The sequence below is a fragment of the Bufo gargarizans genome, chromosome 2, assembly GCF_014858855.1.
Source record: "Bufo gargarizans isolate SCDJY-AF-19 chromosome 2, ASM1485885v1, whole genome shotgun sequence".
NCBI classification, from domain to species: domain Eukaryota; kingdom Metazoa; phylum Chordata; class Amphibia; order Anura; family Bufonidae; genus Bufo; species Bufo gargarizans.
In genome coordinates this window covers 682,991,298-683,262,874 of record NC_058081.1, presented here as the reverse complement: position 1 = coordinate 683,262,874, position 271,577 = coordinate 682,991,298, and the positions used below count along the sequence as shown (strand labels likewise).

Here is a 271,577-nt window from a genome sequence, read left to right as displayed (position 1 = left end):
CCTCCCAGTGTTTTCCTTGGGCCTCATTATCCAGCGGAGCGGCGATGTGCTGAACTGTGAGGCTGCAGTCAGGGATTGTTCGCGTCACCGTTACGGATTCCGTCGTCGTAACAGAATCCATAAGACGGAAGTCTAAATGGAAGCCTTTAAGAGGTATTCCGTTTTGCTATCCATCATAATAGAAGTCTATGGGAATCATAACGGATCCGTCTGGTTCCCGTTATGCACGACAGGACTTTTTTTTTCTCGTTCTGCATAAGGGGAACCAGTCGGATCCGTTATGATTCCCATAGACTTCTATTATGATGGATACCTCTTAAAGGCTTCCATTTTGACTTCCGTCTTATGGATTCTGTTATTTTCCGTTATAACAGAAAACGACGACGGAATCCGTAACGGTGATGCGAACTCGCCCTAATAACCAGAGCTACCTGTGGGGGGGGGCAGTGTCATCAGCGTTAGACCTTTGGCTGTGGTTATGTATTGATGGTTTCCAGTACTTTTATGTTGGTGGCCTGTGCTCAGAGTGATTTGCGGGGGTCCCACATCCCACCCTCAGCTCGTCTTCAGTAGTTCCAGCACCAGAACTACACAACGGATGGAGCATTGGAGCCGCGTAGTTCAGGTGCAGGATTCTAGAACTACGTCAGGGGTGGGGGACTCTGGGGGTGCGGGGTGTTGGACCCACCAGTATCATGAGGATAGCCCATTAATATACAAATCCTGGAATTACCCTTTAACTGCTGCTTTATATTTGATCGATGAATATTACATGTATCAGTGCGAAATAAAAGAATTATATTATGTGTTATATCAAATAAATGAGCGATTACATTTAAAAATTGTCCCAAAATGTCTTATTATTATTATCACTATTAGTTACTATTCAGGCTACTATCACACTAGCGATCCGGCAGGGTCCAGCAAAAACGCTTCCGTTACTGATAATACAACCGCATGCATCCGTTATGAACAGATCCGGTTGTATTATCTTTAACATAGCCAAAACGGATCCGCCATGAACGCCATTGAAAGTCAACGGAGGACAGATCTGTTTTCTATTGTGGCAGATTGTGCCAGAGAAAACGGATCCGTCCCCATTGACCTGCATTGGGGGTCATGCCGGATCTGTCTTGCTCCGCATCCCAGGACGGAAAGCAAAATACAGCATGTTGCGGTTTTCTCTCCGGTCTGGGAACGCAACTAAGGCTACATTCACACTCACGTTTGGTACGGATCCATCATGGATCTGCACAGACGGATCCGTTCAGATAATACAACCGCATGCATCCGTTCAGAATGGATCGGTTTGTATTATCTGTAACATAACACGGATCCGTCTTGAACACCATTGAAAGTCAATAAAGGGCGGATCAGTTTTCTATCTTGACAGATTGTGTCAGAGAAAACGGATCCGTCCCCATTGACTTACATTGTGTGTCAGAACGGCCTCCGCATCGTCAGGCGGACACCAAAACGCTGCAGGCAGGCTCCAGAGCGGAATAGAGACGGATCGGAGGCAAACTGATGCATTCTGAGCGGATCCTTATACATTCAGAATGCATTAGGGCAAAACTGATCCGTTTTCGACCGCTTGTGAGAGCCCTGAACGGATCTCACAGACAGAAACCAAAACGCCAGTGTGAAAGTAGCCTGAACGGAACAGAATGCATTTTGGAGCTGTCCGTTCCGTTCAGTTTTGTCCCCACTGACGATGAATGGGGAAAAAACTGAAGCGTTTTTTTCCGGTATTGAGCCCCTATGACGGATCTCAATACCGGAAAACTTTAACGCTAGTGTGAAAGTAGCCTTACATTACTTATTCCTATTTTTTATATTAATATTTATATTTATTATGTGTTAATAGTTTTTTTATTATTATTATATTTAATATTATAATTTTACTATTATTATTACTATTATAATTTATATTATTATTTATAATATACTTAAAGAGGACCCGTCCCCTCTCCTGACATGTCTGATGTAGCAACTACTTGCATTCCCCATGTAATAACAGCTCTGGAGCGTTGATTCCTACGTAGGACTCTGTTACTTCTACTAGCAGTTATGAATTGCCAGCAGCTTGCAGTAAAGGTACAGACGGGTGTTACCTGTTGGGGGGGTGTCCCTGCACAGTCGGACACCAGCATTAATGATTGCACAGAGTCAGACACACCCACTACTGGTAACATCCAGCAGCACCTTTACGCTGGGTTCAGACCTGAGCGCTCTGTATGCGCGATTGTACGGGCGTTTGCAATCGCGCATACAGAGACAAGCGAACGCCCATTGTCGCGCGTTCCCGCTGAAGTCTATGTACGGGAACGCGCGACAAGACGCCCCAAAGAAGCTCCTGTACTTCTTGGGGCGTCGGGCGTTTTACAGCGCGATCGTACGCGCTGTAAAACGCTCAGGTGAGAACCATTCCCATAGGGAATCATTGGTTCTTGCCTGTTGAGCGTTTTACAGCGCGCGGGAATGCGCTGTAAAACGCTCAGGTCTGAACCCAGCCTTACTGCAGACTGCTGGCAAGTTATTTGTAAACTTCTAGGAGGAATAATACAGGAATAGCACAAGATAGAGTCATAAGGATAGACGCTCCAGAAGTGTTATTACGTGGGGGATGCAAGACATGTCAGGAGAGGAAACAGGGACTCTTTTATATTATTATTATATTATTATTTATTTATTTATACTTATTAATGTTTTTTTATTGTTATATTTTCTCATACGGTAATTTTTATTATTATTACTATTGTTATATATTTATGTCTTGCACACACTGAAGCGCCATCGCTCTTATGCTGCCACTTTATATCACAGACTTCCATTGTATATCCGCCATAGAGCTGCTATAGATTCAATGCGAGTATCAGACTTGCAGGCTCTGGAAATCTCAAAAAATATTTTGTTACTTACTGGTTTGGCAGGAATTTCGAACCATTATCCGGGGTGGGATTTGAACCTGGCGTCTGAACAGGAGGAGCTGAACAGATTGATGTCATTTTATAAGAAAAAATTAAGTACAACTTGTAATTTCAAAATCACTGGTACCTAACAGTGGCGTGCCCAGGGTGTTTGGCACCCGGGGGGGTCCTTTCTCTGGCACCCCCTTCCCCCCCAATACTTGACCACATACCTCTTACATCCAGTGACATCTCCTGTCATGTAGTCCTTCTCTTTCCTCTTCTCCTCCATTTGACCCAGACCGCCATGACAAATTATTTCAGCCGCATCTCGTCTCTACAGAGTTTGTGACACAGACATGTTAGATTTCTCAGTTTTTCCATCAACCCCCCCATCCTGGTGTCCCCACCGTGTCATCCTGCTGCCACCCCCAATACTGTGCCCGTTGTGCCCCTCAATGCCCCAGGTACTATACTGCTGAAAAAATAGTGACCCCAGTAGACATAATTGGGGTCATTTATCAAACTGGTGTAACGTAGAACTGGATTTCCAAAGGAGTTGTCTAAAATGGTGGAATCTGATTGGTTGCTATGGCAACTAACCCAGTTCTACTTTACACCAGTTTGATAAATGACCCCAAATGTCCCTATAGTGTCCACAGCAGTCATAATGTCCCCTAAAGTGCCCCCAGTAATAATACCACCCTATATTGTGCTCCAGGTAATAATCCCTGTATAGTGTCCCCAGTAATAATAGAATTGTTCCTACAGTGCCTCCCCAATAACGCCCCCGCGCTGTCCCCATATAGTCATTTCCTCCACACTGCCCCCATATAGTAATTTGCACCCACACAGTAATTTCCCCCACACTGCCCCCATATAGTAATTTGCACCCACACAGTAATTTCCCCCATACAGTAATTTCCCCCACACTGCCCCATATAGTAATTTGCCCCCCACATAGTAATCCCTCCCATAGTAATTTGCCCACACACAGTATCCAACCATAATATTTTCCCCCACATGTCCTTCTGTGTCCCCCAAAGTTGGCACATAAAATAAAAAATAAAATAAAAGCTAAATACTCACCTATGTCCAGGCTTGCTCGCAAAGGAAGGCGCGCACACTTCACTGTGCTGCTGCGTCCCGGTACAGGTGCGCGCGATGACGTCATCACGCACACCTGCACCTGGATTTCACTACACACAGACCTCAGGCCTACTAGGCCTGAAACCTATAGCAGTGATTGGCGGCGGGGCCGGGAACTATGCGCTCCCATGCCCCACTGCAGTATGTGGGTGTCAGCGCTCCAGCAATGAGCGCTTCCATCTGTATTGATGGAATCGCTCATTGCTTCTGGCACCCCCTGGAGGGCCGGCAAATCTCCACCTAAATCTGCAATAAAATTTATTTTTGTGAATTTTGATGAAGATTACCAGTGGATCCTCAACAAAATAGACAACTGCAGATTTCAAAACCATTCAAGTCCCATCAATTTGCATTGCTGCATTGACAGGGTTGCTATGCCCACCAGGCAAGCCCTGGCTGCTGGTCTTCACTACTGGTCTGCTGGTCTTCACTACTGGTCTGCTGGTCTTCACTACTGGTCTGCTGGTCTTCACTACTGGTCTGCTGGTCTTCACTACTGGTCTGATGGTCTTCACTACTGTTATCAACCCTGGCTTGTTCTGGATTTAAACGTTTGTGTGCTGCCTTAGGCTACATGCACACGACATTGAAAAATGTAACGGTCGTCACACGGCAATTTTTAGCACCAGTGAAAGTCTGTGGGGCTATTCACATGGCCGTTCCTTTAACGAACAGTGAATAGCGTCCGTCCCAAAATAGGACATGTCCTATTTTTGGACGTTTTCACGGCCAGTCGGATCCCATGCACCCGTCTAACGGCTGTTAAAAACGGGTACACAGGCCATTTAGGGGTTAAAAATAAATCACCTCATCCACTTGCTCGCAGTGCGGCATTCTCTTCTCTCTTCATTGAGCAAGACCTGCTGAAGGACCTGCGATCTGCATGCTGACGTGATGTCATCGCGCACCTTTGGCAGGTCCCGTTCTGTGAAGAGAGAAGAGACTGCTGCAGCGCGAGCAGGTGGATAACGTGAGGGTTTGTTATTGTTTTTTGGGGGGGATGCGGGACACTATGGGGGCATTATATAAACCATGGGGGACATTATAAAGCTAGGGGCCCTAAAAAAAAAAAAATAAACACACTATGGAGGACATTATTTAAGATGGGGCCCTACATTGGGGCATTATTAAAGCTAGGGGCGGTTAAAAAAAATATATACAGTCGTGGCCAAAAGTTTTGAGAATTACATAAATATTGGAAATTGGAAAAGTTGCTGCTTAAGTTTTTATAATAGCAATTTGCATATACTCCAGAATGTTATGAAGAGTGATCAGATGAATTGCATAGTCCTTCTTTGCCATGAAAATTAACTTAATCCCCCAAAACCTTTCCACTGCATTTCATTGCTGTCATTAAAGGACCTGCTGAGATCATTTCAGTAATCGTCTTGTTAACTCAGGTGAGAATGTTGACGAGCACAAGGCTGGAGATCATTATGTCAGGCTGATTGGGTTAAAATGGCAGACTTGACCTGTTAAAAGGAGGGTGATGCTTGAAATCATTGTTCTTCTATTGTTAACCATGGTGACCTGCAAAGAAACGCATGCAGCCATCATTGCGTTACATAAAAATGGCTTCACAGGCAAGGATATTGTGGCTACTAAGATTGCACCTCAATCAACAATTTATAGGATCATCGAGAACTTCAAGGAAAGAGGTTCAATTCTTGTTAAGAAGGCTTCAGAGCATCCAAGAAAGTCCAGCAAGCGCCAGGATCGTCTCCTAAAGAGGATTCGGCTGCGGGATCGGAGTGCCACCTGTGCAGAGCTTGCTCAGGAATGGCAGCAGGCAGCTGTGAGCGCATCTGCTCGCACAGGGAGGCCAAGACTTTTGGAAGATGGCCTGGTGTCAAGAAGGGCAGCAAAGAAGCCACTTCTCTCCAAAAAAAACATCAGGGACAGATTGATCTTCTGCAGAAAATATGGTGAATGGACTGCTGAGGACTGGGGCAAAGTCATATTCTCAGATGAAGCCTCTTTCCGATTGTTTGGGGCATCAGGAAAAAGGCTTGTCCGGAGAAGAAAAGGTGAGCGCTACCATCAGTCCTGTGTCATGCCAACAGTAAAGCATCCTGAGACCATTCATGTGTGGGGTTGCTTCTCATCCAAGGAAGTGGGCTCACTCACAAATTTGCCCAAAAACACAGCCATGAATAAAGAATGGTACCAAAACACCCTCCAACAGCAACTTCTTCCAACAATCCAACAACAGTTTGGTGAAGAACAATGCATTTTCCAGCACGATGGAGCACCGTGCCATAAGGCAAAAGTGATAACTAAGTGGCTCGGGGACCAAAACGTTGACATTTTGGGTCCATGGCCTGGAAACTCCCCAGATCTTAATCCCATTGAGAACTTGTGGTCAATCCTCAAGAGGCGGGTGGACAAACAAAAACCCACTAATTCTGACAAACTCCAAGAAGTGATTATGAAAGAATGGGTTGCTATCAGTCAGGAATTGGCCCAGAAGTTGATTGAGAGCATGCCCAGTCGAATTGCAGAGGTCCTGAAAAAGAAGGGCCAACACTGCAAATACTGACTCTTTGCATAAATGTCATGTAATTGTCGATAAAAGCCTTTGAAACGTATGAAGTGCGAGTAATTATATTTCACTACATCACAGAAACAACTGAAACAAAGATCTAAAAGCAGTTTAGCAGCAAACTTTGTGAAAACTAATATTTGTGTAATTCTCAAAACTTTTAGCCACGACTGTACACTGTAGGGAACATTTATTTAGCTGGGGGCCTACATGGGGGCATTATAAAAGCTGGGGGCAGCAAAAAAAAAAAAAATTCCTACAGTATGGGGTACATTATTTTAGCTGGGGGCCTACCGTCCTGTGGGTATTCTCAGAAGGGTGGGTCAAATTCATAAATTTTTCATGTCCATTTTTAACAGACATGAAAAACTCATGAAAAACGGACATTAAAAACGGACACACCGTCAGAAAATTGATGCAAAATGGCCCCGAAAAACTGACAGTGTGTCCGTTTTCAACGGACGTTTTTTTTTTTTTTCACTGTCGTGTGCATGAGTACCCCAGACCTGGGGCTATCTGCAATTTTATTATGTACCGTTAAGTTATTCTTGTATTCTGCTGTATACTCCAGCAGTTGAAGTATGGTTGCTAATTGTTGGAAGGAATAGGGCTAACCACCCTGTTCCTCCCCTCTTGGTAGGAGTGGGCTGGTCCTACTTCCTGCCAGGAGGGAGGAGTTTCCGAGTAGAGAGTATGGAGGAAGGAAGCATATGCTTGAGCTTCTACTCCAAGTCAGCAGAGTGACTAGCAAGATTCAGCTTAACAGACCCTGCTGCTGATGAGGGAAAACAGGTGAGACACCCATCACCTACAATAACCACGTGGCCAGACAAACATCAAGCCTGTATCACACAGTGGACACCTATATCCACAAGTGCCTGCTAGTGCCATTTAATTGCTGCACAACTAACCAGTTATATTTTTACTAAGTAAAGTAAGACTATTATACAGTTAATTCTGGCCTGATTCTTCATATCACCATTCCAATGCCCAGGGAGTACCACATGACACAACACCTCAACAGGATCACTACCACTCCCATTCACTTCATCAGCTCCTAAGGGGCTTGTTGCACATGTTTTCTCACTCTAGGTTTTTACCCTGCTTGCTGACTCCTTTTTTGTCCTCCCTGGTCATTCTGGAAGGTTTGCTACTTGTATGTCAGCACCAACAATCTATCAGATCTGCAGACATGTCCTAGGTTCCGAGCAGCCAAGTCCATCGTGTCTTGCAGCAGGTCCTGGTGAAGAAGCAATGGGTAGCCTTAGTCTCATACTAAGTAAGTTTGAAGGCTGGTAGTATTTTTAGAGTACACTGGCTATGGTCCATATGGTGGCTTTTGTATGTCCTAACACATTTCTTTTTTTTGCATAACTTGTAGCAGTAAATCCACATAATTAGCCATGTTCTTGTAAGTTTATTTACAGTATAGTATAGCTGGAACATGTATTGCCCTGAGTTCATTTTTCAGGCCTAGACCCAGGAAAGGCAACACCGATAGCATAGTTTGCCATTTTGATGAAAATGTGTGGGCCCATCTACCAATGACAATGGCATAGGTTTACTTTGTCATTGGTAGATGGGCCCACACATTTTCTTAAAAATTTGCACAAATAGCCTCAAATGAAAAGTGCAGTAAGTATAGCAGTAATGCAAAAAAAATATATAATAATAATCCATGGTTTCAATGTTTGTATATGTCAAATAAGAAAAATGCCAGCTCATCGACTTTTTGCAGGCATGACATTGGCATCCTATGGTGCACGGTTCCTGCTAGACTTGGAGCAGACACATCATAGGCCACAGCTTGCTGCTTATGCTTTTTGAACACAAACATCTTTCTTAGTCATAGTAACTGATAGCTGTGACTGCTTCCTATTTAAAACACAACCATTTGTTCTCCATTTAATGTTTGTAACTTTGCATATGCAGTGTTTGTTTGCCTTTACGTGTCAGCAATGGCAGCATGCCCCTGTACATACATTTCATGTCAATTGGAGGTACTGGTCTAACATTGTTATTTTTCCTTTGGTGTGATTTAATCTTACAGACTTCCCTGCAGATCGTTGGCAGACTGTGTGCACTTACCCTTCTTCTAACATTGGACCGGATTTACTAATGTGTCTGTGCCTAATAAATGTCTAAAAAGGGGCACAAACTGCATAAACCATGTTTTCTACACTTTTTTCCAACTTGTTCGAAAAGCGTGGGGCTAATTGAAAGGGGCAGGGCTTTTCGGGAAAGTGGCATTTTGTGCCAAAATTGGGCCAAAATTGTGAAACAAAGTAAGCCAACAATAGTTGGTATAGAATCAGAGAAAAGTGTCTATGCCTGCACCACACGAGTATGTAATGGAAATTGAGGCACACAGATTGCTAGGTTTTGCGTTTCAAAAGAACATATTGACTCACACAGTGGTTTCATGATCCAGTTGACCAATATTTTAAATCAAAAGGAAATAACGTAAATCCTTGACCGTACATTTCGGTCTGAATAGACCTTCTTCAGCGGTCACATATTATCTGTAGCACATGTGCGGCGGGTGGCTGGGCGCTGGATGTCTCCCCACCACACGAGTGGTCTGATAGACACTGGGTCTTGCTGCAAGAAGGCGTAAAATTGATTACCCCACTTCCCTATAAATAGCCTCTCAGAGGTTACTTTTGGGTAGTGTTACTCTTGGTGAGAGTTTGTTGACTACTAGACATGCCTCTATGACACACCTAAAGACATTTTGCTCAGTTCACAGACTTTGAGAGAGGGCCTATCACTGGGCTGAGAGAAGCAGGATTTTTATTTTGACGGATTGACCTAGCTGTTTTGGGAGCAGTGGTTACATGAGGGTACCCAAGCACAGTGAACAGGCTCTGGTTGGCTTAGACAGACCACCAGTAAAGAGGATTGTTTGATTTGCCGACAAGCAAGAGCAACTCCCACAGTTTTGTTGTTCACCATCCAGACACTGGTAGCATTTTAATTACACTTCTCTGTTTCTGCCTGGACCATTTCCAGGCGCTTAGCAGAAGGAAATTTGGTATTATTGCACCCAATATGTGCCCTGCCGTTGACAGTCAGCCATCATAGTCTTTGTTTGCAGTGGTGTTGTGAACAAGAAACCTGGACTGCCACAGACTGGAGCTGTTTTGTCTTTAGCATTGAATTTAGGTTCTGTTTAAGATCCCAAAAATCTGAATCTGATTATGGAGGTCTTAAGGTGAGCCCTTTGCTGTGGAGCAACACCCTGCTCAACTGCTGGTGTGATGATCTGGGGCGCCATGTAATACGACAGTCGGCCACCCCTAGTAGTGATACGAGGGACACTAACAGCCCAGTGATATGAGCAGGACATCCTGTGGCCACATATATTGCCTCTGAACACTTTCTTGGCCTGCCTGGTTGCCAAATTTATTCCCAATTGAACATTCATGGAAGCCAGCTTCAGTGTGCAGGATCTACAGGATCAGCTGGCAAATCTGTGGGCAAATGTGTTGCAGGATACCAAATAGAGCCTGAATGCCTCCAAGCCCAACTGTATCCAAGCTAGAGGTGACCCGACAGGTATTAGAAGCTCCTTTCAATTGTACAGTTTTCCCCAACATATCCATCTTCTCATATATCATCATTACATTCACACAGTGGCGTGCCTAGGGTGTTTGTGCAATATAGTAATTGACCCCCACATAGTAATCCCTCCCATAATAATTTGCCCCCACACAGTATCCCACCATAATAGTTTTCCCCCACATGTCCTCCCGTGTGCCCCCCCCCCCCCCGTGTACCCCAAAGTTGGCACATAAAATTAAAAAAATAAAAGCTAAATGCTCACCTATGTCCAGGCGCTTGCTCGCAGAGGAAGGCGCACACACTTCACTGTTCTGCTGTGTCCCGACACAGGCGCCCGCGATGACGTCATCACTCACGCCTGCGCCAGGATTTCACTACCGCATAGCCTCAGGCCTACTAGGCCTGAAGCCTATGGTGGTGATCGGCGGCGGTGCAGGGAACTATGCGCAGTATGTGGGCATCAGCGCTCCAGCAATGAGCGCTTCCATCTGTATTGATGGAAGCTCTCATTGCTTTTGGCACCCCCCGAAGGGCCGGCACCCGGGGCGGATCGCACCCTCCGCCCCTTCCCAGGCACGCCACTGGTACCCAATACTCAAAAGTAAAAAATGTATGAATACTTGAGTCTCCCACCAAACAATATCTCAATACCTCTAGAAGACTTTGACTTAATTATTAAAACGTAACTTTCACTTGTTATCAAAAGATAAAACAAAATTATCAAAACGTGCTCAAATAATGTGAGAAAAGAAATATATATATATACAACATACATAGAGTATGTTGTATATTTTATATATATATTTCTTTTCTCACCACATTATTAGTAATGAGAGGCATAGACAATATTCATTTTCGCAATATTTCAAAAATTTTCGCATAATATTCACAATAAACTTTCAAATTTCAAATTCGCGATCTCGTCATTATTTTCGTGATTGCGCATATCGGCACTAATGATGCGCATATTTTGGTGCAATACGCATGCAATGCAACTACACATTTTATCAGGTCTGAGTAGATATTACTGATTGGTGCGCAAGTATTGTTGTGACATCACAGCACTATGTCTGTAGCATGTACGTATGGAGAGCAGAGAAACAGTAATCCCTATCACACTACCTAACACCCTGCACTGGAACCATCAGCTCCACTGTATCACTATCTAACCTACACTGACTATCTGTATTATATATATATGAGCTAACTAACTATCTAATGTAATTGGATAAGGATACAGATGACTCGGCAAAGCACAGAGCACAGCAATGTCACTGCTCTCTCTATCAGAACTGCAGAAAATGGCTGCTGGGGCGGTTCTTATATAGTAAGGGGGAGACAACTTTCCTATTGGTTGCTAGGGATGTTGCTAAGCTCTGACAAATATATTGCAGCTTCTCATTGGCCCACAAGCAAGAAGGGCGGTTACTGATGAAAAAAAAATCTAGAATATTCGCGATTACGATTATATAGCACTATATTCTACATCTTCGCAAATTCTTGAAGTGCATACACAATAGATGGTCAACCGGTCCTGTCAAAGTTATCAGGTTTGGCCAACATACATCTAATGTGTATGACCAGCTGGGAGCAGGCACTGTGCAAGAGGAGATACTGGGCCACATTTACTAAGGGACTTGGTCACTTTTAGATGCAAAAAGTGTCTCAAGTCCCCTTTTCTGTCCGGCATGCAACAATATTTTGTCGCACGTCCGTTTTTTGCACCTTATACACCAGTTGGGCATGATAGGGGCGTGTCAGACGCCATGGCAGGGCTGGGACTGCAGCCTCGGCAAATTTACTTATATTTGTGCCCGGAAACAGGTGCAACTATTAGCTAAAAACTCTGCCAGCCAGGGGCTGATGTCGTTTTGGCTCGAGGCGCACGGAATGCCACTGTTGCGCCTAATTTATGGTGAAGCACCGCAGAGGGGAAAACTAAGACCAGCGTAAAAAGTCGCTCTTAGTAAATGTTCCCCATTCAGTGCAGAAGCCGTCATCACTGGAACCTTCTGCTGGGATGTGGAAAGAAGACTTCAGGTCATAGAAGGTAATGTTATCCAAACAGGGGACGTGGAGGCAGCTGCCAGACAGTAATGTCATTTTCAACTGCTTAGATCCTGCAGATCATCTCTGCTAATTAACCCCTTACAAGCAGCTTACTCTCTCCTCTAGCAGGGATGCATAAGATTCCCTAGGCCCCCATTAACCCAACAGAAGCCAAAAGATAGTCCTTTTGGTCCCAGCCTGGCCGGTGTTATATAGGACAGTAAAGCAGACTACATCTTCCTATACAGAGGCACACCACAAAATAACATATAAGCACCACCAATGAGGCCAGGTGAGGCGATCGCCTCAGGCAGCACCAGGTAGGGCCAAGAGGGGGGCAGCCGAAGGGCCATGGGCTGAAGGGAACGGGTTAGGTTAAGAAATTTGCATTGGGAAGGTGGGGGGGCTCCGTTTTAGTTTTCGCCTCAGGCAGCAGAAAGGCTCGGTGCACCCCTGCGTCTGACATCTGTCAAAGCCTCCATAGTAGAGTTGAGCGAACACCTGGATGTTCGGGTTCGAGAAGTTCGGCCGAACATCCCGGAAATGTTCGGGTTCGGGATCCGAACCCGATCCGAACTTCGTCCCGAACCCGAACCCCATTGAAGTCAATGGGGACCCGAACTTTTCGGCACTAAAACGGCTGTAAAACAGCCCAGGAAAGGGCTAGAGGGCTGCAAAAGGCAGCAACATGTAGGTAAATCCCCTGCAAACAAATGTGGATAGGGAAATTAATTAAAATAAAAATTAAATAAATAAAAATTAACCAAAATCAATTGGAGAGAGGTTCCATAGCAGAGAATCTGGCTTCCCGTCACCCACCACTGGAACAGTCCATTCTCAGATATTTAGGCCCCGGCACCCAGGCAGAGGAGAGAGGTCCCGTAACAGAGAATCTGTCTTCATGTCAGCAGAGAATTAGTCTGCATGTCATAGCAGAGAATGAGGCTTCACGTCAGCCACCACTGCAACAGTCCATTGGCATATATTTAGGCCTAGCACACAGGCAGAGGAGAGAGGTCCCGTAACAGAGAATCTGGCTTCATGTCAGCAGAGAATCAGTCTGCATGTCATAGCAGAGAATGAGGCTTCACGTCAGCCACCACTGCAACAGTCCATTGGCATATATTTAGGCCCAGCACACACACAGGCAGAGGAGAGAGGTCCCGTAACAGAGAATCTGTCTTCATGTCAGCAGAGAATTAGTCTGCATGTCATAGCAGAGAATGAGGCTTCACGTCACCCACCACTGCAACAGTCCATTGGCATATATTTAGGCCTAGCACACAGGCAGAGCAGAGAGGTCCCGTAACAGACAATCTGGCTTCATGACAGCAGAGAATCAGTCTGCATGTCATAGCAGAGAATGAGGCTTCACGTCACCCACCACTGCAACAGTCCATTGGCATATATTTAGGCCTAGCACACAGGCAGAGGAGAGAGGTCCCGTAACAGAGAATCTGTCTTCATGTCAGCAGAGAATCAGTCTGCATGTCATAGCAGAGAATGAGGCTTCACGTCAGCCACCACTGCAACAGTCCATTGGCATATATTTAGGCCCAGCACCCAGGCAGAGGAGGGAGGTCCCGTAACAGAGAATCTGTCTTCATGTCAGCAGAGAATTAGTCTGCATGTCATAGCAGAGAATGAGGCTTCACGTCAGCCACCACTGCAACAGTCCATTGGCATATATTTAGGCCCAGCACACACACAGGCAGAGGAGAGAGGTCCCGTAACAGAGAATCTGGCTTCATGTCAGCAGAGAATCAGTCTGCATGTCATAGCAGAGAATGAGGCTTCACGTCAGCCACCACTGCAACAGTCCATTGGCATATATTTAGGCCCAGCACACACACAGGCAGAGGAGAGAGGTCCCGTAACAGAGAATCTGGCTTCATGTCAGCAGAGAATCAGTCTGCATGTCATAGCAGAGAATGAGGCTTCACGTCAGCCACCACTGCAACAGTCCATTGGCATATATTTAGGCCCAGCACCCAGGCAGAGGAGGGAGGTCCCGTAACAGAGAATCTGTCTTCATGTCAGCAGAGAATTAGTCTGCATGTCATAGCAGAGAATGAGGCTTCACGTCAGCCACCACTGCAACAGTCCATTGGCATATATTTAGGCCCAGCACACACACAGGCAGAGGAGAGAGGTCCCGTAACAGAGAATCTGGCTTCATGTCAGCAGAGAATCAGTCTGCATGTCATAGCAGAGAATGAGGCTTCACGTCAGCCACCACTGCAACAGTCCATTGGCATATATTTAGGCCCAGCACACACACAGGCAGAGGAGAGAGGTCCCGTAACAGAGAATCTGGCTTCATGTCAGCAGAGAATCAGTCTGCATGTCATAGCAGAGAATGAGGCTTCACGTCAGCCACCACTGCAACAGTCCATTGGCATATATTTAGGCCCAGCACACACACAGGCAGAGGAGAGAGGTCCCGTAACAGAGAATCTGGCTTCATGTCAGCAGAGAATCAGTCTGCATGTCATAGCAGAGAATGAGGCTTCACGTCAGCCACCACTGCAACAGTCCATTGGCATATATTTAGGCCCAGCACACACACAGGCAGAGGAGAGAGGTCCCGTAACAGAGAATCTGTCTTCATGTCAGCAGAGAATTAGTCTGCATGTCATAGCAGAGAATGAGGCTTCACGTCACCCACCACTGCAACAGTCCATTGGCATATATTTAGGCCTAGCACACAGGCAGAGCAGAGAGGTCCCGTAACAGACAATCTGGCTTCATGACAGCAGAGAATCAGTCTGCATGTCATAGCAGAGAATGAGGCTTCACGTCACCCACCACTGCAACAGTCCATTGGCATATATTTAGGCCTAGCACACAGGCAGAGCAGAGAGGTCCCGTAACAGACAATCTGGCTTCATGTCAGCAGAGAATCAGTCTGCATGTCATAGCAGAGAATGAGGCTTCACGTCACCCACCACTGCAACAGTCCATTGGCATATATTTAGGCCTAGCACACAGGCAGAGCAGAGAGGTCCCGTAACAGACGATCTGGCTTCATGTCAGCAGAGAATCAGTCTGCATGTCATAGCAGAGAATGAGGCTTCACGTCAGCCACCACTGCAACAGTCCATTGTCATAAATTTAGGCCCAGCACCCAGGCAGAGGAGAGAGGTCCCGTAACAGACAATCTGGCTTCATGTCAGCAGAGAATTAGTCTGCATGTCATAGCAGAGAATCAGGCTTCATGTCAGCCACCACTGCAACAGTCCATTGGCATATATTTAGGCCTAGCACACAGGCAGAGGAGAGGTTCATTCAACTTTGGGTAGCATCGCAATATAATGGTAAAATGAAAATAAAAATAGGATTGAATGAGGAAGTGCCCTGGAGTCCAATAATATATGGTTATGGGGAGGTAGTTAATGTCTAATCTGGACAAGGGACGGACAGGTCCTGTGGGATCCATGCCTGGTTCATTTTTATGAACGTCAGCTTGTCCACATTGGCTGTAGACAGGCGGCTGCGTTTGTCTGTAATGACGCCCCCTGCCGTGCTGAATACACGTTCAGACAAAACGCTGGCTGCCGGGCAGGCCAGCACCTCCAAGGCATAAAAGGCTAGCTCTGGCCACGTGGACAATTTAGAGACCCAGAAGTTGAATGGGGCCGAACCATCAGTCAGTACGTGGAGGGGTGTGCACACGTACTGTTCCACCATGTTAGTGAAATGTTGCCTCCTGCTAACACGTTGCGTATCAGGTGGTGGTGCAGTTAGCTGTGGCGTGTTGACAAAAGTTTTCCACATCTCTGCCATGCTAACCCTGCCCTCAGAGGAGCTGGCCGTGACACAGCTGCCTTGGCGACCTCTTGCTCCTCCTCTGCCTTGGCCTTGGGCTTCCACTTGTTCCCCTGTGACATTTGGGAATGCTCTCAGTAGCGCGTCTACCAACGTGCGCTTGTACTCGCGCATCTTCCTATCACGCTCCAGTGCAGGAAGTAAGGTGGGCACATTGTCTTTGTAGCGTGGATCCAGCAGGGTGGCAACCCAGTAGTCCGCACAGGTTAAAATGTGGGCAACTCTGCTGTCGTTGCGCAGGCACTGCAGCATGTAGTCGCTCATGTGTGCCAGGCTGCCCAGGGGTAAGGACAAGCTGTCCTCTGTGGGAGGCGTATCGTCATCGTCCTGCCTTTCCCCCCAGCCACGCACCAGTGATGGACCCGAGCTGCGTTGGGTGCCACCCCGCTGTGACCATGCTTCATCCTCATCCTCCTCCACCTCCTCCTCATCCTCGTCCTCCTCGTCCTCCAGTAGTGGGCCCTGGCTGGCCACATTTGTACCTGGCCTCTGCTGTTGCAAAAAACCTCCCTCTGAGTCACTTCGAAGAGACTGGCCTGAAAGTGCTAAAAATGACCCCTCTTCCTCATCCTCCTCCTCCTCCTCCTGGGCCACCTCCTGTTCCATCATCGCCCTAAGTGTTTTCTCAAGGAGACATAGAAGTGGTATTGTAACGCTGATAACGGTGTCATCGCCACTGGCCATGTTGGTGGAGTACTCGAAACAGCGCAACAGGGCACACAGGTCTCGCATGGAGGCCCAGTCATTGGTGGTGAAGTGGTGCTGTTCTGTAGTGCGACTGACCCGTGCGTGCTGCAGCTGAAACTCCACTATGGCCTGCTGCTGCTCGCACAGTCTGTCCAGCATGTGCAAGGTGGAGTTCCACCTGGTGGGCACGTCGCATATGAGGCGGTGAGCGGGAAGGCCGAAGTTACGCTGTAGCGCAGACAGGCGAGCAGCGGCAGGATGTGAACGCCGGAAGCGCGAACAGACGGCCCGCACTTTATGCAGCAGCTCTGACATGTCGGGGTAGTTGTGAATGAACTTCTGCACCACCAAATTCAGCACATGCGCCAAGCAAGGGATGTGCGTCAAATTGGCTAGTCCCAGAGCTGCAACGAGATTTCGCCCATTATCACACACCACCAGGCCGGGCTTGAGGCTCACCGGCAGCAACCACTCGTTGGTCTGTTGTTCAATACCCCGCCACAACTCCTGTGCGGTGTGGGGCCTGTCCCCCAAACATATGAGTTTCAGAATGGCCTGCTGACGTTTACCCCGGGCTGTGCTGAAGTTGGTGGTGAAGGTGTGTGGCTGACTGGATGAGCAGGTGGAAGAAGAGGAGGAGGAAGCCGAGAAGGAGGAGGTGGCAACAGGAGGCAAAGAATGTTGCCCTGCGATCCTTGGCGGCGGAAGGACGTGCGCCAAACAGCTCTCCGCCTGTGGCCCAGCTGCCACTACATTTAACCAGTGTGCAGTTAGGGAGATATAGCGTCCCTGGCCTTGTTTACTGGTCCACGTATCTGTGGTTAGGTGGACCTTGCCACAGATGGCGTTGCGCAGTGCACACTTGATTTTATCGGATACTTGGTTGTGCAGGGAAGGCACGGCTCTCTTGGAGAAGTAGTGCCGGCTGGGAACAACATACTGTGGGACAGCAAGCGACATGAGCTGTTTGAAGCTGTCTGTGTCCACCAGCCTAAATGACAGCATTTCATAGGCCAGTAGTTTAGAAATGCTGGCATTCAGGGCCAGGGATCGAGGGTGGCTAGGTGGGAATTTACGCTTTCTATCAAATGTTTGTGAGATGGAGAGCTGAACGCTGGCGTGTGACATGGTTGAGACGCTTGGTGACGGAGGTGGTGGTGGTGGTGTTGGTGGTACATCCCCTGTTTGCTGGGCGGCAGGTGCCAACGTTCCTCCAGAGGCGGAGGAAGAGGCCGAGGCGGCAGCAGCAGAATAGGCCGAGGCGGCAGCAGCAGAAGAGGTAGCAGGGGGAGCCTGAGTGACTTCCTTGGTTTTAAGGTGTTTACTCCACTGCAGTTCATGCTTTGCATGCAGGTGCCTGGTCATGCAGGTTGTGCTCAGGTTCAGAACGTTAATGCCTCGCTTCAGGCTCTGATGGCACAGCGTGCAAACCACTCGGGTCTTGTCGTCAGCACATTGTTTGAAGAAGTGCCATGCCAGGGAACTCCTTGAAGCTGCCTTTGGGGTGCTCGGTCCCAGATGGCGGCGGTCAGTAGCAGGCGGAGTCTCTTGGCGGCGGGTGTTCTGCTTTTGCCCACTGCTCCCTCTTTTGCTACGCTGTTGGCTCGGTCTCACCACTGCCTCTTCCTCCGAACTGTGAAAGTCAGTGGCACGACCTTCATTCCATGTGGGGTCTAGGACCTCATCGTCCCCTGCATCGTCTTCCACCCAGTCTTGATCCCTGACCTCCTGTTCAGTCTGCACACTGCAGAAAGACGCAGCAGTTGGCACCTGTGTTTCGTCATCATCAGAGACATGCTGAGGTGGTATTCCCATGTCCTCATCATCAGGAAACATAAGTGGTTGTGCGTCAGTGCATTCTATGTCTTTCACCGCTGGGGAAGGGCTAGGTGGATGCCCTTGGGAAACCCTGCCAGCGGAGTCTTCAAACAGCATAAGAGACTGCTGCATAACTTGAGGCTGAGACAGTTTCCCTGGTATGCATGGGGGTGATGTGACAGACTGATGGGGTTGGTTTTCAGGCGCCATCTGTGCGCTTTCTGCAGAAGACTGGGTGGGAGATAATGTGAACGTGCTGGATCCACTGTCGGCCACCCAATTAAATAATGCCTGTACCTGCTCAGGCCTTACCATCCTTAGAACGGCATTGGGCCCCACCATATATCGCTGTAAATTCTGGCGGCTACTGGGACCTGAGGTAGTTGGTACACTAGGACGTGTGGATGTGGCAGAACGGCCACGTCCTCTCCCAGCACCAGAGGGTCCACTAACACCACCACGACCATGTCCACGTCCGCGTCCCTTACTAGATGTTTTTCTCATTGTTATGGTTCACCACAACAACAAATATATTATTTGGCCCAATGTATTGTATTCAAATTCAGCGGGATATAAATTTGAGGCCTAGTATTTAGGCGCTGGGTGACCGGTATGGATTTAGTGACAGAATTAGACTTGGAAATGCACAGAAGCGTGTGTGTGAAGTTATTCTGAATGACCCAATGTGCACCTTGAATATTATATACCCTTTTTGGGATAGATTTCAAATAGCTCTGATATAGCAGGAACCACTAAATTATGAAATTGCTAAATTGGGAATTGTACTTCAACCCAGAACAAAAAATGTGCTTTGACGGGCACTAAATAACTTTCCCAGCTACAACAGTACAGCGGTAACGAGAGATTTAGAGGGATTTAAATTTGAGGCCTAGTATTTAGGCGCTGGGTGACAGGTATGGGTTTAGTGACAGAATTAGACTTGGAAATACACAGTAGCGGGTGTGTGTGAAGTTATTCTGAATGACCCAATGTGCACCTTCAATATTATATACCCTTTTTGGGATAGATTTCAAATAGCTCTGATATAGCAGGAACCACTAAATTATGAAATTGCTAAATTGGGAATTGTACTTCAACCCAGAACAAAAAATGTGCTTTGACGGACACTAAATATCTTGCCCAGCAACAACAGTACAGCGGTGGGTAACGAGAGATTTAGAGGGATTTAAATTTGAGGCCTAGTATTTAGGCGCTGGGTCACCGGTATGGATTTAGTGACAGAATTAGACTTGGAAATGCACAGAAGCGTGTGTGTGAAGTTATTCTGAATGACCCTATGTGCACCTTCAATATTATATACCCTTTTAGGGATAGATTTCAAATAGCTCTGATATAGCAGAAACCACTAAATTATGAAATTGCTAAATTGGGAATTGTACTTCAACCCAGAACAAAAAATGTGCTTTGACGGACACTAAATATCTTGCCCAGCAACAACAGTACAGCGGTGGGTAACGAGAGATTTAGAGGGATTTAAATTTGAGGCCTAGTATTTAGGCGCTGGGTCACCGGTATGGATTTAGTGACAGAATTAGACTTGGAAATGCACAGAAGCGTGTGTGTGAAGTTATTCTGAATGACCCTATGTGCACCTTCAATATTATATACCCTTTTAGGGATAGATTTCAAATAGCTCTGATATAGCAGAAACCACTAAATTATGAAATTGCTAAATTGGGAATTGTACTTCAACCCAGAACAAAAAATGTGCTTTGACGGACACTAAATATCTTGCCCAGCAACAACAGTACAGTGGTGGGTAACGAGAGATTTAGAGGGATTTAAATTTGAGGCCTAGTATTTAGGCGCTGGGTCACCGGTATGGATTTAGTGACAGAATTAGACTTGGAAATACACAGTAGCGGGTGTGTGTGAAGTTATTCTGAATGACCCAATGTGCACCTTCAATATTATATACCCTTTTTGGGATAGATTTCAAATAGCTCTGATATAGCAGGAACCACTAAATTATGAAATTGCTAAATTGGGAATTGTATTTCAACCCAGAACAAGAAATGTGCTTGAACGGACACTAAATAACTCGCCCAGCTACAGCACTAGGGACAGATTTAGCTGGATATAAATTTGAGGCCTAGTATTTAGGCGCTGGGTGACCGGTATGGATTTAGTGACAGAATTAGACTGGGATATGGCCAAAAAATGAACAGACTATTGCTGGTTAAATGCACTTGGTGTGACAGCTTCACCCTGATGTAGGCTTTAGCCAAAAAACAACCACACCATTGAGGGTTAAATGCACTTGGTGACAGGCGCAGCTTGCCCCTGATTTTGTATATGGCCAAAAAATGAACAGACTATTGCTGGTTAAATGCACTTGGTGTGACAGCTTCACCCTGATGTAGGCTTTAGCCAAAAAACAACCACACCATTGAGGGTTAAATGCACTTGGTCGCAGCTTGTGCTGGCGCACCACAAGACACAAAATGGCCGCCGATCACCCCAGAAAAATGAGACTGACAAACGGTCTGTGCAGCCTAAAAACAGTGAGCAATTGAGGATCAGCAGCTCAATGATCCACAGCTGCAGATCGATCAGTTAATCAAGTCCTTTGGAGGAGTTAATCTGCCTAATCTCGCCCTACTGTCGCAGCCGCAACCTCTCCCTACGCTAATCAGAGCAGAGTGACGGGCGGCGCTATGTGACTCCAGCTTAAATAGAGGCTGGGTCACATGGTGCTCTGGCCAATCACAGCCATGCCAATAGTAGGCATGGCTGTGATGGCCTCTTGGGGCAAGTAGTATGACGCTTGTTGATTGGCTGCTTTGCAGCCTTTCAAAAAGCGCCAAGAAAGCGTCACAAAAGCGCGAAGAAAGCGACGAACACCGAACCCGAACCCGGACTTTTACGAAAATGTCCGGGTTCGGGTCCGTGTCACGGACACCCCAAAATTCGGTACGAACCCGAACTATACAGTTCGAGTTCGCTCATCCCTACTCCATAGACATCCTGAGCACCTGACGGCAGGATCAATCTGTTCATACAGAGTTCTGCTTCCTTTCAGCAGTCTGTGCCCGTGAGATAAATTATCTTGATAATTAAACCTGCTCTATACCCTACTTCCTGCGGATAGGGCAACATGTTCAACATGATGGGGTCTTCATATATATTATAGACAGCAGTGACCTGTAGAGACCCAACCTTGAGAAAGGCTCAATCCTGAGCCAAAATATCACCGGGACACACGTGGTACATAAACCAGGGGGGTTTTCTTAAATACTGAAGTCTGTTGCCTTTACTATTGTACTATTCAGACTGCGATGTGCGATGTGCCGCCCCCCAGGGCCGATCGTGTCCCAGGTCTAAAGGAATGGCGAGTGGTGTGGTGCGTCCCTTAATTAAGTCTCTGTGTGTGTCACAGTGCTCCCACCTGGATACTGTCGCTCCCCAGGGCTTGGCTCCAAAGCAATAAAGGGGATGAGTAATGGTGGAGAATAAGTTGAGTCAACACTCTTATAAAGTTCAAAAGCTTTACTTGTATCTAGACAATATTCAGGCTCCGTTGGTTCCAGCAGGTTTTGGCATAAACTGGCAGGCAAACCTGAGTACTCTGCTTTATCTCTCTGCTGTGCTATCACACACCGCCTCTGGCTCCTAAAGCCAGCATGAGCACCCTAACCTTCACCAGCCAATAGCTGACAACTCTGGGTACTTTAGGCACCTTGCCTTGCGGTAGAGTGCCTAAGCAATAGGTTTTGTCTCCCTGTATATGGACTTCTGCCCGTTTACTGGATTCTGATCCTCAACTGCCTGGCATCACCTGTGCCTGACCTCCGTATTGACCCACCCTGACCTCGGACCATTTACTGTATTGCACGTACTGTGCCTGCCCTGGCCTCTGCCTGTCCCTGACTACGATTTTGCTCTGCTTTCAATCACAAAGAGACTACTCCGGGAGGTAGCAGCCTGGTTATTCCCCTGCCCTGCAGCAAAGTCATTATCCCTTTAAAAGTGTTAAAGGGTGAATACCAGGATGAAGTCCTTAGGACACAATAGTTCCACACCCGCTCCCGTAAAATTATGACTGGTACTATATTTGTATCACAGTTAGTACTATTGGCACTATATCTGATACTATGTATGTACTACAGCTGGTAGTATTGGCACTATGACTGATACTATGGGGCACATTTATTAAAACTGGCATTTTAGACACCGGTCTGAATATTAAAGCCCTGCACTGGCGATGGATCCGCCGCAGTTATGAAAAAAGGCCGGCCTCTCTATAACTTCCGCGCATCCACCGCAGGTTCTAAATGTAAGGCAGATTCCGAGCTGTCTTACATTTGGACCGTTTCATACGCCTAAGCCAGGTGTGGAAAATGGTAAATGAGGCGGGCCAGTCTGCCCGGTCCCCTTACCCCCGCACGCCACGCCCACTTTTTTCAACCTGGCGTGAGCCAGAAGAAGTCACAGGTTGCGCCAGAAATACTCCTAATTTAGGCGTATTTCTGTTTAATAAATGACCCCCTATGTGTGTATTAAAGCTGGTACTATTGGTGCAATTTCCTCATAGATTGTAAGCTCTTGTGAGCAAAGCCCTCACTCCGAGTGTTTTAGTTGTTTAATACTGTGTAATTTTGATGTCTTTTGATTTATACATTAATTCTCTGAACTGTCAGACACTGCAGAATATGCTGGCACTATACTGTATAGAGTATTATTATTAAACTATATATATACTACAGCTGGTACTTACTATTAGTACTATGACTGGTGCGATGTTACATACTACAGATGGTAGTATTGGTACTATGACTGATTATATACTACATTCATACTACAGCTGAGACTGTTACCAAATCTGTTTTGTACTTTTAGTAACTAGGAGATTCAGATTCCTTCCAACAAAACGTCCCCTCTCACTGTGTAGATGAAATATTATGTAGCCTAAACCCCGTCGCTTAGTATCGGGGGGGGAGAGGAGAGAAGATATGGCTGCCGCCTGAGAGAAGAATATACTGCTTTTATTTTTCATGGTCAGCAATTATATTATTGGACAAAACAAGAACAAGAAAAATGGGGCAACTCTTGGGGGTTAAATGTGTGCGATAACGCAGATTGCAGACATTAAACCCTTTAGATATTATGGTCAAACGTGATCACCGTATCTAAATGCCCAAAAAACAGAGGCGCATGCTTCCGGGGCCAGATTGGCTCCCCCCTGCAGCAATTGGGAACGCCGTTCTCTAAAGACCCAGCGTATCAGAGCGTATCGTTGCTAAGGAGGTCTGCGGGTGGCAGGGCTCCATAGGATAACAGCAAATGGAGCTGAATGTAATTCTGCTGAACTACAATAAAAGATAGAAGCGATCAGAAGATTGCATATTCTAGGCTCCTGGGAGATGGGGGAAATCGCTAGAAAAAAGTAAAACAAAAAGTTTTAAAAATCAAAAAAATATAACAATTTAAATTACCCCTGTTTCTCCAGAATAAAAATACAAATAAATAAACAATAAAAACATAAAGGACTTCCAGTTCCGGCCCCAGGGATGTAGGAGTGTGGCGCAGGATGCCCCTGGCAATCCAAACCCATCCTCCACTTACCGCATACCTCTCGCCCTGACCTGATTCCGCTACGGATCAAGGCGGTATGGATCGTTTCATAATGAAGAAAGTAGCAAAAAAAAATGCAGGGACCGGCCGCTCTAAATCAGCGAGACTCACCAAGATGGCGCTGCCTTCCCCGATGGCCTCACAGGCCTCAATACTGGAGAACCAAGGGGACTCGGAACTATCAGACCAGGAGGACTCACAGCAGGTACCAGTAGACTATAAGAAATTAGCTGAACTCGTAGCCCGGGGCATTGCCCCGGATTTCTCACTGACCCTGGCCCGCACAGTGGCAAGCACATTGCAGAGCCTGCAGAAAGATGCAGGAACATGGTCAGCGTATAACAGAACTAGAGCGGCGGGTATTAACGGCAGAGACTGATGCAGAATATGAATGTATCAAGGTGCTAGATGCCCAAAAAGAGAATCCGGCATTGTGGTCAAAGGTGGATGACCTAGAAAATAGTTAAGGATCCTGAACATACCGGAATCAGTACCACCATCAGAATTGCGCCATGTGTGTGATACAATGCTGCCTTCATTGCTGGGCCTGGACTATACGTGTCGAGTAGAGCGGGCCCACCGGGTGGGGCCATACTGCCCGTTCTCAGTCCAGATGCAAATGACTCATGTAATGCCAGTCCAGGTTTTGCCAACTTTTGATTCTCTAGCATGCGGACAGTCTCCTGGAACGAGAAGGGGTTGAGATTCCCACAAAAGTGGACCCTGGTTTTGCGACAAAAGAGCACCCTTGGTTTTTGCGACATTTAAAGCGAATAAAGGCGGATATCGCAATTGTAGTAAGCCGGATTGGGATAATGCACTCTGACGCCAATAATATGCAATGGCAGAGTCAGGTGTAGGTGATAGTCTATAGTTTTGTTTGTGACGCCAATTGCAGCGTGCGCAGGGTACAGTCTCAGGGCCCTTTAAGGTGTTGTAACTCACGGTTAGGAATGCCAGAGTGGTGTAATGTCTCTGTGTGTTAATGGCAATAGTGTCAACGGTGTCTCCTACCTGGGTACGGCTGGACTCCTGGATCCTGGCTCACTTGCAAAAAAATGAGTGTGTTGCTAGTAGGAGTAATTGAGGGTTTTGCAGCAATAATTGAGATCCAGACTTGGAATATAGTTCAAACTGGTCTACTTGATGTAGCTTTCATCCAAGTGAGATACAGCATTAGTCTGAAGTCCCAGCAGGTATTGGCAACGTGTGGCAGAAATCTATCTTCTGCTTCTATCATGTGCCTGGAGCTCTCTGCAGGATAAGTCGTCTGCTTGTGGCTCTGTAATGTGGAAGGAATTTATATCTGCTGCGCATATTATCTACTGCTGTATGAGGACTGACTAGCTGAGGAGGAATTTGGCTTCTCCTGGTCTCTGGACGGTACTCACAGTTACAGTGGAGGAAATAATTATTTGACCCCTCACTGATTTTGTAAGTTTGTCCAATGACAAAGAAATGAAAAGTCTCAGAACAGTATCATTTCAATGGTAGGTTTATTGTAACAGTGGCAGATAGCACATCAAAAGGAAAATCGAAAAAATAACTTTAAATAAAAGATAGCAACTGATTTGCATTTCATTGAGTGAAATAAGTATTTGAACCCTCTAACAAAAAAAGACTTAATACTTGGTGGAAAAACCCTTGTTTGCAAGCACAGAGGTCAAACGTTTCTTGTAATTGATGACCAAGTTTGCGCACATTTTAGGAGGAATGTTGGTCCACTCCTCTTTGCAGATCATCTCTAAATCCCTAAGGTTTCGAGGCTGTCTCTGTGCAACTCTGAGCTTGAGCTCCCTCCATAGGTTTTCGATTGGATTAAGGTCCGGAGACTGACTAGGCCACTCCATGACCTTAATGTGCTTCTTCTTGAGCCACTCCTTTGTTGCCTTTGCTGTATGTTTTGGGTCATTGTCGTGCTGGAACACCCATCCACGACCCATTTTCAGTTTCCTGGCAGAGGGAAGGAGGTTGTCGCTCAGGATTTCACGATACATGGCTCCGTCCATTTTCCCGTTTATGCGAATAAGTTGTCCTGTGCCCTTAGCAGAAAAACACCCCCAAAGCAAAATGTTTCCACCCCCATGCTTGACGGTGGGGACGGTGTTTTGGGGGTCATAGGCAGCATTTTTCTTCCTCCAAACACAGCGAGTTGAGTTAATGCCAAAGAGCTCTATTTTGGTCTCATCAGACCACAGCACCTTCTCCCAGTCACTCTCTGAATCATTCAGGTGTTCATTGGCAAACTTCAGACGGGCCTGCACATGTGCCTTCCTGAGCAGGGGGACCTTGCGAGCCCTGCAGGATTTTAATCCATTGCGGTGTAATGTGTTTCCAATGGTTTTCTTGGTGACTGTGGTCCCTGCTAATTTGAGGTCATTAACTAACTCCTCCCGTGTAGTTCTAGGATGCTTTTTCACCTTTCTCAGAACCATTGACACCCCACGAGGTGAGATCTTGCGTGGAGCCCCAGAGCGAGGTCGATTGATGGTCATTTTGTGCTCCTTCCATTTTCGAACAATCGCACCAACAGTTGTCACCTTCTCTCCCAGCTTCTTGCTAATGGTTTTGTAGCCCATTCCAGCCTTGTGCAGGTCTACAATTTTGTCTCTGACATCCTTGGACAGCTCTTTGGTCTTTCCCATGTTGGAGAGTTTGGAGTCTGCTTGATTGATTGATTCTGTGGACAGGTGTCTTTTATACAGGTGACTAGTTAAGCCAGGTGTCCTTAATGAGGGTGACTAATTGAGTAGAAGTGTCTAACCACTCTGTGGGAGCCAGAACTCTTAATGGTTGGTAGGGGTTCAAATACTTATTTCACTCAATGAAATGCAAATCAGTTGCTATCTTTTTTTTAAAGTTATTTTTTCGATTTTCCTTTTGATGTGCTATCTGCCACTGTTACAATAAACCTACCATTGAAATGATACTGTTCTGAGACTTTTCATTTCTTTGTCATTGGACAAACTTACAAAATCAGTGAGGGGTCAAATAATTATTTCCGCCACTGTATGCTCACAGGGAATGGTACTTCCTGGAGTTCTGAAGATGTCTGCTTGCTTTCTACAAGCTGAGGCTGAAGGGCTCAGACTGGGAATGATGATCTTTTGTTTCAGCCGAGACAAGAGACTGGCTTGGATCCCTAGAACTGGGAGCTCCTACCAGCACAGCCTTCCCCTAGCCTGGGTGGCTGGCACACTAACTGAACTTCCTTCCCCACCCATGAGGCAGGACATGGGCCAGCCACTCTGTTCAAAGAGGGGGAGCTAAACTGGAATTAAGTATTCCAGTTCAGAAACACTAAACTGTCTCTAAGTCCCTGCTAACATTGCTGCCACCTGCTGGTGAACATGGAAATTACAGCAAAATATATTTAACAAGGATTCCAATGCACATTTGTGAGAATATTAGATAAAATCACACTAGATGACAGTATAAATACACTTAACAGGTTGTAGCGGGGTAAAAGAGTTTCGTAACATAACTCTGGGATGTTACACAATGCTCCAGGAGACTCATCTAATTGCGGAGGATTTTTTGCGTATGCAAAAGTTGTGGATGGGACAGGTGATGGGATCTCCGGCAAGTCAGGGTAAGGCAGGAGTGCTGATCTTTTTGCACAAACAAGTACAAAATTACAGGTACTAGGGGAGGACCATGATGCGGTGGGCCGTATGGTAAAGGTACTAATCTCTACCCCTATGGGAAATATCAGCCTTTATAACCTGTATGGCCTCAACGGTTCTAACCAATCCTTCTTTTCTATGGTAAAAAAGCTGTTGACGGCAGACCAAGTCCTCCTCAAAGTGGTAGGAGGTGACTTGAAAACGGTACTTCATGCCAGGGAAGATAGGAGAGGAAATCTATGGGTCAATATGGTACCAAGGGCAAGGGACACAGTTTTACCTACCTTCTTGGCCACTAATGATCTGATAGATATTTGGAGGAGGGAGCACCGGGACACTAGAGAATATACTCACTACTCCCATACAGCAAATTCATGGTTGAGGATAGACTATTTGCTTACTAGCTCTCAGCTGGAAAGAAGGGTAGCATCTGCCGCCATAGAGGATCTGGTGATCTCTGATCACGCCCCTGTGAGTATGGATCAGGTTCCCACAGGCGTGGAGTTTATATGGCGATTCCCTGGGTGGCTATATGAAGATGAGGACTTCTGGCAGATCTTACAGGGATGGTGGAAGGAATATGTTTCTGACAATGCAGCCCATGAAGGTCAGGCAGCCTTGTTCTGGGAAACCTCTAAAGTGGTCCTGCGGGGTCGCCTGATATCATATGCAGCGCATAAACGCAGGCTAGAACTTCACTGAGGGAGGCATATACAAGATTCACAAATGACCCTACACCAGCTCACAAAACTTCTGAATAGATCCTAACAGATAAAGAACAGTATAGGGGCTCTATCAGAAACGCTAAATACTTTTGGTTCGGGAACAAGATGGGTAGGCTGATGTCCCGTTTGGCAAAGGGAGCATTAGGCATTAAACCAGTGACCAGCCTGAGTTCATAGGGGGGTCAATGACCTCTAACCCTAAGGAGATTAATCACATTTCTCACTCTTACTTTCAGACCCTCTATTCGGGAGACTCTTTTGACTCACGGAGGGCAACTGGCTTCTTGGACTGTCTCTCCCTTCCGAAACTCTCTACCGAGCAGGAGGCATCCCTGAACAAACCGATCACATTGATGGAGGTACAGGGGGTGATTAAGGCACTACCTGCGGGCAAGGCACCAGAACCAGATGGGTTCTCAGGGGAGTTTTATAAGATCTTGAAGGAACAGATTGCCCCCAGTTTGGTGAATTGGTTTAACGACTTGTTATAGGGCCAGCCACTTTTAGACACGGCTAATCTGGCACATATCCGGCTGTTTCACAAACCAGATAAAGACCTAACGTCCCCAGGGTCCTACCGCCCAATATCTTTAATCAATGTGGACGTAAAGATAGTATCTAAGTTAATGGCAAATCGCCTTGCCCCTATTCTACCCTCTCTAGTGGGATCCCATCAAGTGGGGTTTGTGAAGGGGCGGTCTGCACTAGTCAACATTAGAAAGGTATTGACTGTGTTAGATGAGGTGAGAGTACACCCAGGGTGTTACTCCCAACCATCCCTGCTTACACTGGACGGGGAAAAAGCTTTTGATAACATCTGGTCGGGGTGGTTGGGGGTGGTGCTGGATACCATTAAATTCACAGGCAGCTTTCGTTCATTCGTGAGTGTCCTTTACCACTCTCCTAGGGCTCGAGTCTGCATAGGTAGCACTCTTTCTGACCCCTTCATGCTGAGGAACATGCCAGGGATGCCCTCTTTCGCCACTCTTGTTTAATCTGGCACTAGAACCCCTAGCCCAGTGTCTGCTCCTGGAGGTTGCCATATCGGGCGTAGCAGTGGGGGGGAAAGGTTGTCAGATTGGCGGCTTTTGCCGACAATATCCTCTTGTTTCTGGAGGACCCGATCAGGGATTTGAAACGAATCTTCGGGCATATGGTGGGTTTTAGGGTAAACGCTTCAAAGAGCGAACTTCTTTGTCTGAGGACCAATCTCACGTCAACGGAACTGTCCTAAATTGGACCTTCCGTCTATTTATCAAGGAACCATATCAGATATTTGGAAATATTGTTGGGTAAGACGCCAGAATCCCTTTACCACCTCAATTATCCCCCTTTAATCAGGAAGATAGTGAGGGAACTTAAAGATTGGGATAACTTACCATCATCATTCTTGGGAAGAATCTATTTAGTTAAGATGATATCCTTTACCCGACTACTATATCAGACAATTCCTCTGCTCCGCACGCATAAAGATGTATCCAGCCTACAGAAGGCGTTTTCAGCCTTTATTTGGTGAGGGAAAAGACCTTGAATCTCTATGGCAAAGTTGTCCCTTCCAAAGTCTAAGGGTGGCATTGGCTATTCTCATTGCAGGGGTTACAATCTGGCGTGCCTTATGAGACATGTCTCGAACTGATATGGTCACACCAACACACATTACAGTTATAACCTGGAGAGTAACCTTGCAAGACCATGGGATCTGGCTTCCCTGTTGCACCTTCCTTATTCAGAACTCCCGGGAGACATTAAGCAGTGTAACGAGTGAGGTAGGGGGCGGCACCACTGTCCCGGCTGCATGCACAAGGATCATATGCTCCTGACGGCTGGAGAGGACGGCACACGATCGGTGGTGCTCAGCTGCGCAGGTAAAGTTCAGTATGAGCGTAATCGGAGGTAAATGAAAACAGCAGCACTCACCCGTGTGCTTCAAACAACTTCAGTAGCTTTATTCATTCCAGGATTGACTCAGGCAGGGGGCGGATGTACACAGGCACGCATTGATCAGCGGCGGCCGTTTCGCGCTAACTGCGCTTCTTCTGGCTGTGCGTCAATGCGTGCCTCTTACACCACTCCTTTTAAAAGCCGGCGCAGCCCGTCATCAAAGAGATTGACGAATCAGGCAGCACCTGCATAGACAAAGTGATATAGAAACCGCACATAATAAAAAACAAAGATCCATGCAATAAATTCAAATGAATATGCAAATCAAGCGGCAAATGTTTGTGTAATATTACACTACAAAGCACTACAAGAATGGGCTGAGATCATTTCTATCGTTGAGCCCGAGTTCTCCCAGGGCCTGGGTGCGTATTATCCACCTGGCCTCTCTCTGCAGGAGGAGACGGTGTCTGTCTCCCCCCTGCAGAGGAGTGGACACCATTTCGAGGCCAGAGAATGAGACGCAATCAGTGTCACCATTATGTGCCGTTCTCATGTGCTCAATGAATCTAGGACAACCTTTCCCTGTCTTAACGGAATTGAAATGTTCCCGCACACGTTCAAAAAGGCATCTGATAGTTTTACCAATGTAGAAACGTCCACATGTGCACAATAATAGATATACTAAAAAAGTACTCCGGCAGTTAATAAAGGTATTGACTGTGTGTTTAATGCCAGCAAATTCAATACTCTTTTTCTGAGAATTATTGGTGCACAGTGAACAGTTTCCACATCTATAGTTGCCCTTCGGAAGGCTGCGTTTGAGCCAATTTTTACTACTATCCTTTTGGAGTCTACTCCTGACAAGTTTGTCCTTAATGGTGTGACTCCGTCTAAAGGAAATGAGGGGTCTCTGTCCCGTCAATTCTTTTAGGGTTGCGTCTCTCCTTAAAACATCCCAGTTCTTAAAAATGACTGATCGAATACGGTCAGCCATAGGGCTGTATTTAAAGGAGAACGCAAATCTAGTACCTCCAGTATGGTCACTACCACTATCCAATTTCTGGTTATTTTTGTTTTTACTAAGGAGACTATTCTGTGAGAAATTTCTCTCCACTCTCTCCATGTCCCTGCTAAGCACTTCTTCGGGGTAACCCCTTGTTACTAGGCGCTGTTTTAACTCCTCTGCTTGTCTATGGTACCCACTATCTCTGCTGTTAATGCGTCTTAGTCTAATAAATTGTCCGTATGGTACGGCTTTTTTGACGCTCCGTGGATGGAAGCTGTCGTGGTGGAGCAAGGAGTTGGTCGCCGTGGGTTTACGAAACCCCTCCGTGACCAACTCATCGCCTTCCACCACGACAGCCACGTCCAGAAATTCTAACCTGTTCCCCCCAAAATTAAGGGTGAACGTCATACCCATGTCGTTGTTATTTAGATAGTCAACGAACTCACTGCACTCTTTTTCTGTGCCTTCCCAGACCATGAACACATCATCTACGAAACGTAGGTATGTTTTCATTCTTAAAAGAAAAGGGTTGTTCATAGAGTACATATATCTGTCCTCTAGTCTGGCAAGGTACATATTTGCAAAAGTGCAGGATACGGGGGTCCCCATATGAGTTGGTCACGGAGGGGTTTCGTAAACCCACGGCGACCAACTCCTTGCTCCACCACGACAGCTTCCATCCACGGAGCGTCAAAAAAGCCGTACCATACGGACAATTTATTAGACTAAGACGCATTAACAGCAGAGACAGTGGTTACCATAGACAAGCAGAGGAGTTAAAACAGCGCCTAGTAACAAGGGGTTACCCCGAAGAAGTGCTTAGCAGGGACATGGAGAGAGTGGAGAGAAATTTCTCACAGAATAGTCTCCTTAGTAAAAACAAAAATAACCAGAAATTGGATAGTGGTAGTGACCATACTGGAGGTACTAGATTTGCGTTCTCCTTTAAATACAGCCCTATGGCTGACCGTATTCGATCAGTCATTTTTAAGAACTGGGATGTTTTAAGGAGAGACGCAACCCTAAAAGAATTGACGGGACAGAGACCCCTCATTTCCTTTAGACGGAGTCACACCATTAAGGACAAACTTGTCAGGAGTAGACTCCAAAAGGATAGTAGTAAAAATTGGCTCAAACGCAGCCTTCCGAAGGGCAACTATAGATGTGGAAACTGTTCACTGTGCACCAATAATTCTCAGAAAAAGAGTATTGAATTTGCTGGCATTAAACACACAGTCAATACCTTTATTAACTGCCGGAGTACTTTTTTAGTATATCTATTATTGTGCACATGTGGACGTTTCTACATTGGTAAAACTATCAGATGCCTTTTTGAACGTGTGCGGGAACATTTCAATTCCGTTAAGACAGGGAAAGGTTGTCCTAGATTCATTGAGCACATGAGAACGGCACATAATGGTGACACTGATTGCGTCTCATTCTCTGGCCTCGAAATGGTGTCCACTCCTCTGCAGGGGGGAGACAGACACCGTCTCCTCCTGCAGAGAGAGGCCAGGTGGATAATACGCACCCAGGCCCTGGGAGAACTCGGGCTCAACGATAGAAATGATCTCAGCCCATTCTTGTAGTGCTTTGTAGTGTAATATTACACAAACATTTGCCGCTTGATTTGCATATTCATTTGAATTTATTGCATGGATCTTTGTTTTTTATTATGTGCGGTTTCTATATCACTTTGTCTATGCAGGTGCTGCCTGATTCGTCAATCTCTTTGATGACGGGCTGCGCCGGCTTTTAAAAGGAGTGGTGTAAGAGGCACGCATTGACGCACAGCCAGAAGAAGCGCAGTTAGCGCGAAACGGCCGCCGCTGATCAATGCGTGCCTGTGTACATCCGCCCCCTGCCTGAGTCAATCCTGGAATGAATAAAGCTACTGAAGTTGTTTGAAGCACACGGGTGAGTGCCGCTGTTTTCATTTACCTCCGATTACGCTCAGACATTAAGCAGTGTTTAGTCCTAAAGGACACTATAGCGACATGGAAGAAAGTCTAACGCCGATTTAAAGTGTCATATCAGATCTCTAAGTACTTGTCTTTATGGTGGATCCCAGATACAAATAAAATGTTTGTGAAATGGAGGGAAGGGGGGATAACAATGCTGAAGGATTTAAGGCAGTTGGAGGAGAACCTTTGAATGTCATTGGAAGTTACACAGTCAATTTCAGGTCCCGGTCACTAGCTATTTACTTTATGCGCAGATCAACATGTTTTGTGAGAACTGCATTAGGGACCAGTCTCGGGAGCTGCGGAAGAACGATTTTGATGAGTATATCAAGGTACGACGGTCCATAACCTGGTTATACAGGAGCCTTTTGTCTTGTCTGTTGGAACCTACATCTCTGACAGTCTTTCTATCCTGGAGTAGGATCTTGAAGGATGATGGTTTACCAAAAAAGATTGTGGAAGAGATGGATAGAGTCCGTAAAGCGGTTATCAAATGAACAGTGGAGGGAATCTCTTTTTCGTTTCATACATAGAGCTATATATGCCTTTAATATCCCGCCACATCCAGCGGCCCCACATCGATTGGTAGCATGCCCTAAATGTTCTCTCTCAGCAGCGGACCTATACCATTGCATGTGGCAATGCCCCTCAAACATTTCTTTCTGGACAAACATAATAGCTTATGTCCGAGAAATCTGGGGTGTTGAATTACCATTAGAGCCACAGGCAGGGGGCGTAGCTATATGGGAAGCGGCTGCTTTGGGGCCCAAACTCAGAAGGGGCCCACCCAGGAGGTGGACTAAAAGATTTTAATGTCAAGTCCCCCATAACAGTATTATACAATGACGATATATACAGTGACACCAGGCTCGGACTGGTCCACAGGGGTACAGGAGAATCCCCTGGTGGGCCCCTGAGCAAGGTGGGCCCCTAGTCTCCCACACCTGCACAAGTGGCACATAACACAGTAGACTTACTACACTACATCTATATATTCAATGTATAGCACCTCTACCAGCCTATGTTCATGTAAAAAACTTGTTAAATTATTTATTATATTTTAATGTATCCATACGGTGGGCCCCCAAAATAAATTTTACTGGTGGGCCCTAGGTACTCCAGTCCGACACTAGATGGAGCAGATACTGGGTTTGATCTGAGAGAGTTATCTTGACTAGCCACAAGAGTGGCGGTTTCACAGGAGGAGGTGGTTGCGAATAAGTTTCTTAGGGGATCCCAATCAAACATTTGCTGTGGGGCCCAGTCATTTCTAGTTACGCCACTGGCCCTAGGTCTTGTTGTTTTACGCGGCCCCTGATGCTGGTTCCTTCCCATTGATTGTGGAAGGGGTGCTTCTGGTGCGAAAGTTGCTCCAGTTCTGGTTAAGGCCTGAAGTTCCCACGGTAAATGAGGTAACCAACCAATTGGCCTTATATAGGCATCATGATAGGACATATGCCCTGCAACATAAGGTTACCAAATCAGCCCCTTTATAATAGGTTTATAATAGCGTCTCATGATAGGAAAGCCATTAACCTTATTGTGACACCCTTTAAATATATGGAATGGCACCAAAAGGCTTCTATAGGGGGAAGGTTGAGTGCTTTAAAGGTGTGTTGATTTTCTTGGAGACATATGAATGGTGATCTATTAGAGCAGGCATGCTGTTGCAAAACTACAACTCCCAGCATGCCCGAACAGCCGACAGGTATCAGCCTACAGCAGGGCATTGTGGGAGTTGTAGTTTTATAACAGCTGGAGGGCCGCAGGTTGAGGATGCCTGAGTGTCGGTGGTGCGAGATTATTGGCATCTGGACTGGGGAGAGGGAGTAGGGAGGGGTTTGATGGGGGGAAGGGAATGTTATTTGTCATTCTGTGAATTCTGGTGATATGGACAGCGAAAAGCTAGTCCACAAGTCTATGTTATTGTATCGTATATGGAAAATTCAATAAATAGATTTACAAAAAAAAGCAAAAACATAAAGATCATGGACATCCCCATGTCCTAAAATGCCTAAACCGTTAAAATATAAAAATATTTATCCTATATGGCGAACAGCATAATTTTTCATCACCATTTGTTCATCCCTTTACTTACCCCAATATTTTTAAATAAAATGTGATTTATTTTTTCCCAATTTTAGATTTATTTATTTTTTCCCGCTTCTGACTACATTGTATGCAATATTAAATGGTGCCAGTAGAATGTAAAAATTGCCTCGCAAAAAACAAGCCCTCATGCAGCTATGTGTACAGAAAAAAAAAAGTTATGACTCTGGGAACACAGAGAAGAAAAACTAAAATGCAAAAATGAAAAATCCTCTGGTACTCAAGTGTTTAAACGACCATCAGTCACAGAGTTTACAATATAACAGTGAGTGACGCAGAACCACGTATCACAGACGGCACAAATTTGTGATAAATGATATAAATGTTTGTAATACCATTTTTTACGCATTTTCAGAAATAATGTGCAGTCCACTACCGTATATCAGTGAGTGATACAGAACGAAGATTTTTTTTATTTTTTGACTTATTTATTTTTAAGTCAATCGGACATAATCCAGTGCAACTATGAAGCAGAAAACAATGGCAGCCAGTCCACTATCAGCACCAGGATTAATACTGTAAATGATTTCTGTTTCTGGTCAGTGTTTATGTACATTAGGCTAACAACTGCCTGATACACATTAAGAAAAAGTTGAGTACTGTAGCTTTAAACATTGATGTGCAGTGCAAGCCGAGCCTCCCAGAATGGCTGCAGCCGGTGACACACACTGCACTACTCTACCTGTGCCTGGCCAAAACCTCTCTGTCTATGAATTCAATAAATCTAACTACTATAGCTGATATATATATAACCTAAAACTGGCCCTGCCTGACCCTACACTAGTTGTATCTTTCATTACTCTCTCTCTTTTACTCTGTCTCTCTCTTCTCTCTCTCTACTAGACATCCTTTCATATCTATCTACAAGCTCAGAATACACATGAATTATCTGGTTGGGGTCCTGTATAACAGGGATCAGCAAGATCAGTTGATCAACACAGATGAACTCCCACAGAAGCGAATGGAGCATGCTGGAAGTTGTTGTTTTACAACAGCTGGCGTGCCCAGAGGTTGAAGACCTGTGTTATATAGTGCCTATGACACTTGTTAATATCGCCCCTCCTCATTGGCTCAGGCTGGCTATAAAGCTTTATGGGCAAGTCCACTGAGCAGGGCAATGCCCAGGGTCATGAAATCCTCCCTCTTCTACCTCTCTGCTGTGTTGTCTTCTGATCTTCAAATGTCACGGAAGGTGTTACAGAAAACTAGAAGACACAAATGAAGATCTGACTGACTTGATCCAAAACGAAGGAACCAAAGGGTAAGCCCTGCAACAGCCCTAGCTCTCTCCCTTACTGCTCAGCCTATGCAAAAATCTCAATGGTAGAAAATTGCATACCCTCGTTCCTCAACTGTATGACACCTGAACACCCTATAATAGTGAGGGGACACGACCACCGGCTCCCTACACTTAATACGGAGGGAGTCAGGGTCACCTGGGATCAAGCAAACAGGAAAACACAAATAAATGAACAGACTTATCTGTAGAAGCATCAGTTGTAGCATCCAGCATGCACACACTCCAGGAAGTTGTATAAACCGCAAAGTGATGCAGTATGGGAGGGGATTTAAAGGGATGCAATCAGTGCAACTAGATGACAGCTGAGAGAGGGAAACGAGATGACAAAATGAAAGCAAAACAAAAAAACTCAAGCAGGAGGTTCTGAAGAACGTCTGTCAGAGCTTCTCAGATGTCTGGCGGTGACATCAAAATGGTCGATATTATTCGACTGAATTGAATCACAAAAGTTTTGTATTCGCTGGAATCTCGAAGTTATGTGAAAGTTGAGATGAATTTGATTTGTTTAGAATTTATCTCTAGTTTCTGTCCTTTTGCAGGGAGCCCCTTGGGGGCCACAGCAGAGGATGGGAGTGGTAGTGGCCCTGATGATGATGTGTAATGTTGTACTCCCTCAGGCCTCTCCCAGGGGTCGGTGCAGTTAAGGAAGGTAACCCTATAGTCCCTCGAGTCACTCCCTGTAGTTAGGGCGCCTGCCTGATGGTAGTTTGAGGGTGTGATAATAAATGGAAGTGAAAGGCAGGGCTTGAAATGATGCAATGGCCAGCGGGTGGCTTCGGAGAGTCACTAACCAGGCCAAATTGAACAGCCTCTATTTATTGAATGCAAAGTATAAGTTGTAGAACATCCAGCAGTAGTTTGTACAAAGTGCAATTTCTCTCCCTAGATGATGAAGTATGGTGGAAGACGATGGAACCAGGGGCGTAACTACCATAGTGGCAGACCATGCAACTGCTATGGGGCCCAAGGAAAGAGGGAGCCCAGTTGGGACCATCTCCTCTTCTACTGGGGGTGAAAACTTGGTCAGGACTCTAACCTCTAAAGGAACAACTTTTAGCAAACAAGGCAGCGGAAAAAATGGCCCAAGGGTCATTGAAAGGGGTTTAGGCGGAAACCCTTCTGTCCTATGTGGGGGGCCCTTACTTATCTATGTACGCCACTGGATAGCACTCTTTATTAGCCTCCAAAAGTCTCTCTCTACTAATTCTCTTTCTAACAGCAAGAATTTGGCACTTGTGGCTATAGATGTCCACTTTAGAAATGCAGGCTTGTGAATGTGTCTGCCCTGAACTGTGGTGATGGGTGCCTTAACACATTTCCCCTCACCTGCAGTGGAGTCTGTGTAGCTGTAATGCTGATCAGTCCGCTGTCTGTAAAAACTATAGCTTGCAGATGTCACAGTGTGGTTCAGTGTGACACTACGTTGGCGCATAGGCTGTGCTCTCTTCTGTGGGTGTGTGTGAACTGCTACCTGTGACTTGTATGCTCCCTGTGTTTGGTCATGTAGGGTTACTGTTTCCCTGATCTGTCTTTCTGAACATCAGGTGGTCAGGTGTCCTAATCACTCTGCTATTTAGACCTCTGATCTCTGCCTCCAGGAAAGCTGTGTGCAGGGCATGTGCTATCCGGACCAGAGTGTTTGTGACTCGACCCTGACTAGTGTGTGGTCAGCCTGATTGTTCATCGATGGCTGCAATGTCTGATGGACTAGGTCACTGCACTTAGCTGGCATAGGGACTGTCACCAATTGAGGGCTGTCGTTTAGGACAGACCGTCAAAGCAGGTACGGACAGTTGTCAAGGTAGACTAGCTCTGCCCTGTTCCCTACTTTTATGTCCAGTTTCATTCTCATTATGTTTGTGTCTTGTACCCTATGTTTAACCCCTTCACAACCTCTGCCGTATATATGTACAGTGGAAGTTATTATTTTAAAGATGGAACCCGTTTGTCATTGCTGCCAGATTTTAGCTTTTTCTAACAACCGAATGTCTGCAATCAACCATAAGGCTAATCGTATACATTTCATGCTTCAGACGTCAACTGTGACCACGGCATCTAAGAGTCAAGTGTTCCTGCACCCGTAACAGCCTTCCTCGGCTGAGATCAGGGAAGCTGTAATATGCTGGTGATGGCTCGGAGACTCAGGCAGGCTCCTATACCTATTACTGGTATATTCCAATACAGACCTTCAAAATCAGCCCCAAAAACAGCTTGCATCAAAAAGGGCATAGATGCCCGTGATGAGAACATAGTCCTGCCATTTTACAAATCACTGGTCAGACCACACATGGAGTACGGTGTACAGTTCTGGGCTTCTGTGAACAAGGGAGACATAGCAGAGCTGGAGAGGGTTCAGAGGAGGGCAACTAAAGTAATAACTGGAATGGGTGGACTACAAGACTCAGGAAGATTATGAAAATTAGGGTTATTCAGTTTAGATAAACAACTGAGGGGAGGCAAGAATATAACTACTATAATACTGCCTTCTATGTACAAGAATATAATTACATAATGCTGCCCCCTATATAAGAGAATATACCTACTATAATACTGCCCCCTATGTACAAGAATATAACTACTATAATACTGCTCCAATTTACAAGTATATAACTACTATAATACTGCCTCCTATGTATAAGAATATAACTACTATAATACTGTTCATATGTACAAGAATATAATTACTATAATACTGCCTCCTATGTACAAGAATACAACTACTATAATACTGCTCCTATGTACAAGAATATAACTACTATAATACTGTTCATATGTACAAGAATATAATTACTATAATACTGCCTCCTATGTACAAGAATATAACTACTATAATACTGCTACTATGTACAAGAATATAACTACTATAATACTGCCTCCTATGTACAAGAATATAACTACTATAATACTGCTCCCATGTACAAGAATATAACTACTGGGGCGGAGCCTGACCTTGGAGCTGCATGGTTGCTTGTTCCTGAGCTCCTCTCCCTGGCAGCTATTATAGCCCCTTTTATTAGCTTTTTGCTCAGTGCCAATGGGCAAACCAGGCAAGGACCGTCACCCTGAGACACCAGAGCCGACAGGGGCCCGTTCCAGGCAACCGGAGATGGATAAATTCCTTAAGAAACAGCCCAGGACTCCTGCTGCTGCTGAAGTCTCCAGGAAGGCGCGGCAGCTCTCTGAAGCAGATGAAGGCTCTGAGGCAGGAAGCACTTCTGATGTTTCTGATTGCAGTCCATTGCGAAAGAGCTCCTCACTCTCCAAAGCAGATCTCAGGGACATTCTGGAATCTGCTCTTGCACCTCTTAAAAAGGACTTGGGGGAGATAAAAGGAGACCTGCGACAGATTGGGAATCGTGTGGAGTCCCTGGAGCTAGCACAGGACGCCATCCTGGTGCATGAGGGTAAGACCAGCGCAGCCCTGCAAACCCACAGAGACTTGCTAAACGACGAGCTGATGCGCATAGAGGATCAGGAGAACCGGAGCCGGCGGCGAAATATTCGCATCCGCGGCCTACCCGAAAATATTGCGCTTCATTAAGTCGCATGTGAAATTTTCTCCTCCCTGCTGGGAGCTGAGAGAGCAGCTCCGATTGTGATCGAGCGCATCCACAGGGCCTTAAGGCCCAAGCCAAAACCTGGTGAGCCACCACGGGACATAGTATGCGGCATCCTAAGCTATGTGGACACTGCTGCACTGCTCAAGGCAGGAAGGGAGGCCGACCGCATCATGTACGGTGAGACCCCAGTCCTTTTCTTCCAGGACCTGGCCCCCTCCACCTTAGCCAAGAGGCGCATCGTGAAGCCGCTCCTAGAGGCTCTTAAAGCCACAGCTACGCCATTCCGATGGCTTTATCCCTTCGGTCTGGCCATCTTGAAAAACGGGAGGCAGTATACGGTGCGGACCCCGGGTGACCTGAAAGCTATTTGGGGCCCTCTTGGGATTGAACCCATCACAGTTCCCTCGTGGATGCCGGCTGATCAAGGGGACCCCCTGCCTACCCCTCCGGGTATAGATTCGTGGCAGCAGGTTTCACCTTCCAGAGCTGGGAAACAAGGAAAAGGCCGGTCACAAGCACCTGTTACCTGACTTTGTTCCGGGCAGCGCTGAAGGCACTTTTGTTCCCTCTTCACTGAGTTCAATGTTCTGTGACTTTGCTGGGTCCCAAGACGTAGGAACTCTGTCTGGCTCTGCCTGAGCTGAAGTTTCATCGTTTGTCCATTTGGACTTATTTTAGGTCTTGGCCCACTGCCCCGTTCTCATGGGTTTTGGGCCGGACCCTATGCTTTACTACCTTGCCTGCATGAGACGCAGGTTACGAGCTGTGCATTAGAGCACTGACTGCACTGTTAGTTATGCGGGGGTTATATGTCTGCACTGTTGTCAGTTATGTTACTGATTATGTCCTCTCCCTCACCCCCTTCCTTTCCACCCCCGGTGGCCCCACAGGAGCCCCCCTCTGACAGATCCCGGCTGTTTGCCGCTATGAAAAAGGATCTCCATTGTGTCAGATGCTGGGTGGGGTCACGTGCTCCCTGTCCATGGGGGGACATTCTTTGTTATTTGGGTTGTGTTACTGTCTCATTTGTTCTGTTTATTATTTTTCTTTTGACTTTCCTTGTACCCTCCTTCTCCTTACTCCGTCCGTGGCTTTCCAGACTGGATGTCCTCTTGCTCTGGGCCGACAGGCCTCCTCTGTCTTTACTATGGCCTCTGTTGTAGTTGCCTCACTGAATGCCAAGGGTCTGAACGAGCCATGTAAGCGGTCTCAGGTGCTCTCTTTGTTACTGAAAGATGAGGCCTCTGTTGTATTCCTCCAAGAAACTCATTTTAAATCAGGGAAGATCCCGAAATTGTCCCAAAACGCATTCCCACAATGGTTCCATAGCTCTTTTGCCTCGGCTAGCAGGGGTGTCAGCGTGGCCGTCCACAAGCGCCTACCGTTCAAACACTCCGCTGTCCTTTCGGACACTGATGGTCGCTTCTTATTTGTTAAGGGGCACATCGCTGACGCGCCTGTTACCCTGGCTAATTTATATGCCCCTAATAGGGGTCAGATCCCCTGGCTCGTCCGGACTCTTGAGCAATTACAGGCTTTTACTGAGGGCATGCTTATACTAGGAGGTGACTTTAATGTGACTATGGAGCCAAGCCTTGACTCGTCCTCCCAGAGGTCTGAGTTGTCCCACAAACTTCTGCGACGTCTGAAGACTGCGCTGAAGAAGTTGCGGGTTATTGATGTGTGGCGCACTATGCATCCCTCTGGTAGGGATTATACGTTTTATTCAAATGCTAAAAAATCCTTCCATAGGTTGGACTACTTGTTTTTATCCTCCCCCCATATTTCCCAGGTGGTAGACACGAGGATTGGGAACATTACGCTTTCTGATCACGCCCCAGTATTTCTCCGAGTGTCTATGACAGCTCTTCCTAAACGTGAGAAAATATGGCGTCTTAATGACACATTGATTTCCGACCCTGCCAATGCAGCTAGAATCTCCCGGATTATGTCTGAATTCTTCTCTCTTAATGCAGTAGGCGACCCTCCTCCCTCCCCCTCCATCTTGTGGGAGTCTCATAAGGCGGTGGTTAGAGGAGAATTAATTTCCCTGGGCTCGCATGTTAAAAAGTTGCGCTCCAAGGCTGTAGATGACCTGCTGTCCCGCATAGCGAGTCTTGAACTGACTCATAAGCAAACCCAGGCTCAGGTTGTGGCTGCTGAATTGGCGGAGGCCAGGACGGGACTGAAAAACTTGCTCAACGCCAAATCAGCGAAACTTATATTCCGCTCCAGGTTTAAAGCTTATGCTCATGGGAACAAAGGGAATAAACTGATGTATGCCATGGCTAAGCAACGCCACATGGATTCATTCATTCCTGCTATTCTAGATGCGAAAGGCAATAAGCACAAGTCAACTCACGATATAGCAAAAGTGTTTAGTGCTTTTTATGCGGATCTATATAACCTCCCCACTCCAGACCGTCCTGGTTCAGCCTCTATTGAGCAAGCCACAGATGAGTTCCTGTCCACTCTGAAGCTGCCCTCTGTTAGTCCCCTACAAGCTTCCCAACTAGTCGCCCCTGTATCAAGAGAGGAAATTGGCAAGGTCCTTTCCTCCATTCCATCAGGTAAGAGTCCTGGCCCGGATGGACTCCCTATATCGTATTACAAGACCTTCAAAGACGTTTTGACTCCTCATTTTCAGGCACTCTGTAATTTCCACCTGTCTGGAGGCTCTCTACCCCCCCCAAACATTAGAGGCCCACATAACTATAATCCATAAAGAAAACAAAGACCCCCTCCACTGTGGCAGTTATCGCCCGATTTCACTGCTAAATGCGGATGTCAAGTGGTGGGCCAAGATACTGGCGCAGCGAATACAGCTGATCCTGCCGGATCTTATTGATAGCGAGCAAGTGGGGTTTGTGCGTGGCAGACAGGGCTGTGAAAACACGATACGTTTGCTCCATCTTATGGATTGGGCTAGAAGCTCCTCTACGCCTCTGGCTTTGCTGAGCACGGACACGGAGAAGGCCTTCGACAGGGTCGGTTGGCATTATATGTCACGGGCCCTGTCGAGGTTTGGTTTCCCAGATTCGTTTATATCTGCGATCTTCACTCTGTACTCAGCCCCGTCTGCCAAACTCAAAATAAATGGTACACTCTCTCCCTCCTTTTCCATATCCAATGGGACGAGGCAGGGGTGTCCTCTCCCCATCTTATTCGTCATAGTGATGGAGACTCTGCTGTGTAAGATCCGGCAGGATCCTGCGGTTAGGGGCTTGACCATTGATTCTCGGACCCACTTGACAGCCGCATTTGCAGATGATCTACTTATCATGACCTCCAATCCCGAAACATCCTTCCCTAGGCTTTTGTCTCTTTTTGAGGAGTTTGGCTATGTGTCAAACTTTAAAATTAACTATGGCAAATCAATGGCCCTAAACGTTACTTGTCCAGAATCGGTTAAAGAGGCCCTTCAGAATACTACCCCCTTTCACTGGGCTACAAAAGACATAGTATTTTTGGGTGTGCACGTCCCGGCTCAGGCGAAGGACTTATTTGCTCTGAATTATGCCCCCTTATTGTCCTCAGTTAGGAAGCAGCTGCACTCTATTAAACTGCCGTTTATTTCCTGGTGTGGCAAGAGGAACTACCTCAAGACCTTTATAGCTCCTAAATTTTTGTACCTTCTGCAGGTGTTGCCTATCTGGCTGCCGCACTCATTTTTTGTAGACATCCGCAGAGTTTTCTCCCTCTTTTTGTGGGGAAGTAAACCCTCCAGAATTGCTTATTCGGTGCTGACCAGAGAGAGGAGGTTTGGTGGCTTTGGTTTGCCCGACATACGTTCCTACTATGTGGCCTTTCAACTATTTAGAGGTCTATCCCTCCTCAATAGCACTTATAGTGCTCCATATGTGTGTCTTGAGCGCTCCCTGCTCTCCACTAGAATGAAGCGGATTCTCTGAGGGTTGTCCCCTTGTTCTCCGGGTAGTTCCTCTTTGCCACTCCTATGGAAGGGTATGTTTGTTGAGTGGGCCAAGCGGTTTAAGGATAGAACGCTTGAGTTTCCCATACCGGGTACTCCGCTTTCCTCTTTACAGTTTTATGTCCATCCTGAAGCCGAGAAGCCCTCAGGTATCTGGCCTCTTTTGGCCGAGACCCCTTTAAGTGAGATTAGGTCCCCGGATGGGTCCCTGGATTGGTCCACAATCTTGAATGACCCTAAAGTCAAAAAAGCTTCCTTCCTACAGAGTTTTCCCCTGCAGAAGGAGATTAAGATGATTAAGCTACCACCCCCCACCACCTCTGGAACCCCCTCTTGGCTGTCTAAGAGACTGTCAGATGCCCGTAGGATCCCTAAACCGCTGTCTACCATATATAAGGAGTTACTCTCAGCCTCTCCTCCTGAGCTACATTTCCTTTCTTCATGGGAAAGGGAATTGTCCATCCACCTTACAGACCCGGAAAGGGCTTTTGTCCTTGCACACTCTCACGGCTTTAGCCGCTGTATTAAGGTACAAGAAAACCCGTATAAGCTGCTTACGAGATGGTACAAGTCCCTGGAGTTCTTGCATAGGCTTAATGCAGATTTCCCAAGTGAGTGCTGGAGGTGTAAACAAGACGTAGGCTCTCTGTCACACATTTGGTGGCACTGTGAAAAGATTAGAGCTTTCTGGACCAGTATAGAAGCTCTGATAAATGAGGTGTATGCTAAGCAGGTTAAGCTGGATCCTAAACTGATTCTGCTTTGGTGCCCTAATGACTCGCTGTCCCCCTGTAGATCTGATCTTCCTACTATGCTCATCACGGCGGCGAGACTGCTCATCCCGCTGCTTTGGAAGGATACTGAACCTCCCACTGTTTCGATGTGGAGGGATGAGGTGGATCAGATCTACAGGTTTGAAGAGCTGGCCCACTGGGAATCTTGCACGCGTTCCCGCTTTCTGAAAATCTGGTCATCCTGGAAGACATATAGGAAGTTCCCCTGACGGAGTTGGGGAAAACTCCCCTACCCCCCCCCCCCTTCCTTTCCCTCTCTTTTCCTCTTATTTGTGTTATATTTGATTTTTATTGTCTGTCACATTTGATGTATCATTTTGTACAACATGTGTTGCACTGACATGCATTTGTGGTCACGTCCAGGGCCGATTTGTGACTATGCCTTACCAGTGATGCTACGATGGTTTGTGATCGATTGATATGCCTTACTCTTTGAAAAAAAAAAAATTTGGTTAAGAATATAACTACTATAATACTGCTCCTATGTACAAGAATATAACTACTATAATACTGCTCCTATGTAGAAGAATAGAACTACTATAATACTGCTCCTATGTAGAAGAATATACCTACTATAATACTGCCTCCTATGTAAAAGAATATAACTACTATAATACTGCTCCAATATACAAGTATATAACTACTATAATACTGCCTCCTATGTATAAGAATATAACTACTATAATACTGTTGATATGTACAAGAATATAACTAATATAATACTGCCTCCTATGTACAAGAATATAACTACAATAATACTGCTCCTATGTACAAGAATATAACTACTATAATACTGCTCCTATATACAAGAATATAACTACTATAATACTGATCCTATGTACAAGAATATAACTACTATAATACTGCTCCTATGTACAAGAATATAACTACTATAATACTGCTCCTATATCCACGAGTATAACTACTATAATACTGCTCCTATGTACAAGAATATAACTACTATAATACTGCTCCTATGTAGAATAATAGAACTACTATAATACTGCTCCTATGTAGAAGAATATAACTACTATAATACTGCTCCTATGTAGAAGAATATAACTACTATAATACTGCCTCCTATGTATAAGAATATACCTACTATAATACTGCCTTCTATGTACAAGAATATAACTACTATAATACTGCTCCAATATACAAGTATATAACTACAATAATACTACTCCTATGTATAAGAATATAACTACTATAATACTGTTGATATGTACAAGAATATAACTAATATAATACTGCCTCCTATGTACAAGAATACAACTACTATAATACTGTTCCTATGTACAAGAATATAACTACTATAATACTGCTCCTATGTACAAGAATATAACTACTATAATACTGCTCCTACCGTATGTACAAGAATATAACTACTATAATACTGCTCCTATGTACAAGAATATAACTACTATAATACTGCTCCTATGTATAAGTGGCATGCCCTATTCAGGTTATGTGCGGAGGTCTGCCAGGTTAGCAGCACGTGTGTAGCCTTTTTTTTTTGTTTTGGAGTTGAGCTATATCCGCCTCCCTTCAGGTGCACTGGTTGGGGTCATTGGTATGAGTTTAAATTGCGCCCACTCCCAGTGTCCTGTGCTGGTTATAGCTTCTGTCTTGCTCAGTGGAATGAAGGAAGGATTTGCTGTTCCTGCTCAGTAACAAGATAAGTTGGTTTTGTTTTTCGTGTGGTTTTCTGTCTAGGCTGTTAGAGAGACGCTTGCCCCCTCCAGGTCCTGAGGGAGCAGGCTGCCTCTTTCCCTCCTTTCACCATCTTAGGGATTTTAGGGAATCTTCAGCCTAGGCACGGGCAGGGCCATCTTTAATATTGATTGGACCCTGGGCAAAAATTTACTTGGGCCCCCTGGATCCCGCCTTCCCACACCTTAGCAGGCAATCAAGCCCTCCACCACAACACACACACAAAAAATCCACATATCTGATAGAGTACAGTGAATGACTGTAAATACTTGCAGTTCTGAAGATTCCAGCGGCTCAGGATCAGTGCTCTGGGCAGCTGGGCTCAGGCTGGAAGTGGGCACCACTCTGCAGGAAGGAGACCGGGGCTCGGCTCACGCTGGTGTTACAGTGCACCCCAGCACCCCACAGTATGCAGTATAGCACCCTATAGTATACAGCAACCCACAGTATGCAGTATAGCACCCTATAGTATACAGCACCACACAGTATGCAATATAGCACCCCATACTATACAGTACCCCACAGTATATAGTAGAGCAGTATAGCATCTCACCGTATACAGCACCCCAAACTATACACGATACAGCCCCCCCACACTATACAGCCCCCCACACTATACAGTACAGCAGTATAGCACTTCACAATATACAGCACCCACAGTATACAGCCCCCCACACTATACGGCCCCCCACAGTATACAGTACAGCAGTATAGCACTCCACAATATACAGCACCCACAGTATACAGCCCCCAACACTATACAGTACAGCAGTATAGCACTCCACAATATACAGCACCCACAGTATACAGCCCCCAACACTATACAGTACAGCAGTATAGCACTTCACAATATACAGCACCCACAGTATACAGCCCCACACACTATACAGTACAGAAGTATAGCACTCCACACTATACAGGCCCCCACACTATACAGCTCCCCACTATACAGTAGTTTACAGTATATTAGCATAACAGCACCTGTCACCTTTTTCTGATGTAATCTTCACAAAAAAAGCTCCACAGTTAAGGAAAACTTCTACAGCAACACTCCTGGTAGGACCTTGATGACCTCATAGCCATGTGACCAGTAATATTGCTAGGTTACTGGTCACATGGTGATGATGTCATCTAAGGTCCTAGAGAATCACAGCTCTCACAGTATGCTGCCTGGAGTGCCGGCAGGCATGGCAGCACCCCCTGTGTAGCTGACAGCCTGACACCCGGGGCAGTGGCTAGCAGGGCTCAAGAGGCAGCTGCCTTGGGCCCCCCAAGAGCAACTGGGCCCGGGGCAGCTGCCCCTTTTGCCCCTTGTTAAAGACGGCCCTGGGCACGGGGACACGTTTATTCTCACCTTTAGGGTCTGAACGTGGGCATAGAAGTCTAGGGAGAGCTGGTAGGGATTTGTCAGGAGGTGACCTTTATCCCCAGCTTCTTGCCGAGACACTTGTTTGGTGGTCTTCTGTGTATCTTGTATCCTGTCCAGCGTGACAAGAAGAATATGCCTACTATAATACTACTCCTATGTACAAGAATATATCTACTATAATACTGCTCCAATGTACAAGAATATAACTACTATAATACTGCCTCCTATGTACAAGAATATAACTACTATAATACTGCTCCTATGTACAAAAATATAACTACTATAATACTGCTCCTATGTACAAGAATATAACTACTATAATACTGCTCCTATGTACAAGAATATAACTACTATAATACTGCTCCAATATACAAGAATATAACTACTATAATACTGCCTCCTATGTACAAGAATATAACTACGATAATACTGCCCCCTATGTACAAGAATATAATTATTATTATGAGTTTTTCTTATGTTAAATAAGTGCCACAAATACACCAGTTTCTGAAACTTTTATTTGTTTGCACTAGGGTCACGGACATGAACTCTTGCTTTCATATTATGTACATTTTTATTATATTGTATGAACATCTATATAACAATAATATTTATGTTATGTAGTTTACAGGAATATACATCAAGCAATAGGTTACAGACCCTGTAGGGTGGGGAATGGGACTATGGAACTGATTACTGTGTACAGACACAAGCCGTATATTCCGCATCTGATCTGTATGTTCGATGGTGGCACACAAAAGAGATTATTTGCCAAGGTAGATAGATCATGTCCTATATTCCAGTCACCACCAGAGCTGCATTCAGAATTCAGCTATTAGACACAATGTCATCTCACTGCTGACAACTGCTGGCACATAGTTTGTGTGCAGCATGGCTGAAGAAATTATAGAACTTTAGCTTTGCTATAAGGGGTGTGTTTCTTACACCAAGGGGTTTGGCCATGGACACAAGCAGAATTGTGAATGCAGCTCTGAATGGATTGGACCAAAAAACATGTAATTCGGGATGAGTGCAGCATAGGTAAAAAGTGTTTGCAGTGTTACATTGTAGGCACAATATGAAATCAGAATCCTGTCACATGAAGAATCTACATAACGGAACCTAAAGTGATAAAAATACATCACAGTCATGTCGTCTTTTCATAAAAGCTTGATCCAGTCAGCAGTGGTGGGAATAGTATTGTCTGTGGCCAGCAGAGCCTTAAACTGATTATTTTTTTAAAATCTTTTAATATAATTTTGTGCTTTTTGTGAGATCTTTATAGTGGTCAGGACTTGGTGTTTTCTAATACAGAGGTCGACATCTCCTGCATAGACACAGAACTAAATGATACAATTCTGTCTGCCTGAAGCCACCACTAGAGGGAGCTCAGGAGCTTACTGTATACTGTGTTATTATGGAATTCAATAAATGTAGTAAGTTGCTGAGCTCCCTCTAGTTGTGGCAGCAGGAAGTCATAACAGGTTATTTGGAGCTCTGTATCACATGCTCTCAGCCCTTTATAGACATGCTAAGAAATTACTCAGCAGAAAATATAAGTCTCTGAAGCCACATAATATCAAAACCAAACATTCAGTGAAGATTCTGTTTTAGACAGCATTTACCTTTGGGAAGATGATCTCAAAAATAGTACATTTGCCATACAGAATAACTTTCCAAGTCTCGCATTTCAGGTAAAGTGACGGATCCTTCTGCTATCCCGGCATCCTTTCCGCTTCTGATGTCTCCCGACTCCCTGATTCTCTATTCTGGGTGCAGTATATCAAGGACAGCTCAGGGCCCCGATGTAAAATCTGCAATTCCCCTCCCCAGCTTCCACCTGTTATTTATAATACTTGTGTCTTCTTAAAGGTGTTGTCTATAGAATTAATCACATTCCATAATTTTTTTTAAAAAAGTGATGCTCACCTCATCAGTTCCCTGCCGCTCTAATTCTAATGCTTCCCAAATCTCTACTTCCTGGTTCCTCTCGACACACAGGAAATGATCGCTAAGTTAATCACTGTCTCAGGTGGGTCAACATTGCAGCCAGTTGACTGGTTGGCTGAGATGTCATCATGTGTTAACAGGAACCAGGAAGTAGAGACCTTAGGAGACCCAATGTCAGCACGCATGGGAGAGATCACAGTAAGAGGATGTGAGAGTTGACATGGACTGCAGTAGGGAGAGCAGGAGGATCTGCCAGCTTCTTCACAATGCGGTACACTCAGGACACCATCTGTCCGTATGTTCTTTCAAGGTAATTGGACATTATTGAGGGGTCCTCCTCAGGACCCTGTCTATTAAAGGGGGAGCCACCTGTAGTTGGTTGTGACATGGCATAGATTGTTCTGAAGCAGGCGAGGTGAAGAACACCATAGACCATCCTCCCAAGCAGAGGCCTAGCTAAAGGCTCATGGGCCCTGGTGCAAGAGTTCAGCTTAAGCCCCCCCTCCCTTAAGGGGCAGGGGAGCAGAGAGCCTTCCTGCTGCCTGGTTCAAAAATTGAAAGGCCCCCATGCCAAATTCTTGACCTACCCTCAGGATTCTGGGCCCGGTAGAGACTGCTACCGCTGCACCCCCTATAGCCATGCCCCTGCTCCCAAGATTTAAACTACAGGTGATTGGTATTTCCATACCCAAACTAATCTCCAGGATCTGTGTAATGTCAGAGTGTTTATCAGTAAGAAGTTAAAGGGCAGATAGCAGCAGGATTAATCTTGTTAAACAAGGTATACTACCTGGTAGGGTCGATCCTGCTGATTAAAACAATACCTGTCTTGTGAAAATCGGTTGTGGCATTCCCGAGAAAAAAATACTTTTATTCTCTATCGCAATTAGGGCTACAGTGCACTGAGGGGTGTGGCCAGCGCAGAGGAGTTGAATTTCACTTAGTAGCTAGGCTCCGCCCTTCAGTACACTGAAGCTCTCATTTGTATGAGTAATAAAAGTATTTTTTCTCGGGAACGACACAACCAATTTTTACAAGACAGGTATCATTGTAATCAGCAGGATCAGTCCTGCAGAAAGTACACCTAGTTTAATAGGGTTGATTCTACTGAAAGCAGCTCTTTAAAGAAACAATCCAGAGAAAATTGATAATCAGATTAGGGCTAGAATAAGGGGTCAGTGCATGACACATGGATTTATTTTTTTGCGTGCGTTCCTTAAACCCTTGAGTCAAGCACCGCCCAACCTAGTGTATTGTTTTTTTTTTGTTATTTTAATCTTATTCCTGTAGACCTTATACTTTTATCAGTTATATGGTATACTAGTCATGAGGTATAGCTTGGGTGTCTGCAACACATCTCTCTCTCTCTCTCTCATTGCTGATTGAGATACAGGGTTTTACAATTCTCTTGTACCTCAAAAATCTATGTTTAGCAAGCATTAGATCACAAGGTGGAGTGCCGCTGTTTCATTGATATCTATGGAACACAGCTGCTCCTAGCATAGTGGTAGAAAAGGGTACTGCAGTTTAATTTTAAAAAAAGTGCAGAAGACAAAAAAAAATTACTAAATTTGAAATTGTATTTGCAATAGGAGCTCTAAAATGTTTGACACAGTAACATTTGTATAAATTTGGACCCTTTAATGAAGGCTTATGGACCTTGTGTTACTTATCATGGTCATTTTATGTAAAGAGAAACTTTCAATGTTGATTGGACAAGTAATAAAGATCATTTTGACAAATTCCTGTAGATAATACGGATTTTACAATAATTAGAATTTTTTACTTAACCACTTTAAAGCACAGAAATTATTAGAGTTTTAGTAATTGGAAAATAAAGTTCCTCCTTTGAGCAGGGAATGGTATTTACAGCATTTTACTATTAAATGGGGGTCCAGGGATTGGACATTTCTTGATAAATTAGGAAGCAAAGTTTAATATAAATAGGAGTAGGCAAGAAAACAGCTCTCCCTATACGGTTAGACCGAAACATCGGGACGGGATATGAAAATGTTCTAGATCTAGTAGAAAACTCTGGCATAGATTGCTCGTTACACGCGTAGCGAGTCCGCCTCAACCTTCTGAGCGGACGATTGATGGACTGCGCCACAAATAATAATTTCCAGAGTTTAGGACTCATCAGGTTTATCTGATCCAGCAAGTAAATGCGACATAGACACACGGGAACGCGTCAGCTTTGCTTTCCATGACTAACAGCACAAAGGTTTGTGGGTAGGGCGATGAAACCATAAAACATAAGAAGACAGCTTGATGCTCACCCACTCCTTCTGACACAACTGGCACCATTGCCTGGAGCCGATCCATCTGAGAAGTCTATCCAGCCAAACAATCAACACACATGGGAAGGGGATATGATATTTTCAGAGTTATTGCTACAGTACAGAGTCGCCATCCCTAATTCAGCCCTTACAAAGTGGTGTAGCAATCATATATGAGGAATTCTAACACTAAAAAAACCATTTGGTGTTAGCACCCCTCCTCAAAAAGTGGTGGTTGGTCCAAAGGGTTGGGGCTAAGGTTGCTCCTCTATTCCATATGGAATGGTTTACCTCTCTTTTTCCACCCTCTAGTATTAGCGCATGTGTAGCAGGAGATTTGGGAAAAGAGGAGGAACCATGAAGTGGTCCATGGTTCTCTACCCAAAGGGGACCAGACAACCTGCCTCTTTATAGCAAAAATAATTATAACCATAAATACGCTTTAAATTATACTGCTCCAGGGAAGTTTGGGTTATTATTTTTTTTTTGCGGACTTGGGTTTTTGTAAGATGGTGGCCAGACGGGGACCAGTTGTGTTTGTGCTGTTAGATAAGTGGCCGTCATTTCACCCGGATTTCGGCGTAATCGGTAAGCTCCTCGGGGTTGGTGTAGATGTCCATTGCACTCTTCTTTGTAAAGTCAATATTTGCATATTCAGAGTCCACAGTTGGTGTTTGCTGCCTCTTACTTAACAGGAATCTTTCCGAAAAACTGAGCAATTGGTTCTATGAACAAAAAAACAAAAAAAAGATTTGAGTGGAAATGAAGACGTAGACATAATGGAAAGTAGAGAAAATAGATGGTGGCACAGGCACTGGACCATCAGGAACTTGACACAATGGGGGAGAGTTATTTTTAACTGGGGTATTCCAGTTGTACTATAAATACTCAACAATTGTACTAGAGGATATGGATCAAGGGGCCTCCTATAGTGTCAGACACACACCTTATACATTATCCACATCACCCTATCCACGTGAGGAAGATTATTTTTACAGGACATCAACACAATTTTGATTTAGAGAGAGAAGCTGCTGCCAGTCATTGATAAGTGGAGAATCAATCAGAAGTGGAACTTAAAAAGTTAAAATAATTATAAAACAATGAAATACACCACAAAATATATATGTTTGGTTTTAACTCCCTACTAATCCTTAGGTTTTTGAACTGAAGCCACAGCCAAGAGGATTAATACATAAATGAAGAAAAATGAAATGTAAGTAGTCCAAAATAAGTGTAATAATCAGACAATTAATTTTTTAAGGAGTATTCTGGCCAAAAATATTTATTACCAAAACATTGATCACTAATTCTCGTGGCTATGGAGATCAGATCATCTTAGCATTTAAAACTGAACAGTCCTTCAAAAAACAGAACTACTGCTAAGCATGGTTTGAATGATTGGGTCAAAAGTCCCTGCTCGTCTGCAAGAAATGTCTTGGTGAAGACCACCAATGGTTGGACCATCCTGGATAGATGGTTTGATGGCTTCAACTACCATCAGGAGGTAGGACCCATATCCTCTACATCCCAGTTTGTAAATTCTATTGTCTATTTCCATTTCTGATCATTTCTTCCCTGCACAAAAAGTCTATAGCTCATCGTCGTCAACACCACATAGAACATATAAGGCAAGCCACATACCTTTTGGATCATTTTACCTCCACCGCACAGATCTCTCCTGACTGTTGAAGAAGGTATATTAGTGAATGTTACATGGTGGTTCATGATATTAGTTCATTATATATGGTGGTTCAAGATATTAGTTAATGGTGTAAAACTCCAATAGTACCAGATAGATCCAAGTACCAGATAGATCCAAAAATATTCAACAAGTTGGGATTTAGTCCAACAACTGGTATCTACTAAAGACTCATCGCATTTCTACATGAGTCAACCCATTTGCATCATATATTAGTTTTAAATCAGACTTGGAAAATGTTCATGATTTACACAAATGTTTTTTTTTTTTAAGTTGCAAAAAAGTTTTTAGAACAAAAATGCAAATAAATAGAAAATGGTAACAAAACAGCTCAAGGTCATCAGGTACAAATCAATTTATATGGCTTACCCCCTCCATCAAATTCTGTTTTTCGAATTCAGTCTAGTCTAATCAAAGGGATTGGGTCGGTAATACATTACCTGTTATCAGGTTTTTAAGTTAAACATACTTTTAAGTGATGATGTGATATTTATTTTCACATCCCTTTCTGTATAACAAAATTCCTAAAACACTGATATTTTCACTCTGACAACTGAGCCTCATGATAGGCTGACAACTCCTGTTCTATAAAGATCAATTTACAGCAGTCATCTCATTATCATCACATGCAGATGACATAAATAACCCAGGATCCACCATTCACAATAGATGATGTCACAGCGTATCTACTACCCCTCCCTGCACAATGACCTCTGCAAAAATGAGCATATCCACAATATTCTCCCGTAGATGTCAGTAAGTCGTCTGCAGTCCACAGGTTCTTATGGTCAATATGGCTGCTGTAAAGTATATCTCTGAATATTGTTAACAGCAACTCAGGCAAGATGGTCGCCCCCAAAATCAAGTACAGAATGTAGAATAAAAAAAATCTAGAATTAGAAAGAATTTGATTGAAAAAAAGAATCTGTGTCATTATCTGGTTTTAATCAGTAAAAAACCTGGGGAACATATTCCCTTCAAAGGGGGTCACCTGTTTCCATGCTTTCTGACATGTTCAGATATCATTGGTGAGGACTGAAGAGTTGTCATCGTAACTTATGTTTTCATTCCCTGAATTAAGACACCCCTTCCACTAAGATATCCACATGTCCTGAACATCTATCTTAGTCATTGCTCTATTTAAATAAAAAGGGCACATTAGAACCTATCTATAGATAATCCAGAAGCCACCATTCACAATAGATGCTTTCAAAGCTTATCTACTACCCCTCCCTGCGAAATCACCTCTGCACAAGTCACAGAGCATGCCCACAGCATTCTCCTATAGAAGTAAGTAAGTCATCTCCAGTCCACTGGTTCTTATGGTCAATATAGCTGCCGTAAAGACCCCTGTAGAATTAGTTTTTTAAAAAAAGCCACCAAGATAGCTGTTGGGAAGAAATATGGGAATTCTTGCACCCAAAATGTAAACGTTAATTTAAAAATATATATATATATGTTTTATTTAACAATTTGCATTTTTATTCTTACCCCTGTTTTTCTTAAGTTTTTCTTGGAGGTGTCTCCACTGTATGACGGTGAGGTCTCTGTTTGGATGAAGCTAGAACTTTCTGTTACGTTCTTCCTATGACAGAAATATGGAAAATGAATACATCTTTAGCTGACAATATGCAAATTCAGGGGCAGAGATGTATGAGGTGGAAGGTGCAGTGCAGTGGGCAGAGGGGCGTCAGGGCCCCTTCATTCTAGAGGCCAACGAAGGTCTTGGCTTACTGAACCCCACCAATAAAAATTTTCAACATCCCAAATTTTATAAAAGCAGAAGAAACCTTTAGCATGTCAGTTGTTTTCTAAAAATTCTTGAGTATAAAATGTAAAAGGTCCTTTAAAGAAGAGCTGTCACTGCAATTGCGGACAAGAATAGGCAATTCTATGGGGGTGCCAGCCGGGTGTATTGCGGATCCGCAATACACCACAGACGTGTGAATGGACCCTAAAGAAAACATTCCCCTTTATGATCTTGTTTTAGGTGTACTGTCATCATGGCGATGCCACATGGATTTGATTCATCACTCACATCAATGTTGACACATCCTTCTAGCTGTTAAAGTCCGTTACGGTGTAGATATTGATGTAGATGGTGACAATGGCATAATGTGACACTCATGGGCTCCAATGCCAAATCAATAGCAGGGCCTCCCAACTACCATGGTGTTCATTTTTGTGGCCCTCAGTGACTAGGACCTGGGTCCACGCCTAATAGCTAGGCCCTTGAATAGCGATTTGAATCCACACAACCTGCAGTCATATTGCCAAGTGGAGCTCTATTGCACCACTATGGATGCTACTCCGCAATGACATACTTGCCAACCATTCAGCTGTTACAATCAAGACAAATAGGCCAGGCCCCTAGGAACGCCCCTACCCCGCCTGAGGACACCCACTTATGGGTGGTTTTTTAGTTAGCCACACACATTTTTGGCACAGAATATTGCAAATTTGCTGGGACTGTCTATAAAAATCAGGGACAGTCCCACCAAATTCGGGACAGTTGACAACTACGTGCAATGGTAGCTCAGATTTCTTGTTGTAAGGTTCACTGTCAGATAGTACATTCATCCCACAGGCTTGGATACAACCAGTGCTATATTTTAGGAACATCTGGTTTACAGACAAAAAATATTCCTTACTTTTCTCTGGTTTTAATCATGTAGCCGCCGACCGCTACAAGGATGACAAAAACCACCACAGCTCCAACGGGACCAATCTTGGCCCAGATTAATGTGTCTGCGAAGAAGAGAAAGACATAGATGAGTCATTTACAAAATACTAAAACCAAAACATATATGGCTGCTGTCCTCAACTCTACCCAGATGATCTGACTGGCAATGGGTCACACTTGTGCAGGATAGTCCCAATAAACATATTCATCCATTTCTTAGTCAAAGATCTGTATTTAAGGCTTTCTCAGTTGGGGTCTGTGTAGAGGTGGTCTGGTCTAAGTTTTGAGGTCTGGTCTTTTGTCTTGTTTCTGTATTTAATGAGTATGATCTGGAGTCTGTATAGAGGTAGTCTGGTCTAGGTTATGGGGTCTGATCGGGTGTCTGTATTTGTTAATGACTCTGCTTTGGGGTCTGTATAGAGGTAGTCTGGTCTAGGTTATGGGGTCTGATCGGGTGTCTGTATTTGTTAATGACTCTGCTTTGGGGTCTGTATAGAGGTAGTCTGGTCTAGTTTATGGGGTCTGATCGGGTGTCTGTATTTGTTAATGACTCTGCTTTGGGGTCTGTATAGAGGTAGTCTGGTCTAGGTTATGGGGTCTGATCGGGTGTCTGTATTTGTTAATGACTCTGCTTTGGGGTCTGTATAGAGGTAGTCTGGTCTAGGTTATGGGGTCTGATCGGGTGTCTGTATTTGTTAATGACTCTGCTTTGGGGTCTGTATAGAGGTAGTCTGGTCTAGGTTATGGGGTCTGATCGGGTGTCTGTATTTGTTAATGATTCTGGTCTGGAATTTGTATACAGGTGGTCTTGTGTAGGTTGTGAGGTCTGGTGTCTGTATTTAATGATTATGGTCTGAGGTCTGTATACATGGGGTCTGGTCTGGTGTCTGTATTTGTTAATGAGTCTGGTCTGGGGTCTGTATTTAGAGGGTTTGATCTAGGGTCTGTCTTCATTTTGGGCTTTAATTACACACTTCTATACACTTCTTAAATGTCTTAGATAGTGGATGTGTCCTATATAAATGGGAGCAGTGTAAGACACAACAATTGTACAGTTCGATTCTTTCCATTTTAGAATCTCCCCTTCTCAAAAATTAGCTAAGTTATAATATCAGAGCTGCCAACATTAGAATTTTTTATGTGGACATTTGGGCTTTGACCAAGGTGTGTGATTTATTTGGGGTATGTTTTTTTATAGGGTGATATTTGCCAGAATAGACCTTCTTTTCTGAATGTCCCCTGTGTTTTATCCTAAAGGAATGGTATAGAAGGAAAGGATTGCCAGCTACAGTGATCTCAAACACCATTTGCTGTTAAAGTTACAGATTTTTATAAAAACCTGACCTTAAATTATTCCAGACCCCAGACTAGGTCTCATAATTCACACCACAGAACAAACCCTATAATTGAAAATCCCAGACGTTATTATTCAGATACCAATATGCAGACCCCAGGCAAGGCGCCAGTACTCAAACCTCAGACCATAATTCAGACTAGAGCCCCAAAATAAAGACCACATAATACAGACCACATACTAGACCTTATATTTAGACCCCAGACCAAATAATACAATCCCATTACCAGATGAAATATTCAGGCCTCAAACTTCAGACCCCAGATTTTCATAATCATTCTTTTCTGAAAACCGATTCAGAAGATCTGAGAAATTTTCAAGGTGTACCCACACTTGTTTACCCAAACTATGCCCCGTTTAGCATAGGCACCACCTGGTTCATTCTTGGTACCAATACAGATATATTTCCCTTGCATAAAACAATGCAGGCTAAAATAGGATTAAGGCATATTTGGGATACTCCCCCAGACATCCGCAAAGCTCCTGGAAAAAGACCTCCTCAATTCCCAAAAGAGTTGGCAAATCTCCCAGGCACCAAACCTCCTGAAAAGTAGCACCCAATGTACAATTATTGTGCATAGTGCAGGGATGCTGCATCATGATACTCAGCCCTGGCGGTGCCACAGGGCAAAGGGGTGCGGTCTCTAAAAACATTTTTGGCATTTTTTGCACACTATTGTTTCTCCTAGAGATCCGTTTCTGGAAGTTGGCAAGTTGTTGTCCAGGATTACAAAAGTGCTCTGTTTTTGTGTTTTTCCAGAAACTCCCACTCATATTGCAGTGTCCCACTGGAGAGCAGTGATACACTGCAAAAAAGGGGTTAAAATGTACTAGAATGTGAAGTAAGCATTGTCATGTATTTTGTATCCGCATGGTATTAATAGGGCATAGTATACACCACCAGACACTAGATGGAGCTGTTGTCATCCCACCCCCCCCCCCCCCCCAAAAGGAGGAATTAGTCAGTTTAAACCAGTGAGTCTACTCTGAGACAGCATAGAGAGCAGACACTAAATGTAAAGGTAGAAGCTGACTCTAAAGCCACCCCTGATCAGGTACCAACCAGGGCAAGGCCATAAAAAGAACTTTAAGAGCAAGTGTAGTGCTAAATTCTTTGGAGAATTGCTGCTGTTGTCACAGTGTGGTTCACTGTGACAGTTGTGGCCGAGCAGGCTGGTTGCAGGCTCTCTCACGTACTGGCTGCAGGCTGACTCCTGTGTATGCTCGTTGCTTGGGGCTGCTTGCTAGCTGCCTGTGTTTGTGTCTCCCCACCAAGGATGCACCACTAATGAGGCCAGGTGAGGCGATCGCCTCAGACAGCACCAGGTAGGGGCCAGAGGGGGGTAGCCGAAGGGCTATGGGCTGAACGGAAGGGGTTAGGTTAAGAAATTGGCATGGGGAGGGGTGGCACCATTTCAGTTTTTGCCTCAGGCAGCAGAAAGGCCAGGTGCCCCCCTGCTCTCCACGTCCATAACTCTATGGCTCCTGTCAACGATGCTGTGCAGGCTGGCTGCATGAACTGTGCACTGCCTGTGGCTTTCCCATATATGCTGGTTCTGTGAGGCGTGCTGGCTGCGGCCTTGAGTGTGAACAGGGTCTGAGTATGGCTGCCTATAATCTTGTACTATAATCTTGTACCGGCTACAGTTATCCCGTGTATGCTGGTTGTTGTTTGGGGCGTGCTGGCTGCAGCATTCTCTGAGTGGCGTGAACTGACACTTGTATTGTTTGTTCTTTGGTTGTTGTTACTCCTGGTTCTGGTGGGTTCTAAGGAGGGAGAACATCTAGGCTGTGTGCAGTCCTGAGTTTCCAGTCCTTCTGTCGTTGTCTGTTCCGCTGGTGCTTGCACCAGCGTGGTTCTCTGCAGGTAGCGGCCAGGTGTACCCGGACCATCCCGGAGGTGCAACCAGTGAGCCCTCGGACAAATTCATCCCCACCACCAGAGGCTCTTTGATGAACGGGGCTTGCTGGCTCTCCGCCCTCTGGGTTTGGCCTCCTGCCTTGCCGGTGCATTTGGTTCGGTGGTAGTGCTGCTTGCTGTTCCGGTTACTGTCATGTTTATTTATAACATGTGTAATAAAGTACTCTGTTGGTTTCCTGGTCTGTATTCTGCCTGTGTCCTGTTTACAGGCGTAAGATTCACATCCCACATTGGAAATTGTGGACTTATACCTCTGGAGTACGGCAAACTGTTCAAAAAAGGTGCAGAGCATAGTCTGATGTTTAGGGTCCACCCTGTGGTTGCAGTGCTTAACAGAGATGTCTTGCCCTTCATGCCCATGTCCAAGACAGCTAGAGAAGTGCAGCATAAGGAAGATTGATTTAAAGAAACACTTTGGCCTATCAGCTACCCATGCAGCCATGTCACCTGTAAGAACTGTGGAAAAGTGCATTTGTGTAATATCGCCAGTCTGTTTCATGCTGAGAACTGTAACTGATGTGTTTTAACTTAATACTTCAGTAAAGAACTGTTCTGCTGTTAACCTGGCTTCATTATACTCTGCACAGACATCTAAGGCAGCACCAAGAGACCCTGCCTTGCCCCTCACTGCAACCGACATCAGGCAGAAGAACCCCAAAATCAGAGAGTGCCCCAAAGGGAAGAACAGGTGCACCCTCCCCATCACTGCACAGCCCAGAGGAACAACAGAGCAAGTGAGTACCATGACCACCATTCTTGTTACTATCACTCCTAATCTCTCCCCTGTCCTGGGCTTGCTCCATGGGCTGTGTCTGGTATTGCAGTTTAGCCCCATGCTTTCAATATTTGACTCCCCATTTTTCAGGCATTTTAAGCAACACCCCTGACTAGAGTTGAGCAAACACCTGGATGTTCGGGTTCGAGAAGTTCGGCCGAACTTCCCGGAAATGTTCGGGTTCGGGATCCGAACCCGACCCGAACTTCGTCCCGAACCCGAACCCCATTGAAGTCAATGGGGGCCCGAACTTTTAGGCACTAAAAAGGCTGTAAAACAGCCCAGGAAAGAGCTAGAGGGCTGAAAAAGGCAGCAACATGTAGGTAAATCCCCTGCAAACAAATGTGGATAGGAAACTGAATTAAAATAAAAATAAAATAAATAAAAATTAACCAATATCAATTGGAGAGAGGTCCCATAGCAGAGAATCTGGCTTCACGTCACCCACCACTGTAACAGTCCATTGTCAGATATTTAGGCCCAGGCACCCAGGCAGAGGAGAGAGGTCCCGTAACAGAGAATCTGGCTTCATGTCAGCAGAGAATCAGTCTTCATGTCATAGCAGAGATTCAGGCTTCACGTCACCCACCACTGAAACAGCCCATTGTCATATATTTAGGCCCCGGCACCCAGGCAGAGGAGAGAGGTCCCGTAACAGAGAATCAGTCTTCATATCAGCAGAGAATCAGTCTTCATGTCATAGCAGAGAATCAGGCTTCACGTCACCCACCACTGTAACAGTCCATTGTCAGATATTTAGGCCCCGGCACCCAGGCAGAGGAGAGAGGTCCCATAACAGAGAATCTGGCTTCATGTCAGCAGAGAATCAGTCTGCATGTCATAGCAGAGAATCAGGCTTCACGTCACCCACCACTGTAGCAGTCCATTGTCATATATTTAGGCCCAGGCACCCAGGCAGAGGAGAGAGGTCCCATAACAGAGAATCTGGCTTCATGTCAGCAGAGAATCAGTCTTCATGTCATAGCAGAGAATCAGGCTTCACGTCACCCAAAACTGGAACAGTCCATTGTCAGATATTTAGGCCCAGGCAGAGGAGAGAGGTCCCGTAACAGAGAATCTGGCTTCATGTCAGCAGAGAATCAGTCTGCATGTCATAGCAGAGAATCATGCTTCACATCACCCACCACTGGAACAGTCCATTGTCAGATATTTAGGCCCAGGCACCCAGGCAGAGGAGAGAGGTCCCGTAACAGAGAATCTGGCTTCATGTCAGCAGAGAATCAGTCTTCATGTCATAGCAGAGAATCAGGCTTCACGTCACCCAACACTGGAACAGTCCATTGTCAGATATTTAGGCCCAGGCACCCAGGCAGAGGAGAGAGGTCCCGTAACAGAGAATCTGGCTTCATGTCAGCAGAGAATCAGTCTGCATGTCATAGCAGAGAATCATGCTTCACGTCACCCACCACTGGAACAGTCCATTGTCAGATATTTAGGCCCAGGCAGAGGAGAGAGGTCCCGTAACAGAGAATCTGGCTTCATGTCAGCAGAGAATCAGTCTTCATGTCATAGCAGAGAATCATGCCTCACGTCACCCAACACTGGAACAGTCCATTGTCATATATTTAGGCCCCGGCACCCAGACAGAGGAGAGGTTCATTCAACTTTGGGTTGTCCCGCAATATAATGGTAAAATGAAAATAAAAATAGGATTGAATGAGGAAGTGCCCTGGAGTACAATAATATATGGTTAAGGGGAGGTAGTTAATGTCTAATCTGCACAAGGGATGGACAGGTCCTGTGGGTTCCATGCCTGGTTCATTTTTATGAACGTCAGCTTGTCCACATTGGCTGTAGACAGGCGGCTGCGTTTGTCTGTAATGACGCCCCCTGCCGTGCTGAATACACGTTCAGACAAAACGCTGGCCGCCGGGCAGGCCAGCACCTCCAAGGCATAAAAGGCTAGCTCTGGCCACGTGGACAATTTAGAGACCCAGAAGTTGAATGGGGCCGAACCATCAGTCAGTACGTGGAGGGGTGTGCACACGTACTGTTCCACCATGTTAGTGAAATGTTTCCTCCTGCTAACACGTTGCGTATCAGGTGGTGGTGCAGTTAGCTGTGGCGTGTTGACAAAACTTTTCCACATCTCTGCCATGCTAACCCTGCCCTCAGAGGAGCTGGCCGTGACACAGCTGCCTTGGCGACCTCTTGCTCCTCCTCTGCCTTGGCCTTGGGCTTCCACTTGTTCCCCTGTGACATTTGAGAATGCTCTCAGTAGCGCATCTACCAACGTGCGCTTTTACTCGCGCATCTTCCTATCACGCTCCAATGCAGGAAGTAAGGTGGGCACATTGTCTTTGTACCGTGGATCCAGCAGGGTGGCAACCCAGTAGTCCGTACACGTTAAAATGTGGGCAACTCTGCTGTCGTTGCGCAGGCACTGTAGCATGTAGTCGCTCATGTGTGCCAGGCTGCCCAGAGGTAAGGACAACCAGTCATTGGTGGTGAAGTGGTGCTGTTCCGCAGTGCGACTGACCCGTGCGTGCTGCAGCTGAAACTCCACTATGGCCTGCTGCTGCTCGCACAGTCTGTCCAGCATGTGCAAGGTGGAGTTCCACCTGGTGGGCACGTCGCATATGAGGCGGTGAGCGGGAAGGCCGAAGTTACGCTGTAGCGCAGACAGGCGAACAGCGGCAGGATGTGAACGCCGGAAGCGCGAACAGACGGCCCTCACTTTATGCAGCAGCTCTGACATGTCGGGGTAGTTGTGAATGAACTTCTGCACCACCAAATTCAGCACATGCGCCAAGCAAAGGATGTGCATCAAACCGGCTAGTCCCAGAGCTGCAACGAGATTTCGCCCATTATCGCACACCACCAGGCCGGGCTTGAGGCTCACCGGCAGCAACCACTCGTCGGTCTGTTGTTCTATACCCCGCCACAACCCCTGTGTAGTGTGGGGCCTGTCCCCCAAACATATGAGTTTCAGAATGGCCTGCTGACGTTTACCCCGGGCTGTGCTGAAGTTGGTGGTGAAGGTGTGTGGCTGACTAGATGAGCAGGTGGAAGAAGAGGAGGAGGAAGCCGAGTAGGAGGAGGTGGCAACAGGAGGCAAAGAATGTTGCCCTGCGATCCTTGGCGGCGGAAGGACGTGCGCCAAACAGCTCTCTGCCTGGGGCCCAGCCGCCACTACATTTACCCAGTGTGCAGTTAGGGAGATATAGCGTCCCTGGCCGTGCTTACTGGTCCACGTATCTGTGGTTAGGTGGACCTTGCCACAGATGGCGTTGCGCAGTGCACACTTGATTTTATCGGATACTTGGTTGTGCAGGGAAGGCACGGCTCTCTTGGAGAAGTAGTGGCGGCTGGGAACAACATACTGTGGGACAGCAAGCGACATGAGCTGTTTGAAGCTGTCTGTGTCCACCAGCCTAAATGACAGCATTTCATAGGCCAGTAGTTTAGAAATCCTGGCATTCAGGGCCAGGGATCGAGGGTGGCTAGGTGGGAATTTACGCTTTCTCTCAAATGTTTGTGAGATGGAGAGCTGAACGCTGGCATGTGACATGGTTGAGATGCTTGGTGACGGAGGTGGTGGTGTTGGTGGTACATCCTCTGTTTGCTGGGCGGCAGGTGCCAACGTTCCTCCAGAGGCGGAGGAAGAGGCCGAGGCGGCGGCAGCAGCAGAAGAGGCCGAGGCGGCAGCAGCAGAAGAGGTAGCAGGGGGAGCCTGAGTGACTTCCTTGGTTTTAAGGTGTTTACTCCACTGCAGTTCATGCTTTGCATGCAGGTGCCTGGTCATGCAGGTTGTGCTAAGGTTCAGAACGTTAATGCCTCGCTTCAGGCTCTGATGGCACAGCGTGCAAACCACTCGGGTCTTGTCGTCAGCACATTGTTTGAAGAACTGCCACGCCAGGGAACTCCTTGAAGCTGCCTTTGGGGTGCTCGGTCCCAGATGGCGGTGGCCAGTAGCAGACGGACTCTCTTGGCGGCGGGTGTTCTGCTTTTGCCCACTGCTCCCTCTTTTGCTACGCTGTTGGCTCGGTCTCACCACTGCCTCTTCCTCGGAACTGTGAAAGTCAGTGGCACGACCTTCATTCCATGTGGGGTCTAGGACCTCATCGTCCCCTGCATCGTCTTCCACCCAGTCTTGATCCCTGACCTCCTGTTCAGTCTGCACACTGCAGAAAGACGCAGCAGTTGGCACCTGTGTTTCGTCATCATCAGAGACATGCTGAGGTAGTATTCCCATGTCCTCATCATCAGGAATCATAAGTGGTTGTGCGTCAGTGCATTCTATGTCTTCCACCGCTGGGGAAGGGCTGGGTGGATGCCCTTGGGAAACCCTGCCAGCAGAGTCTTCAAACAGCATAAGAGACTGCTGCATAACTTGAGGCTGAGACAGTTTCCCTGGTATGCATGGGGGTGATGTGACAGACTGATGGGCTTGGTTTTCAGGCGCCATCTGTGCGCTTTCTGCAGAAGACTGGGTGGGAGATAATGTGAACGTGCTGGATCCACTGTCGGCCACCCAATTGACTAATGCCTGTACCTGCTCAGGCCTTACCATCCTTAGAACGGCATTGGGCCCCACCATATATCGCTGTAAATTCTGGCGGCTACTGGGACCTGAGGTAGTTGGTACACTAGGATGTGTGGCTGTGGCAGAACGGCCACGTCCTCTCCCAGCACCAGAGGGTCCACTAACACCACCACGACCATGTCCGCGTCCGCGTCCGTTACTAGATGTTTTCCTCATTGTTACCGTTCACCACAATAAGAAAAATATTATTTGGCCCAATGTATTGAATTCAAATTCAGGCCTTTTTTTACAGACACCTAACACTATCTGGCTATCTATTTAGGTACCGTATTACACTAATACAGCCACAGCAGTAACCACAGATTTAGCTGAATATAAATTTGAGGCCTATTATTTAGGCGCTGGGTGACAGGTATACGTTTACGGACAGAATTAGACTGGGATATGCACAGTAGCGTGTGTGTGAAGTTATTGAGAATGACCCTATCAGCACCTTGAATCTAATATACACTTTTAGAAATAGATTTAAAGTAGACCTGATACAGCAGAAACCACTAATTTCGAGAATTGCAAAATTGGGAATTGTATTTCAACCCAGAACAAAAACTGCGCTTTGACGGACACTAAATAACGTGACCAGCTACAGCAATAACAACAGATTTAGCTGAATATAAATTTGAGGCCTATTATTTAGGCGCTGGGTGACAGGTATACGTTTACAGACAGAATTAGACTTGGAAATGCACAGTAGCGTGTGTGTCAAGTTATTGAGGATGACCCTATCTGCACCTTGAATCTTATATACCCTTTTAATGAATAGATTTAAAGTAGGCCTGATACAGCAGAAACCACTAATTTAGGAAATTGCTAAGTTGGGAATTGTATTTCAACCCTGAACAAAAATATATCCTTTGCCAGACAGCAGACAGTATTACAATTGGCTGGCCACAGCTGAAACACCAGATTTAGGGTACTGCTATTTTGGCAATTGTATTTCACCCCTCAAAAAAATAGCAAGCACAGCCAAGACCCTGATGTAGGATATAGCCAAAAAATAACCACACTATTGATGGTTAAATGCACTTGGTGACAGCTTGACCCTGATGTAGTATATGACCAAAAAACAACCACACTATTGATGGTTAAATGCACTTGGTGTGACAGGTTGACCCTGATGTAGGATATAGCCAAAAAATAACCACACTATTGATGGTTAAATGTACTTGGTGGCAGCTTGTGCTGGCGCACCACAAGACACAAAATGGCCGCCAATCACCCCAGAAAAAAGTGAATGAAAAACGCTCTGGGCAGCCTAAAAACAGTGAGCAATTGAATAGCAGCAGTTCAATAATCCACAGCTGTAGATCGATCACTGAATGAAGTCTTTTGGAGGAGTTAATCACTGCCTAATCTCGCCTTAACGTCGCAGCTGCAACCTCTCCCTACACTGATCAGAGCAGAGTGACGTGCGGCGCTACGTGACTCCAGCTTAAATAGAGGCTGGGTCACATGCTGCACTGGCCAATCACAGCCATGCCAATAGTAGGCATGGCTGTGACGGCCTCTTGGGGCAAGTAGTATGACGCTTGTTGATTGGCTGCTTTGCAGCCTTTCAAAAAGCGCCAAGAAAGCGACGAACACCGAACCCGAACCCGGACTAAAATGTTCGGGTTCGGGTCCGTGTCACGGACACCCCAAAATTCGGTACGAACCCGAACTATACAGTCCCTACCCCTGACCTGTCCAGAAATACCCATAAATTTTTTGAAAAGCTTGCATTTTAAAGCCTTCCCATATAAGGTTTGTTTTCAGGGACAACCCTGAAAAAACTATGATAGCAATTGATTTCAGCTCACTCACCACCTGTGTACCACATGCCCTGAACTCCCGGAATATCTCATAAAAATAAGCCAACTTTCCAGCACTGCCAACTTTAAAATAAATGTGGATTTTAACTGTGGAAAGCAGTGCAGGAAAGTTGCCCCAAAAAACTGTTACAAATATTTTAATGCGTAGAGGAGGGAAATATGGAAGCCCTGCCCAGTTCTGCTACCTTTGCCAGGAACATCCCTTTAAACAAAACCCTAAAACTCATTTTTCAGGCTGATTCATGGGACAGTCCCACAAAAAAACACAATTGTTGTCTTTGTTACTGGTTGTATTGTGGTCCTCTGGTGGAACAGGTGAACATACACTAGACATTTTCTTGTTATCAAGTCTGTGGGGGTGCACATATATGAGCAGAGTTTACCAATACTGGACTGAGACCATTCAGGTCAGTGCTGGGTATAGTCTCTTTTGATACTTTCTGGTGACTGAACCATAAAATAAAATGGTTCCCCCCTCACCGTTTTAACTTTCAATAGATGGATTATATGTGTCCAAAATACTCCCCCTGTAGGCAGATTAGGGTGACACTTGAGGCAAACTTCACACCTCTGTTGAGGATGGTGCACCCCTGGCACAGAGAAGTAATTTAACTTAGCGATGGATGCTTGTGAAGCAGAAAGCACTTGGTTCCACCAACAGCTTCAGGTGGTGGTCCCCTACTAGGTCTTTTCATCAGTGTGGGGCAAAAGGAGAGAACAGCTTTAGCATGGAAACTGCCCCATCACCCAGCTGTACAGACCACCACTAGATTAAAGGAGAACATGACTTACTAGTGTCCTGGAAGAAAAGCTCGTGAACCTTCTTGCCATACAAGTTACTTGCGGAGCACAGTACAACCTCTGGAAGTTTGGTCTCCTTTTGCAGAGTCAGGATGCTGCTCACCATGTAGCCATTCCTCTGAGAGTGTACATACTCTGCATTGAGCTCACTGACCGTGAAGTTCTTCTCTGGGATCTCAAACATAATGTACGGATCTGGATTGGACTTCACCGTGCACATACACTGGACATTGTCTTTGGTCACTTTGCACTTAGATTCAGGTAAAACTAATGGTGAAACTGCAAAGATGGAGAAATATGACAGGAAATTAGAAGAAACAATGGAGACACCAAAGCAAACACAGAGCATCTAATAGTTCACCATGGATAGGTCTACACTAGTGATGTCAAAGTTTCCATATAAATGGACACCTAAAACAAGAAGTTCGGAAAAAATCCAGAATTCTCGTAATTCAAAATTAGAGAAGATAGAATCAGTTGACCTTATGTAACTTGGTTTCCATATTTAGGATGACTTTTAATAAATTAAAAAGAATAATGGAGAAACCAGCTCACCTATTATAATCTATGGGCTGGTAGACAGGGCAGATCAGCGAATCAGGCAGACCAATATAGACAGTTGGTGGGACAAACATCTATCAGACACTTATGGCAGATAGAACTGTTGCCAAGATATCTGCACTTTCGGTAATATGCAAATGGACTTGTTCAAGCACCAAGGTGCAGGCCGGAGCCCTTGGAGCACTGCTTTTGTATCCCTCCTCTGCTCTGGGCTCTTCCCCTTCGATTGACAGAGCTGGATAACCAAGCAAGGGGAGCGGGGACTGCTCAGAGCAGAGGGATGTTACAAGAGCGGTGCTCCAAGAGTTCCAGCCAGCCCCTTGGTGCTCAAGCCAGTTCTTTTGTATATTACTAAAAATGGCAATATCTTGGCAATGATTACAGTCGTACAAAAGTATCGTTTTAATCAGCATGATCAACCCTACCAGGCAGCACGCATGCTTTAATAGGGTTGATCATGCTGACATATGATCTTTGACAATTTATATAGAAAAGTATCATCTGTGTTAACATGTTGCAGAAAATTCCTAATTTTCTTCATGACTTGTGACACTTACATACAACAGTGAGGTTGAAGGAGCTATTGCTGTGTCCATACTGGTTTTCCGCAAAGCACCAGTACTCTCCATCATGTTCATGGGTCACGGATGGTATTTCCAGCACCAGTTCATTCTGAAAGATCACAGAGTTAAGGACTTGCTTGTCTTTCATGATGGTGAGGATGGGATCTGGGTTTCCTTGTGTGTTACACAAAATAGTGACCGTCTCTCCTTCTACCGCCACCAGGGATGCATTCACCGAAGGTTTCCATGGAGGATCTGGAAGATATCAGAAGAGTTTAGCTTTTAAAATATAAGCTGTGAATGGCCAGATAGTGTAAACGTCATCACACCTGGCCTCGTCAATCAGAGTGGAGAGGGGGCGGCAGTTGCAGAGAGAGCTGAGCCTCTAGGTGTAATGGTAACGCCCCCGTTGCTCCTAGAGGCTCATTTGCATATATTAAAATATAAATATATATATAATGTACAGGTCCTTCTCAAAAAATTAGCATATTGTGATAAAGTTCATTATTTTCTGTAATGTACTGATAAACATTAGACTTTCATATATTTTAGATTCATTACACACAACTGAAGTAGTTCAAGCCTTTTATTGTTTTAATATTGATGATTTTGGCATACAGCTCATGAAAACCCAAAATTCCTATCTAAAAAAATTAGCATATTTCATCCGACCAATAAAAGAAAAGTGTTTTTAATACAAAAAAAGTCAACCTTCAAATAATTATGTTCAGTTCTGCACACAATACTTGGTCGGGAATCCTTTTGCAGAAATGACTGCTTCAATGCGGCGTGGCATGGAGGCAATCAGCCTGTGGCACTGCTGAGGTGTTATGGAGGCCCAGGATGCTTCAATGCGGCGTGGCATGGAGGCAATCAGCCTGTGGCACTGCTGAGGGGTTATGGAGGCCCAGGATGCTTCAATGCGGCGTGGCATGGAGGCAATCAGCCTGTGGCACTGCTGAGGTGTTATGGAGGCCCAGGATGCTTCACTGCGGCGTGGCATGGAGGCAATCAGCCTGTGGCACTGCTGAGGTGTTATGGAGGCCCAGGATGCTTCGATAGCGGCCTTAAGCTCATCCAGAGTGTTGGGTCTTGCGTCTCTCAACTTTCTCTTCCCAATATCCCACAGATTCTCTATGGGGTTCAGGTCAGGAGAGTTGGCAGGCCAATTGAGCCCAGTAATACCATGGTCAGTAAACCATTTACCAGTGGTTTTGGCACTGTGAGCAGGTGCCAGGTCGTGCTGAAAAATGAAATCTTCATCTCCATAAAGCTTTTCAGCAGATGGAAGCATGAAGTGCTCCAAAATCTCCTGATAGCTAGCTGCATTGACCCTGCCCTTGATAAAACACAGTGGACCAACACCAGCAGCTGACATGGCACCCCAGACCATCACTGACTGTGGGTACTTGACACTGGATTTCAGGCATTTTGGCATTTCCCTCTCCCCAGTCTTCCTCCAGACTCTGGCACCTTGATTTCCGAATGACATGCAACAGTCCAGTGCTGCTTCTCTGTAGCCCAGGTCAGGCGCTTCTGCCGCTGTTTCTGGGGAATGTGGCACCTGTAGCCCATTTCCTGCACACGCCTGTACACGGTGGCTCTGGATGTTTCTACTCCAGACTCAGTCCACTGCTTCCGCAGGTCCCCCAAGGTCTGGAATCGGTCCTTCTCCACAATCTTCCTCAGGGTCCGGTCACCTCTTCTCGTTGTGCAGCGTTTTCTGCCACACTTTTTCCTTCCCACAGACTTCCCACTGAGGGGCCTTGATACAGCACTCTGGGAACAGCCTATTCCTTCAGACATTTCTTTCTGTGTCTTACCCTCTTGCTTGAGGGTGTCAATGATGGCCTTCTGGAGAGCAGTCAGGTCGGCAGTCTTACCCATGATTGCGGTTTTGAGTAATGAACCAGGCTGGGAGTTTTTAAAAGCCTCAGGAATCTTTTGCAGGTGTTTAGAGTTAATTAGTTGATTCAGATGATTAGGTTAATAGCTCGTTTAAAGAACCTTTTCATGATATGCTAATTTTTTGAGATAGGAATTTTGGGTTTTCATGAGCTGTATGCCAAAATCATCAATATTAAAACAATAAAAGGCTTGAACTACTTCAGTTGGTGTGTAATGAATCTAAAATATATGAAAGTCTAATGTTTATCAGTACATTACAGAAAATTATGAACTTTATCACAATATGCTAATTTTTTGAGAAGGACCTGTATATATATGTGATATCTGTAATTCTACCTGCAATGATAAGTAGATAACTACAGCAAAATGATCTGTATAGACCAAAAATTGGTGCCTATTATTAGGTTTAGTGGCTAATGTGAAAACTGCAGGATTTTTGGAATAAAAAAAAATCACGGAAAATTTTAAAATAACATGACCAAAAATTATTTTAAAATATGCCTAAAATAAAAATGTGATTTAACCAATAGGCCATTTTAAGATTACACATACATTGTGAACTATTTTCCCCAAACGCTCCATAGTCCACTACTGCCACCTAATGGTTATTACAGCAATAGCGCTCCACAGAAGGTACAAGGACAGTCTCATTAAGTAGACGTATGTGCAAATTTGTCCTGTACATTTACTCCAGGTCAACATCTTCAGCTCTTCTATGATATCATATAAAATGTTTTCTGTAATTCTGGTTCTCACCGGTGACCTGATCCTCCTGCACCATGGCGTGGTCATGGATAAACAATGAGGGGGCTGAGGTCCACACTGGAGCGTCGTAGCCCTTCATTCTGCTGTGGGTCAAGTCCTCACAGATCAAAAATGATGGCTTTGTCTATAGAAAGGACATCACATCCCAGAAACCTCTTTAACCTACTTCCCACATTTCCTGCTATTTTACAAGATTGTTCCATGGAACGAGTAACAAAGTGAACAGTGCTTACAAAATGTTTCCAAAGTAGGTGATCAGGGGCAGCGTCCTGTGAATGGGGATGCAAGTTTTGGGTGGCTCTGTTCACACTTGTATCACTTCTTTCCTTAAAGGGAATCTGTCACCAATTTTTTGCCCCTGAGAGAAGCATAAACTGGTGACTGAGACCCTGAAGAAAACACTGGTGCTGGAATTGAGCAGTTAAGTGCACTGAGGGTGGACCCAAGCCAATCTGGGCACCCTTGCTTCTCCTGCTTCCACTGCCAACCCCTCTGCCATGCTAGATAACTATGCAGCAACTGGATCCTGTCAATCAAGGAGAGGGAGGGACTGACAGAGAAAGCAGGAGGACCAAGGGTGCTCAGAGTGGTTTGTACCCTCCAGAATCAACCATGGATCGCTACGTGAAAGGTATCATTACATCCGGTTGAGTTAGCCCTGCAAGGCATTGTGCCTGGTCTATCAGTGACTTTCCTGGCGACAAGTTCCCTTTAGGAAGACGACCGGGTCAATTCTTTTACAATAAGAAATATGTTTTCATTCCTAAAAATAAACTGAATGGAAAACTCACACATGACAGCCAATCCTATGGATGTATTGACGTGGCCATACTCATTCTCCGCTGCACACATGTATATCCCATCATGGTTGTATGTGACATACTCGAGCTCCAGCGTGAGGTTCCCCGTGTAATCTTCTTTTAAAAGCAGATCATCCTTGAACCACATGACACGGGACATGGGGTTACTATCAATCACACACAAAAACACCACCTGGGTGCCCTCCATGGTCTCCGTGGAGGAGTTGATGTCTATAATGCGAGGGGCATCTGCAATACACAAACATGGTCAGCCATTACTTATCTATGCCTAGCAAACCTTATGCAATAAAAATAGCAAACTTAAAAAAAATATACGATTCAAAAATTTGCTAAATGATTTTTACACAGTCTAAACCATGGATGTCAAACTCATGGCCCTCCAGATGTTGCAAAACTACAACTCCCATCATTCCCTGATAGCTGTAGTATGCCCAGGCATGATGGGAGTTGTAGTTTTGCAACAGCTGGAGGGCCACGAGTTTGACATCCCTGGTCTAAACCATCTGGAGCTTCTATCCTTCTACCTAAAGGTAGAAGATTCAAACCAATCAAAATGGCCATGGAAGAAGGCCACTGGGAGCCAGAAATATTGTCAGATCAGTTGCTATCTCCCCTCTACCATTCCTGCTGGACCCTCAGATAAATTGTATTACCCACCAGGGGAAGACAATGAGCTCAGGAGAAGGCTCCTTCCAGCATAAAGAAAACAAACTTTGCTCCATTCAGAACCAAAATGGAAGGACTTAGAGTAAGTATGGAAAGTTTGAGAAAAAGTTGGGTAACTTACATTTTACATCCATTGTGGCAAAACCTTTATACTCCAGTTCCGTGTCTGGAAATGTGACTTTACAGCCCAGCTGTTGGCCATGGTTTTTATAAGATGGTAGAAACTTCAGAGTGGATATTTGCCTCCAAGCACCATTGTTCTCATCAACCCCGACGTACACATTATGATGTTCAAGCCCTTCAATGTCCGTCCAGGTCACAGTAGGCTTCATGTCGGGACAGTTATCATCTACTAAGCAGGTGATCTCTGCTTCGGTGCCGGATACAATTTCTTGGGGTTGAACTACGAAGGGTTCATCTATGACCAAAACAGCATCATATATGTTATCTACGTAATGTATATTTTAGGCATTATCCCAAATCGACACATAATATGGCTCAAAACCCAAATGAGTTAGAATAACGAGCAAGAATAATAAGCCACCCCAGGAACAATTTGTCAATGTATGTTCCACCATTAGCTGCGAGTTCTCAACAGAATCTATACCGTACCAGACCCAAGAAGTCCCAAATGATATATCCCCCAATTAACAATTTGAAGATGCCCAACCACCCCAAAAATAAAAATTACCTAATATATAGAGGTTGGCATGTTCTGAGTAGGTATATTGATTGTAGCCTCCCAAATCGGCCCGGAAGTAGTATTTTCCCTGAAGTTCACTGCTGACTCTGTCAATCTGTATTGAGCAGTTTGATGTCTGAAGGTCTCCAATCAGCTTTATACGACCCATGTACATTTCATGTGCCGAGCTGGTTTTCGAATTCAAGACCACGGGAGGAAAGTTTCTAGGATACGGACTGTTAAAGTACCAGATACCATGTACTGCCGACGGTCTAATCTCTTCGGGATAGCTGAAGCTGCATGGGATGGCCACACATGAGTCCTTGAATGCCGATATGGAGGTGGGCATCCAGGCTGCCCAGTGTCTACTCAGCACACCTTAAATAGAGTCAATCATAGAGAGGACACCATCATATTGAGTGAAATCACCAGGTTTATTTGAGTTTTTTGGATTTTGGACTATTTTCTTGCACTGAAAATCCTTAGGCGTAATCTTAATAAACTACCCAACACCTTCATTGAAGGTCTATACATTTTGTAGGCTTTTTTTACCCCATAAAATGGATTTTAGACCATACATGGTACTTTTTTCTTCATAATGAGTTTGGTTTTTAAGTTGTTTTGTTACATGTATGCTATTTATGTAACAATTTGAAAAGAAATTAATTTGGCCCCTTCTTTAAGAGCGCCTGCCAAAACACCAGGATACAGCCAAGTTGAACCACAGCCATTGTGCTTGTTAATGATCCAGACAGATTCTTCTTGTATGTGTGGGCCTTCATTACCACCTCAATCTGCACTGGGTTTTGCTGTCTTATCAATCATTTACCGCTAAGAAAGTGGACAGGAAAATGAAAAACAATGTTATAGACGAGCGAATCGATTCTACCGATTCAGAATTCGTACCAAACTTCTTGTGATTCGTTTCGGGCGAATCATAACGAGAGAGAGGAAGAGCCACACATCATACCGGAAATGAGACGTTCAAGCCAGTTCTCCTTCTAAAAGGACAAGAATACTGAGTGCCTGGGTTACCCTTCAATGATAGGTGAGCTGCAGTAACCCAGCATGGCCACTACACTTTGAATGGCGCTGTACTTTCTGTTCCATTCACAGTGCTAGTTCTAGAGCCCGGAGGCTGCAGGGAACAGCTGATCGGTGGAGTGTTGGACACTCACCGATCGGATATTAATGCCCGGAAAACCCCTTTAAGACCACAATCTATTTTTATTTTCTGATTGCATTTTCTTTTCTGAACATGATTATTGGGGCAGCCATCTTGCCTAACCTGTTCTTAACTGCATTTAGAGAAATGCTTTACAGCAGCCACATGGACTTCTATGACTGCCATTGACTTTGAGTTTTCTAGGCATGCTCTGTGACCTGTGAAGAGGTCAAGCAGGAGTAGATAAGTTGTGATATCATATTGTGGTTCTTCTGTGTTATCTCTATTTATAGTTTTAATTTGTCATTGTAATCCTGCCTGTGATGATAATGACATGACTGCTTAAAAGTGATCTGTACAGTCTAAGAAGTGGCACTTTTTTTTATTAGGCTAAGGTTTTAGGATTTAAAAAATATATATATTTAGTAGGATTTAAACTACATATATATATATATATATATATATATATACACTGTAGTGTCATGGAAAATTCAAAATAACATCAAACACCCCAAAAATTTGAAAAATGTGCTTAACATAAAACTTGATTTAAACAACAGGCCATTTTCTGATGACACATCCCTTTAATGTTACTAACTTTTTCAGATTTTATTTTAGTTTCACTTGGACTCCTATCAGCCTTATCACTTCTGTAATACACTGCAATACTTCTGCATTGCAGAGGGTTGTGCCTGTCAGTATAAAACTGATAGGTAGCTTTTTAAGACCTGTCTCTGGCTGGGCCCAACAGGTGCACTCAGATGGCAGAGCCAGGGACCATTGTTAGGCCCCTGACTGCCATGACAATGCATCGCCTGTTCCCTAACCACTTAAACTTCATGGATGCTGTTGACTGTGGTATCTAAGGGGTTAAACTGCAGGGATCGGCATTGCATCAGGAGGCAGGCTGTGTAATATTTGATTATAAAAAAGCTAAAGAGGTAAAAAGGAAAGTGCCTCCAATGACTGTCAATAAAGAGTGTAAATAAGCATGAGGTCTTCCTAGAGGCCACAAAGTAAGCTGAGGATAAAAGCCACCTAACTTTTATAACCTAGAATCCCTAAAGGGGTGGTCCAAGAAAAAAATATTCTACAGTTTTCAAACCAGCCCCTGGATTTGATTACTTTTGTAATTGCATGTAATTAAAAATTTAGCATAGCCACTGAGCTATTCAATAAAATATATCTGTATAGCGCCACCTGCTGTTTGTTCTTTTTCTTATTTCTTTGACCTGCTCACTAGGAAGGCCGCACATGCTCAGTTTCATCCTTCAACTTCCTCCTGAGCTGTGATAGGTAGAGCTGAGACACGCCCCCCTGAGCTGTGATAGGGAGAGCTGAGACACACCCCCTAAGCTGCAGCAGGAAAAACACGCCCCCTGAGCTGTCGGCTTGATATATATCTAGCAGAGCAATGAACGGGGAGATCTCTGGATCCATGTGAGGTGCAGGGCTGGTTAAAGGGATACTCCCTTAAAATTTTCTTGAACTTTTAAAGCTGATCAATATTCTTACCTTCCAAAAGTAATAATATTACAGGAAGAGATTTCCACCGCCATTCCATCATCTTCTAAACCAGTAGGTATCTTCTCTGCAAGAAAATAGATTTTATACCATGGAGAATGAGTTGAGCAAGAATCCATACAAGAAATGACATTGCATAATGGAAAACATAGTCGGTGCGTCCTGACAATATGAAACAAATGGGCAGGTGCAGGTCGGCCACGGCTGGGAACCGTAAAACATTATACATGGGTACCGGGGACTCACAACTAGCGTTCACTATAGAGCAGCTTCACTGGAGGCGACCATGATACCATGATTTACTCTACTTGGCCAATAGATGTCAGGTAGGTTCGAAATCATAGTCAGAAGGGATCACTTTCTGCTGCACCACGGGGCTGACTGGTCTGTAATCAGGAGAAAATTAAAGTGGCCCTGGAAAAAAAACTAAAGTGGCCCCATGTTGTAGACAAATGCAAACTGACAGAAGAGAGGGCCAACATAAGTAGGCGGGGACAGAAATACCATATTGCGGCACAAAATACCGCAAAGCAAAGTACCTCCCCAGAAGCTATCCCCCTTTTGTGGCCAGATCCAGGTGCCACGTTTTGCACCCCTCAGTTATCTCAGGATGGCAATACAGCTGAATTCAGGAGTCAGGAGGGCACCTGCAGGCTTTAGGGGGCCCCAAGTGTCCCCTTGGGCATCAGCCTAAGGGTCCATTCCGCAAACGGGTGTGGACCCATTCATTTTCAATGTGTGTTGTCCGCATCCGCACTTCCGTTCCGTGGCCCCGTAAAAAAATAGAACTTGTCCTATTCTTGTCCGCAGCCACGGTCAAGAAAAGGTATTTCTATTATAGTGCCGGCCATGTGCGGACCGCAAAACGCGGAAAGCACATGGCCGATGTCTGTGTTTTTCGAATCAGCAATTTGCGGTCTGCAAAGCAGTTGTGGACATGTGCATGGATTCTAATGGTAAGTTTCCCTGCAGGGTGTGTGGCCAGTCCACCCCTGTCTGTAACATACACAGACACTGCTGCAGCACCTGATTCCTCTCTGCCTTTATTGCACAGGAATGGGCACCGGATCCTTGGTCAAGACAAACAGAGAACAAGAATCACCACAGGAAAGAAGTGTCAGATGAGAGCAAAACTGTTCCTGACTATGCGCATGTGTGCTGTGTGCAGAGATAACGTGTCCAGAGAAGCAGTGTGCAGGAAAGCTGTGTGCAGAGATAACGTGTCCAGAGAAGCAGTGTGCAGAGATAACGTGTCCCGAGAAGCAGTGTGCAGAGAAGCAGTGTGCAGAGATAACGTGTCCCGAGAAGCAGGGTGCAGAGAAGCAGTGTGCAGAGATAACGTGTCCAGAGAAGCAGTGTGCAGAGATAACGTGTCCAGAGAAGCAGTGTGCAGGAAAGCTGTGTGCAGAGATAACGTGTCCAGAGAAGCAGTGTGCAGAGATAACGTGTCCCGAGAAGCAGTGTGCAGAGAAGCTGTGTGCAGAGATAACGTGTCCCGAGAAGCAGTGTGCAGAGATAACGTGTCCAGAGAAGCAGTGTGCAGGAAAGCTGTGTGCAGAGATAACGTGTCCAGAGAAGCAGTGTGCAGAGATAACGTGTCCAGAGAAGCAGTGTGCAGAGATAACGTGTCCCGAGAAGCAGTGTGCAGAGATAACGTGTCCAGAGAAGCAGTGTGCAGGAAAGCTGTGTGCAGAGATAACGTGTCCAGAGAAGCAGTGTGCAGAGATAACGTGTCCAGAGAAGCAGTGTGCAGAGATAACGTGTCCCGAGAAGCAGTGTGCAGAGATAACGTGTCCAGAGAAGCAGTGTGCAGGAAAGCTGTGTGCAGAGATAACGTGTCCAGAGAAGCAGTGTGCAGAGATAACGTGTCCCGAGAAGCAGTGTGCAGAGAAGCAGTGTGCAGAGATAACGTGTCCCGAGAAGCAGGGTGTAGAGAAGCAGTGTGCAGAGATAACGTGTCCAGAGAAGCTGTGTGCAGAGATAACGTGTCCAGAAAAGCAGTGTGCAGAGATAACGTGTCCAGAAAAGCAGTGTGCAGAGATAACGTGTCCAGAGAAGCAGTATGCACAGAAGTATGTAGAGAAGCTTTGGGCAGAGATGCAGTGTGTACAAAAGGAGAGTACAGAGAAGCAGTGTGCAGAGAAGTTTGTGCAGAGAAGCAGTGTGCAGAGAAGCAGTGTACAGAGAAGCCATGTACAGAGAAGCTGTGTGCAGGCAAGCAGTGTGCAGAGATAACGTGTCCAGAGAAGCAGTGTGCACAGAAGGATGTAGAGAAGCTTGGGCAGAGAAGCAGTGTGAAAAGAATCAATGTACAGAGAAGCTATGTGCAGAAAATTAGTGTGCAGAAAAGCTTTGTGCAAAGACGCTGTGTGCAATGAAGCTTTGTACAGAGATGCTGTGTGCAGAGACGCAGTGTGCAGAGAAACTTTGGACAGAGAAGCAGTGTGCAGAGAAGCTTTGGACAAAGAAGCAGTGTGCAGAAAAGCTACATATGTGCAGAGAAGTAGTGTGCTGAGAATCTTTGGACAGAGAAGTAGTGTGCAGAGAAGTAATGTGCTGAGAAGCTTTGGACAGAGAAGCAGTGCGCAGAGAAGCTACATATGTTCAGAGAAGCAGTGTGCAGAGAAGCTACATATGTGCAGAGAAGCTTTGGACAGAGAAGCAGTGTGCAGAGACGCTTTGGGCAGAGATGCAGTGTGTACAAAAGGAGAGTACAGAGAAGCAGTGTACAGAGAAGCTGTGTGCAGATAAGCTATGTGCAGAGAAGCTGTGTGCAGAGAAGTTTGTGCAGAGAAGTTTGTGCAGAGAAGCAGTGTACAGAGAAGCCGTGTACAGAGAAGCAGTGTGCAAACAAGCTATGTGCAGAGAAGCCGTGTACAGAGAAGCCGTGTGCAGACAAGCTATGTGCAGAGAAGCTGTGTGCAGAGAAGTTTGTGCAGAGAAGTTTGTGCAGAGAAGCAGTGTACAGAGAAGCAGTGTGCAAACAAGCTATGTGCAGAGAAGCAGTGTGCAGAGAAGTTTGTGCAGAGAAGCAGTGTGCAGAGAAGCAGTGTGCACAGAAGGATGTAGAGAAGCTTGGGCAGAGAAGCAGTGTGAAAAGAATCAATGTACAGAGAAGCTCTGTGCAGACAAGCTATGTGCAGAAATTTAGTGTGCAGAGAAGTTTGTGCAGAGAAGCTGTGTGCAGAGATGCTGTGTGCAGAGAAGCAGTGTGCAGAAAAGCTTTGTACAGAGATGCTGTGTGCAGAGAAACTTTGGACAGAGAAGCAGTGTGCAGAGAAGCTTTGGACAGAGAAGCAGTGTGCAGAGAAGCTTTGGACAGAGAAGCAGTGTGCAGAAAAGCTACATATGTGCAGAGACGTAGTGTGCTGAGAATCTTTGGACAGAGAAGTAGTGTGCAGAGAAGCAGTGTGCAGAGAAGCTTTGGACAGAGAAGTAGTGTGCAGAGAAGTAATGTGCTGAGAAGCTTTGGACAGAGAAGCAGTCTGCAGAGAAGCTACATATGTGCAGAGAAGCTACATATGTGCAGAGAAGCTACATATGTGCAGAGAAGCTACATATGTGCAGAGAAGCTTTGGACAGAGAAGCAGTGTGCAGAGACGCTTTGGGCAGAGTTGCAGTGTGTACAAAAGGAGAGTACAGAGAAGCAGTGTGCAGAGAATAGTATGCAGACAAGCTATGTGTAGAGAAGCCGTGTACAGAGAAGCTGTGTGCAGACAAGCTATGTGCAGAGAAGCCGTGTGCAGAGAAGCCGTGTGCAGAGAAGTTTGTGCAGAGAAGCAGTGTACAGAGAAGCAGTGTGCAGAGAAGCAGTGTACAGAGAAGCAGTGTACAGAGAAGCAGTGTACAGAGAAGCAGTGTGCAGAGAAGCCGTGTACAGAGAAGCCGTGTGCAGAGAAGCAGTGTGCAGAGAAGCAGTGTGCAGAGAAGCAGTGTGCAGAGAAGCAGTGTGCAGACAAGCTATGTGCAGAGAAGCAGTGTGCAGAGAAGCAGTGTGCAGAGAAGTTTGTGCAGAGAAGCAGTGTGCACAGAAGGATGTAGAGAAGCTTGGGCAGAGAAGCAGTGTGAAAAGAATCAATGTACAGAGAAGCTGTGTGCAGACAAGCTATGTGCAGAAAATTTGTGTGCAGAGAAGTTTGTGCAGAGAAGCAGTGTGCAGAGATGCTGTGTGCAGAGAAGCTATGTGCAGAGATGCTGTGTGCAGAGAAGCAGTGTGCAGGGAAGTAGTGTGCAGAGAAGCAGTGTGCAGGGAAGTAGTGTGCAGAGAAGCTATGTGCAGAGATGCTGTGTGCAGAGAAGCAGTGTGCAGAAAAGCTTTGTGCAGAGACGCTGTGTGCAGAGAAACTGTGTGCAGAGAAGCTTTGGACAGAGAAGCAGTGTGCAGAGAAACTTTGGACAGAGAAGCAGTGTGCAGAGAAGCTTTGGACAGAGAAGCAGTGTGCAGAAAAGCTACATATGTGCAGAGAAATAGTGTGCTGAGAATCTTTGGACAGAGAAGTAGTGTGCAGAGAAGCTTTGGACAGAGAAGTAGTGTGCAGAGAAGTATTGTGCTGAGAAGCTTTGGACAGAGAAGCAGTGTGCAGAGAAGCTTTGGACAGAGAAGTAGTGTGCAGAGAAGTAATGTGCTGAGAAGCTTTGGACAGAGAAGCAGTGTGCAGAGAAGCTACATATGTGCAGAGAAGCTTTGGACAGAGAAGCCGTGTGCAGAGAAGCTGTGTGCAGAGATAACATGCCCAGAGAAGCAGTGTGCACAGAAGTATGTAGAGAAGCTTGGACAGAGAAGCAGTGTGAAAAGAATCAATGTACAGAGAAGCTGTGTGCAGACAAGCTATGTGCAGAGAAGCAGTGTGCAGAGAAGTTTGTGCAGAGAAGCAGTGTACAGAGAAGCCGTGTGCAGAGATAATGTGCCCAGAGAAGCAGTGTGCACAGAAGTATGTAGAGAAGTTTGTGCAGAGAAGCAGTGTGCAGAGAAGCTATGTGCAGAGAATCAGTGTGCAGGGAAGCAGTGTGCAGAGAAGCTATGTGCAGAGAATCAGTGTGCAGGGAAGCAGTGTGCAGGGAAGCAGTGTGCAGAGAATCAGTGTGCAGGGAAGCAGTGTGCAGGGAAGCAGTGTGCAGAGAAGCAGTGTGCAGAGAATCAGTGTGCAGGGAAGCAGTGTGCAGAGAATCAGTGTGCAGGGAAGCAGTGTGCAGGGAAGCAGTGTGCAGAGAAGCTATGTGCAGAGAAGCAGTGTGCAGGGAAGCAGTGTGCAGGGAAGCAGTGTGCAGAGAAGCTATGTGCAGAGAATCAGTGTGCAGGGAAGCAGTGTGCAGGGAAGCAGTGTGCAGAGAAGCTATGTGCAGAGAAGCAGTGTGCAGAGAAGCTTTGGACAGAGAAGCAGTGTGCGGAGAAGCTTTGGACAGAGAAGCAGTGTGCAGAGAAGCTTAGGACAGAGAAGCAGTGTGCGGAGAAGCTTTGGACAGAGAAGCAGTGTGCAGAGAAGTAATGTGCGGAGAAGCTTTGGACAGAGAAGCAGTGTGCAGAAAAGCTACATATGTGCAGAGAAGTAGTGTGCTGAGAATCTTTGGACAGAGAAGTAGTGTGCAGAGAGGCAGTCAGCTACAGGGAACCTCTGATATCAGGGAAGTACATTGCCGCCTGCTCTCCTGCTCCTTACAGGTGATCAGGCTGAATACCACCATGGTGATCACAGGGGCTGAGGACTGTCCACACTGATCCAGAACGCTCTACACCACAGCAATGCAGTAACAGCAGTCACCAATAAGGCATCTAAAATAGAAATGTGTAATGATTGGGGATTACTCATGTGTGATGACATCTCGTGTGATGTGTGTGGGAGGAAAACGAAACGTATCAAATCTGAATTAAGACACATAAACACTCCAATTGTAGTAGACGGCAGGATATTCGTATGAGTAGGAAGACCCGGCATCGCTCTCACACGTCAAGTGATGGGCATGACAGCTTTCTGGCTCACAGGAGCGAATGCACACATTGTGCAGAACAACAAGTGGCAGATTACAAATCTGGACTTTTCCACAACAGATTAAAGGCAGAAGAAGAAGAAGAACGTATTTGCACCGCGCAGTAGATGATCCACAACCAGAATTTTACACTCTGCCATGCTCCAACTCAAGGTCCATCCAGGATAGGGAAGTATTAAAAACTGAGTAAAACAAGGGAAAAAGGGAAATAAAATCTAGATACTTGGGGTACTGGAGCCAATCATCTGCCTAAAAGGTTATTCCCACCAACGACTGGACTTATGGCCACTGAACGAAGTGCTGGTCAAGCATGAGGCCTGCAGCTCCATTCAACATCTATGTTGGAAATAATCGAGCGTTCCTCTGAATGTAGCCGTGTCGTACATGCTCAACTGCTGCTCCAGTCGCAACGGCACCGTTGTGTGCATGAGGCCTAAGGCTCCTTTTAGACGGCGCGATTTCAGCCTGGAACGTGCGCCAATCGACAGTAAAACAAGTCAATCAGCACCATTACACCTGCCAATGTGTACGACTGTTCATCCGCTTACAGTTTGCGTATTGTTGGGGGCCTATCCCCCGTTTATACGACGTGATGCATATGTTTGTCCATTTGTGGGCAGAACGTTGACATGTTCAATGATCGGGAACAAGTTAGATTTGACTCATTGAAAGCTCCTTGAACCAATGATTACTAATGGTGCCCATTGCTGCCATATACAGTGATAGCGTGTTGTACTGGACCTGCATACAGAGGCAGAAGTAAACCTATGTCTGGGTGCCCCCCCCTTGTACCTCTAGTAAGCCTCACCCCCATTGCAACGCTAAGCCCCAGACTCATCTTAGGGGTGCAGCCTCCTGCTTCTGCTCTACAACTTGTAGCCGAACCTGTTGCTCAGGCAGCATGTCCACCCCTCTAGTATTTTTTTTACAGCCTATGCTTGCAGTCAGCAGAGACCCCCTGATCTCTTGCTTGGTTTGTGTGGTGGTAAAAACCACCCCTGTGTATACATTTTAAAATATTGATCCATGGTTATATCACCGGGCAGTCACAATTCAGGTCCCCTATACGTAACCCCATTATTTGGCTGCTTCACCGAATTTTACAAAAATTCTTGATAGTAGATACAGAGCAAAATCTTGCGCTCCCCAATGCAGGATCTTCAATCAAGATGGAGATGGTCAGCTCTTCGAGCACAAACCTATGAGGTAAGCATGATTTTTTCATTTTTTAACCCATTTCAGGGAAAATCGATTTGTTACCACGAAGCATGAGGAGATTTGGCTTCGCGGCTAATCAAATTTTCCATGAAATCAAGATCGAATTCCACTTCGTCAGGTTTGATTCGCTCAACGCTAATTACTATGTTAGATACATATCCAGTACTGTACAGATTCCCAGACACAGCCAGTGTATGGAAACTTATTGCTCAGGCAAGGCTTCACGGGGAAAAAAAAAAAAAAGTATGGAAAAACGGCTATCTGGGGACAGAGTCCTTACTGGTTGGCTGGAGGAGATGCCTTAGATGTAGCTTGAAAGGGTTACTAGTCTCATTGAAGAGACACAGATATTTTTCAGGCAATGCTCCATGGGAGAAAAAATATGCAAATTAGGGCATAGATAAATTAAAGACATCTGAGGACCGAGCAGGATACTGATTGGCTGGAGGAGATTCCTTAAAGGGGTTATCCCATCTTAGACAATGGGGGCATATCACTAGGATATGCCCCCATTGTCTGATAGGTGCGGGTCCCACCTCTGTGACCCGCACCTACAAGGAGAACAGAGTGAAGAAAGTTGAGGAGGGCACACTGCGCATGTGCAACCGCCCTCTATACATTTCTATGGAGCCGCCGAAAATAGCTAAGCTTAGGTTCGGCTATTTCCATCGGTCCCATAGAAATGAATGGGAGCGGTGGCCGGGCATGCGCAGTGTGCTCCCATTCACTTGAATAGGAGAGGTGGGAAGCTGCGCCTGGTGGTGGACGAACCCCGGGAAACCCGGGGTCCTCCAGCCACAAGTCTCCCCGGCTTCGTTCTCCTTGTAGTTGCGGGTCCCGCACCTATCAGACAATGGGGGCACATCCTAGCGATATGCCCCCATTGTCTAAGATGGGATAACCCCTTTAAGGTCCGTTCACATAGCGGGTTTTATGGCAGAAAGTTTGCTGAAAACTCACCAGCACCCGAGTCCTCTCGGCCTCCCATTTATTTCAACGGCGGCATGTCCCTTTTCGGCACGCCCACAGCTGGATAAAGCCGCTTCGCGATCCTCAGCGCTTCCTCCGATTGAGATGTATCAGAGACAGAAAATACGCAGCCACCAGTGGTTCCTTGGAGGAACTTTGGCATGGCCAAGAGGACGGACCCTTAGATGTAACTGAGGGTGGTTACTAGTCTTATTGAAGAGACACAGTGGGTGTATGGAGATTTATTTTTCAGGCAATGCATCATGGGAAAAAATATGCAAATTAGCTCATATCAGCCGAACCAAAGACGCAGCAGGAAGCTGGTTGGGTGGAGGAGTTGCCTGATACGAGCTAATTTTCATACTTTTTCTCCCATGCAGCATGGCTTGAAGACTAATTCTCCGTACACGGCTGGGTCTCCGTAATGAGACCGGTACCCTCCAGAGCTGCAGGTGAGACCTCTCATCCAGCCCCCCAGATGCCCTGCCCCATACAATGAGGGGCAAGAATCCCCCAGCATCTGTCTAGAGCAGGTCACATCTCCCTGTACATTGTGCCACCCTAAGCTGGGAGCTTGTCCCGGCCTTCCACCTCCTGGAGCGGGGCCAGCCTCATCAGCACACAATGCTCTCTGTTGTCTTGCGGGACCACAAGCAGCCATTGATTTCTCAGGGACGGCACAAGAGCTGTTTTGATCGCACAATTTAGCGCAGGGCTGTGGGTCGAGCCAATAATTGACTCACTTCCACATGCAAAGGGATCTGTGTGGGGGTGTGCAAGGCTTGTCATCTGCTCACTGTGGAGGTCTGGGACTTGTTTTCTTACTGGTTAACACTTTCCATGCTGGCGTCAATCATAGCCGGACTAATCTCTAGGACAGGGATGCCCCACCTGCGGCCCTCCAGCTGTTGCAAAACTACAATACCCAGCATGCCTGCACAGCCTACAGCTATAAGAGCATGCTGGGAGTTGTAGTTTTGCAGCAGCTGGAGGGCCGCAGGTTGAGCATGCCTGATCTAGTAGATGCATGGGATGAATGTGCACGCGCTGCTGTGACAGCTACGTACACGTACGCATTAGATTCTGGTGGGACTGGACGACCGTATATTCTGTATGGGGTGTCCCGACTCTTACCTGGTGGCAGATGTTGGGGGAAGGAAGGGTTGGGCATATTGAACTTCAAGGGCCACCAGTAGTTCTCTTTATTGTGAGCACATGCATGCTCGGCTGAGCTGAGCATGATGATCTATGTAAAATGTGTGGTCCACTTAGGGTATGTTTATACACCCAGATTTCGGGACGTGTTCCGCACAAAAACACAGTCAAATCCGCACCCCATCGGTATCAATAGGAATCCATTGTCGTTCATAGGGCCACAGATCTCACCTCTTAATGAGGAATCCAGGGTTGGAGCCGCAGCATCGCAAACTGTACGATTTCATAGAAATCCGATTTTTATGGCTTGGTCATGTGAGCGTGTTCCTAAAGGGGGCATAGTGACAGGCTAAAACTGTGATTCAAAGGGGTTTTCCGACTTCTTATACTGATGATTAAAGATGAGCGAAGTTATCAAAAATTTGATTCGGCTGCTTCGCCAAATTTCACAAAGAAATTCGATTTGTTACATTATTTTGTCACCAATCACATTCCATTGTCTGTAGTGGGCACAATGATGGGGAACGGCGATCACACCTCCCCCATCATTGAACCCCTCCGATGCTGCGTTCATCACTGATCGCGGCATCTGACCGTCACATTGAGTAACTCCCCACATCCATCTTGATTGAAAAAACTGCGCAAAATCTCATGCGCAGTAAAATGATGCCTGACTAGCGCGCTGATGCGCTGTTTCGAAGTCAATTCGTTTCACTTCGATTCGCTCAACACTAAAGATGAGGTCATCGGTATCTGATCGGCGGGGGTCCAGCGCCTGGAGCCCCTGCTGATCAGCACTTTGAGAAGTCAGCTCACCAAGCACAGTGCCGTATATCGTATAGTGGCTACGTTTGGTATCGCAGCCGGTGCTGCGACTAGGCCATGTGACCAATGATCATGGCGTCCCTGGTTCAGGGATAGGCTGCGAGAAGGCCGCGGCGTTCACTGGACTGCTGCAGTCTCCTCCAATAGCTGTTCAGTGGGGGATGCAGGTGTCGGGCCCCCACCGATTAGATACCGCTGGCCTATCCTGAGGATAGGTCGTCAGTATAAAAAATTTGTAAAATCCCTTGAAAATAAAAAAACGGACGCGCCCTCAGCACATGCCGCTGTATCAGCTGCCCACATTAAGAGTGGGGGGAGGGACACATGGTACATCATTGGTTAGAATAACAGATTCATTTGATTGCTCCGCTCGTTAATGAGGGGACGTCACCCTATGGATCGCACAAATGGACACGCTGCAAATGTTGCATGTGCGGATTTCTTATGCCGCTGGGAACGACAGGAGACGTGATTATCGATTTTGTTTTATAATTCCTGCCATTAGAAAAAAAATGCATCCTGGATAACCCCTTTAACCCCTTAGTGACCACCAATACGCAGTCACTAAGGGGTCTTCGGCTGGGCCGTCGCTTTTTTACAGGTCTCCCGCGCAGATGAGAGGCAGCCTCCTGCTCTAACGGCCTAGACCAGCAGAAGCGCCGATCCAGGCCTTTTAACCCCTAAGATCCCGCTGTCAGTAGTCTCCCATTGGCACCCTGTGAATAATATCGCGGGATGCCGTTGTCTGTGCATGGCAGTCTGGAATAGAGGGCCCAGGCCTGTCCGCCGTGTATCCTAGTAGGCGGCACCTCTCTGGCGCAGCCTGCTGGTGACTGTCAGTGTAGCACTGACACTATTACACTCTTATAGTGCATAATCAGCATAAGAGAATTATAGAAGCGATCAAAAGATCGCCTATTATTAGAGATGAACGAATCAAAGTTGACGAAAATGAATTCGATACGAATGTCAGGAAAAATTCGATTCGCACCGAATCTGAATTTCCTCACGCTTCGTGGTAACGAATCGCATTTTTTCCTAAAATGGCTGCTGCACGTGTGAGGACATGGAGAAAGGAACTCTGGAAAGGAGGGATAATGCCATGCATGCAGCCAATCAGCAGCCAGCCAGCCCTGTGATGTCACAGCCCTATAAATAGCGGCAGCCATCTTGGATTCTGCCATTTTCCAGCGTACTTAGTGCAGGGAGAGACGTCTGCAGCTCTAGGGACAGTGGTAGGAAAAACTTCATTGTGCTGAAAAAACGATTTGCAAGTGCAGGGAAATATTATTCAAGGTGTAGGGAAAGGATAGGGAGACATCATTCCACAGCGTTTGTGTAGAACAGGGTTCAGTAGGGGAGGTTACAGCCTGGGTAATAGGAACAATCCTATTACACCTTGCTGCACTGACTGGGGACCCAAATTGCCATTATACAGCTCTGTAATTCCAGCAAACCGTTCTTGTTATTGGGGTGCAAGTGCTGTGTGATAAAGCCATTAACAGGGTTTATTACAGGGTTTATTACAGGGTTTATTACAGCCCTTTTTGGCGTGTATAACCCTGGGTTCACACCTGAGCGTTCTGAAAGGAGCACTCTGTATGCGCGATTGTACCGGCGTTTACAATCGCGCATACAGAGACAAGCGAACGCCCATTGTTGCGCGTTCCCGAATATCTATGTACGGGAACGCGCGACAAAACGCCCCAAAAAAGCTCAAGAACTTGTTTGAGCGTCGTACGCGCTGTAAAACGCCCAGGTGAGAACCATTCCCATAGGGAATCATTGGTTTCTCCTTGTTGTGCGTTTTACAGCGCGTAGGAACGCGCTGTAAAACGCTCAGGCGTGAACTTAGGGTAAGTGTCAAAAGAAAAATCTATTTGCCGTTCAGCGGTGCAGTTATATGTTCTAAAGCCTTCTGTGGTGTGTATTAGTGGAAAAAATAAGGGCCTATTTGCCATTCAGCGGTGCAGTTATATTCTAAAGCCCTTTTTGTCATGTATTAGTGGCAAAATAAAAATATATCTGTCGTTCAGCGGTGCAGTTATATTTTCTAGAGCCCTTTTTGGCATGTATTAGTGGAAAAAGTTAAATATATTTGTCGTTCAGAGGAGCAGTTATATGTTCTAAAGCCTTCTGTGGTGTGTATTAGTGGAAAAAAATAAGGGCCTATTTGCTGTTCAGCGGTGCAGTTATATGTTCTAAAGCCCTTTTGTGGAGTGTATAAGTGGAAAAAGAAAAATATATTTGCCGTTCAGCGGTGCAGTTATATGTTCTAAAGCCCTTTTTGCGTGTATTAGTGGGGGGGGGAAAGGGCTTATTAGCCGTTGTGTCGTGAAGTGAGAAAATTAGACTTGTTTAGGGGGTTTTAATTTCCTATTTCTTTATTTGATCTAACAGTATGTCAGACAAAGAAGTGCCAGGCCCTGGACAGGGGAGGGACAGAGGCCTAAATGTTTCTGGTGCAGGCACAGGTCGCAGCAGAGTAAGGGGGCGTGGCAGCAGGGGTCACTTCGAGAGGCCTGAGCTCCTAGTGTCAGCTAGCGGTCGTGTCTTGACCAGCAACCCAGCGGTTCTTGAATGGTTGACTGGATCTTCGACTTCACTTCGACATCAGACATCGGGTTCACGGAGGCAGCGGCGGTAGCAGTCAGTCAGTGCGTTGTGTTGGGGGTAAAATCACCTGTGGCAGTTTTTTGTTAAGCCGCCGAAGGAGGTGAACATGGCCACATGTAGAATCTGTGGGCAGAAGGTGAAGTGCCCCTCCAGTATCCCAAATGTGCAGGGCACGGCGGCGTCATGCTGTTCTGTACCTCGTTTGCCTGGGCAAACAGAGTCACACAGGGGAGGAACTGCTCCGTGTCCTTCATCAAGAAATAGAATCCTGGCTTTCTCCGCGACAACTCAAAATCAGAAGCATGGTGACCGACAACGGGAAGAACATGGTGTCGGTGCTGCGTCAAGGACGGCTGAGCCATGCGCCCTGCGTAGCACACGTGTTCAATCTGGTTGTCAAGCGGTTCCTGAAGTCTTCCACCCATCTACAAGACATCCTAAAAATGGCCAGGAAACTTTGCATGCACTTCAGCCACTCGTACACCCCCAAACACACCCTCCTTGAGCTACAGCTGCAGAACGGCATCACCCAACATAGGCTGATATGCAACATTTCCACCCGTTGGAATTCCACCCTCCATATGTTGGACCGACTGTATGAACAGAGAAAGGCCATAAACGATTTCTTGATGATCCAAGCGGACAGGAGTACTCCCCTGTGTAACTTCAATGTCAGCCATTGGCAGCTCATGCGTGACACCTGCCGTTTGCTCAGGCTCTTTAAGTAGGCCAAGTTATTTGTCAGTCGCCAGGACTAAGGGATGAACAACGTCATTCCACTGCTTCATGTCCTGGAACAGATGCTGGTAAATCTGTCTGGTCAGGGAACTGGAGACGTGGCGTCTACATCTCACGGCCACATGAGCCCTGTGGGGGCTGAACTGGAGGAGGAGGAGGACATTGGAGCACAAGCAATGTGTAGCGAAATGGGTGGTTTTTCTACACAGGTGACATGAGAGGAGGAGCAGGAGCAGCCGGAGGAGCTACAGGGCGATGAGGAAGACGAGGCAGAGGACCCAGACACACCGTGGCAGTATGCAGTGGAGATGGAGGCAGGGAGTCCCTCCGAGTCACTTGCACAAATGGCCCGATGCATGCTCACTTGCTTGCATAGTGACAGCCGAATTGTCAACATTCGGCAGAGGGATGGCTTCTGGCTCTCCACCTTGTTGGACCTTTGCTACCGGTCTAAAATGGGTGCGTTTTTTTACACCCGCTGAGAGGGAGGACAAACTGAATTACTATAGAGACATCCTATATAGTCAGTTGGCCGCTGCCTATCTGCGCCATCAACCATCCTCTCACAGGTCTGACTGGGGGGGCCCTCTGCGCTCATGTTCCACTGCCGTGGCTGCTGGGGAGGGGTGGTGTGGCAGGAGCAGTAACAGTTCCATCAGCAGCAGCCTGAGTCTAGAGTCACTGATGAGCATCTTTCTTCACCCGCATAGTGAAGAAACTACTCACCAGCAGCAGCATCTAGACCTGGAGCAGGACCTGAACCAGCAAGTGGCGGCATACTTGGACAGCACCCTGCGAACCCATATTGAAGATCCGCTGGACTACTGGGCAGCCAAACTGGATTTGTGGCTGAAACTGGCCGAGTTTGCCCTGGAAAAGCTGTCCTGCCGGACCAGTAGTGTGACATCAGAGCAGGTGTTTAGTGTGGCAGGGACCACAGTTACCCCAAGAAGAATTCGCCTGTCCACCCAAAATGTGCAGAGACTGACCTTTGTCAAGATGAATCAGGCGTGGATCAGCCAGGATTTCCACCCACCAATGCCTGATGCATCAGACTAGATCATCCATGGTGCCACACCAACACTTTGACAAAAGGGACCGGTTTCTTCTGTTTACCTGCCTCAGCTACTATTCTGATGCTGCCACTCGCCTGATGCCACACATCTGATGCCAAATGCTCCTTCTTTCACCCACCATCTTCAGCTGGTACTCGTATTGCCATCCACCTTCCCACTCTGTCACCGGGTCACTTTGTGGTCTCCTGATGCTGCTGCCACCTCCATACTATGTCACCTTGCCACTCTGTGGTCTCCTGATGCTGCTGCCACCTCCATACTATGTCACCTTGCCACTCTGTGGTCTCCTGATGCTGCTGCCACCTCCATACTATGTCACCTTGCCACTCTGTGGTCTCCTGATGCTGCTGCCACCTCCATACTATGTCACCTTGCCAATCTGTGGCTTCCTGATGCTGCTGCCACCTCCACACTATGTCACCTTGCCACTCTGTGGTCTCCTGATGTTGCTGCCACCTCCACACTATGTCACCTTGGCACTCTGTGGTCTTCTGATGCTGCTGTTACCTCTACACTATATCACCTTGCCACTCTGTGGTCTCCCCATGCTGCTTCCCACCCTCCCCACTTTATGACTGGGCCACTATTTTGCCTTTTGGCCTGACTGACAACATCATTTATTTGACCCTTCTTCTGATCTGTCAGAAGGAAGGAAAAATTTGACACACAACGGATCCTGTCTGTGCAGCAGCTGTAAGGCCTGTATGGTCCCATCAGAATTGGCTTACGATTTGGTAGCCAAAAGCAGGAGTGGGTACAAAACACAGAAGACATGAAAATATTCCATTCACGTGTCATCTCTGTTTTGGATCCACTCCTGTTTTTTTTGCATTAGCAATACTGAGGGATTACTGACCAAATGCTGACCGAGTGATGGCGGATGCTCCACAGACAGGATCCGTTTTTTGGGGGTTATTAGTCTGACAGGTCAGAGGAAGGGCAAAATAATCAGTGACGTCAACACAAACTTACTGCTGACACCCTCCCCACTCTGTCGGGGGCTCTACTTGTATAAGCGTTTAATAGAGCAGGGTCTGTAGACATCTATGTGGAATCAGTTGACGATGGTGTAAAAGGAGTGCGCTTCTTCTTTAGGCCTCATGCACAAGACAGTTGTTTTTTGCATCCGCCCAAAAAAACGGATGCAGCATCCGTTTTTTTTTGGAGGATCCTTTTTTTCCACAGATCCCTTGTAATAAATGCCTATCCTTGTCCGCAAATGTGAAAAAAGTAGGACATGCACTATTTTTTTTGCTGAAGGGAAACACGGACAGCGGACGCGGAACACAAATGGATGAACTATCATCATTTTTTTGCTGACCCATTGAAATGAATAGGTCCCCATCCTATCCCCATTTTAAATTTTCGAAGAATTCGCTCATCTCTATCTATTATAGTCCCCTTGTGGGACTGTTAAATGGTAAGAAAAAGAAAAATTAAGAAAAGGAAGGTTTATTAAATAAAAACATTCAAAAGTTTAAAAAAATCACCATTTTTCCACTGACCAAAAACCCTTTCCAAAAGAAAAAAATTGTACAAATAAAATCCCTCTATATATTTGTATTGCAGCATCTGTGCGACCAGCACTACGCAAATATCATGTAAAAAAAAAAAAAACTATGGCAGAATTGCTGCTTTTTGCCTTTTCGCATAAAAAAAATATGGAATAAAAAGCAAGTGTTATATGTGCCCAAAATGATACCAATTAACACTATATGTCATCCCACAAAGATCAAGTGAGGGCTCCGTAGAATGAAAAATTAAAAACTGATAGGTCTAGGGATGTGGCAATGCAAAAACATTTTCTTCTTTTTAAAAAGTTTTTTTATTGTGCAAAAGTAGTAAAAAGTAAAAAAAAAAATCTATATATGTTTGGTATCGCTGTAATTATACCGACCCAGAGGGTAAAGTTATCATGGTATTTATGCCGAAAAAAACTCAGCAACATTATACATTTTTCTGTTTTTTCCCATCTCCCTCCCAGAAAGAGTTAAAGGCCTCTTTCACACGACCGTATCGCTTTTTCAGTGTTTTGCGGTCGGTTTTAAATGGATACGTTGTTCCGTTTTTTGTTTCCGTTGTGTTTCAGTTTCTGTTCCGTTTTTCCGTATGGCATATACAGTATACAGTAATTACATATAAAAAAATTGGGCTGGGTATAACATTTCCAATATATGGTTCTGCAAAAAACGGAACGGATACGGATGCATTTACGCATGTCTTCCGTTTTTTTTTGCGGACCCATTGACTTGAATGGAGCCACGGAACGTGATTTGCGGGCAATAATAGGACATGTTCTATCTTTCAACGGAAAAACAGAAATACGGAAACGAAATGCATACGGAGTACATTCCGTTTTTTTTTGCGGAACCATTGAAATGAATGGTTTCGTATGCGAAAAAACCGGTCCGTACACGTGAAAAAAAATATGGTCATGTGAAAGAGGCCTTAGGGTCTATTCACACATCCGTATGTGTTTTGCGGATCCACAGATCCGTGGATCTGCAAAACACGGACAGCGGCAATTTTGCGGACCGCACATTGCCGGCACTTATAGAATATGCCTATTCTTGTCCGCGATTGCGGACAAGCATAGGACATGTTCTATTTTTTTGGGGAACGGAATTGTGGATCCGGAAGTGCGTTCTGCCCTATAGAAATGAATGGGTCTGCAATTCCGTTCCGCAAAATGTGGAATGGGGCCTTATTCTGGTTGTTTAAAGCTATTCCCTACCCACGGGATAGAGGATTATTACTATTAGATCGGTGGGGTCCTAGGACAGCGCTCGGCTATCTCCGGAATTCCCTTAGAACTGAATGGAGCGGCTGCGTGAATGCCCGACCATTCATTTCAAGGGGGCTGCTGGGGTACGGGGCCCCCATGCTCATGATCGGTGGGGGTCCCAGCGGTAGGACCTCCATCGATCTAATAGCTACCCCCTATCATGTGGGGGAGGAGGGGGAGGAGGGGGAGGAAGGGGAGGAGGGGGCGGCAGCGGCAGCTGCCATTCCTCGCTTTGATTGTCATGCTGTGAGAGGGGAAAGGGAGCAGGAGAAAGAGATATCTGATTGGCTAAGACCCCGCAAAGCAGCTCTGACATCACACCAAGAAGAGCCCCGCCCACCTAATTTTAAAGGGAAGCTGTCATCGGGATTTTGGGTATAGAGCTGAGGACATGGGTTGCTAGATGGCTGCTAGCACATCCGCAATACCCAGTCCCCATAGCTCTGTGTGCTTTTATTGTGTAAAAAAAACGATTTGATACATATGCAAATTAACATAAGAGTCATATCTTACTTGTGTGACCAGAGAAGAGTCATATTTTCAACCTCTGACTCATCTCAGGTTAATTTACATATGTATCAAATCGGTTTTTTTTCTACACAATAAAAGCACACAGAGCTATGGGGACTGGGTATTGCGGATGTGCTAGCGGCCATCTAGCAACCCATGTCCTCAGCTCTATACACAAAATCCCGGTGACGGGTTCCCTTTAAATACCAGGGAACCTCCTGGTCTGAGCTACTCAAAGCTGCACAGATGAAGTCAAGATCCTAAGCGTTGCTGCAGTGAATGCTATTGCAGGACGATAACAACAAAAATGGTAAAATATTAGAAGAAAAATAAAAGAGACCTAAAAACTATGTATAGTAATGAAAAGAATGTAAAAATACAGCTGAAGTCCTCCAGAAACAGCGCCCCGCTTGTCCAAAGGTCAGATTGCTGCTCAGCTCTAGCGGGAGAGGCTGTATAACCCCCCACAGCCTACAGATGGCGCTGCTTCTGGAAGAATGCCAATGCATTTACTCCCCTTGGCACAGATGTCAGAGAACTGCTGCCCCTAGTGGTCACTTTCCTTCCTGTTCCTATTAATACTGCAGAGTGCCATGTCATTATGAACTGTGTCAGATAAACGTCTGTCATCTGCGCCCGCGTGCGGGTCTGGAGATCATTCCTCCGGCGCCGCAGTCTGCGGCTGTTCTATCCTCCTGGATTATGGAGATGAAGTCATCGAGAAGCAAAATAAACAGATGAGAAACAGATGACGAGGACGCCCGCCGCTCCAGGAGCCGCTCCTTCTAACCAGGCGGCCAGGGAGCAGAACTGAAGGACGTGACATCGAGTAAGAGGTCCAAAAATACTCTGTGCTGCTCGGGACCCTGCTCCTTCCACTGTGCACCTCTCAGCCTGTGACCTCCACAAGATCAGCACACTCCTCTCCTGAAATCCTCTGTGCTGCTGGAAGACCCTGTCTCTTCCTTTATGTAACTCTCAGTCTGTAACCTCCACAACATCACCACAATCCTCTCCTGAAATGCTCTGTGCTGCTGGAAGACACTGCTCTTTCCACTATGAAACTCTCAGTCTGTAGCCTCCCACAAGATCAGCACAATCCTTTCCTAAAATACTCTGTGCTGCTGGGGACCCTGCTCCTTCCACTGTGCACCTCTCAGCCTGTGACCTCAACAGGATCAGCACAATCCTCTTCTAAAATCCTCTGTGCTGCTGGAGGATTCTGTCTCTTCCTTTATGTAACTCTCAGTCTGTAACCTCCACAACATCACCACAATCCTCTCCTGAAATGCTCTGTGCTGCTGGAAGACACTGCTTTTTCCACTATGAAACTCTCAGTCTGTAGCCTCCCACAAGATCAGCATAATGCTTTCCTAAAATACTCTGTGCTGCTGGGGACCCTGCTCCTTCCACTGTGCACCTCTCAGTCTGTGACTTCCACAAAATCAGTACAATCCTCTTCTAAAATACTCTGTGCTGCTCGAGGAGCCTTTCTCTTCCTTAAGTAACTCACAGGCCTCTTGCACACGACCGTATGGCTTTTTTAAACTGATCCGTTTTTTTGTTTCAGTAGTGTTTTCGCTTCCGTTCCGTTTCGCTGTTCCATTATCCGTTTGGTTTCTGTTTATAATCTGTTTTTTGCGGATCGGAAACGGAAGCATACAATAATGTTTAAACAGTAAGTACATAAAAAAATTGGGTTGGGCATAACATTTTCAATAGATGGTTCCGCAAAAACGTAACGGATACAAGACTAAGGGATCATTCACATGACCGTATGTATTTTGCGGTCCGCCAAAAATAGATCCGTAAAAAAAAAGGATAACGTCCATGTGAATTCCGTATTTTGCGGAACAGAACAGCTGGCCCTTCATAGAACAGTCCTATCCTTGTCTGTAATGCGGACAATAATAGGACATGTTCTATCTTTTTGCGGAATGGAAATATGGACATACAAAAGCGGAATGCACACAGAGTATTCACACAGAGCATTCCGTTTTTTTTGTGGAACCATTGACTTGAATGGAGCCACGGAACGTGAGTTGCGGGCAATAATAGGACATGTTCTATCTTTGAACGGAAATAAGGAAACGAAAGGCATATGGAGTACCAGTGCGGCCCCCCTCCCTCCCTTTATTGTATTATCATTGGTGGCACAGTGTGCGGACCCCCCGGCCCCCCCTCCCTCCCTCTATTGTATTAGTTTCATTGGTGGCCCATGTGCGGCCTCCCCTCTCCCCCCCCCCCCCCCCCGATCATTGGTGGCAGCGGAGTTCCGATCGGAGTCCCAGTTTAATCGCTGGGGCTCCGATCGGTAACCATAGCAACCAGGAAGCTACTGCAGTCCTGGTTGCCATGGTTACTTAGCAATATTAGAAGCATCATACTTACCTGCTGCGCTGTCTGTGACCGTCCGGGAGCTCCTCCTACTGGTAAGTGACAGATCATTAAGCAATGCACCGCACAGACCTGTCACTTACCAGTAGGAGGAGCTCCCGGCCGGTCACAGACAGCGCAGCAGGTAAGTATAATGCTTCTAATATTGCTAAGTAACCATGGCAACCAGGACTGCAGTAGCGTCCTGGTTGCCATGGTTACCGATCGGAGCTCCAGCGAGTAAACTGGGAATCCGATCAGAACTCTCTGCTGCCACCAATGATCCACCAATGATATTAATACAATAGAGGGAGGGAGGGGGGCCGGGGGGGGCAGAAAACACTGGCCACCAATGATAATACAATAGAGGGAGGGAGGGGGGGGGCCGGGGGGGGCCGCACACTGGCCACCAATGATATTCAAACTGGGGAGGGAGGGGGGTCTGCCCCCTGCTGCCTGGCAGCCCCTGATCTCCTACAGGGGGCTATGATACGCACAATTAACCCCTTCAGGTGCGGCACCTGAGGGGTTAATTGTGCGGATCACAGCCCCCTGTAAGAGATCGGATGCTGCCAGGCAGCAGGGGGCAGTCATGTACACAGTTTGTAGTATATTCTAACTTGAAGCGTCCCCATCACCATGGGAACGCCTCTGTGTTAGAATATACTGTCGGATATGAGTTTTCACGATCTAACTCAAATCCGACGGTATATTCTAACATAGAGGCGTTCCCATGGTGATGGGGACGCTTCAAGTTAAAATATACCATTGGATTGGAGAAAACTCAGATCCGATGGTATAATAGGGACTCCAGACTTTACATTGAAAGTCAATGGGGGACGGATCCGTTTGGCTCCACTTGGCCAGGCGGACACCAAAACGACTTTTTCCTTCATGTCCGTGGATCCTCCAAAAATCAAGGAAGACCCACGGAAGGAAAAACGGACACGGATCACGGACCTACGGAACCCGTTGTGTGCATGAGGCCTCAATCTGTAACCTGTACAAGAACAGCACACTCCTCTCCTGAAATACTCTGTGCTGCTGGAAGACACTGCTCCTTCCACTATGTAACTCTCAGTCTATAGCCTCCCACATGATCGGCACACTCCTCTCCTGAAATACTCTGTGCTGCTGGAAGGCCCTTCTAGTTTTCACAGAGACCTTGCTCTTACTTTGGTCACCAGCAGTTGCTCATGAAGAACATGACCATCGGCATCTCCCCACCATGATATGGCTGATACCAGAGAGCAATAGCAGTCAAGTGTACGGCAGTGAGCATGGGTTTCATGCCCCCAGAATTAAACTGTAATGTTCTCCTGTGCTCCATTCATGGGCGGACTGGGAACTGGGAATTGTGGCCCTAATTTGTAGTGGGGCCCAAACTGACAGAAGGCAGGTTCAATAGAAATAGGCAGGGCCAGCAATACCATGTTGCAGCACATTATACCACCCAGCAGGGCCAAATACCGCAGTGCAGCACAGTATATTGCTCTGTGTAAAATAATATACTTATATTCTTGTACATAGGAGCCAGTATTATAGTAGTTATATTCTTGTACATAGGAGGCAGTATTATAGTAGTTATATTCTTGTACATAGGAGCAGTATTATAGTAGTTATATTCCTGTACATAGGAGGCAGTATTATAGTAGTTATATTCTTGTACATAGGAGGCAGTATTATAGTAGTTATATTCTTGTACATAGGAGGCAGTATTATAGTAGTTATATTCTTGTACATAGGAGCAGTATTATAGTAGTTATATTCCTGTACATAGGAGGCAGTATTATAGTAGTTATATTCTTGTACATAGGAGGCAGTATTATAGTAGTTATATTCTTGTACATAGGAGCAATATTATAGTAGTTATATTCTTGTACATAGGAGCAGTATTATAGTAGTTATATTCTTGTACATAGGAGGCAGTATTATAGTAGTTATATTCTTGTACATAGGAGCAGTATTATAGTAGTTATATTCTTGTACATAGGAGCAGTATTATAGTAGTTATATTCTTGTACATAGGAGGCAGTATTATAGTAGTTATATTCTTGTACATAGGAGCAGTATTATAGTAGTTATATTCTTGTACATAGGGGCAGTATTATAGTAGTTATATTCTTGTACATAGGAGCAGTATTATAGTAGTTATATTCTTGTACATAGGAGCAGTATTATAGTAGTTATATTCTTGTACATAGGCAGTATTATAGTAGTTATATTCTTGTGCATAGGAGCAGTATTATAGTAGTTATATTCTTGTGCATAGGAGCAGTATTATAGTAGTTATATTCTTGTACATAGGAGCAGTATTATAGTAGTTATATTCTTGTACATAGGAGCAGTATTATAGTAGTTATATTCTTGTACATAGGTGTCACGGCTGAGGATGGGGAAAACCTCAGCCGTGCCGATGCCAGATGCTGTTAGGCTGCTCGGCCAGGAAGACAGGATTAGGGAGCAGGTCACCTCCTAACGCGTCCCTAACCTGACCCTAACTCCTAGCTGCATGGGCCGACCTTTAAGGTAGGAGGACCCATGCTCCGGAACCTCGGATCCCTAACTCACCCTCCGTCCGGTCCCTGGACTAGGAGTCAGGGTAAGACGGCCTGTTCCTCCAGGACACGGAGGAACAGGGGTCTCAATGGCCAAGCTGCAGGGAAAAGGGGAACACAAACAGACTTACGGAAATGGCAGGCGAACTAAGTAGTTCCACCAACCTGCCACAGCCTTGCTGATTGGATCCCTGTGCACACAGGAATCCAGAACCATAAGCTGCACAAATAACAAAGGAAGGTCCCAACAGAACATCACGTGGACATCACACACAACATGACATAAACATAATGTGACAATATCTTTATGACCACAGGGGTGGCTCTCACTGGCAGGTAGAAAACACAGGAGGCTGCTCCAGCTAAGCATGGCTGAAGCAACCCTCAGACCTGTGCTAACAGTGAGGCTTTATAGGCCAAGAAGCCACACCCCACAGTCGGACACACCCAGAGACACACACACTGGGAAGGGAGTTAACCCTTCCAGCACCAGGGAAGAGAAAACACAACTTAAAAGGAGAAGTGTCCAAAACACACTGTGGCTGTTGCCGCAGGCAACGACATGGGTGGCACTCATGTCCTGGGAGTCAGCCCGAAGGCCGGGACACTGCCACCACATGTACACACAATGACCAAACGTTGCCACGGGTAGCCACAGTAAGGGGAAGATGTAAGTGCACACCACACATAACACAGAGTGCACACAGACCTACGAAAGTGCATACAAACAACTCCAAGGGAACCGCACACATAACTGTTGTCCGCGGCAACCGCACCTGAGGCAAACAGCATTATGCCTCCAGCTGCGGTTGACACAACAACCCAAAACAGTGGGCAACTGTATGCAGCTCCCAAGGAGTCACGGCCATAAACATGGTCGTGACAATAGGAGGCAATATTATAGTAGTTATATTCTTGTATATAGGAGGCAGTATTATAGTAGTTATATTCTTGTACATAGGAGCAGTATTATAGTAGTTATATTCTTGTACATAGGAGCAGTATTATAGTAGTTATATTCTTGTACATAGGAGGCAGTATTATAGTACTTATATTCTTGTACATAGGAGCAGTATTATAGTAGTTATATTCTTCTACATAGGAGCAGTATTATAGTAGTTATATTCTTGTACATAGGAGGCAGTATTATAGTAGTTATATTCTTGCACATAGGAGCAGTATTATAGTAGTTATATTCTTGTACATAGGAGCAGTATTAAAGCAGTTATATTCCTGTACATAGGAGGCAGTATTATAGTAGTTATATTCTTGTACATTGGAGCAGTATTATAGTAGTTATATTCTTGTACATAGGAGCAGTATTATAGTAGTTATATTCTTGGACATAGGAGCAGTATTATAGTAGTTATATTCTTGTACATAGGAGCAGTATTATAGTAGTTATATTCTTGTACATAGGAGCAGTATTATAGTAGTTATATTCTTGTACATAGGAGCAGTATTATAGTAGTTATATTCTTGTATATAGGGGCAGTATTATAGTAGTTATATTCTTGTACATAGGAGCAGTATTATAGTAGTTATATTCTTGTACATAAGAGCAGTATTACAGTAGTTATATTCTTGTACATTGGAGCAGTATTATAGTAGTTATATTCTTGTACATAGGAGCAGTATTATAGTAGTTATATTCTTGTACATAAGAGCAGTATTACAGTAGTTATATTCTTGTATATAGGAGCAGTATTATAGTAGTTATATTCTTGTACATAGGAGCAGTATTATAGTAGTTATATTCTTGTACATTGGAGCAGTATTATAGTAGTTATATTCTTGTACATAGGAGCAGTATTATAGTAGTTATATTCTTGTACATAGGAGGCAGTATTATAGTAGTTATATTCTTGTACATAGAAGCAGTATTATAGTAGTTATATTCTTGTACATAGGAGCAGTATTATAGTAGTTATATTCTTGTATATAGGGGCAGTATTATAGTAGTTATATTCTTGTACATAGGAGCAGTATTATAGTAGTTATATTCTTGTACATAGGGGGCAGTATTATAGTAGTTATATTATTGTACATAGGAGCAGTATTATAGTAGTTATATTCTTGTACATAGGAGCAGTATTATAGTAGTTATATTCCTGTACATTGGAGCAGTATTATAGTAGTTATATTCTTGTACATAAGAGCAGTATTACAGTAGTTATATTCTTGTACATTGGAGCAGTATTATAGTAGTTATATTCTTGTACATAAGAGCAGTATTACAGTAGTTATATTCTTGTATATAGGAGCAGTATTATAGTAGTTATATTCTTGTACATAGGAGCAGTATTATAGTAGTTATATTCTTGTACATTGGAGCAGTATTATAGTAGTTATATTCTTGTACATAGGAGCAGTATTATAGTAGTTATATTCTTGTATATAGGGGCAGTATTATAGTAGTTATATTCTTGTACATAGGAGCAGTATTATAGTAGTTATATTCTTGTACATAGGGGGCAGTATTATAGTAGTTATATTATTGTACATAGGAGCAGTATTATAGTAGTTATATTCTTGTACATAGGAGCAGTATTATAGTAGTTATATTCCTGTACATAGGAGCAGTATTATAGCAGTTATATTCTTGTACACTGGAAGTTGTATTAAATAAGTTATATTACTGTACAGTAAAATATTAGTGGTATTTTTGTACATAGTGGCAGTATTATTATAGTCATGCTCCTTTTGTCACTTGTATACATTTTTCTAACCATCTAATGAATGATCTTTTCTTTGTCACCTGTCCCTGGAATTACTCTTTTAATTCCCCACCAGGTCATATTTTTTTAGTGCCGGATAGAAGACAATTCTTTGAAGCCTACAGGCTCGGTCACACTGTCTCTAACAATGTATTCGTCCCGTTCCTGAAAGGAAGAGCCGGCTCACACGAGACCATTATAGATGAAGCGCGGTTTTTGATGTGGCTTCTTCCTGAGAACATATTAAAGCTTTCTGCCGGGATATTTTGTGTTCTCTCTAAACTGTCGGATAACAAAAGCTCAACAGGAGCAGCCGGATCACCTAACAATAGAAATGATTATTAGAGTCAATTATCCCTATTCTAAAATAAATCTGCCGGCTTCTGAGCTGTACTTTATTTCTGGAAGGCATAATAAGCATTGTCTGTGTCACCGATCGCATCCATTTTTACACTTAGCTCACCCGCTGAGTCCTCCCTTTATAAATGTCCATGAGACCCGATACCGTCCACGGGGGGATTTATCTGCAAATCTGCATATGTTAATGAGTGGGAGGTGCCATATGGCATCCTCTATTCTTAGAAAGTCAGGGCCGTATGGATTCGTCACAATAATTGTCCTAGCAGCTGTTCTATAGGAGTGGGTGTATGTACAATAGGGGGGCTCATGGGGGGGGCTGATTAATTGGTGGCGGCGTCGAGGCGAGAACCTGTAACACGGGGGCACATTTTTCCTATAGGTTCCTTTGCCTGCTTCCCCAGTTCTCTCCCATTCCTCTGTGTGAACGCACTCAGGCAGGGAAGACAACAGTTACTGTCTTCCCTGCCCGCCGTTTGCTCCTGCCCGTTACTTTCTGGATGAAGACTGCTCCTGGGCGGAATGCATAGAGTACCACATGTGGCAAGGGAAGGCTTAAAGGGGTCATACATGTTCAGGAGCCCCCCCAAACCTGTGGAGGAAAGCATACTTAGGGCGAGTTCACATCTCCGTTTTATCTTCTGTTCATCTGATCCGTCAGAAGAACAGGGGGGAAAAAAACAGGATCCGGTCAAAATAAAAGATCCTGTTGCACATTTGGCATCCGTTTGAGCCATTTCTGTCCGAGATATTTTTTTTAGATGGAAAAAAGTCCTGCATGCAGTATTTTTTTGTTTTCATCTAAAAAAACGGATCTCAAACAGAGGCCAAATGTGCAACAGGATCCGTTTTTTACAGGATACTGTTTTTTTTTCTGTTCTTCTGACGGATCTGAAGAACAGAAAATGAAACAGAGATTCTCACTACTTCTGATAACGAAAGCCCCACAAATCGTACATTTGTCCTGCTCTTTCCAGCCTCTACCTAGTCCTTAAAGGGGTTGTCCATGTCTAGGGGCCTTTGGGACGCCTTTATTCCCCACCCCATCGCCAGACCGCTGGGTTACGGCTTCTTCAGTCCTCCGCTGCCACGGACATGCTCCAGTCTCACGTAGAAACATGCAGTTTGCCGAGCGGGTCACGTGTGCCGCTACAACTAATGACTGACCACAGAGTGACGTGTCCCCTATGTAACACATTACCCATTGATGTGACGCATGGGGGATGCATCACCGCTGCTGCCGGTCATTAGCTGCAGTGGCACACGTGACCACCACCACTCCCTATTAAACTGCATGTTGGCAAGTAGGACTGGAGCACGTCCATGGCAGCGGGGGACCAAAGCAGATAAGTATGCTTCCTTCCACAGGTCCAGCGATAGGGAGGAAGGGGAGCGCAACCAAAGATACTCAAACATGGGCGACCCATTTAAGGGGTTACTTTCAGCAGTTTTGACTATACAAAACTGCTGACAACACTAGATAGAGGCTGCGGAGGGCAGGACAAAACATACGTTTTGTGGAGCTTTTATTATCAGGAGTTGTGAGAATATGAAGTTTTATTCTGCCAGATTCTGCTCCTGCAAGAGCCCAGGGGACCAAGCTTCAATCTCAGCTCTCTCTCTCCATTAAAGGGGTTGTGCAGTGGTTTAATACTGATGTTCTATCCTCAGGAAAGGTCATCAATATCAGTGTCCAACTCCCGATACCCCGGTTTGAAGGGGTCACGCCGCTGCTTGTGCAAGATCTGCATTCTTTTTAATGTTCACCTGCATGTCGTTTCCCTTGTAGTGACAGTGCATCTTTTTCTTCTATTCCCTTGGGTTAGGCCTTGTACAAAGCTACAAGGGAAACAGTAAGCAGGTAGACTTCGAAAAGAACACGGTGACCCCTTCAAACAGCTGAACAGCGGGGTTATCGGGAGTTGGAAACCGATATTGATGACCTATCCTGAGGTTAGGTCATCAGTACTATACCACTGTACAACCCCTTTAAGCTTCTTCATGGCGCCTCCCTTCTGCTCTGATGGACAGCTGTAGCATCCCAAAAAGGAGTCCACTACCGTGGAGGGGAGGAGCTGTGAAACAGGCCAATGCAGAGAGCACTTCACAGTGAAGCTCCGCCTCCTGGACACTTAATGAGCAAAACCTGTTAGAATAAAAGTTCCTATTCACACTACTCCTGATGATGAATGCTCTGCAAAAGGCATGTTTGTCCTGTTCTCCTCAATCTCTGCTTCCCAGTCTACTCTGCTTGTGGTAGGATTATCTGACCCCCATATACTCTGCTGTAAGACAGGGCTGAACATAAACGTGAGGGGGCTTCATGGCATAGATCATGTTGGAGCCCCCATTATGATGCCAGGTTTTACTGCTTAGGACAGAAAGGGTCTTTTACTGACTCTTTGACCAAATCCTCACCGTCTTGTGTGTTAACACCGCAGTTTCCATGGAGAATGAAGTTCTGCAAAGTTTTCTGCCTCTAATAGCAAAGGGAAAGCGACCAACCAAGGCAGGGCCCCTTCTCTCTTAGGGCCCCATAGCAACTGTACGGTTTGCAGCATTTCTTGGACCCATGACAAGAGGGAACCTAGGTTCAACTCAATGAAAAGCTGCTCAGCTTTACCATAATCCTGGATGGCGAATCCCCTTCAGATATCTAGTTACATGTATATCCTATAACTGAGCAAATTTGCCATCAGGATTCTGGAAAAGTCAAGTATGAGTTCTAATAGGATCATGAGAACAAAACAACTGGGCATGCTGAAATCCCACTGGCCGTTCCTCCTCCCCCTGACATACACAGTCCTGCTTATTTAATGTGTATATCAAGGACTTACATTGACTGGAGAGGATTGTCAGTCATCAAAGGCAAATGGCAAAATGAATTCCATTACAGGAAGCATTGTTAACGGAGAGCGAAGGTCCCTTCCCGTGTCATTGTGTCACGCGGCAGGTGACATGTGCTGCTAACGAACGCGGCTCCTCGACCATGGAGAGACATTCAATGACAACAATATGACAATGGAAACCAGAGTAACGTGCACTTACCTGCTCCGTGCAAGTCTCTCCAGATATCCGGCATAAAATTGTGATATGGTCTAATCTAAAAATAAAATGATGCATAAATATCTCAAATAGTAATCCAGGGAAAGCAAGAAAAATGTGAAAAACGCGGCTGCAGATAGCCGAAAAAGACCATGAAAGTGCAAGGTTATTGTGCACTCATCCAGAGTGTGAAAGCCACAAACTCTCACAATTAGGCCTCATGGACACGACCGTTTTTGTGGTCCGCATCCGAGCCGCATGTTTTTGCGGCTCGGGTGCGGACCCATTCACTTCAATGGGGCCGCAAAAGATGCGGACAGCACTCCGTGTGCTATCCGCATTCGTTGCACTGTTCCGTGGCCCCGCAAAAAGTATGAGGCATGTCCTATTCTTGTCTGTTTTGTGGACAAGAATAGGCATTTCTACAATGGGCAACCCGTTCCATAAATTGCGGAAGGCACACGGGCGGATTCAGTTTTTTGCGGATCCACGGTTTGCGAACCGCAAAAAACGTCACGGTCGTGTGCATGTAGCCTTAAAGGGAACACTTGGGGGAAATTTCATTATATTGGGCAGGAAGCACAGGGCCCGGGGTATTTTCACTAATCAGACAGATAGTACATATCAGTGGATGCATCCAGTAGAGCTGTGCTACATGTCACATGGAATAAAATATTCAGGTGGATGACAGAAGTCCGAGACAGAGGGGACCCTGGTACCAATGTCGAAATGAGCCCCATGTGCAGTTCCTTCCACCACCACACACCGTACCTCCGCATTTCGGGGCCACTGCCTATTTGCAAAGGTCACCCCCCTTCATCCTGCCTGTCTGTCTCTCTATTGGCCCCGGGCGCTGTACAGGTTCACCCAAGCCCCTTCCCCTCTCTCCAGCCCCTTCCCCTCTCTCCAGCCCCTTCCCCTCTCTCCAGCCCCTTCCCCTCTCTCCATGCCACAAACCTATTGATACAATACATATAGATATGTAGCAAAGTGCAACCTGACTTTTTCGATGACTTTTGTTGTGTTGTGTCAATTTGAAGTTGCTACATTTGTATCCGTAGTTTATCAGGTTATTACAGCCAGGAGTGAAAATGACATTATCAGGTTATTACAGCCAGGTGGGAGAGTGAAGTTATCAGGTTATTACAGCCAGGTGGAAGAGTGAAGTTATCAGGTTATTACAGCCAGGTGGGAGAGTGAAGTTATCAGGTTATTACAGCCAGGTGGGAGAGTGAAGTTATCAGGTTATTACAGCCAGGTGGGAGAGTGAAGTTATCAGGTTATTACAGCCAGGCGTGAAAATGACATTATCAGGTTATTACAGCCGGGTGGGAGAGTGAAGTCTAATATCTCTACTGAAAATTAATCAACGTCTTATTCCCCCAGAATTAACGACACAGACAAAACTCATAACAAAGTCACACACTACAGCCACAGCAGATCACTCACCTAGGTGATGTCCCCTCAGATGTCCATAACTTGCTGTCCTGGTACAGATTATATAATGCCCCTGAGATGGGTTCTCGAGAATAATGCCACCAAGCTGGGTACACTGCTATCCAGAATAATGGCACTAAACTGGTCACAGTTTTTCCAGAATATTGCCAATGATCTAAGTATTGTCCACTCCAGGCTAATATGAACTGGGCACTGCCTTTCCCGATTATTACCAATGGTTCTTTTCAATATGACACAGTCTTCTCTGGGATGGTGTCTATGAGCTGGGCTCAGTCTTGTCTGGGATGGTGTCTATGAGCTGGGCTCAGTCTTCTCTGGGATGGTGTCTATGAGCTGGGCTCAGTCTTCTCTGGGATGGTGTCTATGAGCTGGGCTCAGTCTTGTCTGGGATGGTGTCTATGATCTGGGCTCAGTCTTCTCTGGGATGGTGTCTACGAGCTGGGCTCAGTCTTCTCTGGGATGGTGTCTATGAGCTGGGCTCAGTCTTCTCTGGGATGGTGTCTATGAGCTGGGCTCAGTTTTCGCTGGCATGGTGTCTATGAGCTGGGCTCAGTCTTCTCTGGGATGGTGTCTATGAGCTGGGCTCAGTCTTCGCTGGGATGGTGTCTGTGAGCTAGGCTCAGTCTTCTCTGGGACGGGTTCTATGAGCTGGGCTCAGTCTTCTCTTGGATGGTGTCTGTGAGCTGGGCTCAGTCTTCGCTGAGATGGTGTCTATGAGCCAAGTAAGGTCTACTTTAGGATGGTATCTATGAACTGGACACTTTCTTCTGAGGGATGGTATCTATGAGCCAGGCAAGGTCTTCTCAGGGTTGGTGTCTATGATTCAGTCACTGTCTTCTGAAGGATGGTGTCTATGAGTTGGGCACAATCTTTTCTAGGCTGGTAGCTAAGCAAGGTCCTCCCTAGGATGGTATCTATGAACTAGACACGGTCTTCTGAGAGATGGTGTATAGGAGCCAGACACTGTCTTCTTTAGGATGGTGTCTATAAGTCGGGCACAATCTTCTCTAGGATGGTATCTATGAACCAGGCACAGTCTTCTCAGGTTTGGTGTCTATGAGCCGGGCACAGTCTTCTCCGGGTTGGTGTATATAAGCCAGACACCTTCTTCTTTAGGATGGTATCTATGAGCTGAATACAGTCTTCTCAGGGTTGGTGTCTATGAGTCGGGCACTCTTCTCTAGGATGGTGTCTATGAGTCGGGCACAGTCTTCTGGTAGGAGTTTTGAAATGCACTTTCTCTACATTCTCATCAAAGCTTGTACCCACACACAAATTCCTGTGATCCGCAGTGTGGACCTCCCTCCTTACGAGCTGGTGAGGAACCAAGTGTATGAAGATGGCACGTTACATGTTACTAAGTGTTCAGCTGGTGTCTGTCTGCCTCTGTGTAGGTGGGAGGACAATCTGTGCATGTCCTGGCAGCCGGGAGATCAGCATCACTCATGTTCTATAGGACGAGCTCAGAGCGATGACCGGATTAATGCGTTATACATTGATACGAGCGGATCCATTGTGACGAGATCCCTCCTGCAGCTCATACACTAATGTCATGTTCTCAGTCCTCGTCTTCTACTTAACCATTTATTTCATGAAAGCTGGAAGACAAGCCTTATGTCTGCTTTCCCATACTCCTGAATGGAAAGCTGGGGGTGTATTACTAGACAATTAGGCATAGTTGTCATTCAGGAGACTGGGAAAGCTGGGTGACAACCCCTGAGAAGGGCAGCCAAGGATGGGTCACCCAGCAGTCCTAGAGGAAGACAATATTGGCTTGCAGTTTCTTCACTGTCAGTCGTTTGCTGCATTAGTACAGCAGAGCTAAGATCAATATCTCCAGCTCTGCTACATTGCCCCCTTACTTACTCCATGCTTTATACTGCAGCTTTGCTTGTGTAAAAGCACCAACTCAACAGTGCATGGAGAATTGATTTCCATTGCACCAAAAGGGGGAGGGACCTTAACAATGGGAGGGGCTAAGAGTTCTGGGGTCCTGTTGTGGAGAGGCGCAGGGTCTCCTTTGTCTCATGGATCTCAACCACTGCCTTGCGCTCCTCACTACTGACATGGCTAATAATGGACACTATGTAAGGAAGAGCGCCATCTACAGGTCACTTTTGGATTATGATAGAGACCTTACAGGGAAAATATATAAAATTGTATTAAAAAATAAATTACTGAAATACTCACTACAGACTGACACTTTCTGCCACTTTTCAGCTTGTGCTGCATACGCTGGGTTCAGGGTCAGCAGTCATGTTATTATCATCATACCTCTGTTATAGAGATGCAGGATTACAATAGATAACGGACACGGTGCAGCGCCTCCTCCCCCTCCCCGCACATGTCACAGAGCATGCCCACAGCATCCCCGCTGCACAGCCGATCCCTGGAATTGCCGTTAGCAGCTCGGACACGATGGCCACCCTGTCACCGCGTACAGAAGAACGGGCTAAGGGTCCATTTACACGTCCGTATGTGTTTTGCGCAAAACACGGACACCGGCAATGTGCATTCTGCATTTTGCGGACCGCACATCGCCGGCACTCTCATAGAAAATGCCTTTTCTTGTCTGCAATTGCGGACAAGAATAGGACATGTTCTATTTTTTTTTTTGCGAAATAGAAGTGCAGATCCGGAAGTGCGGATGCAGACATTCACATTCCAGCCCCATTAAAAATGAATAGGTCCGCACCTGTTCCGCAAAATTGCGAAACGGATGCGGACCCATTTTGCGGACGTGTGAATGGACCCTAAGAGATGTTCAAGCAGGGAAAAAAGAATTGCGGTAGGATCAAGATGGCTCTCTCAGATGAGGCCCGCAGCCTGTCCCGTTCCTACAGTATCTCTCTGTATAATACTGCTGAGGGGCCCCTGACAATAAGACATTTTAGTCCTCCTCCTGGGTGGGCAGCCGCTTTCTCTATAGCTATGCCCCTGGCCAAGGGGACCCATAGGCCCCCACCATCAGCAGTGCACTGACACTGATCAGGCCGGGCGTTGCTCTGCCTGATCATACCTGTGTGGCCCCGTCCTCCCTGTCCCCTCCACCATCACTGCAGGCAGGAGAGGAGAGTGACCCCTGGACCTCTGATATGCCAGTGTTAACCCTCTCACTGCCCACCATCGGGATATTAACATTTTCACTGATCCCACAGGAACATTACCTTCAACCCCTTCACTACCCTAGGCCACCATGCATATTACTGACGTTAACACCTTCACTGCTGTAGACAACTAGTTATACTAAGATTAACGCCATTGCTGCTCTAGACCACCAGACATACCAGTATTAACCCCTTCACTGTCCTATATCAACAAGTAGACTGACATTAACTCCATCACTGCCTGAGACCACCAGTTACACACTTATTAACCCCTTCACTGCCCTAGACCACCATGATTAATAACATTAACGGCTTCACTACCGTAGACCACTACTTATACCAACATTAACACCTTCACTGTCCTAGGCCACCATGGATACTGACATTAACCCCATCGCTGCCCTAGACTGCTAGTTATACTGGCATTAACCTCTTTACTGCCCTAGACCACCATGTATACTAACATTAACCCCTTCTCTGTCCTAGAACAATAGATAGGCTCACATTAACCCCATCCTGGCCCCCAAACACCAGTTAACACAAATATCAATCCCTTCACTGCCCTAGACCACCAGGTATACTGACATTAACACCGTCACTGCCTTAGACCACCATGCACACTGACATAAACCCCTTCACTGCCCTAGACCACCAGATATACTGACATTAACACTGTCACTGCCTTAGACCACAATGCACACTGACATGAAGCCCATCACTGCCCTAGGCCACCGTGACTACTGACAATAACCCCTTGACTGCCCTAGGCCACCATAGATACTGACATTAACCTCATCACTGCCCTACACCACCAGGTATGTAGACATAACTTTTACTGCACTAGAGCTAGAGGCTGTGTAATACGATTTGATAGGACGCTACATGGACTTGTGCATCTGGCCGCTTTATAGCGAATTATAAGAGCGCTATATGTTAATATTTACTTAATGTGTTCCTGTATTACAAAGCGGAAGGAGCTCCCAGCAGCGCAGAGCACTTCAGGAGAGAAATGTACCCATCCCCAGCGGTAGGATTATGCCAGTAACACTGGTAACCACGATGCCCATGTAGCTAGATTAAAGCAGTTGGCACCTTCTGGTATTTGTCGATATACAGTTGGAAGAGCAAGTATGTGAACCCTTTGGAATGAGATGGATTTCTGCACAAATTGGTTATAAAATGTGATCTGATCTGTATCTAAGTCACAACAATAGACAATCACAGTCTGCTTAAACTAATAACACACAAAGAGTTAAATGTTACCATGTTTTTATTGAACACATCATGTAAACATTCACAGTGCAGGTGGAAAAAGTATGTGAACCCCTAGACTAATGACCTCTCCAAGGGCTAATTGGAGTGAGGTGTCAGCCAACTGGAGTCCAATCAATGAGATCAGATTGGAGGTGTTGGTTACAGCTGCCCTGCCCTATAAAACACACACCAGTTCTGGGTTTGCTTTTCACAAGAAGCATTGCCTGATGTGAATGATGCCTCACACAAAAGAGCTCCAAGAAGACCTACAATTAAGAATTGTTGACTTGCATAAAGCTGGAAAGGGTTATAAAAGTATCTCCAAAAGCCTTTCTGTTCATCAGTCCACAGTAAGACAAATTGTCTATAAATGGAGAAAGTTCAGCACTGCTGCTACTCTCCCTAGGAGTGGCCGTCCGGTAAAGATGACTGCAAGAGCACAGCGCAGACTGCTCAGTGAGGTGATGAAGAATCCTAGAGTGTCAGCTAAAGACTTACAAAGTCTCTGGCATATGCTAACATCCCTGTTAGCGAATCTACGATACGTAAAACACTAAACAAGAATGGATTCCATGGAAGGATACCACAGAGGAAGCCACTGCTGTCCAAAAAAAACATTGCTGCACGTTTACAGTTTGCACAAGAGCACCTGGATGTTCCACAGCAGTACTGGCAAAATATTCTGTGGACAGATGAAACCAAAGTTGAGTTGTTTGGAAGAAACACAAAACACTATGTGTGGAGAAAAACTAATATCAAAACCTCATCCCAACTGTGAAGTATGGTGGTGGGGGCATCATGGTTTGGGGCTGCTTTGCTGCGTCCGGGCCTGGACAGATTGCTATTATCGAAGAAAAAATGAATTCCCAAGTTTATCAATACATTTTGCAGGAGAACTTAAGGCCATCTGTCCACCAGCTGAAGCTCAACAGAAGATGGGTGTTGCAACAGGACAACGACCCAAAGCATAGAAGTAAATCAACAGAATGGCTTAAACAGAAGAAAATACGCCTTCTGGAGTGGCCCAGTCAGAGTCCTGACCTCAACCCGATTGAGATTCTGTGGCATGACCTCAAGAAAGCGATTCACACCAGACATCCCAAGAATATTGCTGAACTGAAACAGTTCTGTAAAGAGGAATGGTCAAGAATTACTCCTGACCGTTGTGCACGTCTGATCTGCAACTACAGGAAACGTTTGGTTGAAGTTATTGCTGCCAAAGGAGGTTCAACCAGTTATTAAATCCAAGGGTTCACATACTTTTTCCACCTGCGCTGTGAATGTTTACATGGTGTGTTCAATAAAAACATGGTAACATTTAACTCTTTGTGTGTTATTAGTTAAGCAGACTGTGATTGTCTATTGTTGTGACTTAGATGAAGATCAGATCACATTTTATGACCAATTTGTGCAGAAATGCATAAAATTCCAAAGGGTTCACATACTTTTTCTTGCAACTGTATATGTGGTTACTGCCGTATAAAGTCGGGCGTACGCGGCGCGACCTCGGTCTGACCAAGCGTCTACTATTTGTCATTATTGAGCTGTTTATTTTCTGATGTTACCAGCTAATTATTATTTCCCATTATGTTTTCGGAGCCGCTGGCGTGGACAGGATTCTCCAAAATTGGAAACATGTGGGATGGACAATATGTCGACCTGTTTATCAAGGAAAAAGAGATGATAAATACGGCGAGCGGTCGCCATGGTGATAAGACCGCTCACGGCCAGGTCCACCGAGGTGCTGACAGGCCGCAGTGTGAACAGCTTCCTAATTAGCCAAGATCTTCCAGGAAATCTCGCAGAACCAAGTTTCTGACATGTGTACGCGGTGTACGTGCCCCGTGCCAGGTCTGGCATTAAGGGTGGCATTTAAATGTAGTGGAGCTGGCGGCTCGTGGGTGAGAATGCCTTTAATTAGTTATTTTCTATCCCAAGTGCTTATTTTTCACTCCATTGCATTAAACCAAAGAAAATGAGACAAAAACTGCACAAAAAAACAATGTAGCAAAGTTAAAGTGAGTCTCTTCCTTTAACCCCCTAACCGCCAGGCCTATTGGGGACTTAGTGAAGTGTGTTGTTTTTAGCACTAAAAGTTGTATTTTGAAATGGCAATATTTTGGGGTGAATCCAGTATAATGCATTGAAAAAGTTGTACTTTTTGGGAGGGGAAAAAAATCAGTAATTTAAAAAAATGTTGTGCTTTGCTCTTGGGGTTTTGTTCTTAAAGGCCCCTTCACAGCAATTAATTTTTTTATAATTGAGCTAAAAATATTTATTTTCAATTGGTGTTTATAAAAAATATTTCAGCCATTTTAGGCCCCTTTCACACGGGCGAGTTTTCCACGCGGATGCGATGCGTGAGGTGAACGTATTGCACCTCCTCCACTTGATCGCGCAGCCGGCATCGTCTTCTTTCTTCTTCTTTCAGGACCTGCAAAAGGACCTTTGGTGACGTAATCGCGCTCACCACCTGGTGAGTGTGGTGACGTCAGTGCAGGTCCTGCACATAGAATGATCATCTATCTTCATTCAGCAGGACCTGCACTGACGTCACCACACTCACCAGGTGGTGAGCGCGATTACGTCACCAAAGGTCCTTTTGCAGGTCCTGAAAGAAGAAGAAAGAAGACGATGCCGGCTGCGCAATCAAGTGGAGGAGGTGAGTTCATTTATTTTTATTTTTTAACCCCTCAATTGACATTTTACTAAGCATTCTGTATTAAGAATGCTATCATTTTCCCTTATAACCATGTTATAAGGGAAAATAATACAGTGAATAGACTTTAATGGGGTCCGGGGTTGCTCATCCCTATCATCTCCTAGCAACCTTGCAGATGCTTGCGATTTTCATGCAGCCCCATTCATTTCTATGGGGCCTGCGTTGCGTGAAAAACGCAGAATATAGAACATGCTGCGATTTTCACGCAACGCCTAAGTGATGCGTGAAAATCACCGCTCATGTGCACAGCCCCATTGAAGTGAATGGGTCCAGATTCAGTGCGGGTGCAATGCGTTCACCTCACGCATTGCACCCGCATGGAAAACTCGCCCGTGTGAAAGAGGCCTTAGAGTTAACAAGGGTTAAAAATAGTCTGCTTGCAGAGCATCACTTCTAAGTCTCCTGACCTCATAAACATTCATTTATCAGTTTGATAAGAGTTTAGCTATAATGAGGTCAAGAGATCAGAAATAAGGCTTTACATGAGCCGTCAGCTGACAGGACTCAGAAGTAATACTTTGCAAACAGACTGATTTTTAACCCCTGTTCCTCAAAAACTGATGGAAAGTTTTAATAAAGACCAATTGAAAAATGAAAAAATATTTTTAGCCCAAAATAAGTAAAATGCAATCATTCAATCATACTTTTGCATGATAAAACATTTTTTTAAATATATATTTTTGCAGCCATCACTTTTTTTCATAGTTTTTCATCAACGATCCCGAGTGAGGGCTTGTATTTTGTGGGACAAGCAGACATTTTCATTTGTACCATTTTGGGGTATATACAAGTTTTCATCACTTTTTATTCCATTTTGTGGGTGGCGGGGTAAACAGAAAGATAGCAACTCTGGCACTTTTTTATTTTTTTACACCAATCATCATTCAAATGAAATAACATGATACTAACGCTATGGATCAGATTGTTTCAGACACGATGGTGATGCAGCTTTTTATATTTATTTTTTATTTTTTACGTTTTACTAAACTTTTTTTACATCTTCCTTTCGCTTTTGGTCTCATTAGGCCCACTGATTGTGGAAACAATACACTGCAATGCTTATGTATTGCAGTGTATTAGAAGTGTGAGTTTTTAGGTCAGGGTCACACATCCAGATTCCTGATGTGTCGCAGCCCAACCGTTGGGTTGAATGACCCAAATTCACTTCTTTACAGAGATCTATGTAAAGTCGAGCAGCTGTGTCACAAATCTTTACTATTTTTTGTCTCAGTTTTTTATCTTTTGGCTTAGAATAAATCTGTGGCTACCTAGAAACCATCAGCAAGCAGGTAGTAGTTGATGACAGATCCTATGGCTTTTATACCTTAGTACATCCTGCAGTACAGTGTCTATGACCGCTCCATAAGAGTTTTTTCAGACACGGAGGTGGACAATTTATTATCCTGAAATACGCCTATATTAGGCGTATTTTAGGCGCAGTTTGCGGCGCAGCAGTCAGTTGCTCAACAATCTGCAGCTTCCCCAGGGAAGGGGAGGGGCCGGCAGGCCCGTCTCATTCATCATTTTCTACGCCTGTTTTAAAAAATAAAGGTAAGACAGCAAGGAAAGGCGTCTTACATTTAGGAAAATGGGAAAAATACGGCTGGCACTCACTATGTGGTTCACATCAAACAACTGTTTTATTAATCCTAGTTCACAATGGAACGAAAACAACAATACATGTATTAATATACACACTATAAATTAAAAAACGTTCAAAAAACCCTAAAAATTGTATAAAATATAATAAAACACAGTTAAAATCTATAATAAAAATCAGTAGCTGCTGAGGAAGAGGACTGAAGTCCTCGAAACGCGTTTAGCGTTATATCCCTGAATACTGCAATAGTTGGGACATGAACGACAAAATTTGAATCATCTTTTCAGAAGTGGAGCGCTCCATTCGATATTTTCAAAACAACACCGCTCGTAGGAACATTGAAACATAGTTTCTAACTCCCGCGATACCTCTGAGATAACACGTGACCAACATCAGAGAGCGAGGACGCCGAAAGCGAGCGGTGCAACAAGCGGCCGATTCTGACTGCTGAAGACTCCCTTGAGAAGGGTAAGCGACACTCCTTTATAGGCAAAAACATCATAAGCCACAATATAAGGACTGTTACATTTAATTGTCTAAAAGGCAACAGCACCCTCCTAGCATTTTGATACAAAAAGCTATTGCTGTCTTTGGATTGAGGATTTCAAATGTACAGCGGACATTGAACCGACGCCATAGCGTCCCACATTTAAAGATACAAGCTCCCAAATATAAGAGACTTGGATATTAACTACTATCAAGTAAAAGAGTACTGTGATTCTCATTGTGCAATAGTATTATAGATTTTAACTGTGTTTTATTATATTTTATACAATTTTTAGGGGTTTTTGAACGGTTTTTGAACGTTTTTTAATTTATAGTGTGTATATTAATACATGTATTGTTGTTTTCGTTCCATTGTGAACTAGGATTAATAAAACAGTTGTTTGATGTGAACCACATAGTGAGTGCCAGCCGTATTTTTCCCATTTTACTTTTCACTTTTTAGACTGATTGAGTGAACAGTCTTTCGTCTAGAGCACCCTTACCTGATTGAGGAGGGTGGTGAGCTATCCACAAATTTCTCCGTCTTACATTTAGAACTGGTGCTGGATGGCGCCTCTCCGTAACTTTGGCGGATCCACCGCCAGATATAGGGGTTATTAAGACCGGCATCTAAAACACCGGTCTTAATAAATTTGCCCTAGATTATTTTTTTTTTAAATGACAATGCTTCTTCATGGAAAAATGTACAGAAACCGCGGATGGTGACCAAGCATGGATTATCCCCACTACATGGAGCTAAATTGATGGGCCAACCCCTTTTAAGTCTATGAGAAAATGTATGAAAAAAATGCAATAGATCTAAAAAAAATGAAAAAAATTAAAGTTTCACAGGTTGAAAAAGCTACAAAAAAAACTTTTTTTTTGTGGTGCTTTTAATACTTTTTTTTCTGGCTTTTTTTCCCTACAGAAAGAAATGTCTGAGCAAAATGTCACTGACCCAAAAAATGCATCAAACATGAGCAAAAACACCACAAAAAAGCCTTCTATTAGTCATGTAATATTTCCCTAAAAACTGTTAAGTGCACCAGAAAAAAAGGTCAGATCGGAGGCTGCATTCCAGCACAGGAACAGAATCCCGACATGTCCCGATCCCTCGCATGCTGGACTCCACAGGCAGATCCCAGTCACTGTACCGGGGTCCACTGGATTTCTGGCATGCATATTGCTGGACAAAACGCGGTTGCATGCAGCAGAATTGTCTCCTTTTTCGTTTTTTATATATTGTTTTCAATGGCTAGAATCTACGATAGAGGCTCCAACCGGACTCTAAACTCACGGTCCTTCTACACATGGTGTATACGTGGCAGGTTTTCCACAGGCAGGGAAGATATGTAGCGTCTATAGCAGTAAGGGCTCCTGCACACGGCCTTTGTTTGGCTGTGGCTGTATTGCGGCCCGCAATCAGCAGGTCCGCAATACACGGATGCGGACCCATTCACTTGAATGGTGCCGCAATCCAGGAAATGCGGTGCGGTGCAGAATGGAGGCACGGATCGGAAGTCCACGGAAGCACTACTTTTCTGCAGTGCCGACAGTCGCATGCGGATCGGGGACCCCATTGGTCCGCGATCTTCATGCGGCGGCCCCAGGGTCGGTGCCCGTGCATTGCGGACCACAATTTGCGGTCTGCAGCACGGGCCTGGCAAGCACACGGTCGTGTGCATGAGCCCTAATGTAAACGAGGCTTTAAAAAAAACACACACACGACACAGGAAGTTTCCGCCCCGGGATCTGCACATAACTTGACAAGCGGTAAAGGTTTTAAATCTGCATTTAAGTAAATTTATGCTGCGGATATACTCCACAATGATGAGGGGGAAAAACTGCATAAAAAAGACGTAGTTTTTATTGCATTATTTTTTTTTTTTATTTTTAGCCAAAGCAAGAAGTGGCTCCGGTTCAAAAAACTGCACCCAAAACCGTGTGTGTGATATGGTTTTCACCTATATTACAGCAAACAAAAAAACATTGCAACCAAATACTTGTTGGAAATCCGTATTTTTTTGGAAAACGCAGCAAGCTCTCTATGGAGCCTTTTTTTTCAGGTGTTTTTCAGGTGAATAAAAAAAAAACTGAAAAAATACATGATAAAAATATGAGACCACCAGTAAGGCCTCTTTTCACAGGTCAGTGAGTCGTGGACGTGTGCTGACCGCTCACGCATCCACTGACTTTGCGCCCACTGTGTGTATTATGGTTGCCTCGTGCCCATTGAAGTCCATGGGTTCATGAAAACTCCATACATGATACGGATGTCATCCGTGTTTGTTCCGTGGCTTTCACAGACAGTCTAGCAATGTCCATGGAATATGGATGAAACACGAGGGCAAAAAGTGGACACACGGACAAAACGCGGATCCTTCACGGACATCTTCATGGATGAACCACTGACCATCTTGTCACGTATGTCATCACGGATGTGTGAATAACGCCTTAAACGGCACCTAAGAGCACTCTTTACAAAAAAGCATGAAATTCACTATGTTTTTTGCCAGCCCCAAAAATCGCCACAAAAAGGGGTGTAAAGAAAGGAAGTTGACTTCGGTGGGTTCGGCCGACCGTGTAGGGTTTAGGGGTCTCCTGATCCCCGGGTGGCTGAAGATAAGTCGGTGGTGTCTGGCAGCAGCTTTCTCCGGTTTTCCCATTCACTGCACGCGCGTGCTCGGCCGAGCCAAGTATGCATACACGTGGGAGGCTCCGGAGACCCAGCAGTCAGCAGTAGCCCCAGAGACCACCTCTTTCCAGACACGTGGAACTATGCAGATCGGCAGCACAAACATCTCTCCTGATACTTTGTTACAATGTTTCAGCGCAGTTAAATGGATCAGTCCTGAGTTAAAGGGGTCATCCCCGTGAGTAACGTAAAAAATTGAAAATCAGACGTCATATAGCACATGATAAACTCCTTCTTACAAAGCTAGAGCCGGCCCTGACCTCACATGGACCCAGAGATCTCCCCGGCCATTGCTCTAATTGTTCTGCTAGATTTATTTTAATCTTGCAGCTCAGGGGTGTGTCCTTTCTCAGGAGGGGTGTTCTTTCTCAGGAGGGGTGTGTCCCTTCTCAGGAGGGGTGTTCTTTCTCAGGAGGGGTGTCCTATCTCAGGAGGGGTGTGTCCCTTCTCAGGAGGGGTGTTCTTTCTCAGGAGGGGTGTGTCCCTTCTCAGGAGGGGTGTTCTTTCTCAGGAGGGGTGTCCTATCTCAGGAGGGGTGTGTCCCTTCTCAGGAGGGGTGTGTCCCTTCTCAGGAGGGGTGTCCTTTCTCAGGAGGGGTGCCCTTTCTCAGGAGGGGGGTGTCCCTTCTCAGGAGGGGTGTCATTTCTCATGGGGGGCTGTCCTTTCTCAGGAGGGGTTCCCTTTCTCAGGAGGGGTGTGTCCTTTCTCAGGAGGGATGTGTCCTTTCTCAAGAGGTGTTTCCTTTCTCAGGAGGGGTGTCCTTTCTCAGGAGGTGTGTTCTTTCTCAGGAGGGGTGTGTCCCTCTGTCTCTTACAAAGCTAGAGCCGGCCCTGACCTCACATGGACCCAGAGATCTCCCCGGCCATTGCTCTAATTGTTCTGCTAGATTTATTTTAATCTTGCAGCTCAGGGGTGTGTTCTTTCTCAGGAGGGATGTGTCCTTTCTCAAGAGGTGTTTCCTTTCTCAGGAGGGGTGTCCTTTCTCAGGAGGTGTGTTCTTTCTCAGGAGGGGTGTGTCCCTTCTCAAGGGGGGTGTCCTTTCTCAGGAGGAGTGCCCTTTCTCAGGAGGGGGGTGTCCTTTCTCAGGAGGGGTGTGTCCTTTCTCAAGAGGTTTTTCCTTTCTTAGGAGGGGTGTCCTTTCGCAGGAGGGGTGTGTACTTTCTCAGGAGGGGTGTCCTTTCTCAGAAGGGGTGTGTCCTTTCTCAGGAGGGGTGTGTCCTTTCTCAGAAGAGGTGTTTCCTTTCTCATGGGGGGTGTCCTTTCTCAGGAGGGGTGTCTTTTCTCAGGAGGGGTGTCTTTTCTCAGGAGGGGTGTGTCCTTTCTCAGGAGGGGTGTGTCCTTTCTCAGGAGGGGTGTGTCCTTTCTCAGAAGAGGTGTTTCCTTTCTCAGGAGGGGTGTCCTTTCTCAGGAGGGGTGTTCTTTCTCAGGAGGGGTGTGTCCCTTCTCAGGAGGGGTGTCCTTTCTCAGGAGGACGGCCCTTTCTCAGGAAGTGTGTTCTTTCTCAGGAAGTGTGTTCTTTCTCAGGAGGGGTGTGTCCTTTCTCAGGAAGGGGGTGTCCTTTCTCAAGAGGTGTTTCCTTTCTCAGGAGGGGTGTCCTTTCTCAGGAGGGGTGTCCTTTCTCAGGAGGGGTGTCCTTTCTCAGAAGGGGTGTGTCCTTTCGCAGGAGGGGTGTGTACTTTCTCAGAAAAGGTGTTTCCTTTCTCAGGGGGGTGTCCTTTCTCAGGAGTGGTGTCCTTTCTCAGGAAGGGTGTGTCCTTTCTCAGGAGGGTGTGTCCTTTCTCAGAAAAGGTGTTTTCTTTCTCAGGAGGGGTGTCCTTTCTCAGGAGGGGTGTGTCCTTTCTCAAGAGGTGTTTCCTTTCTCAGGAGGGGTGTGTACTTTCTCAGGAGGGGTGTGTCCTTTCTCAAGAGGTGTATCCTTTCTTATGAGGGGTGTGGCCTTTCTCAGGAGTGGTGTCCTTTCTCAGGAAGGGTGTGTCCTTTCTCAGGAGGGTGTGTCCTTTCTCAGAAGAGGTGTTTCCTTTCTCAGGAGGGGGGTGTCCTTTCTCAGGAGGGGTGTGTCCTTTCTCAGGAGGGGTGTGTCCTTTCTCAGGAGGGGTGTGTCCTTTCTCAGGAGGGGTGTCCTTTCTCAGAAAGGGTGTGTCCTTTCTCAGGAGGGGTGTGTCTTTTTTAAGGAGGGGTGTGTACCTTCTCAGGGGGGGTGTGTCCTTTCTCAAGAGGTGTATCCTTTCTCATGAGGGGTGTGGCCTTTCTCAGGAGGGGGGTGTCCTTTCTCAGGAGCATGGCAAAATGTGGTTAAGAGCATGGCTTTAAATAACATAAAATAGGTAAAAATAAAAAATTATAATCTTGATCTAGGAGGACGCCGTAGATGTGGTGGTGGAGGAGGAGGTAGCCTACACTGCTTTTTGGTTTTTTATTTAATTTAATTTAATTTTTTGGTTAAATTTGGACCATGCTGGTATAACCTGGGCATCTCCTGTATATAATTATATATGTACAGCTGATGTAAGTTATACATCTTCTTGTATATAGTGATATGGACCATGCTGGTATAACCTGGGCATCTCCTGTATATAATTATATATGTACAGCTGGTATAACCTGGGTATCTCCTGTATATAATTATATATGTACAGCTGATGTAAGTTATACATCTTCTTGTATATAGTGATATGGAGCATGCTGGTATAACCTGGGCATCTCCTGTATATAATTATATATGTACAGCTGGTATAAGTTATACATCTTCTGTATATAGTGATATGGAGCATGCTGGTATAACCTGGGTATCTCCTGTATATAATTATATATGTACAGCTGGTATAAGTTATACATCTTCTGTATACAGTGATATGGAGCATGCTGGTATAACCTGGGTATCTCCTGTATATAATTATATATGTACAGCTGGTATAAGTTATACATCTTCTTGTATATAGTGATATGGACCATGCTGGTATAACCTGGGCATCTCCTGTATATAATTATATATGTACAGCTGGTATAAGTTATACATCTCCTTGTATATAGTGATATGGAGCATGCTGGTATAACCTGGGTATCTCCTGTATATAATTATATATGTACAGCTGGTATAAGTTATACATCTTCTTGTATATAGTGATATGGAGCATGCTGATATAACCTGGGTATCCTCTGTATATAATTATATATGTACAGCTGGTATAAGTTATACATCTTCTGTATATAGTGATATGGAGCATGCTGGTATAACCTGGGCATCTCCTGTATATAATTATATATGTACAGCTGGTATAAGTTATACATCTTCCTGTATATAGTGATATGGACCATGCTGGTATAACCTGGGTATCCTCTGTATATAATTATATATGTACAGCTGGTATAAGTTATACATCTTCTGTATATAGTGATATGGAGCATGCTGGTATAACCTGGGCATCTCCTGTATATAATTATATATGTACAGCTGGTATAAGTTATACATCTTCTGTATATAGTGATATGGAGCATGCTGGTATAACCTGGGCATCTCCTGTATATAATTATATATGTACAGCTGGTATAAGTTATACATCTTCTGTATATAGTGATATGGACCGTGCTGGTATAACCTGGGTATCTCCTGTATACAATTATATATGTACAGCTGGTATAAGTTATACAGATTCTGTATATAGTGATATGACCATGCTGGTAAACCTGGGCATCTCCTGTATATAATTATATGGATGTCCATTAACTGGTATACAGTTATAACTTATCTCCTGTATATATTATAATGTACAGCTGGTATAACGGGTATCTCCTGTATATAATTATATATGTACAGCTGTGTATAGTTATACATCTTCTGTATATAGTGATATGGAGCATGCTGGTATAACCTGGGATCTCCTGTATATAATTATATATGTACAGCTGGTATAAGTATACATCTTCTGTATATAGTGATATGGACATGCTGGTATAACCTGGGCATCATCTGTAATATAATTATTATAATGTACAGCTGGTATAATTTTATACATCTTCTTGTTATAGTGATATGGACCATGCGGTATAAACCTGGGCAATCTCCTGTATATAATTATATATGTACAGCTGGTATAAGTTATACATCTTCCTGTATATAGTGATATGGAGCATGCTGGTATAACCTGGGCATCTCCTGTATATAATTATATATGTACAGCTGGTATAACCTGGGCATCTCCTGTATATAATTATATATGTACAGCTGGTATAAGTTATACATCTTCTTGCATACAGTGATATGGACCATGCTGGTATAACCTGGGCATCTCCTGTATATAACTATATATGTACAGCTGGTATAAGTTATACATCTTCTGTATATAGTGATATGGAGCATGCTGGTATAACCTGGGTATCTCCTGTATATAATTATATATGTACAGCTGGTATAAGTTATACATCTTCTTGTATATAGTGATATGGAGCATGCTGGTATAACCTGGGCATCTCCTGTATATAATTATATATGTACAGCTGGTATAAGTTATACATCTTCTTGTATATAGTGATATGGAGCATGCTGGTATAACCTGGGCATCTCCTGTATATAATTATATATGTACAGCTGGTATAAGTTATACATCTTCTTGTATATAGTGATATGGAGCATGCTGGTATAACCTGGGCATCTCCTGTATATAATTATATATGTACAGCTGGTATAAGTTATACATCTTCTTGTATATAGTGATATGGAGCATGCTGGTATAACCTGGGCATCTCCTGTATATAATTATATATGTACAGCTGGTATAGGTTATACATCTTCTTGTATATAGTGGTATGGAGCATGCTGGTATAACCTGGGCATCTCCTGTATATAATTATATATGTACAGCTGGTATAAGTTATACATCTTCTGTATATAGTGATATGGAGCGTGCTGGTATAACCTGGGCATCTAGTATGTAGTATTTAACTATTGTGCGCCACTGTCCCCGGTACGATGTCCTCCTTTTTGGAGCTCTGCAAGTGGCCCCCGCCATTCAGCTGCTCCAGTGAGCGCCGCGCCCTCCCCACCGCTCACCAAGCACCGCGCCATCCATGGTACGGCAGCGCAGCCTCCTTCCCATGAACAGGACTGAGCTTTACCAAGACCACGTGACTGGCTGAGCGCTCACCAGATCGGCAGCTAATCAGCGGACCCCCCCGACCCATCAGTATACAACACTCGGAAAACCCCTTTAATTTTTCTAAAGCAGCTCAGCTTTTCATGCTTCCTGAAGGTCACGTTGCATTAAGGGGCGCTCTGGAACCCAGCTATCGTCTCTACCCTGGACACAGGATAACCTGTAGAATGACGGGGGTCCATCATGAAAGCGGGATCCTTGCGTCCCCTGTCTGACAATCCGCTAATCTCTCAGATCGGGCTCTAGGAAAGCTGGGTGGCGCCCCCTACCACTTGCCGCGGAGTGACGGGCCGGACATGTTACTGACTTTAGGAGGAATCCATGGAAGCGCAGATACAACGGGCGCTTGTGTCAATTTTCCACGGCTTCCAACACACATTCATGTCATTGTGCCCCACAGGTTGGGGGTCATTGACAAAATTCCTCCCCCAGGGGCAAGAGCACAAAGGAAGTGTCCGGGGACAATAGCGGACGAGGCGAAGGGACGGTTCTGTGTGTTTTTATGAAACGGCTCCACATAAGCTGCGCCGTGCCCGCCGCGGCCGCAGAATGGGGGCTTTACACGGGGCGACATTCCCTGCATTCCAGATAAGCATTCCCGCACACGTCACACCTACACACATGGAAAACAAGCGCGACGCGGGCCGGACGCACAAAAGATCAGTGTGCTGCCCGCCGCGATTATTCCGCTTTGTTAGCCGAGCTCCCCAGACCTAAGCAATGAGGACAGTGGGGTCAAATTAAAGCACCTAAAGGGGAACTCCACTGCCACACCTGACTACATCCCCTGAATGAAATGTGGAGAAACTTTGTAAATGCGTCAATTACTTGTCCTGTATTCATTTTGAGTGTGATGTTCTCTGCTCCAGTCGCATCTAAAGCTGCACCCAGAATTCCGCCAGCTTCCCTGTGCCATGGTGGAGCTTTGTGTCCCCTGTTGCTGCTCTGAAGGTTAAGGCCTCTTGCACATGACCGTATGGTTTTGCAATCCGTAAAAAAAGGATCCGCAAAAGGTCGGATGACATCCGTGTGCATTCCGTATTTTGCGGAAAGAAACAGCCGGCCCCTAATAGAACAGTCCTATCCTCGTCCGTAATGCGGACAACAATAGGACATGTTCTGTTTGTTTGTGGAATGGAAATACGGAAACGGAATGCACACGGAGTAACTTCCGTTTTTTTTGCGGACCATTGAAATGAATGGTTCTGTATACGGTCCGCAAAAAAAAAAACTGAACGCACACGGGTCCGCAATACTCGGGGCACCGGCCGTGTGCACCCCACATCACAGATGCGGACCCATTCACTTTAATGGTTCCGTAAAAACCGCAGATTCAGTGCGGATGGTGTTTCTGGCCATGCCTCCGCACCGCAAAAAAGTAGTGTGTGCACTACTTTTTGGCGGTGCGGACCGTCAGATGTGGATCGCTGACCCCATTCAAATGAATAGGTCCGCGGTTCGCATGCGGCTGCCCCACGGAGCCCTTACGTTCGTTGGCATGAGCCGAGCTTCCATGGACCATTAGTAGAATTTTGGAAGCAGCTCTGTATGTGAATATAGAAAATAATTCGAAATCCGTACAAATAAAGTGCAACAAAAAAAGGACAAAAAGAGAAATACTTTTAGGTAAAGTTTTGCTTCCTTCTCCACTCACACTGAAAGCTGCATCTAGCATTTCACTGTCTTTCTGTTACCAGCAGCATTATGGGAACCGTGTGTGTTCCCGTTACAGCTCAGGTTATACATGCCTAATAGTACAACGGAGCCGGACTCATGTCTGTTCCCAATAACCATGTGAAGAATTTTAGAAGCAGCTTTGGATGTGAATAGAGACCAAAAAAAAGAAACAAAATGAAAATAAAACAGTGACACTTTTTTATGCAAAATGTTCATATTTTTTTGTCCTCCATTCACACCGAAAGCTGCATCTATCATTTCTCTGGATTCCTGTTACCAGACAGCAGTGCTTTATGGGAACCACATGTCCCCCTCATTGCAGCCAGGCTGTCAGGTCAGATGTTTGACAGTGGGGTGGAGAGAACTGCCGTCTGTTCCCAATGTCCATGAGAAGTATTTTGGATGCAGCTTTGGATGTGAACAGAGAAAATCCGGTAAAATCATTTACAATTGGCACAAAAACACTAGAACTTAATTTAAAATAATATAACAGTGATGTATTTATTTTTTCACCTAAAGTTTTATTTTCTTCTCCATTCACACTGAAAGCTGCATCCAGAAACCTGTTGTTTTTCCATCAGCAGGGAGCAGCACATTCTGAGAGCTCTGCGGGAGTCTATGGCCTGGTGATGCAGCAGCCGAGCAGCTTCTGCATCTCCCATAGACTTGTATGGGAGACATGAAAGCATCTTTTCCAGCGCCATCACCCTCCATAGACTCCAATGGAGACTGGGCTGAACATGTGCGCCCCCTTATGGACAAGACTAGAACATCCGATGCCCACAAAATTTACACTCCATACAACTGCCTCGTCATAGATATATTGCTAAAATACAGCGCCAGTGTCCGATGGGCGGGGTCCGCAGCGGAGGCTGGAGCTGCACCCACAACACACTGCAACAGCCCCTCTCCTGTCAGTCAGTCCAGATTCATCTTCACTTTGTTTTGTATTTGATGTGTTTTTACACAACTGATTTATCACTTTTATTTCTCTTTTTATTTCCATCACATGAAAAATGTAAATTGTCAATTTTTAGTTGCGCAGGTTTGACCCTTTGCTATGAAACTGGTGAGATTGGGGGCAGAGGAGTTTATACATGCAGAACCTGGGGGGACCTGGTGCTGAAGAGCAGCAAGCATTGTGCAAAACTCCATGTGGAAAACCGGATAAACTGCATTGCCCCAAAGGTTGTATACATGGTGCTTGAGAGGTACCTGGACCCATGACAAGAGTCAGCAAAGCGAGTGCAGCTCTGGAGTATAATACAGGACATAACTCAGGATCAGTACAGGATAAGTAATGTATGTACACAGCGACTGCACCAGCAGAATAGTGAGTGCAGCTCTGGAGTATAATACAGGATGTAACTCAGGATCAGTACAGGATAAGTAATGTAATGTATGTACACAGTGACTGCACCAGCAGAATAGTGAGTGCAGCTCTGGGGTATAATACAGGATGCAACTCAGGATCAGTGCAGGATAAGTAATGTATGTACACAGTGACTCCACCAGCAGAATAGTGAGTGCAGCTCTGGGGTATAATACAGGATGCAACTCAGGATCAGTGCAGGATAAGTAATGTATGTACACAGTGACTGCACCAGCAGAATAGTGAGTGCAGCTCTGGAGTATAATACAGGATGTAACTCAGGAGCAGTACAGGATAAGTAATGTATGTACACAGTGACTGCACCAGCAGAATAGTGAATGCAGCTCTGGAGTATAATACAGGATGTAACTCAGGATCAGTACAGGATAAGTAATGTATGTACACAGTGACTCCACCAGCAGAATAGTGAGTGCAGCTCTGGAGTATAATACAGGATGTAACTCAGGATCAGTACAGGATAAGTAATGTATGTACACAGTGACTGCACCAGCAGAATAGTGAATGCAGCTCTGGAGTATAATACAGGATGTAACTCAGGATCAGTACAGGATAAGTAATGTATGTACACAGTGACTGCACCAGCAGAATAGTGAATGCAGCTCTGAAGTATAATACAGGATGTAACTCAGGATCAGTACAGGATAAGTAATGTGATGTATGTACACAGTGACTGCACCAGCAGAATAGTGAGTGCAGCTCTGGAGTATAATACTATTATGTATAAAATATGGTGATGAGAGGTGGAGATTCCCTGTAAGCATCAGACCGCACACATGTCACCTTCGGACACCAGTGTTGTCAGGCTCCCGTCCCTCGGCCATACCCCAGCACATACTAGTAGCAGCGGGCACATATGACAGGACGCGTCATGTAAACAATGAATGAGCTTCATCCTGCGGCATCACTCGCTGTCCCCGCCATGTGCAGCTGCAGAGATGTTTATTCCACCGGCAAGAAGATTCCTTCCTTTATCTGATCACTTGGAGATAAAGCGTCTTCAGATGGAAATTAGGAAGAAATTGTGAAATTCTAACAAAAATGTAAACTGTCAATTATCAGATATTTACAAGGAAATCACCCTATAACTAGGGAATCTAATTTCTAGCTAATTGATTTGTCTCGTGCGCAAGAATTCTACATCTATTAGGGGCTGCCCCCCCGGTGAAGGGACGCCCGTCTGCCTATTGAATGACAGAGTTGGCAATCTCACTCCTGTGCAGCTGCGTCTGCCACCGAGGCAGCACCTGTGCGTGCACCGCTATACTACCCAATAGCAGCGCATGAACGGTCGCTGCTCCCAAAGCAGAGCTTCTGTTCTTGCGCCGCTATATGGATCAGTGGTGCAGGAGTGAGAGTTTGAAGGCAGGGCAAGATGGTCGGAGAAATTAGTCAAGAGGTACCGTATGTGGGTGCTCCTTCACCAATGGGGACAGCGCCTCACTGGGGAAGAACTCTTCCTCATGACACAAATCAATGCTCATCCCTACCTGTAAGTCAATGATTGGAATTTTTTATGTATTTATTGGCTGTAGTATACTAGCAGCAGGCTCGGACTGGCCCACAGAGGTACAGGGGAAACCCCCGGTGGGCCCCTGAGCAAGGTGGGCCCCTAGTCTCCCACCCCCTGCACAAGTGGCACATAACACAGTAGACTTCCTGCACTACATACATATATTCAGTGTACAGCACCTCCACCAGTCTATGTTCATATAAAAAACTTGTTAAATTATTTATTATATTTGAATGTATCTGTACGGTGGGCCCCCAAAATAAATTTTACTGGTGGGCTCTAGGTACCCCAGTCCGACACTGATAAGCAGTACAATATAGAGAGTGTCTATAACGGTTCCTAATAGGCTCACACTATGACGTCAATCACTGAATATTTTTTGTACTTACACATACTAATGAAAATGCTTAAATCACAGATATTCCAGGAATAATGTCAGTATAGCGCCACCTGCTGCTCCTGTTTAGCTGCATTTCTGTGTCCACGTCATTAAAGGGGTTATTCCACAACTAATGTAAAAAGTGAAAATCAGACATCATATAGTACACAACGACCTCTTTCTAACAAAGCTAGAACCAGCCCTGTACCTTACATGGATCCAGAGATCTCCCCGTTCATTTCTCTGCTAGCTTTATATCAAGCTGACAGCTCAGGGGGCGTGTCTGTTCCGCTGCAGCTCGGGGGGCGTGTCCCTGCTCTCCCTATCACAGCTAAGGGGGCGTGTCCCTGCTCTCTCTATCACAGCTCAGGAGACAGTTGAAGGATGAAACTGAGCATGTGCGGCCATCTCAGTGAGCAGGAAAAAGAAATAAGAAAAAGAACAAACATCAGGTGGCGCTATACAGATAAATTTTATTGAATAACTCAGTGGCTATACAAAATGTTTTATTACATGCAATTACAAAAGTATTCAGATCCAGGGGCTGGTTTGAAAACTGTAGAATATGTTTCGTGGGACAACCCTTTTAAATGTGCTGAGGAGGACACGTGTATCCAGTCTTGCCTCTCTCTCTGGTCTTTCTGTATGTGAAGGGATTCCAGTTGTGCTGAACCAGCTGTTTATGAGGCTGCAGCATCTTCTCTGTTCAATAGACACCACAGGTGGCGCTATTCTAACATTATTCTTGGAATATCTGGGGATTTAACCATAGAACTTCACCTCCAAATCACCTCCAGTATAGTAAGGCCTAGTTCACACATCACGTTGGCAGATGCAGATCTCTCCATTATACCTTATTTCCGTACATACTCCACTCCTGGGCTTACAGTCACTGATAGGCCTATGTAATAGTTATGCTTAGTCCTCCCTGCTGGAGTTGCAGAGACTCAGGAGATCTACAGTTGTGGCAAAAAGTTTTGAGACGGACATGAATTTAGTTTGCTGCTCCAGCGTTTTTGGATATTTTTGTCAGATGTTTTTGGTATACTGAAAGATCATTATAAGAATTTCTTAATTTTTTTTTTTTTCTACTGGCAAATGCATCAAGTTTATGAGAAGACTCAATATTTCCAGCATTGAGTCTTCTTTTTCTTCTGCAGTTCCTCCCGGTATGTTGCATATCAGCTTCTGGGCCAAATCCTGACTGACTGAGACCCATTCTTGCCTAATCAGTGCTTGGAGTTTTTGTTTGTTCAGCTGCTTTTTGAGAACTGAGCACAGGTTCTCAATGGGATTGAGATCAGAGGAGTTTCTTGGCCATGGATGCAAAATTTTAATATATTGTTCACCGGGGTATTTAGTTCTCACTTCTGCCTTGTGTCATAGTCTCCATCAGGCTGGAGAAAGCATTGTCCATCGCCATATTGCTCCTAGATGGTTGGGAAAAGTTGCTCCTGGATAGTTGAGAGACATTGATCTTGGAGGAGGTTTTGATTCTATTCTTTATTCATGGCAGAGTTCTTGGGCAAAAATTGTGAGAGACCCCACTACCTTGGATGAGAAGCGACCACACACATTACACTTTACTGCTGCCATGGCACAGTACTTATGGTAATGCTTCACCTTTTCTTCTCCAGATGTCCCATTCTGAAGGGGCTTCATCAGAGAAAATATCTTTCCCCTAGTCCTATGCAGTCCAATCTCTCTACTTCCTGCAGAACGTCCATCTGTCCTTGAAGTTTTCCTTGGAGAGAAGTGGCTTCTTTGCAGTAATTCTTGACAACTCTAGACAGGTCATCTTCCAAAAGCCTTCGCCTCACTGTGTGCAGATGCCTTTACACCTGCCTGTTGCCATTCTTAAAACAAGCTCTGCACTGGTGGAGACCCGATCCCATAACTGAATCCTCTTTAAAAGACCCTCCTGGAACTTGAATGCCCATTTTGGGAACATGTCATCAACTTTATGCTGACCGTACTGAGAACAGTAAAAAAAAGAGACAGGCGAGTTGATTTCAGTGGTGTGTCACTTATCAGCTAAAAGTAAGTGGTTGCCAAGAACCAGCATCATAATCATTGCAGCTCAGGCCTTGAAAAGAGTCAAATCTACCTGAGAAGAGTCCTGGTTATTCATGAATTCCTGCTCTCCTGCTGATGACTGGCAGTCTAATACCTAGTTTTCTCCCTTTCTCTCTAGGAGAGAACTGCCAATCATCAGCAGATGGGGAGGGTGCAGGAGATGATGAATAACCAGGACTCTTCTCAGGTAGATTTGACTCTTCTTCAGGCCTAGTCTGCCATGATTATGATGCTGGTTCTCGGCAACCACTTACTTTTAGCTGATGTGTGACACACCGCTGAGATCAGCATTTCTGTCACTACTTTATACTGTTCTCAGTACGGTCAGCATAAAGTTGATGACAGGTTCCCTTTAAGCCTTCTTTACAGTAATTGCATCTCTTTCCTTGAAGTTTTTGATGATCCGATAAATGGTTGATTAATGTGCAATCTTACATGCAACAATGTCCTTGTCTGTGGAGCTCTTTTAATGAGAAGCAATGATGAACAGTGATAAATCTCACCATACAGCACTTTGTACTTCCTGTCAAAGAACCATTATAAAACTGTCTGCCTGCAGCCACCACTAGGGGGAGCTCCGTGTATTGGAATGTATACAATTTAAAATTCCTCAGCACTGACCTCCCCCTAATGGCGGCTGCTTAAAAATACAATGTTTTTGTGTCAGGATCAGGAATCAGAATTCAATGCCTCCCTCCCCCTGGGCCGCATAGTAATCGCATAGTATACATTCATGGTAGGTACACCAATTCCCTTCTGGACACCTTCCATTCCAGTGCTGCTGCTCTACTCCTCCTCCGAGAGACTTTGTCTGTGATTGCAGTATACCTGTAAAGGAGAGCTGGCGACGCGTGCTGTCCTTGCAGCGCCACCGACACTCCGTCTGTGTGGAGCGAGGACGCGGCCGGCGTCCTCGTTCCCATGGTGATGGCGGGGCGAGGAGAACCCGGCCGCGCACACGCCTCTTCGGCATGGCCGGCGTTCTCCATCCTCTAGGCAACGAGCAGCAGGGGAGCTCAGCGCTTATAGGAATGAATCGGCGCTCAGCTGCATTGAGGTGCATGATGCGAGTCACGTGACTCATCTGTCGGGGCTATTTAGCAGGCAGCTGACCACAGGTTGCCTGTGATTGGTCTTTCAACCTCACTAGTGTTTGCCTGCATGTGTGACTTTGTGAACTCGACCTCGGCTTGCATTTTATTACCCCTTTGTACTCCGTGACCTCCTGACTCCTGACCTCGGCTTGTATTTGACGTTGATTTTGGTGTTTCTCTTGGTTCTGACCTCGGCGAGTATTGACCTTGATATTGTGTTCTTCCTAAGTGTTCGCTTCTGTGTATTCTGTCCTAGCTTTCTCCACTGTTGTTCCTCCCTGTAAGCCCCCGCACATACTTAAGCTAGGGACCGCCGCCCAGTTGTACACTGTCAGTTAGGACAGACCGTGCAAGTAGGTATGGACAGTGGAGTGGGTGGAGCTTAGGGCTACACTTATCACTACCATTTGTGACAATACCTTACATGACTGGCGCAATCACTTCCCTCAGCGGTCTCTATGCCACATACCGCTGAGGCCAGTCACTGGCTGCAAGGCCACGTGTGCCATATGGGACCTCATTGCTCCAGTGAAAAACACAACCTCATGGCTGCAACTGCTGGGAGGAGGGGAGGAGTGAGGTTTTCTGAAGGGGCGTTATTTTAATACTTTAGTATTAACTTTATTTTTATTTTTTAACTTGGACAACCCCTTTAAATTTGTTGTATTGGAAGCAGGAAAAATGGGCAAGACTAAGGATCTGAGCGACTGTAAAAAGGGCCAAATGGTGAAGAGCAGAAGACCGGGTCAGAGTGTCTCCATAACCGGCGGTCTCGGAAATGGTTAGTGCCTACCAAGAGTGGCCCAAGGAAGGATACGAAGCAACAGGGTCATGGACATCCAAGGTTCATTGATGCACATCCGATCCATGGAGACCGCTCTTTGCTAACACCTTGGTTCCAGGTACCTCAGAGTCCACGTCTCCACAGTCAGATCGTTTTAGTGGCAGCTACATGATATTGGGCAGGTAGATTTAATGTTATGGTAGAAGGGTTTATATTATATATAAATGTTCCTGGAAGTTCTCAGCGCCGCAGATAAGTGATATAAAGTTGAGAAGATGGAGGAAGAATTTCTGTACTTTCGACACCCCTATCGCCAAACCCATATGGCTGATAACAGAGAACAATAGAGCAGATGTAGTCAACTATACAAAGGATGGAGGGGACCTTATGGTCCCTAGTAGGGCTATATGATATTCGCAGGGGCGGATGACTCGTGGGCGGATATTTTGAGGTCATTTTTTATTTTTAGAGGGAATATACTGATGTAATACAATGTGCTGCATAGAACTATATAGCGATATATACAGGATCATACTTTACATTTAAAGCCCCGTTTCATGTAGGAAGCCACTCTCCAAACATACGACGTGGCCAAGAAAAAGCTGTCATCTCCCGGCATTCGATGTGTAACGTGACAGATATTTCCAGATATTTTGCAGCACATGTCACAGGATAATTAATGAGCGTCGCTCTGAGTGCCAGGAAATTCAGCTCCTGCTAATTGCCTGAATAAACATTATTATGTTGCAGTTTGTACCTTGTATCATTGCCGTTAATGACTGTCCACAGGCATAACGAGGGGCCACAGGGTCCCACAGCAAAGTGTGGAATGGGCTCCTGTCTGCTTAGCTATGGGAGGATATACAGTGGCGGGGCGGACCAGCCATTGACCCTACAGGGAAATCTCCCAGTAGGACAATGGCCGGAGGGAGTCCTCCCCACTGCGGCCAGCCAAATGCATAACAAAATCAACTGCATGGCTCTTTCCATAGCGGTGGATTGTCAGGGTGGGCGAAAGATGTCTGGCTCTGTCAATCAAGCAGCGGGGGGTTGGAGGGGTGGCGGCGCGTCTTTCACATGCAGCGAATAATGACGAAAACACATGGAATGTTATGCGGATTCTGAGCCTAATCTTTCATGCTGCATTTAAAATAAATAAAAAATAGTAAAAACTTGAATGACTATTTCATAATGCACGATAGACTTTCCAGTAACGCAAAAAACAACAACACTTTGGCATATAGCAAAAACACCAGAAATATTCTATGGGTCCCTGCACACATTTGGTCTGACGTTTTATCGCCACTCGAAGCTGCTTACGGTTTTTATGGCTTTTTTTTTTTCCAATAAAAACTCCAAAGACATACTGATAGGGACCTCAGATTGTGAGCCCCACTGGGGACAGGTTGATGACAATGTCTGTAAAGCGCTGCGGAATATGTCACCGCTATATAACTGCGTATAATAAATATCATAAATACAAACGTGTGGCTGACATTTTTTCAGGCATTTTTTTCAAAGGAGATGAAAAAATATGTGAAAAAGGGACATTTCTTCAACATGCTGCGTTTATAAAAAAAAAAATTCAATCTAGGCAAAAAGCACTTTTGTGTCCTGCAATTACCCAGGTCCCATAGATTTTCAGCAATGACCCACAATCCATCGGTGCTTATTGATAACTGTGTCTCATCATAATCATCCACCTCGTGAGACACTAATTGCCGTTCCCCACCGCCATCTTCTTCTGACTGTGGATGCTCAAGAGTTTGGGAATCAGGGCACAAGATCTCCTGGCGAGAGTCCCAAATTAAGGAGTAGCGCAGAAAAGAGCACCTCGAAAAATCCGAGTGTGGGATCACTTGTTTGCCAAGACTCTCCATGGTGGGAGGAAGGAGGATCAGGGTGAGGATTCTTTTGACCAGACTCTTGGCTACTGAGACTGGACTTTGTGGAAGACAGGGTGGTGCTTAACTGACGAAGCATTATCTGCTGCAATCCAACCGACCACCTGCTCGCACTGGTCTGACTTCGAGAGGGTTGTCTTCTGCCGCCCTGCAAACTGGGACATGAATCTAGGTATCGTGAATAAGTGTGTTTCTTGTGCTCTGCCAGCAGGCACGGTTTCACCGCACCCCGGGCCACGGCCTCTGCGTGCTTGGCCACTTCCCCATCCATTACTGCTCGCCTTCATCATATTAAATGGTATATATGCTTGCAAGTATGTCTCTCGTACAGTAGTGCAGTTTTTTTAAGTGCATTCGCAAATAAATTGCAGTCAATTTCACAGATATTTGGGATGCGGAAACGTTATACAGGAGAGGTACCACAGGTAATGGCGCTGCTGTCACCAGCGGCTAAGAAAAAATTACAATGTCACAGATATTTGGGATGCGGAAAAGTTATACAGGAGATGTGGTGCAGATAATGTCGCTGTCCGCAGCATCTACGGAAAAAGTACACTGGATGTCACAGATATTTTTAGGCTGAGCACATGTTATGCAGGAGATGTAGCACAGATAGTGTCGCTGTCTGCAGCGGCCAAACAATTGCTCGCAATTTAGCACAGGTTGCGCTAATAATATACACTCACCTAAAGAATTATTAGGAACACCTGTTCTATTTCTCATTATTGCGATTATCTAGTCAACCAATCACATGGCAGTTGCCTTAATGCATGTAGGGTTGTGGTCCTGGTCAAGACAATCTCCTGAACTCCAAACTGAATGTCAGAATGGGAAAGAAAGGTGGGCTACAACAGCAGAAGACCCCACCGGGTACCACTCATCTCCACTACAAATAGGAAAAAGAGGCTACAATTTGCACGAGCTCACCAAAATTGGACTGTTGAAGACTGGAAAAATGTTGCCTGGTCTGATGAGTCTCGATTTCTGTTGAGACATTCAAATGGTAGAGTCCGAATTTGGCGTAAACAGAATGAGAACATGTATCCATCATGCCTTGTTACCACTGTGCAGGCTGGTGGTGGTGGTGTAATGGTGTGGGGGATGTTTTCTGGGCACACTTTAGGCCCCTTACTGCCAATTGGCCATCGTTTAAATGCCACGGGCTACCGGAGCATTGTTTCTGACCATGTCCATCCCTTCATGACCACCATGTACCCATCCTCTGATGGCGACTTCCAGCAGGATAATGCACCATGTCACAAAGCTCGAATCATTTCAAATAGGTTTCTTGAACATGAAAATGAGTTCACTGTACTAAAATGGCCCCACAGTCACCAGATCTCAACCCAATAGAGCATCTTTGAGATGTGGTGGAACGGGAGCTTCGTGCCCTGGATGTGCATCCCACAAATCTCCACCAACTGCAAGATGCTATCCTATCAATATGGGCCAACATTTCTAAAGAATGCTATCAGCACCTTGTTGAATCAATGCCACGTAGAATTAAGGCAGTTCTGAAGGCAAAAGGGGGTCCAACACCGTATTAGTATGGTGTCCCTAATAATTCTTTAGGTGAGTGTATATTGCCGCCAGATACAACAATAGTGCTTAATAGGTCTTTTGGGTCTCTAACACCAACCCTGCCTAACAAAAAAATATAATTTTATTCCCTACACTATCTGTCGCTTCTACAGCACAGCTCTCCCTGACTAAGACTAAGCCGAACCACGTGTCATCGGGTGCTTTGTAGCAACCGATGGCGCGTTCCGGCTAGCCAATCACTGTAATGCCAGTAACCAACATGGCTATGGCATTACAGCGATGGCAGTACTTACCTGCACGTTTATTGGCTGCGTAGCAGCCAACAAACATGCGGGGAGGAGACTCGAGCATCGCACTCGAGCACACGCGGTATTCAGCCGAAACTGGTGTTCGGCTGAGCATGCTCGCTCAACACTAATCAGGACACAAGAGAGATTTGTGTTACTGATATACAGTATTTGGTTTGCATGGGATTGTCAAGACTGGATACAATTGTAACAAATCCACTGATAATATCCACTGATGCTGTATAATAGTTTGGTACTGCTGGGGGTTGTAGTTCTTACCTATAATACTTTCTGCATAAAATGTTAACTTGTGTTCCATAATAACAGCTTGGACGTGCTGGGAGTTGTAGTTCTCTCCTCTTTTACCCCTCTATGTATTGCCCTCTAATTTTCATCAATAAGGCCTGTTTCATACTTCCAGCAGGCTGTTCCGGAAGTAGTTCCACCAGGCTTTTCCTGCAGTAGTTCCAGCAGGCTGTTCCGGCAGTAGTTCCAGCAGGCTGTTCCGGCAGTAGTTCCAGCAGGCTGTTCCGGCAGTAGTTCCAGCAGGCTGTTCCGGCAGTAGTTCCAGCAGGCTGTTCCGGCAGTAGTTCCAGCAGGCTGTTCCGGCAGTAGTTCCAGCAGGCTGTTCCGGCAGTCGTTCCAGCAGGCTGTTCCGGTAGTCGTTCCAGCAGGCTGTTCCGGCAGTAGTTCCAGCAGGCTGTTCCGACATTGGTTCCAGCAGGCGGTTCTGGCAGTAGTTCCAGCAGGCTGTTCTGGCAGTAGTTCCAGCAGGCTGTTCTGGCAGTAGTTCCAGTAGGCTGTTCCGGCAGTAGTTCCAGCAGGCTGTTCTGACATTGGTTCCAGCAGGCGGTTCCGGTAGTAGTTCCAGCAGGCTGTTCTGGCAGGGAACATCCTGCCAAAGCTCTCTGGCTCTGGTATTGCTGGAGGTTAATTGAATGCCCGTCGGCTACATTGTACACAGCGAGCTTCGGCAGGCTGTTCGATGCCATAACAGCCTTTTGGAACTACTGCCGTCAGTGTGAAACAGGCCTAAATTGGTCATGATGGGACTTGTAATTCTCCTATCACTATTATGGTGTTCTGCAGCAGCCAAGCTGTGCATTAGGCTTTGTTCACATCTTCTGTAGTGACATTCGCTGTTATGCTCTGTCACAGGAGCACACCAACGAAAATCACAGTAGTGGCAGATCTGGCGCATCCGGACATGGGGGCCCAATTCATATTCTTGCTATGGGGCCCAGTGATTTTTATGTACACCCCTGGTTACAGCATTACACCTTCACAGCTTCTTGTCTACAGAGGAAGGAGGAGAACAGCCATAGGAGCAGTCGGGGGGGGAGGACTCCTCCGCCGTCAGGACACAGTCACCAATTACTCATTGCCTCTTTAGAAAACCAAGAAAATTACAACTTGGTTGCAAAAAAATATAATTTGCTGAAAAAATAGGTTCTTAGTCCCTGAATCAGCAGTCAGTATAAAGGTTAAAGCCAACGTCATGTACTCACCAGGAAGGAGCAGCCTTGTGTGGGCAGCACTCGCTGATTCAGATTTACTTCAGATAAGTAAGTGCCCAGTCACATCCTTCAAGAAAAATCTTAGGGAAGGTAATGGGACGCCCCAGGGTGGCATTACCACTTCTGCACCCTGCTGCTATCTCCTACGGTTAACCTAATGTCATCTTGCGTATTTATTCCAGGTCCTATATATTGTACATTTCTCTTTCTATGTAACTGTTATGTTCATGTGTAATATGCCTGGTTCACCAGTAGGTGGCAGCATAAACGGCAGAGCTGTATTTAGAGAGAATGGAACCCTTCTTTCCATTCTAACCCTCTCTCTAAGGAAGGGAAGAGACTAGTTAGCTAGAGGGCAGTTCCGTTTACCCCCTTCTAGGGGTTCGGTGTGCAGCAGGTGCACTTCCCTGCTGGACCTGCTTTGTCCAAGCCAGCTAGAGCACCTTTAGCTCTGCTGGATGTGGAGGCCACAGCTTGGTGCCTCTGAAGCCAGGAAATATAGTTCCCTGGACAAACCCTGGAGTCAGACTACAGAGAGAAGTTGCAGCATCCTGCCGACGAAGAGATTCGATTTAATGGATAACTGTCATATTTTTTTTATTTTCTAGTTTATTAGTTTATTAGAGCTAGGCATGTATACCTGAGTCAGTCTGTCAATGACTGTCGAAAGATCTGTAATTGCCTTATAATAACAGCTTTCATTAATGTCTCCCGTCCCTTTCCACTGCTCCCTTAAAAGACCGTTGCTAGGGCTCATCTGTCTCCGGCTAGGAAGACAGAGGGGCGGTCCTTCACACTGCATGCCTGCATTAGGCTTCAGCGTAAGGAGGCGTGTCTCTCAGTAATACAATCTGATTGGCTGGCAGGAAGCTGCTGGCTACAGCAAGTTTGTATGTGACCAGAGGGAATGCAGTTTTGGCCTCAGAGAACTGGCAGAGGAGTCATCTTGAGAAGATCCTCATTATGTAGGATTCAAAACAGCCGTAACTAAGAGGAAAACTCAAGGAAAACAGTGGAAGAAATAAAGATTGCTTTATACATAATGCTGCCGCTGCAGTAACATATGCTAAAATTATATTTTTTATGAAAATATGACCGTAATCCATTAAGCCTGTCAGCACAACAGAGCCAGAGAGCGACAGATGTAGCAGAGAGTTAATGCCAAAGCTTGCTGGGAACCAAGACAAAGCCTGAAACTGTTTGGAGAAACTTTTATGCAGAGTAAGGCCTCATGCACACGACAGTTTTTTTTCACGGTCCGAAAAAACGGGGTCCGTGATCCGTGACCGTTTTTTCGTCCGTGGGTCTTCCTTGATTTTTGGATGATCCACGGACATGAAAAAAAAGTCGTTTTGGCGTCCGCCTGGCCGTGCGGAGCCAAACGGATCCGTCCTGAATTACAATGCAAGTCAATGGGGACGGATCCATTTGAAAATTGAGCCACAGTGTGTCATCTTCAAACGGATCCGTCCCCATTGACTTACATTATAAGTCTGGACGGATCCGCTTGCCTCCGCACGGCCAGGCGGACACCCGAACATAACTTGAAGCGTCCCCATTACCATGGGAACGCCTCTACGTTAGAATATACTGTCGGATATGAGCTACTTCGTGAAACTCATTTCCGACAGTATATTCTAACACAGAGGCGTTCCCATGGTGATGGGGATGCTTCAGGTTAGAATACACTGCAAACTTGGTACAAGACTGCCCCCTGCTGCCTGGCACCACCCGATCTCTTACAGGGGGATATGATAGCACAATTAACCTCTTCAGGTGCGGCACCTAAAGGGGTTAATTGTACTATCATATTCTCCTGTAAGAGATCAGGGCTGCCAGGCAGCAGGGGGCAGACCTCCCCCTCCCCAGTTTGAATATCGTTGGTGGCACAGTGTGCGCCCACCATCGCCCCCCCCTTCCTCCCTCTATAGTTAAAAATCGTTGGTGGCACAGTGTGTGCCCACCATCGCCCCCCCTTCCTCCCTCTATAGTTAAAAATCGTTGGTGGCACAGTGTGCGCCCACCATCGGCCCCCCCTCTCTCTATAGTAGTAACAACCATTGGTGGCAGTGTGCGGCCTCCCATTCCCCCCCCCATCATTGGTGGCAGCGGAGTTCCGATCGGAGTCCCAGTTTAATCGCAGCAGCTTCCTGGTTGCCATGGTTACCGATCGGAGCCCCAGCGATTAAACTGGGACTCCGATCGGAACTCCGCTGCCACCAATGATGGGGGGGGGGGAGATGGAGGGGGGCGATGGTGGGCGCACACTGTGCCACCAACGATTTTTAACTATAGAGGGAGGAAGGGGGGGGGCGATGGGCACACACTGTGCCACCAACGATTTTTAACTATAGAGGGAGGAAGGGGGGGGGCGATGGGCACACACTGTGCCACCAATGATTTTTAACTATAGAGGGAGGAAGGGGGGGGCGATGGGCACACACTGTGCCACCAACGATTTTTAACTATAGAGGGAGGAAGGGGGGGGGCGATGGTGGGCACACACTGTGCCACCAACGATATTCAAACTGGGGAGGGGGGGGGTCTGCCCCCTGCTGCCTGGCAGCCCTGATATCTTACAGGAGAATATGATAGTACAATTAACCCCTTTAGGTGCCGCACCTGAAGAGGTTAATTGTGCTATCATATCCCCCTGTAAGAGATCGGGTGGTGCCAGGCAGCAGGGGGCAGTCTTGTACCAAGTTTGCAGTGTATTCTAACTAGAAGCATCCCCATCACCATGGGAACGCTTCTGTGTTAGAATATACTGTCGGAAATGAGTTTTCACGAAGTGAAAACTTAGATCAGAAAAAGCTTTTATGCAGACGGATCTTCGGATCCATCTGTATGAAAGCAACCTACGGCCACGGATCACGGACACGGATGCCAATCTTGTGTGCATCCGTGTTCTTTCACGGACCCATTGACTTGAATGGTTCCGTGAACCGTTGTCCGTCAAAAAAATAGGACAGGTCATATTTTTTTGACGGACAGGATACACGGATCACGGCCTCGGCTGCAAAACGGTGCATTTTCCGATTTTTCCACGGACCCATTGAAAGTCAATGGGTCCGCGAAAAAAACGGAAAACGGCACAACGGCCACGGATGCACACAACGGTCGTGTGCATGAGGCCTAAAGCTGTTTTCAACCTTATCACAAGGTCTGGAATCAATTTATTCTTCATCCCACCATTCAACTACCCCCTTTTCATTGCTTCGGAGCCAACGCATGGGGTTCCAGCGTATCCAGGTAGGAGCACCGTGACACGTGCACAACATCTTAAGGCTACCCTATACCACTCTGGCATTCTTACACCTGGGTACCATCCACAGTACCACTAAAAAGGGCCCGGTGCCCTCGTTGCTTCACTGCAACTGGTGTCATGAAAACAAGTACTTTTTCCTCTTAAAGGGCCCTGGGGGGAGGAGCCAGCTGCAGTAACTAAGGAACATTTTAATTTATGGATTTATGTGCTTCTACATTTCTTAAGGCAGTGGTCCCCAACAACCGGGTCGCAGCCCAGGACCAGTCCCTGAATGATTTTTTGCTGGGCCGTGGCTACACAGAGGAGGTGAGATGGTGGGCATGCACGGCGCAACACACGCTATGCTTTCATCTGCCGCTGTTCATTCCTTCCCACCGTGATGCCGACCAGCCACTGCCACCAATGAAAAGACTGATGAACCGGTTGTCAGGGAGGGACTGTAAGGATTTCAGCAACTGCCTCATCAATAAAAATAAAGATGAGGGACCAGGGGGGTGTCACGGAGGACAGAAGGAGGAGAAGAACCTGGGAGCTCAGTTTCTCTTCCTTCCACGTGCGCCACGTGGAGAGTGTCACATAGAGTAGTCAGATATCCAGTCCAGCCAGCCAGCAGAGTCCAGCGACCACCAGTCCCTTCCCTACATTACACCAGCTTTCTGCAGCCGATTCAGGTACAGTTACGATGCCGGTCTGTAATAAAGGCGGGCAGACATGAATGTGTAAGGATTGTTTCACAGAGAACAGCCTGCCGGAGCTACAGGGTTCCGTCCGGCACTGCCAGATCCTAGCGGAATGCCCGCCAGCCCCATTGACTATAATGGGGACCAGCGGCGATCCGGCTGCATAGTTAATGAGGCCGGCGGGAAGAAGATCCAGAAATGTTGGATCCAGATAGCTCCAGCAGGCTGTTCTCTGCCAGTATGCCGGTAGTGTGAGACCAGCCTTTACAGGCCATATCAAATGTAATGATTACATAGTGTTATATATTTTAATATGCACTTTGCGTTTTGTTACAGTATGTGCGTGACTCAGTCAGCCACAGGCAGGGGAACACTGAGGGCTTTCTGTCACCACCATTTGCTATTAAACAGGCTGACATTATACATGTGCAAATGTCACCAGAATTTAACTCTATTCTTTTTTTCAGTGAGTAAGCCGGCAGCCGGCAAGCGTCCTTCCCTCCCTGCGCCAGAGGGAGCAGCTATATGTATTCACTTAGAAGCATGGAAAACCTCTATTCTCAATGTAATAAATCTAGAGCCTTTTCGTATGGGTTAAATGAGGGACAAAAAAAATAAATAACTGAAGTCTCCCCTGGGTTTTGAACCTAGGACAGCTATTTGCAAGACAGCTGACCACTTACCTTCAAGCTACAGCATTATATACAGAAGAATGGTTTTCTACACTTAGAAAGCTAATACATGTTGCTTTCTTTATGATCATGGTCTGACTGCACCTACTGCTACCCTATGGAAGCAGCTGCACTAAGCCGCTATTATCTATCCACTTCACGCCCAATACCGGTACCTTATCTGACATCTTTTCTTCAAGGATCCGGTAAGGCTATTTATTTTATCTTATATTTTGTCACTCAGCATTGATTATTAGATACAAGAGGCACATTGTAGTAGTGTCACATTGGGAGACATTCGCCTATATTGGTAGATTTTATTGGTTATATTAAAAGTTACATTTTAGAATTAATATACCCTTTATTGGATGATAATCATGTCTTAAAAAAACTAATATAATTTTTAAAAGTAGGTTTTCTCCCATGAGTGACCACTGCAGCCCTCCAGTAAGGATCATGTATGCAGTTTCTTAAACAAACACCAGGGGGAAGCAGTGGATTCATTTCCTCCTTCTGCTCATAAGGCCTCATGCACACATGTGCCGGCCGAGCCTGCAAATTGTGGTCCGCAATGCACGGGCACCGACCGTAGGGCTGTCTCATGCATCCGACGGTCTGCACCGCAAAAAAGTAGAAAATGCACTACTTTTTTGCGGTGCAGAGGCACTCCGTGGGGTTCCGTGCCTCCATTCTTCACTGACCTTCCGGTTTGGCCATGGCCGGGAAACGGCCGTCTGCATGAGGCCTTAATCACTGCATCAAGAGAGCAAAACAAAAGCACACGAGTTTAATAGAACACACCACGAAAAATATAGGACTAAAATAGTATAGGTTTTATTGGTACCACAAAAGACATGACACAAAGAAATGACTTTAAAAATACGTAAAATACAAGTTCCTTGTATTTTAGTTTTTGTGTCGCACCTTTTGTGGTACCGATACAACCTATACTATTTTTGTGGTGTGCTTTGTTATACACATTTTGCTTTTCGATTAATTTTGCATGTGGCCCGCCACTGACACCCGACACTGACAGCATGACACATTGCGGATCTACACTGCAAGCATAATGTACAGTATGGTTCCCCAAATTGTAGTGCCACAAGTGGGACAGTCCCAGATTTCGGCAACTGTCCCCAAGATGGCTGCTTTATGTCCCAATTCCAGCAATATCTCAGGCCTCAGAATACAATACAATGCTGAAGCAGAGAGCCGGCATCTCCCAGCACCACCATTCACCCCGGGAGCTCCGCCACAAGCAGGCACAATACTGTGACATCATGGCACCTGCTGAGCGGGGTCACAGGCAGCACGACCCGGGGAGGGATGTGCTCCATGTGTCATGGGAACAGGGGGGGGGTGTGTATTACTTTTATAAACTACAGGGGCATCGCTACTGTGTGGGGGAGAATCACAAGGGACATCGTTATTATAAGGGGGCACTAAGGGGCATCACTATTGTGAGGGGGCACTAAGGGGACATCACTATTGTGAGGGGGCACTAAGGGGCATCACTATTGTGAGGGGGCACTAAGGGGCATCACTATTGTGAGGGGGCACTAAGGGGCATCACTATTGTGAGGGGGCACTAAGGGAACATCACTATTGTGAGGGGGCACTAAGGGGCATCACTATTGTGAGGGGGCACTAAGGGGGCATCACTATTGTGAGGGGGCACTAAGGGGGCATCACTATTGTGAGGGGGCACTAAGGGGGCATCACTATTGTGAGGGGGCACTAAGGGGACATCACTATTGTGAGGGGGCACTAAGGGGCATCACTATTGTGAGGGGGCACTAAGGGGAATCACTATTGTGAGGGGGCACTAAGGGGCATCACTATTATGAGGGGGCACTAAGGGGCATCACTATTGTGAGGGGGCACTAAGGGGCATCACTATTGTGAGTAAACACTGAGAGGGCATTACTATTGTGAGGGGGCACTAAGGGGCATCACTATTGTCAGTAGACACTAAGAGGGCATTACTATTGTGAGGGGGCACTAAGGGGCATCACTATTGTCAGTAGACACTAAGAGGGCATTACTATTGTGAGTAGACACTGAGAGAGCATTACTATTGTGAGGGGCCACTAAAGGGGCATCACTATTGTGAAGAGGACACTAAAAGGGCATCACTATTGTGAGGTGACATTAAGGGGCATCACTATTGTGAGGGGACAATAAGGAGGCATCATTATTGTGAAGGGACACCGAGAGGGTATTACTATTGTGAAGGGTGCACTAAAAGGGGAGCGCTATTGTGAGGGGGCACTAAGGGGGCATCACTATTGTAAGGGGGCACTAAAGGGGCATCACTATTGTCAGTAGACACTAAGAGGGCATTACTATTGTGAGGGGGCACTAAGGGGCATCACTATTGTCAGTAGACACTAAGAGGGCATTACTATTGTGAGTAGACACTGAGAGAGCATTACTATTGTGAGGGGCCACTAAAGGGGCATCACTATTGTGAAGAGGACACTAAAAGGGCATCACTATTGTGAGGTGACATTAAGGGGCATCACTATTGTGAGGGGACAATAAGGAGGCATCATTATTGTGAAGGGACACCGAGAGGGTATTACTATTGTGAAGGGTGCACTAAAAGGGGAGCGCTATTGTGAGGGGGCACTAAGGGGGCATCACTATTGTAAGGGGGCACTAAAGGGGCATTATTTAAATAATGGGGCTTTAGTTCTGTTGGGAAAACAAAAAAGGAACATTCTTACTGTATTCGGGGACTAAAGGGACATAACTTCTGAATACTACGGGGCATCTCTACTGTTAAGGGAGCACTAAAAGGGCAATGCTATTGTGAGGGGGCACTAAGAGGGTATCATTATTGTGATGGGCCACAGAGGGGCATTACTATTGTGAGGGGGCAGTAAGGGGGTATTATTTTTGTAAAAGGGGCATCAGTTCTGGAAGGCAAAAACGAACAAAAAGAACATTCTCACTGTGTTTGGGGACTAAAGGGGCATAACTTCTGAATACTACGTGGGGGCACAAAGGAGATTGTGCAAGATCATCGTACGGAGCGAGATCGGACTGGGTTAGAGGCTTACCGTAGCTTAACACAAAAAATTGGCAATTTGTCCTGGAAGTATGGAACACAACGTAATCAGTCGCACAATGCATAAATAATACTGCCAAGCAACTGATACCAGTGTCTGCACTGTCACATGGGCACTTGGTACGTTTTTGAAGGAATTAATGCTATAAATGTTATTTCATTGGCACCGTATTTAGTATATTTTGGCACATGATGGCCCCATTATATTTAGGGTATGACCTTTCCTTTCAAGATGCAGCCTATGTAAAGTGTTATTGCTTCATAATCCCTAAATATCTGCAAGGATCTTGAGGGACGCGACTGCACAGAGCGGTGGGTCTCCCTGAGATGGGCATCCTATACGGGGCTATACAGATATGGGTGCGACCTCCTAGCCTGGACCCCAGGAAGTCCCAAAATATCAGTATGACGTACGGTCCGCGGTTTTGGAGGTCACTACCTTGTCATGATCAAGAAGAAAACTGCATTATTTTGGAATCCAGGGAATATTTTTTGGGCCTGTTATCGCTGGCAGATAAGGTCCACAATTGACCCTCTGCCCATATCGATGCCTTTAAGTAATGTTATGTCCTGTACAAAAGTTTCATTTTTCTCACTCATAAGTTGTGAAAGGGAAAATGTCAGGGCCAATTGTGCCCTTAACGCGCCATCACAATCTTATAACGTCGCCGATTTGTTTCCCGAGCATGTCCCCATACCACTTATTATTGATGCATTATCTAAAAAAAACAGTAAGATGCATCCAAAATACCAGTAAGGAGGTAACGAGGCGGTACTACTGCTTCATGAAGAGTCACGCTGGCCAGGTCCCTAAGCACACCCTTCCTGGCTTGATTGATATCCTAGAGGGTGGGATACATCATTACTAGCCAGCCTTGGTGGTACCTGGCACAATGAAGTGCAATGTACTGGTCTCGGCTTTGTCAGTGCACTGCGCATGCGCTGGATGGCGCTGGCCAGTAATCATTTATCCCAGCCTGTGGGACATCAGTCAGGGCAGGGGGGGTATGCTGAGGGACCGCCCAGCTTGACTCCTCAGGCAGCAGCACCGCCTCCATGAATCCTCACTGGTAATTTGCATACAATATGTGTTTTTGCATGCAAAACGACTTACTTTATAAAACGGAGCAATTAATAACAGATAGAGGGACATGCTAGGAAAACTAATCAATGACAGTGGCGGTGCGCTAAGGGTGCAAATTGCCCTGACAGGTTCCCTTTAAATTAATTATAAGGCGTCATCATCCATTATAATAAAGGATTTTAGTAAAGTTCACTCAGATACCACAAACTGCAGCAGATCTCAGAGCATCGAACTGCGAAAATACATATAATAATAGTAATAATAAATGTGAAATAATGACTAAAATAATATCAGTAGAAAATAATAATAATAATAAGCTAATAATATCAAAAAATAATTATTACATAAAGAGTATAAAAAATACTACAATGTATAATAATAAGTCCTAATCAAAACATGAACATCACATTTTGATATAGAGGTATGGAAATTAACACTGTCCTGTGGACAAACATAATAATAATGACAATAATAATAATAACTGTAATATAATATAATAATTTAATAATAAAATAATAGTGATAATGTATTAATAAAAGAACAAAAATAATATTAATAAATTAAATAATAATAAAAAGTACCAATATAAAATAATAATATAAGAAGAAAAATGTAACATAATATTAATAATATAATAATGGTATGAAATAATTAAAATAATAATAAAAGCAATAATAATAATAATGAATGAAATAATAAAGGTTATAATAATATAATAAAAGATAAAATAACAACATAGTAATATAAAATAACAAATCGTATTAATAATACTATACAATAATAATACAAACAATAATCATAATAAACATAATATAACAAATAATGATTATAGTAGTAATACTACTACTACTACTACTACTACTACTACTACTAATAATAATAATAATAATAATTACAGCTATTATTATAATAATTATTATTATGATTATTATTGTTATTTTGTAGTTTGCTATGCAGTACTCACCCCAGTCAGGAAGGCTTGTCATATCCTCTCCCAGGAAAGATGTGCTGTTGTGTGTGTCCTGCCCGGTTAACACTCCAACAGTACCAAGTGATACCACCCTCTGCACAAAACAAAGGACAAATAACTACAGAGCAGCGAGGATTGTCCCACCGGACCAAGCCTCCAGGCCACGGACAAGCAGAGCATTGTTGAGCTGGCACTTGGTCTCTTAACCCTTGGCCTGTCCAGCAGATGACGGGTTGCATCTTGTATGTGGGGATGGTGGTAAAATGTGTAAAATGCAGATTCAATTCAATTAAAAAAATATAAAACATTAGGGAAAAGTCCACTAGGAGCAGCACGTCCTGCCCGCTCCACGTGAACAGACACAAATGATTTCGGTAAGTGTATCATGGGACAAGCGCAGGGCAAAGGTCATTATTGGGCTCCCTACCCAAACATTGTTCGTTATCCTAAACCTCTAGACAATTAATTAATGATCATGAGGGCAATTCTATTCTACTCTGTTTAGAGGGAACTTTTCATGACACGTTAATGGGAAGATTTGGACTCACGGGTGATGTCACTAGTGTTTACTCATCCTTTTCTTCTCTATCCGGTTCAGCCCTCCATGATGACGTTTTACAGCTAGGACTTCATAGTGCCAAGTAGATGGTGACCTAATCAGTAATAGTAATCGTCCCTACCAACTGTGAAAGAGAGACAACTACTGCGGCAGCCTGCCATGGCTTCCTGTTCCGCCATACTTTTCAACTGCGTTTGTGTCCTGAGGATGTGGATGCAGTTGAAATTGACAGTTGCTGGGACCTTCTCCCTATGGTTACAGAGATACCTTTCACTTAGTGATCTGTTGCTTCATTCTGGAGAAAAAGTACTTTTAGTCATGATGCAAATGAGCAGTTAAGTGCACTGAGGGCGGGCCAAAGTCACTGTGCATCCTGTGCCTCCTGCTTCCTCTGCAAACCTCTTCTTTTTGATTGACGGGAGACGGCAAGATGACCAGATAGGAACCTGATCCTGTCAATCATTATTTCGAGAGAGGGGCTGGTAGAGGAAGTAGGAGGAGCAAAGTGGCACAGAGTGGCTTGACCCACCCTCGTTGCACTTAACTGCTCACTTACAAAAAACTCGGACCCTTCTCCCTTCTCATGATTTACTTAGCAGAGCTCTTCCGTGTGCTGTGTGCTCTCAGCAGCTATTTTCTACCTCCTCTCCCCTCTCGCAGCATGCAGTCTACAGAAACGAAGAAACTGCAGCTGCATATCCCTCCTCCCCCTCCTCTCCATCACATCTGTATTCACTGCTGGTGTTCCCAGCTCCAGACCTTCACACCACATTCTGCCATCAATATAGCAGTGCATATGTCATCTCTTAAAGGCTTATCCCATGAATATAGTAAAAAATTAAAATCATACATCATAAAGTACCTGACAACCTCTTTCTAAGGGTCCATTCACACGTCCGCATGAATGGGTTCAGATTCATTTTCAATGGGGACGGAAAAGATGCAGACAGCACACAGTGTGCGCGGCTCCGGAAAAACAATAGAACATGTCCTGTTCTTGTCCTCATTTCTATTGGGGTGCCGGCCCGGTGTTTTGCGGATCCGCAAAACACTGCGGACGTGTGAATGGACCCTTACAAACCCAGAACCATCCCTGTCCCCATTCATTGCTCTGCTATATTTATATCAAGCTGACAGATCAGGGGGCGTGTCTTTTTTTGCTGCAGCTAAGGGGGCGAGTCTCAGTTCTCCCTATCACAGCTCAGGGGGCGTGTCCCAGCTCTCCCTATCACAGCTCAGGAGACAGTTGAAGGATGAAACAGAGCATGTGCGGCCTTCTCGGTGAGCAGGACAAAGAAGTAAGAAAAAAAACAGCAGGTGGCGCAATACAGATAGATTTTATTGACAAGCTCAGGGCCTATGCTGAACTTTTAATTACATGCAATTAGAAAAGTGTTCAGATCCAGGTGCTGATTTGAAAACTGTAGAATATTTTTCGTAGAACCACCCCTTTAAGTACCATAAAACCCCTCCGATGCCTTTTCTGCACAGGCCCCTCCCCCTTATTGGATCTTCTCTTCCAGCAATTTTCTGCCAATCTCTCTTTTCTCACTAGTTTCTGCCCTTTCAGTAATGGAAATCATTTCTCTCTGCACTGCTTTCTTGCTGAGCTTGTGCTTATACATGGCAGACAATCTGAAGAAGCCGAGCTGCAGTGCAAAGCATGAAGGAGGGAAAGGGCAGCAGCCTGTGCCTCTAATAAGATAGGAGGTAGATTTCAGACTTCCTCAGACAATGCTGCTAACCTATAGTCACTGATCATAGCTGTGTCCTAATTGAGTGGGGCTGAAACATGGAGGGATCATTCCTCCCTTCCGTAAGAATTTCAATGGGTGGGGTGAACAAGCGCTGGACAACCCGATAGTATAAACTTCAGAAGCTCCAGTCATACAACATGAAATCCATTTGGGTCCCAACTGCTGGGTCCCCATAAGTCCTGTGTGCCTCCTCCTGTTAGGCGCTGACAGTTTCCATAGAAATTTATGTAAAGTACTGCACATATGCGGCCCCTTCAAATCCAGTAACCAGGCACTGCTGAGGGTTTGTTACATTTGTATCCAGGCAATCCTCTGTGATATAATCAGTCTGCACTGATACACTGTGAGGGCTCATGCACACGACCGTTGTTGTTTTGCGGTCTGTTTTTCACGGATGCGTTGTTCCGTATCTGAGGTTTTTTTTTCTCTGATTTAAGTCCTCTTCCGTTCCGTTATTCCACAAAACATATCCGTATAGTTTCCGTATGCAATGCGCTTTTTGCGGATCGGAAACAGTAACTTTTTAATCACCAAACACATGAGCAATATGGGCTGGGCGTCGCATTTCTACAGTATGGATCCGCAAAATACGGATGAAATACGGATGACATACAGATGCACTACTTTTTTGCGGAACGGAAATACGGAAACAGAATGCACACGGAGTACCTTCCATTGTTTTTGCAGACCCATTGAAGTGAATCGCATACGGTCTGCAAAAAAAAAAAACGGAAGCGGAAAGAAAATACGTTTGTGTGCCTGAGCCCTAACAAACAAGAAAGGGGCAGGTTGTGATGATGTATATAGCTCTCTGAGGATTGCCTGTTTTGGATATCATTGTAGCAAACTCTCAGCTGTGAGACGTAGAAAGGTCTGACTCTGTACATTTCCTTAAACATAAATGTTCCTATTCACCGACAGCAAGCAGGGATCTTAAAGATGGGGAGGAATTAAAACTCGTTTCTTATGACCCTGTATGCCAGAAAGTGGCCTAAAAAAGTCGCACTACACCGTTTTGCAACTTTTTTGAACGCCCATGAGCCTAAATTTAGGTGCACGCTGCATTTTTACGCTGTGAAATGCTGCTTTTTGATTAATGACCCCCAAAGTGCATTAGAAAGTTGTAGAACTTCTTACATGTTTTACTCATTGTTTGGGTATATCTGTTTCTAGGAAAGCTGGGTGTCCTCCCATAACCGTTGCCACCCAACTTTTCCCGACTCCTGCACATGTTCCTAGTTATGTACTGATACCACTCCCTGATCCTCCGATACGGTATAATTAGGCAGATTTGCCGCTCAGGACTCTAGGAAAGCTGGATGGGGACCCCCGTGGCTTCTTATTTCAGGGTGGAGAGAACAGTTTTGCTTGGAGCCCAGCTGATATAAGTTGCTGTACATACTTGTGAGACTGCGGCAGGTGACGTCGTCCTGGTTGTGTCTGTCACAGCCGGAGCCACAGGGCGTCCATCACCTAAACAAAGGGTGGGATTATGTATCGGGGGCCGCGAGTCACAAACATTACCCATTGTCAGACATCATCAATGGGCTGTACGATGCACACAGCCGGACGCCACAACCACTCATTGTCCAGGAGTGCGCTCGTCTCTGGATGAAACCTGCTGTGAAACCGATGACATCATCAGCCAAGCTGCTGCACCGTACACATCGAATCCTGAGCTGGTGCCAGTATCTGGGAAAGCTGGGTGATAACCAACACGATCCTGAAGTAACCTGTAATGAGCACGAGGCAATCAAGACGTCGGCAAAGGATAAAGGAAGCGTTTTATTGATGTCACGCAGTAGATATGGGACAAGACACCAAGGTGCGGCCATGGCCGTCACCACCGCACGTTCATTCAAAGAATAGGCCAGAGAGCATAATACCAATTAAAAATGAATTAAACATTAACCCCTTCATGTCGTAAACAATTGTGTCACATTAAGACACGGGAAAAGGGATAAGTGCATGATCGGTGGGGGTCCGACCTCTGGGGCCTTCGCCGATCACTAGAATGGGGGCCTATGCTCCCTATTTTATTAGAATGGTAAACGCACGTGCATATCCACCACCATAGCCGAGTACAAGCTCCAGCAGCCCCCATAGCGTGGCCGCTGCTTCACTGGAACGAAGGCGCACAGGGCCCCTGTTCTCGTGATTGGCGGGAGCCCCAGCAGTCGGACAGCCACCAATCAGACACATCCTCAACGTTGTAAAGAGTTGTCTTAATGGGACAAGAGTATGGTGACAGACTCCCTTTAAGGCTTAACGGTTAGGGTGGCCAGATGTCCGGTTTTAGGCCAGACAGTCCAGTTTTTAGACTCCTGGTTCTCCGTCCGGCACAAGGCCAGGACAGACGGCCAGAAGCCCTCCTTTTTTGTGGTTATTGGCGACTCTAGACTCGGCGAGTACGGGGCACTTTAAGGATCACTCACATGATCACTCACGTCACATCACAGCGCAGAGCGCACTGACATCACGTCACACGTCCGGCAGCGCCTGCATCGCGCCAGTCAATTCTGGTTTGTGCAGGCGCGGCCACGCGGGAAGTGGAGGAAACAGACTCTGAGGAGCGCAGCTGCGCTGAGGTACTCTCACTGGTCTGTGCTGTGGGCCGCCGGGGATTGCTGAAAGGGGGGAAGGACAGGAGCTGCTGATTTTAAGGGGTTAATAATAACTACTGTGTGGGTCCTGGGAATAGCTGAAAGGGGTTAATAAATACTGTGAATAGGGGACTGCTGAGGGGTTAATAACTACTGTGAAAGGGGGACACCCCTGGCCCCTCTCCTCCCCCCGTGGGGGACGTGGTTTCGCGGAGGTGAACGTGGTTTATAGGTTTGGGGGCGTGGCTGGTGAGGTCTGGTTTTCTGGGGTGAAGCCAATGGCCACCCTATTTAGTTGTTTCATTATAGACAATTGATATGGGGGCAGTCATGGCTAGACACTGTGGCTCCAGCACCCAAATATCCTGCTTGCCAGAGGTTTGGGGGCCCGACCAGAGAAATTCAGCCAAGGTCATATCTAAAAACTGCGGGGGTAAAGTAATATCACTGCTTGCTCTCTGCTCTGGATCACATCCAGAGCATCGGACCTCCTCTATTATGTCCATATAGAGCATATTATCCATATGGATATCCATACTCCTCGTGGAACAACCCCTATAAGTGTAGGCCTCTACAGGGGATTTGTATGGTTGAATTTTCGTCATTTATGTTGTACCAATAAAAATAATAAACTTGGGCCTCATTTATCACAGGGGCCTAAAAGCAGTGGTGACTTTGTTGCCCATAGCAACCAATCAGAGCACAACTTTCATTTTTGAAACTGCTCAGGTAAAATGAAAGCTATGCTGTGATTGGTTGCCATGGGCAGCAAAAGTAAGGTGCTGTCAGCAACCAACAGATTCCACAGATTCGTTTTCTGCCTGCATTGATTTTTAACCACAAGGCCTAATGAGGGGGATTTATCAAAACTGGTGTAAAGTAGAACTGGCTTAGTTGCTCATAGCAACCAATCAGATTCCACCTTTCATTTTTCAGAGCTACTTTGGAAAATGAAAGGTAGAATCTGATTGGTCGCTATGGGCAACTAAGCCAGTTTACCTTTACACCAGTTTTGATAAATCTCCCTTAATCTGTGCAGTGGGTCAGAGAGGAGCCAGTGGAGGATGGGAGTGGTAGTAGCTCTAGCAATAATAATTAAACACATTGGTCATAGTGGCAATCCTTACACCGATACCTCCTAGAGCCATGCAGTGACTGGAGGGTGCATCCCTTTCTACCCTCAGGGCACACTGTGGTCATGGTGGCTCCTGCCTGGTGGTAGTTGGGGTGCCCTTGGGTTTAAGTGTTGTTTCTGGGTGCAAGACAGGACAGTGGGTGCAATGACAGTCGAATGGTGGAGGAGTCAGTAACCAAGCCAGTAGACATGAATAGGAGTAGTAGTACATCTTACAGTATCAAGGCTCAATTTCAAATAGATTCTTCCCCAATAGCAATGTATGGATAGCAGCAATGAAGGGGGTTGTGGTATTCCTCCTACCTGTCTTCCTAAAGTCCCTCCACACAGCCTTAGGACTGCAATGAGGTTCTCTGTAATTTCCAGACTGAGGGGAACAGAATTAAGATACGTCTGGCCAAACCATCTCAAAGTGTGGAAGTGCAAGCTAGCAATGTTTCCCTCTCACAGCAGCATAGTCTCTTTCACTATACATGTGCACAATACCTGGCTGACTGACTACAGTGCACAGCCTTGCAGATTCTGGATCTTTTCTGGAGCATTTTGGATGAAGGTGCTTTAGCTGTAGATGTCTCAGAGATGACAGTTCTTTGAATTGAGGCCTAGCTCTGAGGAATAAGCACATGTACTGTAGGTCTTCTCTAATCCTTAGCTACACTACACTAACCAGGGAATGGACCCAGGTCCATCTCCTAGCAACCTAAGGGGATAGGTGAAGGTAGATAACCTTTCTTGTCCACACAATGCCATTAGTAACACAAATACAGTAAATCAGAACATTTCAGCTTAACAATATAACATTACCCTTTGCAGTGACCCTTTTCTGGGGTACTAAATATGGCCGCCTTAATGCAGATATAAGTCCATAGAAGTCAATGCAAACTGCACAGGCCCCAATGCTTACTAAGATACGAAACATGAAATAATGACAAACATCAGAATTTCCAGGTTTTATTGATTGTAAACAGGAATATACCCTTTTTTGGACCATCCTAATGAATCCCACGGCCGATGGTTTCCTTGCAGAGCTGGAACACGCCTAAAAATAAAAGGACCAGCAGGAACATTGACAGGCCGAGGACAATGGAATCCAGCACAGAGTAAACTTGGGGTGCTGAGGTGTATTCGATATGAGGGATTATCACATGGAATCGCCCCACCAGCCTATGGTCTATGAAGCACTTGTAGATGCCCTCATCAGATTTATTAAGGATTGGAATAAACAAGGTTCCACCTCCGGTCGCCTGGTCTAGGACATATGACGCGTTCTTCATCATTTGCTGTAAGCGTGTAAAAGATGTGTTTCCATGTGCCCAGGAAACAGGTCTGTAGAGGAAAACATAGAACATTGTAGTCATGTTAGGCAATTTCGTGGAATATGCTTCAAATATTAAATTAGATTAGACATTAATGAGTGCAGGTTGGGGTGCATACATTTCAGTTGTCCATGAGCGATGTGGCCTCTTCCTAGGCCAGTGACGTCATGTTCATTGGTCACATAGTCTAGGTGCAACTGAGTCACATTCATGTGAATGGGGCTGAGCTGCAATACCAAGTACAGCCTCTGACCAATGGACGTTGCTGTGCTTCTTAGGTTCGCCTCTTCAAACAGCTGATCGGCAGAAGTGGGACCGCCACCAATCACATACTTGTGACTTATCCTGAGGATAGGTCACATCAGCATTAAACATTCAGACAAACCCCCTTTTAATGGAAATACCACCTTACTTTATATTGGTGGGAACCCATGAGCTGGAACCTCCATCAGTGCTCAAACCGGGTGATGACATTTGGTAATGTGACCAAAGCCCTTTGACTTTGAGTGGAGATATTGACGTCATGGGAATCACCAACCAGTATCGATGGAGATCATGTACTTCACCAAACGGTGTTGCTGCCAACTCATTGACCACCACCAATGTTATCTTGTCTTCAATGGCTGTTGAACTCTCATTTGGCTGACAGCTATCTCTGCCAACTCCTCCATAGACATACATGCTTAGTTTGCCGAGGAGGTATACTAGACATCACTGGCCAGGGGCAGACTTGAAACTTATGGTGGCCCTGGAAAAAAGTCTAAAAGTGGCCCCATGTTGAAGGCGGGTCCAAATTGACAGAAGGCAGGGCCAACACATGTAGGCAGGGACAAGAGAAGAAGGCGGGGCCAGCAATACTGTAGTATAGAACAAAACACCGCCCCAGCAGAACCAAATACCACAATGCAGCACAAAATACCGCTGCCCACAGTATAAAACCATCATTGTCCTGAGCATGGCAATACAGTTGAATCCAGGAGGGCACCTGTGGCCCCCGGCCAGTTAGTTGCATAAGTGCCTGATGATCCTACATTAATTAATGCTGAGAGCATCAGATCTTTATGTACCTAGCTGGTGACCATGAGGAAAGCTGCCCCTAGGTCACTGGCCCTCCGGGAAATTTTCTTATGAGGTCTATGGCCAGTCCACCCCTGCATCTGGCAGTGGCTTATCCTCTGGAAGAACAAACAGACAACAGTGTAATGTGTATGGGGTAATATTAGGCTATGTTCACACTGATGCCATGTCAAATCCAAATCTGTATCCCATGCATATGATTGCGGTTACCACAACTCTGTTCGCATCTTTGAATTTTTTTGGGATCCTTGGCACTTCAAATATGACATTTGTGGCAAAATGTGCTTCTTGTAAAGTCTGTGTGAACATAGCCTCATGGTAGAATTCCACAGAAAACAGAACATCTTACTTTAACTATCTACCTCTTAGGCTGGCCATACCCATTGCCTGGCCAAAGCTCTAAAATGTATAGGGGCCTCCAGACTCTATCCCAATGGCAGATGATTTGGGGGAGGGAGAAAAGTCAGGCATGCTGGATTTTGAGGATGCCAGATCTTTATGTTCTTAAGGGAGATAAGCTGCAACCAAAGAAGTATAGAAGCGGCCATCTACCTATTAAAAAAACATACACCTTCTTGTTCAAGCCATGCATGCATGTTTTTGGTGGAGGGTAGAGGTCTGAGACATAGCCGTCGCCCAAACAAAGATTTGGCTAAAGCTATCTGAAGTGTATGGCCAACTTTACTTACTTGTAGATTGAAGACATTGGGCACTTAAACAAGGCATCCGCATGTAGATACGTGTGATAGTTGTCCAGCACCATGGTGAGATCCTCTGTAGATGGGATCTCAGTACAATCCACATTACACATCTCAATCCTCAGCTCTGGTGTGTGATTAAATCGAATTGGACTAAAATTTTGTTGCAAAAGTCCACACGGTCGGGGCTTCTCTATAACTGTGGAATTTTGAATAATCTTCACATAGCAAAACCCAACCTTCTTTCTTTCACCCATCCTGCCACACCGATCACAAGGCTGCCAGTCACTCCATACAGTGAACACCTCCGCAGTTCCCATCACGCCAAGGTCTATGGTAGAATTAGGTAGGACTCTGTGGCCCAAACTGGCATGTGAAATGTAAATGTTTTCAGTATCCTGGAAATCAAGTTCGTAATAGGCCAAATGTTTCCCCTCATTCCTACAGGTGTAGACCCCTGTGTCCTGAACCCTTGGGGAGAGGAGTTTGAGGTTTTCAGATAGCATCTCGGACCTTGACCTCAAGTCCAAGACCTTCAAGCGTTCTTGACTGTTGAGATCTTTATCTTGGGTGATTGAACCACTACTTTGTATAAAAGTCACCGGCCGTGCATGGGGCTGGAAGATGTCAAGGTATTGCCAGTACACAGGGGCATTTAAAGACCTGCCTTCACATGTTAGAGTTATGGGATTGCGAGAGGCAAAAGCTGTTGTACAGGGTTGAAGAGCCGGACAGGACAAAGTGTTGGAGTCTTCATGTTTGCCAGATGTATCATGCAGTAAGATGCCAAAAAACAAAGAGAAAGACAACAGATTCATTGATATGCCTGGTAGCTGCTTCCACCATGTGCCCGACTGATTGTCTGCTCTTCTACCAGAGACGACATGGAATGAACGAGGTCATAAGACACCAGGATTCCATCAGAATCCAACTGTTGACTATAGCCTCATTTTAAAGGGAAGATTTTTTAAGGTTTTATAATACAGAATGGCCCACAGCAACCGATTAGAGCTCAGCTTCAATTTTTCAGAGCCCTTTAGGAACAGAAAGCTGAGCTCTGATTGGTTGATAAAATTGGCCTATTGTGTCAGAAAGATGGTGCTCTCCCTGGGAGGCTATGGGAGAAGCAGATCAATTAACAAAACGCAAGAGACCTTTGCCGACAAGTACCCAGGAACAAAACCACCAGCTAAACGTTGGCATCAAACTGTCTTTATTGCAGACATGAAGAAACCGAGGCCTCCATCGATCAGGGCGGCTGAAGTTGTGCATGAAATTAAGCAGTGGATTGCAAGTAGCCCCCAAATATCAACTCGAAGACCGTCTCAGCAAGTTAGTGTATTACGAACGACGTGTCAGCGAGCACTGAAATCTCATAACTGAAACCGCACCGAATAACTGAGAGAGTCCGACAAAGCTAAACCTGTGGACCCATTGCTGAACTTCATGACGGACTAAGCTTGGTTTCGTTTATCGGGTCACGTAAATTCCCAGAATACGAGGTACTGGTCCACTTAAAATCCCCATTTAACTCACGAAACACCACTTCACAACCAGAAAATGGGTGTTTGGTCCTCAATGTCAGGAACACGAATTGTGGGCACAATTTTCTTCAAATAATCTGTTAATATCACAATTTACCTGGACATCTGTGGACAGTTTTACAACCAACACCAGAAATAAAAATGTCCTGCTTTTTCCAACAAGATGGGGCCACATGCCGCACCTCACGGGACTCACTGGACGGCTTCATGAACTGTTTATAGAGGAGCGAACTGTGAGCAAGGGGTAATGTACACCACGTTCCCCAGACTTGTCCACGTGTGATTTTTATCTGTGGGGAAATTTAAAACAAAAGGTGTCCGCTAACAATCCGCTTCCCCTGGATGAAGTCACGGAGAACATCACAAACACCATCCGCAGCATCACAAGCAGTATCAGCCAACAGAATCCGACCTGGATGCGGAGACCTGAACGGGGACCACTTTCTGCATCTTTTCGGACAATCCACTCGCCCGTTCATCTTGTCATACAATCGCTGGAAGCGGGTGACTTTTTCGTGGGCCTCCCTGTATCTTTTTGTATTCTGAGTGTCCTTCCAATCATTCCTCAGGACAGAGCACATAAGTCATGTTCTGAGGAGTTAATGCTGACCTGAAATTGTGAGGGACCAATGTATAGGGAGACATTACCTAGCAACCAGAATAACAGCGGTTGCTAAGCAAAAAATGGTCAAGTTAAATATGACTTCAGCTCTGTGGAGGTTTGATTGCTTGGGCCCCCACCAAGGACTTAAATGGGGGTCCCTGTTCCATACTGACCAAGGCTTGCTATCAGCAAGTGGGACATGGTACGACCTAATACTTCTCACAGCTGAAGGTTTGCTACAGCTGTATCCAGTCTAGATATCCCTCTGTGAACACATCAGCACCAATCTCTCTCCTGTCCTGGTAGTTACAATGTATCAGTTTGGAGTAGAAACTGTATAGCTCACAGGGAATAGGTTAGACTGGATACAGTTGTAGCCATTTTTAACTTATTGATGTAAACAAGAAATGTTCCATTCACTGACAGCAAGCATACAGTATATTTTGATAATGGTTAGGAATTTATAACTGTTAAATGCACCTTATTAGGGGAGGATATTAATTACAATATCTCACCTGTCACATAGTGGAATGGGCCAGCTACCGTATCGACTACTTTCACCTCAGCGTTGTACTGTCCGGTTTTGAGACGCGCAGCACATCGCTCCAGTTTTGTCCCCATTCATTGTCAATGGGGACAAAACTGAACAAGCCAGGATGGAGTGCACCAGAATGCATTCCGTTCCAGTTTGTTGCGTTCCTATGCCGCTGCAATCAGTCTTTTTCTGTCCGCGATGTGGTGCGGAGCAAGACTGATCTGTCATGACTCACAATGTAAGTCAATGTGGACGGATCCGAATAGAAAATGGATCCGTCCCCCATTGACTTTCAATAGAGTTCATGAAGGATCCGTCTTGGCTATTCTAAAGATAATACAACTGGATCCGTTCAGAACGGATGCAGATGGTTGTATTATCGTGACAGAAGCGTTTTTGCTGATCCACGACGGATCCAGCAAATAGGCTGGTGTGAAAGTAGCCTTTTATCCCGGGCCAACAAAAGAATATGGCCTCTTGCACACGACCGTATGGCTTTTTCAGCATTTTGCGGTCTGCAAAAAAACGGATTCGCAAAAAATACAGATGACGTCCATGTGCATTCAGTTTTTTGCCGAATGGAACAGCTGGCCCCTTGCTAGAACAGTCCTATACTTGTCCGTTATGCGGACAATAATAGGACATGTTCTATCTTTGAACGGAATGGAAAAACGGAAATGGAAGGCATACAGAGTTTTTTTTGCTGATCCATTGAAATGAATGGCACCGTATACAGTCCGTATATGGAACGCAAAAAAAGGAACATAAACGTGTGCAAGAGGCCTAATGTGTGTGCCTCCAGTCCTAATAGCCTGCCATACATATTAATTATAGGGAGTCCTGAAGAGAATTCCTAAAGACATTGGCTAGATCAACACTGTAAATGTAAGCGCAGAGTGTGATGGGGTTAAAAAATTTGGGGGTCATTTACAAACAGATATACCCACTTTTTGGTATATATCTGTCGCAGATCGCAGCACTCACGCCAGGTCTGAAAAAGAGGGCGCGGTGTGGGCAAGGAAGGGCGCGTGCCAGCAGGCCCATCTCTTTTATTATTTTCTACACCTGTTTTAGGCTACTTTCACACGTGCATTCGGTGCGGATCCGTCTTGTATTTTCACAGACGGATCCGCACCGATAATGCAAACGCTTGTATCAGTTCAGAACGGATCCATCCTGACTTACATTGAAAGTCAATGGGGGACGGTTCCGTTTTCAATTGCACCATATTGTCAGTGAAAACGGATCAGTCCCGATTGACTTACATTGTAAGTCTAGACAGATCCGTTTAGCTCCGCATCAAAAACGCTGCAAGCAGTGGAATGGAGGCGGAACGGAGCCAAACGGATGCATTCTGAACGGATCCTTATCCATTCAGAATGCATTGGGGCTGAACTGATCCGTTTTGGGCCGCTTGTGAGAGTTCTGAAACGGATCTCACAGGCCGGCCCAGAAAGTAGCCTTAGGAAATGGTCTACATCTACAACGGCTAAGAAGATGGCTTACACTTAGACAGGGGGTGGATACGCCGAAGTTATGTAGAGGCCAACGCCGCTACCTAACATCGCCGTATCCAGGGCCAGCTAAAGAGGTATTAAGAGCGGCGTCTAAAACGTCAGTCTTAGGCCTCATGCACACGACCGTTGTGTGCATCCGTGGCCGTTGTGCCGTTTTTTTTTCACGGACCTATTGACTTTCAATGGGTCCGTGGAAAAATCGCAAAATGCACAGTTTTGCAGCCGCATCCGTGATCCGTGTTTCCTGGGCGTGAAAAAAATAGGACCTGTCCTATTTTTTTCACGGCCAACGGTTCACGGACCCATTCAAGTCAATGGGTCCGTGAAAAATCACGGATGCACGCAAGATTGTCATCCGCGTCCGTGTCCGTGATCCGTGTCCGTTTTTTCCTATCATTTCAATGGCAAACTTGACTTAGATATTTTTTTTCATTTTTCATGTCCATGGATCCTCCAAAAAACAAGGAAGACCCACGGACGAAAAAACGGTCACGGATCACGGACCTACGGACCCCGTTTTTGCGGACCTTAAAAAAAAACGGTGGTGTGCATGAGGCCTTAGGCCTCATGCACACGACAGTGTTTTTTCACTGTCAGTGATTTGGCTTCAGTGGTCCGTGTCTGATTTTGCTTCAGTTGTGTTTCCTTGTGTCTTCCTTTTTTTTTGTCTGACAGGGGGGAAAAAAGGAAGGTTAATGAAAAGTGTAATTTTATTGCACCAAGGTCTTGTAGAAAAAAACGGACACGGACGACATACCAGTTGTGCATCCGTTTTTTTTTACGGACCCATTGACTTAAATGGGTCCGTCCTTCGTTTTCCACTGACAAGAATAGGACAGGTTATATTTTTTGGAAGGACTGGAATCACGGATCATGGACGCGGAGAAAAAACTGAGGGCTATCAGGTTTTTTTCACAGCTCCATAGAAATGAATGGGACCGCCGCTAAACGGACGTGGATGTACACAACGGTCGTGTGCATGAGGCCTTACTAAATGACCCCTTTTGTCTTTAGAACATCCCCCCCCCCATGAATATCCTGCTTCTGCTGAGATGATCTGGATCTGTAACTCTTGTCTCTACTTCCCCGATCAAACTGATAAGACCAGAGTTTAAGGGCAGCAGATCCCGATCAGTGCGGCCGGGGTTACGCGGGGACATGCGGCCATAAGGCTCAGAAACGTTGCAACGTTGAGCAACAATTAGTCCTCATTCACACGTTCGTGTCCATGCTCAAATCCGTAAAAAGGTGGTCAGTGATGCCTCCGTGAACATGCCCGTCAAGGATCTGTGTTTAGTCCGTGTGTCCATTTTTCTTCTGTCTGTGCGTCATCCGGGTTTCACAGACACTGTGCAGCTGAAAAATAATTTTCAAAGCATCTCTTCCTAATGATCCGTGAAACACGGATGAAGCACGGATGGCACCCATAGGCTATAATTAGGGATGAGCGAATCGACTTCGGATGAAACATCCAAAGTCAATTCACATAAAACTTTGTTTCAATACTGTACGGAGCGAGTGAGCGCTCGGTACAGTATTAGAATGTATTGGCTCCGATGAGCCGAAGTTATTGCTCGTGAGACTTCGCGAAGCAATAACTTTGGCTCATTGGAGCCAATACATTCTAATACTATACGAAGCTCCTGCTTCGTACAGTATTAGAACAAAGTTTTATGCGAATCGACTTCAGATGTTTCATCCGAAGTCGATTCGCTCATCCCTAGCTATAATGGGCGTGATGGGTCCGTGAACATGGACTAAATAGAGCATGTTTCCATGCTAAAACCACGGACCCACAGACAGTGCTAAAACACGGATGTGTGAATACACACATTAAAATAAATGGGTACGTGTGCTCTCCGTGGAGAACACATATAGTACATGTACGTGGAACACTGACGTGTGAATGAGACTTTAGGGCTCATACACACAAACATTATTTTCTCCGTTCCTGTTTTTTTGCAGCCCGTATGTGGAACCATTCACTTCAATGGGGCCGCAAAAAACGGAAATGACTCCGTGCGCATTCCACATGGCCGTTCCACAAAAGTATAGAGCATGTCCTATTATTGTCCACATTACGGACAAGGATAGGACTGTTCTATTAGGGGCCGGCCCTTCCCTTTCGGAAAATATGGAATGCATGCGGAGGATATCCGTGTTTTGCGGATCCGCAATGCTTGCATTATGGTCCATGACGGCAAAGTTGTGTGCGACCTCTGATGAACAATCCAAAAGGGCATTTTCAGCCCAAGATAAGCAGAATGTAAGAATAAAAAATGTCCCCAAAAGGAGTCCATAGCCTTCAACTACAACCTATTATAAGGGGGAAACAGCAAGACACAGACACAAAAAGTGGGTGAAAAGTTATAACTAACTAAAAAAAAAGTGCAGAAAAGGACAAGTGATGAATGATGGGACAGTAAAGGTCAGAGACAAGGAAAGTGGTAGAGGACGGAGGAGGAAGGGAGGACAGCAAGACACAATGCAAAGATGTCACTGACAGGTAAAGAACAGCGGTGAGAAGGTCACATACAGACAGTATATGGATCGACACAGATAAAGATAAGACGGGTTATGAGGGGAGCTCTATATGGATCAGGACAGGTGTATGAGGGGAGTTCTATATGGATCAGGACAGGTGTATGAGGGGAGCTCTATATGGATCAGGACAGGTGTATGAGGGCAGTTCTGTATGGGTCAGGACAGGTGTATGAGGGGAGTTCTATATGGATCAGGGCAGATGTATGAGGACAGTACTATATGGATCAGGACAGGTGTATGAGGACAGTTCTATATGGATCAGGACAGGTGTATGAGGACAGTTCTATATGGATCAGGACAGGTGTATGAGGACAGTTCTATATGGATCAGGACAGGTGTATGAGGACAGTACTATATGGATCAGGACAGGTGTATGAGGACAGTTCTATATGGATCAGGACAGGTGTATGAGGACAGTTCTATATGGGTCAGGACAGGTGTATGAGGACAGTTCTATATGGACCAGGACAGGTGTATGAGGACAGTTCTATATGAACCAGGACAGGTGTATGAGGACAGTACTATATGGATCAGGACAGGTGTATGAGGACAGTACTATATGGATCAGGACAGTTGTATGAGGACAGTTCTATATGGATCAGGACAGGTGTATGAGGGGACTTCTATATGGATCAGGACAGGTGTATGAGGACAGTTCTATATGGATCAGGACAGGTGTATGAGGACAGTTCTATATGGACCAGGACAGGTGTATTAGGACAGTTCTATATGGACCAGGACAGGTGTATGAGGACAGTTCTATATGGATCAGGACAGGTGTATGAGGAGATTTCTATATGGATCAAGACAGATGTATGAGGACAGTTCTATATGGACCAGGACAGGTGTATGAGGACAGTAGTATATGGATCAGGACAGGTGTATGAGGGCAGTTCTATATGGATAAGGACAGGTGTATGAGGGCAGTTCTATATGGATCAGGACAGGTGTATGAGGGCAGTTCTATATGGATAAGGACAGGTGTATGAGGGCAGTTCTATATGGATCAGGACAGGTGTATGAGGACAGTTCTATATGGATCAGGACAGGTGTATGAGGACAGTTCTATATGGATCAGGACAGGTGTATGAGGGCAGTTCTATATGGATCAGGACAGGTGTATGAGGGCAGTTCTATATGGATCAGGACAGGTGTATGAGGACAGTTCTATATGGACCAGGACAGGTGTATGAGGACAGTACTATATGGATCAGGACAGGTGTATGAGGGCAGTTCTATATGGATCAGGACAGGTGTATGAGGACAGTTCTATATGGATCAGGACAGGTGTATGAGGACAGTTCAATATGGATCAGCACAGGTGTATGAGGACAGTTCTATATGTATCAGTACAGGTGTATGAGGACAGTTCTTTATGGATCAGGACAGGTGTATGAGGACAGTACTATATGGATCAGGACAGGTGTATGAGGACAGTTCTATATGGATCAGGACAGGTGTATGAGGACAGTATTATATGAATCAGGACAGGTGTATGAGGACAGTTCTATATGGGCCAGGACAGGTGTATGAGGACAGTTCTATATGGACCAGGACAGGTGTATGAGGACAGTTCTATATGAACCAGGACAGGTGTATGAGGACAGTACTATATAGATCAGGACAGGTGTATGAGGACAGTACTATATGGATCAGGACAGTTGTATGAGGACAGTTCTATATGGATCAGGACAGGTGTATGAGGGGACTTCTATATGGATCAGGACAGGTGTATGAGGATAGTTCTATATGGATCAGGACAGGTGTATGAGGACAGTTCTATATGGACCAGGACAGGTGTATTAGGACAGTTCTATATGGACCAGGACAGGTGTATGAGGAGAGTTCTATATGAATCAAGACAGATGTATGAGGACAGTTCTATATGGACCAGGACAGGTGTATGAGGACAGTACTATATGGATCAGGACAGGTGTATGAGGACAGTTCAATATGGATCAGGACAGGTGTATGAGGACAGTTCTATATGGACCAGAACAGGCGTATGAGGACAGTACTCTATGGATCAGGACAGGTGTATAAGGACAGTACTATATGGATCAGGACAGGTGTATGAGGGCAGTTCTATATGGACCAGGACAGGTGTATGAGGGCAATTCTATATGGACCAGGACAGGTGTGTGAGGACAGGTCTATATGGATCAGGACAGGTGTATGAGTACAGTACTATATGGATCAGGACAGGTGTATGAGGGCAGTTCTATATGGATCAGGACAGGTGTATGAGGACAGTTCTATCTGGATCAGGACAGGTGTATGAGGACAGTTCAATATGGATCAGGACAGGTGTATGAGGACAGTTCTATATGGACCAGAACAGGCGTATGAGGACAGTACTCTATGGATCAGGACAGGTGTATAAGGACAGTACTATATGGATCAGGACAGGTGTATGAGGGCAGTTCTATATGGACCAGGACAGGTGTATGAGGGCAATTCTATATGGACCAGGACAGGTGTGTGAGGACAGTTCTATATGGATCAGGACAGGTGTATGAGTACAGTACTATATGGATCAGGACAGGTGTATGAGGGCAGTTCTATATGGATCAGGACAGGTGTATGAGGACAGTACTATATGGATCAGGACAGGTGTATGAGGACAGTACTATATGGATCAGGGCAGATGTATGAGGACAGTACTATATGGATAGGGCAGATGTATGAGGACAGTTCTATATGGATCAGGACAGGTGTATGAGGACAGTTCAATATGGATCAGGACAGGTGTATGACGACAGTTCTATATGGACCAGGACAGGCGTATGAGGACAGTACTATATGGATCAGGACAGGTGTATGAGGACAGTACTATATGGATCAGGACAGGTGTATGAGGGCAGTACTATATGGACAAGGACAGGGGTATGAGGACAGTTCTATATGGATCAGGACAGGTGTATGAGGACAGCTCTATATGGATCAGGACAGGTGTATGAGGGGAGTTCTATATGGAACAGAACAGGTGTATGAGGGCAGTTCTATATGGATCAGGACAGGTGTATGAGGACAGTACTATATGGATCAGGACAGGTGTATGAGGGCAGTTCTATATGGACCAGGACAGGTGTATGAGGACAGTTCTATATGGATCAGGACAGGTGTATGAGGACAGTTCTGTATGGATCAGGACAGGTGTATGAGGGCAGTTCTATATGGATCAGGACAGGTGTATGAGGACAGTTCTATATGGATCAGGACAGGTGTATGAGGACAGTTCTATATGGACCAGGACAGGTGTATGAGGACAGTTCTATATGGATCAGGACAGGTGTATGAGGACAGTTTTATATGGATCAGGACAGGTGTATGAGGACAGTTCTATATGGATCAGGACAGGTGTATGAGGATAGTCTCTATCCTCCCTCCTACAATGTAGGGGGCAGGGTTTTCCCTGGGCTTAACTATTCCTGCTCACTGCTTTTTTTTCTCACTTTTTTTCTGAGCCTGGACAAGTGGTTTTCAAGGCCAGCTCTAAGCCTAGTACTTCTTCCCTGTGACCATCCGGGGTGCCTTCGGGTTCCTAAGTATCGGTACTCCCTCTAAGAGGACAGGTGGTCAGCTCCACTGTACCTGTTGCAGCGGTTGCTTCTCTGAGCAGAGGTTTCGGCAGGAGATGGTGATCATGGTGGCTAGGGGCTTGTGGATTCCTGCACTAGTGTGTCTGTTCACCCTCTCAGGTAAGTGAAGGGGAAGCTTAGTGGGTGAAGGAGGCGCCAGGATAGGGTAACTGGGAGTAAACTGGTGGTGTCCAGTGGGGTAACTGTAGGAGTCGCAGTATTAGTAGCTTCCCACATGCCAAGTTGGTCCACATGTCCCCCTCACCACCATAAGGCCTCATTCACACATCAGTGTTTGGTGAGTGATTTCTATCAGTGATTTTGGGCCAGGTGTGGGTCAGAAAAACTGAACAAATTTCTCCATCTGTGGAGGCTAAACTACTGGTTTGGGCTCACAATTACTGATGGAAATTCACTGACCAAAAACTGACTGTGAATAAGGCCTAAGGCTGGCCATACACAGTCTTTAGATGGGCCCGACACACGTTTGATCAAAAATGTGTGCAAAGAGCTTCCATTTTTTCCATTTATAGTAGGTATAATACCACTTTAATTTAGTATAATCCCTATTTCCCAGTTTTATTGTTTGTATGTAAAATGTTGTGCTGCCATACTTGTTTTTGTTTGCTTCCTGCATGCTAGCTTTATGGATGTGCACTTGTGACTATGAATGTGCTAGTCTATATTTTCTTGTAGTATATATTGAGGGTAGCTGCCTCTTTTAGATTGAGCACTCCCCGCCTATCTGCCCAGGGCTTCTGAGCAGATTATAAATGTAGCTGGTTCCAACACTGCCCCGAACATTGTAGGCTTAGGTCAAGCCCAGGAGAGGCAGTTCTGTTAGTGTTAGGGACCCATCTGCAGAAGCCACCTTGACGCCTGGTAGATGAACCCGACATGCGTTTGATCAAAAATGTGCGCAAAGAGCTTCTATTTTTTTCCATTTAGGCCCCTTGTAGACGAGTGTTCCTCCTGCAGCGAGTCCACATCGCAGCTCCCGGCCTGACCTCCCAGTGCTGTGGGGGGTGGGGGGGGGGGGGTCACATAGCATTATATTAATTTATGATGCTATGTAACCCTTACAGTTCTGGAATGTATTGGCTAACACTGGCAGCATAATGCTATGTGAATCCAGTCAGTGCTGGGAGGTCAGGCCGGGTGCTGCGATGCGGACTCGCAGCGGGAGGAATGCTTGTCTGCAAGGGGCCTTATAGTAGGTGAAATTCCACTTTCATTTAGTATAATCCCTATTTCCCAGTTTTATCGTTTTGCTGCCATACCTGTTTTTGTTTGCTTTCTTCATGCTAGCTTTATGGATGTGCACTTGCGACTATGAATGTGCTAGTCTAAATTTTCTTGTAGTCATACAGTCTGTAGTCAGCCAGCATGGATGATGTCGGGGGAGACAAGGGAAATGTCGAGAAAATTAATATTTTCACCCAAACCTATTGTTCTCCTGGGAGTTAAGACACCACCAGAAGTGTCTGGCAGGGGCTTTCTCCGCTCTCCCAATAGAATACATAGACATGTTAAACCCAATCAAACATGTATGTGTATGGGAAAGTCAAGATGGAGTTGGGAGAGATAGCTCTAGCCAACCGATCAATCAGCCGACAGCTATTGAATGTGTGTGGGCAGCTTAGAGGGTTTATCCAATCCCTATAATGCCCCCACAATGCTCGGGCCCCTCCTCTAGAGCACACTTACCTGCTCTCCGGCACCCACATCCCACCAGATCCCTGCATGGCCACCGGTGCATCTCCTCATCGCGTGGATCAAAACATCCGATGGCGGGGGGAGCAGCTAATAGCAGGTCGCAATGGTAACCAGCCTCCCTAGCATTGTAGGTGACACTAGGGAGACTGGTCACCTTCGCAGCCTGCTATCGGCTGCTCCCCCCATCGCCGGGTAGATGCAGCAGCAGCCATGCAGGGATCCGTAGGGATGCGGGTGCCAGGGAGCAAGTAAGTATGCTCTAGAAGAGGGACCCCCGTATTCTGGGATTGGATAACCCCTTTTAAGGATGATTGAGCTCCTTTTTGATTTCATTTGGCAGTCTGACAGCCTGTGCATGGTAGGGGAGCATTTTTATGATGAACAGAGTACTCGACACCTCCGACTGTTAAGAAAAAAGAGAAACAAAAGATCAGCAGATAGTGAAGGAATGGAGATTGTGGAGAAGAATGCAGTTTGGTGTGACGGAGTGATGGGGTTTGGGCACGGGTCATCTTGCTCAAAGTGTCATCTTATACAAATGTCTAGCAGTTAAACATGGCATTTAGGCAGAGAAGGAGACAGGTATGTAACTCAGAATACCCGTTCACATTTATACCCTTTTGTACAATTATATTCATCGTCTCTAACTTATGTGCTCTTTTCCACCACACTTACTGTCCTGTTACTCCTCCATTTCAATCTCTCCTCATCAGCCTCTCTCTTTCCCTCCCCATGTACAGCTCACATGCTTTATCCACCTTCCTGAATCATCTCACCTGTCATGTCTCAGGGTGCAGCACAATAAGCTCTCTGACAAATCACATAGTCATCTACTCTTTCTTTTCATAATTTTGCTTCTAAATTCAAGGGACATCTCTCCTAACCCCAGCCCACCTTTTTCTATTTTCAACCCCATCTCTCATAGAAACCCTGCCTATCTCATAAACATTTATTGTGCTTCCTATCTTCCCTTTTTCAACTGTACACTCCACAGTTGGTGTGTAACAAACTTCCATACATTCACAACCCCTTTCTTACCAATTCTCTTAACCTGCTGGCCCTCACAGAAAGCTGGATTAAGCTGGATTCAGACACTGCTTCTCCTGTTGTTCTCTCTTGTGGTGGCCTATATTTTTCACATACCCCCAGACCTGATAACAGACATGGTGGTGTAGTAGGTGTACTTCTTTTTTCACAATGCACTTTCCAGGTCATTCTCCCAGTACTATCACTCTCATTCCCATCTTTTGAAGTCCACACCCTCGGACCCTTTCATCCCCTCTCCCTCAGAGTCACAGTGGCTCACCTACACAGTTCTTGGATCACATTGCTGTCTGGCTGCCATACTATGTCCCCAGAACTACCAAATCCCATTCTGGGCGACTTTAACATCCCCATAGCCAGCACTATCTCTCCGTCTGCCTCCAAGCTTCTATCTCTAACCTCCTCTCTTGGACTTTCACAGCTTTTAAACTCTCAGATCCATAAAGACGGTAACACACTTGACTTCATCTTTTTCCAACTCTTCTTTGTTTCCAACTTCGCTAACTATCCTCTCCCACACTCTGACCACAATCTTCTCTCCTTCGCTGTCCCACTCCTACTTATCATACATTCAGAAATCTACATGCCATTGACATTTGGAAACTTACAGACTCTCTACAGTCATCACTGTCCACAATTCTTCCTCTCCTGTCCAGTACTGGCTGCAAAACACTATAATGACACCCACAGAAGCACCCTAGACGAAGTAGCGTTCCCTACACTCAAAGTCTCCAAACAGAGATGACAGCAACCCTAGCTTACACCTCAAACTTGCTTTCTCCAACGATGCACCAGAAGCGCCAAACTCCTATGGAGAATAACCCACATACCTCAAGATTTCTTCCATTACAAATTTATGTTGAGTGTTGACCCCTTACAACTCTGTCCCTCACCTCACAAACTGAACTGTTTCACGACCCTGTTCTCCTCACTATCCAATATTTTTTTAAAAACTATTTGACATATTTCACACCCTCCTCAGTCCAAAAGTGCAGGCGCCTAGTACAGCCCTCTGTGCTGATAATTTAGTCACCTACCTCAAAGAGAAAATTGAAAATATCTGGCAGAAAATTGGTTCCCAGTCCCTAAATGTCTCTAATCCAGGGCTCGACAAATCCCAGGCGCCAGGTCGCCATGGCGACCAGGAATTTTGTCCTGGCGTCTGGGTATTTGCCCCTGCTTGGGCCCAGCACACCAGCAGCCGGGCGCAGCCACTGGAAGGTTAGGAGTAAGTAAAATTTAACTTTTTTTTTTTTTTTTTATCACTTGCGCCCAGGCTCGGACCAGTCAGCTTTCGGCTCCATCGTGGTTTGCCCACTCTCGCTCGCCGTCTATCGGTCACAGCGCGTCATCTCCAGGGCAGTTGAAAATGGCGAAGCCTTTACCAGAGCCCGGCCGGTACTTATGTGATAACTGTCTGGCAGACATCGGAGCCCGTGTCCCGGTGAGAGAGCCTCGGCGGGGGAAGAGGAGTTAGTGCAGGGGAGGCAGATCGGGAGCACAGGTAGCGGCGCTGCACTCGCTGACAAGTGGAAGGAGGACAATCAGCCCATCATTCCTCCTGCTGTATACAGCAGGGGACATGATCGGGCAGCGCAACATCCCGGGGCACCAAGTGCTGCCAGGTCCCTGCACGGCCGGCTCTGTGGCGGTAAATGATGCGCTCTGCACTCATCCGCCAGCAAGAGGCTCAAAGTTTGTAATGTCTGCCCGCTGCTGCTAAGTTGGCCTCGAGCACGGCCATGAACCCAGGGGGGAGCTGCATACCTGCTGCCGTCATTAGGCCGGAGCTCCTGCTAGCCACAACTGGTCGCCATTCCTGCACCGTGCTCCATCCCTGCAGTTACCATTCGGCCATTTCTTAGTTCTGTCCCTTTCTAGGAAAGCTGGGTGACAGCCTGTATACCACACAGAAAGCCGGGTGGCAGCCCCTAGGAGAGCTGTGTGGTATACAGGCTGTCTGTCACCTAGTTTTCCTGGTCTCCTGAAGAGAATATATCTTAGTATAGGAACATTTAGATACATTATCATATGATTTACCCATTCAGGAGTCTTGGAAAGCCGGGTTGCAGCTCCTATAAGAACTAAGACTACTGAATGGCCAAATCATCTGATGACTTCTCTATATGTTCCTGTACTGAGATATATTCTCCTCAGTGACGTCACAGCGCAGGGATTATACATACAGTGACGACACAGCACAGGGATTATACATACAGTGACGACACAGCGCAGGGATTATACATACAGTGACGACACAGCGCAGGGATTATACATACAGTGACGTCACAGCGCAGGGATTATACATACAGTGACGACACAGCGCAGGGATTATACATACAGTGACGTCACAGCGCAGGGATTATACATACAGTGACGTCACAGCGCAGGGATTATACATACAGTGACGTCACAGCGCAGGGATTATACATACAGTGACGACACAGCGCAGGGATTATACATACAGTGACGACACAGCGCAGGGATTATACATACAGTGACGACACAGCGCAGGGATTATACATACAGTGACGACACAGCGCTGGGATTATACATACAGTGACGTCACAGCGCAGGGATTATACATACAGTGACGTCACAGCACAGGGATTATACATACAGTGACGACACAGCGCAGGGATTATACATACAGTGACGACACAGCGCAGGGATTATACATACAGTGACGACACAGCGCAGGGATTATACATACAGTGACGACACAGCGCAGGGATTATACATACAGTGACGTCACAGCGCAGGGATTATACATACAGTGACGACACAGCGCAGGGATTATACATACAGTGACGTCACAGCGCAGGGATTATACATACAATGACGTCACAGCGCAGGGATTATACATACAGTGACGTCACAGCGCAGGGATTATACATACAGTGACGACACAGCGCAGGGATTATACATACAGTGACGTCACAGCGCAGGGATTATACATACAGTGACGACACAGCGCAGGGATTATACATACAGTGACGACACAGCGCAGGGATTATACATACAGTGACGTCACAGCGCAGGGATTATACATACAATGACGTCACAGCGCAGGGATTATACATACAGTGACGACACAGCGCAGGGATTATACATACAGTGACGACACAGCGCAGGGATTATACATACAGTGACGACACAGCGCAGGGATTATACATACAGTGACGTCACAACGCAGGGATTATACATACAGTGACGTCACAGCGCAGGGATTATACATACAGTGACGACACAGCGCAGGGATTATACATACAGTGACGACACAGCGCAGGGATTATACATACAGTGACGTCACAGCGCAGGGATTATACATACAGTGATGTCACAGCGCAGGGATTATACATACAGTGACATCACAGTGTCACGTGTTATTTTTGTAGCTGAAAATAAGGCCTTATAAAGTAAAAAAAAAAAAAAAAAGGGCTCCAAACTTTTTTAGCTGGCTCCAAGGAAATTTGTCAAGCCCTGCTCTAATCCCTTTCCCATCCCCATCTCCTCTGGCTCACTGTCCGCATTAGACCCAGTCACAGAAGAAGAAGTCTCCACGTCCTTCTCTTGCTCTTGTCCTACCACATGCACTACTGACCCTGCTTTCTCACACCTCATCCAGTCTCTCTCTCCAACTCTCACCACTCACCTAACTGAAATCTTCAATATTTCTCTCTTCTGGTATCTTCCCTTCTTCTTTCAAACATTCTGTCATAAACCCATTATTAAAAAAAAACTTCTCTTGACCCATCCAACGTAACTACAGGCCTGTCTGTAATCTCCCCTTCATCTCAAAGCTCGTGGAGCATCTGGTCTACACTCGCCTCATCTCTCCACTAACTCTCTCCTTGATGTATTGCAATCTTGTTTCCGCACCCTACATTCTACATAAACTGTCCTCGCCACAGTGACCAATGACCTCCTGACAGTTAAATGCAATGGTGACTGCTCTTTACTAATTCCCCTCGATCTCTCTGCTACATTTGACTGTAGACCACCATCTCCACCTCACCATGCTCCAATCTATTGGCCTTAAGGACACCATTGTCTCCTGGTTTTCTTCCTATCTCTTTGACCGCTTTTTCAGTGTATCATTCTCTGTCTCTACTTCCCTTCCTCTCCCTCTTGCTGTTGGGGATCCTACGGGTTCAGTCCTAGGTCCTCTTATATTCTCTCGTTACACAGTCATTGTTGGACAGACTATTAGCAGATTCAGTTTCTGTCACGCTCTAGTGTGGGAGTGAAACCCCACACTGAACATAGAAAGGAAATAAGGTCTGAAAACTAGGGAAGGAAGATGGACACCTTCTAGTGAAAACCTAATGAAAGCCCTGACCCCAGAGGTAGGTGAGTTCATATACAGGACGCCTATTGATCCACAAGGTAAACATGTCAAATCAAACCACGTGTTGCCAGTTTCAAAAATGTCCTGCCACTCACTTTGCGGAGACGTCCGTATGTCTCGGGACGTCCGTGACAATACCCCCCTTCTACGAGTGACCTCCGGGCACCCAAGACCAACCTTATCCGGGTGAGACCTGTGAAAAACATTCACCAAACGACTGGAATTCACGTCCTCAGGTCCATAATCCTTCCAGTAAACAAGATACTGAAGACATCTACCGAGAGCTCGAGAGTCATTTATTCTGGAATTCCAAACTATGACAGGAGCGGGTGGCAAGGAAGACGGCTCCAAAGGTTCAACATATCTCTTCAACAAAGATTTATGAAACACATTATGTATTTTCAGAACCCGAGGAAGTTCAAGACGAAAAGCTACAGGATTAATAATGGCCGTGATCTTATATGGACCAATAAATCTTGGACCCAACTTCCAAGAAGATACCTTCAACTTAATGTTTCTTGTCGACAGCCACACCAAATAACCCACTAATAGGTCCGGACCCTTCATACGTTTCCTGTCAGCCACACTTTTATACTTGTTGCCCATATTCATCAAGTTATTTTGAATTTTACCCCATATAGATTATAATGATGACGAAAAACTTTCCTCCTCAGGAATACCAGAGATGTCTGAACCAGAAAAAAGGCCAAACTGCGGGTGAAACCCATATGCCCCAAATGACGGCGACTTACCAGTGGACCCCTGTCTATGATTATTCATGGCAAACTCTGCCAAAGACAAAAACGAGGAACACTCCTTCTGGTTCTCAGAGACAAAACATTTTAAGTAAGTCTTCAGGCTCTGATTAGTGCGCTCCGTCTGTCCGTTTGACTGAGGATGAAAAGCCGAAGAAAAGGACAGTTGTACCACCAGCCGAGTACAGACGCCTTCTAAAATCTGGACACAAACTGAGTCCCACAATCCGAAACCATGTCAGGGGGAATCCCATGAAGTTTCACAATGTTATCAACAAACACTTTTAGCATTAGGTCGGCCAGACAACGCTGAAGGGGGGACTGCTGAAAGGGGTTAATAACTACTTTGAAGGGTCGACTGGCTGGCTCCAGTACACCCCCCGGCCCCTCCAAGACCCCCTTTCCCCTCCACAAGTTCTTCCCTTTCATCCCCCTGTTTTTTTCCCAGCCGGCAATGGGGGCGTGGCTTCACGGAGGTGGGCATGGTTTATTGGTTTGGGGGCATGGCCGGTGAGGTCTAGCTTTCTGGGGTGAAGCCAGTGGCCAACCTACCACCAGGACCAAAAACGAGACGGTCGTGCGGAGATCGGCTACTTCCAAAGACAGCCCTTGCAACTGTCCTGCCAGTGCAGCAATTGGATCCATGGTTGCACTCTAACAAACAATAAAAATGACGGTTTGGCGGTTTATAATGTCACGCTCTATTGTGGGAGGGAAACACCACACCGAACATAGGAGGGAAAGGGAAAAGGAAATAAGGCCTGAAAACTAGGGAAGGAAGATGGACACCTCCTAGTAAATACCCTAATGAAAGCCCAGACTGACTATGAACAGACCCCACAGGTAGGCGAGTTCATACACAGTAATACCTAATGTCCTACCTAACCCTAAAGGACCCTGGTACTAATGACAGGAAGGAGACATCATGTTCCTCCAAAAGGAAGGATGAACGGGAGTCTCCCTACAACAAAGAAATGCAACACACAGAAAAGCCAAAATACAAAGGCAAAGGTAACACTTAACTTCCAAGAAGCTATGGCAGCACCAGGAACTCAGCTGAGATCCAAACACCAGCTATTCACAGGTCCAACTGAAGCTATAAACCGCACAGCAATGTGGGAAAGACAACTATAAATAGGGAAAGTTAAATGACCACAATAGCAACACCTGAAGGTTAAGGGTGTGGACAGTACCAGAAACAGACGCCTATTGATCCACAAGGTAAACATGTCAAATCAAACCACGTGTCTCAAAGATCTCCTGCCCTTCACTGTCATGGGGACGTCCGTATGTCTCGGTACATCCGTGACAGTTTCCAGTACCATCTCTATGCTGATGACACCCAACTGTACACTTCATCCCGTGACATCACCCCTGCACTACTACAGAACACCAGTGACTGTCTGTAGTCTCTAACATCATGTCCTCTCTATCCGAAACTGAATCTTTCAAAAACTGAACTTCTGGTGTTTTCCCCATCTACTAACCTACCTAAACCAGATAACTCCATCTCAGTGTGTGGCACCATCATCACACCTAGGCAGAACGCCTAGGCAGTATGTTATGTTTGACACAGATTTTTCCTTTACCCCCTATATTCAATCTCCTGCCCGTTCATGCCGTCTGCACCACAAAAACATCTCTAGAATTCGCCCCACTAGTTTTCTGTTATGGGGAGGAGGATGATTGTGATCAAGGGGTGAGAGCTTAAATGTGGCAGTTACCGGTGGAAGGTGCCCAGAGCGAAAGTACAATAACAAGTCTACTGGGAGCAGACCTCTGGGAACACCCTCCTCCTCCTGTGGACTCTGCTGCCACCCCCTGGCCAATATCATGTACTGCACACGTGGGAGGTTCTGAGCAGAGTTGCATCCTCAGCATCTTTGTGTTATTTAAAGGGGGGGGTTGCAGTCTTATGTAAATAGATCTGAACGACTGAGGAATGTTATTATGAGAGGAGCGGCCAATGTCAGTAACACATAAGGATATAAATAACGCTGGAGATTTGGAGGGTGATCGCAGGGGGCAGGGAGGTTCTGCTGATTGAAGAACATTACATTTAGCCTCACCCCAGTCTGAAATATCTGATAACAGAGAGTGATAGATTATAATGAACCACAGTCAGACTTAGGGGGCACTTATATGTGACTTTTATGGTCTCATGTTTATTTCACGATGGTCTGAGGCCAGGGCGTCTAGATGATTGACAGGTGTAGGTCACAGTCATACCTGGGTAACTAAAATGCCTCATAAAATTGTGATAAATCTGATCTCGGCAGTGATGTCCTTCACCTAGTACTAGGAAAGCTGGGTAATAAGCCTAATAAATGTTATGTCTTGTGTGCTTGCAGACAGCAGCAGGGGGATGCAGGTGACGGTGAAGAATCCCTTCAATGTGGTCATCTTCTTCCAGCCGGTCATGTTGCAGTGTGACTATGTCACCAGCGCTCCTGTGCCTCCAATCGTCACCTGGAAGTTCAAATCCTTCTGCAGGGATCGAATCGCGGACGCCTTAAACTCTTCGAGCATCAACTCCACCACACGAATGCTGAGGCAGCAGGCCGGCTATAACCCGAATGTGGAGTGTCCGGACAGCACCCAGACTGTGCGCATGGTGGCCACCAAGCAAAGCAACACCGTCACTCTGGGACCATATTATCAGGGGCGGAAAATCACCATAAATAACAGTAGGTAGCGGAGTGTCTCCTGGGGGCCATTATGCCCTCCTAGGTGGGGGGTCAGGTCACTCCTACAGCAATGCATTAGTAACTGTGTATTACGGAGATGATACAGTATGATCATTTGTCCTAACAAAAAGTAGCTCCGCAGTGGTGTAGGCATTACTGCCCGGTACGGCACTGACCACCAGTACACATTTTTTGTCTTTTGGCCCTACGTCTATAAGAGGCATTTTTCAGATGCCCTCAAACCAGAGTTGGTTGATTCAGTAGCAATGGCCTCAAAAGTATCTCATTGCTCTCGGTGTTTAGGTGACAATTACTTTTTTTCTTTGCAGACGGACATCTCATCTTCGATCACGCGGTTTTAGGAGATAGCGGTGTTTACACCTGTGCGGTCTTCTCACCACAGGACCTGTCTGGAAACAATGAGGCTTATGCTGAGCTCTTTGTATTGGGTAAGAGACTCGCCATCATGGCTGCAACTTTCTGCCCTTTATCCTGTAGATTTTTAGTGATGAAAACCAAGGCACAGGAGAGGCAGCAGACTGTGCCCTGTGTAGCAGCATGTCACAGGCAATGTGTAAACCCAGCTCTGTGTAAGGCGAGAGCATACCCTGCTTGTTCAGTGTCTGCACATAGATTACTCTGGTGATATATAATCTGGGAAGTGTCGCCAGCAGTGTACAGGGATATAGATGTAAAAAACTAACAATAGAAATTCTGCTAAACCACTCTACCAATAACAACCAGCAGAATAGCGAGTGCAGCTCTGGAGTATAATACAGGATGTAACTCAGGATTAGTAATGTAATGTTTGTACACATTGACTGAAGCAGCAGAATAGTGAGTGCAGCTCTGGAGTATAATACAGGAATTAACTCAGGATCAGTACAGGATAAGTAATGTAATGTATGTACACAGTGACTGCACCAGCAGAATAGTGAGTGCAGCTCTGGAGTATAATACAGGATGTAACTCAGGATCAGTACAGGATAAGTAATGTAATGTATGTACACAGTGACTGCACCAGCAGAATAGTGAGTGCAGCTCTGGAGTATAATACAGGATGTAACTCAGGGTCAGTACAGGATAAGTAATGTAATGTATGTACACAGTGACTGCCCCAGCAGAATAGTGAGTGCAGCTCTGGAGTATAATACAGGATGTAACTCAGGATCAGTACAGGATAAGTAATGTATGTACACAGCGACTGCACCAGCAGAATAGTGAGTGCAGCTCTGGAGTATAATACAGGATGTAACTCAGGATCAGTACAGGATAAGTAATGTATTTACACAGTGACTGCACCAGCAGAATAGTGAGTGCAGCTCTGGAGTATAATACAGGCTGTAACTCAGGATCAGTGCAGGATAAGTAATGTAATGTATGTACACAGTGACTGCACCAGCAGAATAGTGAGTGCAGCTCTGGAGTATAATACAGGATGTAACTCAGGATCAGTACAGGATAAGTAATGTAATGTATGTACACAGTGACTGCACCAGCAGAATAGTGAGTGCAGCTCTGGAGTATAATACAGGATGTAACTCAGGGTCAGTACAGGATAAGTAATGTAATGTATGTACACAGTGACTGCCCCAGCAGAATAGTGAGTGCAGCTCTGGAGTATAATACAGGATGTAACTCAGGATCAGTACAGGATAAGTAATGTATGTACACAGTGACTGCCCCAGCAGAATAGTGAGTGCAGCTCTGGAGTATAATACAGGATGTAACTCAGGATCAGTACAGGATAAGTAATGTATTTACACAGTGACTGCACCAGCAGAATAGTGAGTGCAGCTCTGGAGTATAATACAGGCTGTAACTCAGGATCAGTGCAGGATAAGTAATGTAATGTATGTACACAGTGACTCCACCAGCAGAATAGCGAGTGCAGCTCTGGAGTATAATACAGGATGTAACTCAGGATCAGTACAGGATAAGTAATGTATGTACACAGTGACTCCATCAGCAGAATAGTGAGTGCAGCTCTGGAGTATAATACAGGATGTAACTCAGGATCAGTGCAGGATAAGTAATGTAATGTATGTACACAGTGACTGCACCAGCAGAATAGTGAGTGCAGCTCTGGAGTATAATACAGGATGTAACTCAGGATCAGTGCAGGATAAGTAATGTATGTACACAGTGACTGCACCAGCAGAATAGTGAGTGCAGCTCTGGAGTATAACACAGGATGTAACTCAGGATCAGTGCAGGATAAGTAATGTAATGTATGTACAGTGACTGCACCAGCAGAATAGTGAGTGCAGCTCTGGAGTATAATACAGGATGTAACTCACGATCAGTGCAGGATAAGTAATGTATGTACACAGTGACTGCACCAGCAGAATAGTGAGTGCAGCTCTGGAGTATAACACAGGATGTAACTCAGGATCAGTGCAGGATAAGTAATGTAATCTATGTACACAGCGACTGCACCAGCAGAATAGTGAGTGCAGCTCTGCAGTATAATGCAGGATGTAACTCAGGATCAGTGCAGGATAAGTAATGTAATCTATGTACACAGCGACTGCACCAGCAGAATAGTGAGTGCAGCTCTGCAGTATAATACAGGATGTAACTCAGGATCAGTACAGGATAAGTAATGTATGTACACAGTGACTGCACCAGTAGAATAGTGAGTGCAGCTCTGCAGTATAATGCAGGATGTAACTCAGGATCAGTGCAGGATAAGTAATGTAATCTATGTACACAGCGACTGCACCAGCAGAATAGTGAGTGCAGCTCTGGAGTATACTACAGGATGTAACTCAGGATCAGTACAAGATAAGTACGGTAATGTTTGTATACATTGACTGAAGCAGCAGAATAGTGAATGCAGCTCTAAAGTATAATGCAATATGTAACTGATGCGATCAGGCCGGGGGAGGGGTGAGAGCCTGACTGTGGCAGCTACTGGTGGAAGGCGCCCAGTGGGAGGGCTGGAATGGGAACAGCAAAAGTACAATAAAAATTGATCTAAGCAGTTATGTACTTGACCTACTACTAGGAAAGCTGGGTAATACGCCTAATAATTGCCACATCTTGTGTGTTTTCAGGCAGCAGCATGGGGATGCAGGTGACGGTGAAGAATCCCTTCAATGTGGTCATCTTATTCCAGCCGGTCACGTTGCAGTGTGACTATGTCACCAGCTCTCTGACGCCTCCTATTGTCATCTGGAAGTTCAAATCCTTCTGTAGGGATCGCATCGCGGACGCCTTTAACCCATCGAGCCTCAACACCACAAACAACCTGATGCAGCAGGCCGGCTATAACCCATATGTGGAGTGTCCGGACAGCACCAGGACCGTGCGCATGGTGGCCAGCAAGCAAAGCAACACCGTAACTCTGGGACCATATTATCAGGGACGAAAAATCACCATAAATAACAGTAGGTAGCGGAGTGTTTCCTGCGGGGTGGGAGGTCAGGAAACTCATACAGCTATTGCGTTAGGAACTGTGTATTATGGAGATGCTATACGAGCATTTGTCCTTACCAAACATTACTGCCTGGAATAACACTAACAATAGGCTGCCTTTATTTTATTTTGGCTGTAAGTCCCTCACTGGCCCCTTGCAGGGCACCATAAGAGACATTTTACAGATGCCCTCGACCCACAGATAATAATAATCTTTATATAGCGCCACCATATTACGCAGCTGTTTACAATTCAGAGGGTTCATGTACAAAACAAAAGACATCACAAAATTACAGTCTTGGGTCAGTGGCACAACGGAGAGTGCGAGTAGGGTGGTAGACGGAAATGGGGGAGGATATGTATGAGCAAAAGGGTTTGCTCCAAGTGATATCCCGAATATGATAAATACATTGGGACAAGAACTCCTCTTAAAAAAAGGGATAAATTCTTACATGTGGTCAATAAAGTGCTGACTAGGTAAAAATTGGGGTGGTGGGTAGACGGATGGGAAAGACACTTTCCCTAGATGACCCTCAAGATCTAGAATCCTGTGCACAGGGATGTCCCCTGATGGTGGAGACACCCTGCCCCCGTACCTAAGTCTCTTTATTGCCCTAAAAAAGCCCTACTAAAGAACCTGGATTGGAAATAAATAAATCCAGGGAAAGCAAAAAACACACATACAGATGGAATTATGTATAAACAATAAGACAATCCCAACGCGTTTCAGCTGCAGGTAGCAGCTCATCAGGAGGTGATGTAAAATCAGTGGACGTAGGGAATAACAAAAAAACAGACAGATAAATTAAATTCAAAATAATACTTAGCTCCTATATATATATATATATATATATATATATATATATAACCTGTTAGGTTCTATTGAAGATGAGAAACAACCTCTGTCAATAGAGAAATTACCTGTGGGTAGAGACAAAATAAAGCAGATATAAGTTGCATGGTAGAGGACAAATAAATATCTCTCACCATGTCAGAAATTCCAAATCCTCATGGATCTAAGTGAGGAGGGGAGTAGGAAACCGGGGGACGGTCCTTTTACTGACCTTCGCCCAATTAGCACTAAACTACCACCCCCCATGAACTCGGAGCATATTGATATTTTCCTGAAAATGGTCAGTACGGACCTAGAACAACTGAACTGTAAACACGCTGGGGGTTTTAATCTGTCCCGATGTGAATCTACCGCCCTTAGGAACCTTGAGACAGACAATAGTGTCGTCATCAAGCCATCTGATAAGGGAGGTAATTTGGTCATTCTAGACCACCCGAATTACCAAAAAATGTGTCTTGATCTACTTAAGGACTCCAAAAGCTACAGGGTACTATCATGCGACCCAAGCTCCATCTTCCAATCACAATTGAAGGTGATTCTCCAGCAGGGCTTAGACCAGGGAGTGATCAGTAAATCTGAACATGCTTTCCTTCTCCCCAAAAACCCACAGTTGGCAACCTTTTACAGTTTACCGAAAATACATAAGGGTGTCAATCCACTCAAAGGACGTCCAATTGTATCAGGTATCGACTCCTTGACCCATCATTGTGGAATATACCTCGATAAAGTCCTGAGAGATTTCGTGTCATGTTTGGCTTCCTTCACGAGGGACACGATGGATTTCTTGAGAAAAATTGAGACCATCTCTGTAGACTCCCACTGTTATCTCGCAAGCATCGATGTCGAGTCCCTATACACATCGATTCCACACGATAAAGGCCTAGCAGCAACAGCCCATTTCTTGAGGTCCAGAGGTGTACAATGTCTAAACCACAACAATTTCATCATGTCCCTCTTGGCGTACACCCTTACACACAATTTCTTTATATATGGCGGGTCCTTCTACCACCAGCTCAGGGGGACTGCTATGGGCAGTCCTTGTGCCCCTACCTATGCAAATCTCTTCCTGGGCTGGTGGGAGGATAAGTTTGTGTTCCCTGACCACGCAATGTGGTGGAACAGTAAGATAATTTTTTGGACCCGCTATATCGACGATATTTTCTTGGTGTGGAGTGACAGTAAAGAAGAATTCGGGAACTTTGTGTCTGCTCTGAATGTAAATGGGCCTAAGGTTTACGAGCGAGATACAATCTAAAAATATCACCTTCCTCGATGTGGAGATCACATCGGTAGCCGGAAACCTTGTGACAAATATGTATCGTAAACCGACGGCCACTAACAACATTTTACATTGGGATAGTCACCATCCTCTGGCCGTTAAGAGAGGCATCCCAAAAGGCCAGTATCTCCGTACACTGCCGAAACTGTTCGGTTAAGGAGAATTTTTATAGTGAGTCAAGGAAACTAAAAAATAGGCTTATACAGAGAGGCTATCCTGTAATCCACTCTAAGGGAAGCATTCAAGACAGCAGAAAATAGTGATAGGGGAGACCTACTGGTACCTAGAAATAGAAAAAAAGGGGACACAAGTGTGATTCGCCTGGTCTCCTACCTACGATGTTGCCAATAGAGAAATCACAGCTATTTAGAAAAATCACTGGCCCATCTTAATGATGGACTGACGATCTGTCTAAAGCCATTTCCCCCTTCCCACAAATAACATATCGCAGGGGCAGGAGTTTGAGAGATAGACTCGTGCATAGCCACTATACCGGCGTCAAGAAGGAGGGCACATGGCTTGACAGACAACCAAAAGGGGTATTTAGATGCGGGACCTGTAAGGCCTGTAAATTCATATGTACCTCTAAAACAATCACTTGCTCGATGACTAATTTTGTCCACACCATCGGTACATTTGCCAACTGCAGAACACGGGGGTTGTGTACATTTGCCAGTGTTCCTGCCCCAAAGATTATATTGGCAAAACCTACAGAGAGCTTAGGCGCAGAGTGTGTGAACATATAAATGATATAGCCAAAAAAAAGGACACCTCTATAGCCAATTATGTCAACGATCAACATGGAGGCGATCCTAGTTCCATCAGGTTCTCTGTACTCGAAGTCGTCCCCTCCCCCCTGACGGGAGGTGACTGGGACCGGAAGATACTCCAAAAGGAGTCCGAGTGGATTTATCGCTTCCGGTCGCAGTCACCGGGAGGTCTAAATGAACGGCTGACATATACATGCTTTATTTGACAATTCTATAGGATATGGCCCGTTCTTCTTTCCTTTGTCTTTGAATTAGTCCCAACCTCCGCCCTTTCAGGTATCTCTAACGATGTCCCTTTTCACCATGCGGGTGCGGGAAGCACCATTACTTCAGTAGTCCCATATATCCCATTCTTATATATTTTTGGATTATGTAGGATGTGGGGTAAATATTATTGCTATTTTAGTTGGCTGACTCCTCCTACCTCTCTTTATGAGGGCCCAATAGATATATACATAATAAATTATAAAACTTTCTGTGGGAGGTCTTTTATCCCAGGGTTACAATAGTGGGGGCCAGGACTGGCTGTCCACTAACTTTCCAACATAATATGTACATCTATAACCTTTGATCTTTGCCCTGACGATCTCCCAGCGTGTCTGGCCGCATTTCCTGGTCCATGCGTTCCAACATGCGGTCCAAATACCGGAAGTGACGTATCGCATCACTGCTATGCGTTCCACCAACCGGAAGTTCACTATTTCGGCGTCCGGAAGTGTCACCACACACCGGCGCTTAAATACCGAATGCTGCCAGACCCACTTGAGCCCTCAGCCTCCTATACCCTGGATGTATCTACTCCAAGGGCCCCCCTCTGATCAGGTGAGTGTTTTCTGACATGGTGAGAGATATTTACCTTGTCCCCACCATGCAACTTATACCTGCTTCATTTTGTCTCTATCCACAGGTAATTTCTCTATTGACAGAGGTTGTTTCTCATCTTCAATAGAACCTAACAGGTTATATATATATATAGGAGCTAAGTATCATTTTGAATTTAATTTATCTGTCTGTTTTTCTGTTATTCCCTACGTCCACTGATTTTACATCACCTCCTGATGAGCTGCTACCTGCAGCTGAAACGCGTTGGGGTTGTCTTATTGTTTATACATAATTCCATCTGTATGTGTGTTTTTTGCTTTCCCTGGATTTATTTATTTCCAATCCAGGTTCTTTAGTAGGGCTTTTTTAGGGCAATAAAGAGACTTAGGTACGGGGGCAGGGTGTCTCCACCAACAGAGGACATCCCTGTGCACAGGATTCTAGATCCTGAGGGTCATCTAGGGAAAGTGTATTTCCCATCCGTCTACCCACCACCCCCAATTTTTACCTAGTCAGCACTTTATTGACCACATGTAAGAATTTATCCCTTTTTTTAAGAGGAGTTCTTAGCCCGAATATGATAAATACATTGGGACATCACTTGGAGCAAACCCTTTTGCTCTATAACCCAGTCGAATAATAAAGGTATCATTTTTAGTTAAGCACGTTAAATTCTATACTCTTTAAAACTAAAACTTGGTACGTGTAGTCTATCTTCAATTGTAACTTTTTCAAGTCTGTTTCTAGGATATGTATGAGGGTGCAGCACTGTGGAGAGCTTTGTGGGTCAGGGTGAGGCGTTTGATCTCACAACAGGAGCGTGCAAGTGATTGAATATGGGAACAAAGGAAAGATCTGAGTCAAACATAACCCCAGGACAGTGGGCATGCTGATTGAAATATCAGGCTTAGGTGGGTTAGTAGTTGGGGGAAAGACAAGAAGTTCAGTTCAGTTCAAAGGGGTTCAATTTCTGAGAGAGAGGACATGATTTAGGTTTGGAGTGATGTCACGGGATGAAGTGTATAGTTGAGTGTCATTAGCATAGAGATGATACTGAAAACCAAATCTGCTGACAGTCTGTCCGATCGGGGTTCTGTAGAGAGAGAAGAGTAGAGGACCTAGGACTGAACCCTGAGGAACCCCAGTATCAAAAGCATGAGGAGAAGAAGTAGAGCCAGTGAATCATACCAAAAAGAAGGGGCCAGTGAGATAGAAATAGAACCAGGAGAGAGCAGTGTCCTTAAGGCCAATTGAGTGGAGCATGGTGAGGAGGAGTTTGTGGTCTACCGTATCAAATGCCGCAGAGAGATCCTGAAGAATTAGTAGAGAATAGTTGTCATTTCTTTTTGCTGTCAGGAGATCGTTAGACACTTCAGTAAGGGCAGTTTTTGTAGAGTGAAGGGGCGAAAGACAGATTGTAAGGGATCAGGAAGAGAGTTTGCAGAAAGGTAACTTATTAAGCGAGAGTAGAAAAGACATTGGGAACTGTGAAATTATTTCCTTCCTGATGTTACCAATCTGATCTCTAAAGTAAGGGGCCACGTCTTTGGTACAGAGGTCAGTGATGGGCACATGCATTTTAGGGCTTAGAAGAGAGTGAGAAGTACAGTATGAAGGAGTCCTTTAGGTGTTTTGAGAGTGAAGAGATGGGAGAGGTGAAATTGTTTTCTTTCACAATGTGGAAGGCAGAGTTGGAGGTTTTAAGCATAATTTTATAATGGAGAAAATCTGCAGGTATTAGTGATTTTCTCCATAAGCATTCTGCACATCAGGTGTGTGCCAGGGTTGACGTGTCGGGGAGTTCGGATTGTAATTGGAGCTGCTTCATCCAAAGTGGTTTTGAGGGTATGGTTGGAATGATTGGCAGCCAGGTTTGGAGAGGATAGGGAAGAGATTAGGGCAAGAGATAACTGTAGGGTGTCAATGAGTTGCTGGGATTTAATGGCATGTAGATTTCTGTGTGTGTGAAAGGTAGAAATGTCATGAGAAGAGAGAGAGATCTTTAAAGTAAAGGAAAGAAGATTATGGTCAAAAAGCGGGAAGAGGTAGTTAATAAAGTCTGAGACTGAGCAGAGGCAGAAGAAGACTAGATCAAGTGTATTGCAGTCTTTGTGACAGAGAGAAAAAGCTGTGAGAGGCCTGATAGGGAAATAGCATAGTCAATATGAATATAAAAATCACCTATAACAAGAGTTGGTAATTTAGATTATAGGAAGTGAGGAAACTAGGCAGCAAAATGATCCACGAACTGGTGGGGGGAACCTGGGGGACGACAGACAACCGCAACTCACAGGGGGAATGGATGGAAGAGTCTGATGGTGTCGACGTCAAAAGAGGGGAATGTGAGAGATGGTACGGGGTAATGACTAGAAATGTGCACTGTGGAGAAAGTATGACTACTCCTCCACCATTCCTGTCATCAGGTCTGTGGGTATGGGGAAAAGTGTAGCCCACCATAGGATAGAGTGGCAGAGTCAGAATGTTTAAGCCAAGTTTCTGTGAGGGTCAGCAAGTTCAGAGATTGGGAGAGGAAGAAGTCATGGATCATGGGGAGTTTGTTACACCCCAAGTGAGTTTTAGAGAGCACAGTTAAAAGAGGCAAAAGAATATGTATAGTGAATATTAATACGATTTCCAGAGTTTCTCTATGTGGCATGTGTTTTTTAATCTGCACCATGGAGTAAGGTGCGTCAGGGCGAAGGACAAAAAGTGTGTGAACTGAAGATGAGAGAGGGAAGGAGGGAGGGGCTTATGTAGATATAAGGAATAAATGGCAGAAATTGTGGATGAATGTGAAGGTAGAGAGCAGCAACAATGAAAAGTGGAGCAGTGAACACAAAAAGATAATACTGCAAAATACCTGAGTTGTGGTAAATGTTCTTTTTGCAGTTCACATAGTATCCCTGTCTCCTGCACTGTCTATCTGCCATGTTTAACTGCCTGACGCTTGTCGAGCGACAACACTTTGCGTACTATGATCGTGCCAACCCACACGAACCTGCCTCCCCTAACCTGTGTCTAGATTTATAGTGCACTGTATGCAGGGATATATGGCTTTTCAAGCTTGTTTAAGCTAATTGAAACAGTTGTTTGATTTAGTGACTTTGGCGCCATTGTATTTCACAGCTCTCGATGTTTAGGTGACGGTAACCTTCCATTTCTCTTTATTTGGCAGATGCAGATCTCACCTTTGAACAAACGTTTTTCGGAGATAGCGGCGTTTACTACTGTACAGTCTTCTCACCACAGGACCTGTCTGGAAACAATGAGGCTTATGCTGAGCTATTGGTATTAGGTAAGAGTGTCGTCATCATGGCTGCATCTGTCTGCCCTTTATCCCGCAGATTTCAGTGATAAAAACCAAGGCACAGGAGAGGCAGCAGACTGTGCCCTGTGTAGCAGCATGTGACAGGGATGTGTAAGGCTACTTTCACACTTGCGGCAGGACGTATCCGACAGGCTGTTCACCATGTCGGATCCGTCCTTCTGCTATTTCGCCATGCCGCCGGACCGCCGCTCCTTCCCCATTGACTATAATGGGGGCGGGGGCGGAGCTCCGGCGCAGCATGACGGTGCACGGGGAAAGCCGTCGGACTAAAAAGTCGGACATGCAGGACTTTTTAGTCCGGCGGCTTTCGCTGTGCACCGTCATACTGCGCCGGAGCTCCACCCCCGTCCCCATTATAGTCAATGGGGACGGAGCTGCGGTCCGGTGGCACGGCGAAATAGCGGAAGGACGGATCCGACAGGGTGAACAGCCTGTCGGATCCGTCCTGCCGCAAGTGTGAAAGTAGCCTAAATCCAGCTTTGTGTAAGAAGGGACCATACCATGCTTGTTTAGTGTTTGCACATAGACTACTTGAGTGACATATATGCTGGGAAGTGTCGCCAACAGTGTACTGGGATATACTGTAGATGCAGAATAAAATATCCCTTGTATGTACACAGCAACCCCACCAGCAGAATAGTGAGTGCAGCTCTGGAGTATAATACAGGATGTAACTCAGGATCAGTGCAGGATAAGTAATGTATGTACACAGTGACTGCACCAGCAGAATAGTGAGTGCAGCTCTGGAGTATAATACAGGATGTAACTCAGGATCAGTACAGGATAAGTAATGTATGTACACAGTGACTCCACCAGCAGAAAAGTAAGTGCAGCTCTGGAGTATAATACAGGATGTAACTCAGGATCAGTACAGGATAAATAATGTATATACACAGTGACTGCACCAGCAGAATAGTGAGTGCAGCTCTGGAGTATAATACAGGATGTAACTCAGAATCAGTACAGGATAAGTAATGTAATGTATGTACACAGTGACTCCACCAGCAGAATAGTGAGTGCAGCTCTGGAGTATAATACAGGATGTAACTCAGGATCAGTACAGGAGAAGTAATGTAATGTATGTACACAGTGACTCCACCAGCAGAATAGTGAGTACAGCTCTGGAGTATAATACAGGATACAACTCAGGGTCAGTACAGGATAAGTAATGTATGTACACAGTGACTGCACCAGCAGAATAGTGAGTGCAGCTCTGGAGTATAATACAGGATGTAACTCAGGATCAGTACAGGATAAGTAATGTAATGTATATACACAGTGACTCCACCAGCAGAATAGTGAGTACAGCTCTGGAGTATAATACAGGATACAACTCAGGGTCAGTACAGGATAAGTAATGTATGTACACAGTGACTGCACCAGCAGAATAGTGAGTGCAGCTCTGGAGTATAATACAGGATGTAACTCAGGATCAGTACAGGATAAGTAATGTAATGTATGTACACAGTGACTCCACCAGCAGAATAGTGAGTACAGCTCTGGAGTATAATACAGGATACAACTCAGGGTCAGTACAGGATAAGTAATGTAATGTATGTACACAGTGACTGCACCAGCAGAATAGTGAGTACAGCTCTGGAGTATAATACAGGATGTAACTCAGGGTCAGTACAGGATAAGTAATGTATGTACACGGTGTATAAAAGGAACAGTTAAAACCTAGTAACTAGGGATGAGTGAATATCAGATTTCATACTTATCCTGTTATGCATTCCGTCATGGTATTGCGTTATGGTTCGTGGTAATGGAATCCATAACGCAATTCAGTAAATGCCACAACAAGAACCGAAAACGAATTTAAAAATATGAAATTCGCTCATCCCTACTGGTAACCATAAGAATTCTACTCCAGTCACAGCCAGAGCAGCATCCCCCCCAAAAAAAAGGCAGCTGCAAAAAAATGTAAATGTAAAGGAGAAATAAACATTTACTTTATTTACTTTTAAAAAATGCCACAGTTTTTCCCCCAAAAAGTCTCATATAAATATGCTCAGTGCTGCTGTGAAACCTGTTTCTTTTCGGCACTATAACTCTGGGACCTCCCACCAAATCAGCACATTTCCCTCCTGAAATAATCTGTACTGTTCTTTCCACTATTTCTCTCTATGCTGGAGGTCCCAGGTTTCCTCTTCCCATTCCATATTTGTCCTGAGTACAGTTCCACTCACTTTAAGAAAAATAGACAATTATGAAAATGTACAAACTGATAATGAATCTTAAAAAAAAAAAAGCCACAAAGTCTGAGTGATCATCAGTTTTTAAGAAGTTACACATTTCATCCTCAATATAAAAGGTCTACACAATGATACAACAAACTCTCTATATCACAGTGTAAAAACATAAAGGGTTATTTATTAAGACCGATGATTTAAATGCTGGTCTTAACCCCTTAAGGACCGGGCCATTTTTCACCTTAAGGACCAGACTGATTTTTGCAAATCTGACCAGTGTCACTTTATGTTGGTGAAAACTTTACTTATCCAGGCCGTTCTAAGAGAGTTTTCTCGTCACATATTGTACTGTTTTTTTTGACACTATGTCCCATTTGAAGCCCCCCTGATGCACCCCTAGAGTAGAAACTCCAAAAAAGTGACCCCATTTTAGAAACTACACCCCTCAAGGTATTCAAAACTGATTTTAAAAACTTTGTTAACCCTTTAGGTGTTCCACAAGAATTCATTGAAAATGGATATGAAATTTCAGAATTTCACTTTTTTGGCAGATTTTCCATTTTAATAATTTTTTTCCCGCTAACAAAGCAAGGATTATTAGCCAAATATGTGGTCGTAAACTGCTGTACGGGCACACGGCAGGAAGCAGAAGGAAAGGAACGCCATATGGTTTTTGGAAGGCAGATTTTGCTGGACTGGTTTTTTGACACCATGTACCTTTGAAGCTCCCTGATGCACCCCTAGAGTAGAAACTCCCAAAAATTGACCCCATTTTAGAAAATACTCAAGGTATTCAAAACTGATTTTACAACCTTGTTAACCCTTTAGGTGTTCCAAAAGAATTAATGGAAATTGGAGATAAAATTTCAGAATTTCACTTTTTGGGCAGATTTTCCATTTGAATAATTTTTTTCTGCTAACAAAGCAAGAATTAACAGCCAAACTAAACTCAATATTTATGGCTCTGATTCTGTAGTTTACAGAAACACCCCATATGTGATCATAAACTGCTGTACGGGCCGACGGCAGAGCGCAGAAGGAAAGGAACGCCATACGGTTTTTGGAAGGCAGATTTTGATGGACTGGTTTTTTTGACGCCATGTCCCATTTGAAGCCCCCCCTGATGCACCCCTAGAGTAGAAACTTCAAAAAAGTTACCCCATTTTGGAAACTACGAGATAAGGTGGCAGTTTTGTTGGTACTATTTTAGGGTACAGATGATTTTTGGTTGCTCTATATCACACTTTTTGTGAGGCCAGGTAACAAAAAATAGCTGTTTTGGCGCTGTTTTTATTTTTTGGTATTTACAACATTCATCTGACAGGTTAGATCATGAGCTATTTTTATAGAGCAGGTTGTTACGGATGCGACGATACCAAATTTGACAACTTTTTTTGTTTGGTTGGTTGTTTCAGTTTTGCATAATAAAGCATTTTAGAAAAAAAAATTCTTTTAGTGTCTCCATATTCTGAAAGCCATATTTTTTTTTATTTTTTTGGGCGACTGTCTTATGTAGGCACTCATATTTTTATGACGGTTTGATTGGTACTATGTTAGGGTGCATATGACTTTTTGATCGCTTTGTATTACACTTTTTGTGATGTAAGGTTACCCAAAAAATTGCTTTTTTACCCCTTTTTTTTTTTTTACGGTGTTTACCTGAGGGGTTAGGTCATGGGATATTTTTATAGAGCAGGTCGTTATGGACGTGGCAATACCTAATATGTATACTTTTTTATTTATTTAAGTTTTACAGAATAATATCTTTTTTGAAAGAAAAATAAATCATATTTTACTGGGGCTAGTCTGAGAGCCATGTTTATTTTTTTTTTGGGCGATTGTCTTAGATAGGGTATTATTTTTGCATAATGAGATGACGGTTTCATTGGTACAAGTTTGGGGTGAAGCTTTTAAAACAGGCATGTCAGGAGAGAGGAGAGGTCCACTTTAATACCCCTGCGCTGGCGGTGGAGGATGCACCTAAGTTATGTAGCGGCCCAGGCCTCTACATAACCTTAGCGCTTTGTTCTGCGGTCCACGCGACATGGTTTAAACTATGCCAGCTCTCTTGACCATTTTCCAGGCCATAACGTAGCATAGAAAATGGTAATTAGATGGACTAGCCGATACATATTTTTCCCTGCCCACACCACGCTCCCTTTTCCCGCCACCTCGGAAAAGTGGTGCGAGTGGGGAAAAGGTGCACATTTTGCTGCAAAACCCCTTTGTGACAAAATGTGCGCCTAAAATACGCCAAAGAGTGGCGTATTTTTCTTCATAAATGACCCCCATAACCCTTTCATATCAAAAAATGTAATTACAAGTTTTTTTGTAAAGAATAAAAAGAAAATACGGTTTAACAATCCCCAACTAACCATCCACATCATATACCTTGGCCTCGGCATCCACAAGGCAGGACCAATCTATGATCAAATTCTGCAATTCATGGGCAAAAAAAAAATATCAAAAACTCCTGACTGAATTTTCACCCTAGAAAGAAAACAGTAAAAAAGAATAAGAAAAATCTAAGCGATCTTCAGTCAGTAGATGATTCGTGGTACACAATGGAGGTCATTTAAGAACATTTTTATGCAATTTTTTTGGAGTGAAAAAAATATATATTTTTCGACTTTTTATATTGTCACACGGGCGGTTTTCTGCTGTTCTTGCGAAGGAGCAGTGCGGGCTAAACTTTTTATCATTTATGCCTGCAAACAGCCATAAAAATAGGAGTAAAAACAACTCCAGTCACACCTCATCATAATTTATGTGCATCCTCCAGCAGTGCAAAGGGGAAACAGAGAAGGAGGCACTAATTTGGGCATTACTCTTACTGGGGGCACTAATGGGGGCTATTACTCTTACTGGGGCTATTAATGGGGGTATTACTCTTACTGGGGCTATTAATGGGGGCATTATTCTTACTGGGGCACTAATGGGGGCATTATTCTTACTGGGAGCATTAATGGGGGCATTATTATTACTGGGGCACTAATGGAGGCACTAATATTATTGGGGGGCACTAATGGGGCATTATTCAAACTGGGGGCACTAATGGAGGTATTATTCTTACTGGGAGGGCACTAATGGAGGCATTATTCTTACTGGGGGGGCACTAATGGAGGCATTATTCTTACTGGGGGCACTAATGGAGGAATTATTTTTACTGGGGACACTAATGGAGGAATTGTTCTTACTGGGGACACTATTGAGGCATTATTCTTACTGGGGACACTAATTGAGGAATTATTCTTACTAGGGGCACTAATTGAGGCATTATTCTTACTGGGGGGGCACAGATGGAGGCATTATTCTTACTGTGGGCACTATTGAGGCATTATTCTTACTGGGGACACTAATTATGGCATTATTCTTATTGGGGGCACTAATGGAGGCATTATTCTTATTGGGGGCACTAATGGAGGCATTATTGTTATTGGGGGCACTAATGGAGGCATTATTCTTACTGGCGGCCACTAATGGAGGCATTATTCTTACTGGGGGGTACAAATGGAGGCATTATTCTTACTGGGGGCACTAATGGAGGCATTATTCTTACTGGGGGCACTAATTTAGGCATTATTCTTATTGGGGGCACTAATGGAGGCATTATTCTTACTGGGGACACTATTGAGGCATTATTCTTACTGGGGGCACTAATGGAGGCATTATTCTTACTGAAGGGCACTAATGGAGGCATTATTCTTACTGGGGGCACTAATGGAGGCATTATTCTTATTGGGGCACTAATGGAGACATTATTCTTACTGGGGGCAATAATGGAGGCAGTATTCTTACTGGGGGCAATAATGGAGGCAGTATTCTTACTGGGGACACTATTGAGGCCTTATTCTTACTGGGGGCACTAATGGAGGCATTATTCTTACTGGGGGCACTAATGGAGGCATTATTCTTACTGGGGACACTATTGAGGCATTATTCTTACTGGGGACACTAATGGAGGCATTATTCTTACTGAAGGGCACTAATAGAGGCATTATTCTTACTGGGGGCACTAATGGAGGCATTATTCTTACTGGGGGTACTAATGGATGCATTATTCTTACTGGGGGCACTAATAGAGGCATTATTCTTATTGGGGACACTAATGGAGACATTATTTTTACTGGGGGCACTAATGGAGGCATCATTCTCACTGGGGGCACTAATGGAGGCAGTATTCTTACTGGGGAGACTATTGAGGCATTATTCTCACTGGGGGCACTAATGGAGGCATTCTTACTGGGGGCACAAATGGAGGCATTATTCTTACTGGGGGCACTATTGAGGCATTATTCTTACTGGGGACACTAATTGAGGCATTATTCTTATTGGGGGCACTAATGGAGGCATTATTCTTACTGGGGGCACTAATAGAGGCATTATTCTTACTGGGGGAACTAATGGAGGCATTATTCTTACTGGGGACACTATTGAGGCATTATTCTTACTGGGGACACTATTTGAAGCATTATTCTTACTGAAGGGCACTAATGGAGACATTATTCTTACCGGGGAGCATTATTCTCACTGGGGGCACTAATGGAGGCAGTACTTTTACTGGGGACACTATTGAGGCATTATTCTTACTGGGGGGCACTACTGGAGGCATTATTCCTACTGGGGGCACTAATGGAGGCATAATTCTTACTGGGGACACTATTGAGGCAATATTCTTACTGGGGGTACTAATGGAGGCATTATTATTAATGGGGGCACTAATGGAGGCATTATTCTTACTGGGGGCCAATCATGGAAGCATTATTCTTACTGGGGGGTACAAATGGAGGCATTATTCTTACTGGGGGGTATAAATGGAGGCATTATTCTTACTGGGGGCACTAATGGAGGCATTATTCTTACTGGGGGCACTAATGGAGGCCTTATTATTACTGGGGGTACAAATGGAGGCATTATTCTTATTGGGGGCACTAATGGAGACATTATTCTTACTGGGGGGCACTAATGGAGACATTATTCTTACTGTGGGGCATTAATGGAGGCATTATTCTCACTGGGGGCACTAATGGAGGCCTTAATTTTACTGGGGGTACAAATGGAGGCATTATTCTTATTGGAGCACTAATGGAGACATTATTCTTACTGGGGGCACTAATGGAGGCATTATTCTCACTGGGGGCACTAATGGAGGCATTAGTCTTACTGGGGGCACAAATGGAGGCATTATTCTTACTGGGGGCACTAATGGAGGCATTATTCTTACTGGGGGCACTAATGGAGGCATTATTCTTACTGGGGCGCACTAATGGAGGCATTATTCTTATTGGGGGCACTAATAAAGCATTATTCTTACTGCGGACACTATTGAGGCATTATTCTTACTGGGAGCACTAATTGAGGCATTGTTCTTACTGAAGGGCACTAATTGAGACATTATTCTTACTGGGGGCACTAATGGAGGCCTTATTACTGGGGGTACAAATGGAGGCATTATTCTTATTGGGGGCACTAATGGAGACATTATTCCTACTGGGGGGCACTAATGGAGGCATTATTCTCACTGGGGGCACTAATGGAGGCATTAGTCTTACTGGGGGCACAAATGGAGGCATTATTCTTACTGGGGGCACTAATGGATGCATTATTCTTACTGGGGCGCACTAATGGAGGCATTATTCTTATTGGGGGCACTAATAGAGCATTATTCTTACTGCGGACACTATTGAGGCATTATTCTTACTGCGGACACTATTGAGGCATTATTCTTACTGGGGGCACTAATTGAGGCATTGTTCTTACTGAAGGGCACTAATGGAGGCCTTATTATTACTGGGGGGTACAAATTGAGGCATTATTCTTATTGGGGGCACTAATAGAGACATTATTCTTACTAGGGGGCACTAATGGAGGCATTATTCTCACTGGGGGCACTAATGGAGGCATTAGTCTTACTGGGGGCACAAATGGAGGCATTATTCTTACTGGGGGCACTAATGGATGCATTATTCTTACTGGGGCGCACTAATGGAGGCATTATTCTTATTGGGGGCACTAATAGAGCATTATTCTTACTGCGGACACTATTGAGGCATTATTCTTACTGCGGACACTATTGAGGCATTATTCTTACTGGGGGCACTAATTGAGGCATTGTTCTTACTGAAGGGCACTAATGGAGGCCTTATTATTACTGGGGGGTACAAATTGAGGCATTATTCTTATTGGGGGCACTAATAGAGACATTATTCTTACTGGGGGGCACTAATGGAGGCATTATTCTCACTGGGGGCACTAATGGAGGCTTTATTCTTACTGGGACACTATTGAGGCATTATTCTTACTGGGGGCACTAATGAAGGCATTATTCTTACTGGGGGGCACTAATGGAGGCATTATTCTTACTGGTGGCACTAATAAAGGCATTATTCTTACTGGGGACACTATTGAGGCATTATTCTTAATGGGGCAGTAATTTAAGCATTTTTCTTTCTGAGGGCACTAATGGAGGCATTTTTTCTTACTGGGGGCACTAATGGAGGCATTATTCTTACTGGGGGGCACTAATGGAGGCATTATTCTTACTGGGGACACTATTGAGGCATTATTCTTACTGGGGGCACTAATGAAGGCATTATTCTTACTGGGGGGCACTAATGGAGGCATTATTCTTACTGGTGGCACTAATAAAGGCATTATTCTTACTGGGGACACTATTGAGGCATTATTCTTAATGGGGCAGTAATTTAAGCATTTTTCTTTCTGAGGGCACTAATGGAGGCATTTTTTCTTACTGGGGGCACTAATGGAGGCATTATTCTTACTGGGGGGCACTAATGGAGGCTTTATTCTTACTGGGGACACTATTGAGGCATTATTCTTACTGGGGGCACTAATGAAGGCATTATTCTTACTGGGGGGCACTAATGGAGGCATTATTCTTACTGGTGGCACTAATAAAGGCATTATTCTTACTGGGGACACTATTGAGGCATTATTCTTAATGGGGCAGTAATTTAAGCATTTTTCTTTCTGAGGGCACTAATGGAGGCATTTTTTCTTACTGGGGGCACTAATGGAGGCATTATTCTTACTGGGGGGCACTAATGGAGGCATTATTCTTACTGGGGACACTATTGAGGCATTATTCTTATTGGGGGCAGTAATTGAGGCATTATTCTTACTGGGGACACTAATGGGGACATTATTCTTATTGGGGGGCACTAATGGGGCATTATTCTTACTGTTGGGCACTAATGGGGGCATTAGTAATTCTGGGGCACACTAATGGGGGCATTATTCATTCTCAGGCGCATTAATGGGGCATTACTATTACTAGGGGCATTAATATTATTGGGGCACTAATGGGGCAATATTAATTCTGGGGGGCAGTAATGGGGGCGTTTTTAATGCTGGGGAACTATTGGGGGCATTAATATTACTGGGGAGCCATTAATGGAGGCATTAATATTATTGGGAGCCACAGTATGACAGCGACTTAACACCCTGTGTTAAGCCACGCCCCCACCCCCTTTGGGGTGTGGCTTAACTTGGCCGGTATTTTTTGTTGGGAAAAGCAGTAACCCTAGCTGTATGTCAGAAGTACAATACCATCTATGGTTACGAACAGGAGTGGTGCTGTATCTGGAAACAGAAGACCTCTTTGTCTAATCTTTTATTTTTATTTTCTTTATTAGGTCACAAAAGTAAAATACAAAAATAAGATACAAGCCATCTACAATCAAGAATCAAGAACAACTCCAATAAATCAAAGATCCCATGTCTGACAGATGTCCAATGTTATATTTCATCTCCCCCACCACATCCGCCGCCAACTGCTCCTTCATAAACTGGTCCGCGATGAAAACGAAGAAACAGATCCGTTCTGGTAGATAATGGTCGTACATCAATATACTTCTCGCAGATTTTGAAGAATTTCTTGCTGCATTTTTCTTTTTCGATGGAAGGTGTTGTTCTCCATTGTAAAAAAACAGAGGTGAAATGGTCACGCGGTCCGTGCTGTGCCCACCTGAGCTGCTTGTCCCACGTCCAATATCCCACCGCCACTGCCATGGGAACCAAAATGGCGGCGGTCAAATGGTTTAATAACGTGACCACTTGCATGGCATCAATATACTATATTTCGTCATCCTTAAAGTGGTTGTCCACCCTCTTTACCCCTTTTCTATTGATGGCCTATCGCCAAGGTAGCTCATCAATATCTGATCAGCGGGGGTCCGACACCGATCAGCAGTTCTCCAGGGTGTAGTAGACGGAGCGTGTAACTGCAGCACCCCTCTCAGTGGAAGCAGAGCTGCAGTAATCAGCTCCATCCATTACCGAAGTCGGCACCCAAGCTAATCTGAAACGCTGGTCCTGGGGGGGGGCACCAGGTGTCAGACCCCCACTGATCAGACATTAATGTCATCAATAGTAAAGGAGTGAACAACCCCTTGAAATATTGGAGCTCCATACATCATGTGGTCAATGTCCCATGATTTGTTAGGGATAGAGATTTCTGCCAGTATATATATATATTCATACACACAGCTTTATGCAGAAGAGATGCATGTATTCCACCACCTAATAGACTTACCTTTCTGCAAAGAATCCCATTCTTCCTTGTGCTGATCAGACTTTGACTGCAGGGCAGTAGGTGATTTACTTTACTTATGGGGGGGGGGGTGTCCTCTGCACACCAGCAGCACTGATTGAATAGTGTCAGACTACGCAGGGGACACACTCTCCAACTGGTAACACCAAGCTGGACCTTTACTGCAGACTGCTATTAATTCATTCTTACACTTCTAGTAGGAATGACAGAGTCATAAGGATAGATGCCATTATCAGGGGAACACAATTAGTTACTAAACCTCCATTCACAAACACTGCCCCTGCACTAAACTCCCGACAGAACAAGTGCAGATGGAAAGTGCAGTGTGTTTGACTGAAGGAGACATCGCACGGAGGGGACAAGACCTCTGCGTGGACGGGGCTAAAGACCTGACAAACAAGGGGGCATATACCTTATGAAATATAGGGAAGAAGGGATGCAAAGGAGCTGTTAACAAGCTCTACCTCTAGGGTACATTCACACGACCGTGTGTAATCCTTTCCGTTTTGCGGTCTGCAAATAACGGAACCGTGTGTCCGCATTTTGCGGACGAATGACTTCCGTTTGTGTTCCGTATGTCTTCTGTTTGTTAGGGTCCGCAAAAAACGGAAGGAAAAAAAAGAGAAAAAAAAAGGATTATTAAGGCCTTCAATAATACGGAAACGGATCCGCAAAAAACTGATGACATACTGAAACCATTCGGTATGTCATCCGCTATTTGCGGATCCATTGACTTGAATGGGGCTGCAAAAAATGCGGAACGGATGCGGATAAAATTGTACGGTCGTGTGAATGTACCCTAATGCCGCCAGATGTAAGGCAGCTATCAATGTTTGACCCTTTCAACAGGCCTTGAGACATGACTCGGATAATAAATAAGCCAGCATCTCATCTGCAGACAGCTGTTTCGGGTGATTGCCCCTCATCAGTGCAGAGCAGAGAGAACTGGGTGAGCGGCCTAAGTCTGGTGGCATTAGTGGCAGAGCTTGCTAAGAGCTCATTTGCATCTCTTTCTTCCCAGAAATCCAGAGAAGCGTGCATGGTCTATAAGTCTCCTCCAGCTGATTAAGGTGATATCCGCAAGGAGAGACAGCACCCGCCAAATTATGAAATATAGAAAATGATGCAGAATTTCAACAAAGACTGTATTATTAAGTGCCATATAGTCATCTTCTTCAACAGTAACCAGAAAGTGGACAACCCCTTTAGGAAGGAGAGATAAGCACCCTTCATTGCTGCGGTCAGCCGATACATCTGAATCCAAGATATGGTTAAATAAATTCAGGAGGTGATAAAGGTCTGATCTGAAAGTTTTTTTAAATTCCCTACAAAAGCCATCAGGCCTCAGAACTTTACTTGGCTATTTATAACTGAATCTGGTACTAAAGTCCTTACTGGGGTTTGGAGAACATAAACTCCTCCACAGGAAAATCTTGTTGATCTTCGTAGAGATGCGCTTAAAAATTAGGCAATGATGTGACCTCCCAAGTTATCGTCCTCATAGGTCTCCCGATGAGTTGCTAAATGTTCCATGAAACCATTGGGGGGATCTGAATGAGCTTCCCTGGAAGGCCCCAGATCTATGTGGAGGACAGCCAGTCATCTGGTCACAGGATGACTCCTTGGATTCTAAAGAGTCTAGTAGACGGAGCTCAAAGGACATTTTGTAAGGAGTATGGGGATGGTGGGATACTTTGGCACTTGGAGAACATGAACCCCTCCACATGAGAATCTGGTTGATCTTCGTAGAGATGCGCTTAAAAATTAGGCAATGATGTGACCTCACAAGTAATTGTCCTCATAGATCTCCCGTTAAGTTGCTCAATGTCACATGAAACCATTGGGGGGGATCTGAATGAGCTTCCCTGAAAGGCCCCAGTTGTATATGCAGGACAGCCAGTCATCTGGTCACATGATGACTCCTTGGATTATAAAGAGTCTAGTAGGTGGGGCTCAAAGGACTCTTCCATTTGGTAAGGAGTATGGGGATGCTGGGATAGTTTGGCACTTTAGGAGATCTGAATATATAATACCTTAAAAGGGACACTCCAGGAAGAACAGTTAGAAGTCACGCTCTGCCCTTTTAGCACTAGAAATAATATTTTTTTCTGGACAATTCTTTTAAAGCGATTCTCAGGTTCATGGATAACATTCACATTAACTGGGGAACAAGCAGAATACTGACCTGGTGCTGCAGATCCGACGATTCCCAGGCTCCTTTTCTGTCATTCAAGATGGCCACACCACTTCTCACACTACCTGGGGCATACTGGGCCTTTGGTAGACCAAGACACTTCCTGTTGTCCAGCCCTGCTTTGGATAGGCCAGCACTTTTCATGTGATCACTGCTGGCCAATCCAAGGGCGTCAGGAAGTGTCTTGGGATACCAAATTCACATTATGCAAAAGGTAGTCTGAGAAGTGGTGCAGCCATCTTGAATTACAGAGGAGGAGCCCAAGAATCGGTGGAAAGAGTAGGGCACCAGGTAGGCTACTTTCACACTAGCGTTTCTCTTTACCGGTATTGAGATCCGGCCGAGGATCTCAATACCGGAGAAAAACGCTTCCGATTTGTCCCCATTCATTGTCAATGGGGCTAAAACGTAACTGAACAGAACTGAATGATCCAAAATGCATTCCGTTCCGTTCTCATACCGGAGAGCAGTATGCTGCGGTTGGCTTTCCGTCCTGGGATGCGGAGCAAGACGGATCCATCATGACCCACAATGCAAGTCAATGGGGACGGATCTGTTTTCTCTGACACAATCTGACACAATAGAAAACGGATCCTACAGTTCCCAAGAAAAAAAGACTTGTATTCTTTATACAAGTGAGAGCTTCAGTGCAACAAGGGGTGGGGCTTAACCACTCTGTGCACCTCAGTTCTTCTGTGATGGGCCCGCCTCTCTGTGCACTGAAGTCCTCATTTGTATAAAGATTTTAGTTTTTTCATTGGAATGCCACAAACGATTTTCACAAGACAGGTATTTTAATCCTCAGGCTCAACCCTTCCAGGAAGCCTGCGTGTTTTAATAGGGTTAATCCTGCTGACATGTGCCTTTTAAGGGAACTCTGATAAAAGATACAAATATATCAGTAAAAGGCTTTTAATAAACCTGCTTAAAGAGGTATTCCGATATATATTTTTTTCTTATTTCATGTGCCCGTTAATAACAACTTTTCCATCGAGAATTATTGTAACCATTAAAAAAATTATGGGCGAGTGCCTGCTGCTTAGCTAACCATTGAAAAAATTACGCGCGAGGGCCTGCTGGTAAGCTGACCCTGTTAAACATTATGGTTGAAGGCCTGCTGGTGAGCTGACCTTCAAAAACATTATATGCAAGGGCCTTCTGGTGAGCTGACCCTCTAAAATATTGTAGGTGAGGGCCTGCAGGTGAGCTGACCCTCTAAAAGAATGTAGGTAAGGGGCCTGCTGGTGAGCTGACCCGCTAAAAGATTATAGGTGAGGGCCTGCTGGTGAGCTAACCTTCTAAAACATAACATGCAAAGGCCTGCAGGTGAGCTGGCCCTCTAAAAGATTGTAGGTGAGGGCCTGCTGGTGAGCTGACCCTGTAAAACATTATGGTTGAGGGCCTGCTGGTGAGCTGACCCTCAAAAACATTATATACGAGGACCTGCTGGTGAGCTGACCCTCTAAAACATTATATGCAAGGGCCTGCAGGTGAGCTGGCCCTCTAAAAGATTGTAGGTCAGGGGCCGGCTGGTGAGCTGACCCTCTACAACATTAGGAGCGAGGGCTGACTAACAAGCATGTTGATATGATGGAAGAGAAGGAGGAGGAGGACAAGAAAAGGAAAATTGAACCATATACCCTTTTTTGTGGTGGAAGGGGTGCATGGGAATACAGTGTATTCAGTACATTATAAAAACACATTTAAAGTGCCTTTATGTTCAGCTGCTTTCCTCTGGTGGAGGAGAGGAGTCAGGGGCAATCCAGGCCATATTTATTTAGCATTTTCAGTTGACAGGCGCATGCGCTTATCAGTTATTATGCCACCAGCAGCACTAAATACCCGCTCTGACAAAACGCTGGCACACAGGGATCACTGAGGATGCTGACACGGTCTGCTACGTACTCCTTCACCATCTTCCAAAAATGTTCTCTCCTTGTGACACTAGGCCACGCATCAGGGTGAGGGTGCTGGCGGGGTGTCATGAAACTGTCCCAGGCTTTGGAGAGTGTTGCCCTGCCTCTGTTGGAACTGCTGTGTGTCTCCCCTCCTCGGTTGCCCAAGAAACTACGTACTCTGCCGCCAACGTTGTCAGCTGGAAATTTTTGAAGCAATTTTTCCACAAGGACCTTCTGGTATTGCACCATTTTGCTCGTCCTCTCCACCACAGGAATGAGAAATGAGATGTTCTCTTTGTAGCAGAGGTCGAGAAGGGTAAACAACCTGTAATCAGTGAATATATGTTAGTGCGATGCACAGGGTGGTTGATATACCAAAAAGGGTGCTCTCAGTTTCGCAGCGTCACCCCACTGCTGTAACCAGTAATAATTTCTAATTGAAAAACCTGAGCACACCTAGGGTATTTGGTAAATAAGTCTTTTATTGCTTAGATCATACTAGTAGTATTAAAACATGGAAGAAATAGTAATAGTAAAACCTTAAAGGGATAATACAGCCACAATAAGTTACAGTATATTATAAAAGTGTTATAAAAGCCTGTAAAAGCCCTATAAAATCATGCAGCCATTATACAGAATAATCAGTCCTAAAAAGATTACAATCGATTGCAGGAGATCGTATTGTAGAGCATTGTATCAAATGTGTAGTGGAGAGTGGTTGGTTTGGACGCTGGGACAGCGCACAATAGAAGCCTCTCAACGCGTACACCTTAGGTCCAATGCATTAGAATTGGTATAAAAACAGTGCGCTTTTGATTTTGCTACTTTGTACTCGCACAGTGTAGACACATTGAATAGTGATGAGAAGCAGAGGACCCGGTTTGTGACTGTAGCAACGTTGAGTTATTGGGATAGATACACTTCCCTGATGTGGATGATTCAGATGGTATAGTGGCTCGATGTATACAAGCAGTATACTACTTAAAACCGGTTATTAAATGATTTCCATAATAGTGGAGCGGATGAGGTAAACTCTGGTGAGTACCTGTTTTGGAGCTGACTTAGCGGCGTCCCGCTTTGGGTCAAGAAACGATCTTGCGTTATCTCACTTTAAAGATATAGGACGCTCTTACCGGTGTCTGCCGTCTTTCGAAGTTTATTCCTGGTGTATTCGTTGCGGTCGTATGGATCCTTTATGGTCGGCCGTGATTAGTCACCTGTTTGCAGTTTAGTTACTGCTTACGACCTCGCCTCTTTCGGATCCCAATAGTGGTTACCAACCTTCCAATGATGATCGGTTCCAGAGTCGTCCTTTAGTGTCCTCAATGTGGTGCACTCACATAAGCTTGGGGGGTCAGACCAGACGCGTTTCGGGGCTAGAGTATCCCCTTCCTCAGTGGTTATCCGACCCCCCCAAGCGACCCTCCTTTTATATTCCACATGAAAAAGTTCTTACAAAGTCCGGACCGGACTTACAACCGGAAGTCCATGAAAAAGCCGTTGTCTGGCCGATAAATGTCATTATCTTTAATTCTTGCATGTCGGTGTTTTTTTATTGTTAGTAAGCACTAGCGATATTCCATATTGTGAATGTGTGATTGCAGTCATGTTTTCGCGATGATTTGTACCACTGTTGCACTATAATAAAAACGCAGGATACAACCATGCGGTATCGATCCGATTTTTTGTATTCCTTGCCACATTTTAATTACAATTTGCAAAGTGGCAAGGTAACAATTTCTGACTTGAGAATATGTATAATTAAGGATATGAATTATATGGCCCAAGCTAGAGTCAAGATAACAGTTGTTGTTTGTACTATAGTTATTAGGTATATTAGTTGTCTCATAGTGCTTGTATCTGAACGGAGAGTGTGATCATCTATATTTTAGTTGTCCATTATTATAGATTTAAAATGAGAGAATTATAACAAGTATATTTATATTAACATACAGAGAATAAAATTTAAGAGGCGTTGAGAGGCTTCTATTGTGCGCTGTCCCAGCGTCCAAACCAACCACTCTCCACTACACATTTGATACAATGCTCTACAATACGATCTCCTGCAATCGATTGTAATGTTTTTAGGACTGATTATTCTGTATTATAGCTGCATGATTTTATAGGGCTTTTACAGGCTTTTATAACACTTTTATAATATACTGTAACTTATTGTGGCTGTATTATCCCTTTAAGGTTTTACTATTATTATTTCTTCCATGTTTTAATACTACTAGTATGATCTAAGCAATAAAACACTTATTTACCAAATACCCTAGGTGTGCTCAGGTTTTTCAATTAGAAATTATAACCAGTAATCAGTGTTGTCCAAAATGCGTAAAAAACACGTGGGTCACGGGATAGGCAGCCTAACATGAAGTCAACCAATAGTCCCAACAGGCAAGACTTTGCTGTCGTCATCAGGAAGATGACTCTCAATCTCCTCATCCTCTTCCTCCTCTTCTGCCCATCCATGCTGAACAGATGGAATTAAACTTCCATGGGAACTACCCTCTGTAGTGGAGGCAACATCTCCTGCTTCTCCTCTTCCTCCTCATCATTATCCAATTTGCGCTGAGAAGACGAACTGAGGGTGGTCTGGCTATCACCCTGTGTAATGTCTTCCCCCATTTCCACCTCTTCCACATGCAAAGCGTCGGCCTTAATTGTGAGCAGCGTTTGAGTAGACACAGCAGTGGGATGGTTACGCTGATAATAGCGGCATCGCCGCTCATCATCTGTGTTGATTCCTCAAAGTTTCTTAAAACCTCACAGAGGTCAGACATCAATGCCCACTCCTCGATTGTGAAGAGTGGAAGCTGACTGGAAAGGCGACGACCATGTTGCAGCTGGTATTCCATTACTGCCCTCTGTTGCTCACAAAGCCTGGCCAACATGTGAAACGTCGAGTTCCACCGTGTGCTCACATGGCACAACAGTCGGAGAGCTGGCAATTGTAAGCGCTGCTGCAGTGTTGACAGATCGACGGAAGCTGTCGTTGACTTGGTGAAATAGCTCCCCCCCCGCTGATTCCACTTTAACTGTTACACTGGCCGGCTAGTAATTCACATAGGGGGGCGGACCCGGCGGAGGCAGAGCCATGTGTGCTGTGCAGGCGCAGGCTGGGAGTGGTCCAGTCTGGGCGGCAGAGTTAACGTCACGCTGCATACCTCGCGCGCCTGCTAGTGAGGTGAGGACGGCAGCGGCGCGGCCTGATAGTGTTGGAAGGGAACTTGGTGCCCAGCTGCTCCGGTCTGGGACCCATAACGCATTATAAAAAAGAAGTATGTACCCTGTCCCACAGTGCTACCCCTCCTTAGTTGTCCCCTGTATAATGTACCTTGATACCCCTCAGTTATATAATATAACTGAGGGGTATTAGGGTAAATTATACAGAGGTAATATAACAGTGGTATCAGGGTACATTATTATACAGGGGTAAGATAACTGAGGAAGGCTGTCAGACATTATACAGGGGTAATATAAATTATATTATCCCTGTGTAATGTACCTTGATACCCCTTAGTTATATCACCCCCTGTATTTTGTCCCCTGATAGCCCTCCTCAGTTATATTACCCCTGTATAAAGTACAGGGGTAATATAACTGTGTGTGTGTGTGTGTATATAAAATATTTATATATATATATATATATATATATATATACATACACACCCGCGTGTGTGTTTGTGCTTTAGGGTGCACACCCTAATGCAATAGGCTGCGCACGCCTATGGAAATAGGCACACGCGGCGCACCTTTACCAGTAGCTCAGGCAAATTGGGGTAGGTTTTGAGAAACTGCTGAACCACTAAGTTTAACACGTGGGCTAGGCGGGGTATGTGTGTGAGCTTGCCAAGCTCCAAAGCCGCCACCAAGTTATGGCCATTATCAGACACAACCATGCCTGGTTGTAGGTTAAAATAATCCCAGCAGACGAACTTGCTCTTCAGAATGTAGTTTATTAAACGGTTCACAGTGTGGGATTATTTCGTATGCATCATATGGGATTGCTCCTTTCCCGTGCAGACATTGAAAAGGTCGTGAGCTGTCTTATTTGGGAACTGTGGTTGTAGGTTGAGTGGCGAGAGCCACAGCTCAGGCTGGTCCCTTATCCCCTGCCACAGCTCTGCGGCGGTGTGCCGTTTGTCACCTAAGCAGATCATCTTAAGCACGGCCTGTTGACGCTTCCCCACAGCAGTGCTACACTGCTTCCAGCTACTGACTGATGGCTGACTCGTGCTGCAAGAGGATAGCTCTGAGGTGGAAGTGAAGGAGGAGGAGGAGAAGTGGGGGTTGGAGCCACTAACGTACGTAACGTTCACCTAGTGTGCCGTCAGGGAAATGTAGTGTCCCTGGCTGAAAGCACTTGTCCATGTGTCAGTGGTTAAGTCGACCTTCCCAGTAACTGCGTTGGTCAGGGCACGTATGATGTTACAGGAGACATGGTGGTGTAAGGCGGGCACTGCACACCGTGAAAAATAGTGGCGGATGGGGACTGTGTAACGTGGGACGGCCACCAACATCGGGCCCAGAAGGCCTGAGTGTCCACAGGCCTAAATGGCAACATTTCCAGGGCCAGTAATTTGGAAAGTTGCGCATTTAGTCCTATGGCCTGTGAGTGGGTGGCTGGGTATTTGCGCTTGCGTTCAAATGCCTGGGGTAACGACATTTGTGCGCTGCGCTGGGACACAGAAGTGGATGTGGTCGCTGATGGTGCTTGCGAAGGTCCCGATGCAGGGCGGGAGGCATCAGGGCCTGCGCCTTCGACAAGGGATTGGCCAGCATGTAACACAGGGGAAGAGGAGGCAGTGATGTGACCAGCAGACACAGATTGTGGACCAGGCGTTCGGCCCACCTTTTAGGGTGCTTTGATGCCATGTGGCGGATCATGCTGGTAGTGGTGAGGTTGCTAGTGTTCATGCATCGGCTAATTTTTGTATAGCACAGGTTGCAAATTACAATTCTTTTGTTGTCCGCACTTTCCTCAAAAAAGCGCCAGACTGCGGAACATCTACCCCTTGGAAAAGGAGATTTCCGCAACGGTGTGCTCCAGGGAACAGTTGCGGTCCTGTTTGGTGTGGCCCGCCTTCTTCCTTTTGCCACCCCACTGCCTCTTCCAGCCGGTTGCTGTGCTGCGGATCCCCCCCCCTCCCCCTGTACTGCTGTCCTCACTCGGCTTGCCACCTTCCCATGTTAGGTCAGTGACTTAATCGTCCACCACCTCACTCTGCTCATCCTGCTGACTTGTTGACCTAACAACAACCTCAGTTATTGACAACTGTGTCTCATCCTCATCATCAACCTCTTGAGACACTAATTGCCGTTGACTTATTGGCAACTGTGTCTCATCATCATCGTCCACCTCGTGAAACACTAATTGCCGTTCCCCACCATCATCTTCTTGTTACTGTAGATGCTCAAGAGTTTGGGAATCGGGGCACAAGATCTCATGTCCCTCTTCAAGCGGGCTTGTCGAGAGGCCCAAATCAAGGAATGGCGCAGAAAGGAGCTCCTCAGAATATCCAAGTGTGGGATCACTTGTTTGGCAAGACTCAGGGTGAGGATTGTGTTGACCAGACTCTTGGCTACTAAGACTGGACTTGGTGGAAGACGAGGTGGTGCTTAACCGACTGGAAGCATTATCTGCTGCAATCCAACCGACCACCTGCTCGCACTGGTTTGACTTCGAGAGCGATGTCCTGCGCCGTCCTGCAAACTGGGACATGAAGCTAGGTATCGTGGATGATTGTTTTTCTTGTGCTCTGGCAGCAGGCTCAGTTTTAACGCACCCAGGGCCACGGCCTCTGCGTGCAACATCAACGTCACGGCCATTGCCCCGTCCCTTACTGCTCGCCTTCTTCATATTAAATGTTATACGTGTATATGCTTGAAAGTCTGTCACACATAAAGTAGTGTAGGATTTGTAAGTGTATGCGCAAAAAAATAAAAAAAGGTATTTGGGGTATGGAAACGTTACCCAGGGGAAATACCGCAGATATATAAAAAATTACCGGGAATGTCACAGGTATTATGTGGAAACGTTACACAGGAGATGTACCCAGGTAATGTCACTGTTCGCAGCGGACACCGTCTACGGAAAAAGTACACTGGATGTCAGATATTTTATAGGCTGCGCAAACGTTACACAGGAGAAATACCGCAGATAATGTCGCTGTCTGGAGAAACCTAACTAGTGCAGGATACGCTAAAAATAGAGATTGCTGCCACACACAACAGTCCTTAACCCCTTAAAGGGAACCTGTCACCGGAATTTTGTGTATAGAGCTGAGGACATGGGCTGCTAGATGGCCGCTAGCTCATCTGCAATACCCAGTCCCCATAGCTCTGTGTGCTTTTATTGTGTAAAAAAAAACTATTTGATACATATGCAAATTAACCTGAGATGAGTCCTGTCTCTGACTCATCTCACGTACAGGACTTATCTCAGGTAATTTTGCATATGTATCAAATTGTTTTTTTTTTACACAATAAAAGCACACAGAGCTATGGGGACTGGATATTGCAGATGTGCTAGCGGCCATCTAGCAGCCCATGTCCTCAGCTCTATACACAAAATCCCGGTGACAGGTTCCCTTTAAGGGCTGGGACATTTTTCGCATTAAGGACCAGACTTATTTTTGCAAATCTGACCAGTGTCACTTTATGTGGTGATAACTTTAACACGTTTTTACTTATCCAGGCCATTCTGAGACTGTTTTCTCGTCACATATTGTACAGTACTTCATGACAGTGTTAAATTTGAATCAAAATATTCCATTATTAATTAGAAAAAAATACTTTTATATATTAGTGTCTCCATAGTCTAAGAGCCATAGTTTTTTGGGGTAATTGTCCTATGTACGAGCTCATTTTCTGCGGGATGAGGTGACTATTAGTACTATTTTGGGTAGCATTCGCCTTTTTGATCGCTTGGTGTTGCACTTTTAGTAATGTAAGGCAACAAAAATGGCTTTTTTTTTACACAGTTTTTATTTTATATCTTTTATAGTGTCTATCAGACGGAGTGGATCATATGATATATTTATAGAGCCGGTTGTTACGGACGCAGTGATATCTAATATGTGTGTTTTTTAAATTTTTTTATTTTTTTATTATAAAATCAGGGGAAAGGGGCGTTTTTTTTTTCTTTTTTTAACTTAAAAACTTTATTTTTTTATTAAAAGCACTTTTTTTTAAACTTTATTTCTGTCCCACTCTGGGACTTCAACTTTTGGGGGTCTGATCCCCTCTGCAATGCATTGCCTGTTAGTGTATGACACTGAGTAGTACACAAACAGGTTGCCTAGGAGACCCAGCCTGAGGCTAGACAGGTTACCTAGGAGACGGGCCTTAGGCTGGATCTCCTGGGCACCCGTAGAAGGCAGGTCCTAATGCCGTGCAGGGCATTGGGCAGCCTCTGAATGGCATCAGGCTGCTATGTCACACATCGGGTCCCCGCCACAGCAGCGCGGGGTCCCGATGCGCTCCTTCACCCGCCGCAAACCACTTCTATCGCGGTCAGCGCTGACCGCGGCATAGGAGGGGTTAATCCGCCAGCATCGCTGTAAACAGCGATGTCGGCGGATACAGTAGGGGCCTGGCTACCAGTGATCGGCTACCTGCAGTGATCGGTCGGGCTCAGCTCTTGAACCCGCCCGATCAGCCTGCCGTGCATGTACGGTGGAATGCGTTCTTGCACAGCTTCCCCCGCCGTACATGCACTGCATTTTGCATTAAGGGGTTAAAAGAACTTTTGGGTCTGTAAAGTTCTATCAATTTAGCGCAGGTTGCGCTACAAATATATATTGCTGCTGCCACACACAATAGTCCTTAAAAGGACTTTTGGGTCTCTGACAAGTTTTTCTACTGAAAAACTCTCTCTCCCTTCTGCTCTCCAGCTCTCCCTGACTAACACTGAGCCGAATACGTGTCATCGGGTGCTGTAGAACACCCGATGACACGTTCCGGCCAGCCAATCACTGTAATGCCAGCAACAACATGGCTACGGCATTACAGCGAGGGCAGTAGTTACCTGTGTAGCAGCCAAGAAATGTGCGGGGAGGAGACTCAAGCATTGCGCTCGAGCACATGCGGTAATTGGCCGAATACCGCCATGTACAGAGCATCGAGATGCTCGAGCCAAACTGGTGTTCGGCCAAGCATACTCGATCAACACTAGCTGTGATCCTAGCCTGGTTACAACCCACAATGAACATGTCACTCGTCACAGATGACACAATCATGGTCTGTCCCCTGCGCTCCATCAACACAGCGCATGTGTGAGAATGAATCTCTTGCTAGTGCTGCTGGAGCATAGAATACTTTCACGCCCCCAACCAGGCCACGTGCCTGCACAGTCATTCAGCCTCGGGTGCTGATTGATGACATTATGCAGGTCAGCTCCAGAGGCTGCCCGACTGCGCAGGCACAGCTGGCCTGTTTGGGGGCGTGAAGGTATTCTATGCTCCCAGCAGCACTAGCGACAGATTCATTCTCACGCATGCGCTGCAGTGATGATGCACAGGGGACAGGCCATGAATAAATGGGTTACAACCTGGCTAGGTGTAAAAGTTGTTATTCACGTCAAAGAGGGGGCAAGAAATAAAATAATATCTCAGAATACCCCTTTACCTGTCCATGCAGGAAAGTCTACCTAGGACAGAAGACACGGGCCAATACTGGAAGGCGGAATCAACGGCGCTCCGCAGATAAATTATAGAGAATACAAGGGATTAAAAAAAAAGAAAGGAGGAGGCTAAAAAGAAATTTGGTGACACTGAGATGTTGGTCTTTACTGAGGGGCTCGTCACACAGTGCCTGAGAGGAGCCTCCACCAGTGTCTGATGAGTTGGGGGTCTGACCTTAGTGACTCTTGCAGATGACTACAACAAAGTACCGGAGTCTTTAGGAAAGTGACCTGACACTTCATCATCAGTCATTATGGACACCAAAAACAGCTCAGCAGAGTGTCATGGCGCCTTCCTGCCAAACGAATGGGGTCTCGGCAGTCAGATCCCCCCGATCAGACACCGGCCCATGTAACAGAGCATAACGACTGCCACCAATATCTACCCTGAGAGTCAATAAAATAATTACAGGGAATCAGTAATCCCTGAGGAATGCTACATCACAACATCATACTCACCACCAGGGGGCGCTAAAATGCAGCACATTCACCGATACACTGTAACGACTCCTCTGCAGAATGAATTTATATTTAGAAGAGATTGGCACTCCACTTCCAGGATCACTATGAGAAACAATTTATTTTATAGACCATTTGCATATAAATAGTAAACATAAAACATAAAATACAAAATACAGAGATATTAAAAATTAAAATGCCCACATACTCTGTCTCAACATTTATCAGGGCCAGGCCAGCATTGGTCTCCTGTCTGCCGGGGAAATCTCGCTGTCCCGTTCAGTATTCGTCGCAGGCGCATTGAGGGAAGGATGTTCAGCACAGCCGGCTTCCTCAGTGCGCCTGCGCTAAATACTGAACGGGCGCGAGATTTCCCCGGCAGACAGGAGACCAACGCTGGCCTGTCAATCAAGTGAGGTTAATATAAACAAAAGACCAACGCTGGCGCACATGCCAAAACTACAGTTAGTACGGTATATGCAATACATATTGCCGCAAATTCTGGGGGCCAACAACTTGAGAAAATATAAGAGAACCAGCTCCTACAACAAAACACAGAACCTACAAAAATTGAAGCTCACGGGTAGCAATACAAAAAATATACTTTATTGAATTACAATTGTACATACATAAAAGACGTTGTCGTTAAAACAGGTAGCAGCAAAAGAAAGACCCCATCCCAGCGGGACACTGGCTACATATTATGTTATAGTAAACAGCAGTTTGTAAACATCTATCCGTGTGGCTGAGTCTCATACATTACAGCAATATATACACCAGGGACAAAAAGTCCCCAGCAGTCCTCAAAAAGACTGTCACAGCAAGATGTACTGCCCATAAAACAGGGAAATCTATAGACTGCTGACAGCAAAAAGGTAATCACCAGGAACCAAAGGAGAGACTCACCTACAGAGCTCAGGATGGCGCTATCCCGATGCGCGTTTCGGCGTGCCTTCGTCAGGGGGTAACGCCATTACCGTGGATCATGTAGTTATAAAGGCCTTCCTACCAATCAGATTTAGTTACTTCAATCACCTGGATGTTCAGCGGCAAAGACCCGGTGAACAGGATACAGCGCGCTGGTCCCTCCCCCCAGCCGGCGTCACACCGTACCGCCCATATCACGTGAGGTGGGAGGTGCCATGCACTGCCCCGTACATTGCGGGCACACATCACAGGAGAAGAAAAACCTCTACTGACTATATTCGGCATATCTCCCACATTAACCATTTGTATATATTAGTTCCTTCTCCTGAACTCCTCCTATTTATAAAGTGCTAAACCAGCATATACTTAGGACCAAGCATTGTACAATGTAGATATACGTTATACGCAGCAAACATTATTATTATACTAATACACCAGTGTACAATAAAGTACATACTTACATAATACATGATTACACAATTAAATACATAATACTGTACATAATTGGTTATACTTCATAATAAAACCCAAAAAAGTGATTAATTGATCATCCTTCATGAATAAATACTTAAAAAATTGTAAACAAATTATCTCAATATATATTGTAGATATGATACAAACATTATATCCATATATTGTCTACATGAAGTGAAGTGTTAAGTGAATTACATGAGAATAACTTATAAGTAATACATACATAATGTGTGTTGACATAAAAAAAATAATTAAGTACTACATGGAAATAAATACGAGTAATAAAGTGTAATGCACCACAAGTATATATATATATAACGTATATATAAATACGTGAACCATAAAAAGAAAATGTGCAATGTGGGTGTGGGAATAAATAGTGACTGTGCTGGTGAGTGATGATGCAAAATGTCTATGGGGGAAGAATAGAAGGGGAAGGGGGGGGGGAATAAAGGGAAATGTGCGTGTGAATTTAACCAAAAAAGGGAGGAACTGGTATTCACTCAAAACGAATGCATCCCCGATATACCATAAAGTGCAATATAAAAATATATACAGTACAGACCAAAAGTTTGGACACACCTTCTCATTCAAAGAGTTTTCTTTATTTTCATGACTATGAAAATTGTAGATTCACACTGAAGGCATCAAAACTATGAATTAACACATGTAGAATTATATACATAACAAAAAAGTGTGAAACAACGGAAAATATGTCATATTCTAGGTTCTTCAAAGTAGCCACGTTTTGCTTTGATTACTGCTTTGCACACTCTTGGCATTCTCTTGATGAGCTTCAAGAGGTAGTCACCTGAAATGGTCTTCACTTCACAGGTGTGCCCTGTCAGGTTTAATAAGTGGGATTTCTTGCCTTATAAATGGGGTTGGGACCATCAGTTGCGTTGTGGAGAAGTCAGGTGGATACACAGCTGATAGTCCTACTGAATAGACTGTTAGAATTTGTATTATGGCAAGAAAAAAGCAGCTAAGTAAAGAAAAACGAGTGGCCATCATTACTTTAAGAAATGAAGGTCAGTCAGTCCGAAAAATTGGGAAAACTTTGAAAGTAAGGGCTATTTGACCATGAAGGAGAGTGATGGGGTGCTGCGCCAGATGACCTGGCCTCCACAGTCACCGGACCTGAATCCAATCCAGATGGTTTGGGGTGAGCTGGACCAGCAGAGTGAAGGTAAAAGGGCCAACAAGTGCTAAGCATCTCTGGGAACTCCTTCAAGACTGTTGGAAGACCATTTCAGGTCATCAAGAGAATGCCAAGAGTGTGCAAAGCAGTAATCAAAGCAAAAGGTGGCTACTTTGAAGAACCTAGAATATGACATATTTTCAGTTGTTTCACACTTTTTTGTTATGTATAAAATTCCACATGTGTTAATTCATAGTTTTGATGCCTTCATAGTCATGAAAATAAAGAAAACTCTTTGAATGAGAAGGTGTGTCCAAACTTTTGGTCTGTACTGTAAGTGCTGAACTCCTGGTGAAAAAGAAAAAGGAAAAAAGGAAGGGAGGAGAGGAAGGGAGACGGGAAAGGGAGGGGGAGGTGAGAAAAGGGAGTAGATAGCCTTAGCGTGTGTTACTATGGGCCACTAACCAGGCAAGATAGGCGGAGAATCCATCCACCCTGGGGTTCCAGATAGCTCCTTACCAAATTCGAACGTAGCGTATCCGCTCTACGAGCGGTGATGGAGGGATATGTTGGTAGAAGTTTCTCCAGAACCGAATCCGTTTGAAGAACATGCCAATGTCTGGCCACAATACCTTTCATTTCTTCCCAGCGGGAATGATACGTGGTCACATACCTGATTTTTGTATCTGTGCCCTTATGTTTTTTCACTTATTGAAGATCGGATTGTTTTTGTGATTTAGCTCTATAGTACGCCTTCTTGATGGATCTTCAGTTGTAACCTCTTTTCAGGAACCGATTCATCAGGTCAGTCGCCCGTTTTTTAAAAAAGTGTTGTCGTCTGAACAGATCCTCCGTATACGCAGGAATTGTTCAGTGGGAATAGCCTTGATGGTATTTCTAGGGTGCAGAGAAGAGGCATGTAAGTACGAATTGACTGAAGTGTCTTTTCGGTAGACATTCATTTGTATGTATCCTCTACTGTCTTTAGATATTGTCACATCCAGGAAGTCAGTCTTGTTACGATGACATACGTAGGTAAGTTTAATGTTCCGGGAGTTTTTATTAAGGGCCATAAAAAAGTTTTGTAACTGTCCCTGGGTTCCCTGCCAGACAAGAAATACGTCATCAATGTACCGCGCCCAAAATATGGCGCAGTCCATGATGACGTGTCTGTCTGACATGAACAGGTCCCCTCTCCCACAGCTCCAGGAACAAATTTGCGTATGAGGGCGCACAAGCCGGATAGATGTTTGCAAACTGCTGTTTACTATAACATAATATGTAGCCAGTGTCCCACTGGGATGGGGTCTTTCTTTGCTGCTACCTTTTTTAACTACAACGTCTTTTATGTATGTACAATTGTAATTCAATAAAGTATATTTTTTGTATTGGTACCCGTGAGCTTCAATTTTTGTAGGTTCTGTCAATCAATTGTAGAAGGGTGTGGAAAGAGGTAAGCGAACTGAGTCTCTAGGAGCAGGTGCAACACCCTTAGTGTATGGTAAGCTTCGCTCGTGGACACAGTCAGCGTACCACGTGGTGCATGGACGCCGGCAGTCCGTCTCTGTACATCAAATGTAAATGATCTTGGAGCGTTCCATATGATGATCGTTATAGGCAAGAGTCCATGTTAGGTTGTCCGTACATAAGGGGTATTTAGACACCAGATGGTGGTCTATTCTGAGGAAACCTCTTCTCGGGAGGACTTGTCTCAGACATCTTCTCGGTAGGACTTGTCTCAGACATCTTCTCGGGAGGACTTGTCTCAGACATCTTCTCGGTAGGACTTGTCTCAGACATCTTCTCGTTAGGACTTGTCTCAGACATCTTCTCAGGAGGACTTGTCTCAGACATCTTCTCGGGAGGACTTGTCTCAGACATCTTCGACTTGTCTCAGACATCTTCTCGGTAGGACTTGTCTCAGACATCTTCTTGGTAGGACTTGTCTCAGACATCTTCTCGGGAGGACTTGTCGCAGACATCTTCTCGGGAGGACTTGTCTCAGACATCTTCTTGGTAGGACTTGTCTCAGACATCTTCTCGGGAGGACTTGTCGCAGACATCTTCTCGGGAGGACTTGTCTCAGACATCTTCTTGGTAGGACTTGTCTCAGACATCTTCTCGGTAGGACTTGTCTCATACATCTTTTCGGTAGGACTTGTCTCAGACATCTTCTCGGTAGGACTTATCTCAGACATCTTCTCGGTAGGACTTGTCTCAGACTGAATTAAGGACCTCTCCTCTCATCCTATTCCCTGCGTCCTCCTCTCCAGCAGATCATTTCAGAACCTGGCACAATTTATTTATTAATAACGATTGTACTTCTAGGTCAGAATTGCCACTATTGGTTACATGCGTTTTCTTTAACTATGTTTAGCATTCCTATTTTTAATATCTCTATATTTAGTTTTTATTGTATTTTCTATTTTATGTTTACTATTTATATGCAAATGGTCTATGAAATAACTTGTTTCTCACAGTGATCCTGGAAGTGGAGTGCCAATCTCTTCTAAATATTCTCAATTCAGCTACCTACTACTACAGAGCCCAGTGCACTCTTCCCACACAGTGTACAGGACAGCCACCTTATTTCTACATATTGCAGAATTCATTTATACTTTCTATTTTATTGCTATTATTTTTACTCAGCAGATTTATCAATTTCAATTCTGTTTTTATTTCCAGCACTTAAAATAAAAAATTCACCCCGGCTGACGCTCATACAGAGCCGTGTGCACTGGTTAATGATTCATGACATCTATTTGCCCGAGATAACATTCACAGCTCTTATCCCAGATATAATACAAAGAACTGGTCAGAAACTGTACAGGAGACTGAACCTTCCGAATACCCAGGATTCCCACCAATATCTGTTCTCTATTAGTGGTGGCGAATAATAGACTGATCCAAAATGCTTTAAATATATCCGTGATAAGGTTAAACAAAGTGAGCGCAGCTCTGGAGTATAGTAAAGATTTAATAGCGGAAAGCTATGTCAGCCCTGTAAAGGAGCTAGTGCCACGAGCTCCTTTACCCCTGAAGACGCCGGTCATACGAGGAAACATGTCTTACTTTCATCCTCTCAGGTAATAGCTATTGGACTGGTGGCAACGCACTGAAGGCGAACCGTATATACCGTACGGACAGAGCTCATACGTGGAATTAAATCAGGGCCTAAATGCCAGGCAGAGAATGATGTGATAAAATATCACCAAGCTGAATAAGGCAACTTTCACATCTGCGTTGTGCTGTCCGGTTTTGAGATCAGACACAGGCTCTCAAAACCGCAGCACAACGCTTTAGTTTTGGCCCCATTCATTGTCAATGGAGGCAAAACTGAACAAACCAGAACAGAATGCACCAGAGTAAAGAGTGCAGCTCTGGAGTATAATACAGGATGTAACTCAGGATCAGTACAGGATAAGTAATGTAATGTATGTACACAGTGACTGCACCAGCAGAATAGTGAGTGCAGCTCTGAAGTATAATACAGGATGTAACTCAGGATCAGTGCAGGATAAGTAATGTATGTACACAGTGACTGCACCAGCAGAATAGTGAATGCAGCTCTGGAGTATAATACAGGATGTAACTCAGGATCAGTACAGGATAAGTAATGTATGTACACAGTGACTGCACCAGCAGAATAGTGAGTGCAGCTCTGGAGTATAATACAGGATGTAACTCAGGATCAGTACAGGATAAGTAATGTATGTACACAGTGACTGCACCAGCAGAATAGTGAATGCAGCTCTGGAGTATAATACTGTATGTAACTCAGGATCAGTTCAGGATAAGTAATGTAATGTATGTACACAGTGACTGCACCAGCAGAATAGTGAGTGCAGCTCTGGAGTATAATACAGGATGTAACTCAGGATCAGTACAGGATAAGTAATGTAATGTATGTACACAGTGACTCCACCAGCAGAATAGTGAGTGCAGCTCTGGAGTATAATACAGGATGTAACTCAGGATCAGTACAGGATAAGTAATGTAATGTATGTACACAGTGACTGCACCAGCAGAATAGTGAGTGCAGCTCTGGAGTATAATACAGGATGTAACTCAGGATCAGTACAGGATAAGTAATGTATGTACACAGTAACTGCACCAGCAGAATAGTGAGTGCAGCTCTGGAGTATAATACAGGATGTAACTCAGGATCAGTACAGGATACGTAATGTAATGTATGTACACAGTGACTGCACCAGCAGAATTATTTTGTCAATGTGTAAAAATAGTAGAACATTGTGAGGGTCCATTCACATGTCCGTATATGTTTTGCGGCTCCACAAAACACGGACACCGGCAATGTGCATTCCTCAATTTGCGGACCGCACATCGCCAGCACTACAATAGAAAATGCCTAATCTTGTCCGCAATTGCGGACAAGAACAGGACATGTTCTATTTTTTTGCAGAAACGGAAGCACGGATGCGGAAGTGCGGATCCACAAATGCGGATGCGGACAGCACCTTCCGGCCCCATTGAAAATGAATGCGTCTGCACGGATGCGGACCCATTTTGCAGACATGTGAATGGACCCTTATCCAGAAAGTATCATATAGATTTATTGTCAGAAATGAAATATTATCAGTATGGTGGTATTAATATTGCTCTGCAGCAGTGTGTCTGTACTGGTCCCCAATGGGTTCTAATCTCAAACACTTGGGTTAATGTCATAGGACATCAATTCACTTCAATGCTTGGGAAGGTGCAGGACATGACAAACATGGAGAGGACAGACAGACAGATAGATTTCGGAGTGCTGCCTTCTTGCTACTTGGTGCATTGGGCAATAGTCTAGTCCCTTCGGGCGTGCACCCTTTTTTGTTTGTTGGATGCAGTGCTGCCAGATTTTTGCTTTAGATAGATAGAGATAGATAGATAGACTGCTAAACAGACCCATAATATGGGTATCACTGAGTGACGTCCGTTCCCATTGTAGGTGTCCATGCAATCAATTCCTCTAGGTCAGTTTAATGGATGCACATTTCTCACCAGCTTCATCAGGGGGGAAAAAAAATTGCGCAAGTAATAGACTGTTAGACTTAGTCTTCCCTGCAGGGGGCGCAGAGGCTCCGGAGATCTACAGAAGATTCCTCTCAGTCCCCTGATAAAATTGAGCTCCATTTAAGGCCTCATGCACACGGACATACGGATGCGGAAAGCACACAGGCGACTTCTCTGTGCACTTTCCATCCTTTCCACAAGAAGTAGAAAAGGTCCTATATTTGTCTGCAAAGTGCGGACCATGGATCCAATCTAAACACTTGGTTTAGGTGTTACCAGGGTTGAACAGGCCCACCAGAGTAACAGAGGATCCTCCAGAGGGCTCAGGCTCTGAGACCATATTGGGACCCAAAGACACAGGAGATAAAACACATTCGGCTGCCTTTGGAGCCAATCACTTGCTACTAGGATCTATGTCTGTGATTCTAAACCCATAGAACAAAAAGAAGGCAATGGCGGTGTACCTGTAGTGGTGACCTACAACCCACCACTAGAGGCACTAAGAAAAACCCACAAGGAAACTACACAATACTCTGCTCAAAGATGTCTCAGGACAATATTCCCAGACCCATCCCATGATATTCTTCAGACAACCTCCGAATTTAACAAATCTGATGATCAGGAGTTCACTACCATCCAATATACCGAACGGAACCTTTCCCTGCAATGTGAGGAGCTGCAAAACCAGTTCACACATACCGACCACTTACATGATACGTAACACCCAGCAAAAGATATCGGGGTCGGCCCTAGAGAATAATTTCCTCCGGTAAGCCCCAGGAACCCCAGTCCGACACTGACTCTCACTTTCTCCTTCTTAAAGGCATATCACACAAAGCAAAAATTCACACTACTAGATGCCGGATCATTCAGATCACACAATGTGCATTCTATGAACGGTACATGGGGATAAAAAGTGAGGGGACATTCAGAGGTCTTCTCATGGCTGGATCCACAGTTCTCTGTACTCAGGGTGTCTGAAAGTAAATGGCCCCTGGTGGCCCATAATACTTTCATTTCACGCTGGCTATAAGGTAAGCCTATCAGCACAGTTCATCGGTCTACTGTTCTCTGCTATCAGCCCAATTACAACCCGGTAAGAGACGGTAGTGTGATATACAGGAGGCTGTCCACATTATACTTCTCTCCAGTTGGAGGGACAGGATCCGTGTCACATCCCAACGAGAGATAACATGTCCAAGTATGTGGAGTACTCAGCTCGGAGGATGCAATAGGTGGGAGGCTGTATGGCGGAGTTCTGCTCAATACTATGGTAGCTCAGACATATCAAACCCTGTCGGTGACTAGTGCTGGGACTACAGGAGAGGAAGGCAGCCCACTCCACCGATTCATGAACAGGGTTCACAGGCTTCCTGAGCTGCCAAAACACCTACATCAACGTCTATAGAGGCCCCTGAGAAAAACATAGATCCGACTCTCAAGGGTCCTAATACTAATCAAATAAGAATGCTGCCCGGCCGCCAGTAGTGTGGCATCAGAGCGGGTGTTTAGTGCAGCGGGGGCCATAGTTACCCCAAAGAGAACTCGTCTGTCCACCCAAAATGTGGAGAGACTGACCTTTATGAAGATAAGTCAGGCGTGGATCAGCCAGGATTTCCACCCACCAATTCCTGATGCATCAGACTAGATCATTCTGGGTGCCACACCCAAACTTTGTCAAAAGGGACCGGTTTCTTCTGGCTATCTGCTTCAGCTACAATTCTAATGCAGGTGCTCCTACTGCCAACCACTATCTTGTGCTAGTACTGCCACGGCTTTTGCCCCCCCCCTCCCCCCACCTCACCACTCTGTCACTGGGCCACTGTGTGGACTCCTCATGCTGTTCCCACCCTCCTCACTCTTAAGACAGGGACGCTATTTTCACCATTGATTTGACCCTTCTTCTGATCTCTCAGAAGGATGAAAAAATGAGACACACAACGGATCCTGTCTATTTAGCAGCTGTAAGGCCTGTATGGTCCCATCAGAATTGGCTTGTAAATTGGTAGCCAAAAGCAGGAGTGGGTACAAAACACAGAAGACATGCAAATATTCCATTCACGTGTCATCTCTGTTTTGGATCCACTCCTGTTTTTTTTTTTGCCATTAGCAATACTGATGGATTACTGAGCAAATGCTGACGAGTGAAGGCGGATGCTCAACAGACAGGATCCGTTTTTTGGGGGTTATTGTTCTGACGGATCAGAGGAAGGGCAAATTAATCAGTGACGTCCACACAAACTTACTGCTGACGCCCTCTCCACTCTGTCGGGGGCTCTACTTGTATAAGCGTTTAATAGAACAGGTTCTGTAGACATCTATGTGGAATCAGCTGACGACGGTGTAAAAGGAGTGCGCTTCTTCTTGGCGCTAACGTCACAGTTAAGTTATTTGGTCAGTTTTGGCCCTGTGACTGCCCAAATAAGTGAAGTGCGCAGTGATTCTAAGAGCGACGCCTGTCATCTGCATGTCATACTGACTCACAGTATTGTTTCACTACCACAGCAGACTCCCTATGTGTGTTACTGCAAGGCACAGTGATCTACACCCCTATACAGGCTCTCTGCAGCCAGGAAATAGCGTTTTTTAACGCGATTAGCCACAAATTAATTCGGATCGAATCTAATTTTTTGGGGAAATTCAGTGAACCGAACGAATTCAATTTTTGAAAAATTCGCTCATCTCTAATTGTCTTTTATAATTTCTGTTCTTTGGTTAGCTGGTAATCGGATAGATTGATTACTTTCAGGCAGAGTTCCCTGTAAGCTGCGCGGCCGTGCAGCTTCCTTTATGCCTCCGCTCAGGACCTCTGCAGGCCCACTCACCAATGGAGGATTATTATTATAGGGGCTTTTGGTTCGGCAGCCCCGGGCCCCACGTTTCCAAGGGGCCCATGGCTGTCAATCCAAAACACCCACTCTCTTAAAAGCCTGCAGTGTATTGCCAGTCTTCATAAGCAGGCTGTGTTATGGAACAAACAGAATACTGGAGGGAGAGGGAGGGGTGAATGAGGAAGGTCAGGAGACCTCTGGGCATCAGGTCAGGTTCTGACTTCGGGGTCATTTTCAATGTAACCAGGCTTCATGACAGAAGATAACAAGAGTAAGTGTGTGTATAATGTGTGTGTATAATGTGTGTGTGTGTGTGTATATATATAAATACATATATATATATATATATATATATATATACAGTGCATTGCAAAAGTATTCACCCCCCCCCCCCCCTTGACTTTTTTCATGTTTTGTTACATTACAGCCTTAAGTTCATTGTTTTGTTAATCTGAATTTTATGTGATGGATCAGAACACAATAGTCTAAGTTGGGTAAGTGAAATGATAAAATATATAAATACAACTATTGTTTAGAAATAGAAAACAGAAAATTGGCATGTGCGTATGTATATTTGTTAGGAAGCCCATAAAAAGCTCTGGTGCAACCAATTACAGTCCTGATCAAAAGTTTAAGACCACTTGAAAAATGGCAAAAAAATCATATTTAGCATGGCTGGATCTTATCAATGTTCCAAGTAGAGCTTCAACATGCAACAAGAAGAAATGGGAGTGAGACAAAACATTGTTTGAGCATTCAATTTAATGAAAACAACGAATAAACTGAAACGGGCTGTTTTTCAGCTGATCAAAAGTTTAGGACCACACCTCCAAAAAAAACTAAACCCCCCAAAAACTGAAATCCAACTTCCAAGCATGAACTCAGTAATAAGAAGCTCCGCCGTTATTGTTTATCACTTCAAAAATTTGTTTCGGCATGCTTGATGCAAGCGTTTCCATGAGGTGAGTGGGAACATGAAGGCCATCTTCTGTCTGGAACTGTTGTCCATTTTTGTAAACTTACCTTGCCATCCATCCCCAAAGGTTCTCAATTGGATTTAGATCAGGGGAACACGCAGGATGGGCCAAAAGAGTGATGTTATTCTCCTGGAAGAAGTCCCTTGTCCTGCAGGCATTGTGTACTGTAGCGTTGTCCTGTTAAAAAACCCAGTCGTTACCATACAGACGAGGGCCCTCAGTCATGAGGAATGCTCTCTGCAACATCTGGACATAGCCAGCGGCCGTTTGACGCCCCTGGACTTCCTGAAGCTCCATTGTTCCACTGAAGGAAAAACCACCCCAAACCATTATGGCGCCCCCTCCATTGTGGCGCGTAGAAAGCATCTCAGGTAGGATCTGCTTCTCATGCCAGTAACGTTGGAAACCATCAGGACCATCAAGGTTAAATTTTTTCTCATCAGAGAATAAAACTTTCTTCCACCTTTGAATGTCCCATGTTTGGTGCTCTCTTGCAAAGTCCAAACGAGCAGTTTTGTGGCGTTCAAGGAGACGAGGTCTTTAAAGAAGTTTTTTGTTTTTGAAGCCCTTCAGTCTCAGATGCCGTTTGATGGTTATGGGGCTGCAGTCAGCACCAGTAAGGGCCTTAATTTGGGTCGAGGATCGTCCAGTGTCTTGACGGACAGCCAATTGGATCCTCTGGCTCAGCGCTGATTACATTTTTTGGGGTCTTCCACTTGACTTTTTTGTTCCATAACCCTCAGGATCATTTAAGAAATTCCAAATGACTGTCTTACTGCGTCCCACCTCAGCAGCGATGGCGCGCTGTGAGAGACCCAGCTTATGCAGTTCAATAACCCGACCATGTTAAAAAAGGGACAGTTTTTTTGCCTTGGCCATCACAACGTGTGACTACCTGACAGAAAATGACAATGAATCCACATCTTTGCACAGATTTCACCTTTTAAAGGCATGTGGTTCTAAAATTTTGATCAGCTGAAAAACAGCCTGTTTCAGTTTATTCGTTGTTTTCATTAAATTGAATGCTCAAAAAATGTTTTGTCTCACTCCCATTGCTTCTTGTTGCATGTTGAAGCTCTACTTGGAACCTTGTTAAAAATCCAGCCATGCTAAATAGGAATTTTTGCCATTTTTCAAGTAGTCTTAAACTTTTGATCAGGACTGTACCTTCAGAAGTCACACAATTAGTGAAAGGATGTCACCTGTGTGCAATCTAAGTGTCACATTATCTGTCATTACATATAGACACCATTTTTGAAAAGCCCCAGAGGCTGCAACACCTAAGCAAGAGGCATCACTAACCAAACACTGTCATGAAGACCAAGGAACTTTCAAAACAAGTTAGGGACAATGTTGTTGAGAAGTACAAGTCAGGGTTAGGTTATAAAAAAATATCCAAATCTTTGATGATCCCCAGGAGCACCATCAAATCTATCATAACCAAATGGAAAGAATATAGTACAACAGCAAACCTGGCAAGAGACGGTCGCCCACCAAAACTCACGGACCAGGCAAGGAGGGCATTAATCAGAGAGGCAGCACAGAGACCTAAGGTAACCCTGGAGGAGCTGCAGAGTTCCACAGCAGAGACTGGAGTATCTGTACATAGGACAACAATAAGCTGTACGCTCCATAAAATTGGGCTTTATGGCAGACTGGCCAGAAGAAAGCCATTACTTTCAGCTAAAAACAATAAGACACGTTGTGAGTTTGCGAAAAGGCCTGTGGGAGACTCACAAAATGTATGGAGGAAGGTGCTCTGGTCTGATGAGTCTAAACTTTAACTTTTCTGTCATCAAAGAAAACGCTATGTCTGGCGCAAACCCAACACATCACATCACCCAAAGAACACCATCCCCACAGTGAGACATGGTGGTGGCAGCATCATGCTGGGGGATGGGACTGGGAAACTGGTCAGAGCTGAGGGAAAGATGGATGGTGCTAACCGGAGGAAAGACGATCATTAGAGTCTAAATTTGTAGTGATGGAAAAAGTCCTAGATAGAAACATAGAAACATAGAATGTGTCGGCAGATAAGAACCATTTGGCCCATCTAGTCTGCCCAATATACTGAATACTACCTAACCATACTACCCCTATTTTTCCCCCCAAATTGAATGAACAGCCTAGAGGATTTACTCCACTGACTGGTGACATTCAGATAATGTGACAGGCATCTTTTGACATCTAGACAATGCAGTTTCTTTTCTTTTGACACAAAGATGGGAGAACAATATCTTGGGACCTATGAAAGAGAAAGACCACTTTAGGTAGAAACGCTGGGTCTGGTTTAATAAGCACCCTATTGTCCAAGATGTTAGTATAGGGAGGGGAAGCTGAAAAGACAGAAATCTCCCCCACCCTTCTAGCTGAGGTGATGGCCACCAAGAAGGCAGTTTTAAAAGATAACATTTTAATGGGTAAATCCTGTAGTGGTTCAAAAGGAGGCTCCATCAACTTAGACAGGACTAGATTCAGATCCCACAGAAGAACAGAAGACCTGATTACAGGCTTAATCCTACTAACTGCCTTAAAAAATCTCCTAATCCAAGGATGATTGGCAATAGGGCAATCAAAAAAAGCACTTAAAGCAGAGACCTGTACCTTAAGGGTGCTAAGCCTAAGGTTTTTATTGACGCCTTCTTGAAGGAATTCCAGAACCTTAGGCATAGGGGGAAGACTCAAAGGATCAACGGGAGTCCCCAAAAACCTTAAGAAAGTCTTCAATACTCTAAGATAAATAGTGGAGGTTACCTCCTTACGACAGGATAAAAGGGTGGAAATTACCTCTTTGGATAGACCTCTACGTTCTAATATTTCCCCCTCAAATGCCAAGCTGCCAAGTGACGGTTCTTTACTTCTGGATGATAGACAGGTCCCTGGAATAACAGATCCTGCCTGTCCGGAATAATCCAAGGATTTGTCAGGGATAGGTTTCTTAGCCAAAAGAACCAGGTCCTTCTCGGCCAGAAGGGTCTGTTCCTGCCTCAGTTTCTGCAATACCCTTGGAAGATGTCTCAGAGGAAAAAAGGCATACAGAAGTTGATCCGGCCAAGGAAGGGAGAAGGCGTCTATCCCTGATGGAGAATCTCTTGGATTCAGAGAAAAGAAGATACTGCATTTTCTGTTTTGCTTGGTTGCGAAAAGGTCTGTCTGAGGATGACCCCAAAGGTGAACTATCTGGTTGAAGACCTCCTGATTCAGACACCATTCTCCTTGATCCAAATGGTTTTTGCTTAGGTAATCTGCGACTTTATTTTCTGTTCCTTTCATGTGTACTGCTTTGATAAAAGGAATTAAAGAAATGATTAAATAAAAAATTTCTGTGGTTAAGGACACTCTGAACTTGTCCCTCCTTGTCTGTTTAGGTAGGAGACCACCGTAGCATTGTCTGATAATATCTTTACTCCTATTCCCTTTAATCTGGGCAGAAAAGCTCTTAAGGCTAGCAGAACCGCTCTTAGTTCTCTGACATTTTGGGAATCCTGGCTTTCTGTAAGACTCCAAACTCCCTGCAGCACCCCCCACTGACAGAATGCCCCCCATCCGGTTGGACTGGCATCCGTGGTCATGGTTACTTGTTCTTGCAGAATCTAGGGGAAGCCCTAAGACAGATTTGAAGGCTTTAGCCAACAGTTTATGGACTGTGGGGTGAGAGGAAGAGGGGTATCCAGTGGGGACAATGATCCTTGCCATTCTTTTAGGATCTGTCACTGAAGCGTCCTGGAGCGAAACAGGGACCAACCTACTGCTGGTATTGTGGATGTCATTGTGCCAAGAACTGCCATCCCTTGCCTGATTAGTTAGATTTTTTTTAAACCATCAAGACTCGCACGTCTTCTCTTAATCTGTCTATTTTGTGCTGAGGGAGGATGCACGTAGATTTACTGAATCTAAGATAAAACCTAGAAAGACACATTGTTGGGAAGGGGTTAGGTTGGATTTTTCCCAGTTTATCTGCCATCCGAGATTTATTTAAAATGTTTACCACTTCCAGCAGACGAGAGGATAGAAGTTCCACAGATTCTGCTACTATCAGGAGGTCGTCTAAGTAAGGTATACCGAGAATGTTTTTTTCCCTTATGTGGGCCATGACCTCTGCCATTAACTTTGTAAAAAGTCTCGGAGCCTGGGAAATTCCAAACGGAAGAGCTCTTTACTGTAGATAATGCACCTGACCTTCCATAGACACAGCTATTTTTGGAAATCGGCATGAATAGGGACATGATAGTGAGCGTCCTTTATGTCTAAGGTGGCCATTACACAGTCCTTGAAAATAAGCTTTATTGCAGACTGCACAGACTCCATTCTGAATTTTTTGTAGATGAGGTATTGATTTAAGTCTTTCAGATTTATGATCATTCTGAAGAAACCGTCTGGCTTGGGTACGAGAAAAAGGGAAGAATAAAACCCTCTTCCTTTTTCTGAGTCTGGGACGGGAACTAGGAAATTTTTCTTTAAAAGGGAAAACACTTCCTCCTTTAGTGCTAGGTCTTTTGCTGAATTTTGAGTCCAACTTGTAACTTTTAGCCTTCCCGGTGGGGGAGATATAAACTCTAGACGAAAACTGTCTTTCACGATACCATTTATCCAGGGGCTTGCAGAAATTTTCCCCCAAGCCTGAGAAAAAAGAGATAGTCTTCCCCCCACAGGACAGTAACTGTCATTGTTGACTAGACTTAGGGCCTGAAGAGGACTGGGAATTAAAGAGGAAACCTCTATCCCTTCTAGCCTTGTTTTCTCTCCACCTGTTTTGCTTTTTATTTGATTTATCAAAACTTATTTTATTTTTTTGAAAAAACTGCTGCTTCCTAGGGGGATTAGATACGGGAAAACCCTTCTTATTATCAGAGGCTTTTTCCAAGAGGTCATCCAGAACTGAACCAAACAGAAATTCTCCCTGACATGGGATAGAACAAAGTTTGTTTTTCGAACTTGTGTCCCCAGACCATCCTTTCAGCCAAATCGCTCTTCTAGCTGAATTAGAAAGAGCAGCGGATCTGGCATTTAATCTTAATGCATCGACCGATGCATCTGAAATAAAGTTCACCGCTTTAAGTATAGTGGGGAAAAAAACCTAGGAGCTGGTCCCTAGAGGTCTTATTCTGGATGTGGGATTCTAAATCCTGAAGCCACAACTTCAATGACCTGGCAGTGGAGGTAGTGGCTATATTAGGCTTAAAGGCCTGAGTAGAGGCCTCCCAAACTTTTTTAAGTTACAGCTCAGCCCGCCTATCCATGGGGTCTTTTAAACCTTTTTTAAGTATTTTTTTCTCTTTGAGATTTTCGCAATAGGGGCATCTAGTTTAGGAGGCCTGTCCCAACAGGATGACTCGCCTTCATCAAAAGGATATTTTCTCTTTACACTTCTGGGAATAAAAAACTTCTTATTTTGTTTCTTTCATTCTTTCTGAATTAAATGCTTCAAATTTCCATTTAACGGAAAAACTCTAAATCTTTTGTGACCCAGATCCCCAAACATCTTGAACGGAATTTTGTTCTCTGGATTCATCCACCTTCATTGTGGTTCTAATAGCTTTGAGTAGGGAATGCGTATCCTCAGGGGGTAATAAATGTCTACCCGAGGAAACTTCATCCGAGGAAGAGCTTGAACAATCTAGGATCTCTCCTTGCTCCTTCTCCGCGGAAGATTCACTATCAGATATGATATTAGAATGACCTTGCTTGCCCGCGGCTGAGGAAGGTAGACACTTCTTAAACATTTTGATAGAATCAGAGACCTCAGATTTGACAATCTCTTTGATGCTCTGAAGTAATGATGGGGATTCCTCCTATACCACCTTATTAGCACAATGCTGACATAACATTTTAGACCAGGAAGAGGCGAGTTTTTTCTTGCAGACGGCACACTCTCTTCCTTTAATTTTAGCAGTGGCTTTCCTAGGGGCCTCTTTAGTATTCTTAAACAAAATCAGAGAATAAACCCTATTAAGCACAACAGGGAGGAATACAAAAGGTGGGGATTAACCCCCTTACCCCACCAGGAATACCGGTCTGCCATCATGACCATCTTGTACATCAGCGCGCTGACAGCTCTCTTCTTCCATGTCTCCGGATAGAGCATCCATATGCACCTAGGGATGCTTGTAGGCTGACTGGGATCCTTCTGACCGCACGCTGAGAAGGAGGTCAAACAACCCAGGTCGGGTCCCTGCCGGTGTACAAAATGCGGCCTTTATGGGGAGGAAGTATCAGCTTGCCTTCCGGAACGCTGGTTAACCGGAACCAACTTGCATTCCAAATACCAGAAGTCGCGTAGGGACTCCCCTAGCTTCTGTAAGGCTACTGTAAGCCAGAAGAACAGTACAGGCCCCGGACCTCCTAAACACTGCCAGGAGGATCCGGCGTGCCGGGGCTACCTCAAAGTAACTCCTGGGACTGAAACAAAACGTCAGCTCGACAACCAAAAGTCCGAGACCCAGAAGGACGCTGCCCCAAACTTGGCAGGCGGCTACTAGTGGAGTCTTACGCCGCACCAGGTAACCCACATTGGTATATTACACTGGGCTCCTGCAGCCTAATCCTTTAAGCTCTCCACCGCATGTCCTATCCTTAGGACAGGAAAAAGGAACTGGGGCTATAGGGGCAGAGCCCCTCCTTATGAGCTCTCCACGTACGTTCATGATTCATGTCTTGCTGATGGAGGCGATCTCTCAAGGGTGCTGTCATGGGCATATGGGAAAAATTTACTTTTGCACGATATTTTAATTTTTGGAGTTTTACCTGTACAGTATACCTCCACACTGTGTAGGGGTTATACTGCATGGCGCAGGGGTTATATTGTCTGGCATGGTGTAACCTCCATACATTTGCTGCAAAGTATCCATTATAATCCTTGCACCATGCTATACAATGTACATTATCATCCATACGCCATACCGTACAATGTACAGTATAGTTCATGCAACGCCCCAGAGTGGCATTACCACCTTTTACGCCTTTCCACTATCTCATATGGTTAACCTAATGTCACCTTATGTATTTATTTCCAGGTCCTGCAATATGTGTATATGACTCCCCCACATAACGGAAACGGGACGAATCCTTTATGCAGTCCATAAACTTCTATTATGACGGATTATGGATTATGCTGTATACTGTAAAACATGGTGTGTAAAGGGGGAATATTAATCACCAATATTTATGCAAATATCGATATTAATATTCATAAATAGGAGACGTCTATCGATGACTCCGCCTATTTATACCTTTATATAACAACAATACAATACCTTCACTATACTTTACACTAATCACTAAGCTAACTGCATGCGCCTAACTAACGCACTACTGCTAACAAGTACACGCTACACAAAGGGTACAAATATAACGGTATTTATTAACACCTGACGCACACGATATACAGTAAATACACAGCACTACAAATATACAATCCTAAACTACACTACACGTTCCCAAATTCCACCCATAAACTAACTATACAGTTCACACATACAAGTATATTAACAGCCCACCCCACCTGACTATATACTATCCCTATGGGGTACGACGAGGGTTAACTATGGTCTTACAAGGGTGTAAGCAGACCACAAACAGTAATAAGGGTGAGGTATCTAGGGGTGAGCACAACAGGGTTAATCAGGGATACCACAATGTAAGGGTTAATCACAGCAAGGGTATCAGGGACACTAACAAGGCAGGGACCGGGGTAACCACCAGGGGTTAATCAGGGCCACCAGGGTAAATCAGGGGCACAGATATATCAGGGGTTAAGGGGTATGGAGATCAGGGAAATCAGGGGCACAGATATATCAGGGGTTAAGGGGTATGGAACTAGAGGGGACTCAGGGGTGTAAGGGTTAACGGTGGGGTAAGGGTAAATAAAGGGGGGTGATACTTAGTCCAGCCAGGGGGGGTCGCAGGGTCCTCTAGCCGGAGGGGGGGGGGCGCTCCGTCTTGAGCGCCGATCGCGCTCTCCTCCTTCTGACGGGGCGACAGGGCGACCGGGCTCCTATTCCTGAGCGCAGGATGCGCTCTCCTTTTAGAGGGGGGGGCCGGTCAGGCTCCTCTGAGCTCCGGTTGCGCTTTCCTTCAAGAGGGGGGGGGTCCGGTAGGGGTCTTCAGCCGGAGGGGGGGCCACGCCGATCGCGCTCTGTCAGGGTCTGGTCGGGACCTCTCTACCTGAGTGCAGGGGCCCGCCGGATATTTATCCCCGGCGGCCCGCACTCCCGCGCCGCCCATCAGAGCCACGTGGGTCGGCGCAGTGATATGACGTCACTGCGCCGGCCCGCACGCTCATATCGGGGACGCGCTATGGGCTAACAGGCGGGAGATGCCTTTGATCTCCCGTCTGTAGCCTCTAGCATTCCGGACAGCGAGATGTTAATTTCGCTGCCGGAATGCGCATAATAGAAGGAGGGGAGGCTTCTCCCCTTCTTCTATCATGCATAATTATCTCCAGCGGCGCAGGAGATAATTAGAACAAAGGACTCCGATTCTGTTGAACCTGAGTTCTTTGTATCCATCAGGATGACCGGACCCATGTCCGGTCATTCTGATGCAATCAACCAGATTGCATCAGTGTGAATGCTTGGGGCACATTCACACCGATGCACCTGGTTGCAGATATTGGGGCCTATGGATATGGGGGCATGTATATTATTATTATAAGGGGGATCTCTTATATTATAAAGGGGCACATATATATTATAAGGGGGCACAGACCTTACATTACAAGGGGGCACAGCCCCTACATTATAAGGGGGGGCACAGCCCCTACATTATAAGGGGGGCACAGCACATATATCCCACACGGGCCACCATGAGCCCCGTGGGCCACTAAGGGCAGATGTGCACAGATGCTGGGCACATCTGCGCACATCCTCCTATAAAGTGATTAATGCATGCATATATATTATACATGCATGCATATATGTATATATATGCATGCGTCTCAACCCTTCCTCAACATGGTGTATGAGCTATACTGTATATTGTACAGCATGGTGTATGGATTAAAATGTACATCGTATTGCATGGTGTAGGGGTTATACTGTATATTACACAGCATGGTGCAGGGATTATACTGTATTGTACGAGATGGCACAGGGGTTAGACTGTATGCTCTTTGATGTGACAATTATCTTAGGTTTTCCTATCGCCCACCTTTGATGGTTCTGTGCCGACCCCGCTCAGCAGCTGCCAAGGCTCAGAGGGAGCACTGCTTGCAGGACTGAAGCATTATTTATTTCCTCTTTTGTTGTTGGCGTGTGATCAGACATTTTGCGGTTCCTATGATTTCCTTCCTGCCCTGTTCCATTTTTTGTTGCATTTCAGTGTGGATTTCTTGGAAATTTCGGAATCTGGAAATAAGAAGGTTGTGTGTAAGGCTACTTTCACACTTGCGCTTGATCGGATCCGTTCTGAACGGATCCGATCATATTAATGCAGACGGAGGCGCCGTTCAGTACGGATCCGTCTGCATTAATAACTTAGAAAAAATTCTAAGTGTGAAAGCAGCCTGAGCGGATCCGTTCAGACTTTCAATGTAAAGTCAATGGGGGACGGATCCGCTTGAAGATTGAGCCATATGGTGACATCTTCAAGCGGATCCGTTCCCATTGACTTACATTGTAAGTCTGAACGGATCCGCAGGCCTCCGCACGGCCAGGCGGACACCCGAACGCTGCAAGCAGCGTTCAGCTGTCCGCCTGTCCGTGCGGAGGCGAGCGGAGCGGAGGCTGAACGCCGCCAGACTGATGCAGTCTGAGCGGATCCGCTCCATTCAGACTGCATCAGGGCTGGACGGAGGCGTTTGGGTCCGCTCGTGAGCTCCTTCAAACGGAACTCACGAACGGACCCATGAACGCTAGTGTGAAAGTAGCCTAAGAAATATCAGTTGCATCGTCAGATTCTGAACCTTCTGTTTGTGTGTCTGATGTTTCTTAATCCAAAGAACCGAAAGAGACTTTATTTATTTATTTATTAATTTTGCACTAGATGTCGTTTGGATTTTCTCCTTTGGGTGTGAATGGTATTTTGTTCTTCTCCCCCATTCATACACTTGATTTTCTTGACAGTCAAAGACATTTCTTTTATATTTACTTCTTTTCCCCTCCATGATATGATATTTTATTTGTGCAGATTTCGGGCATGGCCCTGGTACAGTAGATGTATATTCATGTCTATTTATCGCCACTGAACGTGAAATAATACGACATGCTGCATAGAACAATACCGCCATATACAGGATTATATTGTATGTTACATATAAAGTGCCGTTCATGTGAGAATTCACACTGCAAACGTAAGTTCCAGCCGAGAAAAACCTTTGGTTTGGTTCGTTCTGGATAATTGCCTATTATATACACTCACCTAAAGAATTATTAGGAACACCTGTTCTATTTCTCATTAATGCGATTATCTAGTCAACCAATCACATGGCAGTTGCTTCAATGCATGTAGGGTTGTGGACTTGGTCAAGACAATCTCCTGAACTCCAAACTGAATGTCAGAATGGGAAAGAAAGGTGATTTAAGCAATTTTGAGCGTGGCATGGTTGTTGGTGCCTCCAGTATGCGGCAGTCCTGTGGGCGACTGATTCAAGCTGATAGAAGAGCAACGTTGACTGAAATAACCACTCGTTACAACCGAGGTATGCAGCAAAGCATTTGTGAAGCCACAACACGCACAACCTTGAGGCGGATGGGCTACAACAGCAGAAGACCCCACCGGGTACCACTCATCTCCACTACAAATAGGAAAAAGAGGCTACAATTTGCACAAGCTCCACCAAAATTGGACTGTTGAAGACTGGAAAAATGTTGCCTGGTCGGATGAGTCTCGATTTCTGTTGAGACATTCAAATGGTAGAGTCCGAATTTGGCGTAAACAGAATGAGAACATGTATCCATCATGCCATGTTACCACTGTGCAGGCTGGTGGTGGTGGTGTAATGGTGTGGGGGATGTTTTATGGGCACACTTTAGGCCCCTTAGTGCAGATTGGCCATCGTTTAAATGCCACGGGCTACCTGAGCATTGTTTCTGACCATGTCCATCCCTTCATGACCACCATGTACCCATCCTCTGATGGCTACTTCCAGCAGGATAATGCACCATGTCACAAAGCTCCAATCATTTCAAATTGGTTTCGGTTTCTTGAACATGACGATGAGTTCACTGTACTAAAATGGCCCCACAGTCACCAGATCTCAACCCAATAGAGCATCTTTGGGATGTGGTGGAACGGGAGCTTCGTGCCCTGGATGTGCATCCCACAAATCTCCATCAACTGCAAGATGCTATCCTATCAATATGGACCAACATTTCTAAAGAATGCTATCAGCACCTTGTTGAATCAATGCCACGTAGAATTAAGGCAGTTCTGAAGGCAAAAGGGGGTCCAACACCGTATTAGTATGGTGTTCCTAATAATTCTTTAGGTGAGTGTAGGTGTTCTTCAAAATGACCTTTAATGGCTCATGCACACGACTGTATGTATTTTGCGGTCTGCAAAAAACGGATCTGCAAAAAATACAGATGACATCCGTGTGCATTCCATATTTTGCAGAACAGCTGGCCCTTCATAGAACAGTCCTATCCTTGTCTGTAATGCGGACACTAATAGGACATGTTCTATTTTTTTGCGGAATGGAAATATGGACATACGGAAACGGAATGCACACAGAGTACCTTCCGTTTTTTTTTTGCAAACCCATTGAAGTGAATGGTTCCGTATATAGTCTGCAAAAAAAACGGAACTGAAGTGGAAAGAAAATACGTTTGTGTGCATGAGCCCTTAGAGAGCGTCGCTCTGAGGGCCAGGAAATTCAGCTCCTGTTAATTGCCCGCAGTCACATCCAACACGATGAATGAAAATTATTATGTTGCAGTTTGCACCTTGTATCATTGTACTGCATAACAAGGGGCCACAGGGCCCCATAACAACGTGTGGAATGGGCTCCTACCGCCTTAGGTTTGGCAGGAAAGGGCAAGTGCAATGGTAGACATTATAAGGCTGGGTATGTATGGGGGAGCTGGGAGACATGGTAGATGGCTGAGCACTCATAAGGGCATGTTCACACGATGGATTTTTGACATTCCGTGAAATCCAAACCAAAAAAGTATGCTGGTGTCCTCCACTGATTTCAATGGGGAATTCATACAGCGCGTGTTTAAAAAAACATAGTTTTAAATATCAAACCACTGAAAAAAGATGTGACCCGTCCATTCTTGACACGGATTCCACACGGGCGATGCTTCTATCAATTGAATGAGTATCTTCACACGGACGATTTTCTACATGGACCCTCAGACCACATCGGAGAGAAAATCACTGCATGTTCTGTATTGCTCAGTTTTTCCCGCTAGACCCCACATGACTGGATCTGTGGGAAAAGCGGACTCAATCCGTATGTGCTCCATTTTGAAACTCACAGAACACAAATAGTTTGCGTCCGGCCGCCCGAGGATTGAGGGTATATTCACATGGAGGGATGTTTTTACCGCAGGTTTGAGTGTGCCTGATATTACCTGCCCATTGACTACAATGGGAGTACATGCCAGATTTTAAATTCATGTTGCAAAAAGAAAAGAAAGAGCGTGTCCTTTCTTGTCACCCGTGATTCAGAAACATGGCCGCTGGTGGATCTGCTCCATTGAGGCCTAAATCCGTGGGGAGACACGCAGCATGTGAACTGAAAAGACAAGGTCAGTTTTCAACATGTGAACAATATATCTCACAGCTGAGAGTTCGTAACAATTGTGTCCAAGTCATTAATCGCACTGAGCAAACGTTATCCCGTTACAAAAGCTCCGTTTGTAAAGAGGACCCGTCCCCTCTCCTCACGTCTGGTTTCATCACTACTTGCATTCCCCATGTAATAACCGTGTGTTCTTAGGACTCTAAGTTGTGTCAGTCTTTTATTATTACTGCTAGAAGTTGTATATGAGTTACTAGCAGTTTGTGGTGATGGTCCAGATGGGTGTTACCAGTTGGGGGGGTGTCCTGCAGTCTGACACTATCTAATCTGTGCTGCCAGTGTCAGACTGTGAAGGGACACCCCCCAACTGGTAACACCCATCTGGACCTTCATTGAAAACTGCTCCCAATGATTTGTAACTTCCAGCAGGAATAATAAAGCACTGGCACATCAAGGAGTCAAAAGAATAGATGGTTATTACATGGGGAAGGCAAGACTTTACTAGAACAGACCGGTCAGGAGGGGTGACAGCTCCGCTTTAGGCCTCTCTCACACGACCGTATGGTTTTGCGGTTCATTTTAAACGGATCAGTTTTTCTGTTTTTTTGTTTCAGTAGTGTTTCCGTTGGGTTTCTGTATGTGGTCCATTTTTTGCGGATCAGAAACGGAAGCAAAAAACGGAAGCTTGCCCATTTAACAGTAAGTTCCACAGCACCCCAACGCCTTAACAGTGACCGCTACAGCACCCCAACGCCTTAACAGTGACCGCTACAGCACCCCAACGCCTTAACAGTGACCGCTACAGGGTCCGCCCCCTTAACAGTGACCGCTACAGGGTCCGCCCCCTTAACAGTGACCTCTACAGCACCCCACCCCTTAAGGCTACTTTCACACTAGCGTTCGGGCGGATCCGTTCTGAACGGATCCGCTCATAATAATGCAGACGGAGGCTCCGTTCAGAACGGATCCGTCTGCATTATTTTTAGCATATAACAGCTAAGTGTGAAAATAGCCTCGGACGGATCCGTCCAGACTTTCAATGTAAAGTCAATGGGGGACGGATCCGCTTGAAGATTGAGCCACATTGTGGCATCTTCAAACGGATCCGTCCCCATTGACTTACATTGTAAGTCTGGACGGATCCGCACGGATCCGCACGCCTCCGCACGGCCAGGCGGACACCCGAACGCTGCAAGCAGCGTTCAGCTGTCCGCCTGTCCGTGCGGAGGCGAGCGGAGCGGAGGCTGAACGCCGCCAGACTGATGCAGTCTGAGCGGATCCGCTCCATTCAGACTGCATCAGGGCTGGACGGCTGCGTTCGGGTCCGCTCGTGAGCCCCTTCAAACGGAGCTCACGAGCGGACCAGCGAACGCTAGTGTGAAAGGAGCCTAACACTGACCTCCACAGTCCCCACCCCTTTAATAGTGACCTTCCCAGTAGCTTTCCTTTTCTAATGGGGCATTATTGTCTCTGATGGACAGTATATAAAGCCCCACAGAATTATTATACATTAAGGTGATGTGAGTTACATCACCTCTACAACAACGCTGAATAAGTGTCGCAAAGGAAATCGTATTAACGGACACATAAGATTCTTATACTAAGAATGTCCCTCGTGGCCTATAGCAACCAATCAGAGCTCATAGTAATGACCAGTAGCAAATAGAAGCTGAGCTGTGATTGGCTGCTGTATGTAACCTGATGAAGATCCAGGCGAACTGCCACAACAGCCGACAGACACTGGCTCCTGGAGTTTGGCGGTTAGGTTACTAAGCGTATTTATTGGCAAATAATTGTAAAGCGCGAGGTGAAAATTTTGACTCAAAACATAATCTATGACGTTCCCCGAGTCACAGGAGGCGAATGTGCAAAATGTTGTGATTGTAATAGCGACGGTGCGGATTCCTTTAGCGGACATACACACACATACACTCAGCTTTATATATTAGATTAGTAATGTATGTTTTGCACATGTATACAAGGAAGTAAAACTGATGACAGAAGATTGAGCAGTATAGTTAAGAGCATAGTAACATCCCATCAATACGCATGACTAAGGGTCCATTCACACGTCCGTAAGTGTTTTGCGGATCCGCAAAACACGGACACCTGCAATGTGCAATCCGCACATCACAGACACTATAATAGAAAATGCCTTTTCTGGTCCGCAATTGCGGACAAGAATAGGACATGTTCTATTTTTTTCAGGAACGAAATTGCGGATCCCGAAAAAACAGATCCCGATCCTGAAAATGCGGATGCGGATCCAGGAAATGTGGATTTGCAGCCGTTCCAGCCCCATTGAAAGTGAATGGGTCCGCAAATTGCGGAACGAATGCGGACCCAAATTACGGACGTGTGAATGGACCCTTAGGGGGCGAGACCCCTGAAACATCACGTGGGATGGGATAGGAAACGCTCAGCGTTCTCATACGTATTGCAGGCCTGTGAGCCATTCCTTGTATACGGAGAATACAATAAAAGGATAAAATACACTTTAAATACCGGATAAATGGTGAGTATTTTCTATACACTCACACCTAGGCACTTCTAAGAATAATACCGCCCTGCTATTTCTATTGGATGTATGACCGAGGGCCAATTCCTGGCTTTATCTCTGGTGGTTGTGTGAGGGACATTCATGGCCGGACCGCTCTCCTGCCTGTAACCCCAAATCTACAGCTCCACAGGGGCCACACTTGGGAAGGGGTGTTGGGGTGCCCAGGACACTAGTGAGATCGTAGTAAGACGATATATGGAAAGTGAGGAGGGGGGGGGGTTCTTCATTGCCACACAAAGGGTAAGGAGCCATTCTGATGTTTCTGTGCCCCCCATAGTGCACCCCTATAGTGAGGGTGAGAAGTCGGATTTTCCTGTTCAGAGACGCCCAAAGACGATGGGTCACCTGTATAAGAAGAGATAAACTGGACTTGTTGCCCATAGCAACCAATCACATCACAGACTTCATTAGAAACATTAAAGCTGCGCTGTGATTGGTCTGCTTGTACTGGATGATGATGTCATAAAGAGCATTGTGATGTCATCAATGGCTTGGGGTATATACGGAGGCTCTGCCCCCAGCAGCTTGTATTTCATTGGCCATTCGTTGGTGCTGAAAGACCGCCTGGAGACAATGAGGCTCGCCCTGTTGTTTCTGTGCTTCCTGTGCCCCGTACATTGTGGTGCGCTATCGGTGAGTACCTCTCTATTATTACATTTGGCAGATGCTTAGAATCAGCAGCGGAAGTGGGAGATGATTGGGGAGGGGACCTGTAGGAATTCTCCTGGTGGAGGGGAGGACTTCTTAGGAGATGATATGGGGAGCGAGCCAGATCTATGAGGACATCTACTCTGTATGGGACGGAGAGGACTATATTGATAATATTGTCTCTTGCAGTGCTTTTCATACTGGACTCATCATCTTCCATCATATGAAAGTCCAACCAACAACCTGATTCCATGGACCCTGGAGGTAAATACACAACTTCTCTCTGATCTCCTATATGGTATATTTGGGGATAAATACACGGTGTCTTATATACAGGACATATAGGACTATAATGAGAATATTGTCTCTTACAGGACCTTTTCTTTTGGATTAATTATCTTCCATTCTATGAAGGTTCCTCTGAACCGCAGAATCCATGGAACTATAAGGTAACACTACAATTTTTACTGATTCTCACCGAACGTCCTCTTGGAGAGGCTCTCTGGTGTCCATGACTCTATCAGGCTGATAGAGAGGACCCCACTCAAGACTCTCCCTCTACTAGCTGCAGCTGAAACCCTCAACGAATATGTTTCTGAGATTTGGAGGACAACAGGCGAGCATTAAGACTAATGGACGTCACTGAATTGGGAAGCCGTTCTAGCAGTGGAGGCTCCCACCATTAGCTTCTCTGTAACCTGAGAAAAGCGATCCAACCAAACCCATAGTTTAGTATTATTATCTGGGGCATTAATGCTACTTCTTTTCTTTCAGGATTTCCAGTCTGAGGACGTTGTTCCCCATATTAGGATTGTATTCCAGCTCTTTGGGGTAAGATCTTTGCTTGTATCTGGTTGTATCACCAGTAAAATCGTTTATGATCAGGAAATATCCATCCTGTCACCGACGTACCAAGACATACGGATGTCCCGGCGACAGTGAGTGGCAGGAGATCTGTGAGACTGGCAACACGTGGTTTGATCTGACAGGTTTTCCTTGTGGATCATTAGATCTGTGTTGTTTCTGGTAATGGCCACACCCCTTGCTTCAGATGTTGCTAATGTGGTCATTTAACCGTCCTTACTTATAGTTGCTTCTCTCACAATGCTGTGTGGTTTATAGCTTCTGTGCCTATGGAGAGTTTGTGGTTGGGTCTCGGCTGAGTTCCTGGTGCTTTCATAGCTCCTTTGAAGTTAAAGGGGTTCTGCACTTTGTTTAAACTGATGATCTATCCTCTGGATAGATCATCAGCATCTGATTGGCGGAGGTCCGACACCCGGGACCACCGCCGATCATCTGTTTTAGAAGGCAGCGGCGCTCCAGCAGCGCCGCGGCCTTCTCACTGTTTTCCGCTGGCCGAGTGACGTCACGACTTGTATCAACTGGCCTGGGAGGGGCTAAGCTCCATTCAAGTGAACAGAGCTTAGACGCGCCCAGGCCAGTGATACTAGTCGTGACGTCAATCGGCCAGCGGTAAACAGTGAGAAGGCCGCGGTGCTGCTAGAGCGCCGCTGCCTTCTCAAACAGCTGATCGGTGGGGGTCCCGGGTGTCGGACCACCGCCGATCAGATGCTGATGATCTATCCAGAGGATAGATCATCAGTTTAAACCAAGTGCAGAACCCCTTTAAGTCTTTCCATTCCCTTTTGTATTATGTTTGGGTTCTGTGTGTTGCATTTCCCTATTGTTTGTATTAGGCCTGAAGTAGACTCCTGTTCGTCCTTCCTTTTGGAGGAACAGGTAGTCTCATCCCTGCTATTAGTACCAGGGTCCTATATGGCTAGGTAGGACAGATAGGGCTAGATAGGTATTCATGCGTATGAACTCACCAACCTTTGGGGTCTGTTCATACTGGTAGTCAGTCAGGATTTTGGTTAGGGTTTTCACTAGGAGGTGTCAATCTTTCTTCCCTAGTTCTCAGGCCTGATTCCCTGTTCCCCCCCCCCCCCCTTCCCTCCTATGCTCGGTGTGCTGTTTCCCTCCGACACCGAAGCGTGACACATCCTTTATAGAAGTGACAGACATAAAGTAGATGACAGATGCAAATAATCAGCTCTCGGTGAATATTCATAGATTGGTCTCCTTAGCTGTACAGGATACAATAGAGTCTACATTACCTATGTCACTTGTGTTCTAGGGATTTCTATCTGACCCTGTTGGGGATCCATACGTTCCTCCTGGACATACAAGGACACAAGAGTGGTGCATTGGCGTAAGTAGCTTCTCCATTGTTGATTCTTTTGATGAAGACCCTAGAGGGTAAAGTTTGTGTATAAAATATGGACCCACTTCTGCTGAATCACCATGAACATCATCATTATGAGATAGTAATACATCATATGAAAACATCATAAATCTGTTTTACAGAATGATTTGAGTCAACCTATCATGCCCCGTGAGAAGCCGACCATATCACAGAGGATCTATAACTGGATAAAAGCAAAGATCTTTGGGGTAAGTGACAAAGTTTCCTCAGAAAACCCAATAAAATGAGGCAATAGATTTGTTGGGCTCTGTATATATTTACAGCATTACAGCAAATGATTTGCATAAAATAGTCAATATTGTATTATTTGTCTTTTTATCACAGGACGACACAAAACCTGTAGTTCCCAGAAAAGACCCCTCTGAATGTGAGATCACACTTCATGTTCGGCTCATCCACGGCGTGGCCTGTGCCATCCTAATGTCACCACTCGTCCTTCTACTGGCCTTGGCTGCAGTGCTTGTCCTAAGCGAGAGGGAGGAGGAGAAAGAACCCTCTGATTCTGAAGAAGAACTAGAATCATCGCTGACAAGTACATCTGAAGGCAAAGACCACGAAAATGTTCTGAAAGATCAAGGAACTTGTAAGGAGCTGATATATTCCCCGGAGATTCGGGTAGAAGAGTCCATGAAAACACCAGTCCTGCCCAAAAAGGACCATCCGGGACCATCCATGGCTCCTGCTCCTCAGGATGTGAAAGAGACACCAAGACCCAAGTACAACGTGGAGTTCAGCGATATCGTCCTGGTCCGTACAATTCCTCCTGAAAACAGAGGACGCAAAGCTCGTTCTTCTAAAGATCATTGGGAGAGAACCCTGGTCTATGAACGTCAACAACCTGGAGCACCAGAATCTAGAAGACCAGGATCCAGAGCATCACAACCCAGATGATGAGGCCTCTTGATGTCATCAGCATCTCATCATCATGGCTCCTCTGGAAGATACTGCTGGGTTTGTCTCTTCATTACCATCTGTTGTCAGTGAGGAAAACCTGAGTTTTGCATCCTGTGGATGGCCCCTAGCCATAAGTTCACACAAGGCGTAATGCCGGAGGGTGGTGACCTACTGATGGCACATAGCCGGAGGGTCATAACCTGTGGATGGCATACTGCTTGAAGTTAACACCTGTGAATGGCACAATGCCGGAGGGTGGCGACCTGCTGATGGCACATAGCCAGAGGGTCGTGACCTTTGGGTGGCACCGGTCATCCATAACATCTCTGCACCTCATGAAATCCTGAATCAACCACTGACCATATCGTAAATCATCCTCAACCTATACCATCGTGGAGGTCCACCTCACATCATACCATCGTGGAGGACATTTCCAACAAGCATGGACCTTCTTCTATTATTACTGCAGCTCAATAAACATCATAGAGTTGTAAAGTGTCAAGTCATTTATCATAATATCATAGGAAGTATAATATATAGTATTAGGGGGGCACATAGGACCACTAACACCAGGAAACGTCCTCGACATTACATACTTGCCAAATAGGGAAAGGGGAGATCTCACGGATTCCTGAATCCACTGTAATCCATTTCCAGGAGATCTACCAAGGGATTAGGGATATGTTGAAGACAGGAAGTGTGGTCTTCTCTCATAGCATGTCCACAGATAAAATTCTTCTATCACCTTCCCCTCTTGGATCTCATCTTTGATATCTTGGATTTCGCTTTGCGACATAATTTGCTTACGTTCAAGGGTTCCTACTACCTACAGCTCCAGGGGACTGTTATGGGGGCGGCTTGTTCACCCGCATATGCAAATTTGTTCCTGGGGCTGTGGGAAAGGAGGATCTTTTTGACAGAACCGGTTAGCCATATCGAAAAAGTACAGTTATGGAGTTGTTACATCGATGATGTACTGATGATTTTGCAAGGCACAGTGGAAGAATTACAAACCTTTATGATGTCTTTAACCACCTCCCGACCGCTGTACGCGTATATGCGTCCGGGAGGTGGTTGCTTTACTCCTCCTGGACGCATATGCGCGTCTTCTCGCGAGACGCAAGATTTCCTGTGAACGCGCGCGCACAGGCGCGCGCGCTCACAGGAACAGAAGGTAAGCGAGTGGATCTCCAGCCTGCCAGCGGCGATCGCTCGCTGGCAGGCTGGAGATCCGAATTTTTTAACCCCTAACAGGTATATTAGACGCTGTTTTCATAACAGCGTCTAATATACCTCCTACCTGGTCCTCTGGTGGTCCCTTTTGTTAGGATCGACCACCAGAGGACTCAGGTAGGTCAGTACAGTCCCACCAAACACCACACTACACTACACTACACTACACCCCCCCCCCCCGTCACTTATTAACCCCTTATAAACCCCTGATCACCCATGATCACCCCATATAAACTCCCTAATCACCCCCCTGTCATTGATCACCCCCCTGTCAGGCTCCGTTCAGACGTCCGTATGATTTTTACGGATCCACGGATACATGGATCGGATCCGCAAAAAGCATACGGACGTCTGAATGGAGCCTTACAGGGGGGTGATCAATGACAGGCGGGTGATCACCCATATACACTCCCTGATCACCCCCTGTCATTGATCACCCCCCTGTCATTGATCACCCCCCTGTCATTGATCACCCCCCCCTGGTAAGGCTCCATTCAGACATTTTTTTGGGCACAAGTTAGCGGAAATTTTTTGTTTGTTTTTGTTTTCGTTTTTTCTTACAAAGTCTCATATTCTACTAACTTGTGTCAAAAAATAAAATCTCACATGGACGCACCATACCCCTCACGGAATCCAAATGCGTAAACATTTTTAGACATTTATATTCCAGACTTCTTCTCACGCTTTAGGGCCCCTAAAAAGCCAGGGCAGTATAAATACCCCACATGTGACCCCATTTCGGAAAGAAGACACCCCAAGGTATTCCGTGAGGGGCATATTGAGTCCATGAAAGATTGAAATTTTTGTCCTAAGTTAGCGGAAAGTGAGACTTTGTGAGAAAAAAATAAATAAATCAATATCCGCTAACTTATGCAAAAAAATAATAATTCTAGGAACTCGCCAGGCCCCTCATTGAATACCTTGGGGTGTCTTCTTTCCAAAGTGGGGTCACATGTGGGGTATTTATACTGCCCTGGCTTTTTAGGGGCCCGAAAGTGTGAGAAGAAGTCTGGGATCCAAATGTCTAAAAATGCCCTCCTAAAAGGAATTTGGGCCCCTTTGCGCATCTAGGCTGCAAAAAAGTGTCACACATGTGGTATCGCCGTACTCAGGAGAAGTTGGGGAATGTGTTTTGGGGTGTCATTTTACATATACCCATGCTGGGTGAGAAAAATATCTTGGTCAAATGCCAACTTTGTATAAAAAAATGGGAAAAGTTGTCTTTTGCCAAGATATTTCTCTCACCCAGCATGGGTATATGTAAAATGACCCCCCAAAACACATTGCCCAACTTCTCCTGAGTACGGCGATACCACATGTGTGACACTTTTTTTCAGCCAAGGTGGGCAAAGGGGCACCTTTCGGATTTCGCAGGCCATTTTTTACACATTTTGATTGCAAGGTACTTCTTGAGCATGGACTCCCATATTGTTGAGTGGATTAGGCAGTGGCTGAGTGACAGGCAACAGAGGGTTGTAGTCAATGGAGAACATTCAAAACAAGGTCATGTTACCAGTGGGGTTCCACAGGGATCTGTACTGGGACCAATTTTGTTTAATATCTTCAAGTGATATTGCAAAAGGCCTCGATGGTAAGGTTTGTCTTTTTGCTGATGACACAAAGATATGTAACAGGGTTGATGTTCCTGGAGGGAAACGCCAAATGGAAAAGGACTTAGGAAAACTAGAAGAATGGTCAGAACTCTGGCAACTGAAATTTAATGTGGATAAGTGCAAGATAATGCACCTGGGGCGTAAAAACCCAAGGGCAGAATATAGAATATTCGACACAGTCCTGACCTCAGTATCTGAGGAAAGGGATTTAGGAGTAATTATTTCAGAAGACTTAAAGGTGGGAAGACAATGTAATAAAGCAGCACGAAATGCAAGCAGAATGCTTGGATGTATAGGGAGAGGTATAAGCAGTAGAAAGAGTGAAGTGCTTATGCCGCTGTACAGATCACTGGTGAGACCTCACTTGGAGTATTGTGCGCAGTACTGGAGGCCATATCTCCAGAAGGATATAGATACTCTAGAGAGAGTTCAGAGAAGAGCTACTAAACTGGTCCATGGATTGCAGGATAAAACTTACCAGGAAAGGTTAAAAGACCTTAATATGTATAGCTTGGAAGAAAGAAGAGACCGAGGGGATATGATAGAAACTTTTAAATACATAAAGGGAATCAACTCGGTAAAGGAGGAGAGCATATTTAAAAGAAGAAAAACTACCACAAGAGGACACAGTTTTAAATTAGAGGGGCAAAGGTTTAAAAGTAATATAAGGAAGTATTACTTTACTGAGAGGGTAGTGGATGCATGGAATAGCCTTCCTGCAGAAGTGGTAGCTGCAAATACAGTGAAGGAGTTTAAGCATGCATGGGATAGGCATAAGGCCATCCTTCATATAAGATAGGGCCGGGGCTATTCATAGGATTCAGATATATTGGGCAGACTAGATGGGCCAAATGGTTCTTATCTGCCGACACATTCTATGTTTCTATGTTCTATGTTTCTTACACATTTGGGCCCCTAAATTGCCAGGGCAGTATAACTACGCCACAAGTGACCCCATTTTGGAAAGAAGACACCCCAAGGTATTCCGTGGGGGGCACGGCGAGTTCCTAGAATTTTTTATTTTTTGTCACAATTTAGCGGAAAATGATGATTTTTCTTTTTTTTTCTTTTTTCCTTACAAAGTCTCATATTCCACTAACTTGCGACAAAAAATAAAAAATTCTAGGAACTCGCCGTGCCCCTCACGGAATACCTTGGGGTGTCTTCTTTCCAAAATGGGGTCACTTGTGGGGTAGTTATACTGCCCTGGCAATTTAGGGTCCCAAATGTGTGAGAAGTACTTTGCAATCAAAATGTGTAAAAAATGGCCTGCGAAATCCGAAAGGTGCACTTTGGAATATGTGCCCCTTTGCCCACCTTGGCAGCAAAAAAGTGTGACACATCTGGTATCGCCGTACTCAGGAGAAGTTGGGCAATGTGTTTTGGGGTGTCATTTTACATATACCCATGCTGGGTGAGAAAAATATCTTGGTCAAATGCCAACTTTGTATAAAAAAATGGGAAAAGTTGTCTTTTGCCAAGATATTTCTCTCACCCAGCATGGGTATATGTAAAATGACACCCAAAATCACATTCCCCAACTTCTCCTGAGTACGGCGATACCAGATGTGTGACACTTTTTTGATGCCAAGGTGGGCAAAGGGGCACATATTCCAAAGTGCACCTTTCGGATTTCACCGGTCATTTTTTTACAGATTTTGATTGCAAGGTACTTCTCACACATATGGGCCCCTAAATTGCCAGGGCAGTATAACTACGCCACAAGTGACCCCATTTTGGAAAGAAGACACCCCAAGGTATTCTGTGAGGGGCATGGCGAGTTCCTAGAATTTTTTATTTTTTGTCGCAAGTTAGTGGAATATGAGACTTTGTAAGGAAAAAAGAGAAAACAAAAAAAATCATCATTTTCCGCTAACTTGTGACAAAAAATAAAAAATTCTAGGAACTCGCCATGCCCCTCACGGAATACCTTGGGGTGTCTTCTTTCCAAAATGGGGTCACTTGTGGCGTAGTTATACTGCCCTGGCAATTTAGGGGCCCAAATGTGTGAGAAGTACTTTGCAATCAAAATGTGTAAAAAATGGCCTGCAAAATCCGAAAGGTGCACTTTGGAATATGTGCCCCTTTGCCCACCTTGGCAGCAAAAAAGTGTCACACATGTGGTATCGCCGTACTCAGGAGAAGTTGGGGAATGTGTTTCGGGGTGTCATTTTACATATACCCATGCTGGATGAGAGAAATATCTTGGCAAAAGACAACTTTTCCCATTTTTTTATACAAAGTTGGCATTTGACCAAGATATTTTTCTCACCCAGCATGGGTATATGTAAAATGACACCCCAAAACACATTGCCCAACTTCTCCTGAGTACGGCGATACCAGATGTGTCACACTTTTTTGCTGCCAAGGTGGGCAAAGGGGCGCATATTCCAAAGTGCACCTTTTGGATTTCACCGGTCATTTTTTACACATTTTGATTGCAAAGTTCTTCTCACACATTTGGGCCCCTAAATTGCCAGGGCAGTATAACTACCCCACAAGTGACCCCATTTTGGAAAGAAGACACCCCAAGGTATTCTGTGAGGGGCATGGTGAGTTCCTAGAATTTTTTATTTTTTGTCGCAAGTTAGTGGAATATGAGACTTTGTAAGAAAAAATAAAAAAAATAAAATCATCATCATTTTCCGCTAACTTGTGACAAAAAATAAAAAGTTCTATGAACTCACTATGCCCATCAGCGAATACCTTAGGGTGTCTACTTTCCGAAATGGGGTCATTTGTGGGGGTTTTCTACTGTTTGGGCATTGTAGAACCTCAGGAATCATGACAGGTGCTCAGTAAGTCAGAGCTGTTTCAAAAAGCGGAAATTCACATTTTTGTACCATAGTTTGTAAATGCTATAACTTTTACCCAAACCATTTTTTTTTTTGCCCAAACATTTTTTTTTTATCAAAGACATGTAGAACAATAATTTTGGCGAAAAATTTATATATGGATGTCGTTTTTTTTGCAAAATTTTACAGCTGAAAGTGAAAAATGTCATTTTTTTGCAAAAAAATCGTTACATTTTGATTAATAACAAAAAAAGTAAAAATGCCAGCAGCAATGAAATACCACCAAATGAAAGCTCTATTAGTGAGAAGAAAAGGAGGTAAAATTCATTTGGGTGGTAAGTTGCATGGCCGAGCAATAAACGGTGAAAGGAGTGTAGTGCCGAAGTGTAAAAAGTGCTCTGGTCATGAAGGGGGTTTCACCTAGCGGGGCTGAAGTGGTTAAACAGGTATGACACGAACATCCATCTCACCTATAAAGTCGGGAGAAACAGTATGGACTTCTTGGACGTATTATTACAAGTGGATAATGATGGCTTTATTTACACCGATTTATACTGAAAATCCACATCAGTAAATTGCCTCCTTCACGCCAAATCTTCACATCCAAAGAAGTTGATAGACAGTATTCCCATAGGCCAATTCCTATGAATAAGGAGACTATGTTCTCGCGACAGCGAGTTTGAGATACGAGCCAAAGAACTACACAATCGATTTAAAGAGAGAGGATACAGCAACTCATCCCTGAAAAGAGGGTACTTACCTGCCAAACATTCCAAGAGGGACGCTTTATTACAGCACCAAACATTATCGAGGGACTTGCAAAATGATGTGGTGAGATTTATCACTTCTTACAATTCAGGTCATAAGGAGGTGTCCTCAATTCTAAAGACATTTTGGAATGTTTTGCTCATGGATAATACCCTAAGTGAAATGCTTGCCTCCCAATCCTTCCATTACCTACAGACGAGACATGCTGGTGCACAGCCATCATCAAGGTACAAACCCCAATAAATTGTATGGCCCTAAAGGCCCCTAAATTTTTATTATAAAAAACATATCTTTTACAGACGGAATGGGTCGTAAGACTTACCAGATTACGCACACTATTTCCTGTAACACGGATGGGGTGATAGATGTGGCCAGCTGTCCATGTGAACTACTCTATGGGCATGACATCACGTGAGTTGAAGCGGCGCACCAGGGAACATGTCTCAGGTATTATTGCGACCAGAGGAAGAAGATATAACTCTTCTGAATACCATGTCTCGCCATTTCAAAATTCATCATTCATGTGATGGTTTTGTCCTTAAGGTAAGGGGTATCGACAGGACACTGATTGGTAGCAGGGGTGGGAATTGGAAACACTTGTAGGCACAAAGGGAGGTAAAGTGGGTTTTTGAACTTATTACTGTTACCCCCTACGGGCTTAATGAAGGTTTGAGTTTTACCCCTTTCTTGTAAAGCACTTAGTCCCATGTCTTGCATGTTGTAATGCTCTCGGCTTTTATCTCTTTTATTATGTGCTTGGGTGTTGCATATGTGTGGATGTGCATATTACTCATTGCAGTTCCGCACATATGTGAAATTTATATTGTTTTGTTTTGTGTTTTTATCACTTTTTTATTATATGTTTTATCTTAGGTTATGGAATGCTTCTTCCTCTTCTCGATATAAGATGGCAGTAATGTGGCTCCTGTTCCTAGGCTCAATCTGGACTGGTGGCATTTTTGATGTGGAGACGCTATGGGGGATATATGATCATTCATATAGGATTTCCTATCACGGATGCATCTCTTTCATGTAGTTGGCAATTTTGTGGTTTAACAGATATAGTGAGCATGATTCCTATGAGCATCAACACTTGTGGGTTTATTACATATATTAAAATCATTAATTTTCGTTCTTGTGTGTGTCACTTATCACGTGCATGTTCACGGGTGTCGCACTTAGCACCTTTATTCACCTGGATGTCTATGCGTTGTTGTAAAGGGGGAATATTAATCACCAATATTTATGCTAATATCAATAATTAATATTCATAAATAGGAGGAGCCGTCTATTGATGACTCCGCCTATTTATACCGTTATATATAAATAACACTAATATCACTCTGCCTTACGCTAATCACTAAGCTAGCTGCATGCGCCTTACTAAACTAACTATCGCTAATAACCACACATTACACAGATAGTTACACATAAAACATAGTATTTATTAATTCCAACAATACACTACGCACGCAATACACTAACAATACAGTACTATAAATACAGCACTATACTACACTACACGGTTCCCAAATTCCACCCACAAACTAACTATACAATACACTCACACAAATATTAGCAGCCCACCCCCCTGGCTATTTACTGTCCCTATGGGGTACGACGAGGGTTAACGGTGGCGCTGCAGGGGCGAATGCAGGCCACCGACACAGAAACAGTAATGCAATGGTAAATACCCTGCAAGTGCTAGGGGTACAGAGAGGGGGTGTGTATGGGCAGGTTGTGGGTAGGTAGTGGATAGGGGTAAGGTACAGTGGGGGGTGACAGCAATGCAATGGTTAATACCCTGCAAGTGATAGAGGGGGGAGTATGGGCAGGTTGTGAGTGAGTGGGTAGGGGTATATCGTTGGAGGGTGATAATTAAGGGTTAATCAGGGGAAATTCGTTGGTGGGATAGTGGTAGGGGATCAAGGGTATAAGGGTTAATAAGGGGGGATATCGTTGGTGGGATAGCGGTAGCAGGGATGTAGGGGTTCATGGTGATACTCAGCCCTCCAGGGGTATGGCCAGCATGCTCGTCTTCGAGGGGGGATCCTCTCCAGGGGAGGGGGGCGGCTTGGCTTCCTTCTCCTGAACGCCGGCTGCGCTCTTCTTCAGGGAGGCCGGTGCAGGGCTGCCGGACTTTATATCCCACAGCCCGCACTCCCGGGCCGCGGCGCATGCGCTGTGCGCGCGACACGGGCCAAGACACGTGGGCCTGCGCGGTGATATGACGTCGCCGCGCCAGCCCGCGCGTCCCTGCACACGCACAGCAGGGCCGCGCCACTTGCTGACAGGCGGGAGAAGCCTTTGATCTCCCGCCTGCAGCACCTTGCATTCCGGACAGCGCGATAGTAATCGCGCTGCCGGAATGCGCATGATAGAAGAAGGGGAGGTTTCTCCTAGGGTTGGACGATATCAAAAATATTCAGACGATAACGATATAAAAAAATTTATGGCGATAACGATATATATCGCGATAAATACCCGTTTAAAAGAAAAAAAAACACAAGGAGACGTTACACTGTATGGAGGGCCACAAGGAGACGTTACACTGTATGGGGGGCCACAAGGAGACGTTATACTGTATGGGGGCCACAAGGAGACGTTATACTGTATGGGGTGGCCACAAGGAGACGTTATACTGTATGGGGGCAGCCACAAGGAGACGTTATACTGTATGGAGGCAGCCACAAGGAGACGTTATACTGTATGGGGGGCAGCCACAAGGAGACGTTATACTGTATGGGGTGGCCACAAGGAGACGTTATACTGTATGGGGGCAGCCACAAGGAGACGTTATACTGTATGGAGGCAGCCACAAGGAGACGTTATACTGTATGGGGGCAGCCACAAGGAGACGTTATACTGTATGGGGGCAGCCACAAGGAGACGTTATACTGTATGGAGGCAGCCACAAGGAGACGTTATACTGTATGGGGGCAGCCACAAGGAGACGTTATACTGTATGGGGGCCACAAGGAGACGTTATACTGTATGGGGTGGCCACAAGGAGACGTTATACTGTATGGGGGCAGCCACAAGGAGACGTTATACTGTATGGAGGCAGCCACAAGGAGACGTTATACTGTATGGGGCGGCCACAAGGAGACGTTATACTGTATGGAGGCAGCCACAAGGAGACGTTATACTGTATGGGGGCAGCCACAAGGAGACGTTATACTGTATGGGGGCAGCCACAAGGAGACGTTATACTGTATGGGGGCAGCCACAAGGAGACGTTATACTGTATGGGGGGGCCACAAGGAGACTTTATACTGTATGGAGGCAGCCACAAGGAGACGTTATACTGTATGGGGGCAGCCACAAGGAGACGTTATACTGTATGGGGGCAGCCACAAGGAGACGTTATACTGTATGGGGGCAGCCACAAGGAGACGTTATACTGTATGGGGGCAGCCACAAGGAGACGTTATACTGTATGGGGGCAGCCACAAGGAGACGTTATACTGTGTGGGGGCAGCCACAAGGAGACGTTATACTGTGTGGGGGCAGCCACAAGGAGACGTTATACTGTATGGGGGCAGCCACAAGGAGACGTTATACTGTATGGGGGCAGCCACAAGGAGACTTTATACTGTATGGGGGCCACAAGGAGACATTATACTGTATGGGGTGGCCACAAGGAGACGTTATACTGTATGGGGGCAGCCACAAGGAGACGTTATACTGTATGGAGGCAGCCACAAGGAGACGTTATACTGTATGGGGGCAGCCACAAGGAGACTTTATACTGTATGGAGGCAGCCACAAGGAGACGTTATACTGTATGGGGGCAGCCACAAGGAGACGTTATACTGTATGGGGGGGCCACAAGGAGACGTTATACTGTATGGGGGCAGCCACAAGGAGACGTTATACTGTATGGGGGCAGCCACAAAGAGACGTTATACTGTATGGGGGCAGCCACAAGGAGACGTTATACTGTATGGGGGCAGCCACAAGGAGACGTTATACTGTATGGGGGCAGCCACAAGGAGACGTTATACTGTATGGGGGCAGCCACAAGGAGACGTTATACTGTGTGGGGGCAGCCACAAGGAGACGTTATACTGTATGGGGGCAGCCACAAGGAGACGTTATACTGTATGGGGGGCCACAAGGAGACGTTATACTGTATGGGGGGCCACAAGGAGACGTTATACTGTGTGGGGGCAGCCACAAGGAGACGTTATACTGTATGGGGGCCACAAGGAGACGTTATACTGTATGGGGCAGCCACAAGGAGACGTTATACTGTGTGGGGGCAGCCACAAGGAGACGTTACACTGTATGGGGGCCACAAGGAGACGTTACACTGTATGGGGGGCCACAAGGAGACGTTACACTGTATGGGGGCAGCTACAAGGAGACGTTATACGGTATGGGGGGCCACAAGGAGACGTTACACTGTATGGGAGGCCACAAGGAGGCGTTACACTGTATGGGAGGCCACAAGGAGGCGTTACACTGTATGGGGGGCCACAAGGAGGCGTTACACTGTATGGGGGGGCCACAAGGAGACGTTACACTGTATGGGGGGCCACAAGGAGACGTTACACTGTATGGGGGCAGCTACAAGGAGATGTTATACTGTATGGGGGGCCACAAGGAGATGTTACACTGTATGGGGGGCCACAAGGAGACGTTACACTGTATAGGAGGCCACAAGGCGGCGTTACACTGTATGGGAGGCCACAAGGAGGCGTTACACTGTATGGGGGGGCCACAAGGAGGCGTTACACTGTATGGGGGGCCACAAGGAGACGTTACACTGTATGGGGGGCCACAAGGAGACGTTACACTGTATGGGGGCAGCTACAAGAAGACGTTACACTGTATGGGGGGCCACAAGGAGACGTTACACTGTATGGGGGGCCACAAGGAGGCGTTACACTGTATGGGGGGCCACAAGGAGGCGTTACACTGTATGGGGGGCCACAAGGAGGCGTTACACTGTATGGGGGGCCACAAGGAGGCATTACACTGTATGGGGGGCCACAAGGAGGCGTTACACTGTATGGGGGGCCACAAGGAGCGTTATAATAAGGTCTTGTGGCCACAGGCCACCATACATGAAGTAATACTTTGCGATATACCTTTCCCACGGCTGCCTCGCTTGTGTGCTCCGATTCTGACATCAGATGTCGGTGGGCAGAGATTTGAATATGGGAGCAAGGAGGAGGGAGAGCCGGGGCGGCCGCTGCGGGAAGTAGTAAGTTTATAATTTCGTCATCAGAGCACACACTAGCGAGGCAGCCGCAGGAAAAGTCTCTCCAGAGACACCAGTACTCACACAGGGGATCGCCACATATACAATAGAGTCGGCACTGGTGGGTGACGGCGGTGATGTCAGATGATGGGTGGAGACTTGACTAAGGGAGGCGGAGCAAGAAGGAGCCAGGCCAGGAGCGAGAGGAAGTAATGTTACTCAGCGGCAGCGCTATGCAAGGTGCAGGGGGGGGCAGGCGCACGTTTAGAAGCGGTCAACGCACAATGTGCGCTGACCGTTTTGATGACGTCACAAAATACTGCGGTATTTAGGAAACAGCGATATCGCCATATCGCCGTTTTTTTAATACCCCGATATATCGTGATACCGGTATATCGCCCAACCCTAGTTTCTCCCTCCCTTCTATCATGCATAATTATCTCCAGCAGTTCTTTGTATCCATCAGAATGACCGGACCCATGTCCGGTCATTCTGATGCAATCAACCAGATTGCATCAGTGTGAATGCTTGGGGCACATTCACACCGATGCACCTGGTAAAGGGGCCTATGGAGGGGGATATATGTATAATATACATGTATATGGATGCTTGGGGCACATCCATACCCATGTATACACTGATATTGGGGTATTATAAGGGACATATATATACTTATATATACTATACACCTATTAGGGGGCACATATCTATACGGGGGCACAGATATACATAAGGGAGCATAGGTATATAAAAGGGGGCACAGATGTATACATACAACAAGGGACCTATAAGGGGGCACATATTTCCCACAGGGGCCACCATGAGCCCCTGTGGGCCACCAAGGGCAGACATGCGCAGATGCTGGGCACATCTGCGCACATCATCCCATGATATGGTAGTCAATGTATGCATATATACCATACATGCGCACACGTGTTTGCGTGCATCTATGGATATATATGCATACGTCTAAACCCTTCCTCAACAGTTGTCTTTTCTTTTTTCATGCGTCCTTAACGTATGTATTTTGCGATCCGCGAATTCCGTATTTTGTGGAACGGAACAGCTGGCCCTTCATAGAACAGTACTATCCTTGTCTGTAATGATGACAATAGGACAGTTCTATTTTTTTGCGGAACTGAAATACGTACATACAGAAACGTAATGCCCCTATAGTAACTTCATGTTTTTTTTGCGGACCCATTGAAGTGAATGGTTCCGCATACAGTCCGCAAAAAAAAACGGAACGGACACGGAAAGAAAATACGTTTGTGTGCAAGAGGCCTAAGCATTTTTCTTCCTTTTCTTATTGTCGCCTATAATTTTTTTTATTATTCCATCTATGTAGCCGCGTGAGGGCTTGTTATTTGAGTAATACATACGTTTTTAATGGCGCCATTTTGGGGTACACAGAACTTTCTGATTAACTTTTATTAACTCTTTCTGGGAGGGAGATGTGAAAAAACAGCAATACTGCCACTGCGTTTTTATGTTATACATTTTGCAGAGTTCCTTTTTCAGCATAAATAGCATAATATCTTTATTCTCTGGGCCAATACGATTACAGTAATAACAAATACATATAGTTTTTTTTTGTGTTTTTCTTTTATGCAACAAACCCCTTTTTTTAAAAGAAGAAATCTTTTTTAGATCGCCGCATCCCATAACTTTTTTCTTTTTCTTTCTAAGGAGTTGTGTGGGAGCTTGATTTTTTAGAATCATTTTGGGGTAAAAAACACATTTTGATCGCTGGTTGGTAAGTTTTATCAGTGGCGACTAAGAATGAATTAGCAATTCTGTCTCTTTTTTTTTTTTTTTTTTTTAACAGAGTTCACCATAGAGGATAATTTACCTAATATTTGTGTAGTTTCGGTCGTTACAGACATAGTGATACCAAACATATGAGGGAGATTTTAAATTTGCTATATTTTTTTTATTGAAAAGCATATTTTCAATGGAAAAAACAGTTTTTTAATGGATTTTTTTAAATTTTATATATATTTTATTTGTGGTCAAGGCTAAATACGAACTTGGGCGGTGGTAGTCATAGAAGGCCGACCCACCATACTTGTGCTCCAGGTCAGTGACCAGGTACAAATAGCTGTCCAGCTCCTCTCTTCTCTCTGGCTGTGCGGTGCAGACGATGTCCCTGAAGAGGCTGAAAGCCAGGACAAATTCCGGGATGGTCAACTTGCGGTTGAGCCGTGAATCCTTGGCCCGAAGGACCACAGACACATCGCCACAGTTGATGACCCGGTTCTCGGGTACATCTTGAGCGGCAATGAGGATTGATGCCAGATTGACATCTTTTCCCGCCAGGATGTCTCTCTTGAGGTTATCGGGAATGAAGTGAGAGGGGGACACTTGTGGAATGGGTCTTGGCGTACCTGTAGCCAGCCAACCCGATGTAGATGGAGTCATCAGCGGAACGGGAGCCGGGGGTACCACGGGTGGCCGGGATTCGAGCTCCGAAACCCTTGCCCGAACATCCGCCACCGAGTCTACCAAGGAATTCAGGGTCGACTGTAGCTGCACCAGGGACAACTGGATGGACGACGCCTCCGGCTGCACTGCCGCGGTGCTGGGGCTGGTCATGAGCAGTTTGTATAGCTCTGCCTTTCTTGCGGTGGCCGGGTGTGGAATGCCTCTTCGGTTTAACTCGGCCAACAGTTTTGGGATGGTCCAGCTCCGAAGGGATGAGGGACCCGCTTGGCTTGACACGATCGAGCCGGAGATGGAAAGGCCGTCCTCCATATCCGAGGCTCGAGACATGGCAGAGCAGCTAAAAAATACAAGGCATGACAAAATAAAGGAGGAAAAAAAAAAAAAGAGGGTGATAACATACTGGAATTCGGATTGGTGCACGACAGAGAGACACGTACCGGTAACGGAAATTCGCGAGACGGCCTAACCGAACAGACGAAGACAATTAACGCGTGGTTATGATTTGACTGGGACCGAGGTGGTGCCAGTGCGAACTTACCTGAACAGGACCGAAAGGAACGGAGAACTGGGAACAAACTCCTGTAAATAAAGCAACAGGCGAGAAAACATTTGAAAGTGCAGAGGACACGGGTGCCCTCCAACCTGTGGAACCAGGCGAACTGGCCAGGCTGGGGCGCACCCTAATGTCAAGTAACCATCCGAGCGCATCGGATCGGACACCTGACCGAAGAGAGCCGCCTGAGCGTACCAGGCGGTTGACAGGAGAGAAGGCGCGTAGCCATGAAAATGGAGGCTGCGCGTAGCAGCGGCCCGGGAAGGGCAGTGGTGAGACATGAACCTAGGAGTTTACGGAAAGCAAGAACGGCCCCTTAGAAGACTTGAAAGTCGAAGGACAGGTGCGTGAACCCGTGTGATAGATAAAAAAAACTTAAAGAGCCGGGCGTACCAGGAGTGAACCGAGCCCTGGGCGTACCAGGGAAGGAGGAGGCGCCACCAAACCGTGACCGGACACCCGACTGTGCCCAGCAGACAAAGACTTGGCGACATGGAAAACACGGTGGCCTGGGCGAACCAGGAAGACCAGACACCCTGGACGTGACCAGGTGCCCGAGGTGGGATGGAGCCGGACTGGACCTATGTGGGACACCCATCCTTGTATTAGAAATGGGCAAACTTTTATATTTTTTTTGTGATGTTGCGGGGGTTTTTTTTATTGCGGTTTTTTTTTTTTATTATTTAAATTAAAAAAAAATAATAAATTTCAGATGGTGGTTTATGTGTATATGTTTTTTTTTTTTTTGCCGGTTTATGTCGATACAGACTATATGGCGGGTTTGCTGTACACACTTTATATATATATTTTTTTTTTTCTGCCCTGATGGCGGGCCAGGATCGTGCAGCCGTCTGGAGAACCGACCCCACTCTCTCTCTTACCCCCCCCTCTCCCCTCCCCGTCTGGCCTGGCTGCCCGTGAGCCCGCGCCCGACGTGGAACGCAAGCTGACATCGCAGCCAGGGAGACCGGGCAGGGGGGCGGGTGACGTCACTGGTGGCGCAGGAAGACGAGTGCGTTCCAGACTGGAACGCACGCCTACGTGCACCGGTTTCTAGGCCGGACCCGAGGTACAGCCTCCCCAAGAAACACCTCCCCCCGACGATCGGGGAGATGCCGGGTAGCGCAGACTCGCCCCTGGCCCGGCCGCCGCCAGGTAAAAACAGGGAGACGAGCAGAGGAGGGAACCCGGAAGCGCGTGCGTTCCACGCTGGAACGCACCGGTAGAATGAGGCGGTGGGAGGGTGCCGGACCGCCGCAGTCCTCTGCCCTGCGAAAGAGCCCCCCCTACTTACCACAGGAGACACGAAACTCTGCACGAGGCGACCGTAGGTACCAGGAGACACACGAACACTAGCCAGTGAATCACCAAGAACCGGAACGCCCACTGAGATGAGGTAGGGGCTAGCGTCCGGTGCTTCCCCCAGGCTGTCTGTGGTGACACAGGGCTGCCTGTCGCGGGGGGCCGGGTTGCTGGCAGCGCGCTCGCACCACCCTCCTCGATGCCTCCTTTTTTCCGACTCAGACCTCAGATCAGACGTGGCGACCCGCTGAATTTAAGCATATTACTAAGCGGAGGAAAAGAAACTAACCAGGATTCCCTCAGTAACGGCGAGTGAAGAGAGAAGAGCCCAGCGCCGAATCCCCGCCCGTCCGGCGGGCACGGGAAATGTGGCGTACGGGAGACCGGACCTACCCCGGCGTCGCTCGCAGGGGCCCAAGTCCTTCTGATCGAGGCCCAGCCCGTGGACGGTGTTAGGCCGGTAGCGGCCCCCGGCACGACGGGACCCGGTCTCCCCGGAGTCGGGTTGTTTGGGAATACAGCCCAAAGCGGGTGGTAAACTCCATCTAAGGCTAAATACCGGCGCGAGACCGATAGCGGACAAGTACCGTAAGGGAAAGTTGAAAAGAACTTTGAAGAGAGAGTTCAAGAGGGCGTGAAACCGTTAAGAGGTAAACGGGTGGGGTCCGTGCGGTCCGTCCGGAGGATTCAACCCGGCGGGATTCAGGCGGTCGGCCGGCCCGGGTCTTTGCGGACTCCCACGCCCGTCCGGCGGCCCCCCTTGGGGGTTTAAAAAGGCTCAAGCCCCTCCCACAAATGCAGGCTGAACCTCAGCCTTACCAACATATATATATTATTTTTTATTTTTTTTTACTTTTTTTAACTACTTAATAGTCCCACAAAGGGACTATTATAGGCAATCTTTTAATTGCTTCTAAAATACAATGCATTATTGCTGTAGTGCATTGCATTATAATGTCAGTGCTATACTGACATTGACCACCATGCTGTGCCAGAGAGGAGAACACTCAAGGCAGGCTTGGGGCCTATACCAGGTCCCAGCCTGAATTTAAACACATCAGCACCCCGCGATCGCATTTGCTGGGTGTCGATGGAAGACAGAGGCCCCTTAGTGACCGCCGGAAAAAGGTGTATGGGTGGTTACTAAGGGGTCGACATATTATATTAATATATTATATATTAAAATATTATATTAATATATTTTATTAGAGGACAAAACAGAAGAAAAGGCTATCATATGGCCCCTGATAACTTCTTCCATATTACCTAACAGACACATCTGGGGAGTAAAAATCCTGGGGAATTGGAAATGACTTAAGGAACAGTAGGACCTCTGACCAAAACTGATTGGCCATAGGACAGGACCACACCGTGTGTATGTAGGTTCCGACAGCCACCTGGCAGCAGAAGCATGCGTCAGAGGATGAAACGCTCATTTGTTTAAAGGGGTTCTGCGGTTCCTTTAAACTGATGATCTATCCTCTGGCTAGATCATCAGCATCTGATCGTCGGGGTCCGACACCCAGTGAAGTCACGACTAGTATCACTGGCCTGGGTGGGGCTAAGCTCTGTTCACTTGAATGGAGTTTAGCCGTGCCCAGGCCAGTGATACTAGTAAACAGGTAAACAGTGAGAAGGCCGTGGCGCTACTGCCAGCGCCACTGCCTTCTCAAACAGCTGATCGGCAGAGGTCCCGGGTGTCGGACCTCCGCCGATCAGATGCTGATGATCTATCCAGAGGATAGGTCATCAGTTTAAAAGAACTGCAGAACCCTTTTAAGTCTTACAGGGGTGTAGGATATCCTGTTTAAGAATTTTGTTTGGTAAGTAAGTCACGAGCACCGACCACTGAGGAGAAATAGAAGCTCTCTACCTCCCTCCAAACCTCAACTGTTAATGTTGGGGTATCTGCTTTCCCTTCAGCATAGGATTTCTCAAAGGGCTTGACTCCACTAGACTGTAATAAAACATAGGCTTTAGTTAGGGGTTTATAGAGGCTCGGGGCGCCAATAAGGTCTTCCAGTTTTGACGGGTCAGAGTAATATGTAGTCAACCAAATTGTGCCTGTGTAGCGTACCTAAGCTGTAGAAAGTGAAATAAAACATGCCGTGGGATATCGTATTTCTCTCTAAGGCCCCTTTCACACGAGCGAGTATTCCGCGCGGGTGCGATGCGTGAGTTGAACGCATTGCACCCGCACTGAATCCTGACCCATTCATTTCTATGGGGCTGTTCACATGAGCGGTGATTTTCACGCATCACTTATGCGTTGCGTGAAAATCGCAGCATGCTCCTCTTTGTGTGTTGCGGTGCGATAATCCACGCAACGCAGGCCCCATAGAAGTGAATGGGGTTACGTGAAAATCGCAAGCATCTGCAAGCAAGTGCGGATGCGGTGCGATTTTCACGCCTGGGTTCTAGGTGACAGTCTATTCACTGTATTATTTTCCCTTATAACATGGTTATAAGGGAAAATAATAGCATTCTGAATACAGAATGCATAGTATAATAGTGCTGGAAGGGTTAAAAAAATAAAAAAGTTAACTCACCTTCTCCTCTTGTTCGCGTAGTTCGTTCCCGGTCTGTTCTTTGCTAGCTGTGGGCTTGGGCTAAAGGACCTGTGGTGATGTCAGATCACATGCTCCATCACCATGGTGATGGACCATGTGATTGGAGCATGTGATCTGATGTCATCAAAGGTCCTTTAGCCCAAGCCCACAGCTAGCAAAGAACAGACCGGGAACGAACTATGCGACTAAGAGGATAAGGTGAGTTAACTTTTTTATTTTTTTTAACCCTTCCAGCCCTATTATACTATGTATTCTGTAGTCAGAATGCTATTATTTTCCCTTATAACCATGTTATAAGGGAAAATAATACAATCTTCAGAACATCAATCCCAAGCCCGAACTTCTGTGAAGAAGTTCGGGTTTGGGTACCAAACATGCGCGATTTTTCTCACGCGAGTGCAAAACGCATGACAATGTTTTGCACTCGCGCGGGAAAATTGCGCATTTTCCCGCAACGCACCCGGCTCTTATCCGGGCAAAAAACATGATGCCCGTGTGAAAGAGGCCTTAACAACCATCAGTGAAAAACGCATCGCACCCGCACTTGCTTGCGGACGCAAAGCGTTTTTCACGCAGCCCCAGTCACTTCTATGGGACCAGGGCTGTGTGAAAAACGCTGAATATAGAACATGCTGCGATTTTCACTCAACGCAGAACTGATGCGTGAAAAACAACACTCATGTACACAGACCCATTGAAATGAATGGGTCAGGATTCAGTGCGGGTGCTATGTGTTCACGTCACGCATTGCACCCGCGCGGAAAACTTGCTCGTGTGAAAGGGGCTTATGAGGCAAGGGCTGCGTGAAAAACGCAGAGTATGGCCTCTTTCACACGGGCGTCATGTTTTTTGGCCGGATGCGTTCAGGATGCGTTCAGTGAAAAGCTTGCGATTTTTCATGCGAGTGCTGTAATTTTACTATGCGATTGCATCGCGTTTCACGCGCGTGAAAAAAAACTGATCCATCCACTAGATATACCTGTAACTGCAAAGACAATATAAATAGCCCCAGCATGCAGTGTTTTTTTGCACAGCTCCATTTTTTTTGTGGAGTGGTTTTTGTGTGGTTGACGTGTGTCTTTCTTATTGGATTATCCTTTGCAGGATGTCCACTTTCATGCTGTCATCAACTGACCATGTCTTTTTGCACTGGCTGGTGTCCCGTTGTTTTGGAGAGCAGGCAGAAATGATTGAGGAGGAGCCGCGGAGGAAACGTATGTGGGTGCATCCTATAATTTCGCAGCGGGCCAGCAAAGGTCTCTTTGTTGGCTTGTATGCTGAGCTCCGTGCGCACAAAATATTGAAGCTTAAATGTGGTACAACTTGTTAAAGTTTAAGCATTGAATCAAAGGAGGTGGCACGCATCAATTAAAGAAGCATTTCAGAAATGTTATTCCCTGTCACCTATGCAGAGCAGGGGTTTATTCACATCTAAAATTGTATAATGTCAACCCAAGAATGTAACAGAAATATTACAGAAATTTATTAACCTGCCTACTTGGTAGAGCAGGGGTCTATGACAGAAAACTATTGTTTATTGTCACCCTAAAATGTAAAATAAAAATTATTAAAATTTATTAAGCTGTCAACTAGGTAGAGGAGGGGTATATTACACCCAACAATTTGTGAATTTCACCCAAAAATGTAACAGACAAAAAAAAATTTTTGATTACCTCTCTACTCGGTATAGCAGTGGTACATCACACCCAAAAATTGGTGAATTTCACCAGAAAATGTAACTGACACATTTTTATTTTTATTTTTATTTTTACCAGTCTACTAGGTATAGCAGTGGTACTTCACACCCAAAAATTGTTGAATTTCAACTGAAAATGTAACTGACAATTTTTTTATTTTTTAGCCTGTCTACTAGGTATAGCACTGGTACTATACACCTAAAAATTGTTGAATTTCACCAGAAAATGTAACTGACAATTTATTTTAATTTTTTACCTGTCTACTAAGTATAGCAGTGGTATATCACACCCAAAAATTGGTGAATTTCACCGGAAAATATAACTGACAATTTTTTATTTTTTTTATCATGTCTACTAGGTATAGCAGTGGTACTTCACACCCAAAAATTGGTGAATTTCACCAGAAAATGTAACTGACAAAGTAGTGAAATGACATAAAATAAAATACGTACAAATAAAAAACTAAAAATGTGATTTATGAGGTGGGGTTCCATATGGGGTAGGAGTTTAAGGAGGCGGTGGACATAGTGGAGTAGGTGGAAGCGGTGGTGGAGGAGGATGATGGTTTTAATTTTATTTTTTAAAATTAGGGTACACTCCAAAAGAGTGTGAAATATCCAAAATACAAGAATGAGCAATTGCGCTGCAGTATAACAATGGCTGCTTAGTGCCGGTATACATGTCTATTCTGCACAAGGTACCGACAAGTCCTGAGGGATCCATGCCTGGTTCATTTTAATGAACGTGAGCTTGTCCACATTGGCTGTAGACAGGCAGCTGCGCTTGTCTGTGATGACGCCCCCTGCCGTGCTGAATACACGTTCAGATAATACACTGGCTGCAGGGCAGGGCAGCACCTCCAAGGCGTAAAGGGCAAGCTCAGGCCATGTGCCCAATTTAGAGACCCAGAAGTTGAAGGGGGCAGACCCGTCATTCAGTACGTGTAGGCGTGTGCACACATACTTCTCCACCATGTTGGTGAAATGCTGCCTCCTGCTAAGACGTTCCATATCAGCTGGTGGTGCTGGTTGTTGTGGCTGCTGACAAAGCTTTTCCACATTTCGGCCATGCTAACCGTGCCTTCTGAGGTGCTGGCGGTGCCCCAGCTGCGCTGGCAACCTCTTCCTCGTCCTCTGCCTTCGCCTTGTGCTTCCACTGTGCCCCCGCTGTCAGGTGGGAATGCCACCAGCAACACGTCTACTAGCGTGCTCTTGTACTCGCGCATCTTACGATCACGCTCCAGCAACGGAATTAAGGACGGTACATTGTCCTTGTAACGGGGATCCAGCAGCGTGGCCACCCAGTAATCAGCACAAGTTAGAATGTGGGCAACTCGGCAGTCATTGCAGAGACACTGCAGCATGTAATCGCTCATGTGTGCCAGGCTGCCCAGAGGCAACGAAAACCTGTCCTCTGTGGGAGGTGTATCGTCTGTGTCCTCTGTATCCCCCCATCCACACACCAGTGATGGCCATGAGCTGGTCTGGGTGCCACGCTGCTGTGAACATGGTTCCTCCTCCATCTCCTCCTTCTCATCCTCCACCTCATCATCCTCCAGAACTGCCTGCTGCTGCTCGCACAGTCTGGCCAAGTGTGTGCAAGATGGAGTTCCACCTTGTAGGCACGTCGCATATGAGGTGGTGAGCGGGAAGGCTGAAGTTACGCTGTAGCGCTGACAGGCGAGCAGCAGCAGGGTGAGAACGCCGAAAGCGCGCACAGATGGCCCGCACTTTATGCAGCAGCTCTGACATATCGGGGTAATTTTTAAGGAATCTCTGCACCACCAAATTCAGCACATGCGCCAGGCAAGGGATGTGCTTCAAACGGGCTAGTCCCAGAGCTGCTACGAGATTTCGCCCATTATCGCACACCACCAGGCCGGGCTTGAGGCTCACTGGCACAAACCACTCATCGGTCTGTTGTTCAAGGCCCGTCCACAGCTCCTGCGCTGTGGGGTTTGTTCCCCAAACAGATAAGTTTTAAAATTGCCTGCTGTCGTTTACCCCTGACTGTGCTGAAGTTGGTGGTGAAGGTGTTACGCTGACCGGATGAGGAGCTGGTAGAGGATGAGGAAGCGGAGTAGGAGGAGGAAGCAACAGGAGGCAAACTGAAGCGCCCTGCAATCCTCGGTGGTGGAAGGACATGCGCCAAACTGCTATCCGCCTCAGGCCCAGCCGCCACTGCATTTACCCAGTGTGCTGTTATGGAGATATAACGTCCCTGACCGTGCTTACTGGTCCACGTATCCGTAGTGAGGTGCAGCTTGCCACAGATGGCGTTGCCGCAGTGCACACCTGATTTTGTCCCCTACTTGGTTGTCCAGAGAAGGGATGGCTCACCTGGAAAAGTAGTGGCGGCTGGGCACAACATACTGTGGGACAGCCACCGCCATAAGGCCTTTAAAACTATCCGTCTTAACCAGACGGAATGACAGCATTTCAAAGGCCAGTAATTTAGAAATGCTGGCATTCAGGGCGGGTGGGTTGGGGAGTACTTCCTCTTCCTCTCCAGCGTTTGGGAGATGGAGAGCTAAACGCTTCCGTGGGACATTGTGGAGATGCTTGGTGACCCAGGTGTTGGTATTGCTGGCAGAGCCTCTGTTTGTGGGGTGGCAGGTGGCACTGTCACTCCAGAGGTGGATGAAGAGGCTGAAACTGCAGCAGAAGAGGAAGCAGGAGGAGCCAGAGACCTTTCTTGGTTTTTGAGGTGTCTACTCCACTGCAGCTCATGCTTTGCACTTAAATGCCTGCTCATGCAGGTTGTGCTCAGGTTGAGAACGTTTATGCCTCGCTTCAGGCTCTGATTGCACAGCGTGCAAACCACTCGTGTCTTGTCGTCAGCACATTGTCTGAAGAACTGCCACGCCAGGGAACTCCTTGGAGCTTTTTGGTGTGCTCGGTCCCTTGCTCCGGTGGGCAGTAGCAGACGTACTGTCTAGGGGACGGCCACTCCGCTTTTGCATCCTGCTCCCCTTTCTGCTGTGCTGGTGGCTCTGTGCGACCACCGCCTCTTCCTCTGAACTACATAGGTCACTCGCATGACCTTGATTCCATGTGGGGTCAAGGACCTCTTCGTCCTCCACATCATCTTCCACCCAGTCTTCCCCCCTGCCCTCCTTGTCGGTCTGCACACTTTTGAAAGCCGCAGCAGTTGGCATCTGTGTTTCGTCATCATCTGAGACGTGCTGCGATGGTCCTCCCATGTACTCATCTTGAAAGATAAGTGGTTGGGCATCGGTTCACTCAATCTCTTCCACTTCTGGGGCAGGGCTAGGTGGATGGCCCTGGGAAACCCTGCTAACAGAGTTATCAAAAAGCAGAAGAGACTGCTGCATGACTTGGGGCTCAGACTGCTTGGCTGATTTGCAAGGGGGTGAGGTGAAAGACTGATGGACATCAGCTGCAGGTGCCAACTCTGATCTTTCAGGAGGAGACTGGGTGGGAGACAATGTGAAGGAACTGGAGCCACTGTCAGCAACCCAATCTACTATCGCCTGTACTTGTTCGGGCCTCACCATTTGTAGAGCCGCATTAAGCCCGACCAAATACCGCTGCAGGTTCTGTTGCCTACTTGCACCTGAGGAAGGGGTTTCACTTGTGCGTGTAGCTGGCACAGATCGACCACATCCTCTCCCTGCAACAGGAGCGCCACCAGCAGCACCACGACCTGGACCACGTCCCTTATTTCGCTCTCCTCCTATTTCTCGAATTTAGGTTCTTGCCCTAAATGGGTGTTTAATTAATAGCAGAATAGAACGACAGTATGTAAAGGGTGGATCTCACACGGCCTGAAACAGACTAGGCCTCAATTAAAGATTTGTGCCCAAAATGGCTGTATTTCAAATACCTGAATATAACCCAAATATATAAAGGGTGTATCTCACAATGACATCTGCAGCAAAGGCTACCAAATAATTTTTTTTTTTGACCAAACGGGTGTTAGTTTAATAACTGAATATGACAGCAGTATATAACCCTGGAATTTCAAACGCCTTGATACTGCAAGGGCGCAACAATTGTTTATTTTGCCCAAAAAAGAGTGTTTTATTAATAGAAGAATATAAGCCCTGTATATACAGGGTGTATCTCACACGCCCTGAACCAAACTAGGCTGCAATTAAAGATTTGTGCACTAAATGGCGGTATTTCAAATATCTGAATATAGCACAAATATATAAAGGGTGTATCTCACAATGACATTTGCAGCAAAGGCTGCCAAATAAACTTTTTTTGCCCTAATGTGTGTTTGTTTAATAACTGAATATGACAGCAGTATATAACCCTTGAACTTCACACGTGCGGATGCTGCAAGGGCTGTAAAATGGTGTATTTTGGCCAAAATAATTGTCAGGGGGTGGGGTCCATATGGGGTCACTCAGGGGGGCTGTCTCTGCTGCTACCCTGAGGCGTCTTCTCCAGGGCCCCTCATCAGCGGATGATGATGATGATGAGTGGGTAGAGGAGTAGAGGAAAGTGGCATCCTCTTCTGGTGGATCTGCTCCATGGAATGAGGCTAAATCCGTGGGGAGACACGCAGCATGTGAAAAAAATAAATGCCGGATACAGTTTGCTGGATGACACTGGAAAGATGGATCCGGCATTTAAATGCATTTTTCTGACTGATCAGGCATTTTTAAGACTGATCAGGATCCTGATCAGTCTTAGGGCTCTTGCACACTTGCGTTTTTCGGCATAGAGTTCCGTCGTCGGGGCTCTATGCCGGAAAAATTCTGATCAGTTTTATCCTAATGCATTCTGAATGGAGAGAAATCCGTTCAGGATGCATCAGGATGTCTTCAGTACCGGACCGGAATGTTTTTTGGCCGGAGAAAATACCGCAGCATGCTGCGCTTTTTGCTCCGGCCAAAAATCCTGAACACTTGCCGCAGGGCCAGATCCGGAATTAATGCCCATTGAAAGGCATTAATCCGGATCCGGCCTTAAGCTAAACGTCGTTTCGGCGCATTAACGGATCCGACGTTTAGCTTTTTCTAAATGGTTACCATGGCTGCCGGGACGCTAAAGTCCTGTTTGCCATGGTAAAGTGTAGTGGGAAGCGGGGGAGCAGCATACTTACCGTCTGTGCGGCTCCCGGGGCGCTTCAAAACAATTTACAACAGAAAGTGAAAAATCTCATTTTTTTGCAAAAATTTCGGTAAATTTCGATTAATAACAAAAAAAGTAAAAATGTCAGCAGCAATGAAATACCACCAAATGAAAGCTTTATTAGTGAGAAGAAAAGGAGGTAAAATTCATTTGGGTGGTAAGTTGTATGACTGAGCAATAAACCGTGAAAGTAGTGTAGTGCAGAATAGTAAAAAGTGGTCTGGTCATTAAGGGGGTTTAAGCTAGGGGGGCTGAAGTGGTTAATAGTGACCTTTCTAGCAGCCTGAAAATAATCCAATTGAATTCCTTTTCTTATGGGGCATTATTGTCTCTAATGGACAGTATATAAAGCCCCACAGAATTACTATACATTAAGGTCATGTGAGTGACATCACCTCTACAACAACGCTGGATAAGCGTCACAATGGAAATCATATTAACTGACACATAATCTGAATTAGGCCTCATACACACGGCCGTTGTTCTGGTCCGCATCAGAGCCACAGTTATTGCGGCTCGGGTGCGGACCCATTCACTTCAATGGGGCCGCAAAAGATGCAGACAGCACTCCGTGTGCTCTCCGCATCCGTTGCTCCGTTCCGTAGCCCCGCAAAAAAAATATAACACGTCCTATTCTTGTCCGCAAAACGGATGTTGTGTGCATGAGGCCTTATACTAAGAATGTCCTTCGTTGTCAATAGCAACCAATCAGAGCTCATAGTAATGACCTGTAGTACAACAGAAGCTGAGCTGTGATTGGCTGCTGTATGTAACCTGATGAAGATCCAGGCGAACTGCCACAACAGCCGACAGACACTGGCTCCTGGAGTTTGGCGGTTAGGTTACTAAGCGTATTTATTGGCAAATAATTGTAAAGCGCGAGGTGAAAATTTTGACTCAAAACATAATCTATGACGTTCCCCGAGTCACAGGAGGCGAATGTGCAAAATGTTGTGATTGTAAAAGCGACGGTGCGGATTCCTTTAGCGGACATACACACACATACACTCAGCTTTATATATTAGATTAGTAATGTATGTTTTGCACATGTATACAAGGAAGTAAAGCTGATGACAGAAGATTGAGCAGTATACTTAAGTGCATAGTAACATCCCATCAATACGCATGACTAAGGGGGCGAGACCCCTGAAACATCACATGGGATGGGATAGGAAACGCTCGGCGTTCTCATTCGTATTGCAGGCCTGTGAGCCATTCCTTGTATACGGAGAATACAATAAAAGGATAAAATACACTTTAAATACCGGATAAATGGTGAGTATTTTCTATATACTCACACCTAGGCACTTCTAAGAATAATACCGCCCTGCTATTTCCATTGGATGTATGACCGAGGGCCAATTCCTAGCTTTATCTCTGGTGGTTGTGTGAGGGACATTCATGGCCGGACCGCTCTCCTGCCTGTAACCCCAAATCTACAGCTCCACAGGGGCCACACTTGGGAAGGGGTGTTGGGGTGTCCAGGAGACTTAGAAGGGGGATAATGAGATCGTAGTAAGACGATATATGGAAAGTGAGGAGGACGCGGGGGTTTCTTCATTACCACACAAAGGGTAAGGAGCCATTTTGATGTTTCTGTGCCCCCCATAGTGCACCCCTATAGTGAGGGTGAGAAGTCGTATTTTCCTGTTCAGAGACGCCCAAAGACGATGGGTCACCTGTATAAGAAGAGATAAACTGGACTTGTTGCCCATAGCAACCAATCACATCACAGACTTCATTAGAAACATTAAAGCTGCGCTGTGATTGGTCTGCTTGTACTGGATGATGATGTCAAAAAGAGCATTGTGATGTCATCAATGGCTTGGGGTATATACGGAGGTTCTGCCCCCAGCAGCTTGTATTTCATTGGCCATTCGTTGGTGCTGAAAGACCGCCTGGAGACAATGAGGCTCGCCCTGTTGTTTCTGTGCTTCCTGTGCCCCGTACATTGTGGTGCGCTACCGGTGAGTACCTCTCTATTATTACATTTGGCGGATGCTTAGAATCAACAGCGGCAGTGGGAGATGATTGGGGAGGGGTCCTGTAGGAATTCACCTGGTGGAGGGGAGGACATGACATGAAGGACTTCTTAGGAGATTATATGGGGAATGAGCCGGATCTATGAGGACATCTACTCTGTATGGGAAGGAGAGGACTATAATGATAATATTGTCTCTTGCAGTGCTTTTCATACTGGACTAATCATCTTTCATCATATGAAAGTCCAACCAACAACCTGATTCCATGGACCCTGGAGGTAAATCCACAACTTCTCTCTGATCTCCTATATGGTATATTTGGGGATAAATATACAGTGTCTTATATACAGGACATATAGGACTATAATGAGAATATTGTCTCTTACAGGACCTTTTCTTTTGGATTAATTATCTTCCATTCTATGAAGGTCCCTTTGAACCTCAGAATCCATGGAACTATAAGGTAACACTACAATTTTTACTGATTCTCACCGAACGTCCTCTTGGAGAGGCTCTCTGGTGTCCATGACTCTATCAGGCTGATAGAGAGGATCCCACTCAGGACTCTCCCTCTACTAGCTGCAGCTGAAACCCTCAACGAATATGTTTCTGAGATTTGGAGGACAACAGGCGAGCATTAAGACTAATGGACGTCACTGAATTGGGAAGCCGTTCTAGCAGTGGAGGCTCCCACCATTAGCTTCTCCATAACCTGAGAAAAGAGATCCAACCAAACCCATAGTTTAGTATTATTATCTGGGGCATTAATGCTACTTCTTTTCTTTCAGGATTTCCAGTCTGAGGACGTTGTTCCCCATATTAGGATTGTATTCCAGCTCTTTGGGGTAAGATCTTTGCTTGTATCTGGTTGTATCACCAGTAAAATCGTTTATGATCAGGAAATATCCATCCTGTCACCGACGTACCAAGACATACGGATGTCCCGGCGACAGTGAGTGGCAGGAGATCTGTGAGACTGGCAACACGTGGTTTGATCTGACAGGTTTTCCTTGTGGATCATTAGATCTGTGTTGTTTCTGGTAATGACAACACCCCTTGCTTCAGATGTTGCTAATGTGGTCATTTAACCTTCCTTACTTATAGTTGCTTCTCTCACAATGCTGTGCGGTTTATAGCTTCTGTGCCTATGAAGAGTTTGTGGTTGGGTCTCGGCTGAGTTCCTGGTGCTTTCATAGCCCCTTTGAAGTTAAAGGGGTTCTGCACTTTGTTTAAACTGATGATTTATCCTCTGGATAGATCATCAGCATCTGATTGGCGGAGGTCCGACACCCGGGACCCCCGCCGATCAGCTGTTTTAGAAGGCAGCGGCGCTCCAGCAGCACCGCGGCCTTCTCACTGTTTTCCGCTGGCCGAGTGACGTCACGACTTGTATCAACTGGCCTGGGAGGGGCTAAGCTCCATTCAAATGAACAGAGCTTAGACGCGCCCAGGCCAGTAATAC

General features: G+C 45.4%; 2 protein-coding genes across 4 annotated transcripts; one reads left to right on the top strand and one right to left on the bottom strand.

Moving 5' to 3' along the window:
- Positions 1-52,660: 52,660 nt before the first annotated feature.
- Positions 52,661-147,973, bottom strand: MAG (myelin associated glycoprotein). 3 transcript variants are annotated; one of them, XM_044282327.1, is made up of 12 exons: positions 147,920-147,973; positions 105,548-105,602; positions 76,606-76,681; positions 73,935-74,303; positions 73,365-73,661; positions 72,548-72,805; positions 69,078-69,338; positions 67,951-68,238; positions 56,702-56,798; positions 55,542-55,635; positions 53,993-54,033; positions 52,661-53,073 (listed from the first exon to the last, which is right to left on the bottom strand). In XM_044282327.1, exons 3-11 carry the CDS (start codon positions 76,655-76,657, stop codon positions 54,001-54,003), a joined length of 1,749 nt encoding a protein of 582 aa, XP_044138262.1. In that variant the 5' UTR covers positions 76,658-76,681; positions 105,548-105,602; positions 147,920-147,973; the 3' UTR covers positions 52,661-53,073; positions 53,993-54,000. The 3 variants fall into 3 exon arrangements, with proteins under 3 accessions (XP_044138262.1, XP_044138261.1, XP_044138263.1); XM_044282326.1 differs by lacking the exon at positions 147,920-147,973 and adding an exon at positions 106,994-108,248; XM_044282328.1 differs by lacking the exons at positions 53,993-54,033; positions 147,920-147,973 and adding an exon at positions 106,994-108,248.
- LOC122928970 (lipolysis-stimulated lipoprotein receptor-like) lies at positions 116,100-198,672 on the top strand. The gene is made up of 6 exons (XM_044282329.1): positions 116,100-116,153; positions 177,613-177,948; positions 178,278-178,397; positions 181,008-181,340; positions 188,268-188,387; positions 198,268-198,672. Exons 2-6 carry the CDS (start codon positions 177,627-177,629, stop codon positions 198,291-198,293), a joined length of 921 nt encoding a protein of 306 aa, XP_044138264.1. The 5' UTR covers positions 116,100-116,153; positions 177,613-177,626; the 3' UTR covers positions 198,294-198,672.
- The last annotated feature ends 72,905 nt before the right edge of the window (positions 198,673-271,577 follow it).

Bases quoted from the DNA above. Each gene is read 5' to 3' on its own strand.
- MAG (XM_044282328.1), bottom strand. From the start codon at position 76,657: ATGATGGAATGGCGGTGGAAATCTCTTCCTGTAATATTATTACTTTTG. The intron at 69,339-72,547 runs GTGAGTTTTCCA...GATATCTTCCAG, and splicing joins CATAGGATTGGCTGTCATGT to ATCCTCCATGGAAACCTTCG. The intron at 56,799-67,950 runs GTAAGTCATGTT...TCTTCTTCGCAG, and splicing joins GCTTTTCTTCCAGGACACTA to ACACATTAATCTGGGCCAAG.
- LOC122928970 (XM_044282329.1), top strand. From the start codon at position 177,627: ATGCAGGTGACGGTGAAGAATCCCTTCAATGTGGTCATCTTCTTCCAG. The intron at 177,949-178,277 runs GTAGGTAGCGGA...TTTTCTTTGCAG, and splicing joins GAAAATCACCATAAATAACA to ACGGACATCTCATCTTCGAT. The intron at 181,341-188,267 runs GTAGGTAGCGGA...TTTATTTGGCAG, and splicing joins AAAAATCACCATAAATAACA to ATGCAGATCTCACCTTTGAA.